This window comes from Rhinolophus sinicus, linkage group LG05 (genome assembly GCF_036562045.2).
Source record: "Rhinolophus sinicus isolate RSC01 linkage group LG05, ASM3656204v1, whole genome shotgun sequence".
NCBI lineage: Eukaryota > Metazoa > Chordata > Mammalia > Chiroptera > Rhinolophidae > Rhinolophus > Rhinolophus sinicus.
Genome location: NC_133755.1, coordinates 32,290,270 through 32,577,261, shown reverse-complemented (window position 1 = coordinate 32,577,261; position 286,992 = coordinate 32,290,270). Strand labels below are relative to the sequence as shown.

The 286,992-nt window shown below is 47.2% G+C and overlaps 4 protein-coding genes, 3 long non-coding RNA genes and 2 pseudogenes across 14 annotated transcripts; 6 read left to right on the top strand and 3 right to left on the bottom strand.

The window, feature by feature from the left end:
• Positions 1–71,311: 71,311 nt before the first annotated feature.
• CALM2 (calmodulin 2) lies at positions 71,312–85,546 on the top strand. Its single transcript, XM_019748634.2, has 6 exons — positions 71,312–71,526; positions 77,306–77,336; positions 83,360–83,503; positions 83,597–83,703; positions 84,035–84,170; positions 84,901–85,546. Exons 1-6 carry the CDS (start codon positions 71,524–71,526, stop codon positions 84,927–84,929), a joined length of 450 nt encoding a protein of 149 aa, XP_019604193.1. The 5' UTR covers positions 71,312–71,523; the 3' UTR covers positions 84,930–85,546.
• Positions 85,547–85,698: 152 nt separating this feature from the next.
• On the bottom strand, positions 85,699–86,092 carry LOC109456348 (large ribosomal subunit protein eL30; annotated as a pseudogene).
• Positions 86,093–90,197: 4,105 nt separating this feature from the next.
• Positions 90,198–131,107, top strand: STPG4 (sperm-tail PG-rich repeat containing 4). Its single transcript, XM_019748599.2, has 7 exons — positions 90,198–90,917; positions 93,403–93,462; positions 94,781–95,038; positions 103,900–103,964; positions 104,179–104,233; positions 128,005–128,109; positions 130,969–131,107. The coding sequence occupies exons 1-7, from the start codon at positions 90,600–90,602 to the stop codon at positions 131,083–131,085; spliced, it is 978 nt and encodes a 325-aa protein (XP_019604158.2). The 5' UTR covers positions 90,198–90,599; the 3' UTR covers positions 131,086–131,107.
• LOC141571751 (homeobox protein NANOGP8-like) lies at positions 107,638–119,713 on the top strand (annotated as a pseudogene).
• Positions 131,108–136,627: 5,520 nt separating the features above from the next.
• Positions 136,628–250,050, bottom strand: TTC7A (tetratricopeptide repeat domain 7A). 3 transcript variants are annotated; one of them, XM_074331946.1, is made up of 21 exons: positions 249,439–250,050; positions 242,054–242,217; positions 236,877–237,045; positions 235,228–235,320; positions 222,399–222,529; positions 219,774–219,889; positions 208,481–208,559; positions 207,550–207,707; positions 206,846–206,909; positions 196,932–197,069; positions 195,258–195,341; positions 191,265–191,369; positions 183,788–183,905; positions 182,566–182,623; positions 181,207–181,279; positions 177,976–178,136; positions 162,866–162,982; positions 159,252–159,349; positions 157,336–157,470; positions 150,194–150,396; positions 136,628–138,866 (listed from the first exon to the last, which is right to left on the bottom strand). In XM_074331946.1, the coding sequence occupies exons 1-21, from the start codon at positions 249,620–249,622 to the stop codon at positions 138,645–138,647; spliced, it is 2,670 nt and encodes an 889-aa protein (XP_074188047.1). In that variant the 5' UTR covers positions 249,623–250,050; the 3' UTR covers positions 136,628–138,644. The 3 variants fall into 3 exon arrangements, with proteins under 3 accessions (XP_074188047.1, XP_019604169.2, XP_019604170.2); XM_019748610.2 differs by lacking the exon at positions 235,228–235,320 and having other exon boundaries at positions 249,439–250,046; XM_019748611.2 differs by lacking the exons at positions 235,228–235,320; positions 249,439–250,050 and adding an exon at positions 248,903–249,049.
• Positions 168,585–176,208, top strand: LOC141571541 (uncharacterized). Its single transcript, XR_012496344.1, has 3 exons — positions 168,585–168,762; positions 173,891–174,063; positions 175,310–176,208. It is a non-coding gene; the product is annotated as an uncharacterized LOC141571541 (long non-coding RNA).
• LOC141571543 (uncharacterized) lies at positions 193,074–195,264 on the top strand. Its single transcript, XR_012496348.1, has 4 exons — positions 193,074–193,880; positions 194,138–194,187; positions 194,635–194,762; positions 195,101–195,264. It is a non-coding gene; the product is annotated as an uncharacterized LOC141571543 (long non-coding RNA).
• Positions 249,453–270,712, top strand: MCFD2 (multiple coagulation factor deficiency 2, ER cargo receptor complex subunit). Of its 4 annotated transcripts, none has more exons than XM_019748614.2 (4): positions 249,453–249,592; positions 266,753–266,913; positions 267,706–267,865; positions 269,286–270,712. In XM_019748614.2, the coding sequence occupies exons 2-4, from the start codon at positions 266,765–266,767 to the stop codon at positions 269,415–269,417; spliced, it is 441 nt and encodes a 146-aa protein (XP_019604173.1). In that variant the 5' UTR covers positions 249,453–249,592; positions 266,753–266,764; the 3' UTR covers positions 269,418–270,712. The 4 variants fall into 4 exon arrangements, with proteins under 4 accessions (XP_019604173.1, XP_074188048.1, XP_074188050.1 ...); XM_074331947.1 differs by lacking the exon at positions 249,453–249,592 and adding an exon at positions 260,706–260,864; XM_074331949.1 differs by lacking the exon at positions 249,453–249,592 and adding an exon at positions 260,891–261,024.
• On the bottom strand, positions 251,029–260,693 carry LOC109456364 (uncharacterized). Of its 3 annotated transcripts, XR_012496347.1 has the most exons (4): positions 260,071–260,684; positions 253,412–253,570; positions 252,495–252,643; positions 251,029–251,924 (listed from the first exon to the last, which is right to left on the bottom strand). It is a non-coding gene; the product is annotated as an uncharacterized LOC109456364 (long non-coding RNA). The 3 variants fall into 3 exon arrangements; XR_002138843.2 differs by lacking the exon at positions 251,029–251,924 and having other exon boundaries at positions 252,201–252,643; positions 253,294–253,570; positions 260,071–260,693; XR_002138842.2 differs by lacking the exon at positions 251,029–251,924 and having other exon boundaries at positions 252,201–252,643.
• Positions 270,713–286,992: the final 16,280 nt, after the last annotated feature.

The window sequence follows — 286,992 nt, the reverse complement described above, 5'->3', positions numbered from 1 at the left end:
GGGAACAGCAAGTGCAAAAGTTCCAAGGTGGGAGTATGTCTGGTGTGTTCAAGGGACAGCAACAGGGGCTGATATGACCAGTGTGGTGAGTGATGGGAAGAACCATAGGACAACATAGGAGAAAAAAATAGCTGGCGTGGAGAACTTAGAACCTTCAGGCCAAGGCAGAAGCTTCAGCTTTTATTGCAAGTGAGATGGGAGCCATTGCAGGGATTTGAGGAAAGGAGAGACCATCTAACTCCAATTTTAGAGCATTCATGATCTTCTGTGACCTCCTGGCTGCATTTTGGAAAATAGACTGTCCCTGGCGGGTGCTCATGAAGGGCATTGGTAATGTGGGACCAGATGCAAGTTGCCTTGGAGGACAATGTGAACTTGTCCTTGACCGAACATGAAATGGGAGCATCTACTTCCTTTAATCTATGTTCTCCTTCTCTTTTTGCTCCTTTAGAGAAGGGCTCCAGCTGATGAGGATTTTCTGCCCTGGGCACTGAATGAGCTGGGAGAGACTAGACAAAATAAACAGAAAATAAACAGAGACCTTGGCCTGCTAGGCTGAGAGACACTGATCTTTCCTGTAACAGTTCACCCAAAAAGTCAAGGCAGACTTCCTGGAGGAGGGAGCCTCAGTCCTCCAGTGATTAATAAAAGGCAAAGCATGGCAGGAAAAACTAGCCTTTCACAACTCCAGCACTCTGTCTGAATGACTGTTGGTTCTGAGTCACCTTCAGGATCGCCCTGACAAATAAGCACTAATAAAAGCTTGTTTGAGAGAAGGAATGAAAGACTTTGACTACCTACTCCTTCCAGGCCCCTTCCCAGCACATTTGGTATATTCTCGCAGTTAAAATATACAATACAATTTGAAGATTGCACCTCTTCACCCCTCTATGCTATCCGTCCAAAGAATCTCTCTAATGGTGGAATTTCAGGCACCAGGGAAGGCCGGCCCCTAACGTGCCCTAGGGGAGGGGACTTCCAGGAGCGCCTCTATTCTCATTACAAAAAACACTTCTGTTCCCACCTCCCGTCCTCCCGGGAGGAACGCGGAGACACTGACTGAGAGGAGCCGAGCAGAGTTCCCCCCCGCAAGCCCACCGCCGGGACGCGGACCCCGGCGAGCAGGGAGGGCAGCAGCGCCGCGTGCAGTGGAGGCCTGCGCTCGGCAGAGGGCGCAGAGGACCCACTCGGTTCTCCCCGAGCCCCGCTTCCGGCCCTGGCTCGCGCTCCCCCCGTCGGTTCAGTCCCGCGCCCAGCTGCGGAATCGCTGGCCTAGTCTCTGGGCGCATGTGGGCGCGGTCAGGAAGCGCCTTCCTAGGCAATTCCTCAGCCATCATCATGCCCCCTTTCCGGCCACAGCCTCAGTCCTTTCCGGTCAATGTAGTCCCGCGCCCCCAAGCCACCCCATACGCGCCACACCCTCCATATGCCAACCCTCTCCTCCCGCAGTTGCTTCCTTTCGAGTGTGGCCCGTGGGGAAGGGTGGTGATCAAAGTGGGGCATGGTCAGGTGGACGTAGGCCTGGGACCCCGAACCGTGAGGATTAGAGGTTTTGTAGAAAGAAGCCATAGGTGAGAGAGAGGACCGAGCTGATTTCATCCCAGCTTTCCTTGTGGCCTCAAGCCTTTGGGCTGGGTGCTTGGCTGGGGACCAGGAGTAGAGTCCAGTGCCCTAGGAAAGGAGGGAAGGCTTATGCAATGTTTACTTCTGCAGGGTCTGGCACGTGGTGGGGGGCCAATCAATATTTGAATGAATGAATGAATGAAATGGAAGCAGTAGGTGTGCCTAAGACCTGGCTCTGGCCAGTCCTGTGTTGGCATATTACCTCCCAGCAGGGTTTGCCACACTCACCTTGCTCCTTAGCTGTCTCTCTCCCCAAGACCATTTTCCCACATCTCCCATCATCCATTTCACTTCCTGCCACTGCTCAAAAACCCTCACCAGCAACCTGATCCAAATCCCTTATGGCTTTCAAAGCTCTGTACAGTTTTGCCCGAACCTACACAAGGCACACTCTTCTGCCTGAATCTGCTCTCCTTCTGAATATAAGTTGAACTGACCTTCTTCCTGAGAGCTGCCCATCCCTTTTCCCTCTCAGCAATACCTACTCACTTGCCTCCAAATCTTTCTCTTCCTTCAAGATCCAGCCTCAAACCCCATTCTCTGCTTTGAGGAAGCATCCCCAGACTTTTTCAATTTATAGTAAGTTTTCCCAGCTCTGACCTCGTATAACACACTCCTTCGCCCTTTTTTTTTTGTACCAGTCACCTATGGTACTTTGTTATATAGAACTTATCTACCTATTGTTTCTTTCCCATTAAATTGTAAACATTTGTAAGGCAGGGTCGAAGTCTCATTTGTCTTTCTATCTCTCCCTTCAATTCACCTCACATTTATTGAGCATCTACTGCACACCAGGTATAGAGCCTAGCATATATGGTCCCAGTGGAGTCTAGGACACAGTGAAGTTGGGAAGAAAAGACACATGGGGCTTGAGGAAAAGTAGAGGGCATGGCTCTATCATGGAGCACTCAGTAGGAAAGTCTCAAATGACTTTCTTTGAAAGTACCCAGAATCCTGGATGAGGAAGCAGTCTCATTCTCTAAGGGAGTGTCTGACTATTCATGGAGCCACTCACTCATTCATTCATTCACTTGATAAATATTTGTCAAGTCCATACTTTATTCAGGTATTAGGATTGGTCATACTGCAGCTCCAGGTCTGGGTGGTGTGTGTGTGTGTGGTGGTGGTAGTACTAGGAATTGGGAAAGCTTTGGGTATGAGTTGTTTCTTTGTCAGTTCCTGTTTGGAGGCATAAGTCTCTTCTGGAAACGGTCCTGGGCAAGACTGGATGGGTGTGGTAAGAGCAGGAAAACCTGAGATTTCATAGAGAGAAGGAGAACCATCAGCCTTTCCTGAGGGTGAGGTGCTCAGACTTTGCCTAATAGTTCACTTTGGAACAACTTACTCTGCCAGAAAGCATGTTTACTTCAAAGTCCTTTACTTCCATGATCATTTAAGGTTTCCCAAACTGCCCTCCAAAGTTAGGTCCATTTGCCAGATAGGAAAGCTGAGGCTAAGAGATTTAAGTTTTCCCCCAAATCATGGGACTATGGCAAGGGTGCGCCTAGACCAAGTCACTTACATCCTGGTCTTTTCAGCTTCATTGTGAGGGTCTCTGTCCTGCAACACCTTTGGGACCCTATGTGCAGTAAATGCTCTGCCTGCTCCATCTGCAGGTACACCCAGGCCTGTTGAGGAGACAGGCAGAGGAGAGAAGTCTCTGGTTCCTAATAAGGAAGAAGGCAGATCCCTGGAATAGAACAGTTTCAATTTCAGATCATAGTGATGGCCCTCACTGTATGGGCCACTAGCAGCTTTCCATTTCTCATTCAGCAATCCAGTGGTAACTAATTACCAAATCCTAATCCAATTGATTTCTGAACTCTAATCTTAATGCCCAAATTCTAACCACTCCTCTAAATCATTCACTCCCTGATTCTAACCTGGGAATATATCCCTTCATCCCTAAGGGCAACTCAGCCCATCTCAGATCCTCACTGGTGGCCTGATGCTCTATATTTAGTGTCTTTCATATAGCCCCCAGCAGGCCAAAGCCTGCTGTCCTAGCATCCTGGCGCAAGAAGGTCCAGAATGAGGGCGCAAGTAGCCAGGAGGGGCTGGTAACCCCATGACTTTTTCTTTGTTACGAAAGTGCTCCTTTTTCTCCTCAGTTGTCCCAGGCCATCCTGGAAGGGGCGCGGGGAGAGAAACAGGGTGGTAAACCTAGAGATTTTTGAGAGAGACTTAAACAGGCAAGGTTTATCAGAAGAGATGAAGCATTAATGGAGGGATTCTAGCTTTTTAGGCATTCATTCATTCAACAATCATTATATGAACGATTCAAAGTGCCAGGGTACTGGGGCCAGCTGTAATTCAGATATAGTTCCTGCCCTCAGGCACCTTGCTATGTACAGGCAACTGATTTTTTTGAGCACTTGCAAGGAGATACCTGTGTTGAGCACTTTTCCATGTTATATTTTATTTAATTTCTACAACCCAATGGAAAGTTCACTCTTGTTCTATTTTGTAGATGAAAGGCAAAGCTAGAGACTGAAAGGCTAAGTCCCTTTTCCTGCATTGCCTCTGGGCGGGGCAGGGGAGGGAAATTTTCCAGTAACCTTCCCTGACTTCTTCGGTTCCAGAGTCAAATCGCCTCTAGCACCAGCTAGTCCCAGGCAGCAAGCCTGGAGCCTGAAGATTGGGCTAGATTCTCTCCAAGGCCCAGCCCACTCCTAGTATGCCGAGCCTATCAGATTGCAGGCCGTGGGGGCGTGGCCAGAGGCTGTTAGAATGGCCGCCTGGTGTCAGTGGAGGGTCAGAGCCGAGGCCCTGGGAGTTCCGCTGCTGGTTGCTGCTCTTTTCCTTTGTGTCTGGATCTGTTTCCTTGCTGACCACCAGGGTTCCCAGGGTCATGGCTTACTCTCGCTTCCCATTAAAGTCACGGTCAGACCAGCTTTGTCCGCAAAGCACAAAGCCCTGCCTTAAAGGAAGCAATTCTGTTTCCACTTTATGATCATCATAAAATAATGCTGTTTAGTCAACCACTCTGCCCAGCCTTGTGGAGAAGAATGACACTTGCCCTTGACGTTCTCACAATGTGGTTATTAAAAAAGTATGAACTAACAAATAGAGTACTATAATAATAGATCACATTCATAGAGCACTGACTGCAGGCTAGGCGCTTCAGCTTTCAATAAGGGTGATGTCATTTCATGCAGAGTAACATCAGCACACATTATAACAACTTTCCTCCTGCAACATATAAGAGGAAGAGTTGGGGGAATGGCATTAGAAGAATTTACCTACAAATTCGAACCCTGTCAAACACTAGCTGTATGATGCTTAGAAGTTACTTAAACAGTCTGAATTTCAGCTTCCATATCTGCCAAATCGGAGCCTTTTTCTACCCCTGTGGTAAAGAGCTGTTTATGAGGGCTAAGTAGGATATGCCCACGAAGCATCTAGCATGGCGTCAGGGACAGAGTAGGTGCGAATGTGTTTATTCGTTCATTTTACAAATATGTACTGAGTGCCTATTATGTGCCAGGCACAGTTCTAGGCACTGGCAATACAGTAGTGAACAAAATAGAAAGCCCACTTTTACTCTATGGCTTATTCAATCGGTTTCTTTTCTACCTATTTATTCCCATACACTTTCATGTTGATTAGTTCATTTTAAGTTGATATATTTATTTCCTTCATCTTTGCATCATCCTAGTCAAGTCGGGATAAAAGAGGATTACCTCCTTGTGATGGTTGGAGAAACAGAGGCCTAGAGTGATTAGATGATTTATACAACACATCTGTAACAAACTCTAAACCGCAGATTGGTCTCCTATTTCCCAGCTTTGTCTCCTCTGGGGACTCTCACTTTTGACATATATTCCAGGCAGCCCATCATTTCTTCTGGGGACTGTGAGATTTCTAGAGAAAGCTCCTGCAGAGAGCTCACTGCTGGAGGTCCTAGCCCCTCTCACTTTCAGTCTGTGGACACAAGTGGAGTGCCAAGCATCAGGGCAGAGCCCTCCACCAGCAGACTCATTTCATTATGATGGGGAAGAACAGGTAGAGAAAGAGGTAAATGGTGATGGAGCCCCACTAGCCTCCACCTCCACCCAGCACCTAGCTACTGCTCATTTAGGTTCTTTCCTGCTGAGATACCTCCCATCTCTTCCTCCAAACTCAGTTTATGGATGAGGACCCAGCGGGATCCCTGTGCAGGGTGGGAAGAGCACTATGATCCGACTGGGTGTACAGGGTCAGCAGGTAAGAGAACTTGTGTTTAATATAACTGGCCCTCACATTTATTAATATGTATCAGAATTTATCCCAAGCAAAAGTCAAAGGATTGGGCAAAGACAATATACAAACAGGTTCATTCAGGAAACTGTTATTTAGGATTGCAAAACATTGCAAACAAGCTAAATGTCTGACAACAGGGGCTTCATTGGGTGAAAATGTGGCTTTCTCTACTTTGAAATATTAAATAGCCACGAACAATTAATACTATAAAATAATACTTCCCGACCTGGGGAAATAACCATGATATGTTGCTAAAAGGTAAAAAGCAGGCCAAAAATATTAGGAAAGGCCTCCAGGAGATGGAGGCCAGGGACTGCTCTCTTTGCCACCAAAGAAAACCTGGCCTGATATTTGTTTGTAGATATCTCCCACTGCCTATAACAAGTTTGTCTACTGCAGAGGGTTTCAGAAACTGTTTTCAGATTCTTCTTCACAGCACCATGTACTTCCTTCTCCTCTGTATATATTTATTTCTGTAAGTATCTGATGAATGTCTTTCTCCAGCTATGCTGTTTCCATCTATGACAAGGATCATGGTTGCTGATGCTCACTACTCTCTTTACCACTCAGCTCATTTCTAGTCACAGAGACTCTCAATAAATGTCAGATACATAGCAAGATGAACCACCAATGAGATGAATGGACAGATGAGCCTGCAGGATATAACAAGCTGCAGGCAAGGGAGTGATTACAACAGATATGCCTCCAACACAGAATGGAGCTTGGAATCAGAATTGGCTCTATACAAAGACAATAGGTGGTTGCCTATAGCGCAATTTCAGGGTCAGTAGGAAGGCCCTCCCCACCTCTGCTCCAATGTCTACATCTCTTTTATAAACAGAGGCAAAGCCTTTTGTTCCCTAAAGTGTACAGAGCTCAGGCATGAATCCCACATTCCAGGAGAGGGGAGAGTTGCTCAATGGCTTACCTGCTTTCATGCTAAGAGGTAAATGACTGATCAAGCCTTTCTGAAGAGCAAATTGTGATGGGAGGCGGTGTGTGGAGGAGGGGAGAGGAAATTAGGGAACAAAGCTGGGACCCAAAATGGGGAAAGGACCCTGAAAAAAAAAGGCTTAGGGCTTGAGGCCAACCTTGGCCCACAGCATCATTTTGCCTTTGCTGTACAAAGCCCAGTCCTGCTGGGTATTAAAAGTCTTTTTGGTAAATCGGGTTCTGCAAATATTTGACGTCTGGAAAACTTTCAACAAAGATGGTGTTCGGAAGCCTGGCTCAGAGGCCCCAGGATGACAACCTAATTACGTGCCTTTTAATAGCTTCTTCCCAAGTGCTCAGTCAGGGACATCTGCTCTGCCGCGGTTGCACCTTCGGGGAGGAATATTTTTAACACTGCGATGCCACAAAAGGAAACTTCTGAAGGCTGGATGAAAATGGCCTCTCTGTTCCCAATGCCTCAGGGCCCAGGTAGGTAGGGACTCATGCTCCCCCAAACAGGGCCAGGCTTCTTTTCACAAGCAGAGGAGGTGTAGGCTTCCTAGGAAGTGGCTGTTGTTATATGCATGTGTTTTTTTTTTCAATTTTTCATTTGCAGTTTTCACAGAGGTCCGTTCAATGTGCCAGGCTGCCTCACCCAGCTTTCCATGTAAGCAGGGTGTCAAAAATAACAACTAAGAAAGAACACAGCAAGTCCTCTGATGTCAGCCCTTCCTGCTCAATTGCTCAGTGCTGGGTCCTATCTCTGCTTCTACCCATTAACTGTTCTTACCCCACACCCCCGCTGAGGAATCCCACCCCAGACCTTTGTTATGTCAGAGGAAGAAAAGGGAGAGAAAAACAAGAAAGAGCAGGATTTCTGTGGTTTGTTTAATAGATTAGCTTGTAGGAGGGCCAAGGGCTAATAGGGTAAAGAAGGAGGTGTGTCTTTAGGGTCTGTGGGATCAGTGAGAAAAACGCAAGGAGCCCGAGAAATGATCAACTCCAAATTTTCCTTTTCTATACACAAGTTATCTGAGGTCTGGAAAGGTAAATAGACTTGCTCAAGGTGTTAGCATTTCCACCTGGGTTGGCTCTCCCGTTTTCAGCCAGCGTTTGTTTTGGTGAGATCTACTCTGTTATTAGTTCATCAAATCACATTGATTGAAGCGTGGCCTCTTTATCTAGGAAGCCAGTTCTCTTTGACAGAGGGACACTGTGTAGCAAGCAGGAGAAAGGGGTCACCCCTCTACCTGACCAGATGACTTGATGGGCCCTGGGCCCAGACCCTCACATGCCCGTCAGAAAGTAGCTGCTAGGCAGCTGAGGGGTACCGGGGTCTGTTTCTGATATTTTCAACCACAGATTGTTTATTTCAATGGTGACTGCTTTTCTTCTCATTAGCAGTTCAAGCAAATCATAAAGGGGCTTATGCAGCTTTCGGGCATGTACTTCCTGCAAGCTCCTGCTATGCTACTAGTGAGGATAGAAGAATAAGCATTTCTGGACAAGTGCCAGGCATGTGTGGCGGGAAGGTTGAAAGCTGCTGCTCTAGTCCCCTTGCCAGTGACCTTCAGCTCCCTGCCCAGAGTCCCAGGGACATTAGGCCCAGTGCAGCTCTTTCTCAGTGTACATAATATTTGTTGTCTCTTCTCTTCGGCTCTCACTTGACCATCGTGGACTTCGCTGGTCCCCTCACCTTTCCATTTCAGCCTCTGTTGCTAACCTACTGTCCGGTCTTTAGGTCTTCCTTTATTCAAATTCTGGAGACAGGGAATCTGATGGACTCAACTTGCCTTTGGCCCTGGATGCTTTCCTTTTGGGGTACGAATGGCTGCATTAGCACTGGTCTTGGGTCAAGTGGACCTTGAAGGCCCATCTTTGTCCTCCCTGCACAAAGAGGAGCTTGTGCTGTTTCCCCAAAGGTGCTCTGGGGCCCCTGCTTGGCCTGAGCAGCACGCATTGTGCTGGAGGGCAGTGTTAGAAAAGCCGGGGGAGCTCTATGGTGGGGCAAAGGCAGGCCCAGATCTTGGTGATGGGGCCCAGCAGTGGCTCCTAAAACCGAAGAAACAAATAATTAAGTGTTCAACAGGCACCATGCTGGAAAATCTAGGGGGTGTGTGGGGAGGGTTGGGAGGAGCAAGTACACCGAATAGACAGCAAGGTGGTGCCTGTGCTGAACTTGCCTTACTCACAACCTCCAAGGCCCCGATACAAATGACCAAATACTCCTGATGCTACTACTACGACTAGCTACCACTCCATGCCGGAGACCATTCCCATGTTACTTATGAAGAAACTGAGACTATGAAGAAACTGAGAGATTAGGTAAAGCCAAGGTCACACAGCTAGTAGTGGAGGAGCTGGGATTCCAATCCAGGAAGATGTCTTCTTAATGACTTTGCTATCCTGCCTCCCCGATTGAAGTGAGTGGCTCCCTCCATCATGCTGTTTGAGGGGTACCCTTTGCTCCTCACTGTCTCAGAATCGCTCCCTCAGTTCTCTTATACTTGCCATCTCTCTTAGGGTTCAGAAATTCCTGCTCTCAGCCACTCACACAGCGGAAGACATGACAACCTCGGAAGAGCCTTATGCTCTCCCCTGTTAGACCTGTAGGCCTAGGCAGATGCAAGATGAGCTTGGTGGTTTCACCCCTTAGGAGGTAGTGAGTTATCAAAACCTGTTTTTATTTTTCACTTTTATTTTTTTAGAACTAATTTTTAAATTTAAATTGCCACATGTGGCTAGTGGCTATCATAATTGACAGGGCAGTTCTTGAGGCCTCTTTTAGAATATGTATCTCACTGGGAGGCTCAAACCTTAAGCAATTAAGTGCCCAAAGTTTAGTTTAGGGAAGGCAAGCTAGGGACAAGGGTGTCAGGCAGATGCATTCGTTTGGCCAGCATGAGGCTTTAGAATCTTTAATCCAAATGCCTTCCCCCTTGTTTTACTCCAGGGCTGATATGCACCATTTGCCAACTCTGAAGACATGTTTAATTTTGACTCCAGCCTTGGTAAAATCCCTTTAGTAGTTCTCAACCTTATTTCATATGCTCCTTACAGAAGCCCCAAGATGGAGATAAAGTTGAGATTGTACCCATTTTGTGGATAAGAGAATGAAGGTTCGCAGAAGCTCCCCGAAAGGGCCATTCTCCAAAGCCAGCTCTGCCTTTTCTTCGGTGTCTATTTAAATAGACACTGGAAGCCACGGGCTTGCCTCTGGGGCTGATGTGGTCCTACCCTGTTCTAGCAGCCCTTAGAGTGCCTCTTTCCCAGCACTCCATTCTTGTTCTCATTCAAACATCATCTTGATTCATTTTTAATGCAGTCCAGCTGCCCTAAGACTTATTTAACACACCACTGTCACTCATCCATGGGCCTGCCTGCCTGCCTGCCTGCCTGCCTGCCTGGGATTCCAGCCTTCTGTTGTGCTTCCAAAGTCCAACCATACATGGGATCCATCAGCAGATTATACTGGGTGAACTGGGAGGGAAAAAAGTTAACCCTCCAACTCTACCACCAACTGAAGCTTGCGCCCTAGGCCTCTCCACATCAAACCTGATCCCAGCTCCATCCCAGTTTTCCACTGGCATCATACCTCTTATCTACTAGCTTCTGGAATTTAACACCTGCTTGACCCATGCCCCCTTCCTGAATGACTGGCCTCTGCCCCTCTCAACCACCCATCAGGCCCACTCAAGTTTCCTGCCTCCCTGACCACTGCAACCCATACTGAACTCTATCTGCCCACACTCATTACCCACCGCTATCCACTGCTTACTTTCCCTTTTTCATGACATCATGTTTACACTACTGTATGACAGTGGCCAAAGAAAGAGACCTGCCTATTGTCCACGAAAGAACAAGAACATCCCAACCTGCAGAAAAGTTTTATAAGAGTTTATTTCAGCCAAATTTTGAGGACATGCCCAGAAGCAAAATCTCAATGGATTGAGAAAATGCTCTGGAGAATAAATTTTGCAGCTTATTTTATACATTAGACTAAAAGGAGGAGACTTAAGGAGGGTTACTTGAAATCCACTGGTAGTAGATTAAGGAGGTTGGAGAAAGCAAAGCAGGGAAATCTTTAGGATTGTATAAAAAGCGAAATGGAGAAACACATACTTTTATACTGGTGAGTACAGGGTAGTTAATGATTAACATTTACAGCACATACAGATGGCATGCAGGGAACCAGATAACAATGAGGGGTTCTGTGGTCTCGAATTCTGGACACCTTGTGCTTTGGTACCCGCAGTTGTGCTTTCAAGGGGTCTAGAAAGGAAAATTACTCTGACATGTCAAAGGTACGTTATTCAAGATGTGTAAGAAAAGTGGATGGCACTCACTTAAGGTAAAGATTGACCTTTGCTCAGGAATCTGTGGGCCTGGGAGTGACTAGCCGCCATGGCCTGCCCAGTCAGGAATTTATGATCAGACCATCCTGTGTGGTTACTTTTGGCCACTGAGCTTGTCAGACCTGCCATGTGCCCCCCCCCCCCCCAGCTTGTCAGGTTTATGACATGGCCCCTTTTTTGTTTACACTGCAATTAGAAGGTACAGGTTGTGAGTAATTTGGGCACGTAATTTGACCTCCTGGAGTCTCAGTTTCCAAAATTGGGATTTTTCAGGGGTTGGATCAGATTTGGGATATTTTGAAGTGTTTTTCTTAGGAGGGTCCCTCAGAGATTGCTCTGATGGAAGGGAGTGGGGAGGGAGGGGAACCAAGTGGATTGAGGCCTCAGGATTTCCCCTCCCACTTTTGACCAAAGAACCCACCTTGATCTGATTAGTGGACCATGCTTCTCAAATGCTGGAGAGAGAGAGAGAGAGAGAGAGAAACACAACTAATTATTTATAATTAGGTGATCTGAAGAGACTCTTACAGCTCTAACATGGGAGAGTCAAAGTCTTTTCTCTCCAGTGGGTTATAGGCCCTTGGGGGCAGTTTGTGTACAGGCCGCACGATAAGAGCCCAATCAACGCCTGTGGAATGAAGGAAAAATGGACAGACACTCCCTTGTTTTCTTCTGTGATGGTCTACATGTATCTCTTCTCACCAGCCAGTCTGAAAGGCCTCATTCTTGCACTTCTTGTGCATTCTCCGGAGAGTTCCTAGTACAGGCCTGTAGTCTGGTCTCAAACACTCTTCCAAATGGAAAGATCCAGGGGGGCAGGGGACCTCTGGGAAGCTGTCTGTAAACCTGACTGTAAAGTATAATAAAACAAATGCCGAGGTCCTGGTTGTGCGTCTGCTTCCTTTACCACCTCCATGATCTCTGACAGTGGACCTAAGTCCCTCTGAATCTCATGTTTCTCAGTTAGGTAACAATGCTTATGATTTGTTTATTATTTTGAAGCCAAACCTTACACCTAGACCCCTCCCTCTCACCCTGAGACACTGTGTTCTCCCCAGTGTGGGACGGTAGACGTCTCTATTAATTGTTTCTTCAGAGTCCATTCAGCCCAAGGTGGAAACCATAACTGAAAGGATCAGAGTTGAGTCATGAGATGTGAAGGAGAACAGAGTTTGCCACCCCAAAATATGCCTCTTAGAGATATTGATTATTCTAGACTAATTAATTTTAAGAAACAACAGACATGGGAGAAGCTCTGTAAACCAAGTAGAAGTTACCCTTTCTTTGTAAAGGACATTTACATTTGTAAGGGGAATATCTATCTGTAAGGTGTTTCCCTCACGGTACCAGGCCTGCCTTCACTATCAACGGAAAAGACATGGACTTAAATCTTCAAAACAACCTCACCCATGTTTTCTGCGCTTTTCCTGGTAAGCCCATAACTGACTCTGCTCCCCACACCATCTTTTGTCTTAACTGAAGGTGGTATTTAAGGTGATGGCTTCTACCATTTTGGTGAGTTACCCAATGTTCCTGGTTTTCTTCCATGTATAGGAGGTATACCTGTTATTAAACTTTAATGTGTTTTTCTCCTACTAATCTGTCTCATGTTAATTTGATTATTAGTCCAGCCAGAAGAACCTTGGAGGGTAGAGGATTATTTTTCCTTTCCAACAGAAGCAATAGGTTGCTAATAAAACCCACACAGTTAAGATGGGTCTTATAAAAACTACCACAGAGTGACAGAGGCCAGAAGAGCTGGCTCAGGAAGGAGGGGAAAGGAAAGAGGTGGTTCACAGCGGGAAGCCATGGACCCTCTAGTCTGTAACCAGCCCTCAGCACATAGAACAAAGCCTCTTGGCCTCAGAGCTGTCTTCCCATCTCCCAGAACCCATGTCTACAGATTGTCACCGGTGGAGGCTGGGCACACCGCGAGTCCTGAGTGACAAAACAATGAAGTCAGAGAGGTCTGTTCTCAGCATTACGCCTCTTCTTTCTGTGCTCTCTTCCATATCTCCCATCTTCTTCAGATGTCCAGAGCCTCTGGAACAAGAAAGAAGAACCCCAACGACAAGAAAGAGAGTAGATTGGAGTAGTACTCCAATGTTGTATGTTTGGTCAACATCATGATAACCTCAAGAGTTTTATAAAAAGAAAAAAAATTAATTGGTGGTATTTAAAAACAGAAGATTTTACATAAAAATGTAGATTTCTGGCTTCTTGTGGAAAATTAGAAGAATTGGAAGTGTTGGTTGTACATTAGCAATGGGTAAGAATTGGTTGAGCTGAGCAGCAGCTGCCCTTCTTAAAGGAAACATTCACTCCCTGGTTTGCTACAGTCCCTGCCACTCCCTCTTGCTTCCTATTTTCATATCTGGCCTCTTTCTCCCATTTATTCCACTGCCTGGCTCCTGCAGCATTTGAGCTTGTGACGTTTGACTTCATCCAAAGTAATTACACAGTAATAGTAGGAGCACAGAGAACTATGAAGGCAATATTTCTGGGCAGAGGAACATCTCCTTGCTCCGAACACCATTCCATCTGGGCGGCCATCCCTCCAGAATGAAGTGAATCCTACCATGCAGCGTCACAGATTATAAAGAGCATTAGATTGCCAAAGGATTTAGAAGAACATTTGTAAAGATCTGCCCGGCTTCCTGCTCCCACAGTCTGCCCCCTCTGACATCAACACCTGCCCATTTCATCATCATCGCCATTGAGTTCAGGCCCTAATTGTTCATCCTCTGTGACCCAGGACAGAGCCAACTTTGTGCCTGGGCCCAGCTTGTCCTTGTAGTCCATTCCATTATCAAGGCTCTATGCTTTATGCCTGCTGACTACTGTGTTGCCTGAATGCCTGGCTTGGTCTGGGAACTGAGCTGCCCTCACATGCAAGGTCTTTGCAGCTGAATCCTGTCCCTGGAATACCAGCTGCTGTGGCGGTGAGACTCCTTAAGATGCAGGACTTCCTTCTGCCACCTCTGCTCTCCTAGAGGCTGACCAGGCCTGACCCCTAGGACAGGCCTCGTCCTGTTGCTTGCAGGCTCCCTGTGTAGGATGCATCCAGCGCAGACAACGCTTGTCTAGGGACTGGGGTTTAGGTGGAATTTCAGTCCCTATTTGCTTTCTCAGTCAGGTACCTCTGTGCACAATTGCACAGTGCTTCTGAGTAGGTTCCCCTGGGTCTTGAGCCCACGCACACTTGTTTGGCCTCATTCTCCCACTGATCCAGCTTCTTTTCTGATGCCCACTCCCCAGCATTTTCTCTTCCTCTTCATCTGACTTAATCCTGGAGAAACAAGTGATTAATATAATAATTAACATATTGAGATTCTATCTCAGGTGGTACTAAGCATTGCATATGTGTTATTATATTTAATCCTTACAACCACCATGCAAGGTGGAACTGCTATTCCCATTTTCCAGATGAGAAAACTGAGGCATAGAGAGATCAAGGAATTTTCCCAAGGCTCACCACTAATGAGCGACAAAACTAGAATTCAAACCTAGATCTGTCTGTTGCCAAAGCTAAAGCTTTTCACCACTCTGTTCTGTCTCCCAAATCAAAGAAAACTAGAAAGGAGGCTCAGAGAAGCTAATAATTTGTCTAATATCACACAACTCATCAGTGGTAGAGCTCGAATGCGAACCCAGGTAAGTCTTCTGTCACTAAGTCCAAAGCTCCTTCACCTGGTGCCTAGACTCTTGGCTGCCTCTTTCACTGCTCTGTTTGCCTCTCAGCTGCTGGCATGATGGGGCACACAGGAGGTACTCAGGAAAAACTTGCAGACTGAAGGACTTACCTCCTCTGATCTGATGTGCCTATGTGGAGTTGTTTTCTTGTAGACTCTCTCCAAATTGCTTTGATATCAGCCCGACTGGCCTTGTCCACAGACAGGCTAGATCTTAGCTCAACCCCTATTTCCCCATACCTGGAGGGCTTGGAATTCCACCCTGGAATGTAATTTTCCTAGGAGGGGGAGAGAAGATTATAATGAATTGGATTTAATGTCCTAACATCTCAGAATAAATGAGATTTTCTGAAAGTTTTCTGATAAGAGGACCTGGGGAGAATGAGAAACTAAAGTTCTGATGAAGGTAGGCTGGGAGAGGTCACGGGGCTAACCCTGGCACAAGAGGACGTGAAGACGAATGTCACTTAAAGTGATTTTCAAGAGATGAGAGGCTCTTGATTCTTCTGCTTCCTTGAACTTTGTATCTCTGGGTTTAACCTTGTCTTTGGGCCCTACAGGTCCTGGGTCTAGGCCCTTCTTCCCAGTAGGGATTAGCTCACATATCTCTGGAGAGAACCTAGGACTAGGCGGGGCCCTAGGATAGGGCCAGTGGAAATGCCACCTTCATACAGTAATGCTTCACACCTGTCCCCTTTGGGCAACCCTAGGCCTGGGCACAGCCCCTGGGAACGGCCCTGCCAAGTAGCTCAGCTTGCTAGCAGCTCTAATGGACAGGAAACCATGTGTGAGCCTGTAAGAGCTTTGGATCTTCAGCCTGCCTGGTGAAAATAGGTTTCTTAGAGGCTTGTGCCAGACTTAGTTCCCAGCAGCCTGGTTGGGATTAAGGACTTTCTAGAACCTTCACTCAATTAAATTTAAATGAGTAAGGGTTTACTTAGACACTCCAAGTGCCAGCACTGTTTCTGGAGACCAGTGTAGGAGACTTCATCACCCTCCTCCTGCTCTGATCCTTTTTAAATATCCTGATAGCAGCTGAATTTTCTTAAAGCCAGCACTGCATAGTGTTTCAAGGCTTTGGAGTAAGACAGATCTGGGTTCAAATCTCTCTGCCAGTCTCTAATTGCATGACACTTACCATCACTGAGCTCTCTCCATCTGTAAAACATCAACCTCATAGGGCTGTGCGTGAGAATTAAATGAGATTGTACATGAGCTTAGACCAGGGTCTACCACCCAGAAGGCCATAATCTGTCAATGGTAGCAATCAAACCAATAAGCAATAAAACCATAAAGGCTCCCTGCTTCCATCAAGGATTTGTTTGCCAGACACTTCCCATAATTCCCTCCCACCCATAGAACAAAGTTCTGCCTTCTTTACCTGGCACTCAAGGCCACATGTAGGGCCACATTTTTACTGCTTAATAACCACATGTGGCTTATGGCTGCCATATTGGACAGTACAGAATAGAACATTGCCATTGCTGCAGAAAGTGTATTGGGCAGTTATAGGCGAAACTGTAGCTTATTGACTAACCTGAGCCTTTTTCGTTGGAGCAGGTTTCACTGGGGGTACAGGGTGAGGATGATCAGCCTGAGGGTCCTAGAAGAGGGGAGTGGACACCACCAGGCCAGGGAAAGAAGTAAACAGAGCTCAGAGAACTGAGGTCAGGCCATAGGGCGCCTGTCAACTCCCTTTGCCCCAACACTTTTTATCTTTTTCCCCCGTTTTGGCCTTTGTCTTCTAGGGGTGCCATTGGAAGGTAAGGAGGTAGGGGCCTTGGACTTTGTGGGCCTCTGTAATTCACTGCCTGTGACCTTTCTCTCATCTGTTTAATTATCCCTACTTCTCCAATTTTTGGGAGGAGTCAACAATGAACACCCTACCCCTGCCTTGGCAAATTGGGAAAATTTAACAAATGATTAAAGGGCATGCTCCCACCCCCAAAAAAAAGTTGGGGGGAAGATTGACCATGATGCGATCATTTCGGAAACTGGGCTTCAGTAATATGAGGGGGGCTTATTGCTCTATTCTTTCTCAGTGCGTACTTGAAATTTTTCATAATAAAAATGTTTAAAACTAAGAGTGTACTCCCACTAAAAGTTACTGTACCCAAGCAGACCACTTGCCCCCAGACTTCCAAGGAGGGCTTTTTCTGTAACACAAGGTGCACTTGTTCCAAACATGGACATATGCTACTGAAGAAGAGGGGAGCAGGGAGTGAGGGGAGGGGCAGCAGGTGACTGTTCATCCTAGATGTCTCCATTCTGGTGTCTGTTTATTTTGCAGGGAACCTGAGCCTGCAGCCTCTCAGGTGTCGGTTCTGATTCCCGATGAAAGGATCTGAGGCGTGGGCCCTGGTATCCTGGTGCCCTGGCTTCTGGCCAGGTTTTCCAGTGGCTTCTAGGTCTCAGGTCAGCTGGGCTGTGCTGAGAGCTTCCTTCTCATGGGTGGGGAGCCATCCAGGTGTCCCGCCCCCCTTCTCTTCCTGCCCAGCCTGCACCTTTCTTCCATTCTCCCTCTGAATTACCCCTGCTCTCACCCTCCTGCAACCAGCGGACACCTCACTTTTCTCATCCCTCATGGCCCCTTAGGTTCTCTAGGTCCTTCTTATTATCTGGGCCATAGGGGGTGCTCTGAGGAACTGGGTAATGTCTGGGGATCACTCCTTTGAGACCCTCTGCTGTGCCCTATTTTGCTCTAATTGTTTCAGGGGCCAGTCTGGTCTCTCTGGCTACAATGCCCGTCCCAGGGGGCTGAGCTCTGTTATCTGTTTATTTCCCCAGCACCTACTGTAAGGCTGGGTACACATAGAGGAAGAATGAATGACTGATGAGTCTGACAGGTAGTGAGCCCCTCCTTTTTCTGCCTGCCACCCTCTACACCCATCAGTTGATCTGAGCCAAGATAAGAAAGTGAGGGATGGTCTTCCACCCTAATTCCACCAGGTGAGAGACTCCGGGCTGGAGTCAGCCACAGTGACACTGTCCTTCTGTCTGTCCGTGTAGGGAGAGTGGTGAGAGACTGTGCATGGTTTCAGCTTGGGAAGGGCAGTGGGTACGCTGAGTTTTTTTTCTTCTTTAGGAATAATGAGAAAGAACTGGAAGAGAAAGAGAGGAAAGTGGTGGCAGAGTAGAAACTAGAGAGGTGGGGGTAGGGAGGCGCAGGGAAGAGGGTGGGCGAGAGGGAGAAAGGGGGCACGAAGAGAGAGGAAGAGATCCTTGCCGGGCCCGTCCCCAGACCTCTGACGTGGCTGTGCTGATACCCCCAGCACTAATTGCTTCAATTAATAATACTGCTCTATAAAATTTCAGCAGCTGAGAGCAAGTGCAAGGAAAGATGACATAATGCATTAATAATGCAGGCAGGCGATCGAGTTGGGCTCCTGGGGAGCTCCATTAAGGAGCCGCTGTGCAGTCCTCGCGCCCGCTAACACCTGGGGCTGGGCGGGGAGCGTCCTTGGGCCTCTGCAGACCGCGGGGCTGCGGAGCGGGGGCCCGCAGAGGCGGCGCCAATGGACCGGAGGCTGGGAACAGTTTGGGGATTCTCATACTGCGGAAAGCAGTCCTCCCCCATTCTTTGATCTGAACAATTGATGTTTTCTCAATTTGATGTAAATGCTGTGCAGGGTTTCCAGGTCGCTTCCGTATATCCCCCCAACTGCCACGTCCCGGACCCCACCCAGACTACCAGCCCCTCCCCCACTTCCAGCAATGGTTGAAGTTCCTGGGACAGCTCTCCGGATGATTTTCTTCTCTTTTCTTTCTTTCTTTTTCTTTTTTTAAAATCTCCGTCCCATTCTTTCTCTTGTTTCTACACCCCTTCTCTTTTTGTCTCTCTGTTCCTGGATTCTTAAGAGCTCTTAAGGAGTTAATCCTCTCAGGACAAAAAGCCTGTCATTCAAAACACGTAGAGCTGGTTTCTCTCAAGTCAACATCAGCATCACCCAAACCCTCCAAATGTCTGCAGGGACACACAGTCCGTCCTCCAAGTTGTGTCCAGACCTGAGTCTGAGAGTGAAGCCAGAAACAAAGGAACCAGCAGCATGCACCCCCACCCTGAAGCCGTGGGTCACTACGTGGGTTTAAACCCGTGCAAAGCCCGCTCTTTTTTCATTTGCCTGCGGGAAGCAGGCCTGGACCATCCTAAACAAACCTGCTAATTCAAGGCTTCTCATTCTGGGGTCATTTCCTTAGACCCCAGAGCGTTCCAGAACCCATGGACATTATATGCAATAATATATAAATATGTATACACTACTCTGTACATTGGTGATAAGAGCATCCACCGTATTCTCCAGGTCTCTCATGGGTCTGTATTGGCCCCAGGATCCTGCAGCACAGCTCTAACCTCCTTGGGCTATCAGGTACTTAGAAGGGCCCTTAGATAACCTAGGCACTTGGATGGATGCCTCTTTCCACCTCTGCATCTATGGCTCTAGATTAGTCCCTCTGTTTCTCACCTGAATTTCTGCAGTTTCTGTCAAAAAATGTCAAGGGCTAGAAAAATAAAGAAGGCAAGAAGAGGCCCAACATTCATCTAAGACTCAAGTGAGAATGAAAACTCTTGCTTCAAGGCTTGGCATCCGAGCACAGGCTGCTGCCTCTCTATTTCACAGTAAGTAGGACTGAAGTTTGTGTTGGCAACTCAAAGTGTTCTCTAGAATAGCCTTCCTTTCCAACGAAGGAAGGTAGGAGAAAAACATGTGCTGGGCACTTTCTATGTGCGAGGTTCTGTCCCAAACAGTCTGCTGTGATTCTGATCACATTCCAGGGAGGCAGACCCTCCATCGCACTTCACTGAGAAAGAAAATGATACTCCAAGAGGTTCAGAAACTTGAGTAGCAGAGCCAAGATGTGAGCCTAAACCTTTTTGCTACCAAAGTTCAGCTCTTTCCACTATACAGAATTGCCTGGGCTTTAATAGTAGCTCTTGGAGGGGCATTTTCTGGGTGCAAACCTGGCTAATTCCCACCTCCAAGTTCCCATTTCTTATTGTCTGTTCCCCACCTATACAAGTCCTACCCTTCTTTAAAGACCTAACTTAAACCCAACTTCTTCTATCAAGACTTTTCTAGACAATGTCAACACAAAATGACCTCTTCGTATGGGATGAATGGTGTGAGTAGATGGTAGACAAAGAGGTGGGCTGCAGTGGTCACTTGATTTTTAGCCAACACCCATTTTCCCATTTATTAATGTCTAACAGATCCTGATTTCTATGGTATATTTACTCCTTTTTTTGAACTCAGTGGACAGTGATTCCATCCTAACTCCAGGAGTGGATTGTGGTTGATCTAAGCCAGTCACAGAAAAATCCTACTCCCCACCCCAGTGGTCAGCCTGGTAATGGGCACGTGACCCAGTTCTGGCCAGTGAGATGATGGGAGAAATTGCTGGGGAGCTCCTGGGAAGGAGACACAGGAAGAAGATAGTCTCCTCTTCTTCAGTAGGATATGTCCATGTTTGGAATTTCGGTGGGCATCCTACTACCCAATCTGAGGTGAAGCCCACTCAAGGATGGCAGGGCTGAGGGAAAGGACTTCCTGAGCGACCGTGTCAAACACTTGGAGCCTGCCATTCCTCTGAAGCTCTGCTATGAGAGACAATAAATTTCCTTGCCGTTAATGCCTATTGGAGTTGAAGTTTTTGTTACATGCTGACAAAAACATCATAGCTGATATACTCTTCCTCCTTCAACACATTATTTGTACTGATTGCCTGACAAGTTTCACATATTGTTTTGTCACTCTGTTGTATTATCGTCTTGCATTATTATTTAACTTTTTCTGTGTTTGTATCTTGTCTGCACCAGCTCTTCCAGCCCACATAGATGTTTTCTGAATTCTTATAGAGCTTTCAAATAGCAGTCAAATCTCTCATCCATTTAGTCCAGAAATATTTATTGAGTCTCTATTATGTGCCAGACTCTGTCTATAGGCTGAGCATACAGTAGTGTGCAAGACAGACATGATTTCTACCCCTATGGAGCTTGTAGTCTGTTGTGGACTGAATGTTTGTGTTCCCCTAAAATTCATATGTTGAAAGTCTGATCCGCAATGTGATGGTATTAGGAAGTAGGGCCTTTGGTAGGTAATTCGGTCATGAGGTAGAGCCCTCAAGAATAGGATTAGTGCACTTATAAAGAGGACCCCGAAAGGCTTTCCACCACGTAAGGACACAACAAGAAGACAGCCATCCATGAACCAGGAAGCAGATCCTCATCAGACATGGAATCTGCCAACACCTTGATCTTAGATTTCCTGGCCTCCATAACTGTGAGAAATAATTGTTTGTTACTTAAGCCACCCAGTCTATGGTATTTTTGTTATAGCATCCTGAATGGACTAAGACCCAATCTTAACGAGGAACTCGGACATTAATCAAATAACCTCAGGAATGAGCCTAGAATGATAACTGGAAAAAATATTGAATGGCGGTAGCTAGAGCTACGCTATGGTACCGTAGGGGGACTTGCCCTAGTCTGGGGGTAGGGAAGGCAGCTCAAAGAAACTGAGATCTGAAGGATGCATGGGACTAACTGGGTAATAAAAGAATAGGAAAATGCATTCCATGCCGTGAGAACAGTAAGATCTCTCATTTCTTCTCCGTCCTGACTACCACTACTCTGACGCAGGCCCCTGTCACTTTTCACGTGGACCATTATTGTTGCTTCCTAATTGGTCTCCCTGTTCGTAGTCTTGTTCCCCTCCAGTCCATCCTCCTCCCAGCTATAGGAGTTATCTATTAAAGACCCTTTGGTCATCTCCACCATCAATGAAGACAAGGTTGATTTCCTTAACAAGGCTCTGCATGATCTAATCTCTATTTGCCTCGCTAACCTCATTTCCCACCTCTCCCTGCTTCTGAGACGTCCCTTGTAGTTTTCAATCATAACAGACCATGCAATCTTCCTATACCATTCTCCTATACCATATCACTTGGCTTGGGCTCAGTGGCCCTCCTCTGTGCTTCCACAGTGCCTTGTGCATATCCAAGTTGTCCAGTGACATGTGTTTACCCAACTCCAACAGAGAGGTTCTGGTATAGGGACCAGGTCTCATCTATCTTTATACCTCTTCGAACTTAGCACAACCTGGTACACAGTGTGCCTTCAGAAAACATTTGTTCAAGTGTACTTCTGCGCTGATTGTCTTATCACATAATCTAGCACTGATCCTATATTCCACTTGACCATATTATATTCCACTGATTGTTTCATGTGTGCTAATTTCGACTCCACATCTAGACTCTAAGTTCCTGGAGGTCAGACCATTTTTTGGCGGTTTTACCGTTCTCAACAGTCCTCATAGCACTTAACAGAGCTGATCCCTAAATAAGCATTCAGTAAGTGCTAAATTAATGAAGGGATGAATGTATAATTGGATGGATGGAGTTAAATAAATAGTTAAAATTTTCCTTCTACTACTCCAGTTGGGAAACTACAAATGACTCCTTCTTTGCTTCCAGAATCCTTGAAGGCAGGCCTCAGGAGGAAAGAATTCCTAGATAAGTGAATGTCCATGGGGACTTCCCTGAGCCCCTATCTTCCCAGCAGGGTCCTGATACCTTTATTGCCCAAGTTGGCTTCATTCTCCTGGCTGAAGGCATGGAAGGAGGGGAGATCCTGAGGGTTAATAGGCACATGTGGCCCTGAGGTTTCCAGACTGGAGCCTCACCACTCCTTCCTTCCCAACTGTACTGCTTGGCAGCTAAGTAACCCTCATGGATTATGGCCCAAGAGCTCAGGCCCTTCTCTTCTCCCACCATGATGGCTTTCTCTGGCCCAGGAGACCGGATGTGCTCCTGCTAATGGTCTGGAAGTACTCTCACCTGCCGGCCCAGACTCCCAGGAGGTCTTGAGAGAGGCAGAAGTCTGCAGAGATAATGCAGGCTGCTTACTCACTCCTGGGGTCTAAGCTCAGGAAACATTGAGCAGGCCTGTGCCTGAGCTAGTCCAGACGACAGCCAGCGAGGTTTGCTGAGGATTCGCTAAGTGGGTTGTTACAGCTTGGACCCCAGGGGCAGGCAGGGAAGAGGAACCGAAGAAGGAAGCATCAAGTCCCCTGTGATGTGTCCCCTTAAGTCTACCAGCCAGGCCTATTTGCAGGTGGAAGTGAGGTATTGTCTGCTGCTGGATACAGGACCCAGCTTTGCACCCAGAAATGCCTGTGCTTGGATGTCAGCTGCCCCTGAGTGTGATTCAAGCTGTTCATTACTATCTCTGAGCCTCCACAGAAGAGCAGGATCAGCTTTGTAACACATAGGGCCCAGTGCAAAATTAAACTGTGGGGAACTTTGTTCAAAAGTATTAATTCCAAGACCGTAGCAGGAGAGCATTAAACTAAACGCAGGGTCCATCTAAGCATGAAAGCCTGTGTGACTGCATAGGTTGTCCCCATAGAGCCGGCCCTGCAGAGGTGTTGTTTGAGAGTGGGGTGGGAGTGGAGCTATAACGAGGAGAATCTGTCTGATCAACTGCTTTCAAGTTCACCACCAACCATGTGTCTTAAAGGCGGGGACTTATCTTCCTTGGTTCTCCTTCCTGGGACACAGAGGCACTAACCACTGACCTGGGAAAAGCGAGGGGGCAGTTTTTGTCTAGCTGGCCTTGGAACAGAGATGCCCTTCCAGTGTGTGGTGCGGACCCAGATGAGGGAGGCTCCAGGACCTGGAGTCGAGGTTGGAGGTCACAAGGCCAAGACGCCTTGAGTGTCTGCTTGTCCCAGTGACTTTTGGTTCAAGTTAAGGCACCTAGGAGGCCCCCTGTAGGATGAAATTCACCTCAAAACCAAGAAAGAGGTAAGACATTACTCCCTTAGTAAGAGTCTACAGGATTTTGGGCAAATGAGCTTCGAGGGAGGTAAGTCAGAGCCAATATGAAGTTTTTAAAAACACATGGACAGCAAGGCTTTATTTAATTGGAAAAATATACCCTAACTTAAATAGAAAGACTCAATTTTGGAAAAGTGAACATTTTTCCCTAAACAAATCTATTAATTCAATCAAATATCAACAGTATTATCTTTATTTTGGAAAAATGGTATTAAGATTGAATTGGAAAAATAAACATGGGAGGAGACCAGGAAAATTAACAAATTTTTTTTTTTTTAAAGAAGACGCTTGGACTTTAGATATTATAGTACATTCTCAGGGGTGCATAAATGGGCCCCTGGGACCCTCTTCAGCTTGAGCAGGTCCAGCAGATGCTCTTCTTTGCTTCTTTGTCCTGGCTGCTGAGCCCCTGGGCCAAGGCTGGGAGGTTGTGTTCCCCAGATCCTGGGCCACCTGGGCTGCTCTGCCTGGGTGCTGGTCAGGCCACTCCAGGAGCCAGGGGAGTTGCCCACTGTTCCCTGCCCACTGCCTCCATGGCACACATAGGCACGCAGGTGGCTTCAATTCACTGTGTGTGTTGTATGTGTGTGTGTGGGGGGGGGCTTGTTGCAAAACCCTGCTCCTGCAGATGAGATTCATAAAGAAGTCTGCACCATTTCCTGGTGCCCGACCTTGCTATCACCTCGGAGGCTAGGGGAGTCATCAGGACAAGGAAGGTTTTAGACAGGAAAGCAGGCTGCTGCTCCAGGCACTCGTAGACATGTTGAACCAGGCTCCTCTCGGATACACTAGGGTGTGGTAGACACACACTGAGCTGTCCAGGACCCCAGCATGGCTTTTCTTCTTTATTCCGGCATTACCTGCGTGCCCTTGCTTTGTCTTCCTTGAGTGTCTCCACTAAAATTCAAAGCATTAATTTAAAAGACAGGGAACAATTAGGGTCTACATTTGATTTAGAGGAGAGTTGAATTAATTGAAACTGGGTATGATGTTTCTGGGTGTTGGTGGCTTGTCTTCCCTCATCCCTCTCCTCAGAACCCCTCATTCCCACAGGTAACTGAGAGTGAGGACTATTCCAGAAAGCAGTGGGGATCCAGACACGTGGAAATTCTTAGTCCCACCGATAGCATGTCTAGTAGCCCTGGGCTGCATTCCCATGGAGGCCACCTGCTTCACTTGCTTCTCTATGAATTTGCTTTAGGGGAAAACAGTTGGAATGAGTGTTTGAAGCAAAATCCCACAGCAGCAGTTTTCCCCCCTTCCAGAACCATTCTTTGCTTTTGCTGAACACTGGACATTCAAAGAAGCTGCCTTTTGTTTACACTGGGAACAGAGATCGATTTCTAGTCTTCTTTACCTACCTTTGACTCAGGACTAGGGGCCCTTGTCCTGGGTGGAGTCATTGCAGGGGTCTGGGAGAGAAAAAGGAAATTTGTTCATGGTATCAGCCCTTCCCCCAGCAGGAGCTCAAATGCTGGCTGAGTCTTAGATCTGACTTCACTGCAGACAGAGCTGCTTCTTATTTTGATACTGCAGCATGAACCGAGAGGCTGTCAGTGCAGGATCCAGCAGGGGCTGGAGCTCAGGGCCCATCTGGTTCTTAATAGGTCCTTAGAATAGGCCTGCAGAGTGGGCTTCTTGGGATCCAAAAGGGCTGGGGGCCTCTGGCCCAGCACTGCACCCCCACCCCCACCCCATCTGCTGCGTTGCACCACTGATTCAGTAAAGACATCATCCTCACCCCCTTCCCAGAGCTGCTCGCTGCTCTGCTCTGACAATTGGACTGGCTGCTGCAGAGATGTGCTCATCCCCACAGACATATGGCTTTTTAAAGTGATAAATTGCATTAGCAAATTTCTTATTAACTCTGCTGCCAGGGGAGAGCTCCTGCCATGTTAGCTTGCTGAGGCCGATGCATGACTTCCTGGCCATTAATTACCATGCCAAGGGCTAAAGGGACTCTGAAGCTGGTGAGTGGATATGTGGAGGCCCTGTTCTCTCCTCCCTGTCCCGTGGGAGGTCAGGGAAAGCTGGGCTTGGTGTTGAGCTGTCTTAGATCGGACTCTGCCTCGAGCTCTGTGCTTTGGGCTCCTGATCCCGCTGGGAAGGGCACAGGATGCTCAGATACTATCTGGGTTGGTTGGGGCTCAGTTATTCCTCAGGCCTCCAGGATTTGGCAGCTTGGAATCTGCACAGCATCTCCTTTGGAGCTGCACGTTTAAGGCAGTGCCTGGACTGTGTCCCAGAAAGGTGCTCTAGCCTCTCCTCGGAGGTTCAAGGCCACTGGTCCTGGTCATTCCTGCTCCTCTCACTCTAGACGGCTGAAGAGTCTCCTCTCCGAAGGTGAAATCGTGTCTCCTTCTCAGATCTTCTCCTGGTGACTCTCCAAGGAACTAACTGCACATTCGGGATGTTCAACCCTGATTTCCATGGGCTCCGGATTCCTTTTCCAGGAGGAACGGCATAAAACGGAAACTTATCAGGGAGCAAAAATGAGAGGAGGAACATTTCAATTTCTTGTTTTACTTTTTGTCCCAAGCTAGTAACCATTTGGAGGGTCTCCGACTCTTTTTAGAATCAGACAGAACAAATAGATCCACATCCCCCAGGAAAAACACACATTCTTACACTTGTGCGTTTAGTTTTAGGGCCTTCCCAGATCCTCCGCAACCGGTTTACAAATCCACGTTTTTGTAAGTGTCATTCCCAAGCCCCTGAGAGCAGCTGATCCCGGAGAAGGGACCAAGCTGCCCCCTGCCACAAGAAGTGAGCTAGCTTTCTCCTAGAGCAACAGCAGAGCCAGCTCCCCAGGGCAACCCGGGGCATTGCTTGGGTGAAGACCACTACGAGCAACTACATCGTTTCTTAGGTTACATTAGACTGGGTGAGACTGAGCAATGGGCTCAGGGGAACAGTGAGCTTGTGGCTCCGCCTGCTTGAACTGCTCCGTCTGAGAAAGCAGCTCCTGTGGCTGGGAGGCTCCCACAGTCACATTTTCTTGTCCTGGTGTGCTCCTGCTGGGGTAGGAGGAGGAAGAGGCAGAGACTGTGGCAGAAAAGAGAAGATTCTGAAATGAGTGTGGGGGAGGGTGTGTCTGTGTGTGGAGAGAGAAAGAGTGAGGGAGAGGCAGAAAGACAGGCAGAGAGAAGGGAACAGGGAAGAGGGCTGAATGCCTCATTATTCAGCCTAAGATGGAATCTCAAAAGAAATTGTGAGGAAGTGTTTGCACTGTTTCACACACATGACCTCAAATTCTGCAGTATCTTGAGCTTTGGCTAGGAATACTGCTCTGCTCTGTGAAATCAAAAACTGTCCTTTCTTGTCACCTCTCAGAAGGCTGGGCTTTAGGACATGCCCAAAGGGGGCTGGAAAGGTGGAAAGAAGTCCTGTAAGTGAGTGAGGTGGCCACCACCTATTCTCCAGAACCCCTGGTTGTTTCCATGACTCCCTGAGGGAAGCAAGAGGGCAAAATGCTGTAATAAGACTAGACCCAGCCGGGGTTTTATTTGAGGGAGGGAAGGCAATGGTAACCAGTCCAGTATGGCTTGTCTCCTTCTTTGAACTTGGGAGCATGTCTTGACTTTAGTCTAGATCCCAGTGTAGCTTCTGGACTGCAGCTGGCCGAGCGCCCATCCTCATCCACTTCCCTCCCTCCTCCCTCATCCCTTCTGGTCCGTGCAGTTATGAGCCCGGCTCTTGCTCCAATCCTAGCCAAGCCTGTGTCTTGTTTCCCCAGTCTCTTTCCAGGATAGCCTGGCTTAGGATCTAGCCCCACCAGTCTCACCTGCTTGCCATTCCCCAGCAGGTCAACTCATTTCTAAGGAGGACACTCCTTGGGCTTTCTAGGTCCACATCAAAGCCCTTTTTTGCTTCTCCAGCAACATGGTCCAAAAACTGGAGCATGACAAACCACCCTGCCAGCATTGCTGTCACTCTCAGGACAAACACCAAGAGGAGAAAACAGACACATTGAAAGGGCTCGAATTCTGTGAGCTGGGGAAGACATGTCTCAGGCTGATTCGGTTTCTCTGAGGACCATTGGGCCTGGGTTTAAGTATGTCTCCTTCCTGCACATGGAGGAATGGCCAAGATTGGATGGGCCTTGAGCAGAGGGGCAAGAGACCCTGTTGGCTGCTGAGAGGATGAAATTCTGCAATGACTCATGGATGAAAGGAAAGAAACCCTCCCCTGAAAATGTTCTCCAAACATCCACCTCAGCATGTCCTCCTTTTCAGTTCTGGATTCAGGGACCATTCCCTCTGGCTGCCCCACCTATGCCTCTGGCTGGCTTAGTCTCCCCTGGAATCAGGTTAGGCTATGGATAAAGTTAGGAGCCCTTTCCTTGGATCTTGGAGAAGAACGGCATCAGTGGCCCAGGAATGGCAGAAGCATGGAACGTACTTCTCTGGGAATTTAGCTTATTTTCAGGAAAGGATTTGAAATGGGAGAAATTAAATACCCCCTGCCCCCAACTCCCTGAGACCACTGTACCCAATCCCAAGCATAGCTCCATGGAGAGGAGAGGAAGCGATGAACTAAAGCAGTCTCTTTTCTCCTTCCTGTCTCTCTCTGTTCCATCGATATGTTTTATTTTTGTCACAGCACCTATCTCAATCTTTTATTTATTTGTCTCTTGTTTGCTAGGTACTGTCTGTCTCCCTCCACCGCCCTCCTTCTATTCCATGGGCATGGCCACACCCCCAGCACCCAGAACACTGCCTGGCTCACAGTAAAAGTATACAGTCAACAGTTGTTGATCGGATGGGGAATGCTTGGGATTTGGCGAGGAGACCAGGACAAGAGAGGCCAATGGGTTAGAAGAAAGAAAGAGGATATTTGGCACCACCCTTTTCAATACCCTTCAAAGGTTTTCCATGGCCAAGTGGATAAAAGTCTAAATTTGTTATCCTGACAGGCAAAGCCCCAATCTGCCCCCTAGGCTCATTTCTTGCCAGTTCCCCTTTGTACCTACGGTAGATCAGTCTCTCCAAATTGCTAAATGTCCCCACATTCCCAAGTTCTTTCACATGTATGCTTTTGCATACGTTCCCACCTGGATGCCTTTTGTCTATGCAGTTAGGCATTATAATATTTACTTTTTATGGTGTTGGTGAGGATGAGAGGTTGGAGTATAAATCAAACTCCTAGCACAGTGCCTTTACAAAACCGAAGTCCTCACGAAATGTTACTGAGAATCCCTCCACTTCCTCTCTGTCTGAGGAATGCATCAGCATAGGGGGCCCTCTTCTGTGAAACCTCAGGCCCAGGTATTGTATCATCCCCTAGGACCTCACAGCACTTTGTTCTCCCCACAGTTAGATACCTGTAGGGGGTCTGTGTCCCCAAGCTATCTCCCAGGGCAGAGGCAGCTGTGTCTCCTTTGTGCTTAACATGATGCTTGGCACACAGTAGGTGCTAAATGTATGTCTGCTGAGTAACTGGGACCTAGGAGGGTCTGGGGCCTGTACGGCAATGGGTTTGCTCATCTTCCTAGAGCCAAAGCATGCACACCCACCGACATCGCTGGGAAAGAAAGTCAGTATCTGCATCCTCCAGGGCTGGGGAACCTGGCGGGAGGTGGGGTTGGGAAGTGCCTCCCTCCTGCAGCCTAGTCAGTCATCTGGATACACCCGGCCATGAAATCAGAACCCACATCCCAAGCACCACGGCCACGGCCAATTTTCCGTCAATGAAATATTCAGCTGCTCCGCAGTCACGGTCTGTCTGCTCTGTCTCTGGAAGGGAGAGTTTCCTGCCTCCTCAGCGCCTGTCTCCCACCCCTCCCTGCACACGTCATTCCTCAATCCCCAGACCAGGCCTTTTGCTATCCTCCCTCGGTGACTTTAGTAATGCTCTGTGCCTCATCCCCGCTTCCCCTCCCCAAATTAGGACTGCCCTTCCTCCTCCCCCTTGACTATTTAACTCCAGCCCACCCTTCCCCAAGGCCCACCACTTCTGTAAAATCTTCATCAGAAGTGATCTTTTTCTCCTCTGGATCACAGACACGCATCTGAATAGGAAACCCATACTTCACAACCCCAGCCAGGCAGGATTGATTCTTAACTGGACCCATCCTAGTTTATATGGGATAAAGACCTTTGACTCAAAATGATGATTTGCTGCTGCTGCTGCTGCTGCTGTAAATTTCTCTTCTGTAGATTGGGGTTGGGGCTGGGGTGCTTAGTAGAAAGTAGGAATGGGAATTTCCAATGGAAACCCATGGAGGGCTTTCAAGGACTTCTGCCTGGCCGGGACCCCTAAAGCCTCTCCTCTTCAACCAAAGCCCATTCTCCAGTCTTGCCCCACTCCAGACCAGTCACTCTGCAGGGGCAGGGCAGGGGAACATTTGGGGTCAAACACACACTGCTGTCCAGACCCAACGAGCAGCCTCTGGACACATGGTAACTGCTGTTCGATGTGCTAAGTTTGGGGATGTTGTGAGATTGCCAAGTGACCGAGCATTGAGCTGAAGGCAGTCACTGGCAGAGTTCTGGGAAGAAAGGGCATGAGTGTGGGGCCTCTTGGCCAACCCTATAGAATCAGAACAGTAGGGCCTTGCTTTATGCACCTTGAAATTAGGTGTGAATAAGATGTTTGAAATCAAGTCTAATTTCATACTCCATTCAAATGATTTTGATCAAATGGTTCTTACAAGGCAACACTGGCTGTGCTTGGAAGCAGATGGTGTGTGGAGAATGGGCCTAGGATTTGGATTTGCAATCAGACAGATGGGGCTTAAATGCTGATTCTGCTCTTTGTTCAGCTGCGTGACCACAGGCCAGACCCTTACCTTCCTGAGCATCAGTATATACGTGCGTGTGGAGTGTGCGCGTGTATAATGTGTTTAGCTCTGCACACCCAGCACTTTCATTCTTTTGAGCTGTCTTTATGTTCTAAGCACTATGTCATGCATTTTATTTCCAGTACCTTCAGTTAGTCCTCACAATAACTGAGTGGAAGGTATTACCCACATTTTACAAAGATTTGTTTTGCAAAGAGGTTTAATACAGAGGTTAAGTAACTTGCCCTAAAACACATTTATTAAAGGGAAGATCTGGGGTTCAATGTCAGGGTTCCTAAGCATTGTAAGAGTTTGCATCCCTGGAAAATGGGAATAAAAATGGTTCCCTCAGCAGTGTCTGAGGAGTACCTGAGATCATCTAGACAAAACGTCTTTAAAACTGTAAAGCATTATTGTCAGAAGGAGAGAATTCAGTTTTCACCCTCAAGCACTTTACAATCTGAGTTGATCAGGAAGAGCTTTCCAGTGCTTGCTGAAACGAAAACAAGCCTCACAACGTGCAGTGCACACCTCACTAAGTGATCTAACTTAGCATCATCAGCAATGGGGCAGACAGGGCGTGACTCCGGACACGATGGCATGCCACGGGAAGGACACAGTATCACCCTCGTGGTATAGTCTTGCCCCAAAATACTTAGCCTGAATCAAATCAAACAAATCCAGACTGTCGGACATTTTACAAGATAACTCATGTGGACTCTTCAAAAATGCCAAAGTCATAAAAAAAAAAAAAAAAAAAGGAAGGCAGGGATACTGTTCTAGATTAAAGGACACAAAAGAGACATGACAAGGAAATATACTGTGTGAGTTTTCGCTGTCTCCTGGATTTCTTTTTTAATCATAAAGGATATTTTGGGAGAACTGGGAAAATTTAAATATTTTCTATAAGTGAGCTAATATTATTGTATCAATGTTAAATTTCATAGGTCTGATAATGCTCTGTGATCATAGGAGGAATTATAGGAAGAATGTCCTGGTTCTTAAATATTTGGGGTGAAATGTAATGATATCTGTGACTTTCTCTGTCTGAGGAATGTATCGGCACAGGAGGCTTTTGCAAAAAGAAAGTATATATGTGTATATATAATATAATATATAAATATACATATATTTATATAAAGAGCGAAAAGAAAGCAAATGGCAAAACGTCAACTTGGTAAATCTAGATGAAAGATTTACAGGCATACCTCATTTTATTGCGCTTCGCTTTATTGCACTCCATTGGCTGGCGTTTTTACAAATTAAAGGCAAGACCATCCACCAGCAAAAAGACTGTGATTCGTTCATTGCAATACTTGCTTATTGCAGTGGTCTGGGACCAAACCCGCGATATCTCCAGGGTATGTCTGCATAGGTTTTCCTGTACTACCCTTTCAACTTTTCTCTAGGTTTGAACATTTTGCAGTAAAAATTGAGACGTTGAGCAGAGGTTTAATAAAGAGTGCAAATAACTTGCCATAAAACACATTTATGAAAGGGGGGGGGGTCTGGATTCACTGTATGTTACAGTGCTAAGGGGAGATTGCTATTTAAAGAACCTAGAGCTGAAGGCTTTTATCATATAAAAATATGTCTATTAAACATGTATCTTTGTTGGCTCCCCCTCTGATCAATGGAGGGTAACTCAAGAAGGGGCCCCACGTAGTCCCCGGGGTCTGAGGCAGCTTCGCTCTTCTGTAGGAATGAATTTAGTAGTTAGTGGTTCATCTGGGCTGCTTTCCCTTTCGCTACAGTGTAGTCAAAACAATCCCCTGCTCTGGCCTCCAAGTTCCTAGGAGACAAGGCTCAACCTCTTTGCAGAAGCTGGGAGCCCTCTGTGGCCCTGTGGTTTCCATGGTGCAAACAAAACCCAGCTGTACTCACAGGAAGGAGAAAGATGGTGAGAAGGTGCATTTAGCACATGCACCTGCAGGCCACCATCAGCGTCACCGCGGTGCTTGTTTAGATGCCCCATACCTACTGAGGCTGGGGCCTGGGACCCTTCATTTTAACCAGCATCCAGGAAACACTGTAGTACACCAAAATTTGAGCACCAACAGTCTAGGCTAAAATCCCAACCTCTAAAGCTACCATATGAGGCCCTACGACATTAGGTTTCCCTTCCTCCCCAGCAAGTACCTTCTCCAGCCAGGCTGCAGGTTCCCTTAGCTGCCCTGCAGCCTGGGCCTTTGCTCAGTCCCACCTTTCCTCAATTCACAGGATATCATCTCAGCATCAAGACCCAATTCAAGTCCCACTTACTTCCTGGAGTCTTCTTGATTACTCCAGCCCAGGTCCAGAGTTGCTCCTTTTCTCTGATTTTATTCAGTGTTAAATTAGAGGCCCCTGATTCAATACTTTATGATAAAACCATCTATTATGATTTTTCACTTGCTTTGGTTGGGTTGAGGTCATCCTCCTGCCAACCTGTGAAATTCTCGAGCGCAGGGAACATATCTTTGTTTCTTGCATTGTCCTCAGTATCTAGGATGAACTCAAGTTCCAGGTAGGTCCTCAGAAGCAGGTTACTAATAACCAAATTGAGGGAGAGCGTAGAGAATAGAGTACAAGAGGGTGGAGGGGAGACAGAAGAGGAAGAGGACTGGCTATGGCCATGGTAGCTTTAGTTCAGGGCATATGACGTTTCCCCTGGCATCCCAGGCCCTGTGGATGGGCATTGTCACGGTGGCCATCCCTCCCTCCCGTAACTATTTGCATTTGGGGCTGGGCTGCTTTGAGGTCCCTGCCCCCTCATGACAATTTGCACCCACACATTTACATAGAGGTAAAGGTGTTTCCTGAGAGAAATATTCCTCCTTTGTCATTCAAAGTCACATTTGGTGAACCTGGGGCTGGAGGTGTGGACACGGACTCAGCCTATAGGATAGAATGGCTGGGCCCCTGAGAGAGCTCAACTTAAGGGGAGGAAAAAAGTGTCTGGACTTCTCCCTAAGGCTATCAGCAATGGTAATCCTTGGTGGCTGAATTCCTCCACCGGACATCTCCCCAGCTCTGCTTGAAGCAGTTGAGATCAGCAAGTAGGGCTATGTGGGGAGGGGAATACCATGGATAGTTGGTCATAAATATAAATGGGACCTCCCTTGTAGGCCCAGGAAGGTGAAGCCTGCCACATTTAAGCTGTTCCCAGGCCCCCTTCTGCTGTTCCCTCTGCCTGGAATGCTGCCCCACCCCCCATGTGGCAAACTGCTTGGGGAGCCTGGCTAGACTCCCCAAGGTGAAGGGAAACTCTGCTTGAAGGCCTCTGTGATCAGCTTTGTCTTCTGAGTCAAATGGGAACATAACTACCTCCCAGGGTGGTGAAAACAAAACAAAACACAAGACCAGATTCAAGCAAACAAATGGCTTGAAAGTACTTCTGTCCTTCTGTCTCCCCACATTTCACTGATAAGGTGGGCAACCCCAACCACTCCCACCTCAGAGCACTTTGACTTGAGTGGGCCCCCTGGATGGGGCGGATTGGGAGCATAGTAAGCAGAGGGACAGCTCAGAGCCCTCTGGGGTGCTTCTCAGCCACGGGGTGCCTGTCCCAGCCCAGACAAGGGCTATACTCCACCATAATGGCCATGGGATAAAAACCAAGGTGGCAGATGGAAGAAGACCTGCAAAGAGAGCAGTCATTGGAGGAGGAAGGAAGGGTCAGTGACCCTGTGAAACATAAGCACAGTTTGGAGGGGGACAGCCAGGAAACACAGAGCGGGTTCCTAATGGATGAAAAGTGAAAAGAGAAAAATCAATGATGCGGGAAGCTTCTCCTCACATCCTTCAAATGGCTACAGGGAGAAGAGGCGGAGGATGAGCTGGAGCTGGGAATATATTAGGTGCCTGATCGTGTTACCAAGGGAGTTGTGGTGTCCCAGGCCTGGCCCGAGGCCTCTCAAGAGATGGTAGATAATTACGGATGGGTCTCAGGGCAAAGGATGGAATACATGACCCCTTCAGGGTCCCCTTATCTGTACTAGAGCAGGTTACAGCAAGACAAAGAGAATTCAAGACAAAGAGAATTCAGGAGGCTGTCGTATAATTATTTGTGTTGCAGGCTTCCTTTAGCTTTTGAGAACTCTCATAACAAAAATCCTAAGTGCTTAAGGCCAGAATGAATTTGGGGATTTCACTAGCCCCCCAGCCCACCCTGTGCTTTTATTTAAAATAGTAATAAAAACTCCAACCTCCAGAAATCCTCAAGACAGAAGCTTTATGGTCAACAAGAATAGGATTGAGCTTTCATTAGAAATGTCTGCATTTCTCTTTGGTTAAGGGAGGGTGGGGTATGTTGGAATATTAATGTGGAGCATTTAGACGGGGCTCTTAATTTGAAAAGAATGTGAGAATTAATGCTTGAGTTTAATTGGAGCCTGAATCATCATAGATAGATTTTTACCCTCTTCTCCTTAATCAATTTCACCCTAATTAATTCTTCTGTGGCTAAGTCTTGTTACATTAGATAGTCTGCTGATTATTTCCACAATCAAGAGACTGTATATTCATGCATTTTTAATAAGGAACGACTGCATCCTTTTTCATAAGTGATCCTGCTGGATGGCAGTTGCAGCCGCTAAAATAATTATAGAGCAGATTACTTACTTTTACAGCATTGTTTGCTGTCATATTCATCCTAGGTGACAATTTGGAAGAGCTCTGGAGGCTGCTGTAATAGGCAGAGGAGCTGGGTATTTAATGTGGCAATTTTCAATGTCAAGTGCTGTTTATTCATAGGTCAATGCCTTTTTTTTTTTTTTATAAACACAGAGGTAATTTGGTTCTGCTGGCTGATGAAGCCATGTGCTAAGACTCGAAGGCCGTTCTAATTCTATGCTTACTTTAAAACCTCGACTTGTAAAACTACCTAATGCTGAAGCCTGCACGGCCCCTGCTGCCTTCAGTTGTGACTGGTCCAAATATGGTTCTTCATGTTTGGTTTTTAACTTATGTGACAAGGTGCTGTCATACCAGACCCCGATACTCCTATGCTCCTACAATCTAGAAATCTTGAAGCAAGGGACACAGTAATTCTGAAGTCTCAGCTATTTTCTGTTGCACAAGAGGAAGAGGGAAAATTCACCTAAGAGAAAGGACTGACTTTTTTTTTTGGGAGAAATACTGGGCGTTTTGGTGGTGTAGAGGACAGCTCCGAGCAGATTCTGGAATGGACAGGTTGAGACAAGAGAAAATAAGTGGCTGTGTGTACTGATACAGAAGGCTGTCTTCCTGGTGGGCATACAGAGATACTGCTCCCAGCAAAAGTCCTTCCCATGTTCGAATATGAGCAGAAATCGTGTCCATTGTCCAAACAGGAGCCAAGAAGGATTCTGTGTACCAGTGAGCTCAGCATCAACGACGTGCAAAACGCTAGACTGCATTACTGGAGGCGGGGTGTGTAAATGTTCAGGAAAAGAATCCAAGGTCACCGGGCCCCAGCTTGTGGTCACTTAGTACAAATTATGTACATTTTGCTTTAATTCCTTCTTTGAGAGAGCTCTAGACCAGCAAGTCAAAGAACTGGGTTACAAGCAGAGAAGAAGCCACAAACTATACCCCACAGGCCAAATCTAGCTGGCTGGGGATTTTTTTTTTAAATTGGAATGAAAAAATGAAAAAATACAAGTCCTTCCCATGTTCACATGGTAGAGGAGAGGTTTTCCTCTTCTCTTTTGGGGAAAACAGCTGGGGCCTGGACTCCAGGTAGGGGAGTCTGGCCCAGGACCCTCCTGTCCGTGGGAGTTAAGTTAGCTCTGTAGTCACCTGGGGAGAGAAGGCAAGTAGGTTACCCCAGGCCATGAGTCAGTGGACTCTAGGAGTCTGTAGATACCTTCCAACTTAATTATTTTTCTTCTGTTATTGTAACTCTCTTTTTCCAACCCAGGCCTTTGGTAGTTTTTTGTTAACCTCACAGCCTTCAGAAAATAAGAGAAGAGCCTGTATTCATGCTTGAAACAGAAGGGGGCAAAAGAATGTGCTCTTCCTTTAGAACCCCACTTCTCAAGTCTGTTCAAGGAGGGACCTCAGACTTATCCTGGGGAAGGAAGAGGCCCATAGGCTCCAGGTGAAGATAGAGGTTCAGGCTGAGGCCTTGCTCAGGTGGGTAGGTGCAGAAGTGGAATGAGATAAACCTCCTTCCCCATATACTAGAGAGAGACCTTCAAAAGGAGAAACTACAGCTTTCCAATTACACCGGCATGGGTTGTTGGCTAGCAGCCATCTGGGTTGCCCTTAATATATACTGCAGTTGGCCAGAGTCTCAGAGGTTGTCCTGCCCTCCCTGTTCTCCACACCAGCTGTTCGGGGAAAGAGCCAAACTGTAGCAGGCTGCAGCTCATTTCCCAGGAACACCACCGCCAGCTGCACTGCAGAGCTCTTAGCTAGGGACGTCATTGAAGCTCAGGTCATCACTCCCACCCCTGCTGCAGATGAGAAAAGGGAACAAGGAAGCAGATTGGTATTTTAACAAAATCCCCAGATGTTTTCTATGCATGTTAATTTTTGAAAGGCACTACTGTAGCCCATCCTCTGGTTTTACTGTGTTTCCCCAAAAATAAGACCTAGCCGGACAATCAGCTCTAATGCATCTTTTGGAGCAAAAATGAATATAAGACCCGGTCTTATTTTACTATAAGAACGGGTCTTATATAATATATGATACGATATGATATGATATGATATGATATGGTATGATACCAGGTCTTATATTCATTTTTGCTTCAAAAGACACGTTAGAGATGATCATTTGGCTAGGTCTTATTTTCGGGGAAACATGGTGTTAGTCTATCCCTAAAAGACAACCCACTCTCAGCCTGTTGACCATGGCAAGTTTTGGAGCCTGATGAGGGATGGCCCAGACTTTGAAAATATGTCCAGCTAAGTTACGGCCTTGGGAACTCTTTTGGGAACCAGCTGGCCTCTTCGCTTGGCACCACTCTCTCTCTCCTGCTACACATGCTCTTTCTAACATTAGCAGATTGTATTTTCTATGAGTGTTGGTGGGTTTTCAAAACTGAGACCCTCTTTTGACTATTTTGCCTTCTACAAAGTGGTGTATAGTCATATGCAGCTTTGCCAGTCCTGTGTCAAAGAGTACTTAATGTGCGGCCCCAGAGGGACTGCTAGCCATTGGCCCTGTTCTGTGGGCTGTTCGCATACAATTCATTCAGCGCCAGTCACTTAGCTTTCTCCAGCATCTACCGTTTTCCTCCAGCAGCCTCGGGACACTGCAGAGATTTGGGCTGTGCTGTAAGAGTTGATCTGGAGCTGGACTTTGTGTTATTGTATCACCCTCCCCTCCCAGAATTAGGTGTCAAGTTATTACATGTTAATCTCCCAGGGACACTTGCCCTCTTTGGACCTGGGAAAAAAAGTGGCTAGATGGAACGATATGGGTGTAGTGGTAACATTCTTAGTAATGGCTAATTTTTAAAGTTCTTACTGTGTGCCAGGCCCCATGCTGAGCCATTACATATATCATCTCATTTAATTGTCACAAAAAACTCTATAAGACAGGCATATTATTACTATTATCCCCATCTTACAGGTGACCAAACTCTGTCACAGAAAAGGTAAGTACGTTTGCTAAGGTCAGACAGCAAGGAAATGGCACAGCCAGGATTCCAACTCAGGATTCCATGCCATGCTTTTGACCGCCACGCTTTATTCCTCCCATTCCCTGCCCCCGGCAAAAAATTATTTCTCTCTTCCTCACAATTTTGCAGAGTACAAAAATGGCCTTTAGTACCTGTGATTCAGGCTGCCTGAAGCCTCCTTCATCCCCCAGAGGAAACCTGCAGCATCCAGGCAAAGGTGCCCCAGCTTCGTCTTCCATTCAAGGAGACCTGGTGGGTTCCAAAATACTCATTTACATGATTTATTGCCGCAGAAACAGTGGTCTGCAAGGATGCTGAAGGCACATGTTGATTGAAAGTTCTTGTATTTTCAGGTTTGGATTTACCTTTCCTGGCTGCAAGTATGTACTTCCTTATTTCGGGCAGGCTGACCTTTGTCAGGGAGTGGCTGACGTGCTAGGCTGGCAGAATGCCCCTCCTGTGTTTCCAGGCCTGCTTGATAAGGAGCCAGAGGGACATTATTCTTCTCTCCTTCAGTCTGAGTGAGCAGGGTTTCTCTAAGGGCAAGAAAGGCTCAGGGCGGCAGGAGAAGGGACTAGGAGACCTACAGAACCACTGTCCTGAGGGCCTTTTGCTGGAGCGGCACCTGGGATAACAGCAATGGCTAACCATGTGCATTAACCTCTTCTAGTCCTCACAACTTCTAGTATCCCAACCTACAGATGAGAAAGTGGAGCTCAGAGATTGATGCTCTGGGCCATTGCACAGCTAACAAGTGACTATCAGGCGGGTTCTGGTAGGGAGTAGGATCCACTGAATATGATTCAAACAAAGAGATTTCACATAGAGAGGTGAGGGCAGGGTTAAGGGATAAACAACAGCTGGTGAGGCACCAGAGATGGAGTAGAGCAGGAAGCTCTGACCACGCTCAGGCCTGAAGGATCACGGAGTGGAAGCTGTGAGGCTAGAGACTGATGAGAACTGGACCATGGTGTGGACCCAGAGTCACAGAGGGACACAGTCACTGCTGGACCCGGCTCCACAACAAGGGGGGCACAGGAAAGAAATACTTGACCTCTCTTTTCTCCTGCTCTCCCATTCCTCCCATGCCTCCCGTTGGTTAAACCTTACATCCTGCACCCAGGTTATACCGTCTAAAGAGGTCACTCACCTGGGCACAGAGCAGGACAGAGGAGGAGGGGCAGGGGCAAATGGGCGTACCCAGCGTAGCAGTGGAGCTGGATTTTGAGCCATGAGCTCTTAAGAACCTTTGTCCTTTTCTGTGATTCCTTCAAGCTGAGATGTCTTTCCACCACACAGCATCACTGACTCTGGCTCAAGCCCTCTCGGAGACTGAGGCACTGCCCTGGCGCACCTGTTTATTCATTTGAATGATCCTTTCCCCACTTCTTTCCCCCTCACTGCTCCTGTAGGAACCTCTCCCAGAGAATGAAGTTGTTTGGATCCAGGCTTCTGGACAGCTAGATTGCGCAACTGCTCTGATGGCTGATTCCACATTTTTGTTTTTGGTTTTTTTTCTTCAGATTTGTGCTTACTTGGCTTGGCAATGGATTTTGGACCAGCCATCTCCCCTCTCCAGCCTCCAACCCCACCCGTTCAGTATTTCCACCCAAGTCTTGCATTTTTCTGTGCAGATTTTGCTGTCCTTAGCATGAATAGTCAGTCCCCTGTGGCATTACTGCTGCCCTGCAGCTGTTCTTCTGGGCAGGGACTGAGTGAGTGCTGATCGCCCAGACCAGGAAGAAGCTCAGGCCGTGCTGATGCTCTCAGGTGGCGCCCCAGGTCTAGTGTGAGCTGAGATTAAGCCATGAGGGGCGGTTGACTGGAAAGCATTGGAAGGATGAAAGGTGGTCCCTCTGATATGGCAGGAAACCACTTTAGAGTGAGAGGGACAGAGAAGAGTTTATCTTCTAGTGTGTTTCATGCGGCACCAACAAGGTGTTGGCTAGAAACTCAGAGACTTTTGGAAAGGTTCCCAGGTGATCTGTCAAACTGTGTCTTTATTTTCCACCTACATACTTTTATCCAGGTGCATCCACCTGCCTCTCTTCCCTGCAGCTTCTAGACTGGCTAAACCTGGGGCATGGGCTCAGGCTGGCAGAAGTTTGCTGCAAAAACACCATTCCTTGCGGCGGTGGGACATCTTGGTATCTCAGTCAGTCTTGAATTCTTGATTTCTCACTTACTCCCTTTCATCCACCCACCTGGATGCCGATGTCCATCGCAATGCCTTGCATTTCAGGCACCAGCTTTACAAACGATGATGGTCATGATAGCCAACATTTCTTATTCTTTAGCTACCCTTTCAAGTACTTTACAAATTCCAGATGATTTTATCTTCACAATACTATTATTATCCCCATTTCACAGATGAAGAAAGCAAGGCTTAGAGAGATCACATGATTTGGCCAAAGTCACACAGCTAGTGAGTCATACATAGAGCCTGAATCCCAAGTGAAGCTTCCACAGCCCACATTCTAGCTGTGCCCTTGTATTGTCTATTGATGACAGGGGGTGGGTTTTTCCTTTTTTCTTCTGCTTTTTTTTTTTTTTAAAGGGCTTTATTAAATTATAATTGACATACAATTAACTACACATATTTAAGAATAGAATTTGATGAGTTCTGACATATGTATACAGCCATACACTATTGCTACAATCAAGATGCTGAATATGTCTATCACTCTCCCAAGCTTCCCAGCGCCCCTTGTAATCCAACCCTCATTCCCCCCACTCCCACCCTGTTCCTAGGCAACCAATTATCTGCTTTCTGTCACTGTAGAGTAATTTGCACTTTCTAGAATTTTATACATGGAAACAGATAGCATGTATTCTTTTTTTGTCTGACTTCTCTCAGCATAATTATTTTGAGATTCATCCGTGTTGTTGCATATCTCAATAGTTCATTCTTTTTGTTGTCGCGTAGTATTACATGGTACCCGAATACTAAATTTGATTACCCATTCACCTCTTGATGGACATTTGAATTATTTCCAGGTTTTGGCTATTACATACAAAAGTATTATAAACATTCAAGTACCAGTCTTTTTGTGGACATATGCTTTCATTTCCCTAGGACAAATACCTAGGTGTGAAACGGCTAGATCACGTAGGAGGCGTATGTTTAAGATTATGAGAAATGGCCAAACTATTGTCCAAAGTGGTTTTGCCATTTTACATCCCTACCAGCAGTATCTGAAGAGTCCTCATTGCTCCACTTCTTTGCAACATTTGGTATAGTTAGTGTTTTAATTTTAGCCATTTTAATAGATTATATAATAGTTTTTCATTGTGGTTTTACTTTGCATTTCCCTAGCGACTAATTATTTTAGGCATCTTTTCATCTGCTTATTTTCCATCTAGCTATCTTATTGGGTGAAATATCTAATAAAATTTTTTGCCCGTTTAAAAAAATTGGGTGTGTGTCTTATTGTTATTGAGTTGTAAGAGTTCTTTATTTGTTCTAGAACATGTCCTTGGCCAGATAAGTTTTTGCAATTTTTCATATGTTTCACCTTTTCATTTTTATAACAATGTCTTTTGAAGTACAAAAGTTTTAAATTTTGAATTTTCCTTTATAGTTCATTTTTCCCCCTTGCAATTGCCCAGAGAGAAGGTATTCTCTTTTATTATTATTAGTTTTAAATTTTTATTATTGTGGTAAAATAAAGCACATAACATAAAAGTCACCATTATAACTATTTTTAAGTGTACAGTTCAGCATTAAATACGTTCACACTGTTATAGTTTGTACTTTTTGAATCCTTTTAAAGAATTTTTGGCAAACCCAAGTTCACTAAGATTTTCTCCTAGGTTTTCTCTTAAAGGTTTATAGTTTTAGCTCTTACAAATCAAATTCAATTTAAATTTTGTGGATGAAATAGTCAAGGTTCATTTTTGCATATGGTTAAGAACTTGTTCCTGCACCAGTTGTTGAAAAAATTATCCCTTTCCCATTGAGTTGCATTGACACTTTTGTCAAAAATCAATTGATTGTTTTTTGACTATTTTCTGGTTGGCTTTCAACTGTAGCTCTTGACAGATTGCCCTCTAATTTTCACATACCATCTTCCTGGATCCCCCGTGGTCACTCTGCCCTGATTTGGCTCCTGATCTTGCCTCCTCACTGGTTAATAGATTTCTAGGGCTTATTTTTCAGGTCTAACCTAATCCCTTGCCTATCCCCTAATCTGCATTCAGCCTTGCACCAGCCTTGCTTGTCAGGGCTTGTTGCCAGCACCGGAGACCTGCTGCTGCCCACAGTCCTGATACGGGTAGAGTCCTGGAGGGCACGAGCTGCAGATGGGTGCTGCTCAGGGCCCAGGGAGCTCTAGCACAAGAGGCTTTCCCAGCCAGTTACATGGGAGAGCAGAGATCCAGCCCTCATAGCAATGATACGGCTACCAGACCTTCTCAGGACCTCACATGTCATTGGTAACAGCCCAGTTGTGAACCCCAGTTAGATCAGAATTGAGATGTGGCAGAAAAAATATTGATGGATAAAACTGAATGAGGCAAATGCAGAGGATTGCAGACCAGTGTTATTCTCCCACAAGGAAGGAAAACCTTGTTAAGCAGACCTATTCTGTTAAGCAGGACAGCACTGTGGAGTCCACGTATCCTTATATGATTTAGAGGTGGAAGGACCTCAGTGGGTGATCTCTGCCTAATCAGCCACCATGTCTGATTAAAAAAACCTGGGAGAAGCCTTGGAATGACTCCCTTACATTGTTTAAACTTCTCTACCCATCTGGAAGACTGGGTGAGTGGCTCCAGTTTGTGGGGGAGACATCACTCTGTAGCCATCAGGGTGGACCCAGGAAATGTTCTCAGCAGGGACTGTGCAGGTTGCCTCCCAGACTGCTTCCTGTGAGAGCCTCAAAGCCACCTGCAGGAGGGGAGTATCTTTTGGAAGGATTTTATTTTGAATTCAGCTGAAAGGAGGTATTGCACAGAGCCTCCAAATCCAAGGCGAGGCATTATCATGTAGCAAAAACATCTTCCATGAGGATAAAGAATCCCTGCGGTCAGCACATGTTCAGGGCAGCACTTGAGAGAGGCCGTATCCTAGCACAGATAGCCCTTCCTCCATTCCAAAGAGGCTAGAAGGGCAGCCACCATGAACGAGCATGTTGTCTTGCACGGCCGCTGGGCTGTGAGTTGTTCTTCCAGCCACTGGCCACACTTAGGCTCTTGCCTTTGTGAACCAACCGCTATAGTCTGCGACACGGGGATGGACACGGGGACAGTTTTGTTTTAGTGTTGTTCTACCTGGTTCACTCAGGGATGACCATTAACACCAAGTTCTAACCAAAGTCCCCACCACCCCTGGGAGGAAACCACACATCCACTTTCCTGAAAATGCACACAACCTGCTTCTCCTGTGGGCTGTGTCAAATGGACAGAGAATTCCTGGAGGTGATGACTGGGGAAATATAAGGAAGGAAGGAGGCATGGATTAGCATGAGCATATACACATTAGACACTTGGCCATGGGTCTTGGGCTAGAAGGAATCAAACCAAGGCTCATCTCTTTCTCAGGCCTATTTGGGAACAGAAATAAATCAAAGAGGAACTTGGTTTATGCTGGAACTTGAGTCTGACATTTCAGGACTTTAGGGACTTGTCTCCTCAAGCTGTCACTTCCCCAACATAAGGGGCTGTGAGTACCAGGGGAGAAATAACCTCCACTATTCTGGGCAGTGATGAGGGTAAGAAAACTGATAGAAAAGTTTTTCATGGTCAATAAAGTCTTATTAAAAATGAAGCATTTAAGGACCTACTTCCCCATGTGCCCAAGTCTTTGGCCAGCCTCGCTGGTAGGCAGATTAAGCTGAGGCTTGTGTAATTTGAAATCCAAATGGTGTTATGGGATGAGCACATCCTGGAGTCGGATCTATCTGGGTTTAAATCTTAGCCCTGCATCTACCATCTGAGTGAGTTTGGGAAGTCACTTACCTTTGTTTCTTCATCTATAAAAGGGAGTAATACCCATCTCGTTGGGTTGTTATGAGGATTATTATTTTTTCAAATAATAGCTACTTTTAATCAATTATTTACTATGTGCTGGGCACTGAGCTAAACACTACACATGTACTAAATCATTTAATCTGAACTCATTATTTAATAGGTACAATTTTTGCAAAGTGCCCGGTAGGGTGTAAACTACATAGTAGATGCTTAGGAAACAGTAGTTGCTGCTATTGTATTAGTTCAGAGATACAAGGAAGGGCCTTGCTCCTCATGCTTCCCTCCTTCCCAGACTGCTGATACCTACACAGAAATGTGGCTGAAAACTTAATCATCTCTGGAAAAGAGGAAACATTGGCATTGAAATTAATCCCAAAGTTTAAGTGACTGATAACAGAACCCTTCCTGAGAGTAGGTTTTGATAGTGGAAGGATGTAAAGAAGTATGAAGGAGAAAGGAGTGGGTAAATAAGATAAACGCTGAAGATAACTTTCCTGGCTCTGCCTAAACGCCCACCTGCAATAGAGTTAGACATTTTCAAAGTGAGTTTTCATGGGTCAATAGGGGACTTGCTGTACTTTTGTTTTTTAAGTATGGTTGAGTGGGATGAAAGGGGACATCATAGAGAGACCAGGAGAATTCTGTTTCAGCAGCATTGAATTTTGAGGAGCACCTGGGAGGTGGGGGACGGAAATCTTTGTGTCTAGGGGAAACTCTGCAGGGGCTGCTAGGGCAATGAACAAAACTTATCTCAGAGAGATCTCTGGCCATTTCAGTCCGGACTCAACATCCTTCCACCTTGGGGGACTCCAGGGTAGGGAAACCTGAGACTGGCAGAATTATCTAGTAGTAGAGACCTGAAGACCTTCCAATGGGTTTGCAGCTGGGGCAGGCTGTCGCTCAGGTGCTTGCTACAGGCCCCAAAGGCTGAGCTTCTTATAAAAATATCCTATTTGTCTGTTTTCATAACTATAATGTGCTTCTTCCAGGAAGCAAACATCTTTGAGGGCAATTATAAAAAGCTTATAGAATTCTCCAGTGCAAGTATTGAAGCAAAGCGAAATACTGCTGAGAAAGCGTTCTGGGGAATTTACGTAATGTATCTCCAAAGGTCTTCTATGAAACCAAACCAAACCAAACCAAAACAAAACTCTTCCTGCCAGCCCTGCTTTCATAAAAACCCACTTACACAAAATTACAAATGGGGATTTTTTTCTGGAAGAATATGCCGAGGAAAAGGAAAAGCCTTAGAACTGGGTTTTGAATGAATGGGTCTGGGATCTTAGTACCAGGAGCTATCCTTCAGGGAAGCTCCCATTCTGGAAACAAATAGCTCCAGCAGTCTTGACTCACGATTTAAATTTCAGTGAGAGCGCAACAAGCAGGACAACCTTGGACCTCATGGTCCCCATTGCACGGAGCCACCCAGATGGATGTGGCAGGAGTGGGGATGATGTTACCTTGCCAGAGTCAAATGGGTGCTGAGATCAAAGAAAGATGGGAAAATGGGTGTTCAACAGAGAAAAACCACAGATCCTTTCACTTGATTCCAGCCTAGAGCATATTAGGTGAAATAAGTGGAGGCTTGGGTTTTGACTGACCAGGAAATGGGTAGGGAAGGAAATCAGCTGGCTCCCTCTGAGTTGTGTTGAGAAAAGAGTGTACTGGGCTGGGCTGGGCTCTGCTGCTCACTTGCTGTGCTACTTCAGGTCGATGATTCACCTCTCTGTTCACGTGAAGCAGAGCAAAGGCTGCAAACTGTCTTTACCAAAGACCACTTTGACGATATCTCCCACGCCCTCTTCCTTCAAAACACCCACATGAATTCATGGCCTCATCATGTGGAAATGTATAATATGCTTTGGGCGTCTGAAAATTTTGAGAGCAGCTGAGGAGGGGGACTGTGAACACGGTGTCAAAGAGGCGCTTGCCTCAGGGAGTGAGGCCGGCAAGGTGTGACGAGGAGCATAAATTACAGGGCACCACACAGAGCGCGGCAGCATTTCATAGGCAGGATTAAGAGCTTCATACTCCCTTCTACCGGTTACTCTCTGCCTTTATTTAGACCCAAGAAACCGTGTCCTCTGAAAGGTCTGATCTACCCAGTGTTTTCAGGCTCCAAGATACCATTTGCCACATTGTCACCTTGAATTCCCCACTGGGGGTGCCGTGCAGGCTGTAAATGTTAACGCAGCCAATTGCACTGGATTTCTCCCCAATCCACACTGAGCACTTGGTTCTCTGAGCACCCCCTCCTCCCCAGCGCGTATGCCCACTTACATTTCATACCACCCTATTTAGCACTTGATTACATATTGCTTTGAATTGTTCTCCAGCCCACTCTGATAAGAGCCTCCCACCTTCCAGCCCGCCCACTCCTATGCTGGTTTTTCAACCTCCTCAAAACCTACATACAGTCTCTTTCCCTTGCCATTTTCTGTCATTGCATCAACCCCCACCCCCCTTCTTCATTTCCTTCCCTGTTCGGCCTAAGCTTCACCGGCCATCTCACCACTCTCCTTTGCCTAAACCCTCCCTCCCCTCCGCCCTGTCCTGGGCTGTTCCTGTCTGGCAGCACCACCGGCCTGATCAGGCTGGCTCTTCCTTCTCTCTGACTTTTGGGCTCCCGGGGTCCTGAGCTCTGCTGGAGAAAATCACAGCCCACGCAGATTGGTGCTACGACAAAGTCATCATCTGCAGGCTGCTGAGCAGCCTGGAAACCCTGGTTATCGTCCCTCTCAGCTCACGCACCCTTTCCCCCATAGTGGCTCTTCTAAGCATTTCCCTCCCCTTGAGCTTTGCTGAGAAAACAGATGCCATCAGGTAGGAATTTCGCATTCATAGGTACCCACTCCTCTGCCCCATCAAGAGAATGATCTTCCTCTCCTTCGTCATCCTGGCCTCACCCCAACGCACGAGGCTGTGGGACCTCCTTACTTGGCCAAAGGTAACTCCTCCTGAGCGCTCTGCAGCCTCAGCACCTCCTGGGCTTCCTCAGTTCTCTCCTCTCCCTTCCATCTCTCTCAATCTCACCTGAGCACACAAACAGGTTCCCTCTTCACCATGCTGAGGTTCTTCTTCCTAGCCAAACTGCACGATAAAGTATGCTCGGTGAGGCCATAGCCCGCCATGACTGTAAAAGTGACTAAAGGCCATGAGTGCCCCTCTCATTATCAAGTACACGGTCACTTTCAGCCCATCTTACTTAATCCTGCTAAAGCCCTGACACCGTCTACCCCTCTTCTCTTCTTGCTTCTCTCTCTTCTCTCGATTGTCACCTCTATGTTAATACTCTGTTCTCCTGCCTCCTCCACCACCTCCATTCCAATCTTGTTAGTCTCTGCTACTCCCCCGGCACTTTCCTGCTGAAGAGCCTTCCGACACTGGCCGTGGTCATAGGGGTGAAATTCAAGTTCCTTTGGAGAGCAGACAAGGGCCTGCTTCCTCTTCCTCCCCCTATCACATGTTTTACCTCCTCCTCCACTGGCCATATTCTCTGTTATCTTTGTGCCTTTGTATTTCTTTCCTCTGTCTGCAGTGCCTGTTTTCCCTCCCTGATGTTTCAAGAGAACTCCTATACATCTTTTAGCATCAGCTCAGGTGTTGCCTCATCCCTTTCAGTCTTTCATGATCATGCCTCATCTAAATTCCCAAAACACCAGGAGCATGTCTTATTCTTAGCACCTATCATATTATATTGAAATTATGTGTCTGCTTCACTAATCTCTCAGCCCCTTGAGACTGGGGATGGGCCTCTTAGGCCCCAAATGCTGGATGCCTGGCATAGCTCGGCACATAATAAATGCTCAATTCATTCTTGTTTGCAAAACGAGTGAATGATAATGTATTAGTCATATTCCCAACTAGGCTATTACAGGGTAGTTGGTGTAATCAGTATTCTCAGAGCATTTTTATGTGGTAGATACATAGTTTACACATATACACATATAACAAAAAATTTTAAAGCGTGTAACTCAGTGACATTTAATGCCTTCACAATGTTGTGCAGCCATCACCACTTTCTAGTTCCCAAACATTTTTATCAGCTCAAAAGGAGACCCTTTACCCGTAAACAGTCATTCTTTGTTCTTTTTTTTTTTTTTTTTTTTAAGATTTTATTGGGGAAGGGGAACAGGACTTTATTGGGGAGCAGTGTGTACTTCCAGGCCTTTTTTCCAAGTCAAGTTGTTGTCTTTTCAATCTTAGTTGTGGAGGGTGCCGTTCAGCTTCAAGTTGTTTCCCTTTCAGTCTTAGTTGTGGAGGCCGCAGCTCAGCTCCAGGTCCAGTTGCCGTTTTTTTCTAGCTGTAGCGGTCACAGCCCACCATCCCTTGCGGGACTCGAGGAATCGAACTGGCAACCTTGTGGTTGAGAGGATGCGCTCCAACCAACTGAGCCATCCGGGAGGCAGCTCAGCTGAAGGTGCCCTGTTCAATCTTAGTTGCAGGGGGCGGTGCCCACCATCCCTTGCGGGACTCGAGGAATTGAACTGGCAACCTTGTGGTTGAGAGCCCACTGGCCCATGTAGGAATCGAACCGGCAGCCTTCGGAGTTAGGAGCATGGAGCTCCAACCGCCTGAGCCACTGGGCTTTCCCCATTCTTTGTTCTTATGTCATCCTTGCTCCTGGTAACCACTAATCTATCTTCTAAGGATTTGCCTATTCTACACATGTCATATAAGTGGAATCATACAATATGTTGTCTTTTATATCTGGCTTCTTTCTCATGTTTTCAAGGTTCATTCACGTCGAAACATGCATCGGCACTTCATTCTTTTGTGTGACTAAATAATATTCCGTTGTATGGCTATACCACATTTTGTTGATCCATTCATCGGTTGATGGACATTAGGGTTGTTTCCACTGTGTGTGTGTATGTGTGTGTGTGTGTGCGTTTTGTTTCCACCTTTTGACTATGGTGAATAGTGCTGCTATGAGGATTTATGTACAAGTTTTTGTTTGAACACCTGTTTTTAATTATTTTGGGTATATATCCAGCAGTAGAATTGTTGGATCATATGTAATTCTATGTTTAATTCATTGAGGAACCACCAAACTGTTTTCCATAGCAACTGCACCATTTTACATTTATATTTATATTACCATTTACATTACATGAGGATTCGAATTTGTCCGCATTTTTGACATGTTATTTTCCTTTTTTTTTTTTAGTATAGCCATCCTAGTGAGCGTGAGTGATAGATATATTTTGAGGTATATGCTCAGCTTAAACGATTCTTATCTATAAATTCCTTATTGCCATCTATAGAGGGTGGCTTTCCACAGCTACTTATGCTTAATGGGACGCCGAGCCCTGGTCATAGTTGATTGGATCAAGGATGGATTCCTGAGCCAATTTGGGTCAGAAGAGTTCCTTCCATGGGAATCTGTTTGAAAGAGGGATGAGGGTAGAGAGACTTGGTTCATAGGGCTGGGATGTGAACTGAAGTGCTATTGGTGTCTATCTTTGATCCCGCATGTGGACAGAGCAGCAGAGGGAACTCCCAGAAGAAAAGATAGGCATAAATACTCTGAGAGAAACAGAAATGACAATTGGAGAAAGCACATATCCTTTGTTTCTGACAGGCTGCAAGTTCCCTGTTCTAGTCTTTTCTTAAGCCTCAAGGTGTTCTTGCCCTTAGGGCCTATAAGTCACCTTTCCATCCTATTGTGGTTAAGCTACCTCCAGTGACTTTCTCTTTGTTGCAGGCAATAGAATCCAGGGCAACAACTCTGGCATTCTCACAATCTACTTGACCTAAGAGGGGCCCTCAAACTGCCTGCCAAAGTGAAATATCTGTAAGGCTATTTCCATTTTTTTGGTCCTAAAAATTATTTTTTGTGACCTCAATGACCTTACCCCTGCCCACCAACCCGATGTAAATTTGGAGGCAAATCCTGTGTATCAACGTCATCTAATATTCATGAGGCGTCCTCAAGGGAATGGTGTCCAGCACTTTAGTACCACCTTGATGAGTCTTTTGGCATCTGTTCTAGATTTTTCCCCCCCTAATAGCAGGACTCTTTTGTTCAGCGATCCAAGTGTCATGTTTTCTTGTTTTAGTTATCACTGTAACTATTCTTACAGAGCTTTTCAAGGGCAGAAAGGCAACATGGTGTGGAGGAGAGGACATTCAAGTAGGAGTTGAAGAACCAAATTCTAGCCTATTCTTGCCACTAGCTTTGCTTTGTAATGCTGAGTAAATCATGAGACTCTCTTGATCTGTTTTCCCATCTGTGGAAGTGGGAGAGAAAAATAATACTTTCTCTGCCTACTTCACAGATATGCAAGCTAAAATTAGGTCATGGATGTGAACATTTTATGAGGCAAAAATATATAAATTGCTGTATCCATAATGTAAAGAACTCCTTTGATTTCTATCCCACATCCAGACACCAAGTTCAAGGTCCTCAATAAATAATGACTTGAATTTAACTCTAGTTGCTTATTTTCTTTTTTCTTTCACATGGCTCTGTCTCTTCATTTATTTCTCTTGGACACTGATAAACAGTTTTTAAAATTACAAATAAAGGAAACAAGAGACAGGCATCCTGTTCTGTTTTAAGGCAAGCTAATTTCGTGCCATTTCTTAATGACCGTATTTATTTTCCTTTAATCTAACATGTCTCCAACAGGCATATTGTCCATTATATAGTCCTTCCCAACCTTGTGTGCACCTCGGAATCAATGAGGAGTTTCAAAAACGCCTAATGTCTGTGTCCCACCTTAGAGCTTGTGATGCAGTTGGTCTGTGGGGTAGCCTGGGGCTTTGGAAGTCTTAAAAGATGCCTAAGTAATTCAAATGTGTAGCCAAGTTTGGGAACCACTCTGCCTTTAGGGTTTTTCTTCTTTTTTGAAAAATCCAATTCTAATCATCTTGGGGTTAATTCCCAGCTGGGCTCTCACCTTTAAGAGGTGAGATATTTCCCTTACAAATCGCTGTAGGAAACAACAGAAAAACCCTAAATCCATCTCTTCTTCCTACTGTGATTGCCTTCGTTTCAGCAGGTTAATTGAAACCTCTTCTGATAAGTGCAGTAAAGCCATTAATGGAGGCTTCACTTATGTGCATGCACATTTCCTGTTCTATTGTGTCTTCCTCCCAATAATTTAATTATGATTTACATGGTACATTTTTTCCCCCTCCCAATTCAAATGGCCTCGTGATATACCTGAGTGGCTGGCTGAGTCTCTCTACCTTCCATCTTCACTTCCTGGGAGGACAAAATTTCCCTCTCTCCACTATGTCATCTCCGGATCATTTCAGATCTGGCCAGCCAGCTCGGTGAGCTTGTTCCAAGAATTGCTTAGGCCATACCTCACGTTGAAATGTTTCATAGTTTGGAGCCAGACTTCGTAAAGCGTCTGCGGTTCTGTGTTTATCTCTTCCTGCCTGACTGGGGACCAGAATGAACCTGCTGTTGATTCTGTAATATAAGTACTCTCTATTAGGGACCCTCTGAGGGTGATGGCTGACACCACATTGGCTTTGGCAGGCCGCTAGGGCAGATTCAAACCTGAACACAAATCCCCTTGGGCCTTGTGGTCCACCTCCTGACTCAAAGGAGTATATGAGCTTTATCTCAACATGGATCTGAATTCTAAAATAAAAACTAGGACTGCTGTCTCACCAGGGCCTCGTCCTTACTCAGGGTGAGTCACTGTCTTTCATCTGCTTTGGCCCTCTGGGTTTATAACACCATCTGATTTCCAAGGGGTGGGGAGGACAGAAGAATAGATGCTTTCAGTTAAACAAGCATTACTGAGTCCTGGGCTGGTTTAGGTCACATGGTGCCACAACCTGTGAAAGTCCCCGTTCTCTCTCTTCTTGTGGTTCACCACCTCTCCAATTGGCTACCCAAGGGGAGAGTTCAGACTCATCCACATCGTCAACAAAGGGCCAAAAATCATGTTTTCTCTCTCTCTCTAAGTTTAAGAACTTCTTAATTCTTTTAATTGTTTAAATTCTCTATTCTCTGTCTCCCTGAAAAGAATCAATTTTTACGTTAAAATATAATTGGAAGTATTTCAAAGAAATGTACCATTACATTCAATGATTGAAACATATGGCATCTTCCCCACTTTACGTTGCTTCAGGAACTCAAGAGAAGTCCAGAAAGGAGTGTGATGCCTGAGGCCACACTTGCTTCGCTGGATTAGGCCAAACAAGAGTTACGTCACTTATGTATTATTAATACAGTATCACTATTAATCATAACTGAATCTATTGAGCATTTACCATGTGCCAGATACTATGCTAAGCTCTTTTCATAATTTATTTCAATTACTACTTGTCTTGTACTATAAAGTAGGTATTATTTATTATCTCCATTTTATATATGAAGACATAGAAACTTCGGGAACTTAAAGCTTACACAACTAGAAAATGGTGGGATTAGAACTCAGACCTATTGTGACCACTGCAGAATCCATGCTGCTAATCTCTAGAGTCTTCTGAGATGATCTCCTTGTATGGGAATGTCCCTCCACCCCAGTAACACAGCTTTCTCTGATTTTAAAAACTAAGGCCTGCATGACTGTTAGGGTTGTAAACATGAGGGATTTAATGCACATAATAGTCACTTGAAAAATAATTATTGATGGGTTGATTGACAAACATCATTTTATTCACTCAGATTCTAGATAGAACTCTGGATGTTAGGAGATGATGGAAGGGGATCCGATTCAGCCTCCTGCAAGGTTTGTGCAGGTGGCCTCTTCAGCCACGCCCATACCTGTCACTGCTCATTTCAAGTACAGCCTGAAAGGCTTCTTTATTTCACAGACCTAATATGAAAGCGATGGAGCTGGCTGACAAGGCTGAGGAGTGCTGAGGCTTTTGCAGGAAAAGACAGCAATTGTACAAAATGGATCCTGTGGTTTAGAAAGAAATCAGCTGAACTTCTGATCTGAGCTCATTTGTTCTGCTCTATTTAAAAAAAGAAAAGAAAAAGAAAGAAGAGAAAAAAAAATGGTTCTAATCACAAAGAAAACCAATTTCCTTAGGCCTGGAGAATTACAGTATATCTATGAAGCCTTCAACCCTCTGAGATACCTAGATTTTTAGAGCCAAAAGTGACCTTTAAAGATAGCTTTTTTAATCAGTCCTAATTTTCACGGAAAGGAAACTGAGGCCCTGAGAGAATTTGGGGCCACACAACTCGTTAGTGGAAGCTGATCCCCAGTTTTCCTGCCTTCTCTATCTCACTCCTTTTCATTTTTTGCTTTTTGAATGACAGGATATTCATAGGCCACTAGGAGAAAAAACAAAAAAAGCCAAAATAATTTCTGCTTCTTCAAGAACGGTCAGTGGGAGCTCCAAAACTTCTAGAAAGAAGAGTCAAATTCTTTAATCTAATTTCATGAATAGCCTTGATCTTATTAGCTGAGGGACTGAATAAGGAGGCAGAGGCCCTACAAAGCAAATTTATTACTGTTTTCCATGAAAGCAGAGGGAACATGAATATTGTCTTAATAGGGATTTGGGCCTATAATTTAATTCTTTGTCTCAGCTTAGAGAAACAACCTACAGACAAAAGGTCAGTGGGTCCTAATAGTGATCTCCTGAGCTACTGAGGGAAGGGGTCACCTGCAATTTCTCCATAGACCCGTAGGATTTGAAACCTAGAAAAGAAGAAATCCATTGGACTTTCATTGGCCTGGAAAGTGTGTTAAAAAGTGGACTCTCATTGGCCTGGAAAGTTATTGCTTCCCTAGACCAGTGAAATAGTCAATAAGATTTTCTTAGAGAGAAAATCTCCAGCAAAGATATGGCCGGTGATACTAATATTAGTTCTCAGGGGAAGAATTTGGAGGTGAAATGGAGAAAAGGAAGGAAGGCTGGGCTACATCAATTCAATAAGCATTTATTGAATGCTAACTATGTAGTAGACACCAAGAGATAAATAAAACCTCCTCTGTTACTGGAAATGCTTGCAGATAAAGTAGGAACTAGCAACTACAGAGGAACTTGTTCCCAGGATTCAGACACCAACATGCAAAACCGTCCAGCAACCCAGCAGCTCATTTCCATTCTGAGACTCTTGATCTTTTACAATTATTGGGCAGCACAGCTCAGTTCTGGGGGCTACAAAACTCCCTAACTAATTAGTCACTCACAGATATTAACCTAGCAGCTGGGTGCTGGGTGAGGCACACTCCCAGCCTAAGTCTGAGGGTGCTTGAGAGAAGAAAGAGAAATTCAGAGTCAACTAAAGCACCCAGTTCCTTTCCCCAAATGTTGTCAGTGCAAATGGGCAGCAGTTCCTGCCCCAGCCCAGCTGAGAAATTCAGTTCTTGAAGGATGCCTCACTCTACCAAGACTTCAGTTGTTGAGAAAAGGGACTGTTTGCTTGTGTTAAAAACAAAACAAAACAACAAACAAATAGCGTTATCCATCATGGGATCTGATTCAGCCAGTTGGATCAATCAACTTTTTAAAAATCTTTTTAGGATAAATATTCAGTTACAGTCATGAATTAAAGATGTGAAAGAGAGAAAAATAGTACACAGCTTATAGTGGTTTAAAACCAAGTGTGATGCTGCATTACTCTTCTTGTTGAGGCCTAATAGGACCTGAGTAAAATTTGTTTTGTTGTAACCGTTTTTGTTCTGATAAACATTTTGTGAAAGGTAAGAGAGGGAATTGGGAGGCAGGTCATGGCTAAATCAAAAATTTTTTTTTAATTAAAAAAATAACAGACAATAGTTTAGTGGTTACCAGACAGTAAGGGGGGAGGGGGATGGTAGATGAGGGTAAAGAGGATCAAATATGTGGTGATGGAAGGAGAACTGACTCTGGGTGGTGAACACAGAATAGGATTTATAGATGATGTAATACAGAATTGTACACCTGAAATCTATGTAACTTTACTAACAATTGTCACCCCAATAAACTTTAACTAAAAAAAAAAAAGAAAAGAAAAGAAATTTTGAGCAAAACTAGGTATCTGATTGCTAAATATTTTTTAAAAAGTTCCTGACTGGCCAATTTTTCTCATCCCCCTACAGGTATATTTCCAAGTCATGAATCCTGTATACATGTAAAACAGTAGATGAGGTGGTATCCTCTTCATTTAGCATTAGGATAAATCTATGAATCCCTAAGTTAATTATTCATTGTTCCCCTGTAGTTTCACAGAAGAGTTATGCCAAAGATTTCAGGAAATCCTAGGGCTGGCTTTATGGGTACGTGCCCCGTGTGGGTTACACAGGGCCTCACACTCAAGAGGGCCCCATGCTTGGGGTTAATGCTTAGCATTCCCCACCTTAAAATTGTTAGTAATTTTATCTCTGATTTTGTGTCCCGTAGATGAAGTCTAATGGTACAATAGAGCATGTGCCCAGGGGCTTGAAGCCTTGACTTTCCTGTAATGCTGTCTTCCTGCCTCCCTAGGATGGACCCTTGACTGTCTGTTCCCTGTGCCCTAGAGACCTGGGCCTTACCTGGCTCCGCTGCCACCCTCCAAGAGGGGTAGCAACCAAATTGCATCTTTGGGAGTAGGCCTGGGTGCCACTGTTGCCATCTGTTCCTGGCAAAGGTGTGGAGAGGGTTGGTATTGAGTGTCCTCTCATGGTGTCTCATGGTAGGGCAAGGTGGCAGCGACCCCTGCCCTGATTGGTCGTGCCACCGTGCATTGGGCTATCCACGCAGACACAGTCTCTGATCTAGGTACTGAGTGCAGCTGGCATGGAGGCTGAAATCTCGTGGGGAGGCATCTATTGACCGTGGGTTGGGGCAGTGGCTTATTGGGAGGGGGCTACTGACTTCCTCTCTCCAAGCCAGGGCCCTATATCTTCACTTTGCAATGGAATGTGCTGAGAAGTGGGCGATGTCAAAGACCACGGGGGTGGGGAGAAGCCTACGTCTAAATGAATACAGTTTTTAGATGGCATCGAGCTTGGTACAGAACCTGTTGGTAAATATATTAAAAGAAGAAAAAAAATAAGTTCCTTCTCTTAAGGGCCTTATTATCTAGCTGGAAATAGGTGAAATTGACATAGATAAAATAAAAAGAAGCTTTCGTAAAGGAGGTGGAATTGGAGAGGAGTCCTCAAAGTAGGATTTAGATATGGAGGGGAGGGAAGAAGATACCTGGTGCCAGGCTCCAAAATGCAGGGTGGCCAGTGTGACCTCACACATATGCTACTTGATGATTGTGGTATATTTTCTGTTCAAGGCCCCTCACTGATAGCATTCCAGGGAAGGACTCTCCTGGTAAGAGGGGAAGTTGTGGGAACGGGCCTGGTTACTGTGGACCACTGAGTAGGGAGGCCAATAGAATAGAGGGTATGGGGCTAAGGTGGGAGAGTGACTGCATGGAACTGAATCTCAGAAAGCAAAGAGGAGAAAGTGGGTTGAGGGCCTCCTGGCCATGTACACTGAGGCACATACAGCAGGCTGCTACTATTTAACACAGCAGACCACTCAAAGTTCTGCCTAGACCAGCAAAGGAAAAACAAAGGGAACTGACCTTGTGCTTAAGCAAACGAAGGAGTGAAGTCAAATTTCACAGTGAGCTCAATGATGAGGGGAAAGCAAATATTCTCTGGTGAAGGTTGACTTAATTAGCCATTTTAATAATTCATGAGTCTTTAAAATGTTTGCCAGAAGATTCAGAGCTCAGATTCTGCTTCTGGTGTTTAGCTCTGGGTTTTCTCCATCACAAATTGTGCTGCCTCATGGAGCGATGGCAGGAGTGAACCCCAAGAATGTGAGGTCTGGTTTGGCCAGACTGTGCACAGTTATTAACCCTTTGGGGGCTTAAAACCTCTTTGGGAATCTTATGAAAGTTCTGGACCGTTGCCCTAGGAAAATATATGCATATACAAATTCAGGGCTTTACAGATTCCCTGAGGTCTACTCTTGAGCTCCAGTTTAAGAATTCCTGATTTACAATGACCTCTTAAGAACTCTAACATTCTTTTTTAACTTTCCCACCAGCCAGTCAATATGTCACCTGAAAATGTTGTGACTCTTGGGTTTGCAGGCAAGCAGCCTCATGTGAATGTTCGCAAAATGAGAAAGGCAAAATGAAATATTTGTTCATTAGGCTGAAGCAATGCTAATGCAGAAAAGAGGACTGAATGAATCCAAAGCCATGAGTCAGCTCCCTCCCTGCCACCTGCTAGCGAGGCAGCCTGCTGAAGCTGAGAGAGTGAGCTCTGGAGTCAGACAGCCTGGGGCCTGCAAATCCCAGCCCAGACACTTTCTGGCTGTAACTTGAAGGAGAGACTTAACTTCTCACAGCCTCAGTTTCCTTGTTTGTAAAATGGAGCTAATAGAATTTACCCTGTTCACTCATGTTCTGAGATGAACTAAACCAGCCTCTGTAAATCATCATGCACAGCGCCTGGGCCACAGAAGTGCTCAGAAAGAGAGTTCATTCTCCTGATCTCACCCACAGGGAGGAATTCAGCATTAAATTCATGATTTAATGCTAGGGGAGGGGACAGACTTACGAGTGGCTGGGAACCCTGTACTCCTGCATATGTGGTGCCTCTCCCAACCCCTCACCCCCAATAATGAGTTCCCTAAGGCAACGTGGGCTGGGTTCAGCTCATGAGGCTGGAGAGGGAATAGCAGCCTTGGTCTGGAGCAGCTCCCTGTCTTTTTCTCTCCTCTGCTGCTCAGAAGTGTGGAGGCTGCAGGAAACGATGGGGGAGATACTGGGCTTTTTTTGGCTGCAGGCCTGAGTGCAGCAGAGGAGGAGGAGAGAGAGAGAGAAAAAAACGAAGGGAGGGAGAGAAACCGGCTTCCCCTTCATTTCTGAGCAGGCAGTCTGTGTGTCATTCAGGAGCCCACAGTGAAGCTGGGGCTGGTCCTGGGGGACAGCCTACGGAGCAGAGCAAGATGCCACTTCTGCTCTCAAGGACTTTGCAACTTTGACATGGAAATAAGACAAGCCTCAGGAAGGAGAGGGACAAAGGGCTGCACTGCTGGATGCAGAACATCCTGTCCAACGCGGAGTCCGGGAAGGGAGGGAATGGCGGGGACAGGATGGTGGAAAGTACATTTATGCAGTGCCAGGCACTTGACATGCAATCTCACAGTCACACTCTCTAACCCGTCAGCATAGATGCTGTGATCTTTTACTGTATGATGAGGACACGGAAGCTCAGAGCATTAGTGACTCACTCAGGGCAACAGCTGCTAAGTGGTACCGTAGCGTTCAAACCTGGTCTTCCTGCCTCTGAAATCCTTTCCCCCCATTTCCCGTCCAGGCTGGCAAGGTGAAATGGAGACCTCCACGGGTCTGACTCTGAGGCCTGTGGAGCCATTACCCAGCTGCTTACAACACTATGCACACACTCCCAGCTTGGTGAATATTTGCCCCGTACTTGAGAAGGATGCAAAATGCTCCTTTCTCAGTTTTCTGCAGCTCTGGGCAGTTCACAAGCTCTGTTTACCTTTCCTCCCACATCCCCCCCCCCCCCCCCCCCCAGTGAGGACTCATCAGCCCTCCCTTCCCTTCACTGAACACAAAGGCAGGAAGGCAGAGTGGAATGAGGGAAGTGTGAGGATTATAGAATATAGAGCCCTTCTCAGACCTGCCCTGTGCGGTCCTAGGTCTCCTTTCAAATAGCAACCTCGGTCAGAAAATCCTAGTTCAGAAAATTACCTCACAGCCTTTAATAAAGGCCAACTTAGGAGAAATAAATGTTTGGAGGTCTTCGCAGTCCCAGCCCAGAGAAGGACAGCGTGTGTTTGAGCTGTGATGAAGGAAGGCATTTTGGATTTTTCTGGGAAAGCCAGCATTCCAGGGACTGACAGAGGATCGGTGAGACATTGGTCTACAGCAGGCAGCAGCAGGGGAGCGTCAGCTCAGCTTGGGCCTCTGCCCAGGAGGAACCCTGTCATCCCAGGGAACTTTCTGAGCAGTCTCCTGACCTGATTTGTGGCTGGTGGTGTGAACGCATTATCCAAAGCTAGGTGCCGAGCAGAGAGCAAAATGAGACCACCTCGCCATTCATTTCCAGCCCTTGATTCAATGATGTTGATGCACTGTGATTTTTAAATGGAAAGGGCTTTGTCATCACGAATTTTCAATAAAATTCTAGCACAGCTCTTTATTTCCTAAGGCCCTAGGGATCCTTTTTAATATGTTGGGTATGACATATCCCCCAGGGTCAGTTTTTTTTATTTCATTGCCATTCAGAGCACAGGGCAAGAATTTACATCTAAATAATAGATATCTGAATGGTAAAAGCCTATATCATTACTTACACTTAGTAAAGTCCCTTTGGATAGTAAGAACCAGCATGCTATTAATTTTTTTTTTGCTGTCTCTTGACAATATGAATTGGTTTTGTGTAAGAACCAGGACTGAATTTAGGAAATTGGTAAAATAAATTTGACTTCAGTGGGTTTGAATGATTACAATATAATAAATATATAAAGCCTGGGAAGGAAATTTATCATTGCTTTCAGTTTTATTTATTTGAAGCTCCTTCATCGTTGGTATAAACAGGCTATATTAAAGATTATGAATTCATTTTCCAAATGAGCTGTAAATGGCTTTCTATAGAGAGATTATTTACTTGATTTGTTGTTTTCCTTAATAAAATATGTCTTTGCCCAGTGGGGTTATGTATTAATATTAGATTATTCTGTGAAGCTTGGCATCTATGATATGCAACGTTTGATTTGTTCTCTGATCTATTCGTCTTCACTATCTCTAATAAACACTGAGATGGAATGCATAACCTCTTAAGACCTGCACTTCAAAGAATCATAAAAGAATGTCTGTCTGTGTGGCAGTTTATCATTTGAATGATAATTCTGGTTTCCTTTAAAAATGTTAAAGTGTCTGTTCTTCAAAATAGACAGCAGTGAAAGGCATGAGAGACGCTGTGGGTCACTGATGGAGAATCACAGTTGACCTTGGTTTTGGTCGCATGATAACAGACTCTCTGGGTATTAGATCATTGCACACTGCCCTCAAAGTCAGTGGGAATTTTTGCATTGGCAATTTAGAAAACTACATGTAGCAGATCCTTGTAGAGAGGGGCAGCCTGTCAGCAGAGCTGGAGCCTCTGGAAAATGGCCCTCCAGAAGCCTGCCATGTTGTAAAAACCTGTTCAATTTCAATCCTTTTACAAAAGGACTAACTTTCACAGCCCAGTGCCTACTGGAATAATGCATTGCACAAATGAAAACACTGAAAAGGGAATTAGTGTCTGTGTGAAGGATCTCAGAATGGTGAGACTAAGGAGGACCTTGGGGGGAGGCATTCATTTTCATTTAATATATTTTAATCTATTAAAGCTATTATCTACAGAGCTAGAAAAGCTAATTGTCTAAAGAGAGACTATTCTACGTCTCCCCAGGAACCTCCATTTGTTGTTGTTGTTTTACTATATCATGAAACTTCAGATTGAAGGATACAAAGTTCTGGTGGAGAGCAAGTCATTACCCAAGGTCAGTTTTGGAAGAAAGGATTCCACTATTCATGACAGTAGTATGTTCAGTCCATAATTCCACAACTTTAAAATAGTCTCTAATGAAGAGACTTGAGTATCTCAGACCAAACTAAACTGGGCTACAAACCAAACTAATTTTACATTTATTGTCTTGAAGATTTTCAGTTGACTCAATGATTCTGAAGTTTAGCAAAGAAATACAAATAGTTAAACTATTGATGCATAAATGTGTAGCAACCTCAAGAGTGAGTCGGCCTAGATGAGAGCAATGAAAGCAACTTAAATTTCCATCCCAAGGGAGCCCACCCCTTGATGTAGAGGATGGTGAGAAGGCCGGAGGACTACCTGGCCTACTAAGTATTCACTTCAAACCCCACACTTCCTCTCCTCTTCTTAAACTCACTAAAATACTCATGGTGTCATTTTCCACTTCAGACTGGAAGATAATTCTTTTCCCCAAGATGCTTCAGATAATCCTAAAGTCCAGCCCCTTCTTACATACACCCCAACACAGCTTTACCTCTGTTTGGTCTGAGTGTTCTGGTGGTCTACCTTGTCTTTGTATATCTTCCAGGTATCCGTCCTTGCACCTAGTGTACAGTAGGCACTCAACTTTTCTTGTTGCTGATAGTTTAACACAATTTCGATGGGATCTGCAAATTCAATATGAACTTTACGACTTTAGTGTGACTCTCAGCAGTAAACCTGCTGTCTTAACCCCAACCTCTATTTTCTGTCTGACGAGAGATTACTTCTATTATCTATCTGGAGCCTATTGTATTCTAGGCATCGTGGATTGAAAACCTGCCTTCAGAAAGTTTTTAGTCTAGTGATATAAAAAAGAACTACCGGTACTTAGAATTCCTGTATCATGTTGCCTTGAATTATATTCTAGTTGCTTCATGTTTATAGATTTTGCATCTCCAGTTAGAACAGAGACTTCCATGTCTTTTTATTTTGCCTGGTGCCCAGAACAGTGCTGGGCCTGCTTAGGTACATAGTAAGCATGTGGACAATGAATGGATGAGAACTGAATATTGTATTCACAGACATGACAGCACTGAGAGCAGATTGGGAAGTCAGGAAGACATGAGTTAGAAATCTAATTCTGAGCCCTACTAGCTGTGTGACTGGGCAACTTTAAGCTGCAGCTTTTCCATCTGTAACCTTGGATGGTTGTAGAACTGGCCCTAGAAGTTTGCCATGAGGATTAAATATGATACTAAATGTAAAATGCTTTACATAGAACCTAGAATATAGTGTTTGAAAAATGTTAGCTCCTATTATTATAATCAGATGTGATAAACACACACACACACACAGAGGTGAGAAGGTGAGAAATGGGGTTACTGGAGTTGCTATGGCTGTGTTAGAAGGTTAGCAGAATTTTAAAGTGGGTGGAGATGGGAGTTAGCCGTGTGTAACTTAGAAGGAACTAGATTGGGAGTCAGGGAATCTAGGTTCTAGACCTGGCTCTTCCTTCAACGAGACACAGGACCTTGGGCAAACCATCTAATCTTTAGGGCCTTAATTTTCTCATTAGAAGGTTACATCAAATAACCTCTGAAGTCTCTTTCTACTCAATCTATAATTTAAGAAAAAGGATTCCTAGGATGTCTCTCTCCTTTTCTCCGTACCCTTTACTAAAAAGGACCTTAAAAATCAAGAGATGATGTGACTAATTTGCAACCTGAGGTCCAGAGAAGCCATGAAACCTACCCCAACATCAAAGACTAGTTGGTGGTGAGTTGGATACAAATCCCTACCTCTGAGTTCCTTTGTAGTGATGGGTCCTCTATATGATGTCAAATGAGTCAGAGACAGAGGAGTGCGCAGCCCAGGAGGCACTTGCTGGGGAGGGAAAGTGTGATGCAGGGCCCGCTGGGCAATAATGCCACTAGTCACAGAAGGACACAGCCTGAAGGAGGCCGTTGGGTGCATAACTAAGAGTTTTAATATGATCAAGATAATTAGAATCACTGGTACATAAAATTATTCCAGTTTTATTTATTACTAAAATAATAATAAATACAGAGAGAATATATTCAAATATAGAAACTTAAACATGAACACAGGAAAAATTAACATAGGAATTTCCTATACAAATAGTCAAAATGATATGAATATTGCAATGGTCTTTGGAGACCTAGGGCAGCAGCCACCTTCCTTTTTCTCTCCTGACCTTGGGAACACCCTACCCCAAGCATTGAACTCTGAGATTAAAGCAAATCTCCTACCTCCCCCAGTCCTGTCTTCAAGGAAGCAAGCAGGTGTGAAGATGAGAGCAGGTGCTGCGGGAAGATATGGCCTCTCTGCCAAGGGCAGTTACAGCTGCATCCTGCTGGTTGAGGGTTTGTGCTTTTCTTTTGTCCAGGCGCTGCTTGTCTAAGCCTTTCACCTGCAACTTCCAGTTTGCCAGTTTGACTCAGTGCTCACTTTTTACACCCACAGATATGACACTTTGGGAAAGGGCTGAAGGAGACGCTAAGACCTACACAGAGACAGCACAAAGCATTGAGCACTGAGAGCAAGGGTCCGGGATAAAGGCTACATTGAGAAGAAAAACTTCTGAGGACCAAGAGAAAGCCATTGAAGTGTTTATGGATAGGTTGAGTACAAGAAATACAGAATGATGACTTTTTCTAAATATGGAATGTAAAACAAAAAAGGGTGAATTTTATTAAAAAAATTTTTTTTCTCATAGCAGATTTTTTTTTTTAATGTGGCAGAAAACATGTTTACTTATAGAAAAGGGTGAATTTTAAATCTCTGAGGATCCTTGAATAAAACGGCTGATTCCAGTTCCAGGCAGAGAAAGTACAAGGTGAGCCTGGAACATTTTGTGCCAGAAAGCAAAAAACTACTCAAAAACTGAGGGACATCTGTCAAAAGGACACAGGAGTTGGTATGAACATTGCATACTGGTCAAATTTGGAACAACTTAAGCACCCAAAACTAAAATAAATGTAACTGATTATAATACACTGAATTAAAAAAACACACAAAACAAAACGCACCAGTTAGAAGGAATGTTCAGAAAAGGAGAGAATGGGAGAGGAAAGTACTTCTTTACGAAAAGAATGCCAGCTAATGAATATAGAAGGGGTCATAGAATTAGAAAAACCACCATTTTGTAACCCACGATGTAATTATATTATTAGATAAGGATTATTAATGGATGATAAAATCCCTAGGCTAAGAGGTTTTGGGAAACAGGATATTTACATGGTGGCAGAGCACTGTCCCACAGATTACTTATTAAAAGTGGAAAATGTATCCTTACAGTGGTGAGGTCTGGTAGATGCCATCTTAATTAAATGATCAAATTACCATCACTAAGAATGAAACAATGGCTATTATGTGCTCTTGAGATGATGCAGTGTGAACTACACAATATTACTGTGACGTGTCTTTGTCCAAAGTCTTCAGCCCAAGTCTTGTCAAGCCTTTAAGACCTCAAGTCTGGTTTATAAGGAAACACAGGGGATAGAGAAAGAAGTTAAATGACACTATGAAGAAATAATCAGGCAAATCTGGAGTGTGGACATTGTAAAAGAAAACTGTCCCGGATTCTTCAAAATATCAATGTCATGAACAAACAAAGGTGGGAAAACTGATCTAAAGAATTAAAAGTCTAAAGAGACATAACCTTGCAAAGTACAAGCTTTGTCAGATGCTAGTTAGAAAAAAATAAAACAGCTATAAAAAACATTTTGGGGACAATTAGGGACAATTGAGTATAGATTGAATCTAAGAAAATATTAAGGAATTTTTAAAAGTGCGATAACAGTGTTGTGGCTTGTAGGAGGATAGCTTTATTCTTGGGATAATTATGCTGAAATGTAGGGCTGAAGTATGATGTCTGCAACTTTCTTTCAAATGGTTCATCCAAACAAATTGCATGTCTGTGTGTGTGATGAGAGAGAGAGAAAAAGAGAAAACAAATGTGGCAAATGTTAACCATTGTTGAATCTAAGCGGATAGTATATGAATGGTTTATTGCACTATTTTTTCAACTTCTTTGTACATTAGAAATTTTTAAAAATAAATTGAGAACTAAATTTCTGAGGAAGTATTTGGCAATTAAAAAAAAAAAGCTTACATCTGGAAAAACAGAAACCCTTTCATTCCTAATCAATCCTGTTATTATAATAGGAGCACATATACGTGTCTCTCAGCCCCCACAGGAATGGTGGGGGCTGTGACTTATTTCACTTTGGACCCAGTGAAAGTGAGAATGTGGCAGTCAGATAAAGATATTTTCCCTAAGTGACTCCCATTTTCTCATGCAGAGGGGAAACTGAATTTAGTTGAGAACATTTTAAAGTCTGTTTTCAAAGCACACAATGATTTATTCCAAGTTCCACGAGCAGAACCTAGAAACATTGGCTAGATAGTTAGATGGGGAATGGAAAACAGTGAGAAGGGAAGAGAGGACCCCCAGTAATGCCAACTTCCCAGTCCTGAGAATGGGAACCCTCATTTTTACCTGTTAAACCAGTCAAAGGTTAATAAAACACCAACCTAGTGTGAAGAAAATGTGAGTTTCCATTGCAGAGCATTCACACCTCCATGTAGGGACCCCACCCCCACTGCCAACACAATACCAACCACAACATCAATCACCTCTTTTCTGTGAAACCATTCAGAGTTGAAAGCACAATTATTTCAGCTTAATTATGTGGTGCTCGATTGCTTTAATTCCTAGTTTCATCAAGCTAATATAGTCTGAACCATAAATTCTCTAAATAAGATGAGAAAAAATAATGTAAAAATGATATAAACGATTATTGTACAATGATAACCAAAAATACTCAAGAAAGATGAAAGTTATATTTGATTAAGTACATATTTGCATTTTCAAATTGATTTAAATAATAATTTACAGAAGGAGATCAGAATTATCCTGTTGGCTACTCCTGCTGATAAAAAAAGATTTCAATATTTATAAGACAACTGATGCTTTGTAAATCTTATGAGTGTTTATTAAAAGCAACGTGAAAAAGGCATGTACAAAACAATAATTATCTCTGTCCATTCATCCACCTATTCATTCAACAACATTTACTGAACATCAACTATGTCCCAGTACCATGTAAGGTCAGGTGAGGGTACAAAATCCTTGAAGGAACTCAGCCTAGTTGGAGTGACCACCTGTAAGAAAATACTACCATAAAATGTTGCTAGGGTATTTTGAGAGTGATTATTTCTTTTTGGGCCAAGGAGAGAGGGCTGGTGGGATTAGGAAGACATATTAGGGGATTTGATGCTTGGGCCAAGTATGAGCGATGAGCAGCAGGCAGTGGGAAAGGGAGGAAGGATGTTCCAGGCAGACGGAGCAGCTGGAGTAAAGACACAGAAGTGGGAAACTTGGTAGTGCATCCAGATAGCTACAAGTAGTTCAGCCTGGCTTGAGTGCAGGGTAGAGGGAGGCACTTCCAGTGCAACCAGAATAGAGGAGAGCAGGTCTGGGTGAAAGTATGATGGGTGCAGTTTTGGATGTGTTGTTTCAGGGCCTGAGGACCTCTGGGAACAGTTGCTAGTAGACATTTTCAGGACTATAAGAGAGGACCCAGCCCTAGCCTCATGTTAAAGGGCCTTGCTCTGGCTCTCCTCCGGAGGCTCCCCTCTACACAGGCCCAAGGGGATCTCCCTACCCAGATCCCACACTTCCTCCTATTCAAGACTACTCTAGGTCTCCAGGATCACAGAATTCCTTGCTCAGCTAGCACCAAGCTTGCTTCTAGGGCCTATGGAGACTTCGTCCTCGGGGCTACTCTCCAGAGAGCAGACTGCATCTCTAGGGTACACATCCCTAGATACAGGCCTTTAGGCATGGTTGATAAGCAGCTATTTGTGGGGCTGTTGATGAAGCTAGGTTATGAGGACCAGTGTCCACACATGTGAATGTGAGGCCCCTTGAGTGTGGATGGAGCTGGGGATGAGAGGAGAAACGGGTGGGCTGTGAGTGAGAGGAAAGCTTCCTTACACTTCTGTGCTCTGGTGTGGAAATCCAAGGTTCTAAAATTGACCATGACCTTCCAGGTTGTTATGAAACTTTGTCAATGTAGGAGACTAGAACGTATTTTATGTTTGTTAGCTAGATTTATAACGTTAACTCATTTAATATATGCTATGTAAGCCTCTACTTGTACTCTTGATCGAACGCACAAATGTTAGGGGTTGGCCTGAGCTGCTGAAAACACTGACCAGGAGTTTAGGAGACTATACATTTGGCCATCCATATTTGGAGGTCATTAGCACAGGGCCAACGCTGTGGGAGCGGGGAAAGTGTCCAGGGCAGGTGACGAAAGTCACAAGAGAAGAGAGCCATGGCTTCAACCTGGAGGCACATCATTTTTAAAGCAACAGGCGAAGGAGCTTGTCAAGGAGCCTACAAAGAAAGTGCCAGAGAGGTAGGAGAAGTACTAGCAGAGGGGTGTTTCAGAAACCAAATGAGAAGAGTGTTTCAAGAGGAATGGAATGGTCAACAATATGGACCATGTATGTAAAGTGATGAGCATAGCGCCTGGCCCATGGTAAGCACCCAATCGCAGTGGCTGTGAATGTGGTGATGATGATACTGATGACGGCGGTGGTACTGACATCTTAGTTCCTTTATGCTTCTTCTTTCTACCTCAAACACCTTCCCTCTTTCTCCCCCTCTACTCATATTCTGTGGATCATGTTCTCTAGGATGTCTTCCTCTTGCCTGTTAGGCTGTCCTCCTACAGACTCCTACGGTCCCTGCGCTCATTCTTATAATATCACCTTTATAGCACTTAATAGGTTACTGCTATTTATTGAATGAATGGTCACTGTTTCTAGGGTGACCACCACCTTGGTTTACCTGTTACTGACTGGTTTTAGCAGGGCAAGTCCTGTGTTCCAGGAAACCCCCTCAGTCCTAGGGAAATCTAGGTGGTTGGTCACCCTAAATTGACATCTCAATTTTTCTTGAATGAGCAAATGAATGAATGGTAGAATGTCAGTTCTTTCTCTATATGCTTTACTCCTCATTGAACTGAAGATGCTGTGGGCAAGACTTTCTCATGACCTGGTTGAGTTCCTGTTCCAGCTCTGTGTTGCTCCGTAATCCTGGAAGCAGATAGCTTCATTTTCTCAACCAGGGCTCCTTATCCAAACCACAGAACAAGATAATGCTTTGAGCACTATTTTCTCAATTCTCTCAAGGTTGGCACAGAACAAGTACCATTCTAGATGCATACTATCAATGCCTTAGGGCATTTAGGGCTTAATTCTTTCACAGGTTGAGAATCACACAGGCCCTGCAATCAACAATGCCACTGTGATTGTCCTCTGCTCTAGGTCCATTAGCACAACTGGCTGGAGGAGAAAAGCTATGGGAAGGAAGTGTAAAAGACTGGGGCTTGTGTTATCTCTGTTCTGCAAATTGAGGAACTGAAGCTTGGAAGGAAGTAAGTGCATTCTTATTTTCCCAAGATGGACAAAGGTAGAAAGCTGTAAGATCTTAATGGTTAGGAAGGGAAAACAGAAAGACAACCAACCACCTCCTAGGCTTTGATGTGGTGGTTATCCCAACTTTGCTTCTCAGCTGGCAATTGCCAAAGTCAGGCTGCACAGTATGTCATCTTGTGGAAGACAAATGCTCTATAAATAAATTGACTTGGAACTATCTCAAACACACATAAACCACATTGGCTTTAAATGTAACTCTTGACATTTTTTCTCATTTTCTTTCTCTTCTTGAAGAGGTCAGCAAGGAAGGTTCTGCAAGAGAGGCCTTACTGAAATTCAACCCAAAAAACGAGGAAGAACTTTTTTGTATTCTCTTTAACAGACATATTTCATTGCCAAATATTTGTTTAAAAGCTCATTGATTCAATACATACATCATTGAGTATGCACCTGTATATGAAGCTTGTGACCTTTACGTTATGTACCAATCCTTTTAAAATTCATTTTCTAGTAGAGGTGATTATTCATTTTGTCATTCCATTTCCCATTATTAAAAATTTCATATGTAAAAATCACTGCATACTGATGGGATAATGTGTAAAGAGGGAATATTTTTAGTGACTAAACTGGAAAAAAAGATTGTTGATGGCTCTTCCATCTGAGGAGGAATCAGACACCAATTTCTGAGGAATACCTTGGAAAAACTTGGGAGCTACCAAAATGCAGAGTATGGAATGGTGGTAGCCTTGGGGCTCTGTTTTCAGCTTAGATTCTGAAGCAGAGGTAACTACTTTTAAATAACATTCTCAAAGGTATTTCATTTGTAGGATAAAGTTAATTAACCTTTTCCCCTTTCCCCCATGGCATCGTTACATCATCATATTAGCAAGGACAATAGAAGCTCAGGGTCCTGAGTTTTCATTGAACAGTCATTCATCTGAAAGGAAGGACACAGAGTTGCCAATACTAATTTAAAAAGCACATACTTTATGTCTGATTTACATGACTGAAAGAAAGAGGCTCCATCTCTGGCCTAGTAAAGGAAATACTTTTGAAAGCAACAGAAAAGGAATAACTTGGCTAAAAAGTTTCCACTGAAACTTCAAAGTGGGTGCAGATCCCCACTAGAAAAAGTCTTGGTCTTGCTGGGCAGGAAGATGTTCTTGAGGGAAACTTCTTCTCAGAAGGAAAGATTTCACTTTGGCTTGCTAGAAATGCTGTTCACTAGTTTTCAAGGGTCCACATGCCCATACTTTTTACCGGGAAATTCTAAGGCCTTGACGTGGCCTATGAATGATTCTGGTTCTTTCTGGACCGTGGTTCTACCAACAAGCGTCTTGAGGAACTACAGTTTGAGCATTAAACCCTAGTTCCTTTCTAGATACCTAACCACTGGCAGCTCCTCCCTCAAGCCATGCAATTGCATACCTCTGGCCCTTTGCTGTTTTTTCTTTCATCTAGAATTTGCTTCCCTCTTCCTCCCTGCTTTTTAATTTTTTCCTAGCCTATTTATTATGTCAGACTCAATTTAGGAGTCATCTTCTTTAAGAAGCCTTTTTGGAACCTCTGGTGAGCTAAGGTCCTCTCCTCTGTGCCTTGTAAGCCCTGTCTATGGTAACAATTACATTATATTCAAATGGAGTTCACACAGTAGGTGTTCATTATCTGCTTGTAAAATATTCCAGGTTATGCACACCCTTGATTATTTTGGGTGGGACCAAGGCACTAAGTAAAAAAAAATTGTAGGTGATAATATACACATAAAATTTACCATCTTAATGATTCTTTACTATACAGTTTAGTGGTATTAAATACTTTCATAATGTTGTTCACCGATTACTACCATCCATCCCATAACTCTTTTCATCTTGTAGAACTGAAACTCTATTCCCATTAAACAATAACTCCCCATTCCCCTTCACCCCAGCCCCTGGCAACTCTATGAGTTTCACTATTTTAAGTACCTCATGTAAATGGAATTATACAGTATTTGTTCTTTTTGTGACTGGCTTATTTGACTTAGCATAGTGTCCATGTTGTAGTATATTATAAAATTTCCTTCATTTTAAGGCTGAATAATATTCCATGTAACCATATTTTCCCTATCCATTTATCCATTGATGGAAATTTGGGTTGCTTCCACATTTTAGCTATTGTGAATAATGCTGCTTTGAATATGGACATAGCAGTATCTCTAATATTCTGCTTTCAGTTCTTTTGGGTATATACCTATAGGTGGAATTGCTGGTCATATGATAATTCTGTTTTCAGTTTTTAAAGGAAATACCATACTGTTTCCCACAGTGGCTGAACCCTTTTACACTCCCACCAACAGTGCACAAGGTTTCCAATTCCAAGGAGCCAACTTTTATGTGGTTTTGAAAACGTCCATTTAAATCTGAGATTAGAGATTTAGAAAGGTCAAATTAGAAAGGTCAAATTCATTATGGGGAGAAGGTATATTATAGCGACCACTTGTTTGGTGCTTACTCTGTGCCTATTACTTCAACATTTTACTTTAACTATAATCTTTATATAATTCTAAATCTTACAGTAATCTTTTGAGATAGGTATTACCACCTCCATTTTAAATGTGGCTCAAGATTCAATGATTCATCCAAAGTCATACATCTAAGAAAGTGGCCCAACCAAGGCACACCCAGGTATGACTCCAACCCAGAACTCTATTATTCTACAATATCAAGGGGGCTATTTGGAGTGACTAATCCCACAGAATCTGTGGGTTTTGAATGACTTTTTTTTCGTGGTAAATTACCCCTGGCAAGGAAGGCAAAGGGGAAGTATGAATGGAAGACCTTTTCAGACTAGTCTGCCAGCTGAGCAGCTGCATTTGCCCTTATCCAGATTTTCAGATTTTCATGGGTTTTGTGAAGACGTGAAATAGAAAATGTATGGCCTCCAAGAGGCCTAAATACGAGGCTAAGAAGCTGGGCATGGGGTGAGTGGGGTACAGGTTTCTTGTGGTCTTTCACTTCATCCTTCATTGGCTTAAGGTGTTTTCATCTACCCCTACAAAAGGGGCGGGAAACTGTATGTGTGAGTGTGGCAGGGAAGAATGGGTGGAGGAAGATTCTCCAGCCAAGCGCAACACAACCAACTTTGCTGCCTGGCGCAGTTGCCAGGACACCGCGGCCAAAGCACCAACGGCACAAGCCGCACCGCGTCCCAGCGGCGGCGGCGGCGGCTGCTGCGAGCCCAAGTGACGCATTGCAGGTACGAACCAGCCAATAAGAGGCCTGCTCAATGACTATAGGCACACGTCGCTACGACATGCTCCTCCGCGCCGCAAAGTAGAGCCCCTCAGGCTCGACTCCACCGGCCTTTTTAACGGCTCGCTGGGGGGTGAAACCCACTTACGTCATCCATTCTCCCACTTCCCTTTATCTCTCGCATCGTCGACCAAATAACTGTGGATAAAGGGGTCTCGAGAAGAGTTTGAGGGAAGGGGGATGGCCGGGACTCGTTTGTGATGTTCCGTTATTCGGCATGCGGCGGATGGATCTAGCAGAGGGAGGTGTTTATGAGGCGCTGGGGGCGGAGGGGGAGAATTAGTCCGAGTGGAGCGAGCGAGCTGAGTGGTTGTGTGGTCACGTCTCGGAGACCGGTAGCGCTTGCAGCATGGTGAGTTCGTCGCTAAGCTGCCGGTGCTGGGCCTTTGGGGGAAAGAAGCTGAAGCTAATTGACTAAAGAAAGGGAACTCACCTCCCTTAAACCTTGCAGGAGTGGTCTTCGCCTGAGGGATGGCGCGAAAGAGGCTGGGGGCGTCCGCGGCGGTTGTGTCGCAGGTGTTCCCCCACCCCCATGCTCTTTAGGATGGTGTCCCTTAGGATATTGGGGGCCAGGCGCACTGCCCCCGAGGCCGTAAGCTCCTCAGGGGCTTGGCTGGATGAGGATGAATCCGGGGTGGGGGAGCAGCCCAGCACATGGGGGAGGCGAGAGAGTGGAAGGGCGCAGGGTGGGGGGAGCGGTAGCGCCAAAGCGTTGGGTCGGGCATCTCTGAAGATCTGCTCGGGGACCGGATTCAAAAGCCCAACGGACGGACGGCTAGTGGGGGCGCCAGGAAGCGTCTTTGTCCGCTTGTGGCCGGCATGCGCGGAGGGGGCGGGAGGGAGCGCGCGAGGCCCGGCTAGGAGCCGGCGCCGCCGTTAGCCTGCAGCTCCCGCGTGCCGGGGGGGCCGGGGGGCGAGCGAACGGGCGCGGCGCGCTGTGTGGGCAGAGCCCGCGCGGCGCGGGGAGCGGCCGGGGGGCGGGGCGGCGGGGCTGGAGCCGCCGCCCGCTCGGCTCGCGCCCCAGCTGCTGCGCTGGCACCTGCAGGGCTGCGGAGGTCCTGGCGGCCGCGGCGCTGCGGGGCTGGCCTGTAGGGAGTGGGTGGGGGAGGGGGGCCTCTGCAGCTTCCCCTCCCTCTCCGGTGGTGAGAAGGAAGCTCGGTGAGTGCCGATCTTGCTCCTTCTTTCTGGGTGCTGGGGCCTTTTCCCACCACCCAGGCTGGACATTAAAAAAAAAAAAAAAATTTTTTTTTAAATGGCTTTGTACCTGAAGTCAGGCGCGTCCCCTCAGTACGCATCTTGTGAGAGAAAGCCATCGGCTCCAGTTAAGGGTCTGAAAGGCGTTTCCTGTCCACCTATGGAAAGCAAGCTCCGGAGTGACTGCCGTTCTGTTGTGAAAGTCGGTCTTACTTCATGTAACAACTTGAAGGATGCCTTTGAAAAGGGCCATTGAATATGTCCTGTTTTTGAGTACTCACCTGCACGCCTAATGTCAAGCAACCGCGACCGCACAGCATTGCCCACGCACCAGTCCCCTTGGAAATGACTCGTATTTCCTAGACAAATTGCCAGATCATCTTAAAGTGTAGTTCAATTCATTTGTACAGTAATGGTATTCAAATACTGTAGGGATAGAGTATTTTGCGGGGCAGGGAATTAAAAAAGAAACATTTTCCTGTCACTTGAGACCGGAACTCCTGTTCATTCCTGAAAAAAAAAAAAAAAATCTACGGAGGGCGGTAATTTGCAATAGTTATTTTGTGGTTCCTTTTGCCAAGTGTTTACGACAATGGGTGTGTCCAGGAGGCAAGGTGACATCTTAAGCAGGAGTTGGAAATCCTTGCCAACTGAAACTTGCAGCCTGTATGGGTGTGGAAAGAGGAGTTCACCTTGGTTAAAACTAGTGTTCATTTAAGTTTGATGCACTAGTTCCATCCTGATAAATTATTTTATTCTGAACTTGAATATGTTCGAATTTACTCACAGGTGAAGCTACATTATAGGCGTGTAATTCTAAGTTCTAAATTGTGAAGGAAAATTTCAAAGATTCTTAAATGAAGGGTCAGGGTTTTTTCCCTATGTCTGTTGTAATCGAATCAAGAACTCGAATTAGGTTTTCTTGGTGATGCTTGGAGTTTTGTATCTGCTTTGGTGGTTCTTGGCCAGTGATAGGCTTTTGTAGTTATTTGCATCATTGATGCTTTGGGATTTTTCGGTTTGTTAAGTTGACAGTCATCGTTAATTAATTTGGAAGTTGTCTTAATGTGACTTAATAATTATAAGACTTGGAAATTGAAAATTAGAACTCTCAAGTTAAAGAATAAAAAGTTTATATTGAAATACAATAAGATTGCTCACATAGCTCTTGGGTTTACATGTAGTCAATACATGCTCATTAAAAGGGGATTGCTTTAAGAAAAGGCTGGGTAATTAAATAGAAAATGTGAAGATTTTGTAGCTTGAGTAATAAGTTACATCAAACTGCAAGGTCTGTTTCTGTTTGAGGACATTCACTATGGATCTATTAAAATACAGAAAGTTCTAGATTCAGCTAGAATGATCAAATTAGACCTTTTGGTAAAGGTCCTAATTTTTATGAAGTTTCTTACAGTGGTTTTTCTTTTGGTCCAAGATGTTTATATATAGTAAATGCTGTTCTATCAGAATTAAAGTACGTGTGTTTTAACTTCACTGAAATAGAGACTGCTTTTGATACAGGTAAAACAAATACCTTGATTTCTGAAATTGTAGAAAAATTTACTTTAGGAAGCCTTTGTTGTATGGAAGTAGCACTTGGAAGAATCAGGAAGGAGTGAAGGATAGAAGTTTGCGTTCCATTTCAAGCCTATGGATTCTTACATTAAGATCAAAGTTTTGCATTATTTGTATACCACCTTTTCACTAGATGAACTTCAGAAGTATCCATACCTACTTTTGAATGCAATTTAGGAAATATTTAATACAGGTACATAAATGCATTTACTTTAGGTCACACATAGCCTAGATTAGTGTTTCTCAATGTTTACAAATCATCTGTAGTTTTCCAAAATGCAGATTCTAGTTCAGTAGGTCTGGGTGGGAACCTGAAAGTATACTAATGCCTGGAAGCTTTTGAGCGGTAGGAAGAATTATATCAATTGTAGAAATAAAAGAAGGAGCCAGTCATCTTTGCAGTGAATTACCCTTCACTTTATTAAGATAAACATGTTAATGAGCCTGAGTTTTCCCAAAGGTATAATTCTTCTCGTTTTTTAAAAAAAATTTTATTGGGGAACAGTGTTTCTCCAGGCCCAATTAGCTCTAAGTCGTCATTCAACCTAGTGGAGGGTGCAGCTCACTGGCTCTTGTGGGAATAGAACCGGCAACCCTGTTGTTCTGAGCTCACACTTGAACCAGCTGAGCCATCCGGCCGTCCCCTAGTTCTTCTAAGTAGTAAGAAAATAGCATTCACCATAGACAAGTAAGAACCAAATTTCTTTGGTGTAGTTGGACAAGGCTTACAAATTAAGTTCTAGGGAGTCTTGTGTTCCTGCTTTTAGTAGGCTTTAATCTGAATGTTGTTGGTAAAGTTTATTTTAAAACCTGGAACTCTGGATTAGTAAGTACAAAAAACTTCTTAAGTTTCTTGAAACATGCCAAGCAAAATCATGGAGCGCTTGTGTGAGTAACTTAGTCTCTTGTGTGCTTAGTTTCTTCCTTGAAGCTCATTTGTGATCTTTTCTGAGACTGCATTTGCCTTGAGGTAGGGAGCTGGACAAGATGATGTGAGGTCATTAAAATTAAACTTTCCAAGCAAAATTGAAAAATTTACGTTTTATTTCTAACATCCTTGTTTCTCAGCTTTCATATAAATGAGCTTTCCCCAGATCTTCCCCCCACCCACCATGTTGTGAGAACAAACGCAGTCACCTTTTCTGCACATAGCCATCAAACCTTCAGCTCTCACGCATGCTGCAGTGCCTTGTACACACTTAGTTTAACGTTGTTAGTTCTAAATTGATTTTACCTTTCACATCTTTCCCTGGGCTGCACCTGGTGGTTTCACTTTGTGGAAGTACATTTTGTCAGCTTAAAGTTAACATAAAACATGATGGCTTTGTTGTAAAAGGCTTGATAATGCCATGCACGTTTATCTTCTGTGTGGAAGTTGAACTAGTTAGGTTGATGTTTAAGGTTCTTTGGTTAGTTTATTGTATGAAATGATTATCACTGAACTCTTTGGGCTAGCCCTTTGCATAGCTTCGCATTTGCTCTGCACAATAACCCTGTAAGGTAGATATGAATGCTGTGTTACAGATGAAGTCCACTATGAGAGGTGGAGTGATGTGACCAAGGTCACACAGCTGTTTAATTGCAGAGCTGGGATACGAGCGTGGTTATGACTCGTGGTTATGACTCATGAACACCATGCTTCTTCCTTCACCATGCCACCATGATACCCTTTTTCAGAAGTCCTGCAAAATGGACTTAGACTAGAAATAAACCACCATAGCCTCTAACAAAGTAAACATCAACTCTGGATTTTAAAAATCTTATTCCTAGGGAAAGCAATCTATGATTTTATACCAAATCTTGCTACAGATAATTATTCTATAAACTTGTGCATTTTAACTTAATTATTGGCACTTCAGTTTTAAGTTACCAGGCCTTAGGCTTTTTTTCCTTTTTTAAATAGAAGCAAGTTGAGTTTGCATTGAGGTGAAATCAGAATTGTTGAGCAGAGAAAGCTTTCTTGGTTTCTCAAATTGTCTCGTGCTGTCCCCTGTAGAAAATGTGATGCTATTCTACATTAAGGTGTTACCCTTTTCAGGAGTGTGTTCATTTAAAAAGAACAAAACCAGGCAGTGTTTCTTCTTTTCATACCAAAAAATGAATGGATTAATCATAGTATGTTTTACTTTGTGTAGGTAGGAATATTAGATAGAAGGCTACTTCTTTGTCAGTGCCTCCCAGAACCACATAAGTAGCTGCTTTATGGGTATATATACTAATAAGCAGTGAAATGTCCAAAAATGAAGGTCACATGAAGAATAAGGAGCTTTTTGCAAATATCTTTATACATTATGGCGCTCTGAATTTCAAACTTACAGTAATTAGTGTTGTTTAATCGTGACTACTAGTTAACTAATTTTGTACTCTCTCCACTCCCTGAAATTGAAGCTGAGCCTCTTTCCCCATTTGTAAGATAGGTGATAATAATACGTCTATACGTCTATCTAATAGGGTTACTATGAAGACTGAATAATAAGAACAACATATACCTATAATGGGTTTTAGACATCACAAACCTTAGGCTCACTTTGGGATTTCAAAAGTCAAGAGAAAATGAGTGGCTGGACTTAATACTACCGTGTTTCCCCGAAAATAGACCTAGCCGGACAATCAGTTGTAATGTGTCTTTTGGAGCAAAAATTAATGTAAAACGTGGTCTTATATGATTGTCCGGCTAGGTCTTATTTTTGGGGAAACACGGTATCAGGTAAATAAGATAGTTCAAATGTTCATAATTCTGCATTCTCTGCAGTTGCCTGGCAGGTGAGGAGGAGTAAAAACTGATAGCTTTCATGTTGCCCAGACCATGATATCTTGAATTTTAATCTTTTTAATAGATACGAATTTTGCTTAGTAATGTGAGGGGGGTTGGAAAATTACATGTCCAAATGATGTGTTTAATCATTTATAGGGGAATTTTGAATATAGTCCCTTGGACATTATTTTTGGTTCAGTGGAGTTTTCTGGTAATGATTTTATCTACCAAGGGAGGGGGTAAGCTTAAGTTTTAGGTATGCTAACTTTGAAAAAGGAAACTAGATTCTATCCTTATTTTAGAATAATTCCAATAAAACTTTTTAGTATGCCAGATTTGCCTTTTTTAAATTTGTGTAAAATTTAGACTTTCAAACATATTTTGAACTATCTTCGTATCTTAAACTTGGGATCAAGACAGCTTGCTTTGAAGATAAACCAGATGTGTGCATTTTCTACCCATCTGTGTGCTTGTTGCTGATAACTAAGGAATGTTGAACTAAATGAAGTTTATGGTACCTGCTGAACCTTGAAAGTTTTAAAACTTGTTTCTGTAACTGCTAATCTACATCCTTTCAAGTACTTACCTATCTCTGATCTCTTTGTAGGCTGACCAACTGACTGAAGAGCAGATTGCAGGTGAGAAATTCTTTGCCTGATTGTGCCCATTGGATTTTATTATAAATTGAATAGCCAACCTCAAAATAAGATACTTGCATGAAAGAATTGACTTTGATATATGTAGTAGATGATAACAAACGGGTGTAATGTAATACAGTAATTGAACCTGCTTTGGCAAGTGAGAGGGTAAACTTGTCTTTCACATCTCTGAAAGATGTGTGGAACTAACTGTAATTAAAGACCTATGTTTTTAGGCTGTGTGGATATACTTGGGATCCTGGTGGTGGTCTTTGTTTTGTTTTTGTTGACGATTATCTTACTCTAAAACACGAATTCTGGGCAGTTTTTAACACTGCAACTCCAAACAAATCAGTCTCCACAAAGAGTGTCAAGTAGTAACTAATAGTTAAATGTGGAATCAGAAAATAAACGTTGGATTTACCCCAGTTTAAAGTTAGCTAATATTTTAACCTTAGAATTGCATACATAGTCAGGGAATAACCATTTCTCCAGTGAAAAACCGAGGTCCAAAAATTAGCATTCTATTTGACAGATGGTAGTAATTTTGTCTTACAAAGCAGTGAGAGCTATTGAAATGAGCTTAAATCTTGTTTCCTTTGGTTTTGCTATGGAAATGTTAAATTGTTACATAAAACCTGATGTCACGTTGTCTTTATGCCATACCATTAAACATTAGTACTTTCAATTTTATTCTATACTTTTGAGATGGCTGGTTAACATCATAATGTTGGGGAAACTTGTTCAAGGTTTTTTTTAAAATGCAGTATTGAAATGGCTTTCAAACTCCATTACTTTCATTAGAGGCTTTTGTTAACACAAGCATCAAGCACTTTTAACTGCCAGAATTTTGGTAGGCAAGGAGTTTGAAGTATTCGAAAACACTATAGCAATTTTTTTTTAATGCTAGAGAAAACTGAGAAGCCTGGTTGGAACGCAGTTATATTGCCCATTTAAAGTAAGCCCCTCCACACACCTCATAAACACAAATTTGGAGGAGCAGAAATCATTAGTCTCAAACGTTCATGATAAATATTATTTGATAGGACTGTATAAAGTAAAAAGCTATTAGCATTTAATTAAAGGACCAAATTTGAGCAGGTTTTATTTTTACAACTTACTGTGTGAATTTGGCTTAAACCTGAGATTTGCTTTCTGTGGTTGGTAAATAGCTATATTGAGTGTGTTAAAAGTAATCAAGTAGAACTTGGGAAATAATTTCTTTGTTCGTTTATACTATTTTAAATGTATCAATGAAATGTAAATTATTGTAAAATAGTTTTTATATAATGTCTTCAGGAACTGACTTGGGCTATCTAATATTTCCAGTCTTAAACTCTTATATTCTCTAATACATCTGGCCTTCCTCTCTGCCTTTCATTTCTTGGTATTCTCTCTCAGGTAATGGTGCCTACTATACACAGCATAGAATGTTCACTTTATAAGGCAGAGTATTACTCAAAGTGCCTGTCACAGAGTTGATGCTCCTTATTGCCTTCCCAAAACACACACAATTCTTTAAAAAATAGTTTGTGAACTACAAGAGAATCAATCTTCAATGACTTATACAGCATTTTTATAAAGAATAGCTGTAGTTCATTGAAACACACTGTCTTTAAGATAAATTCTGTCATTTCATTGACTTCCATCATACAATTAAATTTCCAATAGGAGTGGGAAAAAATACATTCTAGTTTCTCTCCCTACCCTGCCCTTTCCTGGGCTTTTCAAAAAAAGATATTACTTGGACCTCAGGCTTTAGTGAACACTTAGGTTAGAGAAACCAAAGCTTTTATGCTACTAAAATAAAAACCCTGTGAGGTCAGGGACCTCTGTCACTTCTTGTGTTCCCAGTGCCTACCACGTAATAAGGACTGAATAAATACTTCTTACATGAATAAGTTTCATTTTCAAAAATGTGTGACAAAAAAATGTTCTGGAACACTACCTATACAATCCCAATAATTATTCTGCCTCCCAAAGTCCCTTCCTAAATTTGGTATGTTTCAGTGTCTACCTTTGAGGTAAAGGCAGATTTTTTCTTTATCTGGTGGGTGAATTGTAGTCACTGGTGACCAGTAACGTCTCAGAGTCTAAGACCGACTTGTTCTTAACAAGCCTCATACATGTAACACAACATTGAATATACTAAGGTGCTTTTAAAGCTATTTTTTTCCCTACAGTAATTATTACTACTTCAGATTTATGTAGAAATTCTAACAGCAGATAACTTGGTCTAGGAAAAAGCATGCTTGATGTTTAGAATTGTTTACATTACCTCATCTTAAAGAGCAATCCGGAACAGTCTGGTGTGACATCACTAACAAGTTAATTTTGTTTGACTCTGCCATGATGTTATTTGTTGTCTGACATTTAGAGGACAATAGAAAAAACAAACGTATAAGAATTTTTCTTTTTTAAAGAAACTTGAGCCTAAACCTTCATTAAACTTTCAAGGTCCATTGTAGGGATTAAACTTACTTGATTAAAAAAAAAAATTAACCTTACTGAGTTTATAGCAGCAGTTTCATAGTGCCAACAAAGGTCTCATATATGACCTTCAAGGGATTATTAAGTTCAGTTTTCTAAATACCTAGAAGTTGATAAGCAGACATTTGATTTTTCTTTTGTTGTAATTGTTTTTATGACAACCAATTTAATAAAATTATAAATTTATGTGATAAACAGAAAGGGTCTTGGGATTGCTAATGAACAAATAAAACTTAACTTAGGCATAACTAGAATGAATTTTGGGAGGTCCTATCAGTTATGTTGAAGATAGCTGTTTTGTGACATTCAGGACCTGTTGTTTTTCTTATTGCGTATTTAGATTTTTGGCTCTTGGATTTTATATTTCAAGTCATTCCTGGAAATTACTGTTTTAGGATGACATGTTTCTATAAATGAAGATTATACTAATTCTGAAGTACAGGTGGTACGCAGTAAATGCAGGCGAGTTTAAGTTGTACTTTTGAGTTTATTCTCATTTCAGGGAATTTTTACAGGTATTTCTAGCTCTTAAGTGGAAAAATATAGAGAAATTTGAAATAAAACTTGACCTTTAAAATATTTTCATTTGTTCCTTCTTTGTATGTATAAATTATAGTTACAACATATAGTTTTATTTTCTGCTTTTCATTTATTCCAGCAAACATTTTAAGAGCTACTAGATTTTAAAACTTGCTGAAACTTAGAACACACATATCAATTGACACCGTGTATCTTTCATAATTTGGCTTTAAGTCAAATCATATAGTAAAATGATTATACCACATTGGGAATTTTGCACATAATATAATGGTGGTGTTAAATGATACAATGCCTGTAGCTAAGCATTACAGCAGAGAATGTAACGTAAACAAATATAAATCTCTTAAGTGCTTTAATTTTCTTGTATCCTGTTACTAGGTGATAGATGCTATGTATTCAAACCCTAATAGTTGGTATATTTCTAGACATTTCTATATCCTGTAAAAAAAATAAAACCCTAAGACATAAATGTCTTCATCAAATTTTGTCATTGGGTTGATCTAGGTTAGTACTACATATATACTATTTTCATAAAATCATTGAGTAATTTGGTACTGAGCTTCTGGTATCAAGTCAGTTCCTCTGAAAACATTTAAACGAAATGGAACTATTTACTTATTAATGAATGCAGCAAACTGCAACTAGTCAGTAATATCTAAAGCTAAGCAATTCAAAGATTTTAAACAGAAGAAAGTTAACATGGTGATCCAAGAAGGTAAATAGAACCCAAGTAGTTGTGGGGGTAATTTTAAATAACCCAGTTAAGAGGGCGTTGTAATTGTCCAGGCAAAGATGATGGGGCCATGAACCAAATGATTGGTTGTAGGGATGGGAAACGAATCCGGCAGTATTTACATAGAGTTCAGCAGGATTACACAGACTTCAGGGGGCAGGAGTCAAGTGAGTTTTGCTTGTCTCCCTAGGGTACCTGGGGAGTATAGAATTCGTTTTCATAAGTCTTGCTTGAGGTCAGCCAGGGGAAATGTCCTGTAGGAAGTTAGAAATAAAGGTGTTATTGAGACTAGTTATACCAAAGATAAGACGTCTTCATTATAAGTGGGCATAGATGAAATAGCCAAGGAAAGAAGAAAGGGTAAGAGAGTTGGTTACATCTTGTAAGAGACAAGTAGGAGCAAAAACATTTGGCATTGTGAGGTAGGACAGTAAATTAAGGTACTGTTGTGGAAGCCAAAAGAGGTTTGAGGGGGTTTTTAGTGTCATCTTGGATACTGCAGGAAAATGAGATCATATTTTTCTAAACATTTATTAAGTACTTAATTGTCAGACATAGTTCTAAGTGCTTTACATGTTGGGAAGTAGATGGATATTCCCATAACAAAAAAGGAAGCTGAGGTAGAAAAAAGGTTTAGTAATAATTTGCCCAGGTTACATAGATGGGATAAGTAAGTAGCAGAGCTGGGATTTTTAACCCAGGCAGTCCTGTTCCAAAGTCAGATTTTCGTTTCTATGCTGTGTGACCTCACATACTGAAACCTACTTGCTGGATTGGGTACCTAAGTCATTGATGAACCTATCCATTTTCAGCTGATGTGTTGGAGCTAGAAGCAATTTTAACAGTCGATTGATAGAGAAGAAATGGATATGACTAATGGTGCCTGCCAGAATTTGGGGGGAGATAAAGGACAGGCACTTAAAGGAAAATATAACTGAGGTTTGAATTTAGATGTATGCTAAGAGACATGAAGATAATGAAATATTTAATGACAAAATCATAAGAGTGGTTGAATCCAGAGAAGAGATTATGATGAAATAAAACTGGGAGGTATATGAATTGGAGCAAGGATAGACAGGCAGGAAATGAAGAGACTTGGACTGTAAGAGGAGGCACACTACTTCTTAAACGTGTCAAGTATATAGTTTCAAATGTTCTAGGTATGTTACAGGAGCTTATGGCCCTGTGAACTTTGGAACCGCTTTTGTATTGGCTTGCTGATACAGAAATTACTAGGTTTCTCATTAGCACATTTATATGACCTTGCACTACCAAATTTAATCTCTGCTTTAGTTTTTCTGTACAATAAATGGTACAGCCAGGTGTTGTGGACCACCACTCCAACAGCTTTCCATGTCATCTAGTGGTGAAATAAAAGCAACATAATTTCATAAGATCTTAAAGATCTTTGGCAATAATATATTTTACTCTATTGCAAGTTTGGGATTTTCTTATCTAAAGAAAGGTCTAAATTATGTTTGTTCTCAATAATACAGCTAAAAATGGTCATTCATACCTTGATCATCCCATTGCTAACATCATTATAGATTATTTGGTGATAGTCTCCTCTGTCTTCCAGAAAAGAAAACTAGCCAATAGCATATTGTTTGAAGTTTAAAGTTTTTTTTGTTTTTAATTTAGTGAGTGATGAGACAGACTTAATTTTTGACAAGGACTTAACGTTTGTACGCTAACCATAGTACAAATAGTATAGTTGCTCTATAGAAATATGTTTTTGGTTACCAGTGGTCTTATTTTTCTAAGTGTAGGTTAGATCTGTAATTTTGAATTGTGTTCCACAGATCAGCTTTAACAGAAAACAGAGAACCAGTCATTTGGGACTTGGATTCTTTTTCTCTTTAAACCCAGAATAGTTTGATTTTTATCTGGTCTAGATATTTGAATTCCCTGTAAGATAATAGGTGAAAAATCTCCCTGGTAGATCAATACGAGCATATGCTGGTATGATTAGCTAAAGATGTTTGAAATATCACCAGGCTCTCCCACCTAATCCTTCAGGAATCAAAATCTCATTTCAGTTGCTATCTTCACATACACAGGGTGCCAAAAAATGTATACACAAGGGAAAAACTATTAAAATGGTAATACTCAATATATACCAATAACAGATGAATACAAGTCACATGTATACATTTTTTGGCACCCCCGGTATATCTTTTAAGAGTTGATTAATACATTTCATTTAGGAGGTTATTTTTTATTGTTAACCTATGCATTTGGATTGTGGTCTCTCAAACAGAATTCAAAGAAGCTTTTTCACTATTTGACAAGGATGGTGATGGAACTATAACAACAAAGGAATTGGGAACTGTAATGAGGTCTCTTGGGCAGAATCCCACAGAAGCAGAGTTACAGGACATGATAAATGAAGTGGATGCTGATGGTAAGTCTTTAATTTGGAGGTTTGGGAAAGGGGAAGTTGAAAAAGTGGCATTTAAATTCTGTTGTGATGTTTCAATTAAACAAACCATTTCAGGTAATGGCACAATTGACTTCCCGGAATTTCTGACAATGATGGCAAGAAAAATGAAAGACACAGACAGTGAAGAAGAAATTAGAGAAGCATTCCGTGTGTTTGATAAGGTAGGTTTTCAAGGACTGATTTGTTAAGTTTTAATTTGATGAAAATGGATGAAATGAAGATATCAGGAACTCTTATTCTTTGAAGACTTGTTTTTCTGATAACTTACCAACATAATTCATTATTAAGCAAAAGCTTTTTAAGAATTCAGTGCAAGCTCAGATTTCCTAGCAACGTGTATTGCATTAATCTTGTGGCAAGGAGATATCACTCGACTTTGGAACTAAGAAATACAGATTTCTAAAGTATATTTTTCTCTCTAATGTGAAATTTAGTAAACTTAAACTTCCATTCCAACTCTAATTTCACACATTCTACTGACTTTTTTCCTAGGATGGCAATGGCTATATTAGTGCAGCAGAGCTTCGCCACGTGATGACAAACCTTGGAGAGAAGTTAACAGATGAAGAGGTTGATGAAATGATCAGGGAAGCAGATATTGATGGTGATGGGCAAGTAAACTATGAAGGTAAGTCTTTCAGTCTCTTACCACCTCATTCTATGCTTTGACTGTAAGTTCAGAGGTACTTGTTAAGTATCTGATAGGTTAAAATTAGTAAGCCACTCCCAACCCCGTGAAGATGCTAAAACAGTTGTTTGTATTTACTAACCTTTTGCTGTGCAGAATGTTGTGAACAGACTAGTTAACATCACTCACCTGAGAAGTTTTTAGATCTGTTTACTCTGAGGTCCTATCCCTATACCTAGGACCTGCATTTTTAACAGGATTGCTGGTGGGTGGTTTCATATGCACACTAAAGTTTGAGAAGCACTATACTCCAAACTGCTAAAACAATTTTTGTATAACATTTATGGAAAAATTTGAAAAGCTTCAAAATTTTATTTCAAGACCCTTAAAATGAAATTAAGGTGACTTTTCTTCCTTGGTGGATTCTCTTCCTCTAATTAGCTTTAGTCTGAAATTTTATGCTTCAAATTCAAAAGTATCATTTGTAATACTAAACTATAAGAGCAAGAGTGCTTTTTATTTATAAAAGCTATCTAAAGCATTAATTGGGTTTGTTTACTTAGTGATTTTGGTTTATGAAGTTCCAGCCTTGGCAGTAGACCAGCTTTCCTCTGTGCTTTATGATCATTTTGAGGAAAGAAGGAATAGTAGTTGCTCAGTGATTGAGTAAATGTGATTGGTTTTTGTCAGTCTTTTGCCATTGACTACTTTTTGTGTACTTCTTTTTCAGAGTTTGTACAAATGATGACAGCAAAGTGAAGACGTTGTACAGAATGTGTTAAATTTCTTGTACAAAATTGTTTATTTGCCTTTTCTTTGTTTGTAACTTATCTGTAAAAGGTTTCCCCCTACTGTCAAAAAAAATATGCATGTATAGTAATTAGGACTTCATTCCTCCATGTTTTCTTCCCTTATCTTACTGTCATTGTCCTGAAACCTTATTTTAGAAAATTGATCAAGTAACATGTTGCATGTGGCTTCCTCTGGATATATCTAAGCCCTTCTGCACATCTAAACTTAGATGGAGTCGGTCAAATGAGGGAACATCTGGGTTATGCCTTTTTTTAAGTAGTTTTCTTTAGGAACTGTCAGCATGTTGTTGTTGAAGTGTGGAGTTGTAACTCTGCGTGGACTATGGACAGTCAACAATATGTACTTAAAAGTTGCACTATTGCAAAACGGGTGTATTATCCAGGTACTCGTACACTATTTTTTTGTACTACTGGTCCTGTGCCAGAAACATTTTCTTTTATTGTTACTTGCTTTTTAAACTTTGTTTAGCCACTTAAAATCTGCTTATGGCACAATTTGCCTCAAATCCATTCCAAGTTGTATATTTGTTTTCCAATAAAAAAATTTTACCCAATTTTACCCAACTGTTGCTCTGAATCTGAGTCATTTAATTAACTTAAGGTCGAATGATTTTGAGAATCAAATGTGGAGGTGGTTTGTACTTGGTGTAATTTATTTTTTTGACTAGTCAAGATTGTATTTAGTGGGTTTTTGTTTTTGTTTTTTCCTCCAGTTTTTAAAGTAAGCTCTGGCCAGTTTTATTAAAGAAAAATTTTGCATGATTTAACTGTTCACCAGTCTGTTCTGGCATGCTTCTGATGATACCGAATCACCTGGATCAGTGATAGCCAGTGTGCATACTCTAGTATTTTCCACACGCTGTGCCCCATTCAACATTATTGCCCCTGTAGTGATGGACACCAGTCTTGGCCAACATAGCGTAGTACTCTCTGTTTCACATTTCCTCAAGGCTGGGCAGTTGTTGGCAAGGATGACCAGTTTTCGCTTTGCCTTGTCTGATCATTGTCAGTCTACTTGTACCCCAGCACGTACTTTCCACTTTTCATAACAAGTTGGAGCCTAGAGTTGATCAGCTCCAGCGACTTTTTCGTCTTCTTTGCGGCCACCATCTTCCTGCCTTAGATGCGGGATGGCCCCCAACCAAGAGCAGCTGCCTGTATTTAGTTTTTAAACTATGATACTTCAGAAGGTTTAAGTGAAAGATTAAGAAACATTGTAAGTGTACCTGTATGGGAACTAGCATAAGGTAGGTAGGTGTTTGTTTCGTACCTTTTAAATGTATTTTTCAACTTTGGCATCTGTTTGTCCAAATTGACTTTAGCCATGCAATGATTTTTTAAATGTTTGTATTAAAAACACCACAATCTAAATCGAGGGAGGGTGGGTCAATATGCTTTTACCTCTCTTTCGTAATGTTTTACTCAATACTTTTAAATTCTTGACTACCACATGGGAAATGAGAATTTACAGTTGTGTCTGCCTATCTGCAATATTTTACCAAAAAGACATCTTTAGGAATGGATTAGCAGTAACTAAACTTTTAGTTTTTGCTTGCTTCTAAACCAGTGCTCTCTAATTTAAGCTAACTCAAAAGGTGGTTTGGGGTTTTCGTTTTTTTAAAATACTTAATGAGAGATTTCATAGCAAACCATAGCCAAGATTAAAACATTAAGTATAATTGTTACCTGAGTATTATAACTATAAGGTTTTTAATTTGCCAGAGGGTAATTCCTTTGGCAGGTTATTGCCTGTCTGACTATTTAAATACCACTGTTCTACCTAATGATGTATTATGTTATTACATATTAGGCAGGCAAATCAATTAAAAAGGAAGACCATTATTAGATGTAAGAGTTTACTCAAAAGGAAGGCTAAACAAGGTATTTGGTGGGGGAACATTCGTGTGTCTGGGCTTTGGTGTTTTATTGCAATGTTTCAGTTTATTGCCGTGTATCAGCTTGAAGTCAGTGTTATCCAAGCCTCAGTTATCTTACCTGTAAAATGGGTGTAATTTATCCAGCTGTTTCTAACTTGGCACTTAGCATTTGCAATAAGTTTTCAGTTGATATTCTGTCCTGTTAAACCACTACGACCTTGTAAAATAAGAGAATTGGGCAAAGTTAATCTTGGTGGTTTTGCATTTCCAACAGTTTGAAATTTAAATTGTTAAGGTGGAAGGGGAAACACATTTTGGGGGTACTGTTGTGTGTCATGTTAATGGCTGCTTTTACATTCTGGTAGTCTCAAAAGTCACACAGGAGGCATTGTATTGCTTTTACAGGAAATTGAAGTATAAAGCAGTTTTATATAATGTGGTCATTGAGCACATACTGAGCTGGGTTCAAATCTCAGTTGTACTGCCTGCAACATAATCCTCAAACCCAGCACTATAGTTTTGAAACCTTATCTTTAAATCTTAACCATGTTACCTGTTTTATATTAGCAGGATCATGGTAATTGATAATTCATTCCTCACTACTGTCTGTAGCATGTTGGCTCTCAGATAATTCTATAACAGAAACCATCATTGCAGTTCAAAATGATCCTAGGATGTAAAGTAATTTTTGTTAAAGATCTGACGCATAGCAGAGGCACTATTGAGCTCTACTTAGTGGTCTTAACATTCTCAAAGAGAAGTGCCTTCCCCCCTTTTTAAACTGCTGTTGTGATAACCTGAAAAACATTTTGAAACTTCCCAGTGATACTGTAAAAGACGATGTTTTCTTAGGAGGACATTTTGTTTATCCTACATGCTTAATCTGTTTTATTGGTAAAGTCCTTGAAATCATTGACTCATGCTGTTTCTATTTTTGATAGTCAAGCTATTTTCTCATCTAGATGTTCCCTTTTATTTCACACCTTGTATGGGTTTCTGGACTTCTTTGTACCTTTCATCATCTTCTTTTAGTCTCTAGGGTCCCAGTCCCTAGTCTGCTGAGCCAGTTTACAGGCTCAGCCAAAATGAGAAAATGAAATGAGGCATGTGCAGTGTGGTGCACTCGATTAATCTCTTACATTTGTGAAAATCGGGTTTTTACTTGCCTCTTGGCCTTATAATTTCTGCTTGATTTCAAACCTGGTGACTGTTTTTTTTCCTTCTGCTTTTTTAAGGCAATCTTAAATGAATTTAGAATCCCAGTATTTTAAGAGAAATTAGATGGAATCCTCTGGTGTCTTGTTGCTCAAAAAGTTGCCCACAGAATCACCTGAGAGCTTGTTACAAATGGAGACTCTTAGACCCTGCCCCAGAGTCTGAATCAGAATTGGTATTTTAACAAAATCCCCAGATGTTTACCATGCACGTTAATTTTTGGAAAGCACTACTGTAGTCCATCCTCTGATTTTACTGTGTTTCCTGGCTCTAATGTAAGACCAGGTCTTATATTAATTTTTGCTCCAAAAGACACATTAGAGGTGATTGTCCAGTTAGGTCTTACTTTTGGGAAAACGGGGTATGTATAGGGAGGGAAACTCATCAGTCAATTTTTTTCAGATCTATGTTCCAAGGGCTCAGACTTAAGACAAAAACCTGTGTTTTGGATATGTTTAAAATTAGGGAGGAATGATTTATCAAAATGAGTTCTCCAATAAAGATAGGCATAGTCCTTTGGGCTAGGAGGGATTAGACATAGGAGCGTTTCTCGTAGTTCACCCTTGAGGTTTACCTGGCCATCAAAGAAAGGCTAGCATATGGAGAGACCTTAGAAGTGTGAAGATGGCATGTTTGGGGTTTGCAAGTAAAGTTAACCCTTGAACAACATGGGTTTGAACTGCATGGGTCCACTTACCACGTGATTTTTTTTTTTTCAGTAAGTATATTGTTGGCCCTCCAACCCTGGGTTTCACATCCACAGATGTAGAGGGCTGATTGTATGCATTGTTCTAAGCCCTTTAGTATAAGGGACTTGAGCATCTGAGGAATTTGGTATCTGGGGGAGGTCCTGGAACCAATCACTTGGATGGTACCAGGGGACTAATTAAGGTTTTGGGGAGTCAAAAGTTATGCATGGATTTTCGAGTGCTTGGGGTTCAGCGCCCCTAACCCCAGCATTGTTCAAGGGTCAACTCTATATATCAGAGCATGAGGGTTCTGATGAGGGAAAGGAGAGTTTGAATTTATAAATTTTGCTTTTGTCCTAAAGGCAGTGATAGTACATGTTCACTGAACCTTGTGCCAGATAAGGTTCCAAACATTTCACGCAAATTAGTCATAATCCCATGTGGGTAGGTACCAATGATCACCTTTTAGACAAAGAAGGACAATAAATCAGCAAATGCAGCATATGTTCAAATTCTGATAGTTATGGAAGGAGGAGAGGGAGTCAAGAACGAGGGAGTGAAGTGCTCCGAGCAGCAATGACAAATGGAGGACACGTTTGTAAGTGCTGAAAAATCCCCTTTGGGTTTGGCACTTGGATCACTAGCCAGTTTAGTAAGTACAATTTTAATGGAAAGGTATGTGCACATGTCAGATTAAGATGGTTTTAGGAAAGTATGGGAGGTCAGGAAAGAATTTAGTCCATATTACTCTTGAGAGTTGGTGAAAGGGAGCAGAAACTTCATGGTTTGGAACACAGGTGTTGGAGTCAGACCTGAATTTGGCTCTCAGTGCTGTGTGATGCTGACAACTGCTAAACTGTCCAAAGGAGCTTCTTTCTTCATAAAATGGGATTAATAGCTACTTCACAGGGTTGTGAGGATTAAGTTAGTGTGTGTGAAATATCTGGGACACAGCAGGTACTCTATAAAATGGTATTAAGGTTGAGAGGAGGATTGTTTTTAAAGATGAGAATGTTTTATAGGTTGGGAGGTTGAAAGTGAAAATCTATACGAGGTTGGACAATTAAGTTCATGAATTTGTTACAATGATGTTGCTACCCTTTTTTGATATCAGAGGGATTATTCATTATGAATTTGTACCCACTGGACAAACAGTTCATCAAGTTTACTATTTGGAAGTGCTGAAAAGGCTGCGTGAGAAAGACAACCTGAACTTTTCGCCAACAGTTCATGGCTCTTGCATCATGACAATGCACCAGCTCACACTGCACTGTTTGTGAGGGAGTTTTTAGCCAGTAAACAAATAACTGTATTGGAAAACCCTCCCTACTACCTGATCTGGCCCCCAGTGACTTCTTTCTTTACCTGGAGATAAAGGAAATAGTGAAAGGAAGACATGTTGACAACATTCAGGACATCAGGTAATACGATGACTGTTCTAGAAAAGGTTACAAAATTGCTTTGAAGGGTGGACAAGGCGCTGGCATCGGTGCATAGCTTCCCAAGGGGAGTACTTCGAAGGTGACCGTAGTGATATTCAGCAATGAGGTATGGAGCACTTTTTCCAGGATGAGTTCGCGAAGGAAATTATCAGACCTCCTATACACAGGAAAGGGTGGTCTGGCTTCACAGTGAAGCCCATGGTTCTAGTGCTCACTCCACTTTTCCAGTCAGGCAAGAAAAGTGTGACACCTAAAGAATTTCTAATTGGAGGAGTTCAGAAACAGTCTTAGAAAGTGGGTGCTAAAGCTGATTTTTGCCTTGAAGCTAAGTATGCCTACCAAACACACTTATCCCTCTTCCTGGGGAATTGAGGGTGATTGAAGGAAAGGGGTGATGGAGATTATAGTACACTCAAGCCCTTGCAAACTGCCTTTAAAAACCTCCCTTGGCGCAGATTCCTGGGGGCTTTCTAGTGAGCCCATACGTGTGTGTGACCATCTGAACGATTTTCTCTGCGCGAGACTATGCGCGAGGCTTCAAAGTGTGTGCCCGCCTCCCTTCCCCCACCATTGGAGACACACACTTGGCAGGTCCCCCGAACGCACTCAGGAGCCAGCGGGCCTAGGACACCACCTGGCAACCGAACGCCACATCGGCCTAGGGAGCGCGGTGGCCGCAATGGAGGAGCCGGCAGTCGCCGCCGCCACCACAGTAAGGGAAGACGTGGGCCGTGGCGGGTCGGTGGTCACAGCCTCTGGTACCGCTGCCCTCCCCTGAAGTCCCCAAACTACCGGTCCTCCAACTACCCTTCCGGTTGCCCGGCTCCTCCGCCAAAAATTCCACCTCTAATCCCCGGTCCTGGCGCCCCTCCCGTTCTCTCTTCCTACCTTTCTGTCCCGGTCCTCACCAGCGGTAGTGCTTAATTTTGATCGTTATTTGTGCCCCACTTCGTTTTATTTCCTCTTTCCTTGCTGTTACTCCCTTATCCTTCCCATTCACCCTTTGTTTTCTGTAGTTTTTTCCTTACCTGATTGCGCGGGACAACTGCTTTAATAGGGTAATTAGATTTCTGTCATTTTCTTTTCCCCCATCTGTCCAGAGTATGGGTTTTTCCTTCTTTACTCGATCGGACACGTTTTTGCCCGCCTCCTAGTTTAGTATTTATAAAATATGTTAAACTATCTTTGTTTAGTTTTTAAATTTGGGTAGGGATGTGTAGCCTCTCTTTCCTAAAGTGATTCACCCCGGAAGTGAATTTGAGTGGTAGATGGGTGGAGTTTAGGTCACCTGCGTTAGGCAAAACAAAGCAGTCTCTGCTAATTTACCTTCCTTTAGATGTATGTTTACATCTACCTACTCCTTCCCACCTCATTTACCCAAGTAGAGGTGGGAGACTTGTCCTTACCTGCATGATAAAGTTAGATTTCTGTGACTATAAATGTGCAACAGAGAACATTCAATATAATTCTAATAAAGGGAATGTACAGGAAGAAATTCAGACTTAGTGTGTATGAAACAACGTTTTTTAGAGAAATGCACATATTTCATAGCAAGCTACCAGGGGTACTCATAAGTAGATATAAGTTGCTAGAGAGGAACAATGAATTATATCAGTTTCACTGATTCGATTGTTTATTGTTTTTAATGCCACTGTTGCTTGAAATAACCCATATTTCATAACTAATAACAAAAGCATTACAAATGAAAGTAGAAGTCAGTGTTTTAATCATTTTTACCTAGTGGGAATAGCACAAAAGGGAAAAACTGGAGAACTTCTTTTGACAGTGAGGCTGAAACAAATACGGAATAATAATAGATGGGTATAGAGTACTTATTATGGAAGACAGGAGTGTCCTTGGAAACTGAAGAATACCAAAATAATCTGCTTCTTAACCTGGCAGATGAGATATAAAATAAAAGTTACCGTTTATTACTGAGCACTGGTTGTGGATGCAAGTGTTTGTACAAGGCCTTATTCTCATGCCGACCCTGGTATGCCCTTATTTTTATAATCCTAAAAGGAAGCTGAGGCTCAAACGGCTGTAATTTGCCTAGTGCTCTTAGGTTATAAGTGGAAAAACTGGAATTCAAGCTCAAGTCTGTCTGGTTCCTCTATCATTCTGACTCTTCAGTGTCACAGCTAGTTGGACAAGCTGAGAGAACTGGCTGTATCATATTTATATGATACATATTTGATAGTGTATATAAATCTAGGAAACGACAGTTGTCAACATTTGCCACATTGCCAGGAATTTGTATCCCAATATATCATTAATCTGATGACTACACACTTTAACCTTGAGCTCCCAGCCCAATCACCTGAGTCATAAATCTTTCTTTTCAGGGTAAACCATCCAAGCAATTTTTATTCATTAATATTCATAAATAGACACAGCAGCTTCATTAGAGATTCCAATTTTCCTCTCCAGTTTGAATGTGGAGTATTAGGAGAGACTTTTGCACGTCAAGGTACAGGTAGCTGAGATCACCCCTGCACTGCTACCAACATTTACCTGCCAGAAGTAAAAATTAGTTAAGTGGTTATCATGTCCATTTTCTCTCTTCTTTCTTGAATGTACACAATGTAACAAGAGTGACAAACCTTAAATTACAATCATCAAACAAGCCCAAGACAGTTGTCCACTTTCATTGGCATATACAGCACAGAGGACATTGTCTGCGAATTTGGTTGTCATCGAAGGAGGAGGTGGAGGCTCATTTCCTTTACTACTATTTTAAATTTAGGTTTTCTAAAGCAACATCTAAAAGCATAATACCTAAAAATAAAATAAAATAAAAGCATGATGTCTACACAGCCCATAGCACTAACATCTGCCATCTCTCCTGGTTCGTCCTCAGCTGAAGATGAGCTCTTCACCCTCTGAAGTGGACAGAAGGACTGAGCCATAAATCTTAATAACAATCATGATAATACAACTTTGGATTTACACAACTCTTCTTCCCAAGAACACCAAATTTCGTCACCGCTATTTATTGCCCCATAGGGAATTTAGATATTTTTAGAAATAAAATGGCAGTTTAAAGAAATTTTACAGGCAAAATTTATCATTATGTAGCTTTTATTTCAGGCTGAGCAGTGTGGTGCAAGTATTAATTTCTTCAAGTAAATATTTTATAAATAAACTTTCAGGGATCATGTCTCAAATGAATAAGCACATTTTATGTTTGTTAATAGAAACCAATCCGGAAGACATCATCTTTTGAAAGAGAAGGATGGTGGAGAATAGCATTAACAGTATGTACATTTTCATTCTTTTCTATTCAAATTATTCTTATTCCTGTTAATGTTTTAATCAATCTTACTTTCTAAGTCACTAACATTTAATTGTAAGAAAACAGTGGGCCATATTTCATACTTACAATTTTAGTATTAGCATGTGAATGAGAAACTAAATAATTGAATTTAAAAGCAAAAGCCTGGAAAAGTAAAACAACTCTAGGAATCTAGTTGCTTTGCAGAGTCCCTAGATAAGGTCAACCTAGTTTACGATCTCGGTGAGATTAATAAACAGAGGAAAAAGCATGTATTCTGTCGAGGTTTCTGGGTTTCAGTTTTTATCTTACTTAGGTGGCCTAGATGCAGGGGTGTCCAAACTTTTTTCAACGTTTTTCACCAAGGGCCATATGCGGTAAAATACACAAACAGCCAGGCCACTCACTGGAGGTGAAGTACGTATTGCCTCACCTGGTTTATTTAAGTAAGCTAAATGTATTTTTGGAATTTGCTGCGGGCCAATAAAAAATGGATTGCGGGCAGCAGCTGGCCCGCGGGCTGCAGTTTGGACACCCCTGGCCTAGAGCCCGTGATAGCTTTTGTTAATTAACATGGTCAGCATATGAATTCAAGATGGTAATATATGAAAGTAAAATGACCAGGCGACTCCTCCTCTCAAGAGACATCATTTCTATGCTGCAGAAGTATTTCCTATCCACACCTTTCCACAAGAGAAGGACCCCAGGGGCCAAAGCCTTCTTGGAATTGAACTCATTTTAAGGTGGAACTGGGTTGAGTGCTCAGTGAAAAGATGGCCACAAAAGCAGCAGTGACTAAACTTAACTAGTCTGGCAATTCAGCCACATTGTGGTTAGGACTTGAAAGTACCAACCTCCTACTGGACTAACTAGATCATACTCGTATGCTCTGCCAGTTCATCCTCAGTTTCACGTTATTATCCCGTAGCTACTAAAAAGATGTAGGATAACGTTTGTTTAGTCAAGAAGCATCCTGAGTGGTCTCAGTAGAAGTTTGAGATTTATAGTCAAATTGAATCTCAAGTTTAAGTTTCTCGGAAGCTGCTTTCTAAGAAGTTAAAACTTCAACGAGGGCCATACCCGCATTTGCTGTAATTCAGCAGTTGTTTCAGAAAGGACATAATCATGATGCCCTTGAAATATTGCTCTGTCCGGAGTGTTTACTGTATTTGATAGAATTTTATGAAACTTTTTAAAACAAAGAGAAATGCTCCTTCGGAGTGACCCTTCCAAGAATGCTGCTTTAGAAGACGTGCCGGGGTTTACACACTGATCTGAAAAATGATGTCAATTTTCTACAGAGTACCCCTATCCCTGGCACTTACCACTTGAAAACTTTTCTTGAAGAATCTCGATTAAATCCAGTGAGAGCAACCTACGGTTTTAAAAACGAAGGAAGGAGAAAATTACCTCTCGTGCTGCGAAACAATCCAGTTCCAAATGACCTCCCACAGTATACGCCTCCTGAGTTGTTGGACTTGCTGAAGAAGCAAGTGGCCACTTACTCATTTAAAGACAAACCGCGGCCAGGCCCCAGCACACTGGTTTACAAAGATCAGGTAAAGCTCTACTAGCAGCTCGGTTTTTTTGTGGGAAAGCTACCAAGAACCCTGAGGAAAATATTCTATATACCTGGAGTACTTAGAGTGTTTCCTCCCACAGGAGAAATTAAAACCCTTTCAGATGCCTGATTTTCTACGGAAATCAAACAAGGGCTGCCTAATTTGCAAATATGTCCAGCAGGATTTTTCCCTGTGAGGCCTCCCTACCCTACTGAGAGGACGGGAAAAGTGTCCCCTCTGGGGTGGGGGGTACTTTACACAGGATTCCCCTGACTGAGGGAGCCCCTGGGATCTTACCTGTGATTGGGCCATGTTTCTGGTCTCTTCAAGCAGTTTATACGGCGTACTCTCTTTTAAAGAGAAAACTCTGCTTTTTGCTGAGTAGTACCTTTATTAGATAGAGCGTGACTATAATGATATACCACGGGAAGCTAATTTCTTATAGACATGAGCACTGTGGTACCAGGAAGGGAAGATTCTACTCGCAGTTCCAGCAGTTCACTTACTATAGTGATACTATATACAACATGCTCTACTCACAGCCCTGTGCTAGGTGCAGGGGAGGGGAGGCATTCCTGATTCGGAAATATTTAAGTAACAATACAAGAGCAAATGTATCAAATGCTGAGATAAATCCTGTAGCAGGAAATGCCAGGGTAGAGTTCATTGTAAGCCGGATTGAAAGGCTGGAGGGTTCCCTGGATGAAGTGGGACTCAAGCTGGACCTTGAAAAACACGTGGCATTTATGAGGCTCTTAATAGTTTACTGTGAGCTTCCACGTATGTTCTCTTAGTAGTTCTTCCCAAGTGTTCTGAATTAGGCAGAACCGATGTTACCCCATTTTACATGCCAGGAAACTGAGGTGTATAGAGACTAAGTAACTTGTCCGGCGGTGCATAGCTAATAAGTAGGGGAGGTAGTACTTTTAACTGAGGGCTTCTGAGCTCAAACTCGAGGTTCTTACCAGTCTACCCTGTACGCCTGGCCAAGGATGAGGGGTAGGGTTTGGATGGCTGGAACCTAAGAGCTGTGTCTCAAGGGAGGGGTGGGTGTAGCACGGTCACAGGACTGTTCAAGGGACAGAGCTGTGACCTGGACTTTGTAACTTGGGACTTTGGGTCTTATTATCTCCCATTTTTAAAGAAGCTAGGAATAGTATCCATTTTCACAACCTTATCAGAATACCGTTGTGATAACTGGAGAAGAAATGCATTGCACCTGGAAGCTGAATTAAATACAAGTGATTGTGGTTATTAGGAGGGACAAGAAATTTTTCCTTAGGACGAGTATGTTGTATCCAACATGTAGACCCTTCCACCTGCTTCGCAAATTATAGCTTCGTAAGGGCAGAATGATAAAAGTTCATTGGGTGAATCTTGTCCTGTTAGCTCCAGTGGATGAATACAAACACTAAGAATTTTATGGCTTGGTATCCAGTCACCATGCCCCACGAGAAATTGTTCTGGCCCCTTCCAGTGCAAAATCATTCTCCCTCGATCTCTACCGCCATTTACTTCCCTTCTGCTTTATCTCTTCCAGCTTGTAGGGGTTTCTGGGGGGTAGGCCAAGGCCCACTGTTGAAAGGAGAAAACATAGAAGGTTGGTATTAGGCAACATTTAAAGCTTTAAAAGACCAAAAGAATTTGGCTTACCAGAGAGATGGATAAAACCTTCTGAACACATACTTTCCTGTTTCTTTTCTCTTTCCCCTCTCTCCCCACCTTCCGTAAAAAATTGAGCTCCAGAAACTGGAAGAATTAAATGTTTTCCTAATTTTCTGTTTGCAAGGTGTATCACAATATGTCCCTAAGAGGGGAGCTCTTCAGATAAAACATTGTTTACTCACCAATAAAATTCATAATTGTAGTTTTCTAAAAGCAGAACTCAGTAAAATAATTTGAATTCAAGTTAGATATAGTATACATTATTGCTATTTATTAAGATAGAACAACATTCTCAAGCTTCATAATCTTTAATTAGAATATTCACTTTATACCTCATTAGGGCTGCTTATTATTTGTAAGAAAGATTTTACTATTTTTAATGTCATTATTCTAAAGCATGTAACTCTACCGGAGAATTTGTATCAAAGAATCTTATGAGATGTGTGTGTATGTGTATGTATTTGTGTGTGTATGTTCATCTATATCGAGCTCTTTACAGAGTGTTTGAGATGGTCCTACAATTTTTATCTATTTATTTATAAAATATTTATATATATTTCATTGTGTTCACCAGCTAGAGTCAGTTCTCCTTTCATCACATATTAACCTTCCAATTTTTACGACAACTTCTTATCAGAGAAATAATGTTTTTACTGTAGAATGTATGTACAAAAGTGGGACCATATCTCTTGGTATATACCGGGGCTGCCAAAAAAATGTATACACAAGACTTGTATTCATCTTTCGTTATCGGTATATATTGAGTATTAACAATTTGAATACAGTTTTTTCCTTTCTTAAAATGTGTATACATTTTTTTGGTACCCTCTGTATAGTTTTGTGACCTGCTTTCCCCCCAGTGTTGCAGTCATCCACTAACCCTGGGGTTATTCCCTTTATTTCTGGGTGATTTTAGCTCCCTTTGCACCCTGTCACTCTTCCCACGATTCCTGCCATAATTTCAGTACAGATGTCGATGATCTTCCAACAATCTTGCTTCTCAGCTTCTTGAACTCTCCTCTGTGTCAGTCTCTCCTCAGATTTTTTCAAGACCAATTATTTCAGCCCTCCATGATCTCAACTGCATGCACCCCACTCGGATTACCTCTCATCTTCTGCCTCACTCTAGCATCCCAGCTCCAACAATTTTTCTGGTCCCCCCCAATCTATAATCCATTGATCCTACTACCTTTTCACTGCCTTTCAACTTTGTGATGTTTTTCTTCCTTGCAAAGTGTAAATTGCATAGTTAATCATCTGAGTTACTCCCTTCGTATGCCCTCAATGCTCTTGCCCCTGATGGCACATCTTACTTGTTTGACAGCCACAACTACGCTCTGGGAACCTCATACCTGCATCCATGTAGCTGAATGATGGCTCTCATTTTATATTCCTCACCTCCCTTGCGCACTGAATGGACTTCCCTGGTCTGTTTACTCTCCCACTCTCCTGAGTGGCTGTATCTCACATCACCCCTTTTCCCAAACCCCTGACACCTCTTCCTCAGTCCTCATTCTTGCTTTTTTAGCCTTTTCCCTGACCTCCTGTTGGAGAGCCCCAGCCCTCAGGCCTCTTCCTCATCTACGCTTGCTCCCCTGGTGATCTCATTCAGTCTGAAGTCTTTGAACACCACATATTTGTTTGTAATTTACAAATGTGTGTCTCCTGCCCAGACTTCTGCCTTGAACTCCAGACTCGTATATCCAACTGCCTTTTTGACTTTTCCACGTGGATGTCTCATTCCGGGTTTCTCAATCTTGGCATTACTGACCCTTTGGACAGGATAATTCTTTGTTGTGGGGGTCTGTTCTGTGCTTTGTAGGATGTTTAGCAACATTCCTGGATAATTAGGTGCTATTAGCTAATTAGATATACCATTATCAAGCCCCCCTCTCAGTTGTAAGAACCCAAACTGTCTCCAGACACTACCAAATGTCCCCTGGGGGGCAACCCCCACCCCCACCCTCCACTGAGAATCACTGGGTTTAAAGCTTTGCGGCAGGATATGTGGTCTCTTGCGTGATTGTTTTCAGGTGAGCAGTTTTATTGTGAACTGGCTTCATTCCAGACCTCATCTCTCATTACTCCCTCCCACTCTCTCTTCCTGTCCCACTGGCCTCCTGGGTGCTGCATGGATTTGCCACTCCCATTCCCACCTAGGGTATTTGCAAAGTGCAAAATAACAACTGAAGGGATTTTCAACAAGATGGTTTTTACATTGAGCAAGAAGGTTATCTAATAGAGAGAAGCCTTGGGTCCCAGAAGGGGCTGGCAAGAAATACTGTAGGGAACTCAAGACTTAAATGTTGGGATAATGAAGAACAAAACATAGACAAGATGGGGCAATTCACTGTGCATTTAAATGAGAAAAAGTGGCCCTCCAAGTTGGCTCATTTAGCAGATATTCTCGAGGCAGAATTCTCAAAGAGCAAATACGAGGCAAAGCAGTAATTGTCACATGCAAATATATCCAGGGAGTGGCAAATGAAAATGGCCTTTTGAAAGATGGACCCAGAGAACTTATCTCAGGGACTGGGATCCACTTGTAGTTCTTAGTTCATTCGGAGCTGATGAAAGTTACAAGGTACTGCTGAAATTAAGAACAGTATGATCAGTATCGCTAGGCAGGCTTCTTGCTGACAAAGTCCTATGTTGTCTATTTCTCAGACCATAAAGAAGTCTGAGCAGTGAGACTTTCATCTGACACAACAGACGTTACTTCTCAGAGAGAAGTTAATACTTGAAATTTCTACCAATACGTAGTACTTAAAAATATTGCACCCGCCAGCTCTTTGGTTACATTCACCTTATGATTATTCTGATAGGGCTTCTAAAAAGCAGTGAAAAATCCATTTCCTTCAGTCTTGCCTATTTATCAATCTTAGTTTTCAAAACGTTGTCATACCAAGAGCCTAATAAGTAGGGTTGGATTTTTTCACTTATTCCTGTTTTCTGATAATGATGATGTTGGTACAATACAATTGAATTAAGTATCCACACTAATGTCATCCTGACATATTGTCTGACTCCGAACTATTGCAGGATTACTGAGTGCCTAATCAACACAGACTGAAACATTAATGAACTGGAATCAGGTATTTTTATGGGCGCACTGCCTAGATTCTCTGAGCCTTACATTACAAATGAAGAATTAAGATGTGTATGTAGGAATTAGGTAAATGTATGTGTATATATGAAATTTCCAAGGACGATGGAGCCATTCAGATAGTTTGGAACAAGTTCAGCAATGTGCAGAGAAACACTCTCTTACATAAGGCAGCTGACTATTCATGACTTTATGGGAAAAATCAGCCATCTCTCAGTTATATTAAATAGCAAACAATGGCCAATGCCAAGTAAAGTAGGACAAATACAGAAGCTACAGGAAACCAGTATTCCTAATGCTGTCGTAAGAGTTTTTCCATGAGTACTTTGTTACAAGAATGTTATGTGGTTGCTGAGTACAGATGAATAAACAATTGCTTTAAGGGCTTTTTCTTCTTCTTCACTTTTCAGTTCTTTTTCTTCTTTCCCCCCCTTCTATTTCCTTGATAACCAGTGATGTTGAGCACCTTTCCATGTACCTGAGTGAGGGGGTGAGGGTGAGAGAGAGAAACAGAGAGAGAGAGAGAGAGAGAGAGAGAGAGAGAGAGAGAGAGAGAGAGAGAGGAGCATAAAGCATATATGCACAGATTCGTGTAAGTAGAAAGCTAATACCTATGTAACCATCAAAATCAAGAAACAGAATGTTGTGGCCCCCAAGAAAGGCCCCTGCTTCCACAATAGGATTAAATATATATATATATATATATGCATAATTTATATTTACTATTATTATCGCTGTATCCACAAAAATCTGCCTCTGCAATCAAAACTGCATATCAACATGTGAAAGATAGCTGCAGGGTGAAATATAATAGCTGAACTTCCATGTGGCCACATGGATATATGGATGCCTCATTTTCAACAAAGGCAGTATTATATTTTTAAATCTGATTTTAAAATAATGGGCGGTGGAGAGTGATTGTTCACTTTGGGAAGGATTCTTCCGAGGATTTTGTAATATAACTCCTTCCTGCTAGGTCCTTCAATATAGGAAGTTCTGGAGGTCTGGTCCGCCTTTTCTGGCTTCTCATTCTGCTTCCTTCTCTCTCTCCTTCCTTTAAATATCCTACTTCCTGTGCTTACCAGTTTCTGACACTCCTTTACTTCATGTACCTCTGGACTAATATCCATAGACCCAGGGACAATGGAGCCACCCACGTAATTTGCAACAAGTTCAACAATGGGCAAAGAGACAGGCTCTTCTGCAATGTTTCTCCTTGGAATACCTTCCCTTTCTCTCCTCAAGGAATTCCTGCCTTCCTTAAAACCCCACTCAAATCTCATTGTCTTTACCATCTTTAGATCACCCCGTTGGATTTATTTAATAATTTTCCCTCAGCGTTATGGCGATATAATTGACAAAACTATGTATTTAAGGTATACAATGTGATGATTTGATATATGTATACATTGTGAATTGATTATCACAATCACATTAATAAACGTATGCATCACTTCATATAGTTATCATTTGAACACATAAGATCTAGGCTTTTAGCAAATTTCAACTATACAATACAGTATTATTAACTATTGTCACCATGCTGTACATTGCATCCCCAGAACTTATTCAACTTATAACTGAAATTTTATACCCTTTGACCAACAGCTACCCATTTCCAACCCCCAACCCCCACCCCAGTCCCTTGCAACCCGTTCTACTATTTCAGGAGTACAAGCTTTTTAGATTCCACGTATTAGTGATACAAAACAGTATCTGTCTTTGTCTGTCTGGCTTATGTCACTTAACATAATGCCCTTCAGGTTCATCCATGTTGTTGCAAATGGCAGGGTTTCCTTCATTTTTATGGCTGATTAATAATATATACTTATATTTTTATTCAGAGATATATGTCACATTTTCTTTATCCATTCATCCATCACGGGACACTTAGGTTGTTTCCATGTCTTGGCTATTGTGAATAGTGCTGCAATGAACATGGGAGTGCAGGTATCTCTTCCGGATACTGATTTTGTTTCCATCAGATACATACCCAGAAGTGGAATTGCTAGATCATACGGTAGTTCTATTTTTAATATTTTGAGGAACCTCCATACTGTTTTCCATAATGGCCATACCATTTTATATTCCCACCAACAGTGCACAGGGTTCCCTTTTCTCCACATCCTCACCAACACTTGTAATCCCTTGCATTTTTTACAATAGCCATTCTGACAGGTGTGAGGTGATATCGCATTGTGGTTTTGATTTGCATTTCCTCGATAACCAGTGATGTTGAGCACTTTTTCATGTACCTGTTGGCCATTTGTATGTCTTCTTTGGAAAAAATGTTATTTTCTATTTAGGTCTTTTGCCCAGTTTAATTGGATTATTTGGTTTCTTTTTGCTATTGAGTTCCTCTGTGTTTTGGATAGTAACATCTTAACACGTTATCAGATACATGGTTTGCAAATATTTTCTCCCATTCCTTAGGTTGCGTTTTCATTTTGTTGATTGTTTCCTTAGCTATGCAGAAGCATTTCAGTTTAATGTTGTCCCACATGGTTATTTTTGTTTTTGTTGCCTGTGCTTTTGGTGTCATATCCAAAAAATGATAGCTAAGACCAATGTCAAGGAGTTTTTCCTCCCTATGTTTTCTTCTAGGACTTTCATCATTTCAAATCTTAACATTTAAGTATTCAGTCCATTTTGAGTTAATTTTTGTGAATGCTGCAAGATATGGGTCTAGTTTCATTTGTTTGCATATGGTTATCCACTTTCCCCAATACCATTTATTGAAGAGACTGTCCTTTCCCCATTGTGTATTCTTATTGTCCTTGTCAAAGATTAGTTGACCATATATGCGTGGGTTTATTTCTGGGCTCTCTATTCTGTTCCGTTGGTCTATGTGTCTGTTTTTATGCTAGTACCATACTGCTTTGATTAGTATAGCTTTGTAATATAGTTTGAAATCTGGAAGTGTGATGCCTCCAGTTTTGTTCTTCTTTCTCAAGATTGCTCTGACTTTAGGATCTTTTGTGGTTCCATATCAATTTTAAGGTTGTTTTGTCTGTATCGGAAAAGTGCTATTGGAAATTTGATAGGGATTTCATTGAATCTGTAGATTGTTTTGGGTAGTGTAGATATTTTTAAAATATTAATTCTTCCAATCCATGAACATGGAATATCTTTCCATTTATGTGTGTTCTCTTCAATTTCTTTCTTATAGTTTTCAGTGTACAGCTCTTTCACCTTCTTAGTTAAATTTATTCCTAAGTATTTTATTGTTTTTGATATTATTGTAAATGAGATTGTTTTCTTAATTTCTTGTTCAGGTAGTTCATTGTTAATGTATAGAAACTTAACTGATTTTTGTATGTTGTTTTTGTATTATGCAACTTTGCTGATTTATTGATTAGTTCTAATAGTTTTTTTGTGAACTCTTTAGGGAGTTTTATATATAATATCATGTTATCTGCAAACAGGGATAATTTTACTTCTTTTCCAATTTGCATGCCTTTCTTTTTCTTGCCTAATTACTCTGGCTCTGACTTCCAGTACTATGCTGAATAGGAATGGAGAGAGTGGGCACATTTGTCCTCCTCCTAATCTTAGAGGAAAAGCTTTCAGCTTGTCACTATTGATTATGGGATGTTAGCTGTGGGCCACCCATTTAATCTCTCTCTACCTCTCTAATCTCCAATCTGTCTTTTAGCATTGATTATATTGTTTTATATTAGAATTGTTTATGTATTTGCCTTCTTACTCCTGCTGGTCAGGGACCATATCTCTCTTACCATTGTATTCCCCACCACGTCTATCATTGTTTCCTTATGCACAGAGCTGGCTCACTAAATGATGGTTGAATTGATTTGTTGAATCTAGAACATTTAAAATTCGATCAATTGTACAGCATTTTTCAACACATCATCTCAGGCATCCGGTCATAAAATTCAGCATGAAAAGTGAATATCCATGGCATGTTTTGAAGCTCCACTTTGAAAGTGTACCTTTTCCACTATTAAAATAGAGAATAGATTATATAATGTATGATCATAAAATAAAGGATTGTGAATGACGTAATAAAATGAAATGAATTTAAGACCTGTATTAATTTATTATTTGTGTCCTTGTCCATTATGTATAGTCAGTTAAGCTTACACCTGGGCAATATGATCTACTCCCTGTACCAGTTCCCAAGTACGCGTCCAGGTAATTATATACTTATATACTTATTAAGTTGCTTTTAATAATTTCACCCATGTCTTTCTATTTACATACTTAACAACCTATACCAATTGCTTTTAAACCTCATTAATGCCCATCACATTTAAAAATGTTTAATGAGAGATAGGGACTAAATTAACAAAAATCCTCCCATAAAAAAAAAATTTAGAAAATTATGTCTTTTTTTTTTTAAATATAGGAACTCTGTATTTCGTTCAACAGTACAAAGATTTCCAACTGGCTACTTCACTCCTGTAAGTGTAAGACAATTAACTCATAATGAATTTGATGTTTAAAATATGCAATGATTTGTATTGATATATTGGGATTAACATTTTTCTCATTGTAGTAGATAAGCAATGAATGACTATGTAATTGACTTAAAATACACTTAAAGTATTTCTGAAGTTATGCTAGGGATTTCAATGTAAGTTACCCATTTGTGTATACACGAAAAGTAAAGGTTCCTTTAGGTCTTGACTCATGCCACCCTTTCAATGAGGTCATCCCTAGTCACCTGTTCAGAATTTCCTGTCCCCCACTTCCTTGATTTTTCTCCATAGCACTCATCACTATCTAATACAGTCACTACATTTAAATTTTCACCTATCCTGTTTTTAATCTGTCTCCCCTATTAGAATATAAGCTTCATGAATGTAGGGATTTTGTGTGTTTTTGTCATGTATACCTAGCACCTAGAAACATGGCTGGCACTTAGTATTTGTTAACTAATGAGTAAAATCATCAGAGATATTAAATAGATCATTATATTAACAACAAAAATGAAAAGTGGCTCTAGGATCTTTCACAGAAATGTGAAAATGATTTCCTGTTTCTAAAACTTTCCAAATACATGTACATGTGTTATGATAAAAATGAACTATTTTAGGTAAGTGACCAATAGGATGCCAAAAAAATAATTATATAAACATTTAGAAAGAATGAGGAAATACGAAATTATATTGGGTTGGTTTGATGAACTATAGTTATTTATTTGTAACTAGAAACTCAGAGGGGTAAAAGACATCCAGTGACATCTGAAAGAGGAATTAAGATAATGAACTGAGCTCAGAAACAGACCTTAGAATATATAAGATTTAAATATTTGATAAAGATGGTATGATAAATCAGTAGGGAAAGCAAGAGGTATTTTGTGCTAGACAATTGTTAAATGACTTGGAAAAATTAAGTTGGATTCCTCATACCACATATTAAAATAAATTCCATATAAAGAATTAAATACTTTTAACAAGTATAAAACTAGGAGAAAATATATTAGCACATATTTAATAGGATATCTAGGATAAGGCAGATTTTCTGAGATAATAGCAATTTTCTGAGATAATAGCAATAGCAATTGCAAAAGAATGGAAGTATTAGATTTGATTACATTAAAATATTTTTGTATATATTAGAAAACAAACTGTAAGCAAGTTAATGGGCAACTACAAATTAGAGTATTTGCAGCTTACACGGCAGATTAAGGGTCAATGGCCTTGTCTAAAATTCTCTTAATCTATAGAAAAAACCTCAATAGAAAGTAAAACAGATAAAGGCTACGAATGGAAAATTCATAAAACAAGAAATTCAGATAGCCAATGAAGGTGAAAAAGTTTTGATGTGACTAACACTTAAATGTGAGAAACTAAAAGGCTGATTAAAAACTTTCTGTATGTGGGTGGTGTGGTGGCCTAAGTGATGGCCCCCAAAGATGTGTCTATGTCCTAATCCGCAGAGGCTATGAATGTTACCTTACATGGCAGAAACTTTGCAAATGTGATCATGTTAAGGATCTTGAGATGGAGAAATTATCCTAGATTATCCAGTGGGCCCTAAATACAATCACAAGTGTCCAGAGGAAGATTTGAGAAAGGAGGAGGGGGCCGGCCCAGTCGCTCAGGTGGTTAGAGCTCCATGCTCCTAACTCCGAGGCTGCCGGTTCGATTCCCCCATGGGCCAGTGGGCTCTCAACCACAAGGTTGCCAGTTCAACCCCCCTTAGTTGCTGTGCCCCCTGCAACTAAGACTGAAAGGAGAACAACTTGAAGCTGAATGGCACCCTCCACAACTAAGATTGAAAGGACAACAACTTGACTTGGAGAAAGGAGGAAAAGTCAATGTGACCAGAGGCAGAGATTGGAGGGGTGGCCACAGGCCAAGGAAGGCAGCGGCCACCAGCAGCTGGAAGAGGCAGGGAACGGATTCATCCTTGGAACCTCCAGAGGGAGCATGGCCTTGCCGACACCTTCATTTTTGCCCAATGACACTGATGGTGGACTTCCATCCTCCAGAACTGTGAAAGAATAGAATTTTGCTGTTTGAAGCCACCAAATGTATGGTAGTTTGTTATAGCAGCCACAGGAAACTAATCCAGGTGGGGTTATTTCCAGGTGGATTTCACAGCAGATGGATGGGATGAGGACCCGGCTTTTCGTTTTTTACAGACAAATGTTTGTATCTGCAGGCCTTCTCTCTTGGACCTGTCAGTTGCTTAAAAATGATTCCTCAGTCTCCTGCCTGGGGTATAAGCCAGTTGCCAGTGTTCTGGGAACTGAGTGGGGGAAGGCGCTGGGGGCTTCACCATTTGTAAGGTAGAAGTTCACTTAATTCCTGTCTTCAGTAAAAGCCCCTGACCTCACAGTCCCTGCGGCTCCTGAGTCCAGAGCTCTGGTGCTGTCTCCCCAGAAATGAAACCCTCTGTCTCCTGCAGGGATGTAGGATGAGGTGCTACTTAACTTCTGGGGGTGAGGTGGAGACATGGGGAAAAGACGGTCAATGAATCCTCCTGCTTTCAGCCCCACCCTCACCCCATCCCACAGGTTCCTGATACCTAAAACTCCCTGAGCTTTTCTTGGGGTCTGTGGAGCAAATCAGCCTGCTTGTCATTGGCAGGCCCTCCTCAGGCAATTAGCCTTCAGCTTTCTCCCCCTGCCACATCAGGTACCAGCCCTCCAAACTGCTTCACATCTTCCAAAAGCATGTTATCTCTGTTGGCTGTCGACGCTTCTGTTGACTTGTGTATACAGGTGTGTGTATACAGGTGTGTATGTGCGCAGGGCAGAAGACAGTATGCCTATTTTATTTGACAAAGGAAGAATGGCGATAAATAAATTATACAGTTGGCTATAGCAGCAAGCAGTCAAGACAACGTTTTTTCCCCCCGCATTGGATGATACTGTATTTCCTTTGAAATACAAGCTTTAAATGAGTGCCATGCATTAACAAGGATTTGTTTATTCTTAGTAAAGAGAGATTCAATGAAAAATAATTAACTGTTAGTTCATGTCAGGCATCCTGCACGATAGGCAGCCTGGTATGGGAAACAGCAGAAGGCAATTGATTCTGACAAATTTTGCCTTTTGTTCTCATTGTTTCTGTGGAGAAGATTTTTAGAGATTCTTAGTCCGCCATTTTCACTGATGTCACCTCATCCATTCCATTTTATAAATAAAAGTGATTCACTGATTTGGAACGTCCTGTCCTTCAACAAAATGAAAAGAATACTTTCGTGGAAAATGTTCCAAGACGAAGAAATAGCCCAGGGCTGTGATTCATGTTTCTCCTAAACATGCATTCCCAGAGCAGACTTATGGGTTTGGTTTAGATCCACAAATCTGTGACGGGCAGAGAGCAAAGTCCTTTGTCCCCAGCAGTGGGAGATGGTGGTACGCAATGTGAGTCCGGTAAAGAAATGATGCTTGCTAGAACATTATCTCAAACCTTCTTGAGATAAACGCTTTTATCCTTAGGCCATTATGATATGCCATTCAGCCTTTATATGAAAAACTCATTTGATTGATTTTATCATTCAGTTTAATGGTTCTAGAAATTACCATCACAGTCACAGAACTATGAAGGACTCTGAGAACGGGAAGAAACTTTATAAATCTACTGCTACTACCATTCGGTTGGCTTTGATGATAATGCTGACCGTCTCATTGAGTGTTTTCTGGTGCCAGGTACAGTACTCAGTGACAGACTTACCCGGTTTCATTGAATCCTCACAGCGACTTGATGGGGAGGTATTTATTGTCTCTATTTGCTAGGTCGGGAAATGGAAGTTAATTGCCTGAGGTCGCACAGTTATTCAGAGGTAGAGCCAGGACTTTCACCCAGTCTGTGGTGACCTCAACACCTGGGCGTGAAGCTGCGCTGCTTAGTAACCAAGCATGATCTAGTGACTTGCTGAACGTCTTTGTACATTTCGAGCTGATCTGGGGTCAAATTCAAGTGGCAACCCTTCCGTTGTCTGCAGTCACAAGTGATGACGGAGGTTTGTTTGTGGGGTAAGGCTGGCCTGCCTGGCCTCCTTTGCAGTAGGATGAGTTTATGTGCAGGAGGCCTCTCTCTCCTGGAAGGTCCTCCTGCCAGTCTGTCTGTCAGGTCCTGGTCATTTCAGATCCTGACAATGGATGCGTGTAGCTTAGGCTCCCGCTGGGAACCTTGTGCACTGGCTTTTCTTAACTGGCCATGTCTTTTTCCCTGGGCTACCTTTAGGGTGGAGGAACTTCCAGTCTTTTCTCAACAAAGCCTCTTTGTAAAACGCTGGACTCAACTGAGTCTAGCTGACTTCAACACAAGTTCTTTCATCTCTTCTACAAATCTTTTTTGGATGGCTGTGTGTGAGGCCCACAGGTGGGCATTCTAAGGCAGATGAGACCTTTTATCAGTGTTCTCTCTGCCTTCCTGAAGGGCAGGAACACTCTAAATTCAATAACCCAACCACCAAGTACACATTCCAGCACACACGAAATTACATAGATTAAACAAGAGTCTAAGATTCACAAAGCATGTGTCTGACTGGTGTGGGACCAAATGGCTTAGCATGCATAACTTGAAACAAGGCACCCAAAATTAGACTCTGATGACTCAAATTTAATATTATCTGTTGATAGAAGCACATGTACCTTCTTCCTCCCAACAGCCACCTCCAAACTTTCTGATACACTCACTTGTAAGCTTCCCAGCAAGTGTCAATTCCAGGTGGAGGAAGGCACTCAGGACAGGAGTGAAGAAAAAGCTTGGATGAGGAAAGGAACACCCATACCTGTCACTTCAGAGCCCATATCCTAAGCAAAAGTCAAAGAAACGAAAGTGCTAGCTGGCCTCTCAGGTTTTGGATCCAAGGGCTTTTCCACAGGCATTCGTTATTTGAGGGGCCCAGAAGAGAAATTTGTATTTATATTTCCCCTACTCACAGCAGCAATGTCTGAAACTCCACAGTAGGGATTTTTTATTTATTTATTAGTGATAATAGGGATTTTTATGTGAAAGCCTAAGAGCTGAGAGACATGACACGTGTGTCCATTTTGAAAAATCTTTTTTTGGGGGGGGCGGAGGGGCAGTTTCTCCTTTTCACATGTCCTCTTTTAAATGCAAATCTCCTAGAAGGAGAAATATAGTGATCCAATTTATACTAAGGTATTAGTGACTTAGATTCTCTTCCCTCCCCCACCAAGCTCCCAGGAATATAGATGAGTCAATAAGTACCTGGGATAAAGGAACTGAGAAGAGGAAGAAATGTGAGGAGGGGTTCCAACTTTTAGACATTTATATTTAAACTGTTCATTCTGTGCACAAAACATGTGTGGTATATTTTTAGACGTGAGCCCTAAGATAATTCCATAAAAGCATCTGCAAAATAAGGAAAGATAAAATTTACAAAGAATTGCTATGCTGGGAATTTTCACAGATGTTTTTCTTGTAAAATGGGTAAGTCAGTTGATTCTTATGAGAGGATCCCATTTTGACATAAATGTGAAGTAGCATAGATTCAGAGAAAATCTACAAGAATGAATGTTAAATAGATGGAGTTCTTGTTTATGTGGGATAAACTGACATTGTGCAATTTGAATATCCTTGTTTTGTGTAATTGTGGTCACAATAGTTACCTGAATTTAAAGTTCATATTTTCTATTCTAAAAGTAATACATGATTTTCCTGCTTAATATGGCAAATTTGCCAATCTCCTCTCACTCTCAAATCTCAATAAAATGGTAGTAAAAGGATAAATAAATCCACATAGAAAAAAAGGGAAACATTGGCAAACAAGAGATTTCAGCAAGTTTTGGATGACAGAGAGTAGAGAAAGCCACAGGCTGAAAAGCAGACAGAGGTGATACAGAAAAGATGGGAACCTGTTTTGTTCCTTAGAACCACAGGGCAGCTCGGGACTCTGAGGGAAGGGAAGGTGAGACTTAGGGCGCAACACCAGAGAATTAACTGAAACTGTACGTACATAGTGATTTGGATCTAGAGGTCCCCTTTCCTTTCCTCATGTGGAATGTTGGCCTTTGGATATTTGCCCTGCAGGCAAAAGATTAGTTGAAATTTGCCCTCTGGAAAAATTCAGTGAGCCCAGAGGAAAGTGAACCGCATCCGGACATTTAGGGAAACCCAGGGCTCATTATTCAATTGCCTGGTCTCGACACATCCCAGCCACATCCCTGAGCTTCTACCAGGCAAATGAGAAAAGCCTCTAGCATGAATGAGAGATGGAGATAGACAGACAGGAGGATGGAAATCTGGTTAACAACAGAGTGCAGAGAATAGAGGGGGAATATTTTTTAAAAAAAAATCCAATTAGTATCCATAGAGAAAGCAAAAGGGAAAAATTGTTTTTAACTTCGAATTAATTCTATGTTCAGCCAAACTGTCAATCAATTGTGGAGACAAAATGAAGACATTTACAAACATGCAAAACTCTTAAAAACTACCTCCCAAATGTCCTTTTTAAAGATGCCACTGGTGATAAAATGTAGTAAAACAAAGAAGTAAACCCAGAATGAGGAAGGCATGGGATCTAGGAGAAAGTGGATCCAATCTAGGACAGTAGTGAACAGATGTCCCACGTGGACCACTGTGCAGCAGGCTGAGAGAAACAAATCCACATGAAGAAAGAACTAAAGCACTCCAGAAGGAATGTTTATAAAGAAATAGGGACTCAAGGCAGCTGATGTGATGAGGGGAAAATTAAGAAAATATGTATAGTAAAATGTGCAAGTGAAGAAAAAGGCACTAATTAACTCCTGGTAAAACAGAAGACTGTGCAAGAGAAAAAATTGTGTTATGTAACTTGGTTCTGCAAAGAACAATAGTTATTTAGTAAACATTGGTTAGTGATTTAAAATGCTGCTTTGATTGGATGAGAAAAGAGGAGCAGTGGATAGAACAAGAGAGACATTTCTTCATTTATTCCAAGAAGTTATCAATAGATAATTTCTAAAATATTAAGAAATAGCAATTTGAACATACTGTCTGGTAATAACAAGATAATTGCCAGAAGAGCACCTCAGAGTTACAAACTGTTGTTTAAGGCTTTTTAGAGCCTACTCAATGACATATGTGCCTAAGACGTGTAAAAGATGTTTCTAAGAGTACTAGTGTAAATGAATCAGTATAGTGTTATTTTAGTAAAACGCTATATTCACCATTCTGTGCTGCATATTATATGCTCTTAAAAACAAAAACCAAAAAACAATTGTCTTGGGGATAAAACCAGAGAGAGGTGAGACCGAAGACTTCCGTTTTTCATTATAAGGCTTTTGGTTCCAATTGATTTTTAACACTATATATCTCTATAAATTGAATAAAATGTCTTAAAATTTAGGTAAACTATATTAAAAATGTTACAGTTAGAGTAAAACTAAATGAATAAAACTATGGAAAGATTGGAAAATATTGAAAAATTATATTTTTAAAATTTCTTATCACTCATATACAACCAATAATGTTAATTTTCTTTTGTTTTCTCTGTTTTAAAAATATAGTCATGGTCATGGTACACTATAATTTTATATCCTATCTTTTTTTCACTTAGCATATCATATGTTTTACTTTCATGTTATTAGGAATCCTTTCAAACTTTATTTTTAGTGGTTAAAAAAATCAAGTCATTACATCATAATTTAGTCACCAATTACCCTGTTGATGGTTAATATTGTTTTCAGCTATTCCATATACAGGAATCTTCATTATCCATGTATAACTTGACCCACAAAAAAGACCTATTAAGGTGAACCCACTGTAAACAGGATCAAAATTTCAAAATAGTCTATAAAGTTCAATTTGGACTTTATTTTAAAAAACTAAACTAAAACTTATGAAAATATCTTATAATTGCAACTATGCATGAATTCTTAGCTTAAGAAAGGAAATTGAGTTGATTTTGGTATTTTTTTTTTACAATATTTTGACATTCTAATGAAATCACAGAGGACAAATTTTAGAAAAAATACTTGAAACTTCATCAGTTTTCCCAAGGGCATCTCCTTTGATATTGTAAATCGTTCTTTACTGAAGTGCCATTAATGCCACAAATCCTTGTCCATCTTCCCTTATTGGTTGTTAATTAATCTAACTGTTGGATTATCACTGGTCAATCAAGGACTTTACCCACGATTCGAGCACTTTTCCGCCATGTTTATCAACTTCATGAAATCTTGTATTTTTTGGTAAAATTTTCATTTTCACTTCAAAGTGGACCTGCATTTTATTTGCAATGTATTATTGAATATCATTTGGAATGAGGGAGAGAAACTGACTCACACAGACACTGGCCTGTCTCCACTGGTAGATGCCAGTGCTAAGCAGGAAGAGATACTTGAATAGGATATAATTTTATAAGTGGTCAACTCATTGGAGAATTCGTTTGTGTTATGACAACTTCTGTTTACATTCACAACTTTGTTACGCAAGGACACATACTGAATACTCAGATCATAAGATGAATGCTATGATAAGAAAATGCAGTCTTTTCTAAATTTGATAATCATTTTTTATGGATAATCACAAATGGGATTTACCAGAGTAGAGATTATATTTCCAAACCTTTGAAAAAAGTATTACATTAATTTATATCTCCACTAGCAGTCAAAACAGTGCCCATCTCATGAAATCTGTGGAAATCGTGTATATTGTTATTTTAAAAACTATTTGTGTATTTCATAGTACTAGAATGGTACCTCATTATTTTAATTTAATGTAAGAGCTGAGGTTACACTTTTTAATTATTTGTTAACCAGTTACTTATGGTCCTTCCTGCATACTTTCTGGTCAGTCTTTACCCAGTGAACCATTGGGTAGAGTTTTAACATTCTTTTTTGTTGATTTGTATAAACTCTTTAGTGAAGCAATAGTAACACTTGTATTTGCTGAAGTTTTTCAGGAATTTTTGTCTTTCAGTTTTTGTGTTTTTATGTATACAGAAGTCTAAACTGTAAAAAGTTTATGTTGTCAAATTAGAGAGTTTGTCATCATCTTCTGGAGTGTAAGTTCCATGAAAGAAGGGACTGTCTTATTCATCACTGCCCAGCACCTAGTACAGTGCTAAGAAAACATGTTGAATGAAATCCATGTATCTTTTCCTTTTGTATTTATCCCACCACTTAAAAAATTCCCTCCAGAGATGTGATGTTCACTTAAATTTTCTTCCACTTATTTGGCATTTTGATTAAAACAAACAAACAAACAAACATGTGGCTCTTTAATTCTTCCAAGATGTGTTTTGTATATAATTGCATGGTAAGGTCATGGTGTCATTTGAGCGCTATTGACTTAGGACAGTTTGTCTCATTGTTGGTATACGTGACACCTACAGTCACCAGAAATCTGATCTGTGGATCTGCTGCAACATGGTACGACCTATAGACATTCAATCACTTTAAACCCTTTTGAGAACCAGGCAGGTTATAAAAGATGGATACATACAGGTGCACATCTCGTCCTCCTATCTTTCCATCATCTGTGAAAACTAGCTCATTGAAATGTGTTAATCATTTATTCATAAACTTTCCAGGAGCAGCCTATTTAAAAAATGAGTAGATGACCACGTGAAGGCATAGCAGATTACAACATGACTTTTCAGTTGTGAAAAATACATTAAATTTGAATTTGAAAATCCTCTAGGAGCTTATGTACCTGAAGGCAACCGAAGCCACCTTCATTTGCTAAAAAACACAGCCTTCTTGTTTGTGTCAGGGATTCAGTTAGTGAATTACATTTTGTCCCCAAAGTGTGGGTGGCTCTCAGGAGAAGCAGTTGATAAGGGATTTGTCTGGTTGCAAAACAGTTTTTAACCTTCAGGTTACTAATGTAAGGTTGTATACTTATTGGCTATTTCAGTTATTGTTGAAATCGTGATCATCGATTATGGATCAGCAGAATTATTTTGTCTATAGGAAAGACTGTGAGTAGGAGAGTATTTATGCGGGTATTTTGGGATAGAAGCCAGAAGACATGTTCTACCATAAGTAAAAAGGGCCTTTTTGTACCCATAGAATAAAACTGTATTGGAAACGTCTACCAGCCACCATTCTGCTTAGCACCTTAATAATAATGACCAAGGCCCACAAATCCCAAAATGCAAAGGTCCAGTTTCCTCAGAGCAGAGAACTGGACCAAATCCTAGTCATTCTTATGCAAGCAAATTGAACAAAGTAAAACTTGTCATTCGTGATTTTTCCTCCCCTTCACTCCTCCCTTTAGTTGATTTAACTGCTTTTATAAATGACCCAAATAAATCTCTTGACCTACCAAAAAAATTGCATGAATTTTGTTCCCTCCACAATATGTTTCAAAATGCGGGCATTAAGGATATCAGATATTCTGCACAACTTTGAACACATAGGGGCCACTGATGACATTATTTAATACTCCTATTAAGGTAAAGAGGAGTAAGGAATGTTTTATTTTTCTAACTTACTTTTTCCTCAATATCTACTTGGCATGTGGATTGTAGAGACTCAGTACTTTCCTTGTCTATTGCTGGTGGGAATATACACTAATACAACCCCTTGAAAAGCAGTTTGGCAGGATGTATTGAGCTATAGAAACGGTTGCTATCTTTTAGCCCACTAATTCCATTTGGAGAAAACCCAGCTAAAGTAATAATCTTATATACAGAAATATTCATCTATACAAAGAGATCATCAAGGGATTCTTTATATCATGATAGCAACAGTCACAATTTAATATCCAACAAAAAAGGAAGGATTAAAAAATATATTACATATCTACTCAAAGAATATTTTACAGCCATGCCATTAAAACAATTGTTCAAATTATAAAATAGTAATAAAAAAGTTTATGATCTAAAATCTAGTGAAAATGCAGGCTACAGATTGATATGTATATTATGATTAAAGTAATGTACAAAAAGTTGAGAATATAAAAAACAGGAAATGCACCAAAATGCTTTTAGTGGCTCTGCTAATATACTGTGATTAAGGGTGCTTGTTTACTTTCTTTCTCTCATTTCCATTTCTTTTATAATTTTTCAAAATATAATTTTTAAAAGTCAGAAGGTAGATAATGTTTGAAGAAAGAGACATTAAAATGGTCAACATAGAGCCGGCCCAGTGGCTCAGGTGGTTGGAGCGCCATGCTCTTAATGGGCCAGGGAGCTGTGTCCCACACAACTAGACTGAGAAACAACGGCTTGAACCGGAGTGGGGTGGGGGGGGAGGCAGAAGACAGGGGAAAAAAAAAAGATCAACATAAAAATATTTTGTTACTTAAATAAAAATAGTGCCACTTACTACTGCTTAACTGGGACTCAGTCAGTTATTTGCTTAGCAGATTCTTTATAGTTATTGTATTTCACAGTTGTACACAAAGTGAAAATGAGACATGCACATCTTTCCTGACAGTAGATTCTTACAATGTCAAATGAAAATGGGTTTCTTTTATTTGATGTCAGAAATATTTCAAGATGTCTCTGTATTTCTTAAAACCTGACAAGCCTATAAAGAATGAGGAAAGGATTAGATAAACAGGAAAAAGTCTGCAGATACAGATGAGCGTTATATGATTTGTCTGTTTTAGTCACATTTAATAGTAGAAGTTTGAAAAGGGGATAGCAGATCTGTGGCATACTCTGCATTAAAACTAGCATTATGAAAGAATGCTGAAGCATGTCAGCTGGGTTTTGCACTTAAGGAATTAGTTTAATTAAAAATTAAGTTGATAAAAGGGAATAAAATAATACATAGGACTTCATCAGACTAAAAAGCTTCTGCACAGGGAAGGAAACCATCAACAAAACAAAGCCTACCACAAGGGAGAATATATTCACATTAAATGATGTATCCAATACGGAATTGATGTCCAAAATATATAAAGAACTCATACAACTCAATAACAAAAAATAAACAATCTGATCAAAAAAATGGGCAGAGAACATGAAGAGACATTTTTCCAAAGAAGACATACAAATGGACAATAGATTTATAAAAAGATGCTCAACATCACTAATAATCAGGGAAATGCAAATCAAAACCACAATGAGATATCACCTCATGCCAACTAGAAGAGCTATTATCTAAAGGTCAACAAAGAACAAGTATTGGCGAGGACATGGAAAAAAGGGAACCCTTGTGCACTGTTTGTCCCAGAGGGACTGAAAATTGATGCAGCCACTATGGAAAAGTGTATGGAGAGTCCTCAAAAAAATAAAAATGGATCTAACATATGACCCAGGAATTCCACTTCTGATATCCGAAGAAAACGAAAACACTAATTTGAAAATATGTATGCACCCCTATGTTCATTGCAGCATTATTTACAATAGCCAAAATATGGAAGCAATCTGGGTGTCGATTGGTAGATGACTGGATAAGGAAGATGTGGTATATACATACAGTGGAACATTATACAGCAATAAAAAGAATGAAATCTTGCCATTTGTTACAACATGGATAGACCTAGAATGAATTATGCTAAGAGAAATAAGTCAGATGGAGAAAGACAAATACTGTATGGTTTCACTTATATGTGGAATGTAAAAAAACCAAAAACCAAATGAACAAACAAGAGAAAACGCAAACAGACTCATAGAAACAGAGACCAAAGAGATGGTTACCAGAGTGGAGAGTGTTGAGGGTGGATGAAAAGATGAAGGGGAATGTAGTCAATAATATTGTAATAAGTTTGCTTGGTGACAGATGATTACTAGCATTAGTGGGGTGACCACACCGTAACCTTAGTGATTAAAAACGTCAAGTCACTATATTTTTTACCCTAATTAATATAACACTGTATACCAAGTATACTTAAATAAAAACGAACTACAAAAATACCAAAACAAACAAACGAAAAAGCCAGCTAAGCTGATAGTTTAAAATTTCAAGAGGAGCAGGAAGATAATAACATGGGCAGATTAAATAAAGCCACACACAAATTGATTTCTGCTTGAATGGAATCTGAAAGTTAAGATTATTAAAGCAAGTCCCCATCTCAATCTCCTCAAAAATGAGTTCATTTGTAGGTAACATTTTTGGGAAACTATAACCTTTCAAATATAGTTACACATGTACTAGGATTTTTAAGAAAAAGATATCCTGGCAATTTTTCTTTCTTAAAAATTTGTGCAACTTTCCCAATGTATTAACACCAGCAGAGTCATAGATCATTGCCTGGCTATGAGTGTATATACATCCTGATTGTGAACAGGAAAAAGAGAATGTATTAGGATTTTTCAGTTGTGACAGAAACCCATCCTGAATTAGTTTAAGCAAAAAATAAAAACATAAAGGTGGGGTGGAATTTATTGGTGCTCATAGCCTCTGGCACGTTGGTCAGATTTACGTTTCTCCATCCTTTGGACATGCTCTCTCCATGAGCTGGGCAAGACCACCTTCCAGCAGCCCCAGATGCACATCTGCCTGCCTAGCACCCACAGTGTGCTAAAAAAAAGGGCAGGCTTTTTAAAAAACAAACAAACTTATTTTAACTGTGTTTTTCCAGGACCCATCAGCTCCAAGTCAAGTAGTTGTTTCAATTTAGTTGTGGAGGGCGCAACTCACAGTGGCCCATGTGGGGATCAAACCGGCAACCTTGCTGTTAAGAGCACCGCACTCTAACCAACTGAGCTAATAATTGCTGCCGCAAGGCAGGCTCTTTTGATTGGCCAGGTGATGGTCCTGTGCCTGACCCTGGACCAATCGCTGTGACAAGGAGTAGGGGGTTGCCAGCTTCATGGGAAGTTCCTGGGCAGAAGTACTGCCTGAGATTTATAACGATGGTGGGGCTTCTTCTACTCCCAGGTCATGTAGAAAAGGGAGGATGGGCCAGTGGACACCTGCAGCAATTCTGAATTACCTGGGGGTCCATGGCACATGCGTTCCTGTACAAGCTGCACCTTTAGGGTGGGCAGGTTTGTGATCACTCAGTGTTGCTCCACCCACACAACCCCGCTGCCTGGAAAACCTGACTGCCGCAGTTCCTCTTGTGGCAGAGAAATAGTATCAAACTAGATTTCTGTCAATTTTTAATTTCACAAATGTGAATAGCTTGTGGCACCTGACAGATTTGCTTCTACCCCACTCACCAACATGCATGCCTCCCTTCTTTTCCCCCCAAACATGCAGACCAATAGTTATAGAATTCTAGAATTTCCTAAGTTAGATACACCTTGCCATCCACCTGCTCCTGAATTCCCAGAGAGGCAGCTCCAGCTTCTCTCTGTGCCCACACCTCCACACAAGATTCTACCCTCCTTGCGGGGGCATCTGTTTTTTTTTTTGCACAAGGTATACGTCCTCTCACACCCATCCCATCAAATTTTGGGGAGATCATTTTTATCATCTCATGTAGTAATTTCACTTACGTTTTACATGTGTATGTGGCATATTACTTACGTTTTACATGTGTATGTGTAGACATTTGGAGCCATAAATTTTACCTCTGACCCTTTCTCTCATCAAGTATGATTCATTGAATGTTATTTGTACCTAGGATCAATAAGGACTGACTGTGTGCTCGTCCTAGGTTCCCTTTAGCTTTATAGTTAAAAAAAAAAAAAATAGCTTAGGGGTATGATCTCACTTGCCCCCAAAGCCTGCCTTGCCCCAAAGTATCCAATTCTAGGGAACCTTGATCAGTGCCTGAGATTTATGGGCTGAAGAAAATTATGCATCATTGCAAAGGTCACCTGCTAAGACACTCCACAGAGAACCTGTCTCTCCTCTTCCTTCCTCCATGGATCTGCTTTTTCAGAACAGCCCTGATTTTTCCACCCATCCAGCGTAAGACTACCCACTTCTGTAGAGAAAAGCACAGGGGAGAAGGAAAAGAAGGTCCAGGTCAAGAAACAGAAGATCAGAATCATCTTCTCACAGACCCTGCTCTGTGTACTCAATGAGAGGTTTTAGAGACAGAAATATCTCAGCCTCCGGTGGCTACAAGAACTTCCCAACATCCTGGACCTTAACTGCAAACAAATTAAGACCTGGTTCCAGAACCGGAGAATGAAACGTACGAGTTGGCAGAAATACAACTGGCCATTGAACAGCAACTGTGTGACTCGGAAGGGCTCAGCCACTGCAGAGAAGCCGGGCCTCTCTTCCCGTCACCAGGGATGCCTGGTGAACGCTTCTGGAAACCTTTCAGTGTGGAGCAGCCAGGCCTGCAACAACCAGACTCGGAGCAGCCACTCCTGGAACAGCCAATCTCGGAGCTACCATTCCTGGTAGAGTCAGACCTGGTGCCCCTACGTCTGGAATAACACGACTTGAAATGACCAGGCCTGGAACAATCAGTTCTCAGCTGTGGGGAAGAAGCCCTGCAGCCCCAGATCCACTTTCAGCAAAATCGTCCTGTCAATGATTTAGAGGGCACCTTGGAAACTGCTGGGGAAAGCTATGATGCGATACAGCAAACACCTACATAAGTAGTACCCAGAAAACCAGGGATTTATTCCCGAATTATGCCATGAACATACAGCCTGAAGATGTGTGACGATGGGTCTATTATTCAATCAGTTTGGGCATGTGTCATGCAGGTGTCATGCGGGGTCTCTAGTCCCACTCCCCACATAAGAACGCAGGATATGGTGAGGCCTAAAAGGAACACCCACGGAGCCATAGATAGGGGAGTCATACCACTATAGTCTCGCTGGCAGCTGGGTTGGAGACCCAGGAAGCAGGAGCCACACGATCCGCAACCTGCCCTCCGCTTCTCTGCCAACCAACCAACCCTACTTGCTAGCTGCAATCTGCCATGCTAACTGCAATCTGAGCTTGCTAGCTCAGCCACCGTCTTCTTGCTAGCCCCCATTTGCTGCTAGCATAGCCACAGCAGTTATATTAGTGGTCAATGGCTCACTGGTTATAGCTGACAGCCAACTAACCACAGCTGATGGCCATCTACTACCTGAGCCAGCACCCCTCCACGTGAGGCTGAGAGCCTGGAAACTGCACTCCTGGCTCTGTCCCCACACTCTACCTCTACAGGGTCTCGCCTCACAATCTACACGACAAGCATCTTCCGCGAGGGGCCCTGTGCGAGGACCCTGGAGGTGAATGCAATATCCTGGACACAGCCAGGCTCTCTGGGCACAGCCAGTGTTTCTCAGGGCACTGCCACTCTCTCTGGGCACAGCCAGACTTCCTGGCTACAGCCAGGGTTTCTCAGGGTACCACCAGTCTTTTTGGGCACAGCCAGACTTCCTGGGCACAGCCAGGATTCTCAGGGCACATTGAGTGTTTCTCAGGGTAGTGCCAGTCTTTCTGGGCACAGCCAGACTTCTTGGACAAAGCCAGGGCCTCTCAGGGCACTGCCACTCTCTGGGCACAGCCAGATTTCCTTGGCACAGCCAGGGTTCTCACATATTCTCGATGGCGGCTGGTCAAGACACAGGAAGAAAACACCCGCCTGTACCCCAACAAGGGGACTTCCTGCACCAGTCTCGCTGGCGGCTGGGCAAGACACAGGAAGTAAACATCGGCCTGTTCCACTACATGGTGGTATGTTCCCAAGCAAACAGTCAAGCTGTCCATTAAATTAGGGATGGAGCCCATTCCCCATAGTCCACAGTCATTTGCCAGGGCTGTGCGTTAGCCTCACAACGTGTGCCCTCTCCGCAGGGTGAGGGCTCCAAGTCCTCCCCAACCTGGGGGTGAGGGCCTCACAGCAAGCACTTCCCAGCCCACAGGGCCGCAAGGACCTTTGCTTTCTCCAGCCTATGCTGGTCGGAGAACCGTCCATGTCTTCCCACCCTTCCACGGGGTCCAGCTCTCCGGCAGCTGCTCCTCCTCGTCTTCCTGAGACTGAGTGTTGATACGCACAAACTGCTCCACCATCCTTCGGAGAGCTTTGGCCGGCACCATACCCTGCTCACTGCGCCATGTGTCATGCAGGGTGTCATGCGGGGTCTCTGCTCCCGCTCCCCACATAAGAATGCAGGACCTGGTGAGGCCCAAAAGGAACACCCACGGAGCCACAGATAGGGGAGTCATACCACTATAGTCTTGCTGGCAGCTGGGTTGGAGACACAGGAAGCAGGAGCCACATAATCTGCAACCTGCAGTTCACTTCTCTCTGCCAACCAACCTCATTTGCTAGCTGCAATCTGCCGTGCTAACTGCAATCCTCTCTTGCTAGCTTAGCCACCATCTTCTTGCTAGCCCCCATTTGCTGCTAGCATAGCCACCGCAGTTATATTAGTGGCCAATGGCTCACTGGTTACAGCTGACGGCCAACTAGCCACAGCTGATGGCCATCTAATCACAGTTGATGGCCATTTACTACCTGAGCACCTTTCCATGTGAGGCCAAGAGCCTGGAAACTGCACTCCTGGCTCTGTCCCCACTCTCCACCTCTACAGGGTCTCGCCTCACAATCTACGCGACAAGTGTCTTCCGCAAGGGGCCCTGTGCGAGGAGCCTGGAGGTGAATGCAATATCCTGGACACAGCCAGGCTCTCTGGGCAGTCAGCATTTCTCAGGGCACCACCAGTCCTTCTGGGCACAGCCAGACTTTGTGGGCTTCTTAGGTACCACCAGTCTCCCCGGGCACAGCCAGGGCCTCTCAGGGTACTGCCACTCTCTCATGGCACAGCCAGACTTCCCAGCTACAGCCAGGGTTTCTCAGGGTACCACCAGTCTTTCTGGGCACAGCCAGGCATCTCAGGGCACTGCCAAGGTTTCTTAGGGTACCGCCAGTCTTTCTGGGCACAGTCAGACTTTCTGGGCACAGCCAGGGTTTCTCAGGGTACCGCCAGTCTTTCTGGGCACAGTCAGACTTTCTGGGCACAGCCAGGGTTTCTCAGGGTACCACCAGTCCTTCTGGGCACAACCAGACTTCCTGGGCACAGCCAGGGTTTCTCAGGGTACCACCAGTCCTTCTGGGCACAACCAGACTTTCTGGGCACAGCCAGGGTTTCTCAGGGTACCACCAGTCCTTCTGGGCACAACCAGACTTCCTGGGCACAGCCAGGGTTTCTCAGGGTACCACCAGTCTTTCTGGGCACAACCAGACTTCCTGGGCACAGCCAAGGTTTCTCAGGGTACCACCAGTCTTTCTGGGCACAACCAGACTTCCTGGGCACAGCCAAGGTTTCTCAGGGTACCACCAGTCTTTCTGGGCACAACCAGACTTCCTGGGCACAGCCAGGGTTTCTCAGGGTACCACCAGTCTTTCTGGGCACAACCAGACTTCCTGGGCACAGCCAGGGTTTCTCAGGATACCACCAGTCCTGGGCACAGCCAGACTTCCTTGGCACAGCCAGGGTTCTCACATATTCTCGATGGCAGCCAGTCGAGACACAGGAAGTAAACATCGGCCTGTTCCACTACATGGTGGTATGTTCCCAAGCAAACAGTCAAGCTGTCCATTAAATTAGGGATGGAGCCCATTCCCCATAGTCCATAGTCATTCGCTAGGGCTGTGCATTGGCCCTACAATGTGTGCTCTCTCTGCAGGACAGTCCTCTCCAACCTGGGAGTGAGGGCCTCAGCAAGCACTTCTCAGCCCACAGGGCCGCAAGGACCTTTGCTTTCTCCGGCCTATGCTGGTCAGAGAACCATCCACGTCTTCCTACCCATTCATGGGGGTCCAGTTCTCTGGCAGCTGCTCCTCCTGGTCTTCCTGAGACTGAGTGTTCATACACACAAACTGCTCCACCATCCTTCGGAGAGCTTTAGCCGGCACCATACATACCCTGCTTGCTGAGCCATGTGTCATGCCAGGGTGTCATTCGGGGTCTCTGGTCCCGCTCCCCACATAAGAACGCAGGACATGGTGAGGCCAAAAAGGAACACCCATGGAGCCACAGATGGGGGAGTCATACCACTATAGTCTCGCTGGCGGCTGGGTTAGAGACACAGGAAGCAGGAGCCACACTATCCACAACCTGCCGTCCGCTTCTCTCTGCCAACCAACCTCACTTGCTAGCTGCACTCCGCCGTGCTAACTGCAATACGCTCTCGCTAGCTCAGCCACCAACTTCTTGCTAGCCCGCATTTGCTGCTAGTGCAGACACAGCAGTTATATTAGTGGCCAATGGCTCACTGGTTACAGCTGACGCCAACTAGCCACAGTTGATGGCCATTTACTACCCGAGTGAGCACCTTTCCACGTGAGGCCGAGAGCCTGGAAACTGCACTCCTGGCTCTGTCCCCACATCATGGCTGCATCACTTCTCCTAGTATTTTTCTACGTATCTCTGCCTTGACACCCTGCTTATTATGCCTATTGTGTCAGTTTGGAGGGGTGGGAGTGGAGTAGGACTGGAGTCTAATCAAAGAGGTTTCTGTAGCTTCTCTGATATAGACAAATGATAAAAGATGTTCCTGGCTATAGATAACTGGATATAATGCTATTCTGGCTATCTTTAGGATCTAGATCGTAACCTCAAGAATAAAAAGTAAAAGTACAAATTGTGTGAGGAAGAAGTATTCATATTTTCTGGTTTTGGGAGACTTGTTAAAAACCTCAATTTAGGTGAAAGGTTAAGCGCTAATGTACTTCATTGATTTTCTCTGCCTCTTTAGCCGTTTTACTAAACAATTCCTAATTTATCACTTAAGTATTTGTACAAGATGCTTGGTGTCTTGCTATATCATGATAATAGTACCAGTTTGGCTGGCTCATTTAAGTACAGATAAATAAAACATCTATTAAAAAAAAATAGCTTAGAGCCAAGTACTGACACCTCCCAGCCCAGAGAAGCAGGGTCAGTAACTGGTGCTAAGTTATTTGTTTCTAACCCCAGTGAGCCCCATTTTCTCATCTGTTAAATGGAGGTCATAGCATTGCCAACACGGTTGTGAAGCTGTTGTGAAGATTACATAAGAGTGAGTATGTGAGCTGTAGGTGGTGGCAGGCATGGGACAGCTCTCTGGCAATGCCCAGGGTCCGTGAGGTGCTGGTGGGGTGTAGCCCTGGAGACTGCCAGCTGAGCCTGCTTCAGAGCAGGCTGGAGAGGCGACCTTTTAGACCACCACACCTGCCTGCAAGCGAGAAGTCTTCAGAAGGCTGAGGACTTGCACAGATTGGAAATACAAGCGTGACGTTTAACATTTTACCTCTGCCGTTAAATTGTAAAACCATTCTTAGTGTGAACACATGTGTGAAAAACAGCAAAGTGGTAGCTGTTGAAAGAAAGCTGAATTTCACATCCCTAACTGTATTTTTTGATAATGGTACTAAGCATTATTGCCCATTAGGGGTTGGAATCAAAGAAGTCAAGCTTCTTCATAGTATGACAGGAACCCAGGAGCACCCCAGAAAAGTCAGTGGGGCCTATGTATGCCGAGCCCTTTGCAGTGAATGGAAAGCTCCCACACTTGGTGATATCCTGTGGCCCACAGAGATCACACAGGCCAAATACAACAGGGCCTGGGGTAGAATCTTGAAGCCAGGCAGTTAGCTCAACCCTCACTCTTCACACCTCCGTTTATTCTTTTGGGGTGTTTTGTTTGGTTCTGTCTATGTCCCTCACTGGACTCCTCTGAGGTTAAAGATAGTATGTTATTCATCTGTGTAATCCCGATAGCTCCTATTGGTTAAAGTTGCCCTCAAGTAGAAACTCAATTAAATAGGACTTTTTTAAAGGGAAGAGAAAGATTTTGTCATCTTGTCAGGAGGGTTGAGATGTAATCATGCCCCAAATCAGACGAATAGGTATTATATAAGGTTTCCTGTAGTTTCTTTTGGCAGCAGCAAGGTGATGGTTCTGTTCTCCATTGGCACTGGATGTCAATGGTCTTTGAAAGGTTTTGCTTTGGGAAACCCAGAGTTGCCACAGCATGGCCCTGACAATAGCAAGGTTTACGAAGTGGCCCATCCAATTTGTGCAAGACTCGCTGAGTACTGCTCGATGAACCTGGGCGCTGCCCTTCACCCCCGCATCGCACGTCATGTGGACCAAAGTTCTGGGTTATGTTCAGTGATCCCAAGTAAACGAGAAAGCAGTCTCCAACCTCAAGGAAGAGCAGGAAACAGTTCAAAAGTCCTTCTTGTTGCAAACACCCTCCTGTTGAACCAGGTCATTTCTCAACATGCATTCAAACCATCCTGGAACGTGTCCCCTTCCCTCCATCCCTGTTCTGTCCACTTACGTGTTCTCAGATTGGGCCGAAGCTAGGACTTGGTTGGAGCTGTTTCCCACTCATTTTAGCACCATGGCCCAGTCATTACTTCTCCCATTGAACCGCATTCCTGTGGCTTCCGGAATATGAACTCGGGCCTGTATCCACTTCTCTAATGTTCCCACTTAAAAGATTTCATCTGACACACGTGGGACAAATAGCATTCAGTCATTGCTTTCTGGCCCCTGTCTTAGTCCCTTTGATTCAGGTGACCAAGCCTGTGCAGGGAGGCTGCTAGATGGCACAGGCACACATCATCAGTCCTTCGTCAAGCCTGGCCCGTGGACTCCCAAGGACCTCATGCCTTGGAAGCTGAGACATGAAAGCCACATTAGGTTTGGGGGGAAGGATGCAGGGGGCGACATTTCATGGCCAGCCTGCAGGCAGCTGGGCTGTTCAGTCATGGAGTCAAGAGTAGCACGCTCAGCAGCTACTACTGTGGCTTGAGAGGACTGTTTATTGTGGTCAAACCAAGGGAACACTGCACAAACTGTTCCTGTCCAGATTGCCCTGGCTTTTTATGCCTTTGTTTTTGTGGTGGTTCAGATTTTGCCACTGGGAGAGCAGAGGCCGCACCATACAGAGAGCCTCACCCCGATAGCGATCTGTCCCACGTCTGCATAGCTCTGAAAACATCACCGTTTTTATCTCTCTGCCATGAGTTGTGAAATTATGAGGCACATCCGTCCCTCCATCATCAGACCTGTGCTCAGCTGTTAATAACAGACTCCATTCATGGTGCCGTAATTGAGAATGGAGCTCTAATTATACTGCTGTGCAACCCGCAGGAATAAACATGGCAAAGCCTTACTCTTGAACCCTGTGGGGGGTCTGCAGTTGGGTGCCTGTTCTGCCAAATCTGTTGGGCTAATTTGTGGCCCAGCCTTACCTATTATAAGGATCTTAGGGGATACATTTCTCTGTTCTAACCTTCTGTTCATTTTCTTTTTTGCCCTACCCCTTTTTCCCCTTTACTTATTTTCCATATTCATTTATCTATACATTACGTATAATTTTTTTTTTCATATTTCAAGAGCACCCAAGTCCATTGTTGAAAAATTTAAAAACGCTGAGAAGCAAAAAAATAAAAAAGTTTGTATTCAACGTGCTCCCACCTGGAGAAAACTACTGTCAGTGAACATTCCATTCCCAATTTTTTCATGCACTTTTTTTTTAAGCTTCCATTTTCACTTAACAATATTTGGGAATAGCTTTTATGTCCGTAAAAATTCATCAACACTGGATGGCTGGAAGGAAGAATCACAATTTATTTAACCAGGTACACATCACTGGTCACTTAGTTTATTTCTCATTGTCAACTTTTAGAAACAATGTTATAGTGAATGTCTTTGTGGCCAAATATTTGCACACATTCTCATTTTTTTCATAGGATGAATTCCTCCTAAAAGTGGAATTGCTGTGTCAAAATAATAAATATACATTGTCCTTAACTTTGTATTGTAGAAACTTTAAAAATAGACACCACATGGGCAATGCTGTATTAAACTCCCATGTACCCATTCAGCAATGACCAGCTCCTGGCAAGTCTCTATCCCACTGCCCCTAGTTCCTGCATTATTGAGAAACAGATCCAAGACATAATGCCAGAAAGACTCGTTTCTGTCAAAGAGCACAGATATTTTAAAATGGGAGAGGAAAAAATGAGTTACTAGACAATAAAATAAAAGGCTAAAATCTTGTCTACGTTATCCACTGTGATGTTTCAGCTGTTTCCATTTTCCCTGCTGTCCCTAGGCTCAGGACGGGTCTGTGTTCTGGATTCCTACAACAATCTTGTAACCAGCCTCTTTCTTCTTTCTCTCCCTTTAGATAGATATATATGTTTCTAAGGTAGTTCATAGCTTGCCAAATTGTGTTTCAGAAAGGCTAATCAAGTTATTCTTCCACTAGAGTCATATAGAATCATGCTGATGGTTCAAGTTTCAGTTTGTTCCTTTCTTTTCCTCCTTCTCTCTCCTTCCTCCCTTCCTTCCTTTCTTCCTCCCTCTTTCTTTCTACCTTTGTTAATTTTCTAGACCCTGCCCAAAGTATGTCATTGCTGTTTTAATTAGAATTTATTTGGTTATTAATGAGGTTAAACCCCCTGCCCCCTTTCCTCACTGAACAATTGTATTTCCTCTTTGTGAATTGCCTTTTGCTAAATTTTCTATTCAGATGTTTGTCTTTTTAGAATCGTGTTCATTCATTTATGTTACTCTCATAACATTGTATTCATGTCAGCGAATTGCTGTGAATACTTGTTGGACTAAGATGATATATATTACATTTATACGGACAAATTAGTGTATTTTATGAAGCTAGCAGCTCAAAGCAACAAGTCACTGTTAACAGTTAGCTAGACAAGTATGGAGTGAGGCATGTCAGTGTGGGGAGGGGGCCCAGGCAGGGACAAGGGGAGGCGTCTTCAGTTTTCATAGTCACCCACCAGGCAGGTAAAGTAGGTAAAGCATATATTTTCCTACTTCACAAAGATTTGTGCCAGGGCACACCTTAATAAGACCTTCCAAGCCCAAATCTAGGTGTTTTTCTACCATATCACACTGATTCAGATATTTATTGTGGAAGGCAAATAAAGCATTAAAATATATCAAATATTAGTAATTACGAAACACTTTTTTTTTTTTTAATTTTCCATAGCGTGAAGGCCCAGGTCCAGGTCATTATAATGTGAAAACACCTTCAGCAAGTTCTGTTACTTCTTGTTTTCAGTCCAGAGTACCTCGATTCTTGCCTACCAGTTCAGTAAGTATTCTAAAGACAGATTGAGGTCGTAGGTTTTGTGGCTGTGTGTTTGGGGGGGAGGGGTGGTCAGTGAGTCTTATATAAAATTTTAGTATATATATAATATGTATATATACATATACCGTATATATACACACACCCAGAGGGTGCCAAAAATATTTTAAGAAAGGAAAAAACTATTAAAATTGTAATACTCAATATATACTGATAACAAAAATTGAATACAAATCATGTGCATACATTTTTTGGGCACTCCCAGGATATATATATATATATATATATATATATATATATATATATATATATATATATATATATATGTATATAAATGATTGCTTGTCAAGGCAGCAAAGAGTATAGCGCTCAAACACCGAGCAAGCCCTCGGCCAGCTTCAGGCTCATAGTGACTCCAGGCCTGCAGACTGTGGCGGAATTATGGGTCCAGTTGAGAAGAGCCAGCTCAGTAATTAGCCATCATGTTATGCCCTGGATGCTCTGTGGGGAAACACCTTTAATGAGCTGAGGCAAGGAGTGGGCAGTGACTGCCCCCATCCATCCAGAATTGCCTTCCTTTGTGTGAGTGGTTTCTGAGAGCAGAAAGTGAGAGCAGAAACCTCATTATGGGACGGAAGGGGCCCAGTAAAGCATGAGCGATGCCCCTGCCCCCGAGGACTCAGGACACAGGGAAGAGGATCAAGTCTGTGGAGAAATATGAAGGAGGCAGAATCTGGGACTGTGTGAGAGCCTTAAAGGCCGAGGAAGACCCAGGAAGGCCTCAAAAACATAACATGGCGTTTAGGAATAGTGACTCGTTTTCCTTTAATGCTAAAAGACAGTTTTAATTCCCACGGCCTTGGTGTTTCCGGCCTGCACCCCAGTCTGAAAGTCCCCAAACTCGCCGGTATGTAGCTTTATTTGGGATGGTCGGGAGACAGAAATACAAATTCTACCTGTAAGGAAATGGGCCCACGCTGGGGGATAAAGGAAGGTGGGCGAAGCTGGGCAGAGGGTCGGAGAGGGCTAGTGCTGCCACTCTCTGGGCCTTCAGGTCACCTCCTCAGCCCCACATGTGGCGTCCCAGGCCCTCACCTTCAGGATCTCACTCCAGAGCTGCCAGCTGTGGTGTGGGGTGGTGTGGTCTTTATCCGGAGGTATGAATACTGGGGAGGCCCCGTCAGTAAAATTAAAAACAGATCGACCACAGGAGGCTGATGCCTTCAGCAGATCCTTACCCACTCCTGGCATCACCATGAGCCAGACACAGACTTTTGTCAGAGCTCACAGGGCTGAGCACCTCAGGAAGGTAGAGTCATGCCAACCCAACTCCCAGGAAAGCGACAGCATAGCCAGAAGGCATAGTATTAATTTATAAGTGTCCACCCATGGGGTTGCTGGTGTTAGAGGCCGCTGCTCTGTGGAATGTCTCCTCTTACAGGAAACTCTTCATGGAAGCCGAGGACAGCCGGGAGTCTGCGTGGTGACAGTGACAGCTCGGTTCTCAGACCTTGAGAACCATAACCGGCAGCCTCCTGAGGGGTGGCCTTGCAGGGTCCAGGCCCACGGACCTCTTGCCTTGTGGGCTGGCAGGATAGGACTCCACACCCATGCTACTTCCTCATTAATAGCACTAATAAAAGGCTTCAGCTTCTTTTGACATCTGGCCAGGACTTGATGTGATTTCCAGGCTGCTCCTCTGCTTTTGGCAAGAGAAACATCCTGTCATCTAAAGCAGCTTCTGCAGGCAGCTGACCTCATCCACGCTGGGCTGACTCTCTGTCCCACTCTCAGGGTAATCCAATTTCCACTCTCACTGTCTCCTGAAGAGATAACAAACTGCAAGGAAGGAAGGAAATGACAAGAAGGTGATAACAGGGAGTAATACCAGCAGTGGTAGCTAACATGTGGACCGCCTGGCCAGGCCGGGCATGGCCGTCTGTCCTGGAGGGCCTCGCCGAGCCTCAGAACCTCATTGGATGGGGGAAGCGTGGGAAGCCCATGGCCCAAGGTCACACTGAGCCATTGGGTGTGAGACTAGGACCTGAACCCCAGGCCTGTCTGAGAAGAAAATCCTTCCCTTAACCACACACAGAGACACTGATGTCTCTCCAACAACCCAAGAAAAAATGCATTTGAGTTTCGAGAAAATGTGTGTGCACCTCAGCATGGGACACGCTGACCTGAGAAACTGAAGTCTTAGTCTGTGCAAATGACCGTCGTTTGCATTCCATCACTATAGAAGAGAAGCTTTGTTTAAATAATTGGCACAAAAATTTTTTCAAGAATTTCATTAAAACAAAAACATAACTTTAAAAAAATAGAGCTCATAGATCCCTTGGGAATACTTCTGACCCTGGGGTCCACAGACCCTGGCACAGAGACATGCTATTACGTCATGCTGGGTCAATGACAGAAACACTCGAGTTTGTGCTTTGGAGGTCAATGACCCAGCTTCAGAATCCATTCTCTCCAACCCCTTACCATTAGACTGAGGTCACTAGAGGGGAGGACGATGGCATTTCCAGGGACAAGAACTGCCTGAGAGCCCATTAGGAGAAAATGTGCCTTGAGGTGCAGGTGACATGTGAGCTGCCACCCCCGCAGGTCTAGGCCTGTCACTTGCTTGTCCCCTGTCTCTCAGCACCTCTGCATCCTTGCGGGGAGCTGCTTACAGGAGCTGGCCTCAGCTCCAAGGACATGCGCCAATACATCGGTGCCCCAGGCTTCAGCCCAAGCTGGTATGGCCTTTATCTGTCTCCGCTGGGATTTGCCAGCCATGTCTGAGCCAACAGCAAGATTCAGGATGCTTCGGGGTTTTGGCATCATGTTCTCATCAATTCCTGTTTTCTGTTCTGTTTTCAGAAAACCCCCGGCCCGGGAGCATACACGTCTTCAGCACAATTCCCCAAGCAGCCCCGGACCATCGACAAAATGGGGCGAGAACATAGCCTTTTCTTCAACAACACAATTGGCTTTTAAAATAAAGCCGTCTTGGCCCTAAGCTACTTTGAGTTTTAGCAAGTTCTTATGTTTAGAAAACTATTTTGTCTACTCTTAGGAAGGTTTGAGCACAGAACCTAATAGATTGTCCGGGGCGAACATCCAGCCTGCTGCTCTGGAATCGTCCCAGCATAATTTCCAGTTCACTCTCAGAAGTGTCCTGCATTGAACAATAAATTATATGCTCAATCTGCTTATTGTCAAAGGGTGCACTCCTGGAGACTGTGCCCTGGGCTGCCCTTGCAGCGGCTCGGAGGGCCCGGATGTATCCAGGCTGTGCTCTGTGGGTCTTTGGGCCCTCCAGCTGGGTCTCAAGTGCACTAGGCTTGTAATACCTCACGGCCTCATGGAGACTTCCTTGTGGGGGGGTGGGAGTGGTCAGCATTCAACCAAGGCCAAGCTGAGCTCCACAGGATCGCAACAGGTGGTTCTTTCTCTCTCTCAACTCCTTGAAAAGAACAATATTTATTCAACCCGATGAGTATTTGTGGTTTCATGTCAACAAAAATGTTTTGAGTATCTGCTTTGTGCCAGGTGCTGTTTTGGGATTGGGGTGTGGGGGCTTAGAAGAAAGATGAAAAGGCAAGTGACTGAATTTGGGGAAGGTTGTAGGGGAGACAAGGCCAGGAAGGTAGTTTGGGGCAGCCCCTGGCTTGAGGAAGGCTTTGAAGGCTGCTTTCTAGACCTACAGGCTACATATACCTTCTACACCTAGAAATTAAGGGCCACAGGTTGCTTAGGTGACTGGTGCTGTCACCAGCATCATTTCTCACCTGCCTGATGCCACCTGCTTCCATGCAGCACGGAGCTGCGGGGACTCAGATCCCCACTCTAGGACTACTTTGAAAGCCCTATTATCTTGAAAACACAGTTCAAAATCTGTAAGTTCAGAATCAGTGGTTGTAAGCTGCATTTTAGAATCCCCTGGGGACACTTTAAAAATCTTGGCGCCTGTCAGCTCCCAAACAGATCACATCAAACTCTCTGGGGGTAGGATTTGGGCCCCTTATCTTTTCTAAAGCTCACTGCTCCCACCGTAGATGATTCTAATGAGAGGCCAGGTTGGTAACCACCACTGAGATGGTATGAAAGCACCAATCACCAATAACTCTGGGTGGCACAGGTAGTTCTTCCAATCCTAAAGGTTTAAGAAGACGGGGCTCTTGCCCCAGGAAGTCCCTCTCGAGGAGTGAAGAGAATGACCCATGTTAGCATCTGGCTGAGTCCAAAGGGAAGAAGATGGCACAGGGCCGGTTTGTTTGGGTAAAGCTAGCGCCTGGAGCTGTACCAGGTAGAAGTTGTTTTGGGTAGAAATGACAGCAGGGGCCTGATCCCAGGCGCCCCTTGCCAGCCTGACTCCTGCCTGGGCTCCTCATAAACCTTTGGTTTTGGCCAAAGGCAGGGCTGCCGGCTTGCTAAGCCTGCCAGGCCCAAAGGGAGGGGTGTGTGCTCTGGATTTAGGAGTGCCAGGGCTGAGTGGGCTTGTAGGTGGCAACGCCAGAGACCCAGACCCTAGTCAGGCTGATCTGCCCCTCCCTAGAGAAGAGGCCACTCTGGATGGCAGGGGGAGCCAAGGCTGGATCCTTGGAGGCTGGAGGTGGTGAGTAAGAAACGCTGGGGACGGCAGATAGATAGGAAGGAGAAGCTGGGGGAAGGGGAAGGAAGGGGCGATACATGGAGAATCGTCTCCCAGCAGGTACTCCCTGCTGCCTTGTTAACAACGTGCTTGGCCATATCAGAGCCTAGAAAAAGGTGTCACTGCCTGAAGAGTAGTGGGGGCTCAGAGAGACCCAGCCAGCAGGGAAGGAAGGTAGCAATGTGACTGCTTTGGGTGGGAGTGTGGCTTAGTCCCTGAGAACTATAGAGAGGAAGATGGGGTCAGGCCCCATGACGCGGCATCTCTAGTTACCAGAATTGGCTAGGCAGGGGCAGGAGGCAGGGACTGACCAGGCTTTCCATTCAATTCACCCCACGGGAACTGAGAAACCCGGGAGGGGACAGGGTGGGACAGCAAGGCAGTGTGTCGGGAGCTGTGCGGGTCACAAACAGAGCCTAGCGCTTGATGAGGGCCGGCCATTGCCCCCTCACCCCTTTTCTGAAGTCCCAGAGCTCAGAGGTCCTGCGTGATAGCTGAGGGCCAACAAGGAGAAAGGCAGTTGTTGGAGCTTCCTTTATTCAAAAAAGCCAGAGGGGATGGAAACATGCCAGGTAGGGTCACGCTTGCCTAGGTTTCTAATGCCCAAGCCCTCCTGCATTAGGCATGGGAGCTGGCTGCAGAGTACCCCTGAGCCCGTGTGCCCAACCCTGTGCCAGGGGAGTTCTGTTACCAAACCAGCTATATTGGTTTTCTGTGGCTGCTATAACTAAGGTCTGACAATTAAGTTCGCAAACTCACCCTAGAAAAAGTGCTACATACCTCATTGCTGAATATCACTACGGTCACCTTTGAAGTACTCCCCTTGGGAAGCTATGCACAGATGCCAGCGCCTAGTCCACCCTTCAAGGCAATTTTGGAACTCTTTTTCTGGAGTAGCCATCAGAGCTGTTGTATTACACTTGATGTCCTGAATGTCATTAAAATCTCTTCCTTTCAATAGTTCCTTTATCTTCGGGTAAAGAAAAGTCATTGGGGGCCAGATCAGGTAGTAGGGAGGGTGTTCCAATATAGTTATTTGTTTGCTGGCTAAAAACTCCCTCACAGACAGTGCTGTGTGAGCTGGTGCATTGTCGTGATGCAAGAGCTCCTTCGGGACCATTTTTGCACACACCTTTCTCATGCCAAGATTTTCAGTTAAGATTTTCCTAACTGTTTCTCTATCAATGTTTACTTGGTCTGCTATGCCTCTCACAGACAGCCGATGATTTTGAGGCACAATTCGAGGAATTATGGCAATGTTTTCATCAGTGTAAGCACACCGTGGCAAGTTCATGAACTTAATTGTTAGATCTCGTATAACAAATTACCATAAACTTTGTTGTTTGAAAACAATACACATTTATTATTCTCTTACAATTTGGAGGTCAGAAGGCCAAAATCAGCCTCAGTGGACTAAAGTCAAGGTGGTAGCAGGACTGATTCCTTCTGGAAACTCCAGGGGAGTATGTTTCCCTGTATTTTTCAGCATCTAAAGAACACCTACATTCCTTTGCTCATGGCCCCTTCCTCAAATCTTTCCAAACTCCTGCTCCCATCACATCTACCCCTGACTGACCTTCCTGTCTTCCTCTTATAAGGATCCTTGTGGTTATATGGGTTCACTTGATTAATCCAGATAAGCTCCCCATCTGAAGGTCCTTAACTTCATCATGTTTGCAAAACCCCTTTGCCATATAACATATTCACAAGTTCTGGGGTTTAGGACGTGGACCTTTGGGAGACCTTATTCAGACTTCCACCATCTATCTAACCTATAGTTGGGATGGGGAGTGAGGCATCCTTCTGCTTGAAATAGTGCTCTCCCTATGGCCCTTGAGGTGCCCCAAACACCCTCCCCAGGCTGGTTGGGTGCCTCTCATCAGTGCTCCAGCAATGCCCAGATCCTTGCCTGAGGCCACATTGGATTGTGGGCTCTGGGATCACAGTGGGTTGCCATTGAGAGCTGGCAGCGTGGTCTGGGGGAGGTTTATTTAGCTGGATGCTTCCCAAACAAGACCAAGAAATATCTGCATGGTGACGACATCTGAATGCCCGGGTCAGGGGTGCAAATGCAACAATGAGCACTTTGGTACCAGAGAGGAGTCTGGGTGGTGTTGGCTGAAATTCCATTCATATTTGTGCCTGCAGATAAACACTAATAATACTGAAGGGCTGTGTCCTGGAGAGTGGTGGGTGGGCTGGAGGTCCATGGGGGTGACAGTGCAACTCGAGTCTTGTCCCCAGATTCCAACCCTTGTTCTGGCACAATGGATTGGACACAGGGCTGGCTCTCTCCTTCTCCAGTGAGGGTTTATGCATGAACACGGGGTCTACAGACCAGGAACTAGGGGTCAGGAAATGTCTCCCCTCCTGCTTGACTTTCCATCTAACCAACTTGAGGTCAGCTTGGGAAAGCCAGCATATAGAACAGGAAGACCTCCCTCCCTCCCTTCTCTTCCTTGTAGGATGAACTTTCTGGAACTTTCTCCCAGGCTGGCAGATAATGTAACACCTATGGCCTTTCATTCTCACCCCAGGGGGCCATGAACTGTGGGTGACAGTGTGTGATAAGTAATCTGATACTAATTGTTAAATCACTGAAGATTGTGGATGTGTTTCCTTAAAAGAAAGTACCACAGCGAATGAGAAGCTGGGTACCCAAAGGCTCCAAGAAAGACCCTTTCTCCCTAGGACAGCAAAACCATAACCAATAGAACTGAAGGTGGGGATGGGGGAGGCCATGAGAGCAGGAAGCTGTCTAGGCCAGCCGAGTTCTAGGGGAAGCCTCAAGGGCAGCGGTCTTCAAAGTGGTGGGATGCAGCTGTGGGTGTGCCAAATGCATCCTGGGGGCACACAAAGAACCCAGAGCTTCTGTGTCAAAATACGTAATCCTTCAAAAATTTCATGCACTGGGGCGGATGGGTGGCTCAGTTGGTTGGAGCGTAAGTTCTGGGCAACGGGATTGCCGGTTTGATTCCCACATGGGCCAGCGGGCTGCGCCCTCCACAACTATAATGAAGATGAGCTGTGGCTGAGCTCCCGGATGGCTCAGTTGGTTGGAGCGCGTGCTCTCAACCACAAGGTTGCCGGTTCGACTCCTGCAAGGGATGGTGGGCTGCACCCCCTGCAACTAAGACTGAACAACAGCAACTAGACTTAGAGCTGAGCTGCGCCCTGCACAACTAAGACTGAAAGGACAACTTGACTTGGAGCTGATGGGTCCTGGGAAAAATACACTGTTCCCCAATAAAGTCCCCTTCCCCTTCCCCAATAAATCTTAAAAAAAAAACTTCATGCACTTTATAACATACATAGTATGTCGGGTATGTGGTAATAACTTACATGTTAAGAGTGTATAGGTACGTATGGACCTCCCAGGTGGTTCATCTGCATGCGGCCTGGGTCCTCACCACACACCCCTCCCTCCTTCCCCAGGAGCTGACCTTGGGACAGTCTCTCAAATTCAGATGGCAAGTCTGGCTCTGGCTTCTCCTAGATGGGCCCTGGAGGCAGCAGGGGCTCAGGCCCACCAAAGGACAGGTGGCAGGCCACAATGAGACCTGTTCTAGCTGGTCCTGCCTGGACCCCAGTGCCTCCTCCTAGCCACTTCCAGGCTTCTGCCTGACCTCAAAGCCCTCCCCAAGCCCCCACCGTGCCCAACCACTCTCCCAAGAGGGAGCTCAAATCACATTCTCCTCAGCAGGCCCTGCCTCCCCTCCTTCCTCCTCCACACACCTCCCCCGCTGGGTGGCCCAGGCCCTAGCCTTCATGACTCTTTGGGCCTCTCTCCTCCTGCAATTCCCCCCTCCTCTCCAGGGCCTGCTCAAGGCCTGTTCCTTTTCCGGGGCCACCTGCGTGTCAAATGAACATGCCACTTCAGACAAACCTGCTTCCCCTTCAAGGGTCTCTTTATTCAATCTGCGAACTGGCAGCAACTTGGCCCAGTGCTCTGAGGCCTCCTCCGAGGGCAAGTACAAGTCAAAACACACTGGTGCCTTTCCGACTACGAAGGATTACCGACCGCTTTGGTCACCCCAAGGCAAATCAATGGCATCTGCTTTTTCTTGTTTACTGTTTTCTAACAGAATTCCAGAATAAAAATAGATCTCTATCATATATATATTTATACACACACACACACACACACACAGATAGAAATCCTTCAACTAGGAGGTAAAGGATCTGGTGTTCTCTGCAGGGTCGCTCGCCTGGTGAGAGGCCAGGAGGTACAGGCTCTCCTGGGGAAGTACCTGGGGGTGCAGTGCTGAGCCAGTGCAGCGAGGAGGGCGGGTCTCCCAACAGAAAGACTGGGCTGTGACAAACCAGGGCAGTCCTCGCCTGACTTTCCCACACACCTTAAAATGAGAGATATACCTCATGGAGCTTTAAAACAAAAACCCAAAGTGCAGAGAAAAAAGGATTCCCTGATAGACCCACGGGGGGTTGACTTCTTGGGAAGAATTCCAAGCACATCATGCAGCAGACTAGGGGAGCAGCAGGGAAGACACCCACCCACTGGCACCCAGGACCCCTGCAGACAAGGGAGTCACGTACACAGAGGCCTACTCAACCAGTTAGGAGGTGCCAGGCTCCGTCTCTTCCTCAGGTCTTCAACCACAGTCATTTGGTGCCAGGCAGGGGAAACCAAATGGCCAGGGTGGGGCTCGGGTTACCCGAGAAAGCCAGAGGTGAAAATGGGCTGTGGGTGGTGAGATGAATTGGGGGCAGTCCTGGAGACTGCCCATCTCCACATTATAACCCCTAGTGATCTGCATTGTACCCATTGCCCAGAAAGGTAAGGCGTGAAGGAATGATGTGCAAGGGCTGCGTTCAGCAGCCATGTCTGTATCCTGAGGCCCATCCTGGGGCGATGGCTTAGGGCCTAAGGAGGCCGCTTCGGCTGGGGCATTTCCAGGGATGGAGGTGAGTGGAAACGGAAGGTCAGTTAGGGCCAGTGCTCAGTGCCCTGGTCAGACACCAGAGGCCCCAAAGGCACTCGGCAACAGAGAGGAAGAGCACAGTGAGACCCAACTGGCCTCATCGGGCAAAGAAGGGCAACGCTGGGCATCACCCACCAACTCAAAGTCTGGGAAAGGAACCCAGAGGTCCATCCTCTTCCCACTTGCCAGCAGATTCTTCAAGCCGTGACTGCCATGGGCAAGACCTGAGAGTGATCCAAAACCTTGTCCTGAGACAGGCGTGGGCCAAGGGCCGCGGGGCTCCCCAAGGCACAGAGGCCTGGGTGGGGTGAAGTACAGCTGTGAGGCTCTCAGGGAAGCAAGTCCAGTCGTCATGACTCTAAGTCACTTAGGGTTCAAGCAGACTGCCTCGTGGAGGAAAGAACCCAGGAGAACCGCCTCGGCCCAGCTGGAGGGCAGTTCCGGGTGCTCATCTTTGCTGTTAGCAATGAGCTGAGGTTCGAGACTAAAGCTTGTGCGAGGCTGAAACCCGGGTCAGGGATATTGAAGGAGGGTGGCAGGGACAGTCCAGGCGTTTCCAGATGGGTAGGGGGAGGCATCCAAGCCGCATAGACCATCACTGCACATGTAGGTGATGCACAGAAACTCCGGGGAGGGCCCTCCCATGTTGATGTGGCCTCCCAGACACTTCCTTGCTCATAAAAGCCACAATGTCCCAAGGAACAAGGAATTTGCTTTTGATGCAAATCTGGTCCACCCAGCTCCAGATGAGCAGCTCCCACACCCAGCTGGCCCTGGAGGAAATGTAGGGGTGGGGTAGGGGAGGCGAGGTGAACTAGGGCTGCAGCCTGCAGAAGTGTTCCCTAGAGATGTATTTCCCTGAGGCCCCACAGTTTACCTGAGCCAGGCTCCCTGCTGCCTGCCTGTGCCTGCCTCCCGCCACCCTGGGTAGTCCCCTCTCTCCCTGCTGCTGCAGGGCAGTGTCAGAGCTCTCGGGGAATGATGGAGAAGGGCAGCACCGGGCTGCTGGATTCCAGCTCAAGAGCGGTGAGGAAGCAGTCGACTGCAGCCTCACTCTGGCCGTGGGCCTGCAGCACCTCTCCCAGGCCCTGCCACGCCTCGTGGCAGGTGCTCTGCCTCTCCACGGCATCCCGCAGCACCTTCTGGGCCAGGCTCTTGTGGCCCAGCCGACTCAGGATCAGACCCTGAAGAGCAAGCACAGGGTGGGGGGTTAGTGAGGATGTCCTGGGGTAGGGACGTCCTGACCAATGGGGCCAGGAGCGGGAAGCAGCTTGGCCACCAGCCACCCGCCAGGGAGGGCTCCAGGCTTGGTGCCTCAGGCTTGGGTATGCTCAAGAGACTGTGCCCTTGATGAATGCAAACCCTACCTGTCCCCACCCCAAACCTGCTTCCAGCCCAGCCTCCTGAATCACCCACTGTGGGAGTGGTGTCCTTCCTGGCCCCAAGGGATGGGCTTTCAAGTCAGCAACCCTGGCTTTGAGTGTCCTCTTTACCAGGTGGGGGATCCTGGGCAAGCCATCACTCTCTGGCCCTTGTTTCCTCACCCACAAATGGGAAAAACCACAGTAGGCACCTTGAAGTTGTGAAGTTTACACGAGTCAGTCTATGTAAAGCACTTGAACAGTGTGTGGCCTGTGTGAGCCTCAGTCAATGGGTCTGTTACTCCCAGCCTTGTTGTTGCACCGCCGAGCTGCCCTTCTCCCCAGGGACACTGAGGAATGTATGCTGCAGGCTCCAGACTCTATAACGGAGGGGAGAACCTCAAGCTTGTGGTGGGTGGGGGCAGCTCCTTTGCCTACATTAGTAGCCAGTCTTCCTGGGGACGTCTGGGTCCTGGGACCTAACGTCCATCCCAGCCTGGCCTGGTAGGTGAGGGTCATAGCAGGACAGTCAGACGACTGGGGACCAGGGACAGACGCTGGGTGAGAGGAGGGCTCTGGCTCAGGATGGTCAGGAGCTTGGCTCCAACAACCCCGTTGCCCAAGAGACAGAAGTGACAGGAATTGTCACAAAAGGGGTTGGGAAGTGAAACTAGCACCCCGCCCTCTACGTCTACTTCCACCCACATTGGGAAGGGTGCGGGTAGGTGGGGGGACAGGGTGGTGGGAAGGGGCCAGGTTGGCTTCTGGTCCCAGAAAGGCTGCTTTGTACCATACTGTCCCACTGATCTGTGTTGCAGCCCTCAGAGGGGGCATGAGATGGCAGCACGGGGGAGGGGGGAAGTCTCGTTCAAACATAGGAGGTAAAGCATGAACAACACTGACTTCCTGGACAGGCGGGGGCTGGGGTTGGGGCGGGGAGCTGCCTTCCATGTGCCGGCAGCCCCCTTTCGGGTGCCCGCCCACTGATGGCCGTGTACATTTTTAGCTGGAACATTTTCCTCCTCACTGCGCTCCCCAGAGTTAGGCCCTCTGTTGCTATGGAGACCCACTGGGGAAGATGCACATGGCTGATTTCATAAAGTCCTCCGAGAGCCTAGAACACGACCAATTAGACAGAGGAGAGAGCTGGTGCTCAGGAAGCCCTAGGAAAAGCCTCTCCCTCTCTGGAGGCACTGGCTGGCGATCCTGGGGCCAGGGGGAAGGAAAAGAAGGGGGAACTGTTTTCAGTCTTTTCAACCCAGGGCGAAGCCATCCCCAGGGAACCACATGGATGGGACAGAGGACAGGGAACGACAGGGGAGCCGTGGAAGGGTTCAGCATAAAGCAGGGGCCCTGGCTCTGGCCAGATGGGAGCAGTGCTGACTCAGGGCTGCCTAGGACCAGAGGGCTGTGCCCAGTTTGGCCAGCAGGGCTCCAGGCCAAGCCATTCTGCCCACAGGGCCTGGAAGAGGGACCCTGAGCAGCTCTCGATGGAACAGGGCCCACAGGGAGGAGGGAAGGAAGGCGAGATGACAGCCCTCCACACACCAAAATTAAGCACCAAAAATGGAAGGTTTGAGCCCTGTGAGTACTGCCCATGGGGGAGCGACAGAGGACAAATGGGGAAGGCCACCGGGGGAAGGGGAGGACGCGCAGTGGCTTTTACATACTAAGATTTCTATATTGAGTTTCTTGAAGAGAAGGCTCCATCTAAAAATGAGTTTGAAAACCCCTGATCTCAAGAAACGTGTGGGTGTTTGAGAAGGGGCCAGATATGCCTGTGGGCTGGACATATCTGGGGAGTGCATACGGGCATGCGTGTGTGTATGTATGTGTGCGCATGTGCATGCATGTGTTATTTTCAGTTTGGAGGGTTTCCAGTAAGCTCCTCTGTATACTCTGCGTAGAAGACAAGCCCAGGGCTCCACAGGCACAGGAACCCCAGCTCTGCCACTGACAAGTGCCGTGACCCTGGCCAAGTGGCCCATTTTCTGAGTGGTTTCCTCATCTGTAAACTAGGGAATGGAACAGTCCTTCCTCATAGGCTGTCATGAGGATTCTACAAGGATGAATGTGAAATTGGGGAGTGGGACACATAGTAGGCTGACAGCAAATGGAAGTGTCCCCAGGATGAGTAGAGGGTCCGGGGTGGGGGGGCGGTAGGCAAAATGGTGTGCAACAGCTGATTTCTCTGGCGGGCAGGCTCTCTGTGGGGAAGTCTGTGGGTCTGTGGGCTAGGCTGAGGTTGGATCACGTCCCCCCCACCCTGGGGTGCTGACCTTCGAGCCTGAAAGGAGACACCACGCTGGGGTCAGGCTGGGGCCCAGAGGCCCAGGGCTTGTAACGAGATCCGCTGCCACCTGCCCGAGACACCAGCCCGTTCATGTTTGGTAGCAACTTGAAGCTGTTTGCTGCCTGACAACTGGGCAGGGCCTGCCCCAGGAAGACGCGAGGTCTCACCTGCTCTGCCCTCAGCCCAGCACTGCTGAGGGCCCCCTGTCACCCTTCTGGCACTCCTACCACAGCTGCCTAGACAACGGGTCTCCAGGGAGATGGTGGGACCACCATTCCATCCAAATGTCCCTAACGTGGCCAGGGGGTACCCTGAGCCCAGAGAACGCAGACCCGCTGGGTATCTGGGAGAGGCCATAGCTGTGCTGCCAGCGCACAGGGATCAGAACACAAAGTGCAAGCTGCTGAGGGCGACGAGCACTGCGCCTATGAGGGGCCAGGGTTTATTATAGCCGCGCAGGGAGGGGCAGGGCTGGGTGGGCAGTCCCAGAAATTCGTGACTTCGTCCACTCCTCCCTCCCTCCCGTCCTGGCTCTCAGGGAGGAGGGTGTACCTGACCACATCTCTACCTGGGACCTCTCCCCAGTAAGCATTCCCAGAGGCCAGCAGTCCCCCAGCCACACCATTACCTTGACACTGTGCTCCGTTCCCATAGGCTGTTGAATGTGATACACGCCCTGCCCCTCCTTAGGCAGAGGGACCGGTCCCTGGCTCCTGCCTCTTTGGCCATTCCCCACAGGACAGTAGTCCCAGAGAGCTGGGCTCAGAGCCCCGTACACCAGAGGCAGTCATGCGTGCTTAGTGACCTGCTTAGGGCCACAAGGACAGGCAGCCTGAGGGGCTCTGTGAGGGGGACCCTGCCTGTTAGGAGCCCAGGTTCTCTATGGAGGTACAGGGTGGGGCCAGGGCCTGCAGCCTGGGGTGGGGATGAAGGATCTGGTCTTGTTTTTCATAATTGCCACTGCACACCATCTCACCTCATTAATTCAGTGCCAGACACTGTCCCCCAGAGGGATGGGGAAGCAGGAAGGTCCTGGCTGTGTGCGCCTTTTTCTTATTTTGGGGGGGAGGCCTGCCCTGGGAAGTTAGCCCTAGTACTAGGCCAGCTGTAGGCAGGCTGAGAGCTCCCTCCCCACCCCTACCCTCAAGTATTTATAGAAGTTATTTTGGGAATTTTCTTTCTGAGCTCAAGGCACATTCCTGGGATTCTGTCACAGCCTTTCCAGCTGGGAAGCCGGGAATCAGCTGGAGGCTGCTAGAGCCCACTGGTCCCTGGAATCTCCTGCTTCAAGAGAGGGATCCAGGGCTGCAGGGAGGAAACTGTGGTGGGACCACCTCTGAGGCTGCTCCACTAGAAGGCTCCCTCCCTTCACCCATCCTGGGGTGATGCCACCCCCACTGAGGGAGTCCCACATTTCAGCCTGCTGAATTTTCCCAGGTGTGTCAGCCTCGACCGATGCAACTAGACTGGGAAGGAGGCATCTCTCCTGGCTGAGAACCCAGCCCACACACCACCACATCTATCCTGGAGCTGGGGGAGCCCCAAAGCCACAGGCTAGTCCTACTTTCCTATTGGGAGAAGGGGCACAAATCCTTCTCGACCCCACCCAATGCCTGGCTGACGAGTGTCCCCAGAGCTCCCCCAGGTTGTTGTAGGAAGCGGCCTCTGCTGAGGGAACCCAGCCTAGGTGGGGGGTCTTCTGGGGTAGCAGCGGTGGCTATGCTCCTCAGGTGGCAGAACTCATGCCTGTCCCTTCCTCCTGCTGGGGCCCCAGAAGGGAGAAGTGGAAGAACACCAGTGGGCCTCTTGGCTGGGGTGGGGTGTGTCTGTCTTCAGAGGGCGCCAGGCCAGGCTGCAGGATAAGCACTGGCTTGATGAGAGGACGAGTCACATCCTGGGGGCTCCCTTGCCAGCCCTACATCTAGTCAGGGGTCTTGGCCTTTCCTCCTCCTGCTCTCTGGGCTGGCTGGGGGCTCTGCCCACCCGGGACATGGCCAGGCTCTCAGGGCTAAGCCAGGAGGCTGTAGTGAGGTTTCTGGACTTTGGATTCTAGAAGTAAAGACCCTGTGACGGGCCGTGAGAAGGGGGCCTATTGCAGAAGTCCCCTTCTCACACCAGAAGGCAGAGCCTCCGGGGGCGGTAAGGGTCTATCTGGGGTGCGGGGTGCTGGCCTACTGGATAAGGAAGAAAGGGCTGAACCCTGCAGATACAGTGAGTCTTTCAGACCATTGATTCTGGGGCTAAACTAAGCCAACAGTGCTTAACTAACATTCTGATCCGAATCTCTGACAAGGTGACAGAAAGCTTCCTTTCCACCTCCTCATCAGGGTTGGCATGGACTTCAGAAGCCCACGCACCAGCCGAAGGCTTTCCAGAATCCTGAGCTAGAGCCAGGGGAACCGCCGTCATCTTCTGGAAGGTCTCTGAGCCTGGGCTGAGGGTGAGGTGGGGTGCAGGGGCCTCCAAACACCAGCGAGACCAGTGCTGGGGGAACACGCCCTTGCAACTCCCACTTTTCCACACCGTGAGCCCCCAGAACTCTCTTTTCCTGCCTCCTCCACTTTCCCATCAGGGACTACAGACCTCAGGCAGTACTGGGGAAGGAGGAGGAAGACAGAATGCAATAAAAATCACCCCTCTAGGAGGTCAAATGACCAACAAGATCTTCCTATTGAACCGCTCTGTCAAACAGAAGCAACAGTCCCCACCTACTGGAGCTGGTGGGGTAGGTGGACTCATTGATGAGGGGCTGCCAGGTGTGTGCCAGAACTCAGGTGCTCTACACCCACCCAGCACAGCGTAAGACTTCTGGGTCCTCCCGTGCCCTCGGGCTGCCTGGGCCCTCTAAGCCACCTGCCACAGCTCAGGAAACTGACAAACAGGGAGGCCTAGTGTAGACAGGGCATCCTGGGCCCTGAGGGATGGGGCGTCAGGAACCAGAGTCCCTGCTGTTCTGTGTACTGTGGCTTTGTCCAGAGTCACGGAACATCCAGAAGACCGGGCACCAAGTTTCACTTCTCAGCTGCGCAGAACGCCTTTCCTCTTTAGAGTCAGGAAGCAGAGGCTGAACCAGTCTGGTATGAGTACAGGCCAGAGAGCAGGCCTGAACAGGGCCTCCCCAGAGCCTGGCCTTCCCTGCTCCTCCTCGCCCACAGCCTCAGGGCTCCAGGGGGCCCCTTTAACTGCAGAGTCTCATCCAACATATAAGACTGCAAGACCAGGTCTCAGATCCCCCTCGTTCCTCGGCTCAAACGCCTGCCTACTGAATAGGCTGCCCTCACTCTCAGCTAAGGTCAGCCGGGCCTCATACTGTGTACGCGCTTGTCCTAGCCACAGGGCAGCTGGGGTCCATGTCCACATCTGTGCCTTGGCCAGAGTCACCTGTCGGCTCAGTGAGGGTTAAGCAGCTTTACTACAGTGAGTTTGTAGGGCTGGCTCTGGGCTTCCACTTCCCTCTGCCAACCAGGAGCGTCTGAACCTGGACTGGGAGCTGTACTTCTAAATGAAAAAGATACAAGGAACCCCCAGTACGGGGCCGTTAACTTACAGAATTATTTGGCCTAATCTAACAGGAGCCCTAGCTGCTTGGCACCTGGTTCCCATTTTACAGACAAGGACACTGAGGTTCTAAGAGGCTGAGGAACTTGGGCAGGTGAAACTGCAAGTCTAGGCGAAGTGGGACTCGGACCAGGTCAGTCAGACTCAAAGGCTGTCAGGCTCCCACCTGCAGGCCCCAGCCGGTTCTGACACTGGGGCTTAAAAACTGTCCCAGCCAACGAGCTCCAGGAGCAGCTCTGAAGTCCCTGGTCCCTGCCCCGAACCTCCTCCCTCCCTTTTTAGCACCCTGCTGGCACCATGGGCCACCTGGCAGCACAAGGAAATTTATTTAGGCCCTCACCCGATAGCAGCAGGGTCGGCCAGCCTGGTCAAAGGTGGGTTCAGGCCACTCGCCACCCAGTCTTTCATGCACATGGTGACAGAAATGCCTGATGGTCTCTTTTCACAGGTCTCAACTCATCTGAGCCCTAAAACTACCCCTTGAGGTCCTCATTTGATAGAAGAGCCAGTGAGGGGAAGGAATCTCCAAGTGACCCCATAACTTGAGGGCCGGCAGTGCTGGTTATATGTCTTAGATGTGCCATCTGCTGTCTGGCCCTGCCCTGCAGGACTGGGGATGGGGCCAGCCAGGGAAGGTCGAGGAAGGGAAGTTCTGTGTAGCCAGAGTTCACCTCTTTGGCCTCACAAAGCAGAGACTTCTTGTTGGATCCTAGAGCACCAGCAAAAGGCCCAACCCAGAGCCTCAGGGCTGGGCAAGGCAGAGCTCTGGTCCTTGCAGACTCAGGCCTCACCTTTGTGGGGGCCAGGGATGGTGATGGGAAGCTTCTGGGGACTCGAGACGTGCTGCAGCACACCCCAGTTTGGGGGGAGCGGGGTGAGAGGTTCTGGGGCCATCTGGGGATAGCCATGCCCTTGATCCCCTAAACCCACTCAAAGAATCAGAAAGCAGCATCACACTGGAAGCAAGAGGGAACAAATGCAGGGGAATGATTCATAGCCATGCTCTCGTCAGAGAGCAACGGATCACAGAAATGCTGTCTTCCTATCTTTCCAGATGCATCTGGAGAGAGAAGAGGCCAGATCAAGCAACCAGGACTGCTTCAGAAATTATAACTCAGGAGCCATAGCTCATGCAGGACAGGCTCCCCTGCTGCTGGGGTGCCTGACAAGGAAAGGGTTCTGGGGAGATGGGGCAGCAGGAAGCTGGAGCTCTGTCTCAAGAAGGGAACCTGGCCAGGAGCAGGGGCCAGTGAGGAGCAGGAAACCCCACCCCCAGATTGTGTCCCTGGGAGCGGAGGGCGGGGCGGGAGGAAATGCAGGTGGCAGGAAAGCACCTGTACCTGCCCACTCATGACTGATGCTTTCTCTACAGTGAGACAGGCTGCATCAAAGCATCTGTACTCCCAGCTCAGCCAAGCGGAGGGAAGGAGAGCAAGCTGGTCTGTAGCCGGGCTACTGACCCTCCTACCATTAAGATCAGGTGGGCTCAGTGCAACCCCATCTTGGGACGGCTCTCAGGGACTTGGCCAGTCCACCAGCCAGCCACACCTAGGCTTCTTGCCATCCCCAGGCATCCCTGCTCCCTTGGGGGTGCAGAGGGGTTCCTGGGAGGGGCAGGGCAAAGAAGCTCAAAGAGACGAGTGCAGGGTGCCTAAGGACCCTTCTCTGGCTGAGCCTGTGAAATCCTCTCTGAAAAGCAGTGCCATCTGGGGGCCAAATCCTCTGCTGATCTTGAAAAGGACCTTCCCACGGTCCTTTCTTTCTCTTGTTTCCTCAGGGGCAGGCAGGTAAAGTTTAGGCTTCCCCTTCTTAACTAGATTCTTGTACCAGTAATTTAAGTTCTGAACATACAGGCTGAGTGAGTGGGGTTTCTGGCTACCTGGAGGGGAGGCTGGGAATGTTGGGACTGAGCTGGAAGAGACTGTCGGGACCCACTCCTGAGATTTCACTGGGAATTTCCACCTGCAGAAAGCATGGCCTTTTTTTTGTTACACTTGGAACTCTCCCAAAGCAACCTGGCCATCCCTGAGTCTAGCAGAAGTGGCAGCTGCAGGACCAGGACTCAAGGACACCGACTCCTCGGGGACACGGCTGTGGGCACAGTGGAGGCTCTTCCTTGGTGGAGCACTGCCAAGGAGGTGTCTCCTTCCTGCCTGATCTGGGTGGAAAAACCTGAGCCGAGCCCAAGGTGGAGCCAGCCCGTGGAAAGGTCTCCCGTCACATCCAGGGCAGGAAGGAAGCAGAACAAGGAGAGGAGAGAACACGATTCCGGGGCAAAGTTCATATTCTTAGAAATGGTGGAACCCTGGCTCCTGAGAGCGACAGCTTTCCACTCGCAGAGGCTTTCTCCAACCTTTCCTCAAACATCCTGTCCACATCCACGCCCCGCGGCCAGCCTCTTAGTGTTGGATGATCCTGCCCTAAGGCCTGTGGGGCTGAACCCGGCCCCCACACAGCTCACTGAGTCTATCTCCACCCTCCTCTTTCCAGACCTCAGAGAGCGGGACTCAACCATTACGTCAGAGGGGGCTCACTGAGGACGGAGAGCTCCTCCAGCTCAGGCTGCAGGTGGCTGTGCTCTCAGGGGACCCTTGTACCTACCAGATGCTGATGTCTCACAAAGTGACAGTGATGTGGTAAGGCCAGGATTTCCTCCCCGGGAACTTGCCTTGTCAATGACTCCACAGGGGGGACACCAGTTCCCCTCCACGTTCCTTTCTCTGGATAACTCTCCACGGATACACCCACCTCCGGAATTCACAAAGGCTGAGATAACTGATGCCTCTCTCCTTCTCTACTGACTGTTTTTACAATGACTCCCTTACATAAATGCCAAGCTGACAGGCCGACCGGTAGTGGCTCCCATCATGTTGCACCATGGTAAAAAAGATCCCAATGTCACATCTGTGCTCGGTGGGGAAAAGTGCAGGGATTGATTAGCAGTGTCTGTCACGGGTGAGGGACTGGAGAGTGGGGGTGTATATGCTGCTCAGGTTTTGCCTTCTCTGAGATTGCACTGCAGACTTTTAGAAGCACTTTCACATGTGTCACCTCATTGGATTAAAACAACATCGGACTAGGGATGACAAAGATTATTCTTCATTTACAAAAGGAGACACCAGGAGTGTGAAAGTGTCTTTTCCTAAATCACTCACATGAATTAGGGCCAGAGCCAGGATTAGGTCCCAGATGTCCTGAGTCTGAGGCCAGTACAGGGAAGACACTTAGATCAGGGAACACTGGGGATCAACCTACCAATGTGTGCATGTGTCTTTGGGAAAAGGGCGCTTAGTAAATCTTCTCCAGGATGGAAATTTGCTACTCTGTATGCATATGTGTGGGCTGCTGCCAGGAACAGAGCGTGTGGAAAAGAGATGGACTGCCCACGCTGGAGCCAACGGCCTCTCTGGTTGCTTGTAACCTTAACAATGGGCAGGCCTGCCTCTGATTTCATCACATCGGAAAGACATCCCAGGAAGAGAAAAGGGATCATTTCAGAAACATCTGTAGGGAGCCACTCTGGACAGCGCTTCAGTTACCATGGAAACCCACCCTTGGAAACTGCTTCAATTTCTGGATAATAGCTACAAACAATAATAAGCATAAATGAAAAATGGTACACTGTTACTTCAAAATTGTACTTGTTATATTGGATTTCATCGGGTTTGAGGAACTGAACGGCAGGCTCATATCCGTGAGCACAGTGGAAGGCAGACAGCTCTGCCTGGCTGCCGGCCTAATGACACAGCCCACATCCTCCCTCCCACCTCCCTAATCAAGTTTCTGGATGTGACCTCCGGGGAGGCATTTATCAGAGGAGCTCATGTCTCAATTGCGGGAGGAAGGACGATGTGCCTTGCAAAAAACAAACATTTGCTGAGCAGACTGGAAGGCAACTAGAAGCCATGTGGAGGGGAACGTGGGCCAGGGTGTGATGTCACTGGGTGAACTTTCTTCAAGTGACATGGCACATTCACCTGGGCCTAAGCAGGCAAAGCCTTTAAGAAATAAGGCAGCGGGAATAATATCTGACCTGGGAATCCTGTTCTAATCTGTTTGCACGGACTCCTCGGGTTGGAAAGGACCTTATAAAGACGGCCTGGTCCGGCTCCTCTCCATGCAATGTTTCCATTTTCTTGGCAACACCCTCACCAGATGACTCGAGTTTGTGCTTGGAGTAGTCTAAGAGTTATACCCTCTTCCTGACCCGCAGCTGAAATCTAACTCCCTGGAGCTTTGACTCATGAACAAATCAGACCCCTTTTGGCAGTGACAACCCTGCAGCCATCTGGAGTCATTCTCCTGATCCTTCTGTGCTCTCCATGTGGCAGAAGTCAGTGATACCTCACGGTCGTTCTCCTCAAAGAGCTCTCCAAGGGGACATCCGAGGTGGAACCCAGACCCTGACAGGCGAAGGCTGTGTCGCTCAATGTGGGCTCCTAAATTATACTTCAAAATCACTGTGCATATGCAAGTCTGCACGCTTTCAGAACACTGCACTTACTCTCTGCTTAGGAAGGCAGGGAAAACCAGTCATGCCCGGGGTCCACTGCACTACCTGTCAGAGCAGGTATTCGATAAATGTTTCCTGGACCAGAGAGCCCTCACCGCACAGAGAAGTAAACGGAAGTTCGGAGACCGTGGCTGGCTTGCCCAGCATCACCCAGTAAGAGAATGGCAAGGTCAGAACAAGGGCAGCAGCATCCTGCTCCCCGCCTCCAAACCTTCCCACCGGAGGAAGGTCACTGAGTCCTGAGCACCCAGGTCCTGAGCTCCAAGTTCTAGGACTGGGGGCCCCATGGGCCATTCTGAGTGTGTGCTCAAGTCAGGCGGGACCTGATAGCCCACCCCAGGACACCCCCTGAATCCTGCTAAGGAGGCACAGAGCCCCTCTGAAATGGGGGAGGTGGCCCAGTGATCAGAGAGGGTCCAAGGACCCCCACAAAGAAGAGCATTTGGTATCTAGAGTATCCAGGGAGAGGATCTGATGAGTAACAGTGAAAGCCCTTTGGGGTTAGATGACTGTACAGGAAGTTACAGCGAAAAGGAAGTCACAAAGAGCATCAACCAATCCTAGACTTTTTCATCAATGCATGCAGGCTCTGATGAAGGGAAACGGCCTGCCTCTGTAAGGAGCATTGTCTCTCCTAACAGAGGAGGGAGGAAGCCACCTCCCTGTCCCCCGCCCCTTCCCCTACGCCAGGGAACAGTGGCAGCTAGGCACCTCCAGGCACGGAGGGAGCGGGTGAGGGGAAAGGAGAGCCCTGAGCCCTTCTGTGGGGGTGCGGGGCTGACTCACCAGGCTGTGCATGATGCGCACGCCATCGGGGTTCACTGTGAGAGCCTCCTTGTACAGCTGCTCGGCCTCCTCCAGGCTGCCCTTCATCTCGGCCAGCCGGCCCCGCATGTAGAGGACCGAGTGTGAGGTGGGGAAGAGGCCTGCTGCCTCCTGGATGCAGAAACCTGCTTCCTTCAGGTGGTGCTGCTCCATGAACAGCTCAGCTGCGAAACCAGATGGACAGTGGGAGGTGAGAGTGCTGCAAAAGTCAACGCTGTGGCCCCCTCCCTGGGAACCGGTCTCAGGTGGAAGGGAGACGCTCACCCCAGTCCCTCAGAGGGAAGGGGCGAGGCAGAGCTGGGCCCCCTAGCAGCTCTCAGGCTCTCTCCAAAGCCCCGGACTTTGCTGCACCAAGAGGAACAGTGGACACACACACAGCTGCCCCAGATTAGTGGAAACCACCCCCCGCAGGCACAGCACAGGACGAGCTGGCTCTGGGGTGTGGGTAAGACCAGGTGATGGTTTCTGAGTGCGCACTGTGTCAGGTACTGTGCTGCGTGCTCCACACCAAGCTCTGTAGGGCAGGCACTTTTATTCCCCCGCTTCAGGGAGGGGAAACCGGGGCCGAGAGGGTAAAGAACTCACTCAAGGCCACAAGGAGTGTAAATTCGGAGTGTAAGGTTTGCACTGGGCCATCGGACTTCAGAGCCCAGCAGTGGGGGCTTGAGCCCAGCTCAGTGTTTGCTCAGGTGACTAAATTTGTGTCCCTTCACCTCACTTGTTAATTATGTGTCTGGGGGCGGGGGGGTGGAGGCAGACTGGGTGTACACAGAGCCCGAGGGGGAGCCCAGTGACCCTGCCAAGGCTGAGTGAGGAGAGAGGCCCAGGGAGCCCCGTGAAGGGGCAGAGCTGGGGCGCCACCAAGGAGTGCTGGTAACAGCTACCAAACCGCCTGCACTGACTGAGAGCCGACTGTCGGCCCAGGCCCAACTGTGTGAAGCATCTTCTCTCATTTAATCCTCAGCAAGTCTGGGAGGAAGGCAGGTGCTCTCATGAGCCCCATGCTAACAAACCAGACTGAGAGAAAGAGGAGCTCACCCCAGCCCTCAGTGGGAAGGGGCAAGGCAGCGCTGGGCCCCCCAGTAGCTCCCGGCCTCTTTCCAAAGCCCGGGACTTTTTGCAGCACTAAGAGGAACAGGGGACACACACACCATCTGCCCCAGATCAGTGGAAAATGGGGCAGTTTCTCCAATCCTGTGCCAGCCCACATAAATGCACATTTCAAATCCTCCTGGGCAGGTACACACCCACAGCAGGCGCTTTTAGCAATGTGGTTCATGGGGGTTGCAGCTCGGCCTCGTGGCCCTCAGCTCTCCTCTCATGGCAGCGCCGGGCTCGGCTGGGGCCCTTGCACAGATGGGAGCACAGAAGGACAAGCAGAGCCTGGCTTGTGACTTTGCCAAGAGTTGTTCCTAGCAAAGGCTGAGAGCTGAGATTAGATGAGTTCAGATTAGGTCTGGGATGGGATGGATAACAGATATCCCAAAGGAAGCTCCCGGAAAGAGGCGGGAAACCTGGGCCCAGGCATCCCGTCTTCCTGTTCCAACAAGAAGCAGGAAGGAGGCCTAACCGAGGCCCGGACTGCAGCACACAGCACTTGGGGTACTTAGCGTGAATGTTGCCTCAGGCTCATTGTGCAATCGCATGGCTTGCCACATCCTAAAATACTACCAAGGGCTTTTTGAGCAAGGTACTCTTTTTCCTGAGCGGAGATCAGAATTTGGGAGAATCAGAGAATTAATTAAACACAGAGGAGCCAGGCTCCCACGCTAAGGGAGAGAGAGAGAGAGAGAAAGGCGGGTTCTTATTCCCTGAGACAGCCTGAACTGGAGATTCCCAAGGCAGAAAGCACGGGGAGGTGAGGCCTCGGGAAGGGGAGGCTTTAAACCTGGTGCCCTGCAGGGAGGGCTGGCCCAGTGGGCAGGGGTTGGTTTCTCAGCCTTGGCTCTCCTCTGCTCCCCTGTTGTGTTCCCTTCTGGAGCTGCTGCCTGGGCCTGAGCAGGCTGCCTTCATAACCATTGAATGCTGTGTGCCTGGCCCTCCCACAAGGAGAAGGAGGGGAGGTGGGGCAACCGAGCCACCAAACCACTGGACTGACCCAGGGCAGTGGAATGAGAAGTGCCAACGCTGTGTGTTCTGGGCACTCAGAAGGGGTCAGGTCAGAAGTGTTGGTGAAATCAGGAAGGTCTTCCTGGGAGAGGCAGCATTTGAGCTAAGGCCTGAAGGCTCAGGGGCACTTGCACTGGCAGAGAGAAGGGAGGCTGTGCTGACCTGGAGTGCTGGGCTCCAGTGTGGCAGAAGTCCCCGAGGTCACAGAGGAGAGGGGAGAAGCAGAAGGAAGTGTGTGGTGTGAGTACTGGGGTGGGGGAGCCCTTCCTGCATCAGCACCCGTGGTGTGGTGGTGGCTTCCTCCATCGCTAGGAGCTGAGCCCAAGAGGCCAGCTTCTCCACTTCCCTAGACCTCACCCCGGCAGGCTGGCCCCAGGCCTGGCCCACCTGCCCACTTGATCCTGGCATGGCTCATTAAGCTATTTACAACCTGCCGCCCTATCTCCTGAGCCTCATCTCTGGAGGCTGTCCCTGGTCCCTCCCTTGGGGACTCCTCGCAGTGCCTTCACATCAACAGGCTTCAATTACAGGATCCCTCCCTCCTTCCTTCCTTGGGGCCCTGGGCCTTGTAGGGCTGGCTGTACACCAGAAAACATACCCTGAAAAATGGGGCGGGCTGCTTTGCTCCAATGGACTTCATTACCAGTCAGGCAGGAAACCAGATGACACACAACAGAGCCAGAGAAGCGAGGGCTCCTGAGGGCTGCTGGCTGCCTTGCAGACAGGCTCACAGGTCTGGGGGCTGCAGTGTACCCCTTCTTCCTAGACTGTGGCCCTGGGCAGTTGTTTTACCAAACATGGTGCTCCCCAGACAGCTGGCTTCGGCCCTAGCAGGAGACGCATGGCACTGTGCCCGCCTACCGCCCTGATCCTCTACCACTTGGCATGGGCTGCCAGGGCCGTGAGGTACCCACACCCACCCAGCCTTCCCTCGCCAGGGCTGGATGAGCACTCACTGTGACTGGAGTTTCCTTGAACTCTCATAGTCATCCCAGCCAACAGGGGCCTTGCTGTCCCCTCAGTGTCCGGGGGTCCCTCTCTGATCCCCTTAGTTCCTTTACTCTCTCTCCCTGCCTCTGATTTCCCCCTCCACTCGTTCATCTTCTTCCCTGCCTATTCTTGCCCTCCTCTTGCCTGTCTGTCTTGGCTTTTCTTCCTCTTCCTTCCATCTCTCTCCACCCGCCCCCCTCTGCGCTTTCTCTCGGCAGGCTCCAAATGGAAAACATCTGTTCCCTGGAGCTTTGCAACAGTCCCTTTTATTATTTTTTCTGAGGCATCCCGATCTAACCCCGCACCCAGAGCTGGTTCCAGTCTCCCTGCTCTTCCTGCCAATGCCAAGGCCCCACCCCGTAAGGTCTGGGGATGGAACTCACTCTTCTTGGGCTACTCATACGCCCTCTTTTCAGGGAGAACCTGGCCGTCAAGCTGGTCCTGAGCTGAGGACTGGGTGAGGGAGCGCCCAGGGCCATGCCTAAGGCCTCTCAGGGGCCTCCCCAGGCGAGATGTACTTTCTAGAGACCTCAGAAAGGAGGGGGATACACCCAGCTAAAAGGGCAGAGGCTCCCGAGAGCAGGAGAGAAGTTAAGGTTGGGCCCTAAAAAAATCCACCGTAACCAGCCTTGAGCCTCAAGGGAGTCACCAAAACTGCCCGTAAAGGATATATGCATCCTCCCCATGGAGCACACCCTCAGGACGCATGGCCACCCAGAATAAAGGAGGAGGAGGACTGAGGGGAGGACAACGGAAGAATGAGAGAGAAGACCAGGGAGGCAGAAGAGACAAGGCCCAGGAAAGAAAACAACAGAATCCAAAGGTCTAAAGGGACCCAGAGAGGGACATGATTTGCTTCAGACATAAGGGAGTCAAGGCTGGGCCTGGGCTCCCGACTTCCTGTCCCTGGGCCCTAACTTCCTGTCTCTTTACTAACTCAGAACGCTGGGAGGAGGGAATGACAGGCAGAGAGGAGTGAAGAAGAAAAAGCCTGAGGAGAGGATATGGAAAGACGGCACAGAAGGCAGGGGGCAGGGGAAGCTTGGAAAAGAGAGTGAAGGAAGATAAGGAATGAGCAGGAATGAGGCAAACAAAAGAATTAGAGGAGCATGTGGCACCCAGAGTAAGACACAGCTGCTTTCTTGATTATAATTTTATAACAAATCCAATCTTTAGATACAGCCCTGGCTGCCGCATTCAGTTCACCAGTCTGCCCAGCTGACAGCTGGGGCAGCTTCCACCTGCAGGGCTACCCAAAGAGCTAGATCCCAGTGCCCAGGCCATATGGGAGCTGAGACACCAGTCAACTTCCCTGGGCCCAGGGAAAGCCTACGGCCACCTGTGAGCCCCTGGACCTCCAGGGCAGGGGAGTTCTCCTTTCATGCATGTGCCTCTCTATAGCACTGCTAGTTCCCAGAAACGTGAGCTACAGTGAGAGACGAAGGTGGGCCACCTTGCTCTTCTGAAAAGCACCTCTTGACATTCAGGATCCTGGAGCATCTATAGGGTCTGATGTCTCTGCCATGCTCACAAAGACTGGCTGCCAATGAGGCAACATTCCTGAAACACACCTCTCAAGTGGAAATCCTCTGTGAGGCTTCTCACATCAGACTAGAATGGGAAGGAGGCTTGAAGAGGGGAGGGGAGGGGAGGAGGACGGGAGTTGGGAGAGGAAGGACATAACATTTCCCAACTGAAGAGTGGGTTAAAGATGGAACTTACTGCCAAAACAGGATGCAGTTTATCTTGAACCAAACCAGGGGGATTAGCTCATTCCAAAATGATAAAGGGGGATATTTTTCCCTTCTTGCAAAATTGCTGCAGCTGGTGGAATCATCCAGCAGGTGGGTGGGGGTGCTAGAGACAACACTCTTAGGCTGGGTCAGGTGGGGGAAGGGTGGTAGTTAGGGAGAAGGCACTACCGTGGTGATCTGCTCCTGGCAGCCCTTCATTCAGCCCTCCACATGCCTGCTGGTGACGATGGCCAGAGGAGGTGAGAGGGCTCACGGAGTGCAGATTGCTCCAGAAGTTTCCCTTGCTCAGAATGAAAGACCTAGGACATGTTCTTATTTCCCTTTCTGGCTGTGGCAGCTGTCCACCAGTTTATTCCCTTTCTTCTATGACAGATCTCCTGATTTTTAAGGGGGCACATGGACACACAGAATAATGACATTTCCCACAATCCTTTGCAGCTAGGCGTGTGTGGTCATGTGACTAAGTTCTGGCCAATGGATCATGAGGGGCAGTGATGTGGGCAAATTCTAGGATCTGTCCTTATAGGGAAGAGGTGTCTTCTTCTCCCACTCTTCCTGGTTGTGCCTTAGAATGTGAATGTGGTGGAGAGCCATGTTGGATCAAAGGTATGAGAGTGATACCCCTTGGAGAGCAGAGCCAACAAAACGGGAGCTCCAGTGTTAACACTGTGTTGCTGATACATTCCTGGAAGTTGGTGAAGCCCCCAGCATACCCCTCCAGAGCCATTATGTCTCCATATCTTAGAAAAAGACAAAGGAATCTTTGCCTAAGAGGAGGCCTTTTCGATGGGTCCTCTAGATTTTTCAACATTCCTCTTCCTACTTAAGATGCAACAAGCTGACCGTGGCGTACAGCTCCCACACGTCCTTAGCCTCCTGAGGGACTCGAATATAGTAACTGGGGCAATATTTGCATTATTAAAATGCTTTCCTGTCTAGCCTTTCTGTGAATCCTGGTCCTTTTTTTTTTTCCCCCCAGATTCAGAACCTGCGGTGGTGAAGAGTGGGGGCGTACTGCATGCTAATGTGTCCATATGTGAACTCTATGCTGCGGGAAACCTTAGATTCTCAATCAAGCACATTCTAACTCTGACTTGTAAAATCTGCATGTCCTAGGAACTGATTATTTACTTTCACTCTCTTTTCCATCTCCCCTTGGGGGCTACCGGCACCACTCCCTGGGTGGGGAGGGAGCAGATAGGAGGATAATCAGAAAAAGGGTGAGGAGTTTCACTTAGGCAGATCTCAGTCAAGGAGGCACGTTGGTGCATTTTTAGGATTCCTCTTATTCTATTACCTTCCTCTTTATTCTGCTGCCATTTTGCAACATTCAGGCACATCTCTGGCCTTGATTCCTTCTCACTTCACTCTAATCCACCTTTCACACCACCGTCAGATTAAATTTTCAATCACTCCAGTGCGTTACCCCTTGGCATTCCTTAGCTGAGCATCAGAAACACTCATTGTTGTCGGTGCGCTCTGCCTCTTTGACGACAGTGGACGGAACACAAGCCAACCACCACTTACTGAGCACCTACTATGTGCCCCACATTGCACTAACTGTCTTAAACACATTAGCTCATTTTAGATCAGGACAGGCAGGAGTGAGCTGGCATTAGAACCCAGCTCTGTGCGACTCCGAAGCTGCCTGTCTCCCCAACACTAACTGACCCTCAAACTCCACGGTGGCAACAGTGCCAATTAGCTATCAAGAGGGACTGTCTCCTGAATGGCAACCCTAGTGTTACCAGCCCTTTGCCTTCAATGAACTCTACCACTAAACCTCCCTTTCCTGGGAGCCACCACACCTCACCCCTTTAGCCATTTTGTGAGCTCTTGGGGTTGGAGTACTAACTAGTTCTACTGAGAAGGTAGGCAAGGAGGGATGGGGCATGTTTTTGAGACTAAGACTACCCTGCGTTGCCTTTCCTCAAATCCCTTCATGTATGTATTTGCTGCCAGAGAGCCTCTCCTGAGTAGGCTGGCAGGCACCATTCCCATTTGGCAGAGAGGAAACCCATAGCCAGACAGATTAAGTGACTTTTCCCGGGCCAAGCAAAGAAGAAACAGCTGGAACTAGAGTTCCAGGTTCCTGATTGCCAGGCTTTTCCCTGAGGAGTGAAGCCTGTGTGAGCCTTGTCAGGAGTCTCCACCTCCCCACGCTCCCTTCTCCAGGACAGGATACAGCTCAGAGAGCCTGCAGGCCTGCTGGCAGGTGAGTGGGGGTTCACCGGGGCCAGGGTCACTCACCAGCCTGGAGCCAGATCTGTTCCAGCGTGGTCCACAGCTGCATGGGGCCCTGCTTCAGGACGGAGCTGGGCATGGTCAGCTCGGACATGGCCTCCTCCAGCCGGGAGGCCGCGATGGACGATGCCCGCCGAGAGCCTGCAGAGCAAGATGGGAGGGGGCTGAGCAGCAGAGTTGGAGTGCCACACAGTACAGGCTCCAGGAGCAGGGACTGCGCAGCTCCATGGAGAGAGACAGGGCATCCTGAGGCAGGGCAAGGTGGCTTCCCAGCAGCTTGCAGAGCCACTAGGAAGGCACACCTTGTACCCTCACCCACAGCCAGGAAAAGGAGCTTTCAAAGGGGCAACCAGGCAGCGAGCCCACTTCTAGGAGTCTGTCACTAAGGAAGACAATCATAACTGTCAGGGATGCTTTTCACCACTGCCTATAACACTGGAAATGCCCCGAATGTCCAACCGCAGGGACTGACTAAACACGAGTGAGGGTGTAATCATACAAAACTAGGCAGTCATTCAAGAAGCGATGCACAAACAAAGACCTCAATACAGAAAGATGTTCACATCCTACAGTCAGGTGAAAAAGGCCGGCTGAAAAAGCGTCTGACCACAGTTTTATAAGAAAAAAATATGGGCATGGAAAAAAGTCTGGAAGGCCATTTATTAAGGTCTGGGTGTGAAATTGTGGGTGATTTTTCTTTTCTTACTTTTGCTATTTTTGTTTTCTGTTTTCACAGGTGCATATTACTGTTTCCTATACAGAAATGTCCCATTTGAAGTTGTACTGTGAAGGCTCCCTGGGTAACAGCTCAGGTCAGCCCTGTGCCCTCTGGAGTACCTCTCACGGTGGCAGTTCTGGGTGACGTGGGTCCCTGTTCAGGATATATGAGCTGTTGACATTTACAATTCACATGCAGGTGAAATGTGAGCACTTTTTCTCACTCTCTCAGAGGCAATAAAGGTTCCAATAAACTCAGGAGACCTCAGGGCAAACCATAGATGATTTCAGTTTATAAGAGGAGTATACAAAATCCTAGTAAGGTGTTTCCCTGAAAATAAGACCTAAGCGGAAATTAAGCCCTAGCACGCTTTTTCAGGATGACATCCCCTGAACATAAGCCCTAATGCGTCTTCTGGAGCCAAACTTACTATAAGACCCGGTCTTATTTTCGGGGAAACACGGTAATTTGTTCATGGTTCTTCCCTCTTCAATTGCAAGGGTGCTACACCCTCCTTCCCCATTTCCTCTTTGGAGTCAGCAGCTCCACATGTAGCTCATGCTCTGCAGATGAACCTCTCCAGCCAGGAGCCGGGCCTGGCATAGGAAATCAGCGCTGTCGCTTCCCAATGAAGGTGCAACTTGGTTCATGTCCACAGAAATGGAAAAAATGGGCAATGCCACTAAACGCGACTCCCTCACACTTTCATTCCTGTGACTAATTCTTACTCTGTCTTTGAGGAAAATATTCTGCTTTAATCAGGTCCTCAGTTAAAAGTCAGTTTGGGCTTTGAGATGTAAATATAAGCTCAGCTCATTCCTTCCTACTGGAGTCAGACTATTAAGGACATTATAACAGCAGACGTGGGCCCTCGAGCCTTAGCCTAAGGGGAAATGGCTTTTGTGCTCCACAGCTAACTTTCTACCCCAGTCCCCACCCTTTTCATCCTTGTCCAGGAGATAGGGATTCTCCCTTGCCTACTCCAGCCCCAGGGCCTGCAGCCATTTTGCCCCAGAGTTAGCATGGGCCCTGAAAGATGCCCGAGGACAGCTCCTTGGCTCCTTAGCACAAGACCTCTGGGCAGTGGCCGGCAAGGAGCGGGGTGTATTTAGCCAGGCCAGGCAGATGCCACTCTCTGTGTGCTCAGACTAGGAGAGCGAGCTGTGGGCCCATGTGGACAGCTGCCCACGGGGCAAGTTCTTACCAGAGTCCGCGTCATGGGCATCAGGCAGAGTCAGGTGCATGCCACTCTGCTTCTTTAGTGTGAGGCCCTCACCGAGGCTGCCATCCTTTTCCAGGCCTCTGGAAGGCAAAAGAGGGCCAGGCCTTGGTGAAGTGGAGGGCTGGCAAGGAGAACAAGGGAGCCGCCTGCCAGGCAGGCTCTGGGGCCGACAGTTCAGGCCCAAGAACAGAGCTAAAGGCAGGACCATTAGGAAGGATGGAGACAACCAGCAGGACAGGTCAGGGCTCAGGCGTGGGATGCTAAAATCTGGCTCGCCCCAGAGGCTAAACTGACGTGATGTTACTCCCCATTACTCACACACATACACACGCTGCCTGCTGTGTGCCTGTGGGACCATCAGTCTCTTCACTATTCTGTAACGTCACCATGTTTCATTCCCACGGCTACATGCTTGCGCATGGTGCGGCCACCGAGAATGTTCTCGCTGTTCTTCTTGGTCCACCCCAAACCCCCTCCTTTAGACTCCAGCCTGAGTGGCCTTCATCTGTCTAGAAAGCCTCCTGTGGCTCCCTGGCCTTCCTTCCCTGCTCTCTGTCAGCATGGATCCTGGCACCACAGATATTGAAGATTAGAAACTCTCTCTTTCCAGCCAGATGCTCCCCCAGGCTAACGGAAGGCCTTTTCTACCTTTTTGTTGCCCTCACAATGTATAGCCAAGGGCCAGAAACAGAGCAAACATTGTGGACTGGCTTCCAAGGGAAGCCTGGTCTTCACAGGTCACCCGAAGTGCCCCCAGCCCACCCCCCAGGGAAGGAGGGCCCAGATGCCACACTCTGCCTCAGGCACTCTACCTTGGCTGCCAGCATGGCCCCAGAAGAGTCAAAGGGGGCCCCTGGCATGGCAGATAAACAAGCATAGCGATCCCATTCTCCTCCCCCTCCCCAATTCTCTAGGTCCCTGCAGCTCCCACACAGCTAGGGAGGTTCCTCTTTTCTCAGAGTGGGAGTTTGGGGAAGCCCCAGCTCAGAAAGGCAGAATAGCTTATTGTGCCCTTCCGGGGGTGCACACAGAGCACGGTCACCCCTGCCCACTGCCAGGGATGCCAGTGGCCTTGAACCTGCTGACAGGGAAGCTTAGAGGACCAAGGTGAAAAGGCCAGGCGAGGAGAAGGCAGGCCCAGCCTGGGGCCAGATGCTTCTTCCCCTCAGAGGGGGGCCAGATGATGGTCCCACAAAGAATGCCAGGGCCCGGGGTATTTTTGCCATCCTAACAGTGGCATGAACACCGACCTGTGGATGCACAGCCATCTTTGTGGACATTAGAGAATACCACCCACAACTACCCAGTGGGTGAGGGCTGATTCCTGTCTTTTCACACCCTCTTCCCATTCCCGGAAGACACCTGAGCGTGGTACCAAAGAGTCAAAGACACTGGATTAAAACCATGGGGCCACCCATTCTTATCTGTGTGACCCTCAGCAAAGCCACCTTTCTAGGTCTTAGTTGTGTCATCTTGAAATGGGCATGAGCATGTCGATCTCATGAGGTTACTGTGAGCAGCACATGAAACAGTGTGGGCAGGTGCCTGGCATGTGCTGGCTTGGAGACCAACAAATATCGCTTCTCACCCACCTGCTCTCCCAGCCCCTGAAGGGGCCTCTCCTAGGCTCCAGAAACAGCCTATCTTGGGGCCTTTTGCCACTTGGTTCTAGACCAACATATAGCACTGCTCTTGCCCTAAAGAACCCGACAGCCAAATGAGAAGAGACAGTCCAAGTTGAGCAATCAGGAAAGACCCAGATGGAGAGGGCTAAGACGAAGCATCAGAGGCAGGGTGAGCGGAGGTGCAGTGAGGACGGTATCTAAGCAGGGCCTGAGGGGCAGTGTGTACAAGCGAAAGCAGCAGGGGGTGGGGCAGGGTAGGCTAGCCCCCCAGGCTGTGGATTCTGGCCTTGATCCTTAGCTGCCCCAAACTAGATGTTACAAGCCCTAGTTTCTGCGCTGTGGCTCCAGGTTGAGAAAGAATGCTCCTTTCTCTTGGGACAGCCACGAGGGTATTGGATCCTGGCCTCTGGTCCCAACCATTTGCCTCCAGGTATCTGGCCTGGCTGAGTCCTGCCCTACCCTGAAGGTTCCTCAGGAGAAGTGCTTACGGGAGGAAGCCCACCAGGCCCTCAGATCAGAGATGAGTGTGTGGGTGGATGGTGACTTGAAAAACTCCCTAGGCAAAGCCCACTGCCCCTGCAGCCCCACAGTTCTGCTGCCCCAGAGGGAGGACAGGCTGAGCCTTACATGCCCAGAGACAAGGCTGCAGCTCAGAGGTGCCCCGTCAAGACCACCGGAATGAACAGGTAACCAGCTGTCCCACTAAGAGGTGGTCCCTGCCAGCTCCAGGCACAGCTTCTCCCACAAAGGGAGCTGGGTGATGCACCTGCCCAAGCAAGTTGCAGAGCAAGGTGCAGAGCACCTGTACCACGTTGCAGAGCAAGGTGCATCTGAACACAGCTCCCCCTCATACCAGAGTCTGCTCCTCATCCTCACATCACCTCGCTGCCAGGTGGCTCCCCATTTCCTTTCTGAAGAGTCCCTCACCTCAGAGTCTTCTTCTGGCAGGTTCCACCCACTGATCCTGCTCTGCCCGGGAATTTTCCAGGCCCAAGCCTGCAGGAGAGGGCTGACCCTATCCGGCCCAAGGGTTTTACTCCATTAGATTACTCTGGTGCTTCTTCTGTAAACTTTACCATTAGAGACATGCCTCTGGGGACTGTGAAAGTCTTCTAGGCTTTCAGAGTCCCTGTAAAAAATGCAAGTACACCCACCAGCATTGGCTTTCCCTAAGGCCTTAGGGAGAAAACAGCCAGCAGTCCCAGCGAAAGGGGGGGGGGGCGGGGAGTCCAGAGGACCAGGAAGAAGCAGTCTGGCATGTGTCCCTTTTCCACTTTGGGCTCAAATCCCCAGAATCCCAGGGGATTTGAGCAAAGACTTTCTGCAGGTTCAGTCTGGACAAGAGCGCCCTGCTCCTGCCCAGGAAAAACCCAGTGTGCAGGCTGGGCACTGAAGCAGGAGATAGGATTTGTCGAGACAGTGGGTAAGTGGGGAGGGGTGGGGGGTGCCTTCAGGAACTCTGCTTCCTCTTTTTCTAGCTTCCAAATGGAACTAGGAAAGAAGTGACAGGCTCCATGGGCTGGGACTCAGGAGACCCAGGTTTAAGCCTCAGCACTATCATTTACCAGGCGGGTAGCTCTGGCAAATTACATAAGGTCCCTGAGTCTCAGTTTCCCCACTGGGGTAAGAATAAAATCTGATAATGTCTAAGACATAAGCAACTGACATGGAAGACAGAGCAGCAAGCCCAGCACCTGGCCCAGATGGTCAATAATGATTTCTCTTCCTTCTTACCCCTCTGAATGTCAGTCTCCTAAACAGGTTCTTTATGTACTTCACAGAGGATTGTCACAAGGTTAAAATTAGACCAGGGATGAAAAAGGCCCCAGGAGCAGGAAGGCCCACATTCTCATTCAAACCTCATCACCCCCCACCCACCAGGCATGTGGCTACTAAGCAGTGGGCGGTTGCCCTGGCAACCACCGCCTGTCAACCCTCTGGCAAACCCGAGGGATGACGTCAGCCACTCACCCCAGCTGGGAGAAGTTGTACAGGGTCTGCCACAGCCGTAGCATTTGTCTGCAGGTCACAAGGGCTTCCTCTGGGCCTTTCAGTACCTGCTCCAGTTTCACCTTGGTGAACATCAGGCTGGAGGGAGGGAGAATGGCAGTCAGCATGCCCCCAAGGGGGCTCACAGTCCCCAGAAGGGATCCCAAGGGATTCAGCCCCACCAGAACAGCCCCCATCTGCCCACCTCCCCGGCCTACAGAAGGCAGAGTGCTCACGAGCATGGCGGCTTCGGCCATACCCCAAGATCACCTGAACTCTCCGAGCCTCAGTTTCTCCAGACAGTGTGCCAAAGCACAAAGCACTCGTCTGCATTCCTCAGTTTCCACACCGCTCATCCCCTTGTCCCCCCACCCATCATAGCCTACCTTGCCCTACCCTCTCTGAAGCACTGTGAAGTGTGGTTACTGGTCTTGCTTTGTTTGCAGATCCCCTTTGAACATGTGGCTACCTTTATGCTGACAAACCCCAGGGGCCCGAGATGGGGCTTTGTCTGAGACAGACCCAGAAAGCAACTCAGAATCAAGGAAAGAGGCTAAGCAAGGAACAGGTAAAAGGGTCACTAAAGGTCAGAGGTCTGCTTCCTCCTTGCCAGCACACAATAGGTGCTCAATTAACACCTCTGCACAATTAAATTGCAAACTTGTTTCCTGACTCGAGATACATGAGGACATTCATGTTTAACTTTATCAAAGTCAAGGGCCTTCATTGAATTTCCTAAAATAGCCAGCTCCCCTTATATATTCAATAGGATGAAAGCTACATGAAGTCTTATTCGGCCACCATTTGGGAACACAGTTACTGTGCAAAGGGAGAGAGCAACCTCAGGATCTCTTTCAACCAGAAAACCGAAAGTCCTCTGATGTAATAATGGTGCAGGGATGTGGCCCGAACGGAGGGTGGGAAGAGAAGGGCTGGTTCCACCAGGAAGCAAGGCCACAGAAGGTGCCATGGCTGCCTCCCCCTGCCCAGGACACAGCAGAGACCGCTAGAAGACTGGCTCACCAGGACTGGGGCGGGGTCTGGACATCCTGCTGTGCTAGGGGTTGAACCTTCAGTTGCTGGGAAGGTCTGGGACACTTAGGAAGTATGGAAGTACTATTTTTTTTTTTTTACCATGGGTATTGTCAGCCACATGGATACACACCAGCATCCTGGGCAAGCTGGCTGAGGCCCAAACAAGGCTGAGCCTCCTGCTTCTCACTGGGTGGTCAGTGAGGCACTTTTATTCCCAGCACCATTGTTGGGTAAACCCACAGGAGGGTTAGGCCTTGAACGTGATTGCTGCAGGCTGGTTCTGCTGGCCTTTCTGAGATGGGCACACAGGCCCTCACAGAAGCTGAGTCCTGTATTAGATGGAGCGTCCCCGTGAGCTAAGGCAGCAGCAGCGGGCAGGACCCAGACAGGGAGGCCAGGAGCCTACCTAGGAGCTTTCCCCTCTGACCTCCCCTCACTCAGGGCCCTGGCCTCCCTGCCTTGTACTGAGACCTGAGCTCCAGGCTCATGAGGAACTCTGATGGCCTCACCGCTCACACCTTGTTTTTGTTAGACTGTGACTTGGGAGAGAGTGAAGAGGATGGAATTTGCCCGAGTCCTCTTTTCAGAGGAGGAGGTTCAGGCAAGTATTTTTCTTCCTCACTTTTCCTCCAACGTGCCACGTGCCTTTTCTACCCCTTCGCACATGGCACTCCACCCCACCCCCATACGGTCTCTCTCCATTTGCATCCATCTCCCATGGCGACTTTAAACCCCACTTCCCTCAGGAAGCCTTCCCAGACTCTCAGGATGCCCCGCTGGCCTACAAGGTGACAGGGCAGAAACGGTGGTCCCCACAGTGTAGCCTTCACAGGAACGTGGTCTCAGCACCCTGTGTGGGCGGCCGCTGGGGAGATCTGGTCCTGCCCCTACGTCCCTTTCCCAGATTCTCAGAGGGGCCAACACTCCCCAAGTGCTAGGAGCCTCTGCTTTAGGGAATATGAAGTGGAAGACACAATTTCTGCCTTCAAGGTAACAATTAGTGCTACAAATGACACATTGCCCAGAGACTCAAGTGTTGTATTTTTGGATCAGACTCAGTGCCAGGAAAGCACAGAGAAGGGGTCTTGCTGGGGCTGGTGTTTGATGAAAAGGAGGGTGGGATGCGATATAGTTAGGAGTCGGGGAAAGAGAAGTGTGTGTGTGGGGCAGCAGCTGGAGCAGCAGGTGTTGGTGAGGAGTGAAAGCCTCTCCCTGTGTGTGTATGTGGGGGCAGGGGTCGGGGAAAAGTCCATTCCAAGGCTGCCCCTCCCCCCAGGCAGCAGAGTCCCCTGGGCAGGGCCACTTGGGCTGGACTGGGTTGGTTCTGGGACAGGTCCTGGGCAGACCAGCCCTGCAGCATTCCCCTAATAGCCAAGCTCCTCAGACATGCCTCCTCGTTAGCAGGCCCCGCTCTGCCAAGGCGCCCCCCCCCCCCCCCCCGTTCCCTGTACTCCTGAGACTCAGGATGGGGCCATGGCAGACCTGACCAACCATGTGCCCGGAACAGAAGTGGCCAAAAGCTGAGCTGGCGTTACAGTGACTTCTACCAACACAGGCTGTTATCCTCGCGCTGCTGACATTCCATTAGCATGAGTGACCCAGAGCGGAATTTCTCAACCCAACCACATCCTTTCTGGGATGGGGCAAGCACTCCAACAGTCACCCATTGGTCAGATCCTTCACTCCCAGATCCTGGGAGGCTCCAGATTAGCTCCTGAGATTTCCTTGGTCTCACAGCTCAGCACCGCCAGAGAGATTTTTCTCAACAAAGAGCCCCGCCCTGACTGTCCCTGACATCAATCCAAATGCCTGTGTGACCACCTTCCACTCCTGCCACCCCTCCGCATGACCTCGGGGGCCCCCGTGCACTGCTCACACGGGTACTGGCAGCTCTCTGAACTGCAGGACAGGCTCCTGGGCTCACCCATGCTCTGCTTCAGGTTGTCATGCTGCTGGGACTCGCCCTTCCCCTGCGACATGCAGCCAACTCCTAACCAGAAGTTACCCTCTGACTTTCTGTCCACGCACCGCTCTAGGAGAGCCTTCACTACGTTGGGATGTGGTCATCTGCACACTTGCTGGCATGCCTCTAACCCACCGCTGATGTCTCTCCCCTCTCTCAACAGGGATCAGCAAACAACTCCCCTCCCTCGGAAGGGGCAACATTGCTGCTCTTCTGACTAACACCGCCAAACCTCCAGGCCTGTTGGAGCACAGGGCTCCCTCTCCATCCCATCTATCAGGATGGGTGACCCAGTTCTTCAAACAACAGCACCGAAGGCTGGCAGAGCCCTGGTGGGCCACCCTGGCTGGTGGGCAACACTTTGGGACCCACAAAATGGACCACAGCCTCATCAGAATGCTGTGCTTCCTGCGTGGGCCATGCTGCTGCCTTGGGGGCAGAGGGATACGAGGGGCAAGCCTGGCTGCCCAGCCCCCAGCCAGCCCAGGCCCTGGCGTACCTGTTTTCTACACTTAATGAATTTACTCTGTCATGTGAAGAAAGGATTCTGAGGCTTTCAAAAAAGCCCACTCTTTTAATCCATTGGCTCTAATTGTCCTGCTCCGAGAAGCCCCAGTGTGACCAACCACCCTGTCTTCTCTGAATGTTCCAGACACTCTGCAGTTAGCACTTAATTACATTATATATTTCTTTTTGCCACGTGGCTTATGAGTTTAATAATGAAGATAAACTCATATCAAGCATTTTAAAATTCAGACACTGTGGCCTGCAGGTGGTAAAACCACCATTCATCTTGTCCTGTGTCCTGCCGTGGGAGCCCACCTGCAGGACAGAGCCCTTGCCTCCTCCACGTCAGTGCCCTACCTTCCCCAGTGCCTGGCACAGAGCTGAGCACACGGTGCCAGCCTAGTACTGTGAAAATACGTGTTGTTAGAACCATGCGGCCATGTGCTAGGTCTCGCAATCCGTGTTAAATCAGAGCCAATTTTCTGACCCCACTGCTTCCCGCTGCTGGTTCCTGGCTACCAGGTAGCAGAGGAATCTGCTTCACTTGCTACTTCGTAACTGCAGAGTGGGCTGGACTCACGCTGCCAACAGGCAACGAGCTGGCTGATTCCATTTTAAGCTGCCCAGAAGCAAAGTGGTACAGGGCCTGGGGAAGAACGGGGAGTCCTGGGCATGGGGTGAAGATGCCTGGCTCCTTGTGACTAGGGGCTCTTCATCCCAGAGGATGGTCCCCCAGGCAGAGCCCATAGTACCACCAGGGAGAGTCTGAGACAGGGAGGCCCAGACACTGGATTCTAGCAGCCCTCTCACAGCCTGACAAAAGCCATTGCGGGACAGGAATGACCACAGTGCTGTCCACAGACCCTGCAGTGTGACCTCACTCAGAGTGGACAGACACGGGCCCAGGAGTGAGAAACCTGAGCCAAAGTCCCAACCCTGTGGCTGCCCAGCTGGGCATGTCACAGGTTTCAGACCTGTGAAATAGGAGTGAGGTCTCCTGCCCTGTGTGCCCCAGGGATCCTGCAGATGAACTGCGGTGACCTTGAAGCAGCAGCTGAGAACCCACAGCTGTATTCAGTCCTCAAGCACAGGCTTGCCTGAGGCTCAGGGAAGGGACTTCTGCTTTGAAACTATAGGCCTAGTAGACCCTTGAAAGCAGTTTCCAGGCTAGGTACCCCTGAAGGCTCTCGAAAAGCCCCTGAGCTTCATGGCCTGTTTGGCGAGGCAAGGCAGGGGGTCTTCCTTGTGGCTTCTGGGACCTAAGATGGGCATGAGAAAGGAAAGGAAGAGGATGGAGGTATAGACAGAGCCACAGCAACCTCGGCGGTGATCCCCTCCTGCAAGCACTTTCCTGTTTTTTTTGTTTATTTGTTTTTGGTAGTTATTCATTTTGCCTTTTTGTTCTTTAAACTGTACATATGTGATTCATATACTCTAATCTGCCATCTTGGACCTTCCTTGTCGCACTTTCCTGTTTTTTACGTGGTGGAAGCCCGTGTGGAATAAACACTGGGGTCTTTTAAGGCCGCATGCTCTTGCCACACCATTGCATCTGCAGGCAGATGTGAAAGTGAGTGTTCTCTCTAGGGAAGGGGAAGGAGCAAGGATCAGTGTAAACACACCCTGCACTCTGTCCCATCCAGGGGCGAAGCTGCTGGGGCGACAGGGAGCAGAGTCCTGGGTCTTGCTACTCTCTGTAGCTCCGTTCCATGGCGCAGCGTGGGTGCCCAGGTCCTAGCAGGGAGGCCCAGTGAAGCCACGAGCCCACTCTCCAAGACTTACACCCCCCGGAGAATGCCACCAGCGCCTTGGCAGCCCAGCCAGGCCCCCACGCCAAGGCTTGGTGCTCCCTCCACTACTGTCCTCACAGCATACCTCATCTACCACTGCACTCTGGTCAAAGTAGGAACCTGCCACCTCCCACGTCACCTGCACGGCCCAGCACAGGGTGGGGAGGAAGCTTGGGGGATGCCCTTTCTGAACCGTGAATCATCTCAGCCCTGTAGAGTCTGTATGTTTGAATTTGTCTGGGCCAGCCCCCATCCTGCAGAGGAAGACAGAGACCAGAGAGGTCAGCGTCTCTGGGTGTCACCACAGGTCACCAGCTTTGTCAATCTTCCCGACTGCTCCAATCAGGGCTGATGAGGGAGGGTCCCAGCGGAATGCTTGGGTAAGCCTGGCATCTACCTCTTCCTTCTACCACTTTTCCTGGGCACCGCCTGGTCTGCACTCCTGGGGCAGGGTCATGATCAGCCTGCAATTATCTATCAAACGGATTACGACTTGGAGCTGTTCCAATTTGAGACAAAGACAAGTCATTTCTTTCCACTGCTGTGAAGAGGAAATATCTTAGAGGGAGCCTCCTCAGAACTGGGTGAGCATAAGTCTTTCCAGAACCTGTTTTTTAAAAAGAGAATTATTTTGTAAATAGGGGATATTTTTGTGGCAGTGGCTCTGGCTAAGCAAGTACTGTCCTGGGGTAAGAGGTGGTCTTGTCCATTCCTCTTCCCAGGAGTCTTGGATCCTTCTCCCCTGGGTCCCCTCCTTGGCTGCTTATCCCAGCACCCTACTCTTGGTGGCAAGGGGGTTGGCAGAGCAGACCTGGCTGCAGGGAAGGACTTGGTCTGTGTGGGTGGCAAGTACAATGGGGCCACATTTTTCACTTTCATGTTCCTGAAAGCAGCTCCCTCTAAAATTCCTCAGCACACACAATAAACACTTGAACATGGTAACCAGCATGCACCTGAGAGAGCCACCTCTGCCCCTGGCTCATTCCTCCTTAAACAGGAGGACCTCATGCAGAAACACGGCTTTTGGCATCGAACGAAGCGGGTACGCTTCCAGGCTCTGCTGCTTCCTTCATCTCTCTGAGTTCTACCTACTGTGTAAAGCAGGGACAGTAACAGCACCGCCCAGGAGGGCCAGTGGTGGGACAAAGGGCAACAGAGCCTGTAAAGGCAGCCCTGGCGCAATCACCCCTCAAAAACGGTCAGCTGTCATTCCCAGACCACTTGCCCCGTCATTATCAGTCTTTCCTGTCAGATCCTCTGCTCCAGCAGGGACCATGTCTTTCTTATCTTTGTATTCCCAACGCCTGACCTAGTGGTCACTCAATGGATCTTTGCTGCAGAACAGAAGTAAAATTGCAGGGCGTCCTGCGGAACTCTCCACTCTTCCTGGCCTCGTCTGTGTGTTCACCTCTTTGACGGGCCTTGGGCGGGTCTGCCTGATCCCTCTGGCTCCTGGCCATCATGGGAGCCATCCACGCTGGGGGAAAGGGTGGCAGCAGGTGTGGCGAATGCACAAAAGCGGGTATTATCTCTTTAAAGGACAGTAATTAGTAATTCCAGCTGATGGCTGTACCATGCTATTTTAATGAAGAATTCTATTTTTACAGAAAACACATAATTGAGTGAAAAAGCAGGCTATTCTCTGAGTCAGGTGGCCACGCCTCTGGAAAGTCTAACTCCGTGGCCAGGAGGCCAGAGCCTGCACACAGCACGGAGTTTTACAGCAAGTGGGCCCCATCCTGGCCGCCTCAGTCTGACTCAGTGGTGAAAAGCAGGGTCCATGTCTGATGAACCAAGTTCAAATCCCAGCTTTCCTTCTAGCCATGTGACCTGAGGCACGTCGCATAACTTTTTAGAGCCTCAGTTTTATATCTATAAAATGGGAATTAAAGTATCTATCTATCTATCTATGACCTATCTATGCCTTGGGGGTTCTTAGGTGGAAATAAAGGCCTAGCAGGGGGCCGGCACTTCATAAAGGGTCCGAGCCACATTTGCCCCGTCATTATTATTTATCTAGCCCCTATTATGTCCAATTGCTTACTTATGCCTGCCATGCCTCCAGGTCCTCATCTGTAAAGTAATGCTAGTTCCTATACCTCCCTCCTAAGGTTGCTGAGGGGATTCAATGAGTAAATGCAGCTGAAGTGCTTAGAGCGGCACCTGGCACAGAGCAAGCACTAGGTGTTCTGCTCATGGGTTCAAGCACAGCAGGGCTGTTCATCCCATCAGCTGGCGTGGGTTCTAGTCCCTGCTCTGCCACTCATCAGCTACCTGACCTTGAGATGTCATCTAGCTTTCCCATTAGTTTGTTCACCTTTAAAGTAGGAGGGTTGTAAAAACTAAAACATAAACAAATCAAACCAAAATGACAACACAATAGGGTAAGAGGTATGAGCACTCTGAGAGCTGGAAGATGCCAGCATCCCCATGTGTTTCCTTTCTTCCTTCCTTCCCATCGTCTACCTGGGTGCTAGGTGCCCAGCGATGGCGTCTCTACAGCGGGAGGGGGATGCAGAGGACAGGCCAGTCTCTTTGGTGCTTCCAAACTCAGGGGAAGCTCAAACAATACATCTGAGGCAATTAGGAACAAAACAGGAGAACCAAGTACTCAATTGAGTGGTTCACCTTTGAGGAAATGCAGGAGCTTCAAGGCCAAGTGGAGCCAATGGGAGTCTCTGAGGATAGGCAGGATTCAGAAGCAAAGTGAGGTGAGGAGGGCACCCTAGAGGGCTGGACTGGCAGGGACGAAGGCCTAGAAGTGGAAGGGAAGGGCCGGCCTGACCAGGCACAGAGCCCTTCCCCCCCAGGACAGGATGAGGCAGGAGAAGCGGGGAACAGCCCCCACTCAGGCTGTAATCACCTGGCTGTCACAGTGGCCCAGCCCCTGGCCAGAAATTCCAGGGATTCACTGGAAGATACAGGTTTCCCAGACTCCAACAGGGCAGTTAACTGATTAAAAGCATACACATACACTCTGAGGGTATGCTTTTAAAGCTCTAACAGGAGCATCTCCCTCAGAGGACGAGGGCCATAATCAGGCCCGGCTTTACTACCTTCCCACCGATGAATGTGAAAGGGACCCTATGGTATCTCTTCTTAGCCCTAAAAACCAATGATTTTTTCCCTTAGGTCTGGAGGATTACACTGACCCATATCCCCTAATGTTTTAAGGCTTACACCGATCTTCCACCTCTTAATAAATTCATTCAATGTGACCTGACTCTGAAGCTTTAAAAATCAACAGTCTGTAAGCTTTGCTTACTGAAGTTAGCCTCTCCTTACTTCAAAGGCCCCGCCCCATCTGGAGTGCAGCCCACACCCACTTCACGGGCTGTGGCTGACTGCACAGCAAGGCCTGCAGACTGACAGCTGACCCGGTGGCCTCCAGGCCCACTTCCCTCAGCAGCAGGCCACCTCCAGTTACCTGCAAGTGACTCTCCAAACACTAATTCATGACCTTGAAAGATATAAACACAAACCACACAGAGCCATTCCATAACCATTCTGGGGAGGAAGAAGTTTCAGAAAGAAGGTCCTCAGGTAGAACAAAGGTAGGTTCCCAGCCCCGGGATAAAACACCAATAAGCAAACACCTTGGTCCTGGTGTATGATTTCTGCCCAGTGAGCAAACCTTTGAGACCGGAAGACCACCCAGTGCTAAGGGGAGCCAGTCCCGCTCTAGGGGCATGAATGCCTCTCCTGGGCCGGGGCCACTCCTGCTAGGTTGGTGTGCCCTGGGCCCCAGTGCCTGCCTCCCGCACAGACTGGAAGCAAAAGCATCCAGGTGTTGAGGATCAGGAAGTGAAGGAATCAAACCACTTTAAAACAATGAAGAATTCCTTTTGGAAAAATCTGCAAATACCTCTTTCCTTTCTTCCTCAAACAAAACCACCTAGTGGGTCATCTGCATTTCCGGTCTGAGCACCGTGGGCCACTATGGGAGACAGAGGACTCCACTGCGGTGTCACACAGAGCACATCACAGGAGGCTGCCTGGAACATCCCGCTGGAGGGAAGTGCTGAATGTCAAACCAGCTTAGCGATGAGGAACTGACCTCTGGGGAAGCCAGCACAGTGCCAGAAATGTTATGCCTGGCTTAACATTTCCTTCAACCTCAGGGCCTGCAAGTAGAACCCCCAGCTCTTGTCCTCAGGGGGGCTGTGGCAGCCAAACATGTTTCATGAACGCAGCCAAGTGATAAACTAGGTTTATGATCGTACCTTTGATTCCAGCCCCCTCACGGGAGGGTTGGTATTTTAAGCGTCCTTTCGATTTACTGCAAGTCCCTAATAAGATCACCCAATAAACACACTGGGTTTAAGTCAGAAATGTTAACAGGAGCCCCGGGACCGGGACCGATCTTCTCCTCTGCAGAAGGCGCTACTAGAAATGTCACCTGCCACTTGAGAAAAAGGTGAGGCAGGCAGGGTAGATCAGAGAGGTGCCCTTGGGGCCAACGTTAGCCTTAACCTGATAAGGTTGAGGTCTGGCCCCAGCCAACACCTAGTTATCAGCTCAAACATTTTCCAAAACAGCCTAGGTTTCCCTGGGGAGATGGCTTTGATGGTTTCATTTGTTTACATGGCAGCGAGCTCCAGCTTGTTGAGAGAGCCACATTGTTCCTGTGCTGGGGAGTGCCCATCCCCCCGTCCCCCCAGGACCTTCCAAGTCCCCCTGGACCTGGGCTGGGCTAGGCAGAAACTCCCACCACCAGGGCCTACCCCAACCAGCAGGGGTGGGAGGAGGCAGCCTTGGTATTGTGGAGAGGGGCAGGACAAACCAGTTGGCTCCTCTGCCTCCAGCCCCATGGCCTGGGCTTTCAAAACTGGTCTGGCAGACTGCCAAGCCTGGGGTGGGGGCCGTGACTGACAGGCTGGTTATTGGAAAGCTCCCATCATTAGCCCAGGAATGTTGTTTGGTTACCATGGTGACCTTCACTACAAGTGGCCTGACTAAAGCACAAGGAATCTGTTACCTAAAACCAGTGCCCCCAAGGAGCCCTGGGCTTTAGGAACCACACTTATCAGTGGCTGGTTCCCTTTGACCCCATATTCCTGCCCTTCCCAGGCTGAGCCTCCCAGCTGCCTCCTATACCCAGGACCAGGAGAAAAGACTGGCAAAGGTATCTCTAAGCTTGCATGGGCCCTCTCACATTCCACAGCATGGCCTGGCTTACAACGAGGTCCAAATAGGGAGGCTGCTGCCCCCATGAGGCCCTCCGCAGGCTGGCCAGGACCAGCCCAGGCCAGCACATGTGTCCAGGGCTTAGTTGGAAGCCCTCAGGATTTCAGGAAGCTGCTCAGGGTGTCTGGTTCCCACCGTACCAGGTTCACACTGTCCCCGCGGCCATCAGTCTCTGCCTCATCACGTTCCTGCCTTTTTAGACCCAAGCTCCATTAAGTAAAGGTCACTCCCCCGGCACGGAAATCAAGATCCTCTGTGCTTGGCTTTCTAATCCCTAAAGTCAGGAAGATTTTCAAAATTTCAACTCCATGAAATCTGGGTTTTTCTCCAGGAGTCTTAAGACTGCCTTTAACAACAGTGGCCTCTTGTGCAGCTAAAAAGCTTAACAATCTTTCACGGAGGGTCCCTGCTTCTGTCTTCCTGCCTTCCCTCACACACAGGGCACCCTCCTTCACCTCCTGGCCCATGCGCACTGCCCCTTGGGCCCCGTGTTGCAGTTCACACTGTCTGTGGTCTGCCTTCCAGAGCCCTTCACACTGCTGCCCCTCAACACGGCTGTAAACCGACTGTGAGACCGTCTGCTGCCTAAGCCTCACAATAGACCTTGGAAGCAGAGAGGGAGGACAGGTGTCAGTCAGTCTTTTGGTCGATGAGAAAACGGAGGCATGGAAAGGAGAATGCTGCTGGAGGGGACACAGGTAAGGGACAGGCATGACTCTCCTGGGGATAAGTTTATGTGGAAAGGGGTCCATTGCACCCACCAGCACCCTCCCACTGTGCCAGGTCTCCTCCCCTCCTGACACTGGCCTCCCCACCTCTTCCTTCACTAAGGCAGGCTCTGCAGAAAGGCAGAGTCTCTAAAAGGCTGCAGGAGATGGGGAGGGTCTCAGTGGGAACAGATCCAGACTATGGGCCTTGAGGTGCCCCCCCGAATGTGGAGATCTTGTTGGGGACGCTGAGGTCAGGGTATAGGGGGTTTGGGTTTTTTTGTTTTGTGGCAGTGGTATTTACTGAACCGGTCATTTAATTAACTGCCATGGCAACGGCTGGAGCCACACAGCTTGTTCCCAATGTGAGGAGCAGCTGGAGAAGCACGATGCAGTTTCCATTGAAGAACAATGACAGTTTCAGTGATCCCTGACCAGTAACGGACTCAATGACATATCCTGCTAACAACCCATGGGGTTTTGTACTCTGAGGTTTCACCTGTGGGGAACACTATTGATTTATTTGCAAAGAGCCATGGTCGTACACTATGGTCGTTCCAGATTTTCTACCCCCACTTCCAACCACACACACACACACACACACACACACACACACACTTTAAAGTGGAATTTTTCTTTTTCTTTTTTTTTTTTTTTTGCCTAAGACAACAGAAATGTATTCTCTCACAGTTCTTAGGCCAGAAGCCCCCTTTATTTTCCCCCGTTAGTTGTGCAGCCTTTTAGGGCTAGCTCAGATGAAGGCCATGAGGAACTCATGGCAGTGAGGGCTCATGGTGGCACAGATAACCTGCACCGCTTCTCTGTGCCCCTGAACCCAAAGGGCAGACTTCGCAAAGTGAGGCACCCCAGGGGATGGGATGCTCATCCCCCAAATGCTTCACAGCAGGCCCCTCTGTAGCGACAGAGGAATAGAGGAATCCTGAGGAGGCCCCTGGGGATGACACACAAACGTTTTCCTTCCTTGGGCTCGGACATCAGAGAGGTCTCCCTGCTGCTGGCCCACGGCCCCAGCCCGAGGCCCCTCAGTGGCTCTGTGGTGCATGTCTGGATGGGGGAGCGCTACTCCCACGGCAGAGGCTGCCTGTTTAGAAGGCTCCTGCCTGCGGCAGTGGGGACACAGCTGACAAAGAGGGGCACAGTTATCCTACAAATGGACCAACAGCACTGGTGTAGCTGAGAAGTCTACACCGGGGCTTCTCGTCTTTTTTGGGTTTAGGATGCTTCTGAGGGTCTGCTGAAAGCCATCACCCCAGATGCAGGCACACAGCGCAAATCTTCAAGTTCCGGTCCAGGTGTTTGGGAGGCCCACAAGTCCATCCACAGCCTCCCAGGGGGTGTCACCAACCTCATGGCAAGGACCACCTCCTCTGCCCCCCATGAAGACTTTCAGTGAGTGAAGCATTTCCTGGGGAAGGAGTGGGCAGCTGAATGAGATGGGAGGAAAGGGGAGGGGTGGAGAGTGCACTGGGGGAGAGGCCCACACTGCCAATAAAAGGAGGGAAGACTAGAGAGAAGACTTCCACACCCAGCCCAGGAGCCACAGGAAGTGGGTGGGTTGGAGGTGCTGAGCAAGAGCTAGAGAGCCCCCCACATCCCGGACAAACCCCTTCCCACTGTGCCTTGCACGGCATGGGCTTCACGCAGATTTCCTAAAAGTGGTGTTAGCCTCCTCACATCAGGCCAGAGGAGGTGATTCTGCCAGCAGACAGCAGGCATTCCAGAAGTTAGGGAGAGACACTACGCAGTAAAATGCCAGATGCTGGGACCGGCGGCCGAGTATGCAGCATGTGAATCCCCTTCCCTTATTTCCATCAGGAAAGCTCTGGCCTGAACTGTTCATAGTCTCAATTTACATGGAAGATTTCTCTTGGAAAAAGGACATGCGGATAAAACAATGTCTGAGGCCTGGCCTGGCCTCTTGTTCCTTCTGTGACACACACTCATTTCCAGGGGCTCAGTGAGGAACCTCCTCCACACCCTAGAATTCTAAGCCTTTCTTCCTGGCGGTTTCTTTTTCCACTGAAGCCTGACAATAGATGACACACACAGCTGTCTGTGCACACGCACACACACACACTCACACATGGCCAGCAGCAGACCATGGGTCAGACCCTGCCACACAGGTGAGCCTGGAAAAAAGCAAGGGAACTGGCACTAAAAAAGGAGGACCTTTGTCCTCTGTGCGTTTTCATTAAAAGTGAAAAATAAACTTCTATACAGTAAGTCTTGCTGTCTTGTACTTGGGATTAATGAGACAAGGTAACTAATCCCTTGTCCACATGTACCTTTTTATCTGTTTCCCTAAGTATTGCCTTAGTAGTCCCTAAGCTACCTGCCTTTTAAAGTGAACTGATTTCAATTTTAATAATCTAAGTGCAGGGTCGAAGTCCAGAGTCAAGGGTGTCTTCTTAACACAAATAATGGGTTTATGTTGAGTGGGCCACACATTGTCTCTGCTCACACCTGGCTGTGGGCAGCTGGGACACACCTGGGCCAGGATGTCGGTTGGACAGGCAGGGTCACGACCCAGGCCGCTGCTGGCAGACAGGTTGTCTCGTCTCAGGTAAGCAGGCTGACCTGCAGGATGAACGCCCACCCGTGGCCTCCTTCAACTGGACTCCCTCTCAGTAGGACATGCCGGGGAGCTTATGGGCAGGACACTCTGCTGCTCGCAAAGCACCTTTCCTGAGCCTTGGTGAGAAGAAGCCATTCCCAGCAAAGTCTACAAGCCAAGGCACTCTTGGCATCCTAGGAAGGAGGCCGAAAGCACAGGAAGTCCTGAGCCTTGCCGAGAGGGGCAGTCCTGTCCCTTACATGAAGGGAACTCCCCTGGGATGAAACAACTGCAACATCTCCTCTCATGGCTGAGACACTCATCAATTTCCCCTAATTCTTTGTGAACCTGTGTTTACTGCCAGCGTGAATCACCTCTCAGTGTAGCCAGTATCATGCTTCCTTCTGCTGTCTGCAGGACGATAGCCTCTAGCTGGCTCTAAATGGCCCTCCATCAGACCCTAAGGCAGGACATGGTGGGAGTGGGGTGCTCAGAGCCCCCCCGCCCCCATGCTGGCATCACAGGATTCAGAGAAACAAGGTCCATTATACCCAGTGTCACCTGCCGAGGGAGGGAGGGCAGAAATCAAGCTGACGTCCTTCTCATTCCCTCCTGCAGAACAACGTACCCTCCTGCCTCAGCTGGCAGCATGGCTCCTGCCCCCAGAGCCCTGGTTGGTGACAGCAGGTCCTCTGTGCACAGGTGGGGGCAGGCAGGAAAGTCTAGTTCTGCCCCACCTACCACCACCTGGGCCAAGTGCAGCGTGATCCCTGCTCCATAGAGAACACCACCTGGGTGATGTGGTAAACGGGAGTGTGTGGGAGCTGAGAATGGAGGGAGAGGCCAGGACTACCCTGGAGGGAGACAACTCCATCTCCCTAATGCTGCTGGCCTGCTGGAGGCAGGAGCATGGCTCCCTTGGCCTCCACCCGCCCAGCCAGTGTTGAGTCCCATACTTGACTGGCTGTGCCAGGGTTATGATGAAGTCACACAAGTTAGTGTACCCGGGACACTCATGCAGAGCCCAGGGCAGGCGGAAGCAACCTGAGCCTGTGTGTCCGAGCACTGCCCCTCTGTGGTTCACGAAGCCCCAGTGGCGCCCGCAGGTGCTGTAGAGAGCTCCCCACGCCCCACCTGGAACCTCTTGGCACAGAACACCAGAGCCATTCTCTGACCCGACAGGTCCTTGCCCTGCCTTGACTCTCTAGCCAGGGAGTATGCATGCAGTGGGTGCTTAATCAGTGTATGTTGGCTGGCCAGTGGTGCCTGGACACCTGTGTCTGTGGCGGGCCAGCCCCCCAGCCCCGCGGTGCCCACAGGGAACTCACTTGAAGTTCTCTGGGTACTCCGTGATGGCCATGTTGATGACGTCCAGTGCATGCTGGTAGTGTTTCTGGGCAGAGAAGAGGAGTGCCAGCAGGTGGAGGGCGTTGGCATCATCCTTGCACACTTTCAGGGCCTCCTGCAGTTGCTCCATGGCGCTGGAGATCTGCCAGAGAAAACAGCCAACTTAGTGACCTTCCCCAAAGCCCACACCTCCCGCCAGGACTCTGGTGCTAGGCACCGACGCAGGTGAGACCCTGGGCACTGGGGAGCAGGGCTGGGGCTCTGAGGAGAAAACGCCCCTAAGTCACATGGCAAGAGGGATCTGCTCCTCCAAGTCAGGCCCAGGGAGCCACGGCTGCCCTCACTCGGGAGGAGAGAGGAGCAGATGTACGGTGCAGCACGAAGGATCTAGGTAGATGCTGGGAAGCATTTCCGACACCAGAGAAGTGGGGGCTATGAGAAGAGGCCACCAGACCATTAGCCAGAGGCCTACAGGTGGCCAGGCCCTCTTCTTTGAACCTGTCCCTGCAGTGAGAAAGGGCCAACAGACAAAGGTCCCTCCTACTCAGAGGCTCACAGTGGCAAGAGCTTGGGCTCTGGGGTCAAATGGGGCATGGATCCCAGCTCTGCCATGTCCTAGCTGGAGCCTTAGGGCAAGAGACTCCATCTGCCTGAGCTACAGTTCTTATGCTGCAAAATGAGGGCAATAGTCATATCCATGACAGTGGCTGAGAGCATGAGACCATGTAGGACAAATGTTGTGCTGAGTATTGTGCACATTTGAAAATGTGTTTCCCTCTTCAAGCCCCCAAAGCCAGGCCCCTACTGATCAGGTAAGATTCTTCCTTCTAGTCCTGAAGGATGTGTTTGTTCTCTCACGCTCTCAGGCCTGGCAGTTGCATCAGCTCCTGTGACTCTATCCACATCCTCCCAGGAGTCTTGTGAGTCTTTTTAGAAAGTCTTGCTCCTTTTCAAACCTCAGACACCAGCCCTCGCTTGCTCCCTGAGGGCCTCTGGTGCAAGCCAGCTGGGGCCTTGGGTCCCCGTGTGCGTGGCCTCTACTTGGTCTACACCCAGCCTCTGCATAGGCTGTGGGCAGTGCCAGGCCCACAATCCTCCCATGGGGACCTACGTTTGTGGAAAGGTCAAGGAAAGGGGAAGGAGGAAGCTAAGGTCCGTGTGGCTGCCAACTTGGCTTGTCCGTGCCTCCCCGAGGCTACTCCTGCCCTGGTGATTCTGCAGAATGGACCCTATTATCCTGGGTCGGGTATCCAAACCCACAGCTGTCATTGCTTGGGCAGCCATACATGCTCTGGGCAGGATGGGTCAGTGGGCCTGCGATCCAGGCAGGCCAGGGCCAGCTTCGAGTTCACTCAGGGCCCTTGACCCCTGATGCTACTAAGATCTGGGTTCCTCAAGGAAACTGGATGCCAGGCTCCACTGGCCTGGCTCAGCCATCTCTTCGGGACAACATATGCCATTCATCAGAGGTAGCTGAATAACTAAAGATATTGAAAAATGCATCACCAAAGGTTTATCATGAACGTGACTGGCAAGAAAAGCACTGGTTCTTTTACAGAGGGCTAAAAGTAAAGTGGTCTCAGGTGTCTTTCTATCCGTGTTCCTGGGAGCAGCAAAGCAGACTGATGTTCCTGCAGAGAGCAGCATAGAGGTAGCAAGTGCCTCATTCAGGAACTGGATGTGGGGAGCCATGGGCACACTGGGGTGAGGGATGGGACAGTCAGCTGCAGTCTCGAGGTGGAGGAGGCACGGAGTGAGCTGGGGGAGGGGTGAGGACAAGAAGGGAGAGAAGTAGTGCGAATGACAGCCGGGCTGAGACAGAAGGGCCCAGAGAGCGAGCCAGAGTGACTCAGAAATACAGTGACGATGAGGGATAAGTCAGGTCAGGACACACACGGGCACCGGGATGAGGGTTTGGGCTTCGGGTGGGAGGGAAGGGTACCAGCAATGAGAGTCAGGGTGTAGTGAGGGGAAAAGCCAGGCCGATGCAGGGTTGAGCGTTAGGTAAAGCAGACAGCAACCTGACAGTCTGCAGAAACAGCTCAGTGAACAAATGGGAGATGAGACCAGAAGCCAGAAGTTGACACAGACCAGTAAGACCAACCACCTGACTGGTGGACAAGGGTCCCTGTGCTCCAAACAGGACAGGGGAACAGGATACTCAGAGCCACTTGGGGTTTCTTAACTGGAGCAGGGTGGGCTCTGGGTCAGACGCCGGGGCTCAGTGCTGGCCGGGCCAGTGCCCAAAGACTAAGCTCAGGTCTGCAGGTGTAAAATGGGACTAAGGGCACCCCGGCCAGTGGGAGGGGGGGTACAGCAGCACCAACATTAGCCAGAACTGCTCATCACCTAACCACAAGCAGATGGGGGCTGTTGGCTTCTCTCCAACAATGTGGAACTCAGCCATGTCCCCGCCAGTGCAGGTGAGGAGGGCTGTGCTGCGGGAGTCAAGGCTGGTCTGCAGTTCCCAGGCAATCCAGAAGGCCAAGGCCACCGAGAGGTCCTGCTTCAGAGGCCAGGTGTAAATACAGAACCCCAGGCTGAGGACCAACACACAATGTGAAGCAGAGACTCCGAAGGGCCTGGGGATGGGGGCCCTGGTTCTTTCCTGAAAGGGGACCCGCTGGGTGGGCGACTGTCTGGCCTCACTCCTGGGACAGACCAGTGTCCTCTTGGCACAATAGCTCAGCTGCTCAACTTGGGGAAGGAAGACGGGTCGGCCTAGAGAGCCGTGAGTGGGGGTGGTGGTCCCAGTGGGGCGAAGCTGGTCAGTGGATGGGAGGCCCCCATCAGGCCCCAGGGGCAAAGCCTGGCAGTGGTGTCCACAGGGTCAAAGAAAAGCTTTGGGGTGAAATAAACAGCTCCATGTGCCAACCACTATGCTCCCCCAGATCCTTGGGGAAAGCTCGGCGAAAGGTGAGGACACAATGCTTATTGGCGTCACTTGTCAACTTCTCGGGAGTCTGACATATTCTAGGAGAAGGGAGGGCAGAGAATAATCTGCCCACCATGTGCCCACCATGGGCCAGGGGCTTTACCGCATTATCTAACTTAATCCTTACTAAGTCCCTGTATGAAGATGTAGATAAGGAAATAGAGGCTCAGAGAGGTCAAGTCACTTGCAAAAGGTCACACAGCTAGTAAAAGCAGTGGTGCCAGGAGAAGATCAGCAGCCCCCAGAAGCCTGAGGGTTAGAAACTGTGAGGACCCACCTGTCGGACGAGGGCCAGCTGCAGGGAGACATAGAGGATGACCTGGGGGTCGCCAGGCGCCAGTTGCTGGGCTCTGTACGGGGAAAAGCAACACCAAGTCAGTCACCAATGGTTGAGCAACCATTGTGTGACATGGGCCTCCAGCATGCCACGTGTACTGGGTACTGCAGGGCAAAATGGCAGGGATTCTTCCTGGCCCCTCTTGGGAAGGTGCCCAGCTGGGAGATGACAGCTCAGGCAGAAAGCCAAAGGCAGCCGAAGGCAAGGGCAGTAGGCTGCTAGAGGGCTGGCTCTGGCTGAGGTGGGGGGGCTGTCTGGGAGGGGTAGGATTGGGGTGTGGGGGAAGCTCCTCTCTGGACAGCTGTGGGGCTGGCTGTGGCCCTGCTCTGGCCTTGTACAGAGCCTGGAGCCTGCCTTCTCCACTGTAGGGCAGAAGGGAACACCTCTCTGAGAGGGGGGGGGGGGGGGCTGGGAATGGCCTCTCTGGGCAAGAAGCCCAGAATGAAGTTGTGGAAGGGGAAGGAAGGAATGCGCCCCCACCCTGGGTGCTCAGATAGGGTTGGCCAGGATGGGACTCTTGGACCTCCCTGGGTTCGGGAACAACCTGCCCCAGAAGGGAGTTGGATGTGCTACATGTTCTGAGGAATCTGGCAGAAGGAGTCCAGGGTCGGCCCCTGCTTGGTGGCTCCCACATCAGTGCTTGGGGGTGGAGGGGTGGGGGGCCAGACACACAGGGCTCTGAGGGGGCAGCCCTGTGATGGGCCAGAGGAAGGGGTGGGGGAGGATGCTCAGGGGGCCCGAGGACCGTGGTGGGGAGAGGGGCTCAGCAAGGATGGCTCTGAGGAAGGGAGGGCCGCTGCTGGGGGAGGGTTTCCTCTGTTGCCCCCCCTCCTACCCCATCTCTCTGGATTGACGTTGGGCTGCCAGGAAGTCTCTGTGAGGACTGGAGGTGAGGGGAGCCTCCCAGCCCTCGAATTGGGGAGGGGCTGGAGGAGGAAAATACCATTTTTGAACTCCTGCTACAAGTTAAGGCACTGTGCAAGGTGCGTTTCTTGCTTTATCTCAGGTAATTATCACAACAATAATGGGTTAGTATTCCCATTTTAAAGCCCTGAGCTCAGGAGAGCTGGGGCTCAGCCTGCGTTAGGGGGGGAACAGTCCACCAGTGTTGAAAGGCTCAACCCGCCCACCCAAGCCCAAAGGCCTGTCCCTGCTTCCTGTGTGAGCTCTCGGAGCCTCGGTTTCCTGGTCAATGAAATGGGATCATAAACCTTTGCTCTGTCTACACCAGAGAGTCCATTGAGATAAAGTATATGCATGGGCCACCTCATGTCTCTGCAAGATTCAAGCCCTCCTCACCTCTCCAGTGTCTGCAGTGCTTTCCGGTGCAATTCATCCTGCTTGCATTTCAGAGTTGCTGCAGGAGACAGGATGGAGACAGCCATGAGGGGTGCTAAGGGGGTGCTAAAGGTGCCATTCCAGTCCTGTCCCACCCCAGGGCACACAGGCTCTACAGGGAGAGGCCCCATTGGGCCCTGTCTGGCAAATGCCTGCATTCAAGCCATTCCAGACTGATGCCACCCATCGCCTTGGTTACCAGGGGTGGGGGTCCACCCGGCCCCAGGCTCCTGGCATGGTTCTTGGCACACCAGGTCTTTCCACTCCATGGCCTTTGCCACCTGGGCCAACCTGACCCTCTCAAAGGCCCGACACTCAAAAGCAAGGTCCCTCCTTGGGCTTCCTTACCCAAGAGGCTGCTGCTGCTTCGTTTTTAACCATTTTAACAAATTTTAACCATTTTAACAATTCAGTGGCATTAAGTACATTCACAATATTGTTCAACTATCACCAATCTCCATTTGCAGAACTTTTAAATTATCCCAAACAGAAAGTAGTACCCACTGAACCTAACTCCCTCACCCCAGCTCCCCGCCCCCGTAACCTCTGTCATACTTTTGGGGGCCAATTCCTATCCTGCGTTTGGTCTGGGGGGGCACTCCCTTTCCCTTAAGCTGCAAGGATATAGAAGTAGTAGGTGACTGCCTGATCCATGGGGGACACATAGCTGAGCTGGCAGGGTTGGGGAGAGAACGCCAGGCTCTGGGTGGCAGGAGTGGAACCCATCTGCCAAGCACAAGTGTTTACTAAACACCTACTATCTACCGAGCTTTCTATCATGTGTGGAAGGGGATTTAAGAGACCCCAGAAAAATCACAGTGGTGCTGAGGGTAAAGGTGAATCAGAATGAACCAGAATGTGGGTCAGGGCTGGTGGCTCATTAGAGCTGCCAGCACCACAGGAGTCCCAGAGGCAGAGGTCAGCACGCACTCTGCCAGGACTGGGCTGGGCCTTGAACTGGGGGATGTATTGGTTTATGAAGAAGGCATGCCTGAGAGTGGTGAAGTCTGGGCAAGAGTGGAAATGGGACTGGGGGGTGGGGTGGGTGTGTACATGTGCACATCTATCCCAGAGGAGTTGATGGAGATGTGTTGGAAGGTGGGCACTGATGGAACAAGATGCCTGGGAATCCATTAGGAGGACCGATCAACCCCAACAGAGGCTCTGAGGCCCTGGCACTCACCGTCAGTGGCCTGCAGGCTGTAGGTGAGACCCAGTGCCAGGTAGCCCTTGGAGAGAAATTCCCCAGCTTCCTCGCCAAGGTTGATCACCATGGTGGCAAAGTGCTCTGCCTCCTCCAGCTGCAAAGAGGAGACACAAAAGTCAGTGGGAGAGCTGTGCTGGCCTTGGCACGCAGGCTGCTCAATCACCAGCATGGGTCACTCAGAACTACAACTCCTCATGTGTGGGCAGCATATCCAGACGCCAGGTGGCTTGTCTGAGGCCACACAGCCCGAGTGAAAGGATCAAAGCTGTTATCTCTACCAGTGACTCCCTGGACCTTTCCACCCACCCAGGGGCCTTGTGCTCAGGGTCATAGGGCACTGCTTCTCGCAAAGCTTCCCTTGCCTTGGGGACCTGCGCCTTCCAACACTTGCTCTGCTGAGAGCATGGACCCAGGACCACGCCAGTCTGACAGCTCCTTTCCTCATCTGGCATCTGCAGGTACCTGTGCCTGTCTGCACTGCTCAGCAGAGGGGAGCCAGGGACAGGGTAGAGGGGCAGGCAGGGCTCTGGGACTGGGCCTGGGGGAGACTGCCCACCCTGCAAAGCAAGCAGGCTGCCATTCCTGCTCTGCCTGTGAGCTCACTCCCTGACATAGGGAGTTCGAACTTTTCAGGGGAAAAAGGCCTGTGGCTGTTTTTGTCCTGGGAGCAGGAGGGATTGTTCCAGTTGGAAAGGGATCAATCGGCACAGGTCACATGTGCAAACATCATCCTACACAACATGTGACACACAGAGAGGGGGGCGTCTACAAGGCAGGCCTCTCAAGCACTCTGGGGCACCCATAGCAGTCAGGCCCCAGGGAAGCAGGGGACAGCTGGGGGTCTCAGCGGCGCTGACTCACAGCCCACGGGCCTCCAATAAATGCCCCCTCCTTCTTTCCCGGTTCAGGAATGTCATCTGCCCACATGCCTGGTGTGCCAGTGTACCCGAATTCGTGTCACTAAGAACAGGGATGGGTAACCGCCCCCAACAGGGGGAATGAACAAATCGTACCCGAAGCCCACTGCACCCAGATGTCAAGGCCACCTGTGTGGGGTATCCTCCTCCAGTGGAAGCCCACGAGGTCAGCCGACCAGGGAGCAGCGTCAAACCTAAGGTGGCTTCTGGCACCCAAACCAGTGTGCCCTGGCCTGCTCCTGTCCTTGCCTAGGCCCGTCCACTCCCTCAGGAGACAGGCAGCTCTGTGCATTTTGTAGCCTGACCACTGGCCATCGCTGGGGGCGCGAGAGGTGCCTGTAGGCTCTCCCTTCCTCGAGTGTGCGGTTGAGATGCTGAGACAGAGGCCATCAGCGTGGGGAGGCGAGTGGAGCTGAGCACCATTTGGGCGCGGCTGTGGTGAGCTGTGTGCAAGAAAAAGGCTGAGCGGGGTTAAAAATAAAACCACAATACAAGGGAGGCAGCGAGGGTGAGCTGACAGCCCAGAGAGAGATGGGTGAGGAGGGCTGAAACCCTCTGTGGCCCAACCACCATCCCTGACAACTGAGGAGCAGGGCAGCCCTCCATTCCCTTCCTGGTCGAGCTCAAGCTGCTAGCCTGGGCAGTAGGCCACCTCCAGGTTGGTGAGCTGGTCAGTTAAAGGATGAGCGATTTGGAGAGCAAGGAGTTGGGGTTCAGGGGAGGCAGCAGCTCCGGAAACCCCGCAGATGCCTGCTGACCAGCTCCGACTGGCTGGATGGCCCCGAGGCTGGAGAAACTGAGATCTGTCTCCCGGAGCACCTCGCCAGCAGGATTCAGGAGGCTGAGCCAGATTGAGAGAAAAGCACGAGAGGACAAGCCCCCCGCAGACACTGGTCCCAATCCTGGCTCAGCTCCTGATGGCGATGGGGTCTTGAGCAAGTCACTTAGTTTCTGTTCCCCAAAGGTCCTCATCTGTAAAATGGGGAGTTGCACCCCCCACTCCAACTGTTCTTCCCTACAAACCCCCACTGAGGCTTATGTAGCACCAGACTCTACATTGGGCCCAGCTGGAAATGCCCAATGACGCGGGGGCAGGCTGCCTGGTAAGTTCCCATGGAATCCTGCAAACTGACACAGAGGAACAAGCTGGCTCTTAATTAAGACTCCACTGTGTGGGGCTGGCATGGGGCTCTGGGAGCTCTAAGAGGGGCAATCGTGTGGCTGGTGTTGTCCAAGGAGGTCTCATGGCGGAGAGGGGACAGGGAGCACCACGGGAAGGGTAAGCAAGCACACAGCACCTTTCCTCCTTCCTGATATCCCCACTGCTGACACGGCTCATCTCACACATGGTCTTCAGGCATCATTATGCCTCATTCAAAAGGAGCAGGCTTTTTAAATAAACCACCAAGTACAAATTACAAAAAGAATCCAGAAACCTACTGCATTCCATGTGTAAACACTCTTCCTGTGACCATGTCCTTCTACTCGGCAAACACCAGCTTCTACCTCCTGCAACCCACGTAGACAGGGTGCTGAGAATGAGGCTCAGCAATCAGTGGCAAACGGAAAAGTTACCCTCCAGTTCACACACATCATATTCTGGATTAATAGAGCTCACCATCCTTTTGCTTTAAAAAGCGAAAACATACATCCTTAGCTTGTCCAACGTGTGGTCCACTCTGACCCCCAGGTCAGTAGCATTCCTTGTCTGGTACTTGCCAGCCTTATCTACGTGGTTTAACACGGTCTAACAATCTCTAAGCATGGTGTCAGCATTTGTCTCAGGTCAAACTCGCAAAGCTTCAATGTACCATTTTCCTATGTGGCCAACACTATTTTGATTTCTATTACCAGAAACGAAGCAGCTTTTTTTTTTACATGTGGTGTCAATGCAGGGATCATGAAGCAAAAGAAGTAATCATAAAGTCTCTTAAGTAGGACAATATGTAATATGATAACCAACCTCAAAATATGTATGTATGAGTACATATTTTAAATATGAAATATGTATTTTAAAACCAACCTATATATAAATATAAAAAATGCACAATTCCTCTTCATCTAAGACAAGAGCGGGATTCCTAAAGCCCTGGAGAATCTGGCGTGGCCACCTCTGTCCTGAAGTACCAGCGTCCTACCCAAGTTCAGAGTGAGCTCACCCACGAATAGCTCTCTACAGAGAACAGGGCAGCCCGGTAGCTGAGGACACGAGCTCTGAGGCCAGACTTGCTGGGCTCAAATCCAGGTTCAGCTACTTACTGTGTGACCCTTGGCATGTCATTTCCCTTTGCTGTGCCTCGGTTCCCTCTTCTGTGAAATGGGGATAACAAGCATCTCGCCTCAAAGGGCTGCTGGGAGGACTGAATGAGATCCAGCCATGTTGACCGCACCGAGCAGTGCTTGAACAAATGTAAACTATTATTGTTATTACTATTCGATGTAATTTTACATCTGTAATTTGTTGAGTCTTCCAGGATTTTTTGAAGTCTCAGCCTGATAGATGTGGCAAGTGCCATCTGAGTAGATGGTGATCTCAGTGACAAACTAGGAAGTGGCATCAAAGGCTCCCGTGGAATTCAGAGAGGGGACACGACTGCCTGCCTTTTGTCTCTGTCCTGATCCTTGGTCACAGAGAAGGAGCGACTCTACGCAAGGACAAGCTGGGTCTCCACAGCTTGGGGCAGTACATGTGCTGGGTTGGTCCAATTCTGACCCCAACCCATGGTCCAGGACACACATACATATAACCACTAACCGGTCACAACACTTACCCCCCCTGTGGGTAATACACTCAGATATCTTCTATCCTATTCTCTAATAGTCTATTGCAATTTTTCTTAAAGAGTTCTATTTCATAACCTACTAATGGGTGTCAATCTGCCATGTAAAAAACAAATGGTTAATGGAACTGCCCAGCTACAACCACCCTAGCTATCTTTCTCCCCAGCTAGGACCTCATGGGTCTTTTGCAATCTCCCAACACTTCCTCCTGTGGCATCAAAAGTTCACAGCTGATGACCGTGTCGTTGTGGTCACTGCTTCTGCAAGATTCGCTCAGGTTACAGCACTGGGCCCTCCTTGCTCACCAAAATACTTCTAGGGTAAGGGGTCAATATCTCTTTTATTACAGCAGCCCTGTCACATTGCCACAAAACCCAGGTGGAGAGCCTCGCCCTCTCCCTCCTTTGCGAGTCTAGAGCAAGTTAGTCCTTACCTGGCCTTTCTTGGCACCGAGGCCACCTGATGGAATGGGTGTTTCACAGCTGAAGATTCTGTGGCATAGCGAGCTTAGGAGACCCACCCAAGGTCACCCGGTTATTAAGTGGCAGAACTGAGTTTCTAACCCAGTTTCCTGACTCTACATCTGACTGTTTCTGAGCTGCCTAATTCATGGCTGCCCCTGACGGATCTTCATTTTTCTCCTCTCTGACCCTTTGGGGAGAGGGTGCACTGAAGGATATCATGCTTTTGCTTTTGCTTCCTGTAAGTAAGGAAAATGTTCCTGTGACTTTACAAGTTCCTGCATCTGTCTAGTTGTCCTACTGTGGTCCCCATGCAGATGGGTTTTGGCTACACACTCTGCTCGCACGCAGGCTGCCTTCCACCTCAAGGGCCGCCTTCTTCATCCTGCAGTGTGCCAAAGAGGCTGGCCCCCTGGCACCTTCGCCCTTCTCCTCCCTTCCTGGGAACCAGAGAAAGGTCACTTCTGAGCCTACAGAGTTTATTTAAAGAGCACCTCCAGTTTCTCCTTAGGCCCTTCCCTCAGGGCCTAGGATCTGTTGTTATCTGCTCTAGAAAATGCACTTTTTTCTTCCCGGGAAACACTCTTCCTAATTCTGACAAGCTAGTGCAGGAGAGCTGGCATTCTTTCTTTCCTGCCTCATAAACACTTAATCCATCTTCCTAGCTCTGCTCGCCCCTGAATCTGAAAAATGAAGGCAAAACCACAAAAGTGCATCCGTGTTGAGAGCCTGATATTTTGAAGGGGCTGTCACAGGGATCGCTGCCATTTAGCAGATACCTGCAGTGTGCTAAGCAGGGATACCACTCAGCTCTGGTATTCACAGTTTCCACGTTACAGATGAGGCACAGAGAGGGTAAACAACTCCCCTAAAGTCACACAGCACTAAGTGGGTAGGCAAGGATTTGAACCCTATCTTATGCCTCCAGAGCCTGCACTCTTTCTACCATCCCATACCATTTCCCCAGGGGAAGAGGCTTAGAGACAGCATCAGAGACCTTTCCAAGGACAAGCATGGCCTGCTTTTCTGTTTCACAATCTCCTCTCCTTCTCCTTCTGTGCATGACACACAGCACATATGCACACTGGAGATCAATCCTCCCGGAGAAGATTCCACTTTTTAAATTAAATGAATTTTAAATGACTGTGTTGGGAGGGATATTAAAAAATATTTACATCTCCTTTTTCTCCTGCCCTAAATAACTGACTGGGGACCCTGGTAGGATGCTGGCCACGCCAAAGCAGAGGCTGCCACACACCGCTGTCACCTACGGGAGCCTCAGGCCGAGCCTTCCACCTGATCATGTAGCTGCTCCAGGTGCTCCCATCCCACTGCAAACCCCACGTCAACCAGCACGTGACCATGCAGGAAGTCCCTCTGCCCAGTCGCCTCCCTACTCACCCTCACCCAAGAACAACCTTGCTCTTAGACCCAGACCCAGCCCGGGGAGTCCCACGCTGGCTCTGGGCATAAGGACAGGACATGGGGACAGCAGGTGTTCCACCTCTGGGCACATGACCACCCAGTCTGGTTTCATCCAGCACAACTCGTTTTTCAAATGTCCGACTTTCAGCCTCCCTTCCTGAAACCTGGGCCAAATCGTCCAACCCTTCCCCCCCCCCCCCCCCCCCCCCGGATTTCTGTCCCCTGCTAATAGGGCCTGGCTGGGCAACACCTGGGCCTACTGAGGGCTGATGTGAGCCCGAATAGCTAGTAAGGTAGGAGACAGAGGTGGCATCAGACACCTCTCGGGATCCATGCCCTGTCCCAAGCTCTAGCATCCCTCAGATGCTAGACAGACCGCAGTCAGACCCATTCTTTCTGCTCACAGCCTTGATAACAGAGTGCCGGGCCGCCCTTCTCCGAGCCTTCTTAGATGCGGGCTGCCGTTGGCTCCCCACAGCCTGCTCTCAGCCCAGGGGCGACCCAGGGAGCCAGGGAGAACCACTGAACCAGATGCAGACCTCCCACACCTGTCCCTCCTGGCCAGCTGGGGTGGGTGTCATTCTATAACGTATTAGCGAACACCTGCTATGTGCAGGGTTGTATGAGGAAGAGGGGCCCAAGGTCCAAGAAGTACCCATCTAATTGGGAAAAAGACAAGTAGCACATAAGGCAGAATTTGGTGCCAAGTGATTGTGTGCATGGGCAAGTAGGATGCATCCAGGAAACACCAGGCATTAACTTGGGACTGGGGTTTCCAGAAGGAAGCGAGACAGTTCCTGCCCTGGAGAAACACCAATGATTACAATGTGATGTGCTAAGTGTCCAAGGCAGGTATAAGGGGGGGCTTTAGGGAGCTGTGGCAGGTGAGGTTTCTGGTCAGGGAAGGCCACCAGGAGCCCCCCAACCCCGTCCCTCCAGCAGGACCCACTCTAGCCTGTACCCAATTTAAACCTAGGCTCAAGCCAGCCCCAAACCCAAACATGCTCTCAGTTGAGGTTAAACAGTTCACCTTCCTCCCCAATTCTGATGACAAGTCTGCGTGTTTAAGTTTCTTTTTGGGCTTTTCTATTTATGTTGTCATTGATTACTTTGCTCCTAACTCATCTGATTTCAATTTGGACTGATTTGATCCTAATTTTATTACCATGTAATCTGAATGCACATAATTACTATAATTATGCTGCTGAGAGAAACAGCTCCTCCATGGCGGGAAGACCTAAATTTAGGGCTTCCTGGCAAGGGCAGCTGTTGGCTGGGTGGACCCACAGACACCTCAGAGCTGGCAGCCTTTGGGAGCACAGATGCCCTCCCCCGCCCCACCTCAGTGCGACAGGTATTTTGGGTTTCATTCCAGTGAAGGGCTGAAGCCCCTCTCAGGAGCCCTGGGGTCAACGAGACCTCCCTCTCTGCACCCTCCAGCTCATATCGCCACCCTCTGTTTGTTGCAGTGCTCAGCCTGGGGGGGTGTCTCCTCTCTGCTGGCACCCACATACCACCCACATCCCAAGGGTGCTCTACCTCTAGGGTGAGAGATGCTAATAGTCTCCCTGAAAAGACTTGGGGAGCAAGGGGTTTCCCTGCTAATCACAGGGCTTGGGAAAGCAAGCTGTGACAGAAGGGCCTACCACTGGCCAGCCTGGATCCTCTTCACACCTCCAGTCCAAGGCTGCCTCCTCCTCTAGGAAGCCTCCCTGACTCACCCAGCCTTCTCCATACTTTGTCGTGTATACTACCCTTGCACACACAGCAAGACGGGCACGCCCCCTCTCATACCCACCTGCTGCCATTCTCCCACAGGAAGCTGCCAGGACCTGGGCCTTGTGCAGCCTGCCCCTGCAGCTCACTTACCCAGTGCAGGGATCCGATGCAGACCTTGGCGGCCATCAGGGGCACAGTGGGGTCCGAGGGCCGCAGCTTTACACACTCCCGCAGCAGCGACACAGCATAGGCTGACTGCAGAAGAATGAGCAGGCAATCCCGTTACTTGCAGCCCTAGGTCACAACAGCCTGGGTGCCTTATGCATACAGTGGGGAAGTTCCCAAATTGCCAGTCCTTGCTAGGCACTCCTTTCCTCTCTAGAGCAAGGTTCCTCCCGTGCCTCAGGTTTCTCCTCTGGAGAATGGAGGCAGTGACCCTTGCCCAGAAGCGATGTGATACCAGCTAAGGGGACAACAGACGAAAGCTCTTCAAAAGGAATTCAAATGTGAACCACAGAAATTTTAGAGGTAGAAAGGGGCTCTCTCAAACTTCTGAGTTTAACACCCTCGGGTTATCAGGGGATGACAAGAGGCCAAACCCACATGGCGACGTGGCTGGTGGTGCCGAGTGGGATGGAAGCGTAAAGGCTGGCAGAGAAGGAGAGAAGGCAAGGTCACAGAGAAGCTCCAGACAGGAATCTAGGGATCCCCTAAGGCTCCAGGGCCTCAGCCATGGAGACAGGGCCAGACTGGACCTGCTGAAGATGGTCCAGTAGTGAACGGAGGCCAGGAGGGGAGAGCATCCAGAGCTGGGTAGAGTTATGACTAATCCCAGTAATGAGAAGAACACGACTAACACTTATCTATAATGGTTCTTACTATGTACCAGGCATTGCTGCAAGTCAGAGGGACACATCTGGTCCTCTACCTACTTTTGGAAATAAAGTTTTATTGGAACGCAGCCACGCCCATTCATATACGTATATGTATTATCTATGGCTGCTTTCATGAGGAGAAGGCAGAACTGAGTCGTTCCGACAGACTGTTTGGCCTGAACAGTCTAAAATATCTATTATCTGATCCTTTGCAGGAAAAGTCTGCTGACCGCCGTTCTAAGTGCTTCATAAATATTAAGTCATTTAATTTTCACAAGTCTCCTTTGTCATAGGTGCTGTTTCTATTCACAGACGAGGAAACGGAAATACAGAGAAGTTAAGTAACTTGTTCAAAGCCACACTGGTAAGCGGATGAGTTGGGGTTTGAACGGTGGCTCTATGAGTAAGCTCGTAACCACCGCCCTATCTCGCCTTTGTAGTGACTGCCTTGGCCAGAGAGGAGGCTTCTGTTCCCCCACTTCCCACCCCACACACGTACTCACTCAGGGCTGGAACCTTTTGAGTGAGCCCAATGCTTTTCCATGAAGCTCAGCAGTGACCCCCCACCCCCCACCCAATGTGTACGCTCCCCTTCCTGTGTGAGCCCCAGGGAGGCAGGGACATGTGTCTGTAACTATGATGATTCCCACGTACTGGACCTTCCTGTGGGCTGAGCTCCCCACCACTAACTGGCTCTCACCCTCCTGGCCACTCTAGAGGTACTGCTGAGGAAATGGGGGCTCTGGGAGGCTTGCCTGCCACAACACGGTGTGAGGGACTGGCGATGCAGACGTGGGACCCCACTTGTCTGTGTGTACCCTGGACCCCCGGCCTCTCTCAAGCTACCCGTCCTTTTCCCATCATTTGAGGAAGAGCTTTTCCCAGCCTGGATGTGACAGATTTCCCTGGGCTCTGGGCTCAGGCTCATTAAGCCAAGTCCAGGTATCTCAGCAGACAGCCTGCTCTGTGCCCAGCACTGGGCCAGGGGTAGTGCGGTCCCTGCGGGAGTGGGAAGACGCCGTGGCTCTTGGCGATCAGGAGCCCAGAGAAAGGCTGCAGAGAGAAGACATGCCACCATCTCCCACGGCTCTCTTAGGAAACAAGAGGTTACGAGACCAAGCATATGAGGGTGTTAGCAAATGACAGGCTGCAGCAGGTAGGGCAATGGCACGGGGTGCCCCACGTGGGCTGAAGCAAAGGGTGCTGCGTGAGGGGCTAGAAGGACCTGTCAGGCCATGCGCCTCCCCCTAGACCCTCTCCTGTGAATGCCACTCGCGTCGCCTCCACCACCGCACGTCTGGCTACACACCCCAGCAAGCCTCAGGCCTTTCCTGGGCCCCTTCCCTGGCTGCTGACCTGTGCATCCTGGAAATACAGGGTTCTCTAACTCTGACCCTCCACATTCCACCCCCACCCAGACCACAAAACACTGCTATTTAAGGAGCCATCTGAGGACTCCACAGTCAGAGCAGCCAGCTTTTTTTCTGTCATCCTGGTTACCTAGCAACGCAACCAATGTGACTACTGAGGAGACCAAGAGAAGGAGCGACCTAAATCATGACATGGACGCATCCTTTCTTCCTGCAGCTTAAAGTGCCATATATATTTCTGTCTGCCTGGCCTCACCTTCCGGAAGACCTTCTAGGCACAACTGCAGGGCTACAACCTTGATTTTTATGTTAGGATCTTGGCGAAGGTGAGGTCTGGCCAACCAGGCCGAATGATCTGGTTGAGTGTGGTGCAAAGTGTGCTTTGAGAACAATCTCCTGCTGCACCCCCATTCTCGTGTACGCCTTGCTGGTCTGCGAAGGAGCAGGGCCGGGACAGCCGCTCCCAGGATCCCGGGATGTGCCAGGCTGAGTGTGGACCTCTCTGAGCCTGGCTCTTCTCAGTAAGGAGATAGAAGACCTCATAACTGCCAGGCTAAGATGACATCTTCTTCTGAGACAGGGGGCCACCCAGGAGCACCCCAGACATTAAACTAACTCCCGTGTGTGATGCATTCTTTGAGGAGGGGTCCCCAGTTTTCCTTAGCATCTCCAAGGGGTCTGGGACCCACAGAAGGGTGAGAACCACTATGGCCCTGGGACCTCTCCTCCTGGTCTATGTCACTATTACAAGACTAGGGGCATTTTCTGTTTCCGACAGGCAGGAAGCAGCTGTCACACGCCACTGTGAGCTGTCTGCCCAGGCTCCAGGTAAGTAAGCTCCAGCCGCCCCTCCTTCCCCTAGGCCTCGCCCTATCTCTGTTCTGAACGCTCCCTCAGCCCTGACAAGATCCCGCTGAGCACAGAGCCAGGGCACATCATGTTGTGACTTCCGGGCGCTCTGGGAGGTGGTCAGCATGAGGGGGGAAGGGAAGAGGTTTAGGAAGACAAATACCCAGTGGGGGCGGGGGCCGAGAAGGCTCCCCACTTGATTCTCGGCTGTACTTCCCACCTGTCAAGCTACAGCACCTGCTCTTCTCTCCTCTCCCTGCCAGGACCCGGCCTGTGCACCCTCCGTTTGTGGAGGAGGCACTGGCAAGCCTGGGAGGGCCCTCCTCGGGGATGGCTGTGGGGCTAGAAATGGCAGGTGGCACAGATGGGTGGGGGGAGGGGCGAGGAATTCCCTCAGCCCCGCAAATGGGCCCTGGGTGTTTACAGCTCTTGGAATGACCTGCAAGCTCACACCACCTTATTTCCTGACTTCGAAGCATCTTCAGCTCCAACAGCCCCAGCACCCAGCCCCGGAAAGCTTTCCTTTCATGTCACTGCTTAAAATAGAGGCTTATGTAAGTGTGATTCTCATCCGAGGAAAAATGAGGGCTTGGTGGGTGGAGAGCAGATGCAGCCCTGAGACCCGGGATATGGTCAGCTCCTGAGTCATGGGCAAGTCCTTTCCTGACTGCACGTTTGGGGGGCAGAAAGAGAGCCACAGCCCAGATGGGACCATGTTCTCCTCACAGGAAACCATGCCCCACATCTGTCTCATTCAGCTGTAGCCATCAGTTCACCCACAGAAATGATACAATGCCCCATGCATACACATATCTTCAGCGTAAAACACCCACAGACTCACTTGCACACCTGGCACATTCGTAACTCACACGTGGACACTGGATTCCCGCAGTGTGGCCCTCCCGTGCCCTCACTCTCCTGGAGATGAAAATCAGCTGCCAGACAACATTTCTGAATCACCGCCCACCTTCCCCCACCTCTGGGAGGGATCCGAGGAGAGCAGAGCCCCCGGAGGGTGAGTGTGCAACCCCAGCACAGCAGCGCCTTACCTTCCCACAAGCCACCATGGAGAGGGCCACTTGGTACCAAAGGTGGAATTCTCCAAAGGCAAACTTCATGGCTCGCTCCAGGCACTGTGGAGAGGGCGACAGTCAGTACTTCCCCGCCAGGGTCCTCTCAACCCCAGGCCACCCGTACCCTTCCACTGCTCAAGTCACTGCTCATAGGAGGGTGCAGGAGGCTCATACTTGGTTCCTGTCAGAAAATTCCAGGGCTAACCTATCTCTGCCTCAGGCAAGCTATGTGACCCTGCGCATGTATCTCACCCTCTCTAGCCCTGGATTCCCACCTCCATAACACGTGAATGACCTCATAGAGTGATGGCGAAAAGCAACTGAAATTAAATTTGGAAAGTGCTTTCAAAATGTAGAGATCCAATAAAAATAACAGCTGGCATTTATTAATATTGTGCATGGTGCTACTCTCAGTTTTTTACACATATCAACGCATTTACTCCTCCCAACAACCCTGTGAGGTGGGGTCTCTAATTACCCCTATTTCACAGATGAGAAAGCCAAGGCTTGAATGACTTGCCTAAGTCACGAGGCCAGTAAATGGCAGAGCAGGCTGACTGCAGAGCCCATGGATAGAACGCTGCCCAATGTAAAGGCTCCTCTACACCCTGCTGTTCTCTAGGCCCACCGGAAAAAAGCTACTGCTCTTCTGGCCTATCCAGTCCTGGGCAACCCCAAATCAGGGGCTGCCTAATGAGATCCCCCCACAGACACTTCCAGGTGTTAGAGGCAGACACTGCCAGCATATGAGGACAGGATTCATTGTGTGGTCATGGTTGGAGGGGTGAGAACAGAGGTGAGGGGTACAGGACCAGACAGCACGCACTTGAGCTCCATGGCCTGAGTTCACATGCTGGCTCAACATGCACTCCCTGCGCCACCTTGGGGGAAAAATCCACCTCTCTGGGCGTCGTTTTCCTCCTGGTAAACCCGAGAGAACACCACGTATCCTTCCCACATTAACGAGGGGATCATCTCAGAAAGCACCTCGCATAGTGCCCGTGCGAACAGGGGCTCAGCACATGTCACCCTCCCTCCTTTCAGGAGTTCCCCCTAAACACACGAGAGGAGAATCTCCTGCCAAGAAGCCCAGTTCTGTCACAAGCAGACAAAGGCCCCCGAACCTCCTGGATCTCAGCCTCGATTTGAAAATGTGTGTGTGCCATGTGCACTGTAGGCAGGGCAAAGGAGAGGGGCAGCGTGGGGGCCTGGTGCCCCACCCCGACCCTCGAGGGGCACAGTCCATGGAGCACTGCCTCAGCAGGGTCTTCCCAACAGAATGGGGGCGTCTGTCTACCCATCTCAGAACCCTGCCAGGAGAGGCAGTCACAAAACAAACACCAGTGTCATCCATCTCTGGGGGAAACTGAGGGGTAGAAAATGTTCCTCTTTTGCTCCTCTATACAACGCGTGGCTTCTTTCAAAAGAAAAACACATAAAAACATTAGCAAAACAAAACAAAACAAAACAAAACACGCCGCCAGTGAAGGGCAGCTCTCTCGGCACTGGAAATGGAACAGTTCCAAGCCTGGCCTCCCAGAACTGAGCTGTCCTCCCTGGTGGGGGCAGGGAAGGGACCAAGGAGGAGGCGGCCCCATCTGATTTCCTCTGTGTGCCACCTGAGTCCTGGGTGGGGTGGACCAGCCGTACCTCAGACAGCATGACATATTGCCCCCTCCTGCCCAGCGTAATGCTCAGGAGGTCGTAGATGGCCGCCGCATTCTGCAGGCTCGCTGCGCGGTCTTCCTTCTGCTCTGGCGCTCGGCTCAGCACCACATCTCGAGTAGCCTGTGGGGGGATGTGTTTTGGGAATGAGTGAGGACAGAAAATAAGCAGGTGCCTGGTCTCCACAGGGCCCCTGCTCATAGACCCAGTGACTGTCACCCTTTCACTGCTGACCCAGGCCAGGCAGGTGGCCACACTCAGGAACAGCCAGAGCCTTTCCTACCCCCACAAAGACCCTCTCCAAAGAGAGAAAACGCTCCTCGCTCAGCCCAGGTTGGGGTGAGGGAGCAGTTCTGAGGGCTCCAGGCTCCAGCTAGTCAATGTTTTATTCTGAAAAATCTCGAACCTACAGGAATGTTGCAAGAACAGTACCACAACGGTAAACCCAATTATTAATGCTTACCACATATGTTTCTCTCTCTCTCTCAATAATAATACTAATGATAATAATGACAACGATGGTGTCAATTAAGGCAACATGACCTTTTATCCCTAAACAGAAGAAGACATTCTTTCTATAACCACAACAGGAACGCCAAATTCAGGGAACGTAACACTGATGTTACTATCATCTAATCCCAACTCATATCCAGGTTTTGCCGCCCATCCCATTGATGGCCTTTCTAGTTTTCACTTTTTCTCATTCCAGGATCCAGGATCATGCCTTGCACTCAGGTGCCATATCTCTTTAGTGTCCTTTCATCGGGAAGAGTCCCTCAGCTTTTCTGTCTTTCAGGATTCAGGACACGGACATTTTTGAGGAGTTAGACCAGTTCTTTTGTGGAAGAGCTCCTTGTGTGTTCATAATTGTCCACTCACGGAAAGAGCTTCAGAGAATATGTAGAATTGTCTAGATCAGGTTGGTGGCTCTGCTGTGTAAGTCACGGAAGGGAGCTCAGGCCGTGGGCCTCTTCTCTTACTCTGCGGGTCCCTTAAGACACTCTGATAGATGCCCCTGTATCTCCTCCCCATCATCCCATGTCTATCCTTGACTCCCTCCAACCATGGAACTCTCCTCTCTGTTCCTCTCCAATAAACCTCCCTCACACTCGAGGCCTCTGTGATAGGCATCCACCACTCAGGAGTTTCGTAGCTCAGAGCTGCCAGGTGGCTGCTCAGGGAGGGGAGGGTCCAGGGAAAATGTGCTTTAGGATTGGGTGATTCTATGCAATCTGAAGGAGGAGCTCTGTCTCACCAAGCCTGAAATCTCACCATCAGGCATTCTGGACACTTTTGTTCTGTGACCTGGGGCATGCACTGCTCCCCCGTCCCCCACTTCCCCAAACCCAAGGACAACCACACCCTGGAGACTGCATTTGGGATGAGGAATAACTGAATACACGTTACGGGAGTCTCTGACTTGAGCAGCAACAGGGCAGGGACCAGGCTGGGGATAACCATTTCCCCCTCACACACATACACAGACACACGCTGAGGGCTGAGCTGACGCAAAGCTGGGTTCTGCACAGAGGTTCCTGCTGGCTGCTCCCAGCATCCTCCCCTCTTCCACCTCTTCTCCCCTCTGCCCAAGGAGTCTCTCCCAGCAGACCCTTCCCTCTGTAGAAGGGTCAGAACTCCCTCCATGTGTTAGGACTCACTCTCCTCTAGTTCCCCACACAGGACCTCAGAACCAAGGACTCAGCCTTCCGGAAGAATGAGAGGAACTGCCGGCCCTGAAACCCCAGATCCCACTGGTGACATGCAGACAATCCTTCTCCATCCACAGATGGTCCTCACATCCTCCCTTTGGCCAGGACGACTACCCCCTCCTCCAGGTCAGGTGTTGAGGTTCCCAAGTGGATGCAGAAGCAGAAGCCCAACGGTCTTCGGTCTGTGGGCTCTCGTTTTCCTGCTGTGCAGGCCTGAAGAACATTCCCAGAGAAGCTTCTGGAAGCCCAAATGCCTTTAAGACCCAAGGAAGGGACTCACCCATGGGGCATTTCAGCCAGTAAGGCAGGCCAGTGGCCAGGGGTCCACAAAAGGTGAGGGCTGCCCACCGCCACCATGGACGTGGACCGGCCCCAGGAGAGGGTGCCAGGAAGCCAGGACATCCCCAGAAAGACTGAGCCCTGGTGCCAACCTGGTAAACAAGAGCCAGTCAGGACCTCAAAAGGGTTAAGGGAGAAGCGTGGCGAGGGAAAGTGCCAGAGAAATCCCCCTCCTTCCTGGTGAAATCCACCCACACAAGCACCAACAGGAAGGGAGAAGAAATTTTAAGGAGATGCTTGGCAGGAGCTATTTCACTGAGCTGAAATCCCAAAACTTGCTCTGTGCCTGGCCATGTTCGTCCCTAATCCCTCACCTCCGGCAATTCCCCAGTGCTGGCCACCCAGCATGAGGCCCAGAGAGACGGCCTCCACCAGGCAGCAATGGCGGGGAGGGGGTGTTAGGCAATGGGAGGATGGGAGATAGTCTCTGCCCTCAGCAGCAGTATACAGGCATGTACCACGTGGAATCTGAGCTAGAATTCCAGTGGGAGAGAGGGGTACTGATGGAGAGGGGCAGGGCAGGCAGCCTGCAGGCTGGCTTTTCTGTGGGGCAGAGGGAGAAGCCTGGCTAGGTCCACCTAGGATCTGGGGACCTGCCCATGCAGACCAGTCTCATTCAGGGGCTGGTGAGCAGAGAGCTGTCACTAAAGGCCTCAGCTGATTGGCCTGTCCTTGAAGAGTAGCCACTGCCAGACCCCCACGCCCCCAGGATAAAGTCTAGCCTCCTTTCTGTGGCTGCCATCCCAGGCCCTTCACCATGAGCACCACCCTCGCTCCCACTGCCAGCTTCTCCTTCCCTTCAGCTCCCAAGTCCTCCCCAGGCCACATGGAACTCCCGGAAGCTCCCTGTCCTCACCAAGGCCTGTCTTTGTTCCCTCTGTCAACTTGGGCACCTGTGGCCCCTCACAATTCAACTCGGGTGTGTGCCCCTTCAGTGTCATCTCTGACCTATCTTGCCAGACGAGGCTGGGACTCTGCATCCTCCCCCAACACAGGGCACACACCACAGCCCCCACACACCCAGCTGGTTCACCAGTTCTTAGGGCAGGGACGTGTCTCTAGAGACCTAGTGCAGATTCACACACAGCACTTTCCTCAGCCCACGTGTATAGAATGAGTGACGTTTGAGAAAGATTTGTGGGCCTGGTGTCGGCACTTCCTCCTGTCCGCCCTAGACCTTGACCTTTAAGAGAACAGTGTCTCCTAAGGTGGGCTTGGTGGGGGAGGGAGAAGTGGATTTCTAGCACTGAGCATGAATTAGGTTAGAAGAATGGGAACAGAAGAGGAGGTTGCAGCAGCATCACTTGGCTGGGGGACTGGGGCTTCCAACAGGCAGGCAGCAGGAAAAGTGTCTTCTCAGGGGTCCTCAGGACTTGAAGTCTGTGCCAAGAGGCAAGTGTGGTTCCCCAAAGGAAAGCCAAAAGCAGAAGTTGGCCCAGCGGTTGCTATGGCTTTGGGGCAGGGGCTGTGGTGAAATGCTCCAGTGCTTGCCAGGCTGTGCCTGTGTAGGTAACCACGGCAACAGGGCGGGGTGGCTGAAATAGGGCAGGAAGAAGGAAGCAGTGGTAGGGAGCAACGGGGTAAGAATTCATACGCAGCTCAGGGGCCAGAGCAAGCCTCAGAGAACAGGACTTCAGACACTCTGGGGACGTCAGGTCCCTGGCCTGGGGCACTCCAGCTGTCCTGCTCCCTCCTCCCCTGGGCTCACCATCCTCAAGCCACATAAGTAGCCGGCCTTGAACTAGTCTCTGCCACACTCTTTTCCTTCCACCATTTAAATGGCCTCACTTGGCAAATCCTCCAGATCAAATATAGTACCAGATGTGAACGTGCCCGTGACCCTTACAGCAACATACAGACATTAAATATCCTTCTCACCATCATGGTCCTCACTAGTCTTAGAATAATGGCAGAATATTCTCCCCTGGTTTCTCCATGTGTAATCCCCACACCCACTTCCAGGTCTCCAACCTCTGGGGATGCCCTACTCTTGTTGAATTCATGTGCAGTAGTACCTCGGTTTTCGAACGTCTTCATTGACAAACATTCCGATTTACGAACACTGTAAATTTTATGGATCTATGGTATCATTAGATAGTAAAATTCATGCAAAATTTGCAGTTTTAGGGGTTGATTTTAAAGGTCTGGAATGGATTAATCCATTTTGCATTAATTTCTATGGGGAAATTGTGCCTTAGTTCTCAAACATTTTAGACCTCCAACCATCTTCTGAAACAGATTATGTTTGAAAACCGAGGTACTACTGTATTTAATCTCAGGCAGGGCTCACGGGCTGTCTCTGCTCCTAGTCTTGGGCCTTCTGCTATCCTCCAAGGGACAGCCTCTCCCAGACTAAACGCCATTCACCCCAGGCCTTCCACCAGTCAAAAGAGGCAAAGCCAAATAAACGTCTCCTCCCTATTCCCTGTCCTCCAATAGCTCATTGCGGCCAGCATGACCCACATCTGGACTCTGGACAAGTATCCATGAAGCAAATACGGGGCCTTATAAGAAGGTCCACAAGGGAATGTCCATTTCCCCAGGTGGGCCAGCCCCCGTGAAACCAAAGGCAGGTGACTTCTGTACAAATAGCAATTCCTTATGTGTGTGCCATGCATTACCCTTCTAGAAGCTGAATTTTCATGTCCATCATCTCATCTGGCCTCACAGTGACCGCATGGAGGGGCAAGATGAAACCACGGCCCCTTCGCAGATGGGGACACTGACCCCCAGAAGGTGAACTAGCTTGTGCAAGGTCTGAGGAGTCAAGGGTGACCCTGTAACGGCCAGTCCAAGGAGGCTTCTGCTGTCGTGTCCTCCTCTGCCAGCCTGGTCTGACCCTCTGGTGGCTGCAGGGTCCTAGATGGCACTGACCTTCACTTCTGCCCAGCCCTAGCTCTCCTCTTTAAACCTGGACACAAACGGGATAAGAGAAGGAAAAGGAAAGGAAACTAACCTGTGGACACTTTGTAAGTAGCCTCTCACTAATTCTCACAATGACCTTCTCCATGTACTATTGTCCTGAGACTGAGGTCCAGAGAGGTCAGGATACAGACCAATGGTCGGGACCCAGATTAGAACCTACACATTCTGGCTTTATCCCCTGGCTCTTTCCTTTACTCCAAGTGCCCCCGAGGAAATGTCCAGCAGGCTCGTCCAGGCCATCAGAGGCCCTGGCATGGCTCTGTTTATGGGAGGACCAAAGCAAAACCCCAGGCTGGGCCTTCCCAACCACGCCCCCAACACTGCTTCTCTGCAAACTCTTTGGACAACGTGGCCAGGGCCCCACTCACCCGTTCTCAGACACAGCCTCTCCACTGGCCAAGGACCCAGCCTCAGGGCCTGCTGTAGACACCCCACAGCAATCACTCCGGAAAGGAGTCTCCTGGCAGCATCTGTACGTGGTGCCTGCCTCTCCTTGGAGGACACTGTCATGGTCCACTTGTGCTGTCATCCCCCACTGGCAGACATAATTACCACCGGCTCTCAAGCTGCCCATTCACAGAGCCAAGAAATAACATGCTCTGTGACGTGTCCCATCTACCCATCGACCCAGACCGGGCCCACGCCAGCCCCTGCTCTCCTGCAGCATCCGGCTCCTACAGCACAATTCACAGCTCTTCCTGCCAGCTAGGGTGAAAGGCTCTCCTCCTCTACTAAACTAGAGTGTTCTGAGCTGGCAGTGTGATCAGACCCTTTACCATCGCAGCCCGCAGCAGAGCGGGGCCTTGTGTGAGAGCAAACCAGGTGCCAAGAACTGGAACAATCTGTGCTCGTCTGCTGAGTCCCACATGGAATCAAGCCCAGGAAGGACTTTTTTTTTTTTTTTTTTTTTTAACTGAATGGTATCCTCAAACCAATTTTCTCCGAACTGGATCTGAACTTAAATGTTTTTTAAAATGACAGAGTGAGAACCAAGTATTTATCAGGATATAATGGACATGTGTTTAACACCCACAATGTACCAGGCACCTTCGTGTTCATTTTCTTACTTAATCCAGCCAAATTCCGCAAGAGAGGCCTTAATAGCCCCATTTTACAGGCAAGTAAACAGAGGATCAAGAAGGTAAGAAACTTGCTTAGGTCATATAGGCTGTTAACAACAAATTCAAGACTCAAACCGCCAATGCCTGACATTGTATACGGCACAACATTAAGTGTGCTAACCTGCAGGGTCCCAATTCCCAGAGGCTCCCCTGACCCCACCCCCATCAATCACCCCCAGGCCTTTCTGCCCTTTCAGTTCCCAAGAGCCTCACACCAGCAGCCACTTCTCCAGCAGCTGAATGAACAGGGACCCAAGGATTTACTTTGCTGTCGCACATATTTTTATGCCCTAAATCAGTCTTTTAGAAATGGCCAAGATTCCCATACCTCCTGGTTCCCCAACTGTTGGAGGTATCAAGCTGGTTTTGTTACGTGGTTCTTTAAAAAGACTAGATATGCATTTGGGGTTCAGCAGATTAGGGTAATTCCTTCCGATCTGGGGACCAGGGTTTCCTCCACGTTCCTGGACACAGCTCCACCAGGTGGGAGGGAGTACGTCTGAGCCAGGGGCTGTGAATGAATTGTTCCCCACGGTATTGCTAATGCTGAGCGTGGCCTGGCACGTTGGAGCTGCTCAGACAAGACTGGAAAGATAGAGGAGATGGATGGATGATGGGCAGGAGGGTGGACGGATTTTAAAATGCTCTTTTGGCCCCAGAGACTCCAAACTGGTTCCAAAACAAATCTTCAACCAGTTATAGCTCATCTCCCTTGCGTTTCTGTGGAAGCATTTGTAAGATTTCTATTTATCTCTTGAAAGACAAGGACTCATTCATTCTGATCACAGTCAGCCCATAACCAAAAAACAAATCCAAGGTACCAGCCCCACAGCCAGACCCCATGCAGACTACTCCTCTGAGTTCCAAACCACAACATGGGCTGTGGTGCTCAGGAAATGTGCAGATACCCCTTCCCGGAGCAGCTGCTCTGGCGATCCTGGAGGTGGAGAGCAAGGATGATGCCTCCTGGGCTGGCTGTGCTGGAAAAGCTTTCACTGCAGCATAATAAATGCGGCAGGTATTAGGAGAACCCAAGTAGTGGCCATGGCAGCCAGCTGCTACTCTAGGGGTTTCTCCCTCTCATCTGCAGCCAAACCCAGGCAGCATCAAAGGGAGAGGAGGAAAACCCTGCAGGTACACGAAGGCGGACAGGTCAAGCAGGAGCCTCCTCGCACAGTGACACCCACACCAGCTTGAGAACGTGACTGCGGGGGAAAATCACAAGTACAAGGGAGAAGCCAGAGGCAGTCTGGTCACTCTGAGAAACTGCTGCGAGCCATAGCGACCAGATTCCAGACCCCAGGTGGAAGCCCTCTGTAGATGGAGACCCCAAAGCTAAGTCCATCACTAAAACTCTCTCCCAAATTCCTGAAGTTTCTAAATGTGTGACAGGCTGAGTGTGAGCAAGAGGAAACAAACCAGTCAGCCTGGGAGACGTGCCTCCTCCCAGCTGCAGTGCACTCAGCATCCAAGCACGTCCTCCACTTTGTGTGGCAGGGAATTCTCAGGATACCACCTGTCCTGCTGGCCCAGACCCCCTGGGGCTCCTGGGCAGGCTGGCCAGCCACACAGCCTCTCGAAAAAGGGAAAGAGCTGCTTGGAGGAAAACCACACATACAGGAAAATTCACCTTGGCTCCAAGTGTGGGCCAACTTTTAATTTTAGTAAAAGGCCATTGTCCACCTTGCTATAGGGCAGCTTGAGGATCTGGGTAGGAATAAACTTAATGGAAAGACATCTGAACTCTGGTTCTGGGCTCCCATATCAGGCAGAGGCCACAGAAAATGCTTCAGGAGACAGAGCCCAGCCTCAATCCCAGCTTGTGATTTGGAAGCTATTTAGGGAGACAGACGTGATTTGAATCATGACTGCAAGGATTATTAGAGTGTGACCTTGTCATACACTTGTCCTGGACCAAGACATGGACCCGTCCTGGATCTTACTTATCTCATCTGTAAGATGGGACATATTAGTATGAGACCAAACCATGTGAAACTATGAGTTTTTGTATGGCTTAACATAATGCCTACCTATATGAGATAATCAGCTTGAAACCTGGCAGAGAAAGGACCTAAGAAATGTTCTTGCTTTTACCTTTTGATCCCCCCACCTGTGGACCACACCGTAACCCTCAGCACAGGAAGGTAAAAATAACAACCTGTTTCCCAAGACCGGTGACCTCAGTGTAGTCTCACCTTCGGGTGGAGGAGGTGGGATGGCTAACCGAAGTGTGTATAGGGGACAGTGAGGGGTACTGGTCTATGTCTGAGGTTCAAACAATTAAAAACTGGGGTTCAGTCTGTGGTCAGAGTGAGGATCCTTTTTCTATGAAACGCATATTGTTCTCCCGTGAAAATCAGAACTGGCACTTGGTACTTCTATCTCCACATTGGGCTCACCAGCTAGATGTCCCCTTCCTGGCACAACCACTTCCCTCTCCCAATCACGCACCCTGCAAACCTTTCAGGACCACGACCCAGATCCAAATGTCTGCAGCCCTCATGGGAACTCTCACATCCAAATGGACCAGGCCTGGCTGAGGAAGGATACAGTCTCTCGCTGTCCCCTTCCTCCCGGCCGCCCAGTCCAACATCCCTCCTTCTGTCTGTGGGAGTACCTGTTGAGCTGGAGGGAGCCCACTGACCAAAATTCTCTAAACAAGCCCTGGCATCACACGGTCCCAGGTATCCAAAGGCACATTTGTTTCTGGCTGTTCAGGGATCCAGCTTGTGGGGTCATGATTTCTTAAAGTCCATTTCCACACAATGCTATCAGACGCATCATTTTAAGAAACCTAATCTCAACCTGAGGGGCTCAGCTCATAAACTCTGAGGGGCCCCCAGTCGGAGGACGGCACCTCCACACGTGGCTTCTGCCGCTCCTGTCCACGCCCCCTCCACCTTCCCTGGTGACCAGTCCAGGGTATCCTTCATCTTACCATCTCCGGGAGCACCCACCACACCTCTCTCCTTTGCTGAGCCTCCAAAGCCCATGCATGCGTGCGTGCGTGCGTGCCTGCCTCGTCTCCCTGCCTGGGGCCGGGGAAATGAGCATCCTGAGAGAAGTCTAAGAAGCAGTTCACATGTGCTTTATCCAACACACCTTGTCCCCCCATTGCTTTGTTTTTCCAGGGCATGCAGACACTGGTACTCAGGCTATTTTAGTTGTCAACTAATTTATTGCCCACTCCCCTCACTAGAACGTAAGCACCACGAGAGACTGACTTTTCTGTTTTGTTTGCTGCTGCGACTCTGGCATCCAGAACAGGGCCTGGCACAAAGTATATGATGCTCGATAGTTTCTTGAATAAGTGAGTTCCTTCTGCAGGCACAGTTACCTCTGGGAGGGACTATCACCTTATAGGTAAGGAAACTGAGGCTCAAAGGGATGAGGAGGCTTACCCAGGGCTCTCAGCTAACAAGTGGCAGAGCTGGAACCTGAACCCAGGCCTTCTGCCCCGAAAGTGTATGCTGCTTCCACTCCCTTATGTGGGTCACACACCCAGCATGGAGCTGTTCAATGAGTACCACTGACTTGCTGATAACCAAATCTTGTAACCTCAGAAGAGGAGGGAGGGGGGTTAGCTCAGTCCCTACTCATTTGGGGGCAGAACCCAGGTCCCCCAAATGCAGCCTTGTGCCCCTGACCCAAACCTAGTACGTGAGCCTCACCCCTGCATGGGGGAGCAGATCTGAGAACCCAGTTTCAGGGATATCCGCGGAGGCGGAGCTCAGCTGGGACCTGGGGGCCAGTGCCTGAGTGCTGAAGCCCCACCCACAAAGGCAGGGTCAGCCCTGGAGCTTACCATGGACTCGCTGATGAGCAGCAGCAGGAGGGCTTCCTCAATGTTATCCTTCGGGCAGTAGAGGCTGAAAGACACCAAGGGCAGCTTGGCTCCGGCACGGCCCTCACGCAGCACCTCACGCAGCACGGCTGGCCTGCCACGCCTACCACGCTGGCCCTTCTGCCCCGGACTCAGCACCAGCCCTGTAAGGTGACCCTCTCCTACATAATTCACAGGCACCGGATACCACCTGCAGTTCTTTATCATGCCCCTGAGTTATGGATCTCAAAGGCAGTGGTGGGCAGCCAGGCCGGAAATACTGCAGGTGCTCCTGGGGAAGAGATGGCCCTTCTAGCACCAAGCAGGGCATGAGCAGGAGGGGCAGGGAGCAGGGCAGTGAGAGAGGAGCTCTGCCAGGCAGTCACAGACCCCACCTTCAATTACGGGCACAAACAAGAGAGCTGGTATTAAGACGATTAGGAAGGCAGGTACTCCCCTAATAATTTGTGTGGCCTGTGGATGCCTTATAGGAATCTCCTGCCAACCCCTCCCTGACACCTGCCTTCTCTAGTCTATTTGGCTCCCGCTGATACTGAAGAGACTGCCTGGCAGTGAGCTGGGTGGCAGCTGGAGGAGTGCATGGGGCAGAGAGGGGCTGCCAGTGGGGGCCGAACCCTGAGTGTGGGGTGAGGCTGGGGTGCTCCAGCAGGGCAAGCAGAGCTTACTTATCTCCTTCGTAGAGGTGAGGCTTCCGCAGGGCTTGCGTGATGAAGGAATTCTCCTCCTTGCTCATGAACTCGGGCAGAGGATGGGACAGGGGGCTCCAGTAGCACTCCTCACTCAGGGAGTGCAGCAGGACCCCCGCCAGGTGCTTGGCCGCCACCTGGCAGAGAGGGAGGCCCTTAGACCCAGGCAAGTCGCTCTCCCCACATGGCCAGATCTGCCCACCTTGCAAAGCGCTGTCCCTTTAGGAGGCCCAACCCTCCACTCCCAAGGAGCCCCCTCCAGCACTGAGGCTACCCCACCCCTTCTGTGGGCCGTTGACACGCCTCCTTAATTTTTTATCCTCTCTCTTCTCCTAGACAAGAGGTGCATTTCCGCCTTCTGTTGACCCCGTGGAGCCCAGCAGAGCCCAGCAGAATATTCACAGGCTCTGGCAGAGCATAAAGCCGCAGGCAAAGGCAGCTATCTACCAGATACCTTCCTGATAGTTGACCAAACCTTCAAAAGTGCGAAGCAGCTCTGGCTCTGATTTGGGGTGAATGGAAGCCTAAGAATGCAGGCCTGAATTGGGGCAGCAAAGCAGAGTCTAGGTTATTAGCTAAGATCATAAACAAATTCTTAAATATTAGCACACTACCTTGCTAGGAAAGGGAGGCAGTAGGTTTCAGTTCTGATCGGAGGCTAGGGGCCACCTGCAGTGCTACGAGAAGGATGCTGAGGGCGCTTCCTGGGCTTTAGGAAGCTGAGAGGATGCTGAGATGAACGTCTGCCACAAGTGCAGATGGGGAGAGTACAGCACGCACGCGACATATCACCATCGCTGATTCAGGGATTGCCCCCTAGGACTTCTGCTGTCTCTCACTGAAACCGACCCCTGAGTACACCCGCCACGGCCGGCCCCCAGCACTCGGCCCTGGGGCCTGTCCGTCTTACCACTTTGAAGTTCTGAGTCGCTTTGGTTTCCATGGTCCGTAGCACCTCCCGGAGCTCCCTCATGCCTTTCACGATGTTCCTATTGGGAAGACCACAGAAGCGGGTCATTAGCAGGGAGTTCCCACTAGGACATCCTCATCAAACTGCGGACACCAGGAGCCTGCCTGAGTGTTATTGGAAAACCTTCAATAATTGGAATGGAAGGTCAGAGTTGTAACACCAGGACCCTAGAGGGCCAGGACATCACTCATCAAAACACAGAAGGATCTCTCTCCCCAACCCCCTGACACTGAGCCTGGCTTCCATTTCACCACCAGAAGGGGCCCGGGGCCCAAGATCCAGTGTTTCAAACAAGATGTTACTTTGGTCCAAGAGCCTTGGGCTGGTGTCACACTTTCTGAATTGAGTCAAGTCTCAAATCCTCCATCTTCCCCCTCCACACCTGGTCAACGCTAGACTCCATCCTCATCTCTCAATCCCTGCCACCGGGGCCCTAGACTGGCCTGCATCGCCTCAGGCCTGGAGAACCATGCTGGCCGGTCTCACCTCCTCCAGCCAGGCCTCTGTGCCTTAAAATAATTTTCAAGCTCTTTCAAATATGACCCATAGTAAAAAATACATTTGACATTGCAACCCAGTATATACACACACACTTTCCTTATAAAAACACGGAAGCAAGTTTCTCGACACTTTACCTATCTCAACTACACGCAATCCATTCTGTTTTCTATTTTACGTCTCCCCCTACTCCCCTTTTCAAAAATGCTGGCTGCAGTCCACTAAATAGATCTCGCAACCACGAATGGGTTGTGGCCTGCAGTTTGAATAACTACTCCCACTGCCCCTCGAGGGGTCTACCCGACATCCGTACGTCATCTTGTCCCTCCCAGGCTGGCCCCTTTGTTGGCGCCCTCAACCCTTACAGAATCCAGTGTAGGCCTTCAGCAGGCATCCCAGGGCTGTTGGGTCTGCCTTTTGCCTCTCCTATCTCGTCTCCCACCACTCAAGTCCTTTCTGAATGAGCGACCAGGGTTCCCTATGTCAAGTCTCGGCACAGGCTTCTCCTACTGCCTTAAAAAGAGCCTTTCCCCTATTTATCCTTTAAAAACCCTTTCCCACATTTCGCGCCCTTCCCAGAGGCCTCCTCCCCATGCCGTGTTACTCTTGCACCCTTTCATTCCTCTTCTGAAACAAGCATGACATCTTTTGGCCATTTTCTGTTTCCAGGCCAACCCCTCTCGCCCTGAGGGCTCCTGTCTTGCTCCGAAAGCGCAGCCCTCGCACAGCCCCTGCACACAGCATGTGCTCAGCCAGTGTCTGAGGACTGCTCCTCTCATTTGCTCTAGGGGTTCCCTGGGTCACAACGCACAAGGAAAGCAGAGGCTGATGGGCCAGCAAATGAAGAAATGAAAGACCAGAGGGTAAAAAGCCCCAACTGGCGGCCAGGAAAGTCATACGAACCCCTCCTGCTACTTTCATGCATGAAACAGATTCCTGGGGGCTTTGGGGCCTGCAGCCATAGGACAGGTTTAGTGATCAAGTCCCTGCCTTCTGGGACCTCAGGTTGCAGACAAGCAAGCCCCCAATGTACAAACTGCCAACATTATAAACACGCACCCTTGGTTGTAGGGTTGAGAATGGATACAAAGATCTCTGGGAGGGAATCAGTCACAAACATCTTCCCTGGCCTGCCAAGAGCTTCGGAAGAATTGGGAGGGGCAAGCAGGACAGGGCCCCACAGCGCCCTTAGAGATGGTTCAAGTCTGGGTGTTGCCACTGATGGCCAAGTGGTCCAGGGAGGCGGGCTCACCTCTGGGGCTGCACCTGGTCTCCCCCTCTGTAATATCAGGCCTTCGGTTTGTATCAGCATCTCTCAGACGTGTAATCTGCACACCACGTTTATACGTTTTGCCATTAGCTACATACCATCAGTGTCACTTTTCTTTATACGAGTCTTCCTTTTACTTCAGTAGCTATTTCACCTTAATCAAAAATACCCCAAATCATGGATTTGGTGTGCTAGTTTTTCTGTGTATTTTTTTCCTACCAGATATTAAATACAGAAGGATTTTTTTAAAGTTAGTCTGTGTATCCCTTAAAACCACCTTGTGAATCACTAGAGCTACTCATCCCACATTTTGAAAAACAAGTTGAGACCGCAGGTTCTCAAGATGTGGTCACTGGACCAGCAGCATCGGCATCCCAGGAACTTACTAGAAAAGCAAACGCTGAGGCCCCCACTCCAGACCTGCTGAATCAGAAACTCTAGGGTGGAGCCCAGCCATCTGGGTTTTGTCAAGTCTCCAGGGGGTTCCAACACTCCAGTTTGAGAACCACTGGTTTAGCTGATTCTTGGGGTCTCCCAGTTCTCCTATGCTATGAAGCCAGGTTCCAGAAGGGACAACCGGACACAGACACCCCAGCTTTGCAGGCAGATCCTAAATCTGTAATCCTGGGAAGCAAGGCAGCCTCTCTGAGTCCTAGTCTCCCCATCTATAGGAGGAAGACCCCTCATTTGCTCATAGTGGTGGCAGGAAGGTGAGTGGAGGAAAAGCCCCACGCAGACCCAGGCATGTGGTAGAGGTTTACTAAATATTAGTTATTTCCCTTCCCTCTTCTAATTTGGGTCTTAAAGCCCATATTACTTATGCCTTACTTTGCCACATTATTTGGCAAGGATGTTCAGGAGCTAATGAGTAGGGAGGAGGGGACAGAAACGCCTGCGAGCCTCCAGCTTTATGTCCATATTTCTCCTCCCATCACCCCTTGCCCCTACACAGGACATAACAGGATTCCCTGGTAGACAAACCATACCCAGGGACAGGCTGGGAGCCCCACAAGTCCAAGTTGGAAAAGTTTGCAGCAGACGCTCCTCGGTGCCAGTGAGGTCTCTGCCTTGGAAAAGAACCCAGAACTAGATAGCAGGCTACCACCAGGAGAAAGAAAAAAAGACAGGCTGCACGAGCTGTCAGAAGAGAGGAAAATGGCTGGCTCTGGGAACTCAGGCTGCCTGAGAGCTCTGCCTTGGCAGCTGGGCCAAATGGCCACAGGGTAAGGCAGGGCTGGCCCCTGGGGCTGCTCCAGGGCCCGAGGGCCTACAGGAAGCTGGTGGCTCCTGGGACCTGTGGGTGATTTTCCACTCTGCCTGGTAATTTGCCTGGTAATCTGCCTGGTAATTTGCCTGGTAGCCCAGGCAGCTACCAGGAGGCCAGAGCCAAGAGGGACTGTGGCCCCTGCTTACTCCAGTACCAGGACTGTCCTCTCTCCATCTTTAGTCTCTATGTCATCAACACTTAGAGTGCTCCCAGACCAGCAGCAGCTTCGGTACCACCTGGGGGCTTGGGAGAAATGCAGACTCTCAGAGACCCTGCTTCCCCCAAGACACACACATACAATTAATGAATCAGAACCGCATTTTAATAAGATCCTATGTCCAAAAAGTGTGTATTTTTACTATTTTTTAATCTATAAGGGATTTTGATATTGAAATAAGCTCCCAGGAATTCCTAAACAAAGGAAATAATCATTGTCAGGCATCTTTTGGGTAAATCCCAAATTTTATTGACTGCACATAGAGAAAATCCAATGCAGAAGTTCCCGTGGGCAGACCTGCACAGGGAACAATGCGGGCTTCCAGATGGCACTGACCTGGTGTGAAGTGCTGGCAATGCCCCTCTGCCTCAGCTCACCGCTCTGGGAAACAGGGTTTCTCCCACCAGCCTGAGCAATCCTGCCCCAGGTCTAAAGCTGCCTGTGCCAGGTAGCGCCTCGTGAGAGGACACCTTGAAAGATCTCTTTGTTCTATCTCTCACGCTGACCTTTCTAAGCAAAGCTGCCTCTTTAACTTTATCCAAACAGGGCCTCAGACAAACCCTGGCCCAGAATCAGGCTGTGTGTGGAGAGGCCAGGAAGCCATGGATTCCAACTCAAGTAATGCCTGGCTGGCCAGGAACAGAGGGAAAGAGGATGTGAGTGCAGGGAGGAGGGGCGAAGGACAACAGGGCACTTGAAGGAGGCCACCAGGTGGGGTGTGCAGGGAGCAGGCAAGCACCTCGGGTCCCCTTGTCAGCAGCGGGCAGGGGTACAGACGTTTCAAAATGCTTTGTCTCATGCAGGTTTTGCAGCTTCTGAGGAGGTTGGAGAGGCAGGCTTTGTTATCTCGGGTTCCAGCACCATGCTTGGCACATTGAAGGCACTCAAGAAATCATTGTGGATAAATCACCCCCCCTTTTCCGAGGGGAACATTAAAGCCTGGAAGATGCCTGCCTTTCTAGGCCATCAATTACCCAAGGGGAGACGTGGGCTTACAGTAGGCACCAAGGGGTTCAGCTTTTACTTCCTTTGAACTAAAAAGGCCCCGGAGAAAGACAACACCTGTTTTTTTGACCTGCCATGGTTATACTTTCCTTTCCTAGCCATTGGCGCTCCAGGACTCCCAGGGCTCAATTGACTAAGCCTTTACAAAGTGCCTGCTGCATACCAGGAGTGTGGGCATCTCAACAGGCATCCCACACATACTGGTGGAATGAACTAAAAGAAGGGATGTGTGAAAGGACAATCCTGAACTGTGATTTCCACAGTGACTTCTTGATTATCCTTTTACGGCCCTGCACATAAGGAGCTCAGTCTATTAAATTAGCTACACTCTTGATTTATTCAGAGCTTAGCAAAGTGTTTTGCACACAGTAGGTACTCAACAAAAAAATTTGGGGGGGGTATTAATTTGAGTTGAAACAGAGAATAAGAAACTGCATGGGATTTATGGCTGAACGGAACCTAAACAGACACTAGAACATACGACCCTGACAAGAAGTCCCCGTTTCAGGGCCGACACTGCTAAACTGTGTTTGAGAGGTTTCTGGTCAAAGACCCAGAAGAGCACAGCCAATCGGCAATTCCCAACAGCTGGAGGGTTGAATTAGGAGATAAGATCAGGTGAAGTTCAAACGTCATCTGGCAGGTGAAGTTCAAAGGTCACTCCAGTCATAGACCCACATCATTTTTAAAACCTAAAGCTCTCCTCACCCTCAGCCTCAGAACAAGGCTGTGACACTTCCCTTATGGGGCACTGAGGTTGTTCAGGCAAGGGGATCTTACCTTTTTAGTGAGGTGGGGGATGGGCAGTGAGGGCTGACAATAAATGAAGGCTGTGCATTAAGAGAGGCTGGAAGTGTGCTCTCTCCAGAGGGTCTCAGACATATCCCTGTGCCCCAAAGCATGACACAGACCACAAGGAGGCCATCCTGGGCTTCGCTGGTGAGTCATTTTAGTTCCTGAATCCCCCTTAGAGCCATCTGCCTCCTGCCTTCCCCCAGTGCTATAGATACTGGGTGGCTGATGAGAGCAAGACAAAAGACAACAGTAACTGAACACACCCTTCACAGTGGTCGCACCACTCGGCAGGGTAGGTTTTCCGAGGTACTTCCCCATTCGGCAGAGTCCCCTCCCCCCAGGGCCATCTGTAGCTCAGGCTTCCGAGCTGCTTCTTGACTCAGCACCTACTGGCAAGGTGAAGCATGTGTGTACACAGGCGTGAACACACACATACTCACAGCAGAAGGGGAGAGTGCTTTCATAAGGCTGAAAAACAACCTGCCAAGCTCCGAGGAACTCCCTTAGAAAACATACACATTCCCTTTTCTATTGTTTGGTTTTGGTATAATGAGCACATATTGCTTTAGTAATTAAAAAAAAATTGTTTTTAAGAACATGCACAAAACATATAGCCCACCTGGTTCAACACACATGGCTCAAGCTCACGGCCATCCCTGAGCCAGGCATGGGCTCTGCAGAGCTAGGCAGAAAGAAGAAAAAAAACTACCCCCCCAAAAAGTGGCCCCTTTGCCCACTCCAGGGGAAGGAGCTGGGTAGGCTCACGTTCAGGTTCTTGGGAGAGGCCCAGAGACTTGTTCCTAGCAAGGTCAAGGCCACCGAGCAACAATCAACTTCCCTGGCATTGCATTGCCCCGGCTCCCCTGCTGCTTCACCCCTGGAGCTGCTTCCTGCAAAGGAGAACCAAGACTCCCCCACAGCCAAGATCCTGGACCCAGCTGCCACTGCCTCCCTGCCTCCCCCAACATGACAGAAAGGTGCCCCCTCCTGGCAACTGGTATCCTTAGAACTGCCTGGAGCGAGGTTCCGATTGGAGTCCACGGCTGCCCTCTGGTGGCAGCAAGGGGAATGGAACTGCAGGCATCCCAGACCCCTGGCCTTTGGGAGCGTGCCTCCCAATTCATGATTGTCCTTTCAGGCCAGCACCTTCAGTCCCTGGTCAATTAGGAACCCGGTCATTAGTCACAGGGCAAAGGGCAGGAGTCATCTGGGGGAATTAACTGTTGGATCAATAGGGCAAGGCCCCTGGAAAAAATTAATGTCCCTCAGACACACTGAATGAGTAAACTGGGCAGCTGTTTCAGACTTAGCCAGCCTGAGAGGCCTAAGCTTCACCGAAGTTCAAAATAAAAGAAGCGTTGTCTGGAGCTCAAGCAAGCATCACGCACTTGTACAGTGGAGAACACCACACCCTTTAAATTTTGTCAGATCCTTAACTGGAGGGACAAGACTGGGCCCTGGGTGTAGGCACGGCTTTTAGCCATCTGGCCCTCAGGCGCACAGCACCCCATTGTCAGCAGGAGCTCCTCTGGTCCCTCTGGAGGCGGGGTCCACTCCAGGCCCACATGGGAATGAGCTCCGGCTCTCAGGTTTCCTCCCCCAGGAACGGACCCCACTATCTCTCCCTGTTCCTTCTGCCCTATGGAACCTCTTCTAACACCCACGCAGCACCTTAGCTCCTGACTCCACTCCACCTGGCCCCTCAGGCGGAACTGTCTCGTCAGAGTCCCAGCAGCACCCCTACATCTCCTTCTCCCTAGCACAGAGCTCAGTCTGAAGTCTACATTTGCTCCTTCACTGTGAGCTCCCGCTGGAATGTAAGTTCCCCAAGGAAGGAATTTATCCCGTTCCCAGCTCCAGTGGGAGCCACACAAGGTGGGTAGCACACAGGAGGCTCTCAGAAACGGCTGTGAAATGAACTGCTGGGCTCTTCCCTGGCCTTTCTTACCTTAGCCCCATTCCCCACTACTGGGCTGTGACTCCACTGAACATAGGGATGGTTTCTCCCCTTTCCCCCAAACCCCAAAAGCCCATGCAAGTGGGGGTGAATTTAACCACCAGGAAATGGCCCTGGAGCCTGTTAAAGGACTTTTGGGAGCTGCCCTGGAGAAGACCTGATGTTAGGGATCTGGGTCCCAATCGCCCCCTGACTGTCTATTTCTTACACCTCAGGCTAAGCAGTGGTTCTCAACTGGGGGCGATTTTGCCCTTTACCCCAACCCCAGAACACTTGTTAATGTTGGGAGACATTTTTGGTTGTCACATTTGGGAGTGGGGGAGCTACTGGCATCTAACAGGTGGAGGCCAGGGATGTCATTAAAATCCACAATGTAAAGGACAGGCCCCCCACAGACCCAGTTCAGCAACAGGTTTGCTGGCAATACCACCTGTTACCCTGTGATTTTGGGCAAGTACTTCCAACTCTCCTTTCTTCAGTAAAATGGGAGTATTATTTGTTCCTACTTCATAGCATTCTGTCTGGTATGCAGTAAGTTCTCAACAAATATTAGCTACTATTAAGAGGAAAGGAGTGAAGAAATTGTTTAAAGCCCAGCTGGGCACCCCGGGCTGCAATTCCTGCTTTACCTATCTGTCACATTCCGGGGCCACCTCTGGGCTGGATGTGGACCCAGGAAACCAACAGGGGAGCTGAGCTGCTACCTCATGTCCTGGGGACTGCTGCTCACACTCAGGCTTTCAAATGCTTGGGCTATTTGTTTGCAAAGAAATCATGACTCAATTTCCATTCTTTATTTGGGAGGTGCTGAGGGTGGCGGAGTAGAATCAGCATCCTGGTTTTAAGGACTAAAATTTGTGCTTCAAAAGGAAAAGAGTTTGAAAGGAGGGGAGCAGAGTGACAGGAACAGAAAAGTAACGGAAATTACTTGGGCCTTCCTGGAGGGTGACGGTTGGTGAATGCCTCTGCCTACCGCTGGCACCACCACCACCACACACACACACACACACACACACACACACACACAGCCTGTGTGTGCAGAACGCAGACAGGGGAGGAAACAGGCCCACTCTGAAGAGGGGTGGGACCAAATAAAAGAGGAGGAGCTACCCTTCTGGGAATGGTGACTCAGGACCCAGGGCAATGGGAGCCCTGCAGCGGCATACCAGGAATCAGCCCAGAGACTCGGAACCATCACTGGCGCCCTGTTCTTCTCCCCCACACCCCACAGGCTGCCCAGGCTGCCCTTCCACACCCCAAAATTGGAAAGGGCATGGGTTTCCAGGCCCCTCTGATCTGAAGTTGGAATCCCAGTGGGTGAGGTCGGGCAAGTTACTCAAACTCTTTGAGCCTTTGTCCCCTTGTGAGTGAACTGGGTCACACGACCTTGTGCACTGAGCACGTGGTCCAGCCTGGCGCACAGCAGGTGCTTGATACCTGCTGGTCCCCTCTTTCCTTTCCTCCTGGCTGTCCTTGATGTTCACCTTAACCTCACCACACCTGCAGAAAATGCGGTGTGGGGAAGGGGAGCAGGCAGACCCAAGGGGTATAGATGGGAGGACCTCAGCAGAGGGAGAGTTAACAGCAATGCCTCCGGTGCTCAAAGTGTCTTTCCATTTCCTCCCCCTCCTTGGACTCACACTCCTGCAGTAGGACACACAGAATCCCCCTGTTAGAGGGCAGGAAGCAGAGCTGTAGGGTAGAGAGGAATTCGCTCAGGGCCGTTGAGTGGCCTCCACCTCCCAGGCCCTGTCCTGATGTCCTTTAGATGGTGAGGGCGCTCGCCAGACTCTTCGAACAAGAAGCTGGGACCACACCTACCAAGCTCAAGCACACTCAGAGGAACACATGTTAGGCTATGAGCAGCAGGGTCATATTAATCCCAGGGTTCCTGCTGTGGGCAGGGTTGCCTAGTGGTTAAGAGTGTCAGACGAGCCCTGAGTACAGGCTCAGCCCAGGACAAGTCATTTATGTTCTCTGCGCCTCAGTTTCCCACCTGTAGAGTAGGGATGTTGGGAGGACTAAATATACATGCAAACAAAGTACTTAACAAGTGCCTGGCACAAACTGACTTAATAAGTCACATGTATTAGTATAATGAATATGTGTTGAATGAATAAAGGGGACCTAACACTAAAATTAGAACTGTCCCCTGTGCACAAAATCTACTCTGTGGGGCTCTCATACAGAAGGACAAGAGCACCTCTTTTACAAAAGGCCTCAGGAGAGACGACTTCTTAAATCTAGAGCAGGCGTCAGTCAGCAAACTCTTTTCTATAAAGGGCCAGAGAGTAAATACTTTGGGCTTTACCTACGGTCTCCATCCCAACTGCCCAGCTCGGTGGGTGAGACACTATGTAAACGGATGGGTATGGCTATGTTCCAATAAAACTTTATTTGCAAAAACAGGCTGTGCTGACCCCTGCTGCAGAGGTTCAGCTCCCCCAGGTTCACAGTGGGTTTCAGAAGGTGCTAACAAGCCTTGGGGTAACAAGTCTGCCCCTCCTTCCAAATCTCTGCAGGCAGGGGCTGAGGGCGGCATCTCTTATCACCCCCATTCATCCCTGAGCTACAACTGCAGACTGAGGCGTTCCCTGGGGGATGGGGAGAGACAGGGAAATGGCAGTTTCCAGCTAGAGAGAGGCAGCCAGCACAGCTGCGTCGGCAGTAAAAACAGGAACTAGCCTGCTGGGCCACCATCTCTCTTGAAACTGAAGCTCAGGAACTAAAAATGGACCCCCCCAAAAAAACAGAAGGTGGAACTGGAGTAGAGGCAGTGTGCTCCCCAGTGTCTTTGTGACGTCCCCCAAGACCCATCTCCAGGGTCACAGGGTGGTCTGAGGAACCCAGGGCTCTAGGGCCAGACCCACCCTTGGGGTGGCGAGGGGATGACCCGCCTCTGCTCTCTGTGCCTCTCAGTCCACTTGTCCCAAATGGGGACCCCACTGCCTCCCTGGCCCAGCACCTAAGAAATGAAAAAGAAAAAGAAAAGCGAAAGGTGTAAAGTTCCAACATGGTATCACCAGTTTGAACCAGTCAAAACATGTTAAAGAATCACCAGTCAAAAAATGTTAAATGAAAAAAGGAGTGAAGTAAAATTTAACAAAATAAAGCACACCAAAAATGAAATACGGGCTTCAAAGGACTCCAGTCAGTCAGAGCCTGACCCTCGCTTCCTCACCTGTGAGGAGGAGGTAACACCTGTTTGGCTGCCCCACGCTGCCCACGATGCGAGGTGTGCACGGAGCACATGGCCGGGGCTGTCCTCACAGACCCAGCCCACAGCGTGTACGGAGGGTGGTCATGACGTCACGGAGGGAGCTGATGGAGCCCAAAGTCTGTGCTGCAGACATGCAGGAAACCCCAGCCCCCTTGCAAGTCTCCGTGGAAGCATTCGGAAGGCAGGACTGACCTGCAGAGCTGCCTAAGAGCCACAGGTGCCTGTAAAACGTCCTCCCGATTATGTAGCTTCTCCCTCCCTCATCACCATCCCTAACACACCTCTGGGCTTGGTGCCCACACCACCACCCTCTCGAGCCCCGCTGGAAGCATCCACTGCACTGTTATTCCTTAACCGCAGGGAACAAAAGACTAAGGAAGGCAGCGTCCCGGCCTCATGGTTCCTGGGTCTGAGGTAGATGAGTATTCCAGGGCCCCTCAGTCAACCCACAGGAGAAAACAAGCTCTTTGCCACCTCAACAGCAGGGACAGTGGCAGTCCCCCGAATGATTCCAGGCCTTTATTTTGACTACACTTCCCATCACATCTTACTGCCCATTGAAAGTTGGAATGTGCAGGAATCACCTTTTCCATTTGATTTTTTGGGGAGACCGAGGTTCAGGGAAGTGAAATGACTTTACTCAACACCAGAAGTGATAGAGAGCAGCACAGGCCGGCACCTGCTGCCCAGCTCACTGTCCTCCCCTCTTTCCATCTCAGTCTCCAGGCTCCCAGACCTCTCCCTTCTAGAGAACCAGCTCTCCCCTGAAGCACGTGAAAGCTTTATTGCTTGGGCAGCTTCCTGAAGGTTGGCCCTTCCCCCAGAAAGCACCTGTGTACACTGCAGTCTGACAAAATGGGAACAAGCCAGGCCCCCCCACCAATCCTCTCCAGAGAGCGCGTGCACACACAGAGAGAGGGGATGGGCCAGGAGACGCCACCAACATCTGAGTCCCCAGCCCAGAGAGAGACCTCCACATGCCCACTCGGCTGCTGGCGACCTACCCCTTCTTCAGGTTTGTCACATAAGCGCTCTGGAGGGCGGCTTCCAGGAAGTAGGTGAGCTCATAGTCAACTGGGTGGGAACCTTTCAGATGCCGTGATGTGGTGTTATTTGTGATCTGGGAAAGGGAACACAGAGAGAACCACTGTCTTGAAGTTCTGAGGCAGAGGGGTCAGAGCGAGGGTCAACCCAGGCAGAGGTGGCCCCATGACCACCCCAAGTCCCTGGCCGCCCGTACTGGCACGTGGTGTAATTCTCAGACCAAATTCAACCAAACTCACTTTCATTTAAAATATGTCTATAGCACTCTCTCCCCATCCAAATGCCAGATGCCCACCACCGCCCTACAAAGCTGGTTTGTCTACATTTTATAGATGTAGCCTAAGGTCACAAAGCTGGCATGTGCCCCAGCTACAGATTCCAGGTCATCTCTACTACTTATTGGTTCATTCATTCTACAAACAATTGCACTGTCCCTGTCATGTAACCGTGGGACATCAGACTAGCCCAAGGTCAGCGACCCCCGGTTCCAGGAAAAGCTTTGGAACAATTACGTCATTAACTGAGCTGTCCTTAAGACTCAGCTTTCAGAGGGTCACTCAGCCCCACCAACACTGACCTGCCTTTATGATGCCACTTCCCTTCTCTGAGCCAAGAAAGAAAAATCAGTGAGCCATCCACCTTATTTTTCAGAAATCAAAGTAGATTTAAGACATGTTCTCAGTTCCTCAGAGCTTGGGGCTGAGTCTTAGCAGGGACACACAGCATTTCCAAGAATGCACAGGCTTCTCTGACCTGCCCTCCTTCAACTTAAAATATCCAGCTAAGGGGGCCCATTTGTCTGCCACGGGCACGATTCCAGCCCTGGAACCATTATAGCTCATCACCTTTATCCCCTTTTAAAACTCCGGAGTCTAGGCTTCTGGCTGAATGGGAGATTTTATCTTTTTTAATCAAAGTTCCCTCCAAACCCCATGAAACTGAAATGTGCGGGGCTCCTAAAACACTGCTGTCTAGCAGTGATCCACATGACTTCGGGAGAGGTCAACTCAAGCCTGTCAGGTCTCAGTGTGGACCTCCCCCAGCAAACACACTTGAGACCTGTCTTTGCTGAGCCCTCAAGCACTGCTCTTTTCCTCCTGAAGTCCAATCAAGCGGAGAGGCTCTAGGGCAGTGACTCTCAGCAGGGGGGTGATTCTGCCCTCCAGGGACATTTGGCAGTATCCACAGACATCTTCGGTTGTCACAATTGGGGGGAGGGGGGGAGGCTGCTGGGATCTAGTGGATAGAGGTCAGGGATGCTGCTAAACATTGTATAAAACCCAGGGCAGCCCCACGACAAAGAATTGTCCAGCCCCAAATGTCAGTAGCGCTGAGAGTGAGAACTCCTACTCTAGGAGAACTGGCCTGGCCTGAGGGGGACTCTTCCAAAAAGACCCATCACAAAAACAGGGGCTGGGTTGACATTTTGACGTTTGCCAAAGTAGGTGAAGTTCAAATGTCTCCTGGGCTCTTAGTCTCTCAGCTCCTCCTTCAAGACGCCAATCCCAATCTACTCTGCCTTCTAACATCTACTGAACAGCTACTAACCAGAATGCCTAAGCCCCATCCCCAAATTGTCCCCCACAAGGGATCAGAGCCACCCTCCCAGAGTCCAAATCCTGCTGATACCACTTATTAACTGTCTGAACTCTGAGAAGCTATTTAATTCCTTTCCAAACCTGAGTTTCCTCACTTCTAAAATGGGAATCACAACGGTATCTATTCCAGCAGGTGGTGTGAGGGTTAGATTAGAAAATGACTGTATTCAAGTCATGCCTGACATACAAGCAGGGACTGCTAGCTGTCAGTCACTGTTAGCTGTGTTTTGTTGAATATGTAACTGTTAGCTGTGTTTTGTTGAGTAAGGCTGCCTGTTCTTCCCCTAATAAACCAGAAGAGCCTCCAGAAGGGAAGAACTGGGGTAACGTCACCGTTTGCTGCAAAACCTGGAACTGCTGTCCTGCAGACAGTTCATACAGGCTCCCTAAGGGGGGAACGGGGAGATAAGGAGGCTGAAAACTTTCAGACGCCTGCTGGCCAGCTTCCTGCCAGCCTCTGAAAGGCTTGGAGAATGGGCTCCAGACCTCACCTCCCATAGGGGATCCAGTGGGAAGCTTCTGGGGCACCACAGAAGCAGAAAACTTGTCTATAAGGACCAGCCTAACTGTACCCGTTCCAAGGGGAGAGCGGTGAGCAAATGGTTTAATTTCTCTAAACCTTACCTACTAAACGGATGAATATAATCCCTACTTCAGCATTGCTGTGAGGAGTGAACAAGTTAATGGATACGAACAGGGCTGTCAATTCAGTTGCGCAAGCTGAATTCGCCAAGGAGGTTCCTGGCCTCTCACACGTGGTGTGGACTCATCGGTTTATTAAAACTATTTCCTGGCAGAAAAGAGTCTCATTGGAACAGATTCAGTATACTATGAGTTTTCTGACCAATGAGGCAGAGTGTCTTTGGAGGGGTACAGGGTGCCTTTTTCTAATTTGCACAAGGCTGACCCATGAGCTTAGTGGGGGCTATAGATACAGGGGCTCAATAGAGGGCAGTTGTGAACGTGGTCCTATAATTCCCAGCTCACCTTCTCCAATTCCTGCAGAAACACTTGAGCAATCCAGGAGGCCTTCTCGAAGCAGGTGATCACTTCCTCTTCCCTCTCGGTCAGGCGGTGGCGGGAAGCAATGGAGTTGGGTAGGCGTTCCAGGGAGAGGCCTGCAGGAGGAGAGCACTTCAGACCTGCCCTGCTCAGGCCCCCCTGACTCCAGGCCCTTTCCCCAGGCCTGCAGTGGGCTCATCTGAGGACACCTACGCTCTGCAGCAGCCAGGGTGAGGTGGAGGTCTGAGGAGGGGAAGGAGCAGGCTAAGCAATGGTGGTATTAGCAGTAGCTGGGATCAAGTGGTGGGCAGATAGCAGGCACCCATGCCCCACGTGGGAGCCACACTGTGGCCCCATGTCCAAGTCCTGCCTATCCTTCCAGGCCAGCCTCTCCAGGAACCATTCCTGACCCTTCTAGTTGCTAGAAGAAAACATCCACCCTCCAGGCACTCACCGGTTCCACACTGCAGAGTGGTTATTTACACCCAGCTCTTCACTCCCCCAGTAGCTAAAAGCTCCACATGGGCAAAATGTGTTTTTGGATTGCCACAGTCCCAAGCACACGGTAGATGCTTGAGTTACACAGCATTTTACATGCATCCCTCCCGTGGAACCAAACAGTTTCCACCTCGCCTAAGTTACCTGCACTCAGGTTGTATCTGCCAATGGACACCTGCTGTTAGCCTCCCTGCATCCACTTCCCCTTTGAGCATCCCTCCCTCCTGCAGCCTCAGCCACCTGCTTCAGAGGGCAATGACCCCACAGCCCTTCAGGGCAGCACATGAGCCAGGCCGGGCCATCATCAGAGCCACACTTTGTGGCTAAGGCGCAGCACACAGCCTGGTGTGGGCGGAAAAAGAGCCAATCCTGGAAGTTCTACTCTTTCCACTGGGCTGGATAAGCTGGTAAGAGGTCAGCCTGGAAATGTTGGGAAAGCCTTCAAATGAAGCCATGCAACGTGAGTGCAGTTATTTAACATGACTGAACTGTACGTTTGACAATGGTTAAGCTGGTACACTTTATGTTACTGTGTGTTCTTTAAAAAAACCCATCTGTAAGAAGCCAAGACGAGAAGGCATTGTTATACTAACTAGAAGTGAATGTTGTAAAGGAAAAACACTATATTTACATATTTTTTTTAAGACAGGAAAGAGACTGAATAAACTCTTAGTCATGAAAAAAAATGAAGTCTACACAGAATAAAGTTGAGACACGATGGAAAAGGGCAGACCCTTAGACAGTGTTTGAGCACCTTGCCTGAAACTCTCCATCCCCTGAAAATTTCTGATACATGTGCCAATAAACCCTTCCCCCCACACTTGTTGGGGTCATAGTCATTTAAATTGTGTTTCTGTCATGTGCAACTCACACAGAACTGACTAGAGGTGCTGTCCTGGACTGTTGGCCCCAATGGGCAAATTCCAGGTCGCTGTCATTTTTGTGCCACACACAGTACCTGTCATGTACGAGGTGTTCAAGATGAACTCCCTGAAGGAACTATAAAAATAGAATCCTATATCCCCAGCATCCAACTGAAACCAAGCCCTTAACATTTGAAACCTCCCCTCCCCTCCCCTCCCCTCCCCTCCCCTCCCCTGCCCTCCCCTCCATAATAAGCTAAAGCCTTATTTCAGGCTTTAGCTCGAGTGAGGGGATGACCACGTCAGCCTCCTAGCTGGCCTCCCTGCCTCCAGTCTCACTCTAATCCATACTGCACATGGCTCCCAGGGCGATCCTTCCAAAACTCCACCCCTTACAACCCTTCAGGGGTGCCCACTGCTATAGCGTAAGGTTCAAACTCCTGAAGTGCCACATCGGGCCCTCCAAGATCATTCCTGTCACCTCTCCAGCCTTGTTTCTCACTGTATACTGTAGACTGAGTGTTTGTGTCCCTTCCACCCCCCCCCACCCCCACAAATTCGTATGTCAAAAACCTAATGTCCAATGTGATGGTATTAGGAGGTGGGGCCTTTGGGAGGAATTAGGTCACGGGAATGGAGCCCTCATGAATAGGATTAGTGCCCTTTTATAAAAACGGCCCCGAGAGCTCCCTTACCCCTTCTACTACGTGAGCACACAGCGAGAAGTTGGCAGCCTACGACCTGGAAGAGGGCTCTCACCAGAACCCAACCATATTGGGGCATTGATCTCAGATTTCCAGAAATAAATGTCTGGTCTATAAGCCACCCAGTCTGTGGTACTTTGGTACAGCAGCCCAAGCTGTGGAAGACACCGCAACTGCCACAGCCACACCCAACCTCCTGCGCCCAGCTGTTGCCCTGCTGCCTCTAAAGCACACCCCTGCCCCAGTTCATCCAAAATGACCGCACACCCAGTCTGCCTCACCGAGGGCCGTCTCCTCTCCTAATGTCCCCTGGTATAACCCACCATTTCCTCCTTGGGCGTTGGTCTATACTGTACATATTGCCACCCCACCATTTCTCATACTCATTTGTTCACATATTTGCGCAGGCAGACTACAAGCTCCTGAAAGGCATCAATCTTACTGTGTTTACCTTTCCATAACCTGGCACATAGTAGACACTCAGCGAGTGCTGGCTGGCTGGCTGGCTGAAGAGATGGCAAGCCTGATCATGTCTGACAAAGCACAAAGCGCTCTGCCAACACAAGGTGAGGAATTATTATTGTTTTCTTGGCTACATCCCAACTCATACAGATGCAGTGACCTTGCCCTCTACCACGCTGGGGTGTGAACAGGTCCAAAGGTCGCAGTGCCTCAGCCTGCAAAGGTCCTTGCTCAATACAAAGGTTGAGTGTCAACGTGCCTCCTGCCAAATGACTCATGACCATTTCAGCTCCTCACTGGAGAGGACTAGAAGGGGGAGGAGAAATGGAGGGAGCATTGGAGGAGACGTAGAGAGAAGGCAGGAGAAGGCAAGCTCCACTGCTCACTGCCAGTGCTGGTTCAGCCCCTGCTCCCCAGACACATGGCCTGTCCACCCTGCAGGAAGGTGGGACAAACATACTGTTTGACCAGCAGGCCTAGCCTGGGAGACCACCTGCAGATGGCAGGAGGACGCTGCCAACTCCAGAAGACATAGCTTCCCTGTGGCCCTCCACTGAGAGCTGTGCTGCCGGCTGGGTTTCCTCCTACCCCACTTCTGGGCCCAGAACAGGCATGGACGCTGCCAGCTGCCTAGCAGGTTTGGGATGCCAGTCTGATGGCCACTGCAAAGTGGTGAATTTAGTAATATCTGTCTGTGGGGCCTCCACGTCCCCCGTGCTTCATTCGTTCCTTCCGCTCCCAGCAGAGGCCTCTCCACCATGCTTCTCTGAGAATTCTAAATCCCATCCTCCTTGAAAGCTCACAGCAAAACCACCTCCTCTCTGAAACCTTTTCAAGCCTCCCAGACTCAAACCAGCAGAATATTTCGCTGCATCTCCTTTGCACATGCCTTTGTCCTATGTGGTCACCATCCTATCTGTGCATTTCTGATTGATCTTTGCACCCAATGAGAGCAGGCCTGGCATTGAGTGAGTGAGTTGATGGATGCACAGATGAATGGATGCATTCACTCCTGCTGAGTGTACAACCCAATGGGTTTCTCCCACTCCACTGAAATAATGGTTCTTGAAGAATTCATAAACAAATTGTACGTTTATACAATGGACTACTACTCAGGAAAAAAACAACACAAAAGGACAAACTCCTGACATGCATATAACATGGATGAATCTCTCAGAAATTATATTGTGCAGAAGCCAAATATCAAAAAGCACAGGCTGTGTTATTTCAGTTATATGCTATTCAAAAAAAAGACAAAAATAATCTATATTAATAGAAACCAACCAATCATTGCCTGGGTAGGGGTGAGGGTGGGGGAGGGGATTAATTGGGAAAGAGCCTAAGGGAACTTTCTGGGATGATGGGGAAATGTCCTTTGTCTTTATTGAGGTGTTGGTTACACAGATGTTTACACTTGTCCAACTCATCAAATTATACACTTAAGATTTGTGTACCTTACTGTATGATAATTTATCTAAAAATAATGGATATAAGGCCTTTTTAAAATGAAGCAGTTATGATTCTGGAGAACTAAAAGATCAAAGCAGAAGGGCTACAGCCACTGAGGTTTTCCTCAGTAAGATAATTGCCAACATACAGAAAACCAAAAAACTTCCTGGAGCTGGCAGTGGCTTTTCACAGTCCAGTCACCCTTTCCTCCCATAAAAAAGGGCTTCTATACCTTCTATTTGCTCTTTGATTCATAAGCAGTTACATTTTCCTGTCCATAAACATCTGATTGGAAACCTGCTGGGCACTCCACCCTTTGGGATGCACTGCACCCTCTGCCCTTGAGTGTTTCAGCACAAGTGGCGAGACCACAACACTAGATCCAGAGGGAGACCAGCTGCTCCTCAGCCTCGTCCCCAAAGGATCCCAGTGGTTGTAACACAGCCTTGGCCATCAGGTAGGAAGCCAGGGCTGCCAGGCAGTGCGGGGTACTGCCTCCCGATTCCCACTGGCAGAGGGGCCTTTCAGCTCTACAAGCCAAGGGAGGGTCCCTTTCAAGAGAAATGCTTGCTTTTTCATTACCTCAGAATTTCTGGTTTGGAGGCAAGCTGATCCTGGCACGACTAGGGGCTCAACACCCAGGCTGGTCCCAGCCTCTTCAGTCTGAGATGACTCATCACATCCCAGACAGCTGCCCTTCCAAGAAGCCCCACCCTGGGATGCAGAGGTGGAGAGCACACCGCTTACTCTGCAATGGAACTTTCCAGATGGGTGGACCCCCCCCCACCCCCTCTTGCCTACCCAGCTGGTCCCAGAGCACAGGGCACCCATAGTGGGCTAAACACAGAGTTTGGGGATCCTGGGTTGGGTGGGGTTGGGGGAAGAAGAAATATGAGTCATTGCTTCGGCCCTCTGGGAGGAAACCTCAAGGCCAGATAGGGAAGAACCCTCATAAATCACACACGAGAGTGGGCAACTGTGAGAATGTAAAGTGGTACAGCCACTATGGAAAACAGCCTGGCAGTTCCTTAAAATATTAAAAATAGAATTATCACATGACCCAGCACCTCCACTTCTGGGTTAAAAGAACTGAAAGGAAGGTCTGGAAGAGATATTTGTACACCCATGTTCATAACAACATTATTCACAATAGCCAAAAGGTACAAGCAACCCCAAGTGTTCACTGGAGGATAAATAAACAAAAGGTGGTATATGTACACAGTGGAATATTGTTCAGCCTTAACAAAGGAAATCCGGCCATAAGTGACAATGTGGATGAACCTTAAATACATTATGCTAAGTGAAATAAGCCAGTCTCAAAAAAACAAATACTATGTGATTCCACTTTCTATGAGGTTCCCAGACCTAGAGTAGTCAGACTCACAGAGACAGGGAGTAGAATGGTGGTTGCCAGGAGCTGGGGGGCGGGGTAAATGGGGAGTTATTTAATGGGGATGGAGTTTCAGTTTTATGATATGAAGAGTTCTGGAGATTGTTTGTACAATAATGTAAACTTAACACTACCAAACTATAAACTTAAAAATGGTTAAGATGGTAAATTTTATCTTAAGTGTATTTCACCACAATTAAAAATGTTTAATGGTTAAGATGCTAAACTTTATGTTCTATAAATTTTATCAATTGAAAACTTTTTTTTTTTTAAAGTAGGCAATTTGACTCCTTGTATCAAAGTCTCCAAAAAGTGCAGATGCTTTGATCTAGTAACTCTACTTGGAATTTATCCTAAAAAAAAAAAAAAAAAAGAATGACATATGCAAAAATTTAGTTTCAAGGTACCCACTGCAGCCTTGTTTATAATGGCAAAAAATAAAAATAAAAAATGAGATTTAAACTACAGGTCCAATAACACGGAACAAGTTTGCTGAATTACAGGAGATTCTTACAATGAAATGCTATGAAGCCACTTTAAGTAGTGATGCAGATATGTACTGGAAACTGGTTCATAAAAATATTAACTTAAAAAAAAACAGGTTATAAAATAATCTTGTATGAACTTCTTTTTGTTTAAAAAAACACATATAAACCCGTAGGAAAAAAGACTGGAAGGATATACCTCAAAATGTTTATGGAGATCTAAATTTCCCAAAACACAAAAAATGGTATTGCACACTAGCAACGCCTATCTCATAGGGAGGTGGTGACAAACTAGATGGTATTTACAAAGAATAGAACGTATGCTCTCGCAAAACATTTTCAAGTGATGTTCACAATGACCTCTTAGGTAGAGGTTTCGCCCTTCCCTAGAATGACAAATGAGAAATCAAATTCAGGGAGAAGAGATTCCTTCCAACACCACTCAGCTCAAAGCGACAGAGTCCAGACTAGCTCCTGGTCTTCAGGCTTCAATCCTGTCTGTTCTCTCGGCCCAGGCTCCAGATGTCATACCTCACTCTCAGTCACCCCACCAGGGGCTCCCAAGTCTCGGGCTTCTGGTCAGCCCATGGTGGCTCACCTTGCCCGTGTGTATCTGATGAGAGTTACAGCTCATCACTCAAGTATCGGAGCTGGTTTCTCAAACGAACCCCTCCAAGCTCTATCCACACTCTACACCCTCACTGACTACTCTCCGGGGTGGCCTCCAACAGTGGAGGAAAGGGCTGCCAGGAGAAGATGTGTGGAGACCACACCAACTTCTTCCCCTCCGGCCCCATGGTGATCTTCCTGGGATTCTGTTTACCATCTTGCTCTGTTTTGTATCCTGCAGTCCAGGAAGGCATTCATCAAAGGCTTGGTGTGCACACAAGTAACACACCCGCCTCCTTCTGAGACCCTTCAACAGCCGCCTGCTCAGGCCTGCTCATTCCTCTCCATCTGGAAGCCAGGCTCCCACTCCATGGCCCACAGTCTGGGGCCGGGGAAGCAGTACCAGAAGCGCTGACCCGCTTCCTGTCAAGGCGAACAGCCCACGCCCCTTTGAGAAGTAAACCAAAATAAACAGCTAATTCCTGCCATACCAGGACTAAAAAAAACCCAAACCAAATCTGTCACCATATCCTGCGCTAGGAGTAGCCTGGTTCTTTATTTTTAGAAGTTTTAATAAGTCACAAAATCTCAGGTGAGAGCAGAATAGCTGGGGTTGCATAGGCTGAAAAGAGAACAAAAAAGGAAAAAAAAAATCTTGAGGGGCTGGGAGAATTTGCAGACTGTAATTCTCCTAGCTGCTTAATGTTTTTTACATTTTTACTATTCATAGCACCATCACAATTTAGCATCTCGCTGCAGTGTTTTGGGTGAACTGGGGCCATTTTTCTCTATAGCCAGGACGATCTTCTATTGGCCTGGCAAGTCTGACCGGAGCATGGACTGGAGCTTCCCTGCGCTGGGCTGTGCGCGAGATCAAAAAGGGGGTTGGCGAGGTGGAACCCAGGGCAGAATTGGTTTTCAAAGGGCCCATTGCCCATTTATGAGGCTACAACGAGCCCCAAATTAGGCACCAAGGACTAAGGTCTGTATAGCTCAGGGCAGGACTCAAAGCTAAAGAAAGGGGGGTTATTCCCCATATCACTACCACACTGAGCTAGTGCCAGAGAAATGAAAGCAACACAGGAAGGCTTGAGAGAAGGAAGACTTTTGCCACAGAACAGCCCTCTGAGAGGTGGACGATGGCACTGGGGCTTTTGGGGATGAATTGGGAAAGGTTTGAGGTGTCAAAGGTGCAGGTCTTAAAGCATCCTGCACGTGCATCAAAGCTGGGCATATCCCTCAGGGCTTAGACTAACAGCAAAGAGGCAGCGTGTCCCCCTGGATGCACAAAGGTTTAGATTTAGAGTCTAGGGCCCAGAGCCCTCTGCTCCAGGCAGAGCACATGCGGGATTGACCAATAGGTGGGCCTGATTTTAGGGGACACAGATTGGGCCACATCAGTTATGGTGGGGCTACCTGGGGCCAAAGTTCTAGAACGCCAGCATAAAGGGACACCCTGAGCCTTACTGCCGGGCTCTCAATGCACCCTCATTTCCCACACGCACCGCCTCTCCAAGAAGGTGTGATCACACCCCTCCTCCAAACAAGCCACCTCCACTTCCCTTTGGATTTTACCTGGAAGTACCTCTCCCCTCATCTGCAGATGACTCCTCCTTAAGTTCAGGCTCACCTCCCAGCTCACCCGGGCAGGCTCCACAACTTGGGCATCAAGGATGAGCCCAAAGCCAGAGTCAAAGAAAGACACGTTCAATTCCGGACACAGTCACCACTGGGATAACCTGAGGTGAGTCACTTCTGCCTGAGCTCTGGGTTCTGCCCTCCGAACCTTTCACCTGCTTTGCTAAGAGCATCCTGACTTTCCTGTGAGGAGCCATTCCTCCAACTCTGTCCACAAGATTCAGGTGGGGAATCCCACCCCTGGCACCAACCTGGCAACCTAGGAGCTGGTCACTGTAACTGGTTCCAGGGTGGGCATGAGCCCAAGCCAGGTCAATGAGAATGGTCCCTGAAGACTCTCTTTCTGAGGTTGTGAGTGCTATGCTGCAGGACCACGTAAGCCTGGAGCTGCTGAGAAAGACCTCAGTACATGCAGCCCGTGCATCCAGCTATGCCTGATGCCATCTACCCCAACAACTTGCTAGTTACATAGGCTCAGAAATCTCCAGTCCCTCCCCCTTTTGGCTGTTGCTTTGCCAGCTAGTTGGAGTTGTATTTTTGTCATTACAACCGTAAGTCTGGTTATAGAGAAACTGATTCCAGAAGCATGATGTCAGAGGGGACAATTCCTGAAGTATAGGACTGGCTGAGTGGAGGTCAGGTATAGGAGTGACGGTTTTGCCACCTCCCAGCTAAGAACCTGGAATTCCACATATAGACCCTATTTCCCTGAAAATAAGACCTAGCCGGACAATCAGCTCTAAGGCGTCTTTTAGAGCAAAAATTAATATAAGACTCGGTCTTCTGTAAGACCGAGTCTTATATTAAAATAAGACCAGGTATTATATTGTATTATTATATTATATTGTATTGTATTAATTATATTATATTATAAAGACCAGGTCTTATAGTAAAATAAGACCAGGTCTTATATTAATTTTTGCTCCAAAAGACGCGTTAGAGCTGATTGTCCAGCTAGGTCTTATTTTCAGGGAAACATGGTATGAGAGGATAGGCCCCTGGCAGGAGGAACATACTGATCTCTAACTGGGGAGATGTGCTGGGCCCAGGTCCAAATGAGACTGAAGAAGGGAGAGCATGCTGTAGGGTGAACAACCGAGGGAAACTTTCTGGTGGAGGAAGCACCTGAGCTGTGTCTGAATGGAGCATTAGGGCCACTGCGAGGACAGAGACCCAAGAAAAGGTAAAGGGACATAACTTTCTATTAGGTTAGTGCAAAAGTAACTGTGGTTTAAAAGGTTAAAAATAATCGCAAAAACCGCAATTACTTTTGCACCAACCTAAGAGCTCCCGCTGGACGCCAGAAACAGACCTCCTGTGGCTGAAGCACGGAGCTCCACCAAGGGAGGAGAGAGAGAGGACACTGGGGGTGCAGAAGAGATGACCACCTGTCCTCCAGGGGCTTCCAGTTCCGTGGGGAGACAGGGCTGGCGGCCAGGAGCACACGGAATCAAACGAGCAGGGTTCTGCCCAGGGCTTCATGAGTGGGCGGCACTCATGCGTCCTGCGAGGAGCCTCGAAACCAAAGTATACTAAATTGTTTTTTAATGCAAAGTAAATGGAAGATGTTCCCCCCAAACAAACCAAAACAGTGGTGGGCTGTGCCATCTACCACCTGCACCTGGAAGGCGCTGGGAACATTTCCTTTCCTAGGGCCGTCCCCGGGTATATGACACGCTTGGGCAGGGGGCAAGGGGCTGGAAGAAGTCCCAATGGAGCCACTGCAGGGCCTGGGGAATAGGGTGGGTAGGAGTGGGGCAGGCTCCCTATTCTGAAGCAAGGTGACTGATGCTGACATCTAAATGCGTGCTTTCTGGCCAACTAGCCCACCGACACCAGGACCCGGGCTGCTTCTGTACTAAACAGACCCACAGGACGGCAGCACAGGGCTTCATCGGTGGGTGCAGCTCCCACTCAGGGCTGAAGGAGGCCAGGAAAGGCTACAGTCCCCTATCTCCACAAGGCCCCCTCTGGGCTACCCTCAGGGACAGAATGACTGTGTCCAAACGCCTTGTGTCTCCTGGCCAGACCCCAGGCACTGCAGAAAGTGCCAGCAGCTTCTCTTTCTCTGGGCTTCTGTACCTCCTATACCCTTCCTGTATGAATCCATTGGAGTTAACTGTAACTGTTCCCTATGACCTCTGGCGGGCTCCTCTGTCACAGGCAGGATACAAGCTGGGGAGACAACCACTTGGCCACCAAGCTGAGCTCTGGGTACATACAGGCTGAGAAACCCAGCAAGCCTCAGTTTCTTCTTTCATATAATGGGCGTTAACAACTACCTCCCATCTTATAGAGATGAACTGAAGGTGAATTCGCCAGTCAACAAATATGTACGAAACAAGAGTTCCAGAGCAGTGTTTCTCGAGTTGGAACGTGCATACTCATCACTGGGGATGCAGGTGATATGCAAGTTCTGATTCAATACGACTGGGGAGGGGCCTGAGAGTCTACATTTCTATCAAGCTCCTGGGTGGCTCACATGCGATAATCCTGCCTCCCCTCCCCAGTCTAACCTGGCTCCAGAGGGAAGGGTCCACACCCCGTGTTTCCGGGTGTACTATGGAAGTCAAGTATACCAGAGGGGCTCAGGAATTGGTACTTGGGGAATGAAGGACTGAACAGGAGGTGCTGACGGGCAGGGGAAGGGCTCTCAGCTCTGCCCAGGGCCGGTGGGTGACTTGGGAGCAGCTGGCCACAGGACAGGCCTATTACTGAGTGGCAGGTAAGTCAACCTGGCTGCCTCTCTGCAGCCAGGAGTTGGAGGCATGATCTGGGAAGAAGCAGTTCTTACTCCAAAGCCAGAGGCTCTGACAAGGTCCAGCCCACCTCCCAGGTACCACCACGAGATTGGGCACAGTGCTCAGACAGGGAAATGACAGGTCTTCCCATGAAGCTGTTTTATTTTTCTATCTTAGTGAAAACTCTGTGGTTTTGATACTATTTCTGAACAAACGTGACATGGATAATATCTTTCTTCCCCAAGAGAAGTTGCAGGGTCATGTACCCCCATCTTGCACATACATATATGTGTGCGTTTCTGCATTTCAGGCAGGAGAAACCCAAGACTGCTGCAACTGCCCCCTTCTCTCCCAGACTGATGTCTAAAGCCCTCCCTGCGAGTCAAGAGGCATCTTCTGGTCTAACTTATGTCCCTCCCACTTCAGAGGAAGGCCAAGTCCTGTGAGACAGGCCTCAGAGGGTCACGCTGCCAAGTCCCTCTGCTTTGGAGGCAAAAGGAGGTGAGTTGAATGTGTTTTTATGTCTTTGGGGGGTGGAGGTGAAGAGCCCCAGAACCTGTTCCTGACTCCTCCAACAAGAACAAGAGCTCCACACTGGAGACAACCACACACAAGTCCTGACACAGCCTCCAGGCCTGTCCACCTCAGGCTTCCCCAAGGTACACTGGCCCATCCTCTGCCCTCCAGCCAGCTGTGCCTGAGAATCAAACTCCGTGATCCACTGGATGGAGCCAAATGGAACCACGGAGCAGAATCTAATGCAAATGGCAAATAAGCTGTGGTATAAGGCCCTGGCTAGGGGGAGTGCTCCGGGGTAGGCAGGGGAGGCTTCGGCAGAGGCTACCTAGAGCTTGACAGAGCCTAAAAATCCAGAGGCTGTCTGGGGGTAGAACATTCTAGTTCAAATATTAGCTAACTGATGTCCTGGGTAAGTTGCTTCACTTTTATTAGCCTTGGTACCCTCATCTGTAACATGAGGGATTGGCCTAGATCATTTTTATGATTCCTCTCAGTCTAGAATTCTGAGCAGCACGACCATGGGTGTTTATGAGCTCTGGCTGCCTGGGTTCAAATCCTGGCTGTACCACTTCCTGTGAAACCCAAATGAGTCCCTCCCCCTCCTCAGCTGTAACTCCTGGTCTGTAACACGGGAATGAGGAGAATACCCACTTGGGTTCTGTGTGGATTCAATAAAGGCATACCTGGCAGAGTGAGGGCTTAACAAGTATCATTATTCTGTGAACTCTGTGGCCTCCTGCTGCCACCATCCTTTCTATGGACCAAATGTTTGCGTCCTCCCCAAATTCATATGTTGTAGTCCTAACCCCCAATAAGATGGTATGCGGAGATGGTGTCTTGGCAGGTGATGAGGGTTAGATGAGGTCACGAGGGTGGGGACTCATGATGAGATTAGCAGCTTTATAAGAAAAGAAAGAGAGGGGGATTGCTCCACGTACACATGGAGGAAAGGCCATGCGAGGACACAGTGAGAAGGTGGCCATCTGCAACCCAACGAGACAGCCCTCACCAGACACTGACCCTACTGATACCTTGATTTTGAGCTTCCCAGCCTCTAGAACTGTGAGAAATAAATTCTTGTTCTTTAAGCCACCTGGACTACGATATTTTGTTATGGCAGACCAAGACAACCCCTTTGCTCATAAAAAGTGTCAGGACCAATGACCAGCCATCCCCACCCCCTACTCTCTGGATGGGGAGAACCACTGGGTACCCCGAAACCCAGGAAAATCAACATCATGCATACTCTGGAGGTCCTGTGCATGGTCTCAAGCACATACAGGTGAACCAGGTGAAACTCAGCATGCCAAGCAACAGGGCACAGTCACTGCAACAGGACAGGGAGGACAGGTAGAGAGGAGGCAGGCAAGCGGGAGGCCGCATGCAGTCAGTGAGGGGCGGGGAGCTGGCACAGACCATGACCGAGCAGCCCACGCCGTGATGCCCGGCTCCTTACCTCCCCTGCAGGACCTCTGACCACCAAGAAGCTGGAGGTGTGCTGGAAAGAGTAGAGAGCAGGAGACAGGGAGCAGTAGGCACCGAGCCAGGTCTACAGGAAAAAAGTGCTGGAAAGGACCCCCAAGGAAGGGTGTTAGGTTCAGGAAGTCCATGGCAGAAGTGGTTTCCAAGAGGCCCGAAAGACCCAGACGCCACATGAAGATCACCCTCAAGTCTGGCCTGTGCCAGGGACCCAAAGAAGGGGGACAGGAGGGCAAAGGGAGAAGAGCTCACAGACTGGCCCATCCAGATGGGTACCTGCCCTCCTGCTGGCTGGCACCAGGTCTGTCTAGAGTGACATTCCCAAAAGATTTCCTGAGATGGCGTGAACAATCTCTCAATGAGGAGAGGGCTCCAGGGACCCAGCAGGGGATAAACAGCCCTCAGGAAGCCCCCCCAGCCAGGGCCAAGGAGGCTGTGCCCTGCAAAGATGTCACAGTCAATCCCCTGCAACCCAAGGGTGACAGAGGAATGGGGGTGCGGACTCATATTCCAAGGCCAATGTCAGAGAGTGGAGGTTTCAGTCCTGGCTCCACTGCAAATCTCTGGGTAACTTTGGGCAAGCTATATAGCCTCTCTGGGTCTGTTTCCCCATACATAAGATGGGAGAACATCTGTATCTATGATGGAAAGAGGGTGACAAATACTCTACCAATGCCAGACACCAAATCCCCACAGGGGCACATACATTTCTAAACTTTTCTGTAGGGGTTGGTTTGTGCTGGAATAGGGAGATGATCAAACAGTCAAGATTCCTGGGCAGTGGGGCTCCCAAAACCTCACTACCACCAAGGGCCACCCCTCAGGCTCTGTGATCCCAGGGCTTGTGGATCCAGAAAGCGTCAGCCTGAAGCACAAAGTTTGGAATAGAGTTTTTACTAACATGGAACGGCTTCAGGATCCACTTCAATGATACTGTTACCCCAGCAGGGACATCCACAGCACCCCATGTCATCTAATTCCTACATCACTGACCCTGTGTGCCTGGGTCCCCACCAGAGTACCCCTCGGCCTGGGAACTGGTTCTGACCTGCCCATCACTGGATCGTGGCACCACCTCCCTGGGCCGCTCACAACAGGTGCCTAACAAACAGCTGAGGTGTGACAGACTCCTCTACCCCACAGTGTACCCGATTTGTAGCCAATGTCAGCCACCAGCACCAGCCTGACAATGGGATGGCACGTTGTTTAAGCCTTTCTCAGCCTGGTTCCAATACTGATTCCTCCTGGTAATGGTAACCCTGTGAGGGCAGGTATTACAACCCTGTCTTGCAGACCAGTCAACTAAGGCTAAGAAAGGTAAAGAGGTAATTTGCCCACAGGCACATAGTGGGTAACTAGTTGCCAACAGAGCCAGGGCGAGAACTTGAGTCTTCTGACACCCCGCCTAGCGCCTGTCAGCCAGCATGTTCGGTTACCACTGGTCTCCACCTGGCAGGTCAGTGCCTGGGCACTCCCAGGGGTGAAACAGCCTGGACCTCGGCAGCAGGCCCACCCTCAATACAGCATCTGCTGCCCTACAGCTGCAGCCTGCTCCTGGCACAGGGGGGCCTGAGTGTAAGGAGCTGGGCATGAGGGTGGGGAGCCCCAGTCGGCACCCATACCTACCTTTGATGACAAAGGCTTCTGCCAGCAGCCGCATCCGATACAGGGGCTTGTTCCCCACGGACATGTCATCAATCCCAGCCCGCGCGTACATGCTGATGGCATCTCGGTACGAGCCCTCCACGTAATGCAGCTTGCCCAGGATAAGCATGGCCTCATACATGTACTGTGGCTGAAAGAACAAGGACCACATTAGTAGGCTTCTGCCCCAAAGCCCCTGTCCCCACCCCCACCAGGTACCCTGGGATGAATACCACCCCCACTGAGCCATGACAACTCTAAGTCCCTGCTCAGAAGCTCTCTCCTCCTCCCAGAAGCCTTCCCTGACCCTCAAGCTCATGCCAACGGCTCCCTTCTCTCCACACCTGCAGTCCATGGCCTACTTGTTGAAATTCTTATTGAAGTTCTTATAGGAGCCCCTAATTGTTCCATGAGCTGTGTCTTAGGCCCCTAGCTAGATTGTAGGCAGCCTGTGGAGACTAGGCTCTGTCTTCTCTCTTCTGCAGTCCCCAGAGGCTTCAGCCCACGGCTGACACTCAGGAAGGAATTCAGGTATTTGTTCTCAGCACAAGTGGGGAGTCAGGGACCCATCCACGTTTTGTGAAACCTGAAGCTTATAAATCTGAGGGGTCCTCTATACATACATATAGGCATAAACACAAACAAATTAGGTGAGAGGCCTTGGAAAGAGCCCACGCAGGTGAGAGGCCTGAAGGTGAAGCTCCCTCCCACAGCAGGAGGACCTCTATGGGGAGAGGGGTCACATCAGCAGTGTGGGACAGAAGGGAGGACAGCAAAGCCCTGCTGGGCCACCCTCCTCGCCTCATCAGAAGCGGGTGAAAGTGCAGAATCAAGTACCTGAATTCAAACCTGTTCTCTGCCCTACTTTTTCAAGTGCTGTTTATGCCCAAATCTTCACCCCATACAAGGACTCTCAGGGCCTCCCTCAGGGTCCCTCGAGCTCTGGTTGACCCTGCCTGAGAGTCCTAGCCTTTGACGTGGGCCCAGCTCAGCTCCAAGATCTCCCGCCTTCCGAAGCCACTTGCTCTAGCCTATTGCCTCCATATCTGTGCTCAGCTGGCCCACCACCCCTCCGGCCAGGCTCTGGGCATGGTCCCGACCACCAGCATCAGTCCTGTCCACAGAGCTCCCTGGAGATGGCCCCCCCTCCTGGCCTGTCACCAACAGGAGGTGCTGCCTCTGACTCCTTTCCGGACTCTGGGGCACATGTGACCCCAGGGGAAGCCTCCACCACTCCCCACCATTTACTATCCTCTCAAAAGCCAACTAAGATACATGGAGCACAAAACAGCTACATGTTCCTTCCTCGCCGTTTTTTGTAAATACACATGCTGCCTCGGCTCACACAAGTTACCAATCGGGAAGTCTCCCCTTTCCCTCAAGCTATCCAGATTCTCTTCCATCCTTTGGGGCTTTGCTCAGGTCCACTTCCTTTTGGAAGCCTCCTTTCTGCTGAATTCCTGCAATGCCTCTTCCAAGTGGGCCCATTTGGCCTCTGCATGCCTGACCCGCTGACTATTGATTACTTCTCAAAGGCTGACTTTTTCAAGGGCGTTTGCTAGTCTCCCCAAATAGGCCAGCCACTCTCCTGGATCAGGGTTATAGATTACACACCCCCAGAGGCATGTAGCCCATGGACCCTCTAAGATGGGCAACATCTCTGCTGTTCTCCCCACTGGTTTGAAGCCACAGGCACATTTCCTCCCTGCTCAGCCTTGTTTTCCCTGTTGTGAGGACGAGCTCATAATACCAACCCTCATCTCCCATCACAGCAATTCCAAGAGCATTAATAGTGCAAAGTTCACAAAAGAACTTTGAACGTTTCTTTAGAAAGCAGCTAGATAAATACAGGGCATGAGTAATTGTTATTATTATCCTGTTCTACCATAAGTGGGGAATAGGGCAGCTACGCTCAGAAGGACAATTTTCAGGGCGTGATGCAAGGGTGGGGCTCAGTGGTTCCTGGTGGACCGATGACAGTCTATAATAGAGCTTCCACCAAGCTGGGGGAAAATTAAGCACAATGTGCTGGATGTTTCCTAAAGCTAAATGTATACTATTTGAAAAGCTGCCCTTAGTTCTGAAAGCATATGCGTCTTGCTTTTTGGTGTTAGGATGTATTTTCTTTTATGGAATGATGGTAATAGAAGGTGGTACAGTTTTGCTGTTTTATTTTTGTTTGTTTTTTATGTCCGTCCGCATATATGGCAGAATTAAAAGTTGGCTACACTCTGTGGGACCCATGTATTTGAATTTGAAATGTTCTTGGCCTGTCAATCCAACAGTCAGGGAACCACAGAGCCCTGGCCCCGTGGAAGGATGCTGTGCAGGAAGTCACTCCATCTGGGGCATAATCCTTGTGCTGTGGAGCAGGCCTGTCCCCTAGGCTTTGTGCCTCCTTGTCTCTATCAAATAAAGGGAGAATGACCATCAGTGGATGCCCAGGTAAGAGGAGAGAACAGATGAGCAAAAACGTCAGAGGCAAAATGGGACCTACAAAAGCAGGAGTGTCATCATCACAAACATTAACCCAAGTTCCTCTGTCATTATTTTGCCTCCACTCCAGGAATTGGGGAGATAGCACTGAGAAGTGGCAAAGACCATGAGAACTTGGGATGTGAAGATAAACAGGCCTGTGTTTAAGTCCTGCACCTGCTACTGTGGTCCTTGGCTGAGTGACTTAACATCTCCTGGGTCTGAGTTTCTTCACCTGGAAAATGTAGACACTAGGAAATACCATTGAGAGGGTTACCGTGAGGCACCCATGAGATGGTGCGATGCCTGGTGCTCCGTGGAGAACAAGTTATGACAAATGGTTCGTTTGCATCAACCTCTACAGAACTGAGATGGACAGGATCTCAGAGATCACTGAGTAGGTTTCAAACTACACCGAGGTGCCTCAGGGCCCAGCTCTCCACTCTCCTCCTCATCCCATCAGAGATACACGGGAATCTACCTGGGGTTTCGTCTGCTGCCAGGAAAGACCATCCCCAGCCACAGGATTACCCTCTGGCCTTTGGGGTAAGAATGAGAATCACACACACTACTTTTAATGTTTTATTTTGCCTGATCAACATCAAGCTTTTGGCTTTGGCCTGGTAACAGGGAATTTTTCAGTATGTGTCTTTGATGAATAAAGCATGATCAAATTTGTACTTACTACATGTGATGTGGTAGACAAAACAGTTTCTTCAACAATACATGTGGATATTATTCGGCCAATACAAAGAATGAGGCATTGGATGGAGAAAACGCCAAGGGACAGTTCTTATGCAAAAAAGCTACTTGTCAAACATGCATCTTACGACTCTAATAAGAAAGTTTTATATGTGCAAGTGTGTTTTTAACACACAGAGAAAGGCGTATGGGACACACGCCAAGTGGTGACCAGTACTCAACTCTGGGGATGGGAATCAGGTGGGGGTGACAAACAAAAACTTTTATTTATTAGTCAAATTACTTGTGTACATAGTGAATTTTCTACAATAAGCTGGAGTCATTTTTATTTTAAAAACAATTTAAAATTATTTAATGGAGTCTACTGGAAATAAAACAATTAAAAGGGGTCATGGTAGAAAAGGTGGGGACCCACCAATCAAGTCCAACCCTTTTGATTGGCAGATGAGGAACTGGAGGGCCTAAGAGGTCAGGGGACAGGCTCAGGGTCAAGCAGCTATTTTACATTGATGTAAAATCACCCAGAGTTACAATAATCCCTGTCGAGGAGTCTAAAGGCAGCAACCTGAAAACTTCCAGTAAACCCTCCCCGTACTGCTTACAGAAAAAGCTGGACACTTCTTGGTCTGGTGTTCTAGTCCTTATTCTCTGGCTCCAGTGTATTTTTATAAGCTAATTACCCACCATTCCCTGTTGTTCCTACTGATGAACATATTTTAATGCAATTGTTACAAGAGTCCTTCCTTAGATTACACACTGCTTCCTTAGCTTGGAACGTTCTGTCCTATCTCTGTATGTCCATATTCCTCCCTCTTCAGGTTCAAGCCCTCACCCACGGGCCTAATTCTAGTACTACCATCTCCCTGAGTTGACTCCTACCTCACCCCAAGGAGTGCCCCCCGCGGACTTGCCTGCACATGTACACCACGTGTGCGGCATGTGTCACAGTCCGCAATGGACAATCTGACGATGATAGGACTTATCTTCCCAGTAGACCTGCAACCTCCCAGAGGACAGGGTCCATGCTGGACTCATCTTTATTGCCCTCAAAGTACACAACACAATGCTTTGCACATATTAGGTGGCAATCAGATGTGTAGGTCAATACATATATTACTTTGGAACATGTCTTGAAAAATCACATCTTTGGGTCTCTAAAGACATACCAATACCTCGACTATAGCTCATGATGCACTGTCATTTGGAACAGTCTCAAACTTGAATGTGCACATAAATCACCCAGAGAGCTTGTTAAATCCTAACCAGCTCCTAGATGATGCCCATTCTATGGGTGGGTGGACCACACTTTGAGTAGTAAAAGTCTAGAGAAATCTGTGACTTTACTTCCCTCTAAACCTCCCCTCAGTGCCTTGCATACAGTAGGTGCTCAGTAAATGCACATAGACTTAAACTGGCTTGTCATGTTATTGAGCTCTTCTGTCGCTAGCCAACTCTGCACGCTTGCTTATTTCAAATGAGATCTTGGGCTCACTGAGGTTTTATTTCCCTGAGACCCCAAAGAGGACCAGGCACGTACTAGGTCAACCAAGTAGTGTCTAACAGAAATATAACTTAAGCCACATGTGTAATTTAAATTTTCTAGTAAAATTTTCTAGTCACATTAAAAAAGGTAAAAATATGTAAAGTTAATTTTAATAACATTTTACTTAACCCAATTTATCTAAAATATTATCATTTGAACATGTTATCAATGTAAAGAATTAATGATCTTTTACATTCTTTGCTTTGTACTAAGTGTTTGAAAGTCAGTGTGTTTTACACTGACAGCACATCTCAGTTGGGACTAGCCACATTTCAAGTGCACATATGGCTGATGGCGACTATACTGGGCAGCGCATGGCCAGCCCTTAAGAGGCACTTGCTGCTCAGGTGACTGATGACCCAAGGAGGGCTTGACAGCATATAGGAAGCAGGAGAGAGAGAGGAGCGGTGGCCCCAGGATTGGAGGGCTGACAACTCACCGACAGCTTTCCGCGGTTAAGGATACTACTTAGATGGTTTCTGGCTTCATTCATCTTCGGCTCATTCTTCTCCAGCCAAGGGATGGAGTCTTTTATCCTGGCATTATTCTCCTTTAAACACTGTTCCAGGAGGGCCTCAGCCAGGAGTAATTTTCCAAAGTCATCTGAAAAACAGGGCAGTGATCCCCTGAACATGGCAGATATAGAGACTGGCACATGCCCCTTTCCCCATCCACCCTCCCCCACCCCCACACATGAATGGCCTAAGTCTGAGAAAATCAATAAAGACACTGTTTCCACAAACTTAAACAGCATTTAAAGAAAAAAACACAGGCATTCTGTCATGGCACAAGCATAAGTCGCCCTTTTTGGTTTATTTCCTGTTGTTTAGTGGTTGGGGAGGTAGCGTTCCCAGGACTTAGGACAAATTCCCAGAATTTCAGAATTTCAAATGAGGGACAAAGTCACACACATGCCCCACTGTGGGTAATAAATAAGTTCTTAAACCAAGAAGGAATTCTTCCTGAACGAGTGAAGAGGGAAAATATATGAGGTGGTTTAATAATGCATTTTCACGTGCTCCTAATTTCCATGTAACTATAATTGCACTTCTCCAATTTGAAGGTATTTGAACATACCAGGGATAACCTAGCAACCAAAGTGAAGAATTAAAGCCGGAAGCAGATATTCTCGTGTTGCAAGGCAAATCCTGAACATGTTTAGTACTGGCACTTTCTGGAGTTCTCTCACATGTTGGCTGATCTGCAGACCTCATCCCCTGGCAGGTGAATGTATACTGCTTGGTTGTATTTGTTAGCTCCCCACCCCCCACAGTCTTGGGACCACCACAGTTCTGCTACCTACAGCAAAGGTAGCCGGATGGGGTAGGACCCGGATGTTCAGCGTGCAGGGCTTGAGGTCAAGTGTGCTTTCACAACGGCCTCAGGTGGCTGCGCTTGGTGTGACTGGCTCATTGCCCCTCTCCTGCAACCAGAGTGTGGACCAGACCCACCACTCAATACAGGCACCCAATACACAGCTGCCGAGTGAATCAGATGCTCTCCACTACCCCAGCAGGAACCAAGGCTCAGGGAGTTATGTGTCTATCCAAAATGTCTCCAAATGTGTGCTTGGTCCCATCTCTTCACAGAGCTCTTTCTGCTGCCAGGATGGTGTTCTCAGACTTACTTGCGGATGCCACTCACTCCTCTCAAGATGACCTCAGTTTGCTCACAACTCAAAGCCACTGGTCCCAAATTGTGTGCCTCTGAAGAAGACTCTCCCTCCCTAAGGGAGATTTCATGCCAAGAGCATCCCGAAAACCCAGAAGCCAGAAGCCAGTCACAGGAGACTTTCCCTCTGAAGACGCCACAGCCTGTTGGCGGATCCTTTGCTACCTCATGATTTCTAAAACTGACATTTGGAGGAAATGGCCAAAAATGTGCCTGGTTCAAATGAACATCCATTGTTGGTAGAACAGAAGTTGGTAGAACCTCTATAAAGGGCAATTTGGCAACATATATCAAAATTATCTTTGTACATTCCCATTGATTCAGCAGTTCCACTGCTACAGATGTCCTTACACTTGTGTAAAGTGACCTACATATAAGGTCATTCCTGCAGCGTTATTTATAACAGCAGAAAATTAGAGACGACCTTCATGTCCATCAACAGGAGGTTGATTAAAGCATGATTAAAGCAATGCCATGTGGCCAGAAAAAGGAAGCTCTGCATGTGCTGTTATGGAATGAACTAACTCCAAGATAAATTGATATGAAAGCAGAGTACACACATTGAATGTAATGGGCCACTGTGTGCTTATGCGTAAAAATACCCAAAAGGATACACAAATGTCTGATAACCTTGCTGGCTTACAGGGACAGGGGGCAGAGGTGGAGGGAGGCTGGCTTTTCACTCCTTACATCTGGGTACCTTGGAAGGTTGACTCAGGTGAATATATTCCCTAGTCAAAAACAAAAGTTTAAATCAACCCCGGAATGAAAGACACTCTTCTTCATTTCCGAATCTCCGCCTGGAGGAGGGGTGGGCTGCTTACGCAGTGAGTGTCCGAGCGCAGTCCTGGGTGGTGGGCCTCGGGCTAAGTCGCTCTCCCCTACCACCTATTTCACCTCCGTAAAACCTGGGGTGGGGTTAGGAACCAGCTCCTCCCCACGATCCGATGGGCCGGGTCCCCGCCCTCCTCCGCCCAAAGCACCAGCACGCAGCACAACTCCCCGCCCCTTTCGCAGCAGCAAAGCCAACCGGCCACCAGGTCCCGCCCCCCGTCAACCAACTGCCCAACACGGAGCTCCTCACGGCTCATTGGCTCCATTCCTTTTGTGCCAAGAGAAACCAGCTTCCTACCAAGCAACCCTCAATCTTGAAATACTACCCAGGGCACTCACAGCTCCTCAAAATAATGGGAGTGTCTTCTGAACGCTTGCTGCTCTAAGTACGGTCAGTGCAGTGGGGCAGGTCTGTGAGTGAGACCCGATCCCAAAAGGTTAGTGAAGAAATTTTAGAGTACACGTTCACGAAGATTGGTAATAGCATGACAGAATGATTTTGAATCTGTTGAATGGAATAATAAAAAATTGGGGGGTAAACGTCTGTGTACCTTACAAAAGTATCAGAGCACAGCAGCTTGGGAATTTAGAAACAAACATAAAACTGATACTTCAGATTGTTTGAGAAGCACTGTTCTAAAACACAAGAGTGCCTTTTAATGAGAAAGAGAGACTAATATTTGTTGAGGGCCTGCTGACTGCGGGAACTGTATTATATAGATCCTTGAATCAGCATAGCCCTAAAAAGTAGATATTCCCATTTTTATAGATGATAATAAAGATATGCACTATTGTTATGGTCACAATTCATAACAGTAACATATCACAGCCAAAGAATAGTCTTTCTCCCCGGCATCCCATGCAGAGCAGAGCTTCTGGAAATAAAGAACAGTCTAAGAGCTGTAAACCATAGGTTAAAAGCTAATAGTGATTCCAGGGGCAGGGATGAGGATTGTTTTCACTGTCATACTTATGAGTTAGACTATTTTGTAAACCAATACTTCAGGACCTTCTCCAGAGCCGTTTGCCCTCTTCTTCACCCCCCACTCAGTCTCTCTGTGTTTGGTTTAGCAGACACAGTAGGTGTTGGGAATTTAGTTTCTTTTCTTCCTTGCCCAATTTTTCTCCCTGTGCCATTCTTTCTCTTCCTTTCCCCTTTTTTTTCCCCCCATCTCATTATTCTCAACTGGCCAGTCTATGGAACTGAAGGATATTTTGGAATTAAAAGTCTAGATTTTCAGTTGCTAAATAAGAATCCAGGTGGATAGAGGCTTTCCTGTCCTTCTCTAAAGGTAAAGCAAATTGCTTTTATCATCTTGTTGTCCAAAACCTACTCCCTAACCAGTTTGGGTAAAGTCCTCCAGCTTTTCTCCTCCCAGGGGCATTAGGAAGGCATTCCTGCCAGAGGGAGACAGACTCTGGGGACTGATTCTGGCAGCTGAGCCCAGCCCCCTGCTTTTGACAGAGACCTTAACCAGGCCACCACTTAGGAGCTACCCAGTCATCCCACCCCTTTTGTTTGGAAGGCCTCTGGCCTCTAGCATCCTCTCTAGGCCTCTCTCAGGGTACCAGGTCACAGAGACCCTTTCAAGGACACCTGCCTCCTCCCCGGAACCCACATTTACAGGATGGTGCTCCCCTCTCCACAATCTGCCAATTCACTGTTCGTACACCTGGGTCCAGCCAGCAAGCCTGAAACCCAGACCAGGCCCTTCCTCAGTCAGTCAAATGGGGACACAGCGTTCTCCACAGCTGCTCACCTCTCAGGACTGCAGAGGGGCTGGGACCTTCCAACCTTAGAGGAGGAAGAGGCCGAAACTAATGAGAGGCCACCTGCCTCAAACACCACCTCTAACTTCAACTGAAGAGCCACTCAAAACAATCTCCAGTTTAAAAACCAAAAAAAAATCATTCAGTTGGAAAACAAATGGGGGTGGTGAGTGCAGATTAGGACACACTCAAGATGGACAGAGAGGGGCAGAGGTGACACAGCAAGTATAGAAAAAGAGGATCAGAATCTGGTAGGTGAGTATACAGGAATTCACTGCAACATTCTTTCAACTTTGCTGTATTTTTGAAGTTTTCATAATAAAATCGGGGGGGGGGGGCACAGTAAATGTAGTATGTGGCCTTATTTGGATCCTGATTTGAACACATGAACTGTAAAATGTAGTCATTAGATTTCTGGAGGATGTGCTAATGGTGTGGTAGTGATCGTTTTCAAGAGTTCTTATTTAATAATACATACTGAAATATTGCAGTGCCGGGGAGAAATGGGGGAGAAATACTCAAATAAGATTATTTACGAGTTTGTAATCACTGATGCTGATGATGGATACATGAGATTCATCGTTCTCGCTACTTTTTTGATGTTTTGGGAATTTTCCATAATAGAGTTTTCTTTAACCACTTGGATGGGCTCTTTGTTTTTATATGAACAAAACCCCATCACAGCCAACCACACTCTGGGGTTCCCCTGCTCCATCCTGACCAAATCTAAACCGGATGTGAGTTTGAAAGAAAATGTACAAACAGTAGCAACCACCTTCTCCCTGGGCAGGTGGTGGGGAGCAGCCTCCCCAGACAGGAAAAGGGGGTTGGGGCCTCTCTAGCATCTCCTGATCCTTCACTCCCACCAGACCAGAAAGAGGCTCCCCAGCTGGCTCCTCCCCTCTTACTCCCCACAGTGAAATTCATGCTCTGGGATTTTTAGTTTCTGTAAGAAACCGCAGAGATACAGCAGGGCCTCAGTCTGTAAAATAGGGTTCAGCTGGGATTTCGCTCCTCCTCAGCACCTTCCTCCCCTCTCCCAAATTAGGTAACTGTTGAAGCTTCCAGACACTAAGTCTAACAGGTCAGGTGGGACTTTAAGACTCTCCTTCTGGGCTGCAGGGGAGGTTCAGTGCTAACACTCCCCCCAAAACAGGCTCTTAATTCCTTTAGTGATCAAGAAAACTGTGGAGAATCAAAATAGTAGATAATCCAAACAACTGCTCCACGCACAGGCTTTGGGAGTCATTTGTTTTCCTTGCTCATGTGCATGTGTGCATTTTGGGATAGTGTATCTGAATTTAACAGTGGGAGAACAATCGCTCACAGAAACAAACCCAAAAGTTGGCAGGGGAGACCCTACTACCCCTCAAACTCCCTTGTGCTAGTCGGTTCCCATAGTGAAGCCAGGCCAGACGCCATGCCCCAACTCTGTCACTAGTAGACTTTGTGGCAGGGACCCAGGCTTGGGTACATACACAGTATGTGACTTCTCTGTGCCTTGGTGTCCCTATGTTTAAAATGGGGACAATAATTTGCCCTCCACACAGCGCTGTTTACAAAAATTTTTAAAAATAGAGAAAGCATTTTATATCGTACTATTTATAAACGCCATAACCAGTGTTTCCCAATAATACTTCATAGGACATAGTAAGGTAACTGAGAAATGTAGTATTTATACTCTAACCTTGGCTTGTACATCATATGCAGACAAGTATATAAAAGGCTCTGAGAAGTCCTGCAGTTTAAAAAAGTCTGTTTACTGATATTTAATCCATTAAGTCCAATTTCTTAACTTTTTTGTCTCCCTTTCTTCCTGGGATACCAATTAATTAACTACTCAACATCCTCGAGACCCCTGAAGAACAGCTTAGGAAATACAGCCTTGTATGGACTCGAAGAGGCCCAGTTCCCGTCCTGGTCCCAGCATGCTCCTCTGTGGTGCCAACCTGACTCAGATTCCCACACCTCACCCAGGACCCAATACCCTCTGTGTGGGTCAGTTTCCATTCTTACCCTCACCAGTCTCACCCCACCACACACCCCACATAGAGGACAGAGGGGAACCTGCAATTTATCTCTTCTGCCCTGAGGGGGGTGGGCCTCACCAGCTCCTCCCATATATGCACCAGCTCTGGCCATTACCCTCCACTGCCACACTCAGACCTACCTCAGAGGCTCAACCAGACTGTCTGTCCCTGCCATCTAGCGCCCCACCAACGTCCTTCTATCCCTCCTCCTCTTTGGGCGGACACACTCTGCCCTTCTCAACACCAGTCACAGGTCAGTACACATTCTGCTACTTCCTGAAACCCTCTCCCCTTCCTCTGAGTTCCACAGTCTAACACACAATTGCCCTCTGATCACCTCCTTGCCTCCCAATCCATTTTGGCAACTCTTCAAGCTGGGATTTTGTGCTAGATATCTTTGAGAGGTAAGAGTGCACGTGGTTAAAGCATGTACTCAGAAACCTGGGTTCAAATCCTGATTCAAATCTTGTCAGCTGGATGATCAAGTTACTTAACTTCTCTGTGCCTCAGTGTCTTTATCTGTAAGTGAGGTAAACAAGAGTACCTGCTTTACGCGGTTGTTGGGAGGAATTAATAAGTTGATTAAAGTGCTTAGGACAATGTCTGGCACACTGCGCGCTAGATAAGTGTTAGCTATTACTATTACTATCCTTCTTTCTCCCCCACAGTACCTTCCACAGGCAGTCTTTTAAAACGCTTTATATCTGTATTTATTTACTCCCCACCTCCTTCCACAGGGCTCCGAAGTGGCTGCGCACAAAGAGAGGGCTCAGGGAGGGCTCTCCAGGCTGAGCTGAAGGCACCAGGAACAGGATTTGAGATTGGAGGCTGGGGCGGGGTGCTCCCCCACTGCCACATCAGGGTGCTTTCCCGCCCCAGCACAAGAGCCCAGCCCAGCCAAACCAGCCTTACTGCTAAAGCCACCGACTGCCAGGGTTAGATGGGACCCGAGTTCTGCCACAAATGAGGAAACTGAGGCTTACCAGCTCTCTTTCAGCACTTTGCGACCCCCCAACCTGGCGTTCATCGAACCCTCCAACCATGTCTGCTGTGGACATAGCTCCTCTATCAACTTGACTTGAGGAAGAGAGAGGAGGGGCAAGGAGAGACAGAGAGCCTTCACCAGTCGGAGTTTAAGCACCTGGGCGTGTGGGTGGGGGGGAGTGTGAGTGAAGGGGCGGTGCAAGAGTCTAGACGAAGCCCTGATCTGACACGTGCAGATACCACCATTTCCCAGTAGCCTGAGTTGCCCACATGATCCTAAGGGGCAGAGAGCAAAAGCCGTTTATCTTTCTCTCCCCAAAGCTTTATCTTTCTCTTCCCCAACCTGCATGATTTTTGTCCTGGGGCAGAAGAACCTTTCTTACTACCTTGGCTATCCTTAAGATCAACAGCACTACAGGAAGAGTAATACCAAAGACGGCCATCGCCGGCCGGGGGCAGTCGGGGCGCGCTTCCTGGAGGAGGCGGCGCGTTTCGCGGGCTAGGAGCTTGTGAACCAGCCCCTTCCCTCACTCACCGGTGTCTAAGGAAGTGAACACGGCGCTCGGGATGGCTCGTCGGTTGCTTCCGCCGCTGGACAGGACCAGCGTCTGCATGTGCCGGACTAGCTCGGGCACGCGGTCCCAGTGGCCCTCGGCGCGGCAGCGATCCAGTTCACTGTGTATCTTCAGGTGGGAGCCGTGTGCGCCCTTCGCAGCCATCTTCGCGCGGGCGCTGTCATGGGCGGTGCGGCCGAGAAGTGGAGACCCGGCCGGGGACGGCGTCCTGGCTGGGGCGCACAAGCGGGCGGGGTCCACTGGGGCGCAGGCGGCGGCCGGGGCCCGGGTGGTAGTGGGGGCCCAGGCGGCAGCTGGCGGGCAGCGGCAGCCGCAGCACCCAGTGCACCGCCTGATGCCTCCGAACTGGGGCTCGGGCTGCGCGGCCCGGACGCGTCCAGGAGCAGCCTCCGCCTCTGCTGCAACAATTCTTGGCGCTGCTGCAGCCGCCGGTGCTGCAGCTGCTGCCACAACCCCCGCCCCGGGCCTGGGCGCCGCCAGCTGCGGACCCGCCCCTGGCCGCTGCTCCACCTCTGCGGGGGCGTGGCGCGGCCCCACCGAGCAGGGCGCCACCGCGGCCAACGCGGCCACAGCAGCCAGGCGCGCGTTGGGCGCTGGAGTCCCACCCGGCGCCAACCTCCTGCCGCTAGTGCGGCGGACTCGGCGCTCACTTTAATGCTGCGAGGAGCCCCGGAGCCCGGGGGCGCCTTGCTCCCTGTCCCCTCCCCATCCCATCGGGGCTCTTGGCCTGGGAGACCCCCGCCCCGATGTCCGGGCTTTGTGTGGTGGCCCCGTCACCACTGGTGCCCCTGGCACGTCACAAATCCGGGGAGAGGCTGATCGGCCCGGCGCCCCCAACTCGGAGAGCAAGCCTCCCAGGAGGCTGGCCGCCGCTGCTGCCCGGGTCCGGACTGGCTGGGACGCGCGGGCCTTGTGCTCCGTCCCCGGGGTACACCGGAGGAAACAGCCGGGTTCGAGCCCCTGGACTCGCTGAACGACTCTACTCTTACAGACCTTTTCTTTTCTTTACCAGCGGAGTTCCTCTTTCCAACCTGATTCCCCTACACTAACCCTATGGCCTGTCTTCTGTGGAATCCTGTTGCCCTGGATTTCTTAAAGGTTTTAAGCTCTTTCTCCAACTTGGTATTTAGTTATTTCTTAATTCTGATGTCTAAAGACAGTGATCAAAGCTGCACAGAGCTCTTGGCCCGGCTTAGTCTGGCGCTGTGGTGTACTAGGAAGTTTAAAGGATTACACGGTGGCCTGGAGGGAGGGGCAGATGAACACCCTTTGCCTGAGACAGGTTATGGTGACCCAGCTTCCGGTCCCCTGTAGGGATTGAAGCCATCACACAAGAAATCACAGCATGACCAACAAAACCAAACCAAACCCTATATTTAAGTGCCACATTGCATGGTACAGACTGAAGACTCCAGGAAACAAGAGTCAGAGCAAGCTTTTAAGTATAGACTCCTAACAGAAGTTGTCTGCCTTACACAAAATTTCCAGGTGGTCAGTTGTGCCCACCTTAATGTTAAAGCATAGACTAGGCTTCTGTTCCCCAGGGTGAATTAGAGTGTGTAGGAAATACAGAAGAGAAATTGCCCCAATTTCCAATTCTGGGTTTGCTGACTTAATAGTAGGTAGTTTGATTCCAAAATCTAATTTTCCTGGTTTCCTTCAACCAATTTTTCTATTTTCTTAAGGGGTCTTCAAAGGCTCAGTTAAATGATTTCCAGAAAACATAGCAGACCCATAAAATCTCTTGAGACCTTAATTCCTTTCCACTCAAAAATCTTAAACTGTCTATTTTGTGTGTAGAGGTTGTTCAACTAAAGGAATAAAGTCTATTAAAAAACAAGAGGGGGTCTGCCTTCCTCCCGCACGTGAGGGTCTTCATCACTCCTGACACATGACCTAGGGAGTGAGCTTGACCACCTTCAGTATTAGGAGACTCACTGCTTTGTATCTATCACAGTGGGGAGGTTTTTGTCAAGCCCAGGTTCCTGGTGCCTAGTCCCATTGGGCCCTTTGCTCTGCAACCACCCTGGGTTCTCTATTGAAGGCAGTCTTCCTGCCCGCTACTCCACCCCAGCTCCCCCAGGGATACCCTCTTCTCCAGGTTCCAAATGCAGCTCCACTCCTTGCTTGGAGTGCAGTATATCCTGACCTTGGGTGCTGCTCTGAGCAGCTGGGGTCTGTTCTGAACTCCTGGAGGCCAGGAGATAGATACAGGAAAATTGGGACAGCTCTGGCAGTTAGAATTTAAGAGACAATTTACTCAATTTACACACACTCCTCCTGGCCTACACCTGTCAACTTCTCTAGCTGGCTTTTGGTTGGTTGCTCTTTGGCTGCCCTTGCTGATCACCAGAACTGGATTTCGCTAGGAGAGTGACTTGTGCATGTCCTTTGGGTGAGAACACCCTGTGATTTGTCCCCGGTCTGGCATTCCCCAGAGTCAGTCCTGGAGCAAGCAAAGAAAAGCAGAGTGGATAAGAGGGCAGCAATCCTTATGGAAAGAAGGAAACCTCCCCTCCTCCCTCCTTTCTCCGTCCTTTGCCAGCCCTGCCCCCAGGTAACTAAATGAAAGGGAATGGCTGCTTGTTTCTGTGACATGTGTTCCAATATTTGTGTGGGCATGGGCTGTGGTGCGGAGGAACACCCCTTGGCAGGGAAAGCCCTGCCTAGTATGGCTAAAACTCATAAGGAGCTGCTTCTCATCACTGGAACACATGCCTGACCCTTTCGCGGCTCTTCCAGCAGAGACAAGACCCCAGCCTGCTAGTGACCAGCATTGTTTAGGGGAATAAGAGTGATTGTAGAAACAAGAACAAAGAACCACCATGATTATATTAGTTATATTTGCCCAAATAAAAGGCATAGTGTTAGTGGTGGTTTTTATTTTTTAACAATCTGAAATCTCCCATGAGAGTTTAGGACAAACTCTGATAAAGACTGCTGTTATTTGCCAACTCGAAAATGCTCCCAATATAACTTGGGAAGCTGATCCAGCGAAGCCAAGCTCATTGCTTACCAGAGGGACGGACAGCATTGCCTTGACAGTAGCATCTCAGAGGAAGTAATGAAGTTCATGGGAGGTAAATCAACTTGCTGAGAAATGTGCATTTTCACAGGGCAACAAAGATGGTACAGCATGAGGGACCATCTGATTTAAAAGGGACCCTAAAACCAAGCAGACAAGATTCTATTAGTTTAGCTGCCATCTCAAGGTGGGGAGGTTCTTGCCACTAGATCACGAGGGAGGCTGTAGTAAGCTATTGGTCTTTTTACATTTTTTTCCCCATTTTTATTTATTTACTTGCTTTAGTAAGAAAAAAGTTCACAGAGTAATTTTTTTCTCCTTAACCTTCCATAAAATGTTGGCAATGTGGCAAACGTTTTACAAAAAAACAGTTTAAGGACAGTTAAAGTGCATATAACTCTTTTTTAAAGTTTATATTAACTGTGCTTCAGTAAATAAAAGAGGAATGTTTCTTCTAATTTCCAGGCCTGTTGAAGTAAGCTATTGGTCTTGATTCTCATCAAGTTAAGTGCTTGGTGAGATCTCTCCTATACTTTTAGGTTGAAAGGTTTATGATATTTAGTTAGGCCTGAAATGGGAACGCATTTGAACTCAGAAAAAGCCTGTTCGGGTTTGGGTTCCCAGAGAAAATGTTTGGTTACTAAAGACTTGGGTCAGTCGAATGGGAATTGCAGAAAAGGGGGATGCACTGCCTGCAGTGGCCAGTGAGACCTAGGAATCCTCAGGCTTGTTTCTTAGTTATTGGTGGGGAACCTTTTACACAGCCGGTTGTTGGGAGTAAGATAATTACCTCTATGGGATAAATCTCGTCTTAGGTCGCATACTTTCCTTTGACAAATTGTAAACTTCTCTATGCCCTCTGTGAGCTAAAAGAGGAAGCAGACAGATAAATCAGTCTTTGAGCTCACCTCATCTTTGGAATACAAAAAAGATGGTCCACATATTGGAGAAGAATAGACTCACAGGGCAATTTGAAGCTTTTGTGGTCCTGGTGGAGGTCTTGTGAAAAGCAGAAGGGCACCTCAGTAAACTGAGGCATAGCGGTCTAGGCATGTTGTTGATTCTCCCTGGAGAAGACAAACAGTTACTAACTTTGGATTTAAAGCACAACATAGTTCCACAATTGTGATAGTCTCCTTAGGCCTTGGAGATAAAATAATATTTGAGTTTGGTTCCAAAGGGAAGCAGAGAGTGAAGAATTTATTTATGGTCCTGGGGACCTAAGCGAATCTATATTCTTGCCCAATGGGTTTCTCCATGGGACATCGGAGTGTTACAAGAAGTGGGAGGCGATACAAAGACTCATTTCTCTTTAAGGCTTTTAATTATTAGTTCTATTCCTTCTTTAGCCCTTGTTTTAGAAGCTGTCGTGCTAGTTGGGGTGGGTCAGTCTGATTGAACCTTGATGGTCTTGGCTCCAGTAGAATAGGTAGAAAATCAGTGAACTTTTTGCCCACAAGAAAGCTTCGATCTGTGCTTCATCCACACACAAAAGTACTGGTAAATTAATATCCAAATTAACCAGGACCTCCCAGACTGGAAGGAAGAGACCATCAGGATAGCATCCTCACCATAAACCCTTTGCTATTAAGTTAAAGAGTGTAGTGTCACAAAGGAGAAAAGAACATTCCTTGGTTAAACGTTCAAGGCTGACAGTTAAGGGCTGGGGCCTGGAGAAGGCGCGATGAGGATTATTAGATAGATGCATCACTGGAGAAGTTTGTTGACTTCAGGGAAAAGGCATAACAGTGCTCGGGTCAAAAACTGATATTGTGCCCATATCGATCAAAACGTTGTAAGGCTGTCCTTTAATTTTTAGAGAAACGCTTCCTTGCAGGTTTAAGAGTAGAATGGGAAATTGAACACGTTAATTGATAACTGTTTTTCTTTTTCCTTTAGTTTCCTCTAGAGCTCTTTCAAAATAGAACTTTCAAGCTTTTGGACCTTTGGCCATGGGGCTATTTTCCATTCCACTTTTTGTTTGCATATTAAATCCCCTATTTCTAGTTTAAGGCCATTCACAAAAAGATAAGAGGGAGAGCCAGGGTTAAGTCTGCTTAAGGATCTACTCTTGAATGCTGTCCCTAGGTATTAAAGAACTTATCTCTAAAGTCTCCGAGATGCTACCGTTTTTTGGCTTGAAGAATTGAATCAGAGCACAATGTATTTTCACATGAAAGATAAAGGACAGCCTCCCAAAGACCTTGACTAACATCTACAGTTTTTCAAAACCGCTTCAGTTTCCTATGCAATTCAAGGTCTTTTTAAAGTCACCCATTCTGACTTTTTCATTGGACTTTTTGCATCTGAGATTCCTACTTCCATATGGACTAATTGGTATATATGTAACTGCTCTGGATAATATGTCCGTCAAATTATCCTAAATTCCTTTGCAGTGTTCTCTGTCTTGTCTAGACCTTGGAGAGTCTTTGACAACGGCTTTTAGCTGAGAATGAAACCAGAGCTTAAAATTCACTATGCAGGGTTTTCTCTGTGCTGAAGGAGGTTTGCCTTAAACAGGTAAGTAAGGTTTGGAGTATCTGGTTGGCCAGGAGGGAAGGGGAGTAGGTCAGAGGGACAGATAGGTCAGCAGGAGCTGGAGGAACACAGGATGAGGGAAGAAGAGTAGTAGGTGTGAGTTGTGATTTGGGCAGATCTACAAGACAGATAGTTTTATGAGTCGTTCAAGCTTTTTCCTTTGCTTTGGCCAAGGAATCTGTTGAAGTAATTTTGGAATCCTATTTCTTTTGGATGCTTCTTTATGCTAATTAAAAAATGAAGACCATTGGATGTTTGGGATCATGGTCCCTTTCTTTCTAAGACACTACTCAGGTAAATAGCTTTGTTCATATTAAGAACTCCTTGTAATGGTCACTGTAACTCTAACTTATCCTCGGTGAAATATACAAGTAAGAAGCAGAAGTCGGGTCGCAGGCAGGCATGGACCGAGGTTTATACTGAGAGAACCCGTTGAGAGCCTGGGAACCGTCAGTCGAGAGTTGCTCAGGGCACCCCAACCTCACAGCTAGACCTTATCCAACCACAACTCTGATGATGAATTTATAGTGCCCGGCAGATGGAGGGTGTGGAGAGATCTCTGTTGAACCAAACTCTCACAGACAAACAAGTCTGAGGAAAGTTCTCATTAGATGTGAAACCAAAAGTCATGCCTCCCAAATTTCAGGATAACCCCCATCTGGGCTTTGTATCCATTCTCTCCTGCCTCCTCAATAACCTTATTCTTTCAAATTTGTCTACTCTACTGTTTCTTCAATCTCATTTTTTGCTGGTTCCTTCCCGGAAGGATTTAAACATTCATAAGGCCCTCAATCTTTTTTTCCTTTAAACAAATAGGCGATGGAAGAAGGGGCATCTACTATGTATCTAGTAAGATCCAAAGCCTGCTCCATAAGCTATCTCTAAAGTACAAGTAGAACCTTGCACAGGAGATAAGAGAGGAATATGCGGAAGGCCCTCAATCTTAAAGACAACCCTTCCTGGATCTTGTGTCTCCCTCTAGCTACTTTTCTTTCCCTTTACAGCCAGTGCTTGAAAGACTTGCCCACACTTGCTATACCCAGTGCTTATCCACCAGCCACTCATCACTCACTGCAATTTGGCTGTTGCCCAGCACTCCACATAAACTGCTCTCTGAGCCCCAAGTGATAAATTTATCACGTTGATAAATTTCAGTTCACATTTGAGTCCATATCTTGCTTGACCTTTGTATCACTTAGAAATGCTTTGGACTGCAAGTAACTGTCTTAGAGTGGCTTAAACAAATAGGAGTTCTCCCCACATAACAGGATATGTGGAAGTAAGCAGTTGCTGGTGCTGGTTCAGGAGCCCCAGGGCATTGGGGCAGCCTTTCTGAAATTCTCCCCCACTTCTCTTCATGGTTGAGGGTGACTGCTGAGGTGGTACATCCCTCATTCAGGGCTGAAAGAAGGGGAATGATCGGCACCAGTCACGTCTCTTTTATCAGAAAAGCAAACTATTTCTCAAGTTCCCCTTGTTTCATTGCCCAGAATTGTGTCACATGGCCATCTAACTGCAGAAATGATTAACATTTTTTAGGCTTAATTGTGGAGATAGACTAGAGAGAAGAGGGTTGAAATGGAAACTCGGCTACCACCAAGTGTTAGAATATTTAAGTCTTCTAGGGGCTGGCTTTTGTGTGCTCAATTGCCTTGGAGGCAATTCAAAACACAGCTGCAGGTAAAGATGCCACACATAGGCCATCTTTGCTCCTTTGGGCCTCAATCCTATTTCCTGATAAAGCTGCCTTTTCCCTGTCTTTACTTGTGCTGGCTTCAGCTTGGATATACAAAGAAAATTGTTTATTTCAACCCAGCAAGGCTCCAAGTTGTGAGACTTGGCCAAACTAGGTTGTAAGCTGTAGGTAAGGAGTTCCTTGCCTACCAAGGCCTTATTTAATCTCTGCTTTCAAATCAGTCATCTCTAATCTAGATTTGCTACTCTCTTGAAGGACTTTGCTGAAAGCTACTAAAAAAAAATACAAATCTAGATTACTGTTGTATATTGTTCCTGAGATTTCTCCTACAATACAACTTTGGTTGGCATGTGGTTTATATCCAAGTCCAGCAAGTCACAGCAGTTTGACAGTTTCACTACTGCTTAACAAGTTGGTCATCAACTTTCTAATTTGGAATAGAGAGTCTTCTCTAGGGCTACCTTAACCTTTGGTTAGCCAATTCCACATTTTAGTGTCTGTTTTTTGTGTCCTACTTCTGGTACCAAATGATTTGCCTGTTAGGAATGGGTTCAGTGGCAAGTTATAGAGTACTCACCTATAAATGGCTTACACGAATGTACGAGGTGTGGTCAAACAATATGGTGAATGTTTAAACTAAAAAGAATTTTTTTACAGTAAAGGACACATTGCCATTAATCCTCCTCAAAAATACTCCCTCTCAGTTCGAACACACTTATCCCATCATTCTTGCCACTTTCTGAAGCAGTTCTGGAAGTCCTCTTTTGTGAGCGTCTTTAGTTGCGCTGTCGTGGCTTCCTCAGTGTCCTGAATTGATTCAAAATGTTTAACTTTCATGGTCATTTTGACTTTGGGGAAGAGCCAGAAGTTTCATGGTTCCAGATCTGGTGAATAAGGTGGATGAGGACACACTGTAATGTTTTTATTTGACAGAAATTGCCTCACCAGAAGTGATGTGTAATATGAAGCTTTTCCATTGTGATCTCAAAATACAGTGAATGCTGCTGCCGAGTACCATCCAATAGAAAGGCAGGGATCTTCAATATGGGAAGTGGCACGTCGAATCTTAGTAACAGTGTGTGACAAGTTTCAATTTGTTCAGTGTAGTCAATCAGGTATGAGCTATAGTTGAGACAAGGTGTGCTTTAAAGTGTGCCGTAAATCATGGATCATGAACAACACAGCATGAAACGGGCAAACGGTTTCATCCTCCATCATGACAATGCTCCATGTCACACATCGCTTCTGGTACGGCAATTTCTGTCAAATAAAAACATTACGGTGTGTCCTTGTCCAACTTATTCACTGGATCTGGCACCATGCGACTTCTGGCTCTTCCCCAAAGTCAAAATGACCATGAAAGTTTTGAATCAATTCAGGAAATTGAGGCAGCCAGGACAGTGCAACTAAAGACACTCATGAAAGAGGACTTCCAGAACTGTTTCAGAAAATGGCAAGAACAATGGGATAAGTGTGTTCAAAGCGAGGGGGAGTACTTTGAGGGTGATTAATGGCAATGTGTCTTTTACTGTAACAAATTTTTAATTTAAGCATTCACTATTTTTTGATCATACCTCATATTGTCTCACTCATAGATGAGAATGGGCAAGAATAGAAGCAGGGAGGTCATTAGGAAGCTCTCAGAGTAGTCCAAGTAGCAGAGGATGGTTCCTTCGATGTCAGTTATACCTCAGTAAAGCTCGGGGGAAAAAGAATAGCTCCCAGAATTTTGGCTTAAAAAACTAAATAGATGATAGCGATATTCACTAATATGGACAAAACAGAGCTATATGTTTGGGGTGAAATTTAGTATTTTGTGGAACAAAGTTGAGTTTGAGATGCTAGTTAGACACTCATGTGGAGATGTCAAGTAGGCAGTTATTTATAGGAGTTAGGACTTACAAGGCGAGGTCATGGTGAGAAATATAAATTTTGGAGTCATCTTATAAATGGCACCAAAAACCATAAGACTAGATGAAATCACAGAAGGAGAGTGGGTAGGTAGAGAGGAGAAGTGTACTCAGGATAGAACCCTGGGCCATCTGATATTTATACGTTGAGCAGAATGAGAAGTCAGTGAAAAGAATCCAAGAAAGAATAGCCACTGAGGTGGGAAGAGTGCATGGTGTCAGAAAACAGAAAAAAGTATTTCAAAGTGAGAGTGGTTAGCTGTGATGAATAGTACTGAGAGGCAAGTAAAAACAGAGAATGAGACGGCACCAGTTGATTTAAAGCATGGAGATTGCAGTTGCAGTAGTGTGGGGAAAATAACAGAGAGCAAGGTTACATGACGATGGGAATGATTTATTAGAAAGGGAGCAATTGGTGATTCAAGAGAGAAAAGGATAGGATCCACAGAAAAAGTGGAAGCATTGGTTAAATAGAATGATAATATTTTATCCATCTATCAGACACTGAGCTTCTTGAAGGAAGAGACCATGTCTTATTTGTATTTGTATTTCTAGTTAACGCCTAGCTTAGTGCCAAGTACATAGGAGATACTCAAGAAATGTTACTGAAAGGGTGGCCGGTTAGATCAGTTGGTTAGAGCGTGGTACTAATAACACCAAGGTTACTGGTTTGATCCCTGCATGGGCCACTGTGAGCTGCGCCCTCCTTGAAAAAAAGAAAGAAAGAAATGTTACTGAATTATTGAATAAATGAGCAAATAGATTGGATGGATGGCAGATGCAGGGCTGGAAAATGAACTAGATCAAACTAACGCAAACTTAAGAGTAAGGAAAGGAGAAGGGGTATTGAATTAATAGGGTTTCTTCAGGGACTTTGGAATCCTGGAACTTTTCTCTGGATAGGGTTGAAAGAACTCAGATAAAAGTGAGAGAAGGAATGAGTCACTGTCAATGGCAGTTGTCTTGACCAACTTTCAAGGCTAATCTGATCTGCTAAAGCAGACTACAGGTACTGTATTTCCCTGAAAATAAGACCTAGCGGGACCATCAGCTCTAATGCGTCTTTTGGAGCAAAAATTAATATGAGACCTAGTCTTATTTTACTATAAGACCGGGTCTATATAATATAATGCAATATATAATTATATAATAATACTGGGTCTTATGTAAGACCAGGTCTTATATTAATTTTTGCTCCAAAAGACACATTAGAGCTGATGGTCCGGCTCGGTCTTATTTTCAGGGATACACAGTAGGGTTCTGGAACAATCTACTTACTTAACCACTTTCTTTCCCCATCTCCCTTTCTGAATCCAAGCTCATATGAAAAATGATTGTGTATCTTTATGGAGACAAATGGGAGACTGTCATTTTTAAAAATGACAGTTCCACATTTATTTACCCATGGTCAATAAATACTCACTTTCGTCTTGTAGAGGAGGAAAGGTATAAGGGCAGGATTATGAGGAGCTGATCTGTTTTGTTTATGGGTCTGTTTTGTTGTTATTGTTTTCAAATGCATGTCTTCTATTGAGATAGCAGCTGATTTCACAAACTGCACAAAGTTGTCTTTGAACTGGGCCACCCATAAAGTCTTAGTGGGATTCCAATAAGAATGATTAGGTATTGCGGAAGATGCCGCTCGTGTAGAAAGCAGTCTGGAAATAGGCCCATCTTGGAAACAGGATTCAAGGCCGACTCCATCGTCTTCTAGCCATTTCATTAGGAAAGGAATTAGGATTCTTATTATCTTTCTTCCCAATTTTCAGTTGGCGGAACCGCAACACCTGTAAAAGTAGAGGTGGAAGCAGAGCTGGAAACTAGCTTTGTCATCTGCCCCATGCGTGTTCGCCATTCTGCATCCCACGCTGGACTACATTCCTGGGGATTTCTGGGGTTGACTAGCAACCATCTGGGTCCCTGGGGGTTCGAGCCGAGTGTCGCCTTTGGAAAGACAGGCAGAACAGCACCTGCCGGGTCCTTGTTGGGCCGGAGCCTGTTACACGTGGAATCACCAGAGCCGTCCTTACGTCCCGGCGCCGGGCAGGGGCGGGGCGGGGCCCCTCGGCGCCAATGGGCAGGAAGCGGGGAGCGCGCGTGCGCACGCGGTCGGGGGGTGGGGCGCTGGGAAACAGCGTTCGGAGTTGGGCCTGGCGGGTGGAACACTGGGAGGCTTCGCGTCAGCGGGAAGTTGTTTGGCAGCTACGGGCAGCGAAGGTGAGTGAACCCGGGAGCAACCTAGGCGCATGCTGCGGCTTGTGAGGCCCGTGACCCGGTCCTGGGGGAGGAGGTCCGTGAGGCGACACTTGGGTCCGCAGCAGGGCGGGATCCCGACGCCCCTCCGGCGGCTTCAAGTTGAGAGGCCGGAGTGGCCCAGGTAGGGGTCTCGGGCCCCTTAGGCGGCTAGGAGCAGACGCCTCTCTCCCGGGGCAGAAGCGGCCGGTGGCTTTGAAGCCAGATGGGCCTGGCCCTGGCCGATCTTCCCGGTCTTGGACGACTGGCCGCCGGCATTACTCCGTCTGGTAAACGCTCCCCCCTCCCCCCTCCCCCCACCACCACATTCTCTCTCTGGGGGAGGCAACAGACTGGTCCTGTCTGGTGGGCGAGCTTGGCTGGGCTGTGCCAGGGGAATGGGAAGGCGAGGGAAGCTGAATTTCTCGTGTGTTCTCTGTCTGGGCATTGTATCGCCATCCACCCAGTGCCCGCGCCAGAACCTGGCGTCGTTCTCACCTGCGGCTTCCCTGAACCCAGCCACATCGAAGCCATCACACCTCTCTCTTGGATACGACCACTTTCCCCCTCCCAGCCTCTCTGCTTTACCTAGTTCAGGCCACCATTTCTCCCCTGGGTTGTTACCTCAGTAGCATCCTGACGGGTCTGCTGCAGCCTTTCTTCATCCTCTAGTTTGTTATGTACTGGAAAGCCAGAGTGGTGGTCTTACAACGCAAATCTGATCACCTCAACAGACCCCTCTCCCCGTTTCCTTTCTGCCCTTTGAATGGCTTCCCACTTTTCTTCCAAGCTCTCAAATAGAGCTTGCAAGCCCCTTTATGACATGCCCTCTTTTAAACTCTAACTCGTCTCCCTTCACTATACTGTGTCTTTAACCATATTGAACCCTTTTTTAGTTCCTGGATTGGACCAGGTTCCTTCTAGGCTTAGACGTCAGTTACTTAAAATTCTCTCTGGCTGAAGTGATAACCCTTTAGTTGTAAAAATCCTCCCCATCCTTATATTACTTCAGGTGGGGCTTCAGCGGCACCCCACAGGTGTCTAGTTACTGTTTTCTCTTTTCCACCGGGCTGTAATCTGTGTGAGAGGAATGTGTCTGGGTCTCCGTCCTATCCTTAGTCCCTTGAACAGCACCAGGCTGTTAGGAAGGAGCATGCTAGTTAAGTGTATAAATGAAGCACGGCAGCCCCTTGGGCTCCCTAAATGAACAAATAGATCAAGTTAGTAAATACCTGCTCTTTCAGAACCAATCCTCAACCTCTAACTCAAAAAGAGTTTTCTTTGGCCTAGGAACTTGGTTATTTTCTCATCTTCAGTTCTGACCCATGGAAGTTTTAAATTGGGAAGTACCGATCAGGGTTTTTCTTTGGCCTTGACTCTGGGTGCAGGATATCTGGATGTTGGTGAGGGGGGCTGCTTTGAGTTTGAATTCTTAACTGAGGGCCCCTGGCATGAGAGAAAAGCTGCTAATAACTGCTGTGGGCTTTATGGGAGGAAGGCTGACTCCAAACTCTTCTGCGCTGATAGGAAGACTACGTAATGGGAGGGAACGATGGGCCAGGCCAAATCGCTGATGGGAGCGCTCCAAAGGGAAGTTATTTTTCCAGCTTAGGCCAACTCTTTTGTGAAAGAGAACAGTGTACCTAGGGCCAAGACCCACGGCCCTGATTCAGACGTGAAAGTGTGCTATATCTGTAAGTTAGCGCAGCACTTTGATACATTCAGTAGGGTAAAGGAACTACAGAGAAGATAGGTTCCCAGCCCTCAGAGAAAAACAGAAAAGGGGAACTGTATGTGGCCATATATTAAGGTGAAATGAATGTGAGAAGCTGCAGACTGAGGTCAGAGGAGGGAACAATTGATCTTGGCTGGAAGAATCCAGAGATGATATTTGAACGGGGCCTGGAAAGAAGAAAGCCAGACAGATGGGACCAGTGGGAGCAAATGGTCTGGGACTAGAAGAGGCTGCCGGAGCAGCGAGGGGAGCCCTGTTACAGCCAAGGCACTGCGGGCCGTGGTCCAGTGCTTCGCTCCCAGGACTGAGGCTTCTCCTCGTAAAGGATGTCTCAATACATGGGTTGTGTTCCGAAGTCCCTTTCAGAAATCTCTCCTCCTTTGGGTTTTTCTCCAGCCTGGTCTTTTCAGTTTCTCAAAGAAGGCCACTGAGGTCATGAACTGCTGGGGTTTATCAGCCTGACTGTTTGCTCATGGCCTTGGGCTCAGTGGTTGGAGGGTGGGTGATGCAACTTGTTCTTCGGGCTGAAGAGAGTTGCTGCTTAGGTTTCTTTTTGAATGTGACAGTTTAAAGTGTTAAGTGGCAGTCAGATTCCCTGTTTCCACTGCAGCACTTGGAGAGTTTATCCTGTGTTTGTAGATTTGGCTTTTGTTGTGTTCTAATCCAGACATACCTCAGAGATACTGCGAGTTTGGCTTCAGGCAACCACAATAAAGCGAATATCACAATAAAGGGAGTCACGTGACTTTTTTGGTTTCCCAGTGCATATAGAGTTATGTTTACACTGTACTGTAGTCTATTAAGTGTGCAATAGCATTATGTCTAAGAAATGGACATACCTTAATTAAAAAATACTTTACTGCTAAAGAATGCTAACCATCATCTGAGCTTTAGAGAGTGTAATCTTTCTGCCGGTGGAGGGTCTTACCTCAATGTTGAGGAAAATGCAATAAAGCGAAGTGCAATGAAACGAGGTAGGCCTGTAGCTAGAAACCTGCGGCAGCAAACCCAGGTGGGACATGTTCAGCATCAATGGTTCTTGGCCTTTATTCTGCCTCCCTTGAAGAAGGGATCATTGGGACCCATAGTTACTGTACTACCAGTCACTTGGTTGCTTTTTGGTGTTCTTAGAATAGAAATGCCCACCTCCCCATCCCAGTTTGATATACTAAGCTTCCAGCCATGTAGCTATAGGAAATGGTACTGTGGGTTCAACGATCCCTCCGCTCAACTATCTGATAGATGTACCCACCACACAAAATTTGATGCTCAGTTACAGGAACATCAAAACTCGGCAGCATATCTGTGATATTGGGAATCCCCCACTGCTTCCCTCCCCCAAAGACCATGTGTCGTGTGGGGCGGCCTGCGGGGTCTCTGCTCCCGCTCCCCATACAAGAATGCAGGATATGGTGAGGCCAAAAAGGAACACCCACGGAGCCATAGGTAGGGGAGTCATACCACTACGGTCTCACTGGAGGCTGGGTTCACTGGACGTGCGACCTGCTGTCCGTTTTCTCTGCAACCGACCGACGACTCTCCTCCGCTCTCCTCCGCTCTCCTTCGTAGCCGCAGCCGTTATATTAGTGGCCAATGGCTCAATGGCTACAGCTGATGGCCAATCAGCCACAGCTGATGGCCATCTACTACCCGAGCCAGCACCCCTCCACGTGAGGCCGAGAGCCTGTAAACTGCTTTCTGGGGCTCTGCCCCCACACTATGGCACATACGCTGAGAACCATCAGCCTCTGTGCCAGGCACTGCTGGGAATGGGCATTCAGTCCTCGCGCTCTCAGAGCCCAATCCAGCAAGGGGCACGACAGTTGTCAGGAATTGTTCAAGATCACGTTCACAGCTATTGTCAGCAATGCAATGGACAGGACCCTTCTGAAGGGAACCATTTGGGAGCATATGGGAAGAACACCTAAGCCAGCCTTGGAATTGAAGAAGGCTTGCTGGAGAAACAGACCTCTGTCACGTCTGAGTGAGTCGTAAAGGCTTGGGAGGAGCTAGCTTTTCTCCTGCCCCAGAACTCTTAAGAGTGTGGTCAGAACAAGTTATTCTCCTCTGGCCGGGGCAGTCACTGCCGAGAGTAACATGAGACCTTGTTTTCTGGTACCAGGTACAGTGGCAGTGGCCGCACCAGAGTCTAGACACTTTTATTTGGTAAAATGGGAAGTGTGGTTTCGGTTCCTGAATTATTTTCTAGAGATGAGGACTGGAAGCCCCTTTTTCATTCCAGCCATATAGTATTGGAACAGAATTGTGGGATAAATTACATATTTACAAAGGAAAAAAAACATTTGTAGTAGAAATTTTAGAAGCAATAGAAAAGTGAAAAGAAGAAACACCGGAATCAATCCTAATCTCATGACTCAGAAGATAATCTTTGTTTTTAGTTGTTCTGTGAATGAAATATTACTCTTTACAGACTTCTGCAGCCTGTTCTTTTTTGTTTGATATATATTGACCCTCTTTTCCTATCATTAAGTATGACAGATTGCACTATGCTCTCCCTTCTCAGTAGTAAGACTACCTGCTGCTTTTTTGCGCCCTAAACGTTATAGTATATTCCAGTGAGTATTGTCCCCTTAGGGAGGGGCCGTGGGAGGTGGTGCTGCTAATAAGAAAATGGGTTTGGGAAATTTTCCTAAACACTGTAGGGCTGGCATTCTCCCAGGGTCCTAACTCTACAGAGCCTTTTGGGATGGGTGAGGGGCTGCAATATGCCTGCTTCGCAGCCCAGGTACAGGGAGTGGAGATGGTGGCAGCTTCAGAGCTGAAGTCTGTGTACATTGTAAAGGTATGACCAGTACCTTATGCTTTCTCGTTACTGCTGTAGGTTTGGGTTGTGGCTACAGTTGTCCCCTTAGAGGTCCTTGTTATCCAGCAGAATCTGCACTGCCATTTGGGAAATGAATGTTAGTCAGGGCTTTGCTTTGCGTTGGTGTGGAGGTCTTCTGGCTGTCACTCTCCTTTCTTTTAGAGGTCAGTCCATAAGCCCCCGGAAGGACCAGAACTTTCAGTTTACCAAACAGTAAAGGCCTGCCTGAGCCTTGGCAGGGAATACTGACTGGAACAAAGCCCTCCTGCCCTCAGGGAGCTTGCTATGTAGCTAACTGTGTCTTCCCGTCTTGACCACGATTCTGATTCCAGGTCTAGCCAAACCCTGGGAGTACTTGATGGAATCCTCATTTCTCCATACCTCTCCTTTCTAGTACTCTTTCACAGTGGTTAAGTAACTTGCCTCTGTCACGGCCCTGGGAGATGGACGAAGCAGGGGTTAATGTCCTCTTCTCTGCGCTGGCCTTGAACTGACCCACCTCATCCCTTCTCTGATCTATCCTTGCTCCACTAAATACCTTCTCCGCTGTGCTGCCAGAGTAGCCATTCCAAAGCCACGCTCTGATCTTATCTCCCGATCACAGATCCTCAGTGGCTCCCCATTTATCCTCAGGAAACTTTATTCTCCTTGGCCTGCCATGCAACGTCACGTCCAGTACTGCCTGGTCAACCTTTGCAGCCTGTTGTCCACTGTTCGGCCTACTTCATCCTCTCTGGCTCCAGCCCGACCAAACCACTTGGAGTTTCTCTCCCATCTGTCTGTCCCTGCCACTCTGCTTGCACCGTCCCTTTAATCCTTCAGGCCCTGTACGTCCGCAGCGCCCTCATCGATTCAGGCCCAGAGGAAGTGTCCCCATGGCCTCAGCTTTCTCTGATTCTCCCTCACCCAGAGGAAACTTCTTTCTGTGAACTCTGATAGGGTTTATCTGTCTTTAGTACACCTCACTTTCTGCCTTTATTAGAGCTCTCGGTAGGAAATATTTCTCTCACCAGAGTGTAAGAAGCTTCTTGTAAGCAGAACTAATCTTCAGATCCTTTTAAGCTGTCCATGAGTTGCTTGGCCTTCTGAAAGTGCTTCAGGAAATGTCATGGACCTGCCCAGTTCAGTGATGGGGACCTGGAGAACCCAAGGTCATCCTGTGGTGTAGTGGCAGAGCTGGCCTCGGGCCCAGTTTGTTATATTCTCTTCCCAACCTTGCTCCTTCACTGGGTTTCCCAGGATGCACAGTGTCAAGTCTTGAAAGAACCTTGGCTCTGGTGTTCTCACCTTCATCTTCTGTTCCGCACCTCCCAGGTACCGGTGACCATGAGATCTCTGTGGCTGCTCAGAACCCCCTTCCTGTGTGGCCTGCTCTGGGCCTTTTGTGCCCCAGGGGGCAGGGCCCAGAAGCCTGGGGACAGCTCCTCCCATCACGGCAGCGTGGGCCTGGATAAGAACACAGTGCACGACCATGAGTACGTATGCAGGGGTCTCCCCATCCTCGGCCGCTGCAGCCAGCTGCAGTGACACTCAGTCCTCTTTTGCTTCTACTATTTGTACTCCTTGATATTTGTCAAGGATGATATTTATTCCTTATAGCCACCTGTAAGTCAGGTATTCCTTTTTCATCATCATATCACAGGTGGAGGGTCTTGAGGCCCAAATGGGGTGATTGACTTGTCTGACTTCATTCTGTCTCCCTTTCTCTCTCTCTTTCTCTCTCTCTCTCTCTCTCTCTCTCTCTCTCTCTCTCTCTCTCTCACACACACACACACACACGCGCGCGCGCGCGCGCGCGCGCGCAGTAGTAGTGGCAGAATCCAGACTAGAGCTAAAGTTTCTTGACTTTGACAAGACCTTTTTCTTTTTTTATTGTCACGTTCAAGCATTGAATCATCTGTTGCAACTTTTGTCATGGGCCCGTTAGCCTCATACATTATACTGTTGTTCTTGAATAACTTTTTAAAAAGTTGTTTGTTTTTTTTTTAATTGATAGCCTCAAAAAATCTTATAACAACATTCTAGTAATAAAGAGGGAAAACACCCATAACCTTGCCAACATAACAGGCGCACTGTTTGATTTTTTTTTCATGCTCCTTTTGCGGCCCTGCCTGCATCTGTCATCTTTGAGTGTGGTCTGCCACTGTTTCTGTTTGTTTTTCTGGAATGGATGAACTTTAAGATCTTGAACTTTTCAGAATCGTTAAGATTTCAGCATGACCCCACTGTCGCTGCCAGGTGGTCTGAGTGTAACTGTTGGTTTTTAGGCATATCATGGAACATCTAGAAGGTGTCATCAACAAACCAGAGGCGGAGATGTCCCCACAAGAACTGCAGCTCCATTATTTCAAAATGCATGATTATGACGGCAATAATTTGCTTGACGGCCTAGAACTCTCCACAGCCATCACTCATGTCCATAAGGAGGTAGGTCAGGCAGTGTGGCCCAGTGGGCAGTGTCTCGGAAAAGCTTCCCTGTGGTAATTCAGTCCCTAGTCTTCATGACTTATGCTGTCCTTGTGCAATGATATTGCTTCTTCTCCTTTTTCTGCTCACCACTTGGTTCTGTCTCTTCCTGTTCAGCTATCCTTCTCTCAAAGGGTAACCTGCTGAGGCAGGAGCCCCAGCGCCTTGTGTCCTTAACAAGTGATGCAGGCATTTCTGCTGCACACAAGTTCTAGAAACAGCACCCAAAAGACAGACCACATTCAAAATGCAGAGTAGGGGAGAAGCTATTTTTTGAGAAGAAAGGGGACTCAGGATCGAGGGACTCAGCAAATGAGGGTTTGTGTGACATTGTGCAGTGCTCTGAACAAAGCAGTTTACAAAGCACTTTCAAGTAGGTTAGAGTTCTCATTTGATCTTTGCCACAGCCTGTGAGTAGGCAGGGCCAGGCGTTATTACCCTGATTTTAGAGGTGAGGAAACTGACATTGAGGTCTCCTGTGTCCAGATCTAATGTCTGGCCTGCTCTGCAGTCTAGAGAGAGGAGGAGAGGCAGAGGTGGTGAGGTGGGCGTGATCACACTGGCTGCCCAGGAGAGGACGTTTGGGTTTGCTCGGAAGGCAGTGGAGAGCACCAGCAGCTCCACAGGAGAGCGACGTGACTAGAGCAGTGTTACGGGAAGATCCTTTGCTATGGGAGGCCGACTGATGGACATGACGAGACACTGGGAGTCAGCGTCCTGGCAGGTGAGGGTGGTGTTGGCGATAGGAGAGGAAAGGGTGGACGAGGGAGAGATGCCAAGAAGAGTTAGCCAAGGACGTGAGCAGTATTAGCTTAGCACTTGACACAGGGAGCCCTGCACCTGCCTCTGGAACAGGAGAAAGACCTTCACTTCAAAGATCCTAACAGGTTCTACTGGTTGGCAATGCCTGCTTCCTCCTGTCCTGACCCCAAGACATTATCCAATGCCAGCTGTTTCTACTTTATCAGGGCAAACTGTTCCCAGAGCTGATTCTCGGGAGGGCCTGGGCTCTGAGTGTTTCTCTAGGATGGGTTTGTGGGTCATGGAATCTGTGAAAGGCACACTTCTGTGTAAGCCAGACGTAGCTTTCTACAGTGAACATGCATGACTTTTGTCATTAGAAAAGGATGAAAAGTAATTTATAAAATAAATAAGCAATGGCCTACTTTGATTGCGTCTTTCTTTTAACTGCCAAATGTAATTTCTAAATTGGATTTTTATGAATCAACTCTATATCTGATACATGGTTTGTGGATTCTAGAAGTACCTATGTACTACATTGAAAGAGTTTTTGGACACATATGAGCATGGACATTTTGGAAATTAGCTAAGCACTTCCAGTAAAATGTGGGACTGGTCACTGTTAATTTATATTTTGTAGGAAGGAAGTGAACCGGCACCACCAATGAGCGAAGAGGAACTGATTAACTTAATAGATGGTGTTTTGAGAGACGATGACAAGAACAATGACGGATACATCGACTATGCTGAATTTGCAAAATCCCTGCAGTAGACATCGTTTGGCCATCAAGTTATTATGCAAATGTGACCTGTTATAATGTGATCGAACACTTTCAGTAATGCAAAAGAACCCATTTCCAACTACTGCCAAAGTATTTTGGTAAAAACCTGTAGCAATTGTTACACTGGGATAAGAAAGAGAAATGGGACATGTAGTCCTCATGTGCTGTTAAATCTCCTGTTGGACAAGGGCTTGATTAAATAATCTTTTTAAGAATATGGGGTAATTGGAGCTGAGGACTCAGGAACATGACTGTAGAATACTGGTAGTCGCTTGGTTTTAACTCATGCGATCTGACAAGGAAGACAAGCTTTGCCAAGTGGACACACTTTTCAGTAGCCGTGAAGGAATAAATGAATGAATGCCAAATGTTTCCCTCTGTGGGTCCTGTCTCTTCAGGTAAATGTGGTCAGTATTCTGTAAAGTTTCTCGGGCTTAAATGATTGCTTGCTTTGGGCAAGTGAGTAGTGATTAGGCTATTTCAAAGCCACAGCATAAGACGAATGTCAAATAGTGATTTCAGCTAGTCACAGAGGCTGTATGTTCTGACGCTTTGGATATGATACCCCACTGACCTAAGCCATTAACCTTTTTCAGTTTTTCAATATTTTATAAAACTACTGTCACTTCCTTATACTTTTTTTCTTTTATGTTTTCTTCAACGTGGGAGACACCTTGAATTTAAAAGTGTTCTCTAATCAATAACAAATGTTTAGCTTTCGTAATATTTGTATTTAACTCTAATTTCTAAGGTTTCGTTTTTACAGTTTAGAAACTTAGGAACGTAAGGGTTTATCCCTTCTGCTGATACAGCGGGGGTAAAACTAGCTGCTCTAACCTAAGTGAGAAGTGAAAAGGTCATTCACCTGATGATACAACTTGTATTTAGAAGGAGTGTTGCTTAAATTACCTCTTCTAGCCTAAATACAGGATCAGGAAAGATTAGAAAAAGAAGTGTAAAAACACTTAATGGTGTGACTCTCAATAGTAGTTGAAAATGAGAAGCAGCAGCAAATTGTAATTTGGTTTATTGGATATGATAGAAAACCTGAGACGATTGAATGGGGGGGAAAAGCTGCATAAAATTTGCTGTAAGATGTATACTTATTTTCTTTATTAAAGTATTCTTCTAAGAAAACTTGTATTTGTAAAAATGGTTTCCTGTGTCAAGTATTTGTGCAATCAGAGCTGAATTGTAAACTATTCTTGTAAAATCTAGTTATTTTGAAAGATTTATATAATGAATTCTGGATATATGACCAATAAAACTGGTGAAACAAAATAAAGAGCAGTTGGTTTTGTCCACATAGGCTTCTTTTCCCACCACGGGCAGGCTTTGGGTATTTAATACAGATGTTACATGTGCCGGCTGCATGGCAGGTCCTGTGACCATGCCTGACTGTACCTTGTTCCTTGTTGCAGGGCTAGATTCCCAGTATTCAGTTCCATTCCCCTTTTAGGAGCCTTTTTTTTTTTTTTTCCTTCTGAATTAAATCACTTTTTGGACCTTACTTCTCTGGCCGAGTTCAGATTATGACAGCATTCTCTAGTTTAGGAAAATGCAGTGTTTTCTCCTTGAGTCTGGTGACTTTTTTCTTTGCCAGAAAATGTAATTAGGGAACAACTTCCCAGACCGAAACAAAAGGCACACAGTCTCCCCTGGCTTTTTGGAAATGCACTTTGTTCTGCCAGTTGAAAAACAAGGAAGGAAGGGAGGAAGTTGCCATTGCTTTTTCTCCTCCCAAGATCTTTGGATCTTGCACTGACCCTTTTTCATCCAGAGCTGCCACTCTGGACAGATCTAGTGAGTGGGCTCACGGAGGTGTCTCATTCTGTTGGCAGCTAGGAAGGGAGTCAATGAGGCAGCTGGGGAGGGAGAAAAGCTGAGCCTTAGGAGGTAGTTACCCCATTAAAAAGACAAGAGGGTCCCTTGTTCCTCCACAGCTGGCTGCCATTTGTAATGATTCCCTGCTGGCCTTTGTGGTCCTATTAGTCTGCCTTACAGAAAATCTCCCTGGTGAGAGGGGCCTGCGACATTAGTAACAGCATGATTTGCCATTCTCTGCATACCTTATCTCCCGTCTCCTCCATGAGGCTTTGGCCTTCTCACAGCCCACCTGAAAGATTTTTCAGAATGCTTTGGAGACATCTCTCTACCTCATTTTTCTTGTCTCTAAAATGGAGATAAATATATCGAAAAGAATCAGCCTTACATGAGTGCAAGCTTTGGACTCAGACCCGAGTTGAAATCCTAGGCCTGCTGCTACTCCTTAGCTGTGAACTTTAGTGTCTCGTCTAAAAAATATACTAAAACACAGGGTGGTCAAGAAGATTTAACAAAATGAGGGAAAATATATAAAGTATCGAGTAAGTCCCTGGCAGAGTAGGTACTAAACACTCATCTGTTTCTCAGCCTGGCTGCAGAGCCTGGGGCCCTTCCTCACTGAAGAGTGGGGACTGAAGGGGCAATAAAATTAGCGACTCCTCAGGGGCAGGGACCAAAGGGTCTTTTCTACATATATTCCACAATATAAGTGCTAAATGAATGAATGCGTATGTGTGTATAAAATTCAGTCATGCATTTGTTCATTTTTTGACTCATCCATTGGATATTTATGGTGTGTTTGCTATAGAACCTCTCGGTCTAGTTTCTCCAGAAGATTTCAATATCTCCTGGAGAAGAAAAAAAGAAGGTCTTTTCATCACATGCCAGTTCCCCAGAAGGTTCTGAGTGGGACACAGAAATATTCTTTACAGCATCCCTAATAAAAATGAGCTAAATCACATTTCTACCTCAGGAGGGAATCCGTTATCTCAAGGACTTAACCAAACATCGAGCATTTCAACCAGGGAATAAGTAACAGAAAGCGTGAACACTATGTCTGAACTTCTTGGATGTTTAAAAAAAAAAAAAATACAGGACTTCTGCTTCTGGGAAGATGGTGTAGACGCACTTCCCCCTATTCCTCAAACTAAGCACAACAAAACACCGGCTCATTACATATAAAACAGGAAGACTGAAAGGTGGAGAGCGGAAGGCAGACTGGCCAGGGCCTTGGGACCTAAGCAACAACATGGTGGTAAGTTCCCTGTCTTTTTTTTTTTTTTTTTTTTTTGGCCTTATATATCTTAGATTTGGAGCTAAGGAAGCCTGCAACCCAGAAATCCCCAAAGAAGCAGGCAGGGGAGGGGAGGGGAGGGGAGGGAAGAGGAGGGAAGGGAAGGAGGGAAAAGAGGAAAAAAAAAAAAAAGAAAAGAAAAAAAACCTGCTCTCTCTAGCCAAAGAATGAAGAAAAGGCCAGTCTAACAAGGCAGGAAACTTTTAGATAATAATGGCTCTACTCCAGCCAAACATTATAGGGAAAACTGTGGCTCTGCCAGCAAAGGCTGAGTGGGGAGCTGGGACTACCACCCTTCCAAGCTGTCATGAGGTGCCCCACCTTCCTATATTTGAGGTGATGCCAGACGAGGCCAAGTAGAGAGCTTGGACTTTCATTCTCCCCAACCCCCTCGTGAGTCACAAGGCCCTCCTCCCACAGGGTTAGTGCAGGGCACACAGGGCACCATGGACCTGGGGTTCCACCCCCAACTGGCCTTTGGGAGGCCCCCCACTTCCTATTGGGTGTTTCAGAGGAGGCCTAGAGAGGGTCAGTCAGGACGTTCACCACTGCCCAGTGATGACAAGCCCAACCTCACCACAATGTCAGACCACAGTGGGGAGCCCAACCTCTCACCCCTGCCTAGCAGTAATGAGGAGCTCCTGGCCTTGCCTATCAATGGAGGCACGTGGAGAGTCTGGACTGCTCCCTCTAGTCAGTAATGAGACAGTATCCTGCTCTTCCTGCTGGAGCGATGTCATAAAAAGCCAGTTAAAACAGAAGTTTAAATATTATCCAGTCTCATTACATAAAACAAAAATGTCCAGTTTTCCATTAAAAATCACTCGTCATACCCAGAGATCTCAAACTGAAGGAAAAAAGGTGCCTACCCTGAGGTAATATTATAGATGTTAGAATTATCTGACAAAGCTTTTAAAGCAGCCATGATTAAAAAAAAAATACTTCAACAATTACAAACATGCATCGAGCAAATGAAAAAAACAAGTCTCAGCAAAGAAACAGAAGATGTAAAGAAGAACCAAAGGGAGATTTGTACTGAAAAATATAATAATTGAAATAAAAATGTCAGTGGATAAGCTCAACAGTAGAATGGAGGGGACAGAAGAAAGAATCAGTGAACAGGAAGATAGAAAAATTGATGCTACCCAGTCTGACAAGCAGAGAGAAAATGGACTGAAAACTAAATGCCCAGAGCCTCAGGGACCTGTGGGGTTAGAACAACTGATCTAACATTTTCCCCATCATCAAAGTCCCAGAAGAAGAGGAAAAGGAGCCTGGAGCAGAAAAGTCCTCATAGACCTACAGGTTCAAGAAACTGAACAAACTCCAAAGAAATCGACTCCAACTCATCATTGTCAACCTTCTGAGAACTAAAGACAAAACAATTTCAAAAGTAGTGGGACAGAAACACCTTATCTATAAGGGAAAAATGAGTTTCGAATAACAGCGTATTTCTCATCAGAAACCATGGAGGCTGGAAATAAGTGGCACAACAGTTTTCAAGTGACAAAAGAAAAGAACCCTCAATCTAGGATCCTATATGTAGTGAAAATATCCTTTAGGAGTGAAGGAGAAATCAAGATTTATCAAAGGAAAGGAAAGAGAATTTGTCACTAGCAGACCTACCTGAAGAGAATGGTTAAAGGAAGTTCTTTAAACAAACAGGAAACAATAAAGGAAGGAAACTTTGAACATCAGGAAGGAAGAACATAGTAAACAAAAATACAGGTAAATATAATAGACTTTCCTTCTCTTCTAGAATTTTCTAAATTATGCTTAATATTTGACACAAAAATTACAACATGATCTGAAGTGATTCTAAATGTATGTAGAGGAAATATTTAAGACAATTATACTGCAAATGGAGGAGGGTAAAATAATGTAAAGAAAAGTAGTTTTCTATTCTTCACTCGAACTGATAAAATGACGAAGATAAATGGTACAGCCACTCTGGAAAACAATCGGCAGTTTCTTAAAAAACTAAGCATGTAACTACCATATGCCTCAGCAATTAAATTCTTGGGCATTTACGTTTGTATGAAAACCTGCACACAAATGTTTATAGCAGCTTTATTTGTAATAGCCCCAAACTGGAACCAATCCAGACGTCCTTCAACAGGTCAATAGTTAAACAAACTGTGGCACAGCCATATCACGGGACACTAGTCAGCAACCGAAAGGAACAAACTATTGATACGGGCAGCAACCTGGATGAATCTCCAGAGCATTATGCTGAGTAAAAAAAAGCCAATCCCAAAATGTTACCATATGACTCTATTTATATAGGATTCCTGAAATGACAAAATTATAGAAATGGAGAGCAGATTTGTGGTTGCCAAGAATGAAGGAGGGGGTGGGAGCAGGAGAGAAGTGGGCATGGCTAGAAAATGGCAGCATGAGCCATCCCTGTGGTGATGGAAATGTTCTGTATCTTGACAATATCCTGGTTGGGATATTGTATTATAGTTTTAGGAGATGCTACCCTTGGGGAACCAGGTCAAGGATACACAGGTTCTCCCTATTATTTCTTACAACTGCATGTGTGTGAATCTACAATGATTTCAAACTACAAAGTTTAATTAAAAGACAGTTTTTAAAGACAGAGTCTTTCAACAATACAATGGCAATTTTAAACTTGGGACCTCTGGGCCAGTGTTAGAATAGGCCCATTGGCTGGTGTCAGAGCCCCAGGGGCTGTACTGGCCGTGCTCACAATTAGAAGCTTCTTTCACAGGCTTTCAGAGCATTTGTATTGCTCTGCCAGAATCGAAAGGAAACATTGCGCGGGGCATTTTCTGTCCATGAATTTCTAATTGCCTTCCCACTGGGTGGCTGGGGAAGGAGGGCAGATCACGCCTGCCAAGGCTCAAAAGCCCTGCTGCTCAGAGAAGGGAGGGAAGTTGGAGGAGGCCCTTGCACTCCGCTGGAAGGGGAATGTGTGGGGCTAGCCTAAATGCCTGGAGTCCCGCAGGACTGAGCGGGCTGCGTGTCCCTTGCCGCTGGCTGTGGGTACAAGGCGGAGGGGGTGGCGGAGGTGTGGCTGTAGTTGTGAATCTGAGAGGAGACATCCAGCAGGTCTCCAAATCTCGGAGCTCTTGGGGGGAGAACTCGAGCTCCATGGATGTTAAAGAATCAGAGCACAGGAGATAGTGAGGCTTATCCATGAGGCAGGCTCTGGTGTCCATGCTAAATTCTATGGGTGCTATGGGTGTGAGATGGGAATAGTGTGACCATATCTAAAGGGACAAACGTGCTGAAGCAGGTGGCCCTGGACTTGTTTTGAAGTGTTTTGGAAGCGCCCCTTCTCATAGCGGTGGGTTAGTGGAGCCCAGGACCCCATCAATAGCCAGGCTGTTGGCACAAGTCCCTGGGTGGGAACAAGAAGGGGGAGGTGGACCAGAGCACAGAAGAGGTAGATGGTAAAGTCATAGGGCTATAGTGGATGACCTCTCCCTCAAGGTGGGGCTTCCAACCTTTAGCTCGGGCACACACGTGCCTCCTCTCAACTCTTCTGATAACATTTCTCGTCCTCAAAGAAGGTGGACATGCCCATGCTGTAAGGCCCTGCCACACCATAGTTTCAGAGCTAGGCCTAGATACGCACTCAAGTTGGACCAACACATTCTCTCTCCCCGGGATTTCATGTTTGGGACCGAGGGACATAGTAGCAGGAAGGCCTAATGGTGGAGGCGTGTGAGTGGTACCCTTGCTACTTGATATGTGGTCCAGAGACCACCAGCAGCACCCAGAGATTTTATCTACCTGACCTCAGGCACCACCCCAGATCAGCTGAGTCAGAATCTGCCCATTAACAGATCCCAAAGGATGTGTGCTCATTTAAGGTGGATAAGCATGGCTCTAGAGAGAAGGTCCCCAGACGCCTATTGCTAAGAGAGCTGCACCATTCCTACTGCTCTGAGAAGGATGGTGCCACCCTTCCTCGGATTCCGGTGAAATACGATTGAATTGCCTTTTCAATCATTACAATGCATATGGGCAAGTCAAGGGGGACGGTGTGACTCAAGGGCAGGGTGACCCAGTTTGCCACACCAACTGAATGTCATCAACAGAGGGTGGGGTCAGTCCTCTGTGTTCCTAGATGCTTTGACTCTTGTTAAATGAAAATCCTCCTGAAATGAAAGTGTTTTCACTCATTTATCTTTTAGTACGAAGTATCTTCTCAGATTCATTTCAAGAGGACCATTTGCTGGGATGGATATAGGAGAGGTCATTGAAACCCTCTCATGTTTACACTTTGGCAAAACCTGGTTCTGCTTCCCCAGATAAGGCCTGTATTGAAATTGCTCTGTGGGGCCCCTTTAAATAAAGCGTGAAGATAATTATATCTCAATAAAACTGAAAGAAAAAAATGTGAAGAAGACATCTCTCCTCTCTCCTCTGGGAAGCCCTCTCTGACTAGTCCAGCCCATGGTCACCTGACCCTTCTCTGAGCCTCCAGAGAAGCCGTTCTTTACTTTTCATGTGCCATACACCACTTTACAGAATAATGTTTTCAAATGCATAAAATAAGAATCAAAGGCTTTCAAAGAAACCAATTATATTGAAATACAGAAATCAAAATATTTTAAAAGGTGAGCAATTTAGTAATATATATGGTTCTTAATCAACATTAATACGATTTAGCAGCAGGTCCAATAGTCACTGTAATTTCAAAGTAGTGATGAGAAAATGATTTGAGATATCTGCAAAAACTGTACTGTGATATGAAAATATTTTACAATTTCTATGAATGATGCAGTCACAGGTTCTGCTAATACCGCCATGGTTTGTTTAATTTATAATTGAAAATGCTAAATTTCAGTCCTAGGTTCATGAAAACAAAGATGTAATTTTTTTCCACCCAAGTTCATGGATCCCCTGAAGCGTATCTAGGAAGGATTGGTGGACCTGAGGTTAAGAATCTTTGCCTGAGGGAGAACATGGTCAATAACATGTAATAAATTCACTCTAATGTGTAAAACACCTAAAGTGTTTTAAAAACTGCAAGCCAAAAATAAATGAACAGACAAAACTGAAACAGACTCATAGATACAGAGAACAAACGGATGGTTGCCAGTGTGTGTGTGTGGGGGGGCGTTTGGGGAGCTGGATGAAAAAAATGAAGAGATTAAGAAATACAAATTGGTCGTTACAAAATAATCATGGGGATGTAGGGCACAGCATAAGAAATACAGTCAATAATGTTGCAACAACTATGTATGTGCCACATGGGTACTAGACTAATTAGGGGGAATCACCACATAAATTATATAAATGCCTAACCACTGTGCTGTGCACTAGAAACTAATGTAACACAATATTGAATGTCAAGTGTAACAAAATAAATAAATAGAAATAAAACCCGCAAGCCAAATCGATGTGTATTATAATAAGATTCCAGTCGCCACAGCTCTTTCACTTGCCTTGCCCTGGGGCCTGCTCCTCTTTTACGTGGCACAGTTTTGGCAGGTTCTGTGCTCAGTCTACCTGAGTCTGACGTCTCTTGTCCCCTGGACCACCAGCAGCTCCAGTGCACGGCAGGGGCTGGGCTCAATAGGAGCACACAATCAGCATTTGTTGACTCTCTGCCTGTAGTGACTTTTTTTTTTTTGAAGGGGTACAGGACTTTTATTGGGGGACAGTGTGAACTTCCAGGCCTTTTTTTTTTTCCAAGTCAAATTGTTGTCCTTTCAATCTTAGTTGTGGAGGGTGCCGTTCAGCTTCAAGTTGTTGTCCTTTCAGTCTTAGCTGTGGAGGGTGCAGCCCAGCACCAGGTCCAGTTGCCTCTTTCTAGTTGCAGGGGTCACAGCCCACCATCCCTTGCAGGAGTTGAACTGGCAACCTTGTGGTTGAGAGCCCACTGGCCCATGTGGGAATAGAACAGGCAGCCTTTCGAGTTAGGAGCATGGAGCTCTAACCGCCTGAGCCACCATGCCGGCCCTGTAATGACTTTTTGAATGCCAACATTTTAAGATTTTGAATTTTTGATTATCCGTCCTGATTACTGAACCCCTCAGTAGGTGTCTCGATTTTTTAAAAAAATTGTCATTTGCCTGTTAACCATTAGATGGCAGCAGCATCCCACAGAATGTCTTTTCCCAGCCCTTAGTATCCAATCCAAGGGCTATTTATTTTTTTAGAATCAGTTCTAGTTCACTCCTAGAAAAACCAAGCTCACTCCCCTTCATGACCTCTCCACACCTGCTTGGCTTTCCCGAGTCACCACTGCACTGTTTTGTTCTTCCTGTTGGGTGGCAGTGCAGGACCATGGAAGAGTGTGGGCATGTAGGTAGGCTGTCCAAGGTCACCCACAAAACGATCTGACTAGTCTGCATGGGGAATTCAATTCCTCCCAGGATTTACTGAGCACCTACTGTGTGTCAGACCTAATGTTACGCTTCCCCTACATGGATACACTGTCGCTGTCACAGATGTGTTGCCACATCTGAATGAAGGGGAAGTGTAGCCGTGCTCTTTGGGGGAATGGAGAAAGCTTTAGAGCTGCAGTGAAGGACCAGTGCTGGTATGAGCAGTCATGCTCTCACCGGGTTTTTCTCTCCACTTGGAAAATTTAACTCACAATGGACTCTGTGGCTACAATGAAGCTAAAAATATGTATGTGGATGAAACCTTGAAGGTGACATGCAAAGATGAAATTAGTAGTTTTGATGCAATTGAAGAATGATGGCCTTTAGGAAATGTTCTCTATACAAACTGCTCTGTTATATTGCCATTATATAATTTAAGAACTAAAAACATTAAAAAACATATAATTAATGTAGGAAGAAGTAGACCTTAAGCTAGGCCCCCAAACCTATCACGCATGCTATTTGTAGATGAATCAGGTTTGGTGATTGTGTTTGGGCTGCTGAAATTGGCAGGAACACAGAGCGCTTTCATGTGGGGCCAGCTGCTTTGTTTGCTTCAAGGTGGAACAAAAGTCTTTTAATCTTCAAATCCAAGAGGCAGGCTGGCTTTAAAGGCTTCCCGTATTCCAGAGCGGCACAGCCAAATCACAAGTCTTCTAAATTAGATGTGACTCTCCCTCCCTTCCACATGATCCTTTACACAGGCAAAATGATGGGTGAACTGGGTCAATTGATTCTTCAAATCTCCCTGAATCAAATGGCCAGTAGAACCCCCACCCCCAACACACACACACACACACACACACACACAGAGTCACAAACAACAATAATACACACACACACACCATACCACCACCACCACCAAAGTTATTAAAAAACCAATAAGAACTTGAAGAGAATAAAACTGCTCGGGCTGAACTACGGTGGCGGGGAAAGGCATTTTTAAGCCTTGGCAAACAATGGAAGTAATGACCAGGAAGGGAAGAGGCTGGATGGTGCTGTGGACCCAGTAAACTCTGAAACGGGGAATGCGGTCCTTCCCGAGACCTTGGTGAAGGAATCTAGGTTCATCAGTTTCTGCACTGCTGTGCTCTCTTTTCCTAATACAAATGCCTTCTGACAAATCCCCACTCTGTTGCTGCTGAACCAAGGGGACAAGGCATTTCCCAGACACTCTCATTAGGATGGCTCTCCAGAGAGCACAGCCACCCTAGCGGTGGCAGCAGCATGGGGATGGGGTGGAGAAGCATGGGAATTGATGGGACACACCTGGATTTGGGAAGCTGGATAAATTGAAAGAACCAAGCCCTGAGGGAGGGAGTCGGGGAGCTCTGTCTGGGCCTTGCACCTGGAGTTCACATCCTGACGTTAATCCTTAAGGTCTGATGCCAGCAAGCCCTCCAGATGTTACCAAAGCTGAGAAAATCCTCCTGCCAGTATTCCTCTTCAAAAAGGCTGAGAAAGCTGAAACCCCGAAGGTGAGAAAACTGCTTTTGAAAATGTTATCTGTTCTTTGGCAGCACAAGCACCAAAGAAAATTCAAACTGGTTTGTTTACTGTCAGGCCTTGAGGAACAGACTAAGTTAGTAGCGCTTTACAGTTCAGTTCGCTGTTTTTTGAGTCTCCGAGGAGATAGTGTTGTAAAAGCGGTCGGGAGTCTCTGACATGGGGTTCAAGTTTCTGGCAGGATTCTGTTACCTATTCTGTAAAATGGGGATAATCTCGTGCCTATTTCATAGGATTATTGTGGAGATGAAGTGTTAAGTTGGCACAGAGCCTGAGGCATTGTTTGACTATCAATCAATAAATTGTATATACTGATATGCTGTTAGGCATATATTCGTTTAACCAAGTCTGACAGATCTTTGAGGACGTAAAGATGAGTGGAACGCGACCTCATCCTCAAAGAATAGAATATTTAATGAGCTACTGGGAACCTGGGAGATATATGTGGGTATCTACACCCACATGTGTTATATTTCATTGATTCTAAAACGTAGTTTTTGATATTTTAACATCTTTGAACTTGGCAACACTTATTCTTTCATGGTGGTAAATGAAAAATGGTGTGGCTTACAATCAGAGGATTCTTAGATTTGATCAAAAACAGTGTAATCAGGACCAGCCCAGTGGCTCAGGCAGTTAGAGCTCCATGCTCCTAACTCCGAAGGCTGCCAGTTCGATTCCCACATGGGCCAGTGGGCTCTCAACCACCAGGTTGCCGGTTCAACTCCCACAAGTGATGGTGGGCTGTGCCCCCTGCAACTAGAAACGGCAACTGGACCTGGAGCTGAGCTGTGCCCTCCACAACTAAGACTGAAAGGACAACAACTTGACTTGGAAAAAAAAACAGTCCTGGAAGTACACACTGTTCCCCAATAAAGTCCTGTTCCCCTTCCCCAATAAAATCTTTAAAAAAATAAGTAAAAATATTAATAAAAAAAGTAACGTTTATAAAAAACAACAACAGTGTAATCAGAAAGACAGAACCATCAACTCACCACCATGAGTTGTCATGCAGGGTGTCATGTGGAGTCTCTGCTCCCGCTCCACACATAAGAATGCAGGACATGGTGAGGCCAAAAAGGAACACCCACGGAGCCATAGGTAGGGGAGTCATACCACTATGTTCTCCCTGGCAGCTGCATTGGAGACACAGGAAGCAGGAGCCACACTGTCCGCAACCTGCCATCCACTTCTCTCTACCAACCAACCAACCCCACTTGCTAGCTGCAATCTGCCATGTTAACTACAATCCGCGCTTGCTAGCTCAGTCACTGTCTTCTTGTTAGTCCCCCATTTGCTGCTAGCATAGCCACAGCAGTTATATTAGTGGCCAATGGCTCACTAGTTACAGCTGACGGCCAACTAGCCAAAGCTAATGGCCATCCAATCACAGTTGATGGCCATTTACTATCCGAGTCATGACCTTTCTACGTGAGGGCGAGAGCCTGGAAACTGCGCTCCTGGCTCAGTCCCCACAAGCCCCTACAGACACCCCAAAACAGAATCCCAGTATAGGTGACCCAGGATGCTATCTTCTCTCTCCTTGGGTAGTCAACTCCCCTACTGCCTTTGGGAGACAGGAGTTGGGGGGCCTTTGGGGTAACCGGACGGATCACCTTCTTGGTGGCTGAGAGTTGGGCTGTACCCAACTGCAATGCAGGTACAGGTCCTTATTTAGAATGCAGGTCCTTAGCCCTGCCCCAGAGGATCTGGTTGGGTTAGGTGTGGGGGTAGAGCCCAGGTGATGTCGCCAGCCCTGGATCCTTATTGGTGTGAGGGGGTTTTCTGCTTGCAGGCAGCGTCTCAGTCTTAGTCGTGGGCTCAGGAAATGATCTCTACCTGAAACCCAAACACCTGAGTTTGCATCCAGATGCTACCACATCCAGTAGTGTGCTGAAGCTGCCTCTTACTGGTTAGTGCGAAATCAGCCATGGTGGGAGTATTTTTACCACAGCAATTGGCAAACCCTACAAATCAAGGCTCTGTTTTTGTTTTTGTTTTTTCCTTTAGAGAGTCAGTTTACCAGCACGCCACTGTGACTTCTTAGCTGGGTGACCTTGAGAAAGAATATCACTGAAAATCACTCTGAGCATCTCTGTCTTTCCATCTGAAAGGGAATAATTATATTTCTTACCTCACAGACCTGTGGTAGAATAACCGAGTCTTCAAGTATGGGAAGGTATCTAACCCAGTGCTAGGCTCTCTCAATTTGCAATTTATTCTTTTGCTCCAGAAGTTTCCTATAATGCTCTCTCCTCAGGAACTTGCCAGGAAGAGAATGAAATGAAATGAATGTATCTTCATGATACAATCCAAGTCTCCATTTGCATTTAACAGTAAGGATAATAGTAACCGACTTTATATCAACTTTTACAGTTTAACACTCTGTATTTAATGGGGCATAACCTCATATGGCAGACACTGCTATCCCCATTTTTTCGATGAGAAAAACAAGACTCAGAGAAGTTAAGTGACTTGCTCTGTGTCATGTGGCTGTAAGTGACACAGGAACTACAACTTTGTATGTACTTTCCCCCACCCCCTCTCACCGACCGCATCGCAGCAGAACCTGTGTGAAGAGCCCTGGATGGATGGTGTTAAAACAAATCAAATCTCAAGCCTCACGGGGTTCCTGCCCAAGGTTTCAAGTTTAGTTAGAAAAGTTAAACACTTGCAAGGGAATCACTTGGGAGGGATGACCAAGCAAAGTCACAGAGGGTGCCATCAGTAGACGGTTTCATGAATTTACTTACACAAACACATGGAGGGCAATGCAACATTAGAACCTTGAAACTAACAAAACTGCACCAATATTTCCCTTGACTGTGTTTCTTGACTGCGTTATGGTTCTTCTTCCATCGCTCCCGTGTTTGTAGGGGAACAGAGCTCAGGGCTGAGGCGGCATTTTTCTCTTTCCTTTGGCTGCAGTTAGGCTCTTGGTTTTCTCCAAGACAAACACTAAATTCTTGAAAGCTGAGACCATCCACTCTGGGTGTGAATGTGGATGGTGATTTAGTCTTCGGTTTCTCCAACTATGAACTTTATTGCCCAAGCTGCTTATTGACTTATGAGCAGAGTAAAAGGAAGGAAAAAAACCTCTCCAGCTAAAGACATGCACCAGACCTTCCCAAAGTTTAAATAAAGTTGAAATTCAGCAGCAGTTTGGCTGCAGTTGAGAAAAGGGAGTTTGAGCCAAATTCAGCCTTCGAATTAAGAAGGTGTTGAAGGGTCCAGCCTTGCAGCTCCAGTGAGTACAATGTCTTTCCTTAAAAAGAGATCCCAAAGCTGATTCTTTCGACCTTGGCTTTTGCTGAAAAGATAGAAGAAATTCCTCAACTAATTCAGGAATCCAGAGGGAGCAGGGGAGACCTCGCCACTAGTTTCTGGACATGGCACAGGAGGATGGTCACGATTAGCTGGCCTGATCACATCTCCTGCAGGCCACCCAGGCACACGAGTTCTCTGGGTCTCTGAGCCCTCATCGGTCAGTGAAGGGGTGGTTTTCAGAGGCTTCACATGGGCTGGGGCTGAATCATGCACAGAGTTTTAACTTTCCTTCCTTTCCCTCCCCTTCCTAAAATGTGTGGGCCATTAGGAGGAAAATGCCACTGCAATTCATAATTCCCAGCATCTTCTGACTTTTATACCCACTTCATACACCCACAGAATAGGAGCCTGTTAAAGATTCTTTCAGCTTTAAAGATTCTGTGATTAAGATAGTGATGATTCATTTACATTTTGAAATACTAAAATCATTTGGGTGAAAAATATTGGTTGATACGGGAAAATATTCACCATGTAAAGCTATGTGTAATAATAATGACACTGATACGAGAAAGTCATGTACTAAAATGTGAGCCATGGAAATCACTGGGCTTTGAGATGGTGGGTGACTCGTGTTTCTTTAATCTTTCTGCATCACATTACATCATAATCATTAGTGCCTGGGTGAACTGGAAGCTGAGTGCAGGGTCTGTGTCTAATGTATTTCTCGAGGTATCCACACTGCCAGGAAACATGTCAGGTATACAGGCGGCACTAGGTAACTATTTGTTGAATGAATTAACAAATGCCTTTGAGGGTTGTATGAGTTATTGTACAACGAACATATATTACTTTTATTGTCATTGAAAGGGAGGGAGAGCAATGGGTATTAATGTAATACATTAAGTTGCACTCTGATCAAAATTCATATCCTTAAATGCTTTTATTAGAAAACAAACAATAACATCAACAACACACAGAAGTTTACATAATGTGTAAGTAACCAAATGTGGAACAGGGCTTGTGCTGTCATGTCATTTTAGGAGGAGACGTTGTCAAGTTCGGGGACCCCCAGCCATGGGGAGTCTCTGTGAGCACAGGGAATCTTTCCCAGCGTCATCACTGAACACGAGGCACACCTGAGGACCCAGAGCCACCTCCCCACTCAGCCAGCTGGAAGGCGGGAGGGCAGACATTTAAATTGGGTGAGAGTCTGGGGCTTTGATAGTCAATTGAACTAGACTTTTATTATAAAATACGGGATTATTCATTAATACCCAAGAGTAACCTGAAAACTATGGAATCTGCGGTGATTTCATCCGAAGAACACGACCTGCTAGAGGCTCTTCGGAGCCTCTGTTTGCACCCTCCTGAGGCAGCTCATCACACAAATGGATGCCATTTGTTAAGTGACAAGAACTGCTGTGTCCTTGAGGGAGCTTTGTTGACTCCTGCGTCTGGGCTTCAATTAGCCCACCGCCTAGAGCAGGCCTGGTGCTCATGACATGCCTGAGGTGGTCAGCAAATGTTTTTAGATGAAATGAAAGGAGATCCTTGAGCAGCTGGGTCTGCTGCACTGGGGACATTTGGTGAAGGGCAGAGGAGCAAGAAAGCAGGATCAAGAGGACGCACGCATGGTGATGACAGCATAGAGGATCAATGGTTGTGTGCATGGGTAGGAGACCCCAAACAGATTCAGACTCTGGACTCGGAGCAGGTGCAGCTGCTGCTCCTCAAGGTACCATATCCTGCACCTGGCCCTCCTTCCAGGGTCCCATGGGATAAGGGGGGTCAGCAATATGGCTTCTTATAAATGAGCCTGGACAGAAATGGCGTCCAATTTCTGGGTCCCCCACCAGCATGCACTAGCTAAAAGCTTGTTGTTTGATTCATTGATTGGCAGGCAGGGTAAAGCCTATTTAGCCTTTAACCTTGGCTAGACATCAGAATTACTTGGGCGGCTTTTAAAGCTCCCAGTGCCCAGGCTCCACCCAGACCAATTACATCAGAATCTCTGGCAGTGGGACCGACATGACAGGACCTTTTGAAGCCCCTCCCACATCCCTGCCCCCACAGTTTATACCCACCAGCAGCCACGGTTGGGTGTCAGGGATGTCCCTGAGCTCTAGCCCTTCCTGCGGCCTGCCCTGGCCTAATCCTGGCCCTGGCTGACTCCTAGGTGCTCCCTCAGAACCCTGGCTGGGGCTTTAATGAGTAGGTGTGAGGCTGGGGTGATCCCCGCTGAGGAGGCTGCCTCTGGCTGTCACCATGGCCACCAGCTCAGGCTGATTTCTCATAAGAGTGATTTACGAGGCAAAAATTTCTCTCTTCATAAAAATGTCCTATGTTCCTGTCATGAAGTGTAATTGAGGCTTTCAACTTCTGTGTCACAGTCATCCCATTTCCTTATGTGCCTAGTGGTATTGCCCGTGGGGAATTCAGTCATATGCTCAGTCAGTGAGTAACAGGGAGGCTATGGAATGGACATCCAGACCAGCTGACTCAGCTGAGACCCAAGTCCCCAGAGAGCATCTCCTCCCATCCCCGGCTCGCAGTTCATCCAGACTACACCTAGCAGGGCAGCATCGAAGGAAAAGGGGGTGACTGTATCTATTCCTTGGGATTACTGTGAGGGTTAAAGCAGGTCATGAATTTGAAAAATCTGGTGCCTAGTGGGTCACGATTCATTTGAGCTACCTGACTGCAACTTCCGTTTCCGTCATCACCTCGTTTTCCCACTGGGCCCCAAACACACACACAAACACAATTTCGTCTCTAGCAGGAGCTGAGTAGATACTTGAGAACTGAATTCCTAGCAGCTGTGACTTGGGGCCCCTGCTAATCCTGTTGGGGACTCTAGGCCCATTCCCTTTATCTCTCAAGAAGCCCTTGTACTCCCTTGAGTGCACACAGTTCCCACCAAGGGCTCTTCCTCTACCGGAGATGGGAGCTCCCAGAGTGGCAGGCTGAATGGCCCTTGTAACCCCTCCAGTCTTCTTTTCACCTCATCTGACCCTCTATGGGAGTTAGACCTAGGAATAAAATATATCTTCTTCCTCCTGAAAGAAGAGGAGACAGGGTTCAGAGAAGTTAAGCTATTTTGTCTACGTCACAGAGCTAGTCCCTCTGTTCCTAGGCTCGGTGCCCAGCAGATAACCCTGGGCTTGGGCCCCCAGGCCCTCTGCACCTGAGGATGAGGGCACCCTCTGGAGAGGTCTTCTGGGAGGGAATCTTAGAGGGAGAGAGCTCTGGCGTTGGGAGCCAGTCAGGGTACAGAACTCAGAACTCAGAGGACCAGAAATGGGGAGC

Bases quoted from the DNA above. Each gene is read 5' to 3' on its own strand.
- CALM2 (XM_019748634.2), top strand. The intron at 83,504-83,596 runs GTAAGTCTTTAA...AAACCATTTCAG, and splicing joins AAATGAAGTGGATGCTGATG to GTAATGGCACAATTGACTTC. The intron at 83,704-84,034 runs GTAGGTTTTCAA...CTTTTTTCCTAG, and splicing joins CATTCCGTGTGTTTGATAAG to GATGGCAATGGCTATATTAG.
- STPG4 (XM_019748599.2), top strand. From the start codon at position 90,600: ATGGAGATTATAGTACACTCAAGCCCTTGCAAACTGCCTTTAAAAACC. The intron at 93,463-94,780 runs GTATGTACATTT...AATTTTCTACAG, and splicing joins GGTGGAGAATAGCATTAACA to AGTACCCCTATCCCTGGCAC. The intron at 103,965-104,178 runs GTAATTATATAC...TTTTAAATATAG, and splicing joins GTTCCCAAGTACGCGTCCAG to GAACTCTGTATTTCGTTCAA.
- TTC7A (XM_074331946.1), bottom strand. From the start codon at position 249,622: ATGGCTGCGAAGGGCGCACACGGCTCCCACCTGAAGATACACAGTGAA. The intron at 191,370-195,257 runs GTAAGGCGCTGC...ATTCTTCTGCAG, and splicing joins CCATGGTGGCTTGTGGGAAG to TCAGCCTATGCTGTGTCGCT. The intron at 159,350-162,865 runs GTGAGTGGCTGA...TTTGCCTTCCAG, and splicing joins TACAACTTCTCCCAGCTGGG to AGGCCTGGAAAAGGATGGCA.
- MCFD2 (XM_074331947.1), top strand. From the start codon at position 260,721: ATGGGCAGGAAGCGGGGAGCGCGCGTGCGCACGCGGTCGGGGGGTGGG. The intron at 260,865-266,752 runs GTGAGTGAACCC...CGCACCTCCCAG, and splicing joins GGCAGCTACGGGCAGCGAAG to GTACCGGTGACCATGAGATC. The intron at 266,914-267,705 runs GTACGTATGCAG...GTTGGTTTTTAG, and splicing joins AACACAGTGCACGACCATGA to GCATATCATGGAACATCTAG.